Source organism: Gouania willdenowi, chromosome 6 (genome assembly GCF_900634775.1).
Source record: "Gouania willdenowi chromosome 6, fGouWil2.1, whole genome shotgun sequence".
Lineage (NCBI taxonomy): Eukaryota > Metazoa > Chordata > Actinopteri > Blenniiformes > Gobiesocidae > Gouania > Gouania willdenowi.
The window spans coordinates 3626772-3915129 of record NC_041049.1 but is presented as its reverse complement, the minus strand read 5'-3'; the positions used below and the strand labels follow the sequence as shown (position 1 = coordinate 3915129).

Genomic DNA, 288358 nt, shown 5'->3' with positions numbered 1-288358 from the left:
ATTATTTGCCCTTTGAACCATTTTATGTTGAGTCACAGTCACATTGTGTGGAATAAACTGGACTCTGACAGTGGTGACAGAGAGGAGGAGCCTGTCCACGGTGAAGGCCATCTTGGTCAATAAGTCCCACCCACTGTATGATGTGCTGGTCAACCACAGAAGCCCCTTCAGCACCAGGCTGATCCAACCACGGTGCTCGACAGAACGCCACAGGAAATCATTCCTGCCTGTGTCCATCAAACTGTATAATTCATCACTGTAACCTCCCTTTGATTGTTGTAAACATCTGTATTATATTTTGTATTGTTATTGTTTATCTTTTTATTTTCTACTACTGTAATCCTTTTTTAATTAACTGTCTTTTACTTAATTCTGTACATTTTTCTTTTTTCTTTCTTTAATGTTTATTCTTTTCATTTGTAATATTTCTAAAGCCTTTGCAAGTAATTTCCCGCTGGGATAAATAAAGTATTTCTGATTCTGTTTTTGCTGACTCTTATTTGCAACTTTTAGCTAATTTCTGTGGTTTATTAAAAAAAAAAATCCCATTTCACCACATTTTCCATCATTTTTTTGTCACACGTAACCCATTTTATTTCTGATTAAAACAAGTATTTATGTCTTTAAGATGACAATAGATGACGCAAACAATACTAAACTTCCTGGATAACAATCAACCTATTTTCATCACTTTTTCTTGACATATTTTTCCTCCTTTTAATGCATTATTTTACATTACTTCCATTTCTGACACTTCTCCATCACATTTTAATGCATTTTCTGCACATTTTTTTTTCCACATTCAAGACATTTTCACCACTTATAAACACTTTCCACCATTTTTCCACCTAACGTCACATGTTGAACCCATTATTGTCACTTTTAACCTCTTTTCATCATATTTCATGCTTATTTTTTTTTTAACAATTTAACCACATTCATGGTTTGTCATGCCCATTATTGGCCAGTTTAAACTAATTGTTCCAATATTGACACTTTGAACTCTTTTCACCACTTTTTATCTTCATTTTTGGCTATTCTAATTAGGAACTTTTAACCAATTTCCGTGGTTTTTAAAATCCCATTTCACCACCTTATGCACCAATTTTTTTTAATCACTTTTAACCCATTTTATAATACTCCAAACAAATACAAAAACACTAAACAACCAAAATAAAGTCACTAGTTGTGTAGATTATGTATGTTTATAACTTTCTCTTGTTTACACACCAACGCATTAATCCAACGTCCAAATAAAATCTATTAATCTTAATAATTCATGCCCAGCTACACTATCCATGCAGTGATTAATCACACACACCTCAGCCTCAGCCCAGACTCTTCAAACACTCAGCGTTGTTTCTCTCACTGTAATTAAGCTCAGATTAAATCAGAAACCACGTGTTGGTATAAGCAGAAATGTAGCATTAAATAAAGGGTGCTATAGCTGCCAATAGCTGGTGCTCTCCATCATCCTGAAAGAAAAACACAGTGAGTGGAAGGAACGTGCACTAGTTTGTTTATTCTGAGCTTGAAATGAGATAATAAACCTGAGTCAGTTTGTCTGCTAACGGGTAAACTCTGCCGTAACGTCTTACTCTGATATAGGATTGTATTTCGCTCTCCTGTGTGTGTATCCACTATATGATCCTACATCAAAAACTACTTTGTTACATGTTGCGCAGCGATATTTTTCCCAAGGTTTGACAATTCTGTCTCTTTGCTAACAAAAAACAAAACAAAAATAAACTAACAAATATGTAAATACTTGATATTCTTTCACAACATACATGTGAGGAGAAGGATTTTCAGAGCTAAGCGCCGTCACAGAAAACTGGAAACATTTGACCTTCGGCCTGATTCTGTGCCGCAGCCAAAAACAATACACAAAATAACTCAAAAAACACACAAAATGACTGAAAAATACACAAAACAGCATGATAATACACTAAGTAACAACAAAATACATTAAAAACAACAAATATAGAAAATGCACAACATGACTCAAAAAAATACAAAACGACTGAAAGATACACCAGAACCGACTGAAAAAAATGCACAATATAACTTAAAAAAATAAACACACAACTGCAAAAATACACAAAACAGCACTACACCACACTAAGTAACAACAAAAATCACAAAAAACAACAAATATAGAAAAAAAAAAGACTGAATGACTCCAAAAATATACACAACAAACTACACAAAACAGCACTATCAAATTCCAATTAAAAACAACATACAAAATGACTGAAAAATACAAAAACAGCACTTGATTCACTAATAAAAACAAATACACAAAAAACAGAAAAATTCATCAGAAACAACTTCAAAATGCACAAAAAGACTAAAAAAATGACAAAAATACACACAAAACGGCACTATAATACACTCATTTTTAACAAAAAACACAAATAGACAAACATTTAACTTTAGTGCACTAATTAACAAGAAAATACGGAAAATAAAAGACAAATACTTTAAAAAAAACAACAGAAACACCTTGTTCCCTGTATTAATGCTCAGATTGGTCATATTTTTGTGGCCCCTGCTGAGATAAAGTTGTCTATGTGAGGTTTAGAACAAGTAGCAGCAGGCGTCTGAGCGTTAATCATCACATCTTCTTCGGCTTGGGTTTGAAATCATCTGCTCTGGAGCAGGAGGAGAAAACGTCAGCGACAGACGGCCTCATCTTTTCCTGCTCGCTGTGTTTTAAAGCGTTCTTATTTTAAAATCCTCACTTGGCAGCGGTGGAATGAAATAAGTTGGCACGCATGTGAGCGTTTGTGGAAAAGAAAAGCAGGAGTAGGTGGGAACGAGTTCCTGGAAACTTTCCTCCAACTTTTTCACCGTAGACAAAGTATCAAAGAGCGGTCTCACTAATTTCTCTCTTCAGTGACTCTTTGCAGCTTTTATAGCTAGAAGTGTCTTCTGTTTAGATGAAGTTGCTCATGAAGCCAGAACCTCTTTAGTTATTCTTAAGGAAGGCAGGAGAAAAAAGGGCCCTTAATCCAGCCCTGGACCAAGATTAACTCTGCTGCTGTAGCTTCTAACGTTTTCCTTTTGTTTATTTGTCTATTTCACACATGCCCCCTTTGCTTATCTCCTGGAAGGCTAAACACCATTTGTTTTGTTCAAAGTAATTCAGAGTGTATTGGACTGTGATTGTGTGGCTGAGAAGGGCTGCCAGGGCACAGATAAGCATGTCCGCAGTGCATCCTCTCATCCAAAGAGCCCCAACGCTGCTTTATTTTATGTTTTCGCCTGTCATGAAGATTCATCAGCCGTCAGACGAAGCTGGAGGTAAAGTCTGGAATAGAATAGTGTTTGGGACGTCTGCTGCCATCACAAGGAACTAATAACATCAGAAGGAGCTAATAACAGCCTTTCTACTCAAACTTCCTGCTTTTATAAGTCATTTATTTGAGACTGTTTTGCAGCAAGTTTGATGAAGAGGAAGGACTTGTAGGTGATGAGTAAAGTAAGTAAGTAAAGTGACATAAAATGGTCTAAAAGTGACAAAAACCTGGAAAAAAAAGAGTTAAAAGTAACTAAAATGGGCCAAAAACAGTTAAGAGTGGCAAAAAATGGGCAAAACCGAGGGTATGTACTGTAATGGCAAAGGGTAGCTTAAATGAACAAAATGTGGCAAACAATAGTGAAAAAGGGCCAAAATATGTAACAAAAAGAGGCAAAATAGTAAACAAGTGGTATTTATTGGGCAAAAGGTAGCTTATATGGATGAAAAATGGCAACAACAAAAAAAAAAAAGGTTAAAGAAAGGACAAAAATTGGATAAAAGTATCAAAAAGAACATGCAAAAACTGACAAAAAATATGGGGAAAAAAGGGGTTTTGCAGAAGATAGCTAAAATCTGAAAAAGTGACAGAAATGTTGAAAAGGGGCAAAAATGGGACAAAGGAAGTTCCAAAATGGCCAAAGAAATAGGTTTGTTTTTTTTGAGAATGCACTACATACTTGTTTAGACGTGAGTATGAAATTTAAAAGACAGATCAATAAATCAAAGATCCTTTATTCACAAACAAAAGCTTGAAATGAGAAACTGGACACAACAGACTTGGTAACAAGTTCTCAAACAAGATTTCACCATGGAGACCTTGATGTGATTATCAGGGACAGGTGGAGTAGGCGGAGCTTAAGGAGAGAGGACAACAATCACCTGACAGGACAAAACAAAGTGGCTCTTTACAAAGAGTTTCTCAAAGGTTGGTTTCTAAGGTTTTCACTGAGAATATTTTTTTTATTCTTCTTTTCCATATTTGTGGTGTAAAAATTTGATCCTGAGTTGAAATTCTCGAGCATTATTTCTGTATTTTGTTTTATCTTGTATTTTCTCAAATTTCTGTTGCTTTGAGACAATGCCATGAAATAATACATATATTAATTATTCATTTTTTTTACCATTTTATCATCCAATCATCCAACCATTCATCAATTTTTCAACTGTTTCCTCCTTTTCCGTGCTACACCCTGGATAGGGCACCAGTCCATTACACATGACACGGTTAGAGTCAAAGAAATCCCAAACAGGAATCTGTAGTTATTATGTGTACTGGTGCGGGCAAAATGTCATCCTAGGCCATGAGGCTGGAAATAGATCAACCTAACAAGTTTATGAATAAAACACATTCCCAAGACAAAAGTTAGTTAGTTTTGTAAACACACATACAGTTTCAGTTATAACATTTCTTTAAACTCGTTTCACATAACGAAAATATGTTTTTACTTCTAGTTTTTTGTTTTTTGTTCATATTCATGAATTATATTATCCCTGCTATTCACTGGTGCTCATTTATATTGAAACGCTGAGTCCTGCCTAACATTTCCTGCCTAATTCTCACTTCAAATGGCCATTATTGGTGGAAAAACGAGCAAACCAGTGCCTTCTTCCTCACATCCTCCTCCCTCTGAAAAACAAAAGGCATCGCAATCACGTATTAGATTTATTTTTTTCATTTATCGCTGCTGTTGATGAGGTGAAATCCATTTCCAACACTTGTCTGTCTTATTCGTCTTGAGACAAACGTTGCACGGCCGTGTTAATGGTGCACATCGTGTATGATTAAGTCAACTCCCCTCTGCATTATATACTTCCTCCTGTAACGCCTGAAGGCTGGCATTCACATCCCACAAAGGGCGATTCTGCTTGTTCTTCTGATCAATAAGAGAACAGCTGAGGATTGCTTCAAGGTTTGCGGAGAAATCCTCCGAGCTTCTGGATGATCTTTGAAACTGAACTTTTGATTAGTCGAGATCAGAGTTGTTGAAGCAGAAATATATCCAATATTTGAGTTTGACACATGCCAATCAAAACAAACCTTATATCTACTATACAGAAGGTACAAACTGTCTAATATTGTCTTTTTTGTAACTGGTAATAGAATAGTTTGAAATGTAATGTCCGTCAACAGAATTCCACATCCCACAATCACAATGCACCAAACTGGTTCACCAAACTAAGTTACCATTCCAGTTATTTGCAAAATAAAAGCGATATTTCTAAATGTCGACAAAGTATAATTGCCCTTTGAACGCGTTTCTATTGAAGGTTAATTTGGAGCCTTGCAACTCCCGTGAAATCTCATCCTGTGAGACTTTGCATTTGCGATACATTTCAATATCGAAACGTCTGAAAAACCTCCTCGTAAAAGCTTCAAAACTTATTAGCAATATTTGAGTTTTGTTTTTTTCCGAAATTAGGTGTCATTTCTGGTAAACGTGAAATACCTCTGCGGTCAACTACTAGATTGTGATTGACGCATTGGGGACCTCTGATGCATAGGTAAGAAAATAGTAACCAGCTTAAGCTTTCAGCTTAAAAACAACAACTGAGATCATAAACATGAATCCACTTTCAAGATTTCAATCTAGAGTTGATGGAAAAACAGTTTTCCTGTCTCTACCAGTCCGTTTTGATGACTGTGCATGTGTTTGATTTGAGAACCATGGACTTTTGACTGTGGCCTCCTGTCAGTGTTGCAGTGGTTGCACAAACGTCTCTTTAGGAGCCTTCATGACAGGCTGTAAACATGGCAACACTGCAGAGAATTAGTCAGAGATGCAGCAGCGGGCACGGCTGTTTGGAGTTTAATCAATCATGCTTACTGAAGTCAAAGTTTTGCAGGGGGAGGTGTTTGGAAGGTGGGGGCTTGAGCATCTGTAGGTGGGAAAAAGAAAAGAAAGAAAGCAGTTTAGCATCGATCCGCCATGTTTTCCACCTGGACGCGGCTCATTTGCTCATCAGGCAGGGGGAAAGGATCCCTGGAGAGGTTTCATTGCTCTTGGATTCCTGCTGCGATCGGACCACAAATGTCACCCCGCCCCCCTCTTCTATCTCCTAACCTCATGACAGACAGAGGTGTGATCATAACTCAACTCCTGCTACATGCTGAGAGAGCAGCGATTACAGAGGAAATAAGCTGATCTGGTGAAGAAAGTGGTGCCTGGAGGCTAAGAATAAGAATAGACGCAGTCGTTGAGTGAAACATTTGGGGGCGGAGGACCATTCTGTGCGCTGGCTCTGACCCAGGGGTAGCACATGTATAGGAAACACCTTCCAGTCTGTATCGATTAGCACACTGAGGCAGCTTCATCACTTATTCATTTGGCGGTCAAAGGTTATTCGATCGTGTCGCGGTGCATTCGGGCTGAGAGCAGCTGACACGCGGCTATCAGACACACATCACCATCCATTAACAGGAGCTAATAAAACTGTAGCCATGGTGTCATTTGTGTCATTAGGGGGATTGTTGTCTGACTTTTTAATTTTCAGGATAAATGAACTGTGAACAGACACTCGGACGTTGAACTATTATCCTATAGCAAATGTTAGCTTCAGAGTTAATCCCTGCTTTCCTAAAGGTGGGTAGCCCTGACAGCATGAGCAAACGTTGCAGTTGATCTTTTAACCATCTGTATAAATAAAGTCATCTACATGTGTAATGTCAGTGGATAGAATTCATTGGCCATATCAAACAATGTTAATATTTCAGGACTGATAGACCTTTCAAACAATAACTGGAAATACGCAATCGTAGTGTATGTGGACTTCTGGTAAAATGTCAACACAGCAAAAAGCCGAGCAATTAAAAATGTATCAGAGAGTCTACACACGTTCCCTCACGGATTTGATAAAAATCAGTTTTCTTCCACAGAGTCGTGGAGGAAAACTCTGTCACAAAGAAGAAGTAACTGGATAAAGAATACGCATTTTTCCAAAAAGAATTTGTCAATAATTATCAAGTTAAGTAACGTTATAGAGCAATCAGGCTAACTGTTACTGAACTGTTAGCGAGAATGACAAATCAATAGTGTGTCCGCTTAGGCACAGCGATATGAGGCAAGGAATGCTGTTTACACCTTTAACATAGCTATGGCAAAATATTGACAAAATGTTCCAGTGATTGAAGAAGACAACACACCACTCTACCATGAAGACATAACGTTAACGTTAAAGGAGGTGGAATTTCTTACCCGCGAGCAGCGGTGTCGCATGATCATGGTCCAGTTTCAAAACTTTCTTTGCAGTTATTTTTTACTTCGACTCTAACCGACATTAACGACTTCGGTTTTTGGCACCGCTCATACAAAGACTCTTTTTCCTTTAGAGGTGTAATCGTTCCAAGGAAAAAGGCTAGCGACTGACTCTGGTTTCAAGCAGTGAACATTGTAGTGATCCCCAAGACGAAGTCTTCTGTTGTGAAGTGCTGCAGACATTAGTACTCCCCTTTTTAATAACAAACATTGGTCCTTCATCACGCCCAATAGCCTGAACCCATTTTTGTCTAGCTTCACCGTTAACAGGGAAGGAGTGGAACGATAGATAAGGCTGTTTTTGGGCATTAGCACTGTACGCTACAAGAACTCTTGCTGCAACAGCAACAGGAAGTAGGTTTCCACAGATTGCGTATTTCCAGTACAAAATACAGAAGTTGTGTAAAGGGTCTATCCTGTCTGTTTTTGTTGGTATTCATCTTGTGGAATAGCTCGCTGGCCAATAGGAGCAATGCATATGGTCACATGACTGGTGTATTGAAACATTATGAATACATAAATAAATCCAAATAAAATGTGGAGGTTACGACCAACCCTTGAACATATATGATTAAAGAAACCTGAGTTGGTGTTATGAATCTTCTGGTGCTCCTTGTCTCTTGCGATCAAGAAAAAGCAAAGCACTTTTGCTGTAATTTTTGAATACGTCTGTCCATGGGGTCAATTTGACCCCATTCATTGTATATCATTCAAAAACAATAGTTGACTTTATGTTTTTTTGCTTCAAATTTCATGACTTTTCATTTATTGATAGGTACAATTAATTAAGCATAAAATCATCATGTTTTTTTTTTTTCAATGAGCTGAATGCATATTGCACGCATTGGTGCTCCTCTGTTTTAGCTGTGTAAAACTAACCCTGTGTGACCCCTGTGTGACCTTACAGTATCACACCTGCAGGTACGGAGTTGATACTTTTGAGTTGATACATGACAATATGGGGGGAGGCAATTTTCTCATTTTAGAACAGCTTTTTCATCGTGAAAACGACGTAGCGGAGCATATGTCTACGCCAAAGGACTTTATAGTGAATAACAACATTTATGTTACAAATCAGAAGATAGATGTTAAAACCTATAGGCCTATTTAAAATACATTTAAAAAATAATTAAATAGATTGAGATTCACTACTTTATTGTCATAAACACTTCAGTGCACACAGCCAGAGTCTGTAACACACAGACATCATCAGCTAGTAGTTAACTTCACAATAACACTATAACAATGCAATAGATTTGAGTCGTTGCACCATCTTCGTTTATGTCACGTGACTCTATTTCCTCCAAATCCTTTTATGCACACCACAAGGAAATAATCTGACTATTTAAGCACGTTATTGAACCGCCATCCACATCCATTACACAATAAACACACCCACAAAATAACCGTTTCCGTCTTAATCTCCAACCTTTTTCACGCAAACCACAAGGAAAAAATCTCTGACTATTTAAACGTTATTTAACAACCCTCCACATCCATTACGCACAGAACACAATCAAAACACACACTCCATCTCCATCCCCACCACCTTGCAAAAATACTATAATCCTACCCGGGCTACAGGTGTCCAAATGTCGAGGTGCGCTCTGGGGTTGTGGAGAAAAAGTCTCTCACTCTCATGATGTCAATGTCCAGGAAGTTCAGAATCTCTGTGTGGGTGTGCATCAGTGTGAGTCTTTTTTGCGTCATGGTGCTGCGTCCCCATGTCTCCAAGGCAGAGAAAGTGCGCTCTGATGAGGCCATGAAAACAAGCAAGTGGGAAACCTCTTTACTCGGCCACCACTAGCCTGCCTGACTTTGACGAGTAACTTCCATGAAAAACATTTTTGATGATTTTTTTCTAATTCCCTCTCGCCACTATGAGGTGCTGCAACACCCCCAGCACCCCCACTTCCCGCGGCCCTGTGAGAAGATGACGTCTATGTTACCGTCGCTCATGAGATCATTATTAACAGCTGGAATACGGCACTTATGGAAGATCAGACGGCATTTTCTATCCAAGTTAACCAACTTTTATGTCAAATAATGGTCTTTATTCGCCCCCGCCTTCTGTCGCTGACAGCCCTGAGTCGACAGTGACTGACACTGTGGCTCGCTGCCTCAGACTGACACTTGTATCATTGGGTGGAAAATGGGAGTTTAAAATCCGGCCTGGTTTACATGTATAATTAATTAGGCTCATCTCTCCACCAAGGCATGGCAGGTAATTATTAATGACAACTGCTAGTCTAAAGGGTCGCTGACTGCGCTCATCATCAGGAAACTATTTGGGAACAAAAAAATTATAATAACGCTGCTTCACACTTGAGAGTGAAGTGAAGTTGGTTCTTTTCAAAGAAAGTTGGAGAACAAACGAGACTTTAAAGCTTTTTTGACTCACTTTGAACCCGAACGTCTCACATTTTTTGTAGATGAGGTAGTTTCAGGATAAAGACCAAACGTAGTCTCTCAGAGCTCCACAGGATATGTGATGGGGTTAATTAGAGGATGAATATCACACTGGTCTTGACGTTTATCTACAGTGCTTGGCCTTCTGTGATCAGGGTCATTTGTCTGTGCACTCAGGACCTTTAATATATTTCTAAACTTTTAGATTAGTTTTGCACTTTTTTCCCAATAAAACACGAGCTGGACCACGTCATAGTTTAAGAAGTAGGCCTTGTGTTCTTCTGGAGTTGGTCTTTGTGATACAGAGCAGTGTTTCTGAAATGGGGGCATGTGTACCCCTAGGGGTACGTAATGGCACTATGGGGGGTACTTAAGATAAAATGGAAAATTAAAAAATAAAAGCATTAAAAATATGGGGATTCTGAATGATGTGTTTTTGGCAAAAAAAAATCTTGATTAGAACTTTAACTGAAAATACAACTAAATACCATTTCATTCCACAGTTTGATTCTTTAAAATGTGTGTCATCACTCCATCATTATACCCTTTAATAGTATTTTGAGCAAGACGTTGTAAAGGGGGTACTTTGATTCTGAAATCAAAGAATGAGGGTACTTCAGCCAAAAAAGTTTAAGAACCACTGATCCAGAGAATTATCATTGGTTCTGTAGATCAGCGGACTATGTCAATAATTGCGGTTCCTTGAATTTACAAGGAACTCCTGAGACATTCAGTTCTTGCCAGATTAGGATCTCTGTGTAAACTACAAAATAATGTATACTTTATTCATCACCGTAGTGAAATAATCCTTCTCAGCATTTTTACCCATTTTCACCGAGGGGTAGCAGTGGGCTGCCACTTGCAGATTGGGGGTAAGGGACTTGCTCTACATCCCAGAGTGATGGCCCGGGTGAGATTCAAACCAGTGACCCTTGGATTACAAGCCCGCTTCCTTAACCACTAGGTTAATCTGTGACAACACCAGAACTCTCACTTTGGCAGTTTTTTGGGCAAACCAAAGAAACCACAGTAAGAATGAGCTAAAAACTTCGCTGCATCCATCTACAAGACTCCATATCCCACAATGCAATGCAAGAAACCAGCTTTGCAACAATATTAGTAAACCGACTGTTCAGAGTAGAGGTCACAACAAAGTTTTGAGCGGCAATTTCAATCTTTTACACCTTTTGTTTTGAGTAAATTATCTCAATTTTAGCAGCGGCCGACACCATTTGTGCATCCATTTACAGACTCTGAATCTCACAATACAACGCGAGAAAACCTTTTCAACCTAATCAATAAACTCATCAGTGGAGACACTCACACAAAGTTTTGAGCACAATGTCAACCTTTACACCTGTTTTGATCCATGATCTTTATTGCCAATTTTTGAGGCCTGTCTTTATCTTTTTGTCTCATGCAGCTTTATTTTCAGCTCATGTTCCTGAAGCAAAACCTTGGCATTGTTTATATGAGAATGCAGATCCTAGCTGACAATAGTGTTTATACAAGGCCTAGCTGAGCTAGCATGAAAAACCAACTTTGCATTATACTCCACCAACCCCAAAACACAAGCAAAAACAGTTTCATTTCTAAATATCACATTTATTTATTTTTTAACGTATTCTAGATTCTCATTAGGTGAGGCTACAAAAACGTAAATAATAAAGGGGGAATTCAAAGAAGACATTCGGTTTGTGTAGCTGTGTGAGAACTTTCACAAACGCTTCCAAGGTACATTATTCACAACAGTTTTTATTACACTTAACAGATATGGTGTAAACTCAACCTTTATATTTAGTTATTAGAGCATAATATACGTTAGGTACTCAGGAGAACCTATGGACTCTTTGCTTTGAACAGTAAAGGCCATTTGTTTTAGTTTTTTTTAGAAGCAGCATGCTCATGTTTCTCTGGACCTGTTTGCTTTGCACATTATTTACACCTTCAAAATGTATTCAAGAATAAAGCAGTGAAAGAAAAGCAGCAATCCTATAGTGAAAATACACCAAATAAAGGGAAAATATTATGTTCAATAAATGAATTTCTTTGGAAACAAGGTTTGTCCAAGTTTGCGTCTCTCATGAATAACATAACGCGTTATTATTAAATGTCTGCTGAACCTGTGCCACAGAATCAACCAACTCATAAAAAGATAGTTTGAAGTTACAGTGCAATGCTCAGTAATTGTTATTTAATGAATCTGATTCGGCGTTTTTCCTCCGCACAATCCATTAAAATCCAATTTTTTTTTTTTTTTTTTTCCACTTTTTTTCTTGGCAAACGTCAGAGTTGGAGACGAGCGTAAACCTCAGAGACGGAGATAAAGTGAAGCAGCTAATCCAACCAAAGCTTTCATTCACATCCAATTTATTACCTGGTCCTATTGAGCAGAGGCTTTAGTCAGTCAACAATCTATTCAGCGCCCAAGTAATAAACTCAGTTGCATTCATAAGATGGGCAGGTGTTGAAAAAGGCTGCATTCAGATCACAGCTACCCCCTACCTTTGTTGTGAATTGTAATCAGCAGTTGGATAAACGCTTGACACGCCGTGTTGTTTTAACCCAAATTAGCCAAGGCCTCAGATCTCTTAAATGCCTCATTAACCAAGGTGAAGTGTCTGAAGCCTTTCAGTTCTGCACTTTAAACAAAGCCGATGGACATCTGGGTGGGTCGCTCCATCATACGTGCACCTGGAGGGGGAAGGGAATAGTGACGGCAGGTGGAATTATTATAAAACCTCTGAGGCTCTTGGACAGAGGCTGGAATGGGAATCAGATCAAGGTCTTTTTTCTGACTCCTAAATTCTGCAGAGGGAGCCAAAGGCTCAAATCCCCAACTTGTTTTTTCATTAAAGGCAGCGTAGCGCTTTCATTTATCAGTACACTAACTATTTATCATCTACAGATGAATGTACTTTTCATTCCTAAGTCCTCAGGTCTGGTAAAAGTCAGAAAGAGCAACATTAGTTGAGGCCAAGCTCATTCTTAAAGATTTGTTAAGAGAGCTCAGGGTGAGTTTCACACCAGTCGACCTTAGTGTGATTAAAACCCTCTAGGATTCGTTTGCTCGGACTGTTTTGCCTTGTTTAGGCGGTGTGAACACGGAAACAAAGTCTAGAGCGGATCAAACAGGCCAATTGAAGTCTAGAGCAATTTGGTTCACTGTGAACACAATGCGTGCTTGGTTTTAGACTAAAAGCAGGAAGTATCAGAGATGACATAGAACACGTATTGTGGGTGGTCAGGAAGAAACCGGCGACGGCGCAAAACAGGGCTTTAAAACCTCCAAAAGCACGGCAACTTGTTGCTGCTCCATTGTTGAATGTTGAGAAAGAAGAAACGGAGAAAGCAGAAGTTTCTGTGCACTCTGAAGTGCTCGCTTTGATCCTTAGATGACAGCCTCTTTTTTGGGTTTGTGGTTTTTGCCTAAAGAAGTCTCTACTCCAGTAAATCTGACAAAAGTGGTTTTGTACACAATTGTCTGGGCTTCTATGCCTGTATCGTAGAACCTGTTCACAGATTAAAATATCAGGAGTAGTACTCATGTTATTTTTTTGTCTTCTCAGGAGCTTATGATAGATTGCGATGATGATGGTCTGACTCAGAGATTTGCCACATCTTGATATGCTAGTTAATTGCTTAGATTCCACAACATGTCACGCTGCAGTGTCCTGAGTTTACAATGGAGGTCACAAACCAGAACTGAACATAGCCAACAAATTTGAAACTGATACACAATGCACAGCTTCTAGATTGTGAACTGTCACAATCTGTCACAACACGGTTTACCACTAATGGGGGTGGGGCAAAACATGGTTTACTAGTAGTTTTCAACCACTTGGTCCAAAAATGCTTCTGCAAAGTAGAAGTATTTCATCACAGTGGCAACAAAAGGGAAGACTAAATTTAGTATTTTACTCTTACTGGAAATTTGAGTTGGGTAACCTTTGTAAGGAATTCGTTACTTGAGCCAAGGTCTTTCAGTAAACTTGCTTGTTTTGACAAGCTCAGAGAAAAAAAAAAGAGTCAATAACTACCCCAACCAAACCCAGCAGACCACTGAACGCAACAAAGTGAAACACGGTAGAGAAATCACTGCAGTATTTCAATGTAAAGCTGGCCCTTGAAGGATGTAGGGATGAGAGATTCACCAAGGAGTCTTCATCCAGATAATTGAAGAGAAAAGAGCTTGGCGTCTACTTCCTTTTCTACCAGTATCCAGGCTGATGTCGTTTACAATCAAGGAGAGCAAGAGGTGATGGCTCTTCTTTACAAACCATTGTTAGCACACAGGAGGACACACAACAACCTTTGGAACGAACAGGGTTTGAGACAGGTGTGAACCTCTGATGACTTTAATGGAGGTTAGCAGTGATAGCATTAGAGCATGAAGGGGTTTCAAGGGTTCCACACACACATACAGAAAGAGGCACTATTGGAAACTAAGAGGCATTAGAAACGCAACAAGCATAGATGTGCAACATGTTGTATATAGACATAGAATTTTGCGTGGAGTAGTCGCCAGTCATGTTAGGCGTTAGCATGTGACACAACTACAAGTACAACACTTTAGCTACTCTTGTAATGGCTCCAGGGCTTTAAATGAACTTTTTAGATCACTAGCTAGCATGGCTCTTAAAGTTACCAGTCAACCAGATTCTCCACGAGCCAAATTTTTTTCTAGCAAAATAAACTACATTATGAACCACAGAATAGATTTAAGCGTGCATGTTTTTTGTTAAATAGTTTTCTATTTAGTTGATTGCAGAAATACATTAAAATGGTAAAAATATAAACATTTAATTTAAAAACAATGTTGTAACAATGTCTAAAAGGTGTAATATGGAAGTTTGGGTGTGTCGAAGAAGTGAATAAAGTATATTCTTGTAACTTCATAAACAAACTTAACTCAGATGAAAATTGGATCCCTGGAACACTGTTTGAAGTTAGAAAGAATAGAAGTAGCATGCTCTTCAAATATAAACAAATCCCACTCCCACAAACTATATAGTGGACATTTTAAAAATGAACAAATTGTGGAATACCAGCAACTCATTGACCCGACATCCATTTAGTAATAAAACTCCTCAATTTCTTCTTTTCAGATCCTCTTTCGTCTTCATTTGCCCTGAGTCAGCAGCAGCCTTCCTTTTTCAAACACCTGATAAACATATCCACGTTTGTTTTTTTCCCAACTAATTTTATAATTTCAGATCCTATGTTGTTTTGCGCCGTTACGTTGTCTTATCCGATACCAAACCATAACAATCACGCTAACGTAAGCACGTAGCCAATTGTTGAATGACACGTCACGACATATTGTTCATGGGAAATGTAGGATTAGTACAACAAGCAGTGTTGCCAGATACACATTACGTTTTAAAGTCTGAACACCATAGACTGTAAAAAGAATGGACGACACACGCTCATGGGGAAGTGAAGCTTTTTTTTTAGAGCTCCCCCTGCTGACTGGCTGCAATAAAGGTCATAAGCCCCCGCCTCCTCAATGTTATTGGATGAGATGTTGGTCAAACATGTAAGGTTAAAATACTTGATCATTGGTTATTATCCCCCTACATTGTGTTCAAGTGCTCATTTTTTGTGAAGTTTGTATTAAATAAGGTATTTGAGGTTGAAAACGGGATTTGACGTCATATATGACGATGATTGACAGCCGATGATTGAAAAAGTACGCAACATTGGCGGGGCGTGCTAATAGGGCTCCTCCCGCCCGACCCTGCTTTGCAGACAAATTTCTTGGTGTAAAACAGTCCAATCTGGCACAATGACTTTCTGTTATTCAAACAGACACAGCAGTGGTGTTTCATTCTTCACCAGCCAAAATAGCGAGTGACGCTACAATCGTTAACCTGTCAAAGTTAACTTTTACCCTCAATTGGTGGGTTGGCAGGTGTTAATTTAAAGCCCTGAATGGGCTCTCTTTTGATGCTTTCTGTTTTCTATAGCTCCTATCTTTATTTTCACCTTCCCTCCTCTTTTATTTGGTATCTATTAGTGTTATCTATCTATATCTACCTCATAAAAATTGTGACGTAAATAAATTAATCTACTGTTTGTGCGTGTCAACGCGATTTCACGACTTTTTTTTTGTGCTGCTTGGAACAATTTCAAAATTATGGCTCAAATAACAATCCTTCATGAGATTGTGTTGAAATATCCTTATTGTGATACTATTTAAGTGCCTTTTTGTTTATCTTATCATACATAGAACATGTGTAAATTAATCTCATCTCATCTTGTACTTTTCAGGTGTTATTTTGTATCATTCCTGTTGTTTATTTTTTGTGTTTTTGCTATTGTTTTTGTGTATTTTCTGTCAGAGTTTTTAAGGGTCATTTTGTGCATTTCCTTTGCTCATGTCTGATCTGATTTGATATCATTTGCAGGAGGGTGGAGAGAATGAAAGGCAACAGTTGGAGTAGGGGTGTGTTAGTATTAAAGACGTCTCCAGTGACCGTAACTGTTTTTCACATTCCTCTAAGAACAAAGCGGCAACACATATAAGATGAATCTTCTTTCTGTTACTTTTCACTCAGTTTTTTGATGTGTTTTTGAATCACTTAATGATGCGGTGTTTCAGAGGTCGAGTCGCGTTCGACACCTCGAAGGGTCAAAGATTGTGATCGCACAATAATGTCATGTGGTCATAACTTTGTGGCTGATCAGCTTAGCTATAAATCTGAAAATTCATTCGACTGAAAATGTAACCTTTGAAAATGAAATGTCAACATGACATCGTCACGGTCACACCTGAAAACATAAAGCAGGTATTATTGTGGCGCGCAGGAATCAGAGTGGATGACTGAGAGGTGACGGAGTGTCCTGTAGAGGCTCGCAGAGATGAACATGTCTCTATTCCCTGGATGGATGGAAAATGAATCCATAAGCACACGTTTGGCTCTCACTGCCGTGCTCCGCTGTCACCATCGCTTTATCCAGCCGTTAATATTCTCTGTCCTCCTCTCTCCTGCAGGCCTTGCTTTCCTCATTGGCTCCACAATTATCATATCCACCAGCTCCTGTCACCTGTCACACAGCGACTTCCAATCCCTATTCCATCCCTCTGCTATAGCACAGACTGCAGGTATGGGCCACCATGGAAAAATGTAAAATACTGTATACAGTATCTGCAGAAAAACACACCATGTTCTTTGTCTCTTTTAATATAAAAACTCACTCTTGTATTTGTGTGATGGATCAATTTTAACAATATGGGGGAATACTGCTGTCTTTGCCCTGCTTACGTTCATATCTTTTCTCTTTTCATCTTTTCTGGAGATAAAAACATGGGCTGTGTTTCAAATGTCATACTAACGTTGGACTCATAAAAGGTAGTATGTAGTGTGTTCACATTGGATAGTATGAAAAGAAATACCCGGATGTATACTATATCGGGACATATTTTCAAGGATCGCACACTTTTTTCACAAGGATTTTTCAAAACTTTTCCAAAATATTGTACAAATGTCCATGGCTTAGTTCTGAAGCTCTAAGATTTAATTTTTTTTGCATTTCCTGGTTTTTAAATGAGGTGGAGAGTGAATTTTGTGCGATCTTGTGATTCCCGCTCAATTATGCTGCCGGTATGCAGCGCTTTCACTTTGAGATCACGCGTAACATCTTTGGAGTTCAACATATTTGAAACATTGAAATAAAAATATGACAGTTAAAATGTTCCATGACTTTCAAGACTGGAAAATCTTTTTTTCAAATTCCATAACTTTTCCAGGAATTTCATGACCGTGTATTTTAAGTTTGCATGGGTGGCACGCTAGTTATACTTAACCGTCCATGATGCATTGCGAGTGGAATGTAAAATGGTCCTGGGACTAGCTTCAAGCTAAAAAGTCAAAACAAAAGCAACTCTGCTTAGTTTTTTTTTAACTCTTGTAAATAGGGCTCTTGTTTTGAAGTGAACAGGAAGTTTAGTCAGTAGCACAATGGAGGGTCTCCGAAAATCTAGGAAATGTGTGATTGAAATGTGATTCCGCAAGTTTTATGGATGAAATAAGCAAATGTTGATATTCTACATGGTCACTTTCTGACTTCAAATGTTTTCAGAACTTTAGCCTCAGGGTGAACAAGGTTTTGAACGTTGTAGTTCCAAATGCATCTTGGGAAACTTGGAAGTATACTCATCATCCTAATCATACTTAGTAAGACAATGAGTTTGTAGTGCACAGTACGGAGTGTGACATTTCAAAAACAACCATACTGTGGTTGAGGGGTCGTCTTCTGAGGTTGGGAGTTCGATCCCAGTCTATACCCAGTTGCTTGTAGTGGTTGACCAGCAGTGTTGGGAACGTTACTTTAAAAAAGTAATTAGTTATAATTACTCACTACTTGTTCCAAAAAATAACTGCGTTAGTAACTGAATTACTTTATAATAAAAGTAACTCTTTACCAAGGAAAGTAACTATTTGCGTTACTGTTAAAAAAAAAGTTGCTATATGTCAAAAATTCACCATTTTTAGATGCTTGTGTTGTCGTGAGGTGCTTTCATTAATTTTGAGTTGCTTACAACGAATGTCGACGAAGTCTTCTCTCCTGGATATAATGAACACTTCACATACACGTTCTTGTCTTTGACCACAATTAATTTAAAGTAGTGTTTGTATCGTCACCTTAAAAATGACAACTTTTCATCAGACTGCTCCACGCTCGCCATCTCTGCTGATTTCATCATATCTATAGTGTGTGTGTGTGTGTGTGTGTGTGTGTGTGTCACGTGTGCTGGCACGTCGCCTTAGCCAATCATAATCGCTCACCTTGTTTTAACCCACCTCCTCACTACAGCTGAGTAAGCCGGGGATGCTTTCTGATCACAGTTTATTCAATCAATATATGTAACGCACCGCATTTAACGTTCAGTAACGATAACGGCGTTGTAACGGCGTAAAAGTAATTAGTTAGATTACCCGTTACTGAAAAACAAACACAGTTACATAGCGCGCCGTTATTTTATGCCAAATAAACATCCGTCATTGGTTTTGCTGCAACTTTCAGTCCACGAAAACACCAAAAATGTGTTGGAAACACAAGAAACCACAGATTAGTGAAGGATTTTACTATGGAGACATCTCAGGGGTTCGCAAACCTCAGGGTCAGGACCCATTTGTGGTTGTACGATTCACTGGGAGGGGGTCGCCAGATGCCTTCAAGAAATTATGATTATGTTTTTCAACAATATGAGCCCAATCGTTGCCTATTTTTACCCTGTTTGGCAACTACATCAAACTTGCCATATTTTAACCTATTTTCATCACTTTTTCTTGCCATATTTTTGCTCATTTTATTACATTTTTCCCATTTCTGCCACTTCTCCATCAAATTTCAGTGCCTTTTCTGCACATTTTTTCCACTTCAAGACATTTTCAGCACTAATAAACCCTTTCTCCTAATGTCACATATGCTGACCCATTATTATCACTTTTAACTTTTTTTTCACCATATTTCACCCTTATTTTTTTGCCAATTTAACCATAGTCATGATTTGTCATGCCCATTATTTGCCACTTTAAACTAATTGCTCCTACTTTTGAAAATGCATTACCCCAACCCTCAATTCTGCCACTTTTGATCCAACCTTGACACTTTGAAACCCTTTTCCGAATCCCTTTGCCTTCAAACTTTCTGCCCTTTGTTCCCAGTCTTCAGCCTCAGGCAGCTTCACTCACACATCCAGTAAAAACTGCCTGGAGAACACATCGAGCATCAGAAAATAAAACCATGAATCTAAATTGCCTACAGGCTGTTGTTTTTACGGGTGAAGGAAAAAAAGCTATTTGCACATTTGAAATGATGTAAACACTCCAGTTGGGATGTCTTCATTATGACAGATGGCTTTTATTCTGAGTTAAATTCACTTTCTCTCCCACAACGCTCAACGTTTGTCAGTGAGTGAATGGAACGACCTCATCTCGTTGTATTTACGAGGTCGTAAAAAGTGTGACTCGGTTCTTGAGAGCATCGCAGTTTGACCTTGGAGCCTTTAACGCACTAGTTGAGCTGATAACTGCTCCCCTCGGGTAGTCATCGCCTCCTACTCCTTCTATCCTCTCCTGACCACCTGATTGGCAGTTTATCCCTCTTTAAATAGATCGCCTGTTTCTCAGCACAATCGGAGGTGTGCGATTAGCTCTTAGCGTTGTCGGCTAGGCGACCCGTCGTTGAAGAGCTGCTATATTAGGGACAGAGCATGTTTGCCTTATCTGGTCAGTGTGTATCAGTGTGTGATTGTGTTGTTGTTGTGAGGCCTGAGGACAGACGGTGACCAACGGTCACGAGAGGAATTAAAACAAACAGCGACCAAAGGTTTTGTATACCCTAGAACACAGGTTCTCATCTGGTCTCACCCAGGGACCCACAATTTGTCATTAACCTCGCGACCCACTTTTTTTTTGTTTTAGAAATAAACCAACCAAATTGAGTTTTTCAAAAATAGCTGATGAAAACACTGAAAATCTTTTTTTTTTAAAAATTAAAACTATCATTTTTCCTGTGCATTTCACAGCATGCCTCTCAAAAGAAAAGTTTATTTCAAAATAAAAGAAAAGACAAGTTCAACATGAAAGACTTTAAGTATGAATTTATTTTTGACCAGCTGTCCAAACACATTCTCACTCCCAACTCATCACATATCCACGTTTGGAGGCTACCTTTGGACATCACTATGTGATGGTTAGGGTCGGCCCCTGGAAACAAATGTTTTTATGACATTTCTAGAGAGAAATTTACCCATAAGTTATGTTTAGGGTTAGGTTTAGGTTAGGTTAGGTTAGGGTTATGTTTAGGTTATGTTTAAGTTAGGTTTAAGTTAGGTTAGGTTAGGGTTATGTTTAGGTTATGTTTAAGTTATGTTAGGTTAGGGTTATGTTTAGGTTATGTTTAAGTTAGGTTTAAGTTAGGTTAGGTTAGGGTTATGTTTAGGTTATGTTTAGGTTGGTTAGGTTATGTTTAAGTTAGGTTATGTTAGTTTATGTTTAGGTTATGTTTAAGTTAGGTAGGTTACGGTTACTTTTTAGGTTATGTTTAGGTTACTGTTTCCGTTAGGTTCGGTTCCGGTTCTGTTTACTTTCTGTGTGGTTTGGTTAGGTTAGGGTTCTGTTTCGGTTATGTTTGGTTTGGTTAGGTTTGTTTACGTTAGGTTAGGTTTAGGTTATGTTTAGGTTTATGTTTAAGTTATGTTTAGGTTTGGTTCGGTTCGGGTTCTGTTTAGTTTGTTTAGGTTTGGTTAGGTTAGGGTTTGTTTCGGTTCTGTTTAGGTTATTTTTAGTTGGTTCGGTTAGGGTTATGTTTAGGTTTTGGTTCTGTTCGGGTTCTGTTTAGGTTTGTTTAGGTTCTGTTCGGTTTGGTTAGGTTAGGGTTCTGTTTAGGTTCTGTTTAGGTTATGTTATGTGGTTAGGTGCGGGCTCCTCTTCTTTCCGGTTCTTAGGGCTGGTTAGGATAGGTTTTGGGTTAGATTTAGGGTTCGTCTTATTTTGAAAAGTTGCAGTGAAAAAACTTACGGACTGTTAGCGTCACATAGTACCCTTGGCGTCACTGTTCTGGAACGTCAATAGTGACGAGTAGGGAGTGACACTGGGTTGGCTTTCCGCAACCTGCCCAGTACAGGTCCGCGACCCACTTTTGGTCCCAACCCACCATTTGATAATTGCTGCCCTAGATTACATCACACCATTACTAACACCGTGTGGACCTCATATATTAGACCCAAATAAAAAATAATATCAAATATAACAAAATATGACATTACATGACAAATTAGTCGTGTTCTTTTATTTTCAACTATTAAACTATGTCTGTTTAATAAATAGAATCATAATTTTTAAATTTTATTGAAATTGACTTGCGTGGCTTGTGAGATATTAAAATTGGTTTAATGATCCGAAACATTTAAGTGTGATAAAAATGCTAAAAAATCAGGAATAGGTAAGAGGGCAAATATATATATATATATATATATATAACTAATAAAATTAAGAATAACCATCCCCAGCTGAGCTGTAACACCAGAAAACCAACATCCTCACATGAACGGCATTGAAACAACAACAGACTGAATGCATTATTTTATTTAATGTTATTTAATGACAGTTACTGGATGTTTCCCGTACTTTTTGTAATGAATCATCACCAATTATAACGGCCAGCTCAAACACTACCAGAACACTTTCCATGACCTTTTTTTACATTCTCCCCCTCCATCATGTAAAAACCCTTCAACCATCATAAACTGATCCTTTTCTCTGTTGCCTTTTCATAATTAGACTTTAATCTTATTATTCGTCTACTAATCTGATCAAAGTCAGAGTTTTTGGTTGGTAACCCTTTGGTTCATTGTTCAAACCTCCTGATCCTGACTTTGACAGACCTTTTCATGTGTCCTGGGGTTATAAATGTAATTCCTATCATCTTGACACATTGTGTTTTGAAGTGGAGGGCTGGCTCTACATGCTCATGACAAGAATAACCAATGAGAGGATGTTTTATGGCTCTGTATGTGGTTGGAACGCAGCCCAATGTGCAGCTGATGAGAGAATTATCCAGGCTAGCGCTCTGTCATATCCTGACCCATAATAGAATCTTAAGAATTCATTCCCAGGCTTGTTTGTGCATTATTTAGGGGCAGCGGGCTGTGATACGGTGACCTACGAGAAAACAGACTCTTTTCAACAATAATTACCACAAACAGCTTCTCCTCCTCATATAGATACTGAGCTGGAGAAACATTAGGTTATAATTCACAGTGTTGTACCTTCATCATAGCCACAGCGACCACTAAGGTTTGAACATAAACCGATGCGACCGGATATCCGGTTCAACAAGTGAGAGATACGGCTGCATCGGTAGCAGCCTCCTCAGTCGATAGGAATTAGCGATGAATTCCAAGATGAATTGGTTGTAGAGTCATGGATTGGGTATCGCGGGCGTGCACTGTGGCTGTTCCCACTCATCATTCTTGAAGCCAAAATACAGCGCTTAGGGGCGGTGCCAAGTTTAATGGCGTCTCGGCTTTCATTCACAACTTAACTGCTTATGCTATTCACAAAAAGAGAGAGACTGTCAATCATCATCATATATGACGTCAAATCCCGTAAGTTATTTAAAAACAAACTTTGCAGAAAAATAAGCACTTGAACACAACGTAGGGTGATAATAACTAATGATCACAGCAGAGTTTAGGTTTGGAAAAAAAAAATAAAAATATGTGACGAGTATTTTAAGCATTATTAAGATAAGAACGTGGTTGTTTCTTTGTCCTCTCGCTCCCTAAGCCTGAGGCCACATTTTGAGATGACCACCAGGGGTCATCATTATAAGGTTATTGTTACATGGTTTGTTTATAGGTGTGTGACTTGTTTACATTGAATTGTTAGTATTCTGTGCTACTTTTACCTCTGGAGTTCCATCTAATATGTCAGCCAGACTTTTTTTTCTGTCTAAAAATAAATACATTGACGTGTGATTTTGTTGTTCTGTTTTTGTTTTGCCATAAAGCCACAATGCTTGGGGATATGTGGTCTTTTACATACTTGGCGTCTTTATTTTATAAAATATTGACAACAAATATTTAGCATAAAAACAAATTGTGTAGTTCCTACACTGTTCCTATTCGTATCGAATCAGTCAGCAATAAAAGGATATTGTTTTTGAATCGAATCGTAACATGTGTATTAAGATGTATATCGAGTCGTTCATCACAGGGAGATGTGCAACGTATAACATATAGTGTCCAGTGACGACTCTCGGACTCATATTCACAAAAACGCTATTATTATCTATTAAATTATTTCATAATATGTTTTTTTTTAATATTTATTTATTTATTGTAAAATGTTGTAAAAACATATTATTATAATTACTGTATTAATATTATTCGACCCTTGTTAAAGACATTTGACTTTGTAGAAGGGACACAAAAAAAACCTTGTCATTAGATAACATGATCACCACTTCAACTGCAACACAGACACAGGAGTTTCACCATGTTCCGATTCAACTGGTGACCTTTGTAACTGGTGATTCTTCACTGCTGAGGGTGAAATTTAAAGAATAACTAAACCGTAAGGTTTTGGCTGATGTGAGTGTTCGCTGGAAATTCCAAAAAATGCCATACTTTTGGGCGGGGCTTCTGGAGCATTTAAGACACGCCCAATCGATACTATAAAATCTACAAAGAACAATCTATGCTATGCTAACTAGCCACTCAATTCTCATTATATTTCTTGATTCACAATTCTGTCAATCCAACTTACTCGCCACTGATTTCACGGTCCTTGGCTCAGGTGATAACTTTAGAAGGGGCGTGGCTAACAGTTGTGGTTCATGACATAAAAAGCCAACAAACCACCCTTCTCAGCCAATAGAAAAATTTACTTGTAAAAGTGAAATACTTGGACTAAAATGTCGAGTTAGACACAAATTAATCAACAACACTACTTCATACCCTAAAACATTTATTTTTAGCAAAACAAAATGGTTTTGGGGGTTTTTTGTTTTTTGTTTGTTTTTTTAAGTTGGTCACATTGAAGTCATTGGATTACATGACGACCAGTTGAACCAAACCGCAAAAGACAAAAATGGTTTTTGGAATGTCTGCCATTTGCTTTACGCATTATAAAACAACGTTAATATATAATGTTAATAAAGCCTTCTATGATACAATATATAACCACTTTGAAGGTATTTATTGGATACCAAGGCAGAGAATGTTATGAGGACTTTCCAACTCGACTGACAGCCTCTTAGATTGGATAACAACACTGAAAGCTCCTATTATATAAATAAGCACCAATGCAGACGTTCATTTTGTGCAGAATTCAGAGAAAATCAGCTGTGATGTGCTCCCTGCAGGGGAAGGCCAGGATGGAAAAGTGCTGGCAGGCAAAGCTGTTTGTCACCTTCACTCTGGTGCTTTGGTGCTAAATCAAGGGTCATGACTTCCAAACAATAACCATTACCGCTCAGAGGCTGCACAGCATCCACGGGACCAAGGTCAGACTGCAGCACATTAGCCACCGTAAGCTACAGCATTACAGAGCCTCCCCTGAATCAGGCTCAGAAGAAGAAGAGGCAGTGGCTAAATGATGAGTTCTACTGTTTCATGAAAAACCGCTGAAAGAGGCTTTCACACTCTTCACAGGACACATTAAATATGAATCAAGGATCACTGAAATCTCTAATTAGGTATTCTTCCACTAAACAGTTTGCTGGCACTTTCCTTGCATTCCTCCATCTCTTCCGATCACACACACTTTGCAGAAATAAGGCAATCATAGCTTTACTTTGACACCGTAGATCAGACTCTGACTTCCAGCTGGCAATGAATGCAGCTTGATTAAAAACAACAGTTTTCCCTTCCATTTATCCGCTTGTTTAATGCTCACACCATCCTCGCAGGATTCTCTCCATGCTTTTACTTTCTAATCAGAAGGTGTGATGTTGACGCTGCGGCAAACAGCGATTTTTAAACATAAATAAAGGGATTGTTTTTTGAAACATTCATACCAGTGGAAGCAATTACATGCTAAGTCTAAGTCCCTCTCACACACACAATTAAAGCTGCAGTATGTACAGTGTAATTGTGGGACGCCCATACTCTCCCCTCCTTACCGGTGATCTTGTGAAAGAGCACACTGTGGAAATCTTTGCGATTGTTTTCTCCATAGAGACTAGTGACAAATGTAGGGACTTTTTTGTGTTATTGGAGAGTTTTCTGATGTTTTAGAGACATAAAAGCACGTATCACTCGCTGGTGTGAGGACAGTCATTTCCTTTTCCACCTCAGTCTTCCTTTTTCCTCTTGCTTTGCCGTGGAATCCGCTGTGCCAAAAGCCGCAATGGAAACTTCTGCTGGAATAAACTGCCATGGGACGTTCCCTTCTCTCAGATCATGAACACGCATTGACTTTTGACGAGCAGCTCGAGCAGCCAATAGTGATGCCCAAAACAGCTCATTGGTAGAAAGATCTCTGATGGGCTGAAGTCCAGTGTCACTCTCCTTGATTTCCAAAGCTCATTTACAGAGTGAGGAGAAGGAGAAGAAGAGGTTCACTGTCCACTCAGAACAATTTGGATTACAAAATGCTCAAAGATGATTATGGTGTTTTGACCAAATGATGCCAAAAATAACATACATACTGCAGCTTTAATACAACACAAAGTACTCCAAGACGAATAGAAAAGGTTCATTTTGTGGCTGGATGTGGAAGGACTAGAGAGGAAGCACCCACGTTCAGGAGATCAACTCTCTCTTCCAGACTGGACGACCACGCAACTCACTGCTTTACGAGTCTAAATCGAAATCTCCAGGTTCTTCGGTTGTTTCAGGAAAGGTCAAGATTACTTAGAAAACCCAGAAAAGCTGTCCTTGGCTCATCTTAATCTTCTTATCCCCAGGACCAAACTGATAATTCTGGTCGATCTAACGGTTGAGGGCCTTAAACTGTACTTCCAATAAATCTGAAGTCCTTTTAAGAAAGGCCTACAAATACAAATTTACAATACAAATGTGTTTAGTCGCTTCAGTGATGTTTCAATGATTTCTTTCTAGAAATACCTTGGTCTTGATTGATGGTCGCACATTGAGATTTACTAATGAAAAGTTAGTGTCTTCTTCCTTGTCATTGAAGGGTCCTTCCTGTTCTTCCTCCCGGATTCTCGGCATGTGTTAGTATTTACAGAGAATAAAAAGAAAGCTGGCTTTGGTAAAATACAAAAGGTTTATTTATTTTTTTAAAGGAAAATGTGTCGTACATTATTCATAAGAGGATGTATTGTTTGCAAGAAATGTTGTTATTTTAAAGGTTTTGTCATGTTGTGTTTTGAATGAGTTGCAGACAGATTGTCATGGTTTTTAAAATTGATTTAATGGTCTTGGATCATTTGTTCTCGTACACAACACTACAGACACTTTCACAACAAGTGGAATTTTTTTTTTTGACACAGGCCTTTATTATCTACTGATTGAATGCCAATGATTAGCAAACATTATTTGACGGAGAGATATTTTGGTAAGAAACTAGCAGTGAGTTACTGCAGGAGAAAGCGATGATCTGTTGTACAGTTTGGTTGTAAATCAAAGAACTGAACTAAAGTCTCATTCCCTGCTGATTTACACACACTCCAGTAGCAGAATGGACAGCTGGCTGGTCAGATGCCGAGCTCCTTCGCACCACAGCGGATGATCCTCGGCAGATGTCGGACACTTGGCAGGTCTCGCGGCTACAAAACGTGTATCGATTCCAGACTGGCCTACGCTCCCTGTCAGACGCTCTCCTCCCCTCCCCCGTTGCCACACAGCTAGTTCCACTTTGATTAGGTCATCTGATGATGAAGACACGCCAATGACTACAACTTTGAACACAAACAGAGGCGTTGTGCTCAGTTTGAGCCTCTCCTGCTGAGATCTCTACAGGAAGTCCCCGACTCATCCTAACAGTTTTAATAATGTCATTCTTAGATGCACTTTATTCTTTTTTTTTTTTTCTCTTAGTGCATGATTAGTCCTCGCTCCTTTCTGCTTCCCTCCTGCGGCGTCAGGTTGTATTTGAAAATCATTAACGGTTGTCTTGACCATGCATATCTTTCCCCCAGTGATGAGCTGTTGGTGCTGCACAGGAGAACTCATTAAAATCTCAGACCAGCTCCATTTTTGACAAGTTTCCCAATCACTTGGAAAAAAAGTTTATTTTATTACTATTTGCTTTACACGGTATATAAACAAAAAGCATCCCTAAAAGCCTCAAACCAGGGGTGTCCAAACTGATGTGTGCCTGCTCCATCACAGCAGAATCTAAGGAAAGTGTCATCCACAAGCTCTGCAGAAGCCCCGATAATGAGCCACTGACTGTAATTATTATGTGTGCTGGACTGGGGCAACGTCTGAAACATGCACCAGTCTTTCCCTCCAGAACTAGAGCTCGACACCGCTATGCTAATCATTAAAGTTGCTACATTAGCAACATCAGCACATTTACCTGCAATGCATGCATCTTTGCAATACTAAAAAAAAGAGGTTTTGGGGATTTTAGTGTTTGTTACAAACTATAGCTGTAGCAGGGGTCATCAACATGGTGCCCGTGGGCAGCAGGTAGCTCACATGGACCATGTGAGGGGTCCACAGCAGTGAGCTCCATCTAAATCTAAATGAACTTTCCAGGATTCAAACTCCACAAAGATATATGCACATGACAGATGTAGTTAGTACTCAATGGAGTTAAATACTAGCTTATGTGATAAAGTTTTAGTATTAAAATACCTTATCTGATATTTTTTATTTTTTCACTGAAATGTTGTGACATACTGTATGTTTTTAAGTGTTGCATATCTGGTGTATGGTTAGGTGGTATGTTATATATAATATGATTAAAAGATATATATTTTAAAAATAGCAAGGTGGATTTTGTAAAATATGATGTAATTATTAAATTTTGCAAATTGTACATGTTATAAGATTAGTTATTGGATAAGTGTTTTTCAAATGGGGGTACATGTACCCCTAAGCAATGGCACAACAGGGGGTACTTGAGAGAGAGAGAGAGAGAGAGAGAGAGAGAGAGAGGAACATTCTCAAATGAAAGCATTAAAAACTCTGGGGTTTTATAATATTTATTTTTAGTTAAAAATGATATTCATACAAAATATTGCCAGCAACTCACTAAACGACCACAAAAACACACAAAATGAGAGAAAAATTATACTGAATAATAAAAAGAACAGACAAACAACAACAAAACACACAAAATCACACGAAAACCACACACACTGAGAGAAAGAAATATTATTACCAGCAACAATAAAAAAAATAAACACAAGATCACGAGAAAATACATAAAAATATAACAGAAAAACATACAAAACGACACCAAAAACACACACTGAGATAGAATCATTTAAATAATACCATCCACACACAAAAACGACAAAAAAACACTAAATAAAAGAAAAAAATATATACTGAATAATAAAAAGAAGAAACAAACACAATGATGATAGAAATGATCTTGATTAGAACATGAACTAAAAATACAGAAACGGAAATGATAAAAACTATAGAAATGAATCTATTCAGGAGACATTAAATACTGTTTATTCACTTGTTTAAAAAATGATATTCTTTAAAATGTGTGTTATCACTTGTTCATTCCATCATTATGATCTATAAGTGTTTTTCCACAGAATTGTAGAAGTCGGACATAATTTCTTGGATTCAGAAATAAGAGAAAGTTGGTACTAGAGTCAAAAACGTTTGAGATGATACTTTTCTATAAAATTTTACAGAAATGAAACAATTTCATAAATTAGGAGAAATAAAATGTTGCATGTTGAAACTCAAACATTTTCTACCTTTTTAAGTTACAGCTAGCTTTCCTTATTAGCTTACCTCTAACTAACTAACTTTTAGTATTTAAAAAATGATTTCTAACTGTAGCCCTTTGGACTGTTCAGTACCTATGAAGTAGCTCACAGTTTCAGAAAGGTCGGTGACTCCTGATCTAAAGTAAAGCTCGAGAGCAAACCCTGGAATCAACACAGCGGCATCTAAGGAGCACCTTTAGAGTTTGGAAGCTTCAATTAAGAAAAACAAACCTCACACCGAGTTGAAACGCTTCAATAAACCGTCAAATGAGCGAGCTCCAATCCCATGCTTGAATACGTGCTACATCGACTGCTCGTCTCTGGAGGGGGCAAAAGAAATGCAAACCGCCACCAATTTCGCCCAGTTTAAGGAAAAAAGCCTCCGCAGGCAGCTTCCTCTTTCACCATCTGCTCAGCCAACTCAGCCCCGTCCTGCAGGAGCCACCTCAGCCCTGCAAGCCGGCACAGGAAGCCAGCATCATCGCCCAAAGTCAGGAATGACACAAAAAAAAACCAAATAAGAAAGAAACTCTGCCACAAGTGCCTTGAGCCATACACATTTCCCCCTGTGTGTGTGTGTGTGTGTGTGTGTGTGTGTGTGTGTGTGTGTGTGTGTGTGTGTGTGTGTGTGATGCTTGCACCGGTGTCTTCATTTCCTCAAAGGTAACATCTGTTCCGTACGCTTTTCTCAGCCGTGAGTGCACTGTGAAACGTTTGGAGACGAGGCCAAAGGCAAAAACATATAACGCACGAATGCGTTTTCTGAAGTTTTCACAACAGAAAATGAAAGATTTAGCATTACACAAAGAATAAATGGGAGTCTTTGGAAATGAAGTTCAGTGTAAACCAGTGACAAACAACTGGAGAGAGACATCTGGATGGATGCTGTCCTACAGGTGATATACTAGGATTAATCATTGAGCAACTCAACCGTTGGCTCAAGGATTAAAAACACGTTTGAATATTTAGGCCAACGAGTATCAACTAATGTTGCCTTACATTGAAGGTGGGTTGGATTGGATTATCTTTCTCGAAAGTATATTATCATGCATTAAAGCTTTTGTCATTTGATTCATGATTAAAAGTGGGTAACACTCAATGGATCGCAACTAGAGATGTTCGATAAATAAACAATCTTAGTTAAAGAGACAAATCTTTACTCTGAATCAGAATTAATTAATTTTGGCTTCTCCATTAAGCCACATTCTATGAGTTCTCTTAAAGACTGCTGCTGCTGTTACTGACTGAAAACAATCAGGACTCAAATAGTTATAGGATCTGGGTACCAGACTCCTCAGATACAGAATGGACCCACTCAGGACTCAAAGCATCAGGATATTACCCAGGAAACATTCAGAACTCAAAGGATCTGGCTCAACTTTCCGGAAACAGTTGGAATTCAAATGATCTGACTTTATTTTTCTGGAAACAGTCAAGACTGGGGATGTAACGATTCACTCAACTCCCGATACGATTCGATTCACAATACTGGGTTCACAATACGATTCTCTCACGATTTGTTTTACAAATGGGACTGTAGACAAATGATGACTGAAAATATTCCTTTATTTTTTTTTGGGAAAAAAAACTAGAAAATACTGTACAATTTTCCGTTTATTTTTCATTGTCAAAAGAATCCCTTGATGAACTATTCAAAACAATGCAATTTAACTAAAAATAAATCTTGAATGAAATAAATAAAGGAATAATACAAATGAAGAAGAAGCCTGGTTCTATAGTAAACAATGCAAAACTGCATAATAGTTCCTTTTCTTTTTAAAAGTGCAACTGAAACTGTATTTTGTGCCTTAACAATTGGACTTATATATATATAAAAAAAAAAAAAAAAAAAAAAAACAGTCATTGCACTGCATTTACGTCAGATATTTGTGTGGACCAACAGAGGGCGCTGGTAACCCAGTGGTCGGTTGCCATGCAGATATTCTTGCAGTGAACAAGAGATGCGATGCTAGCAGACAGAGCTAATAGAAAAACGTGACTTTTACAGATATTCACGTAATATTACAGATAATCTTTCGGTGCTAAAAGGGTAAGGAATCATTTATGAACATGTTTAAGAGTAGAAGGCGGCCAGAAAGAAAGTAGTGGTAGATTCCGCCCGCTGCCTCCGCTTCTGGACAAGAGTAGGATAAATAGATTTATTAAAAAAAGTACTGCGATTCAATTTTCAGAGTATCGATGTGAACCTATGAATCGATTTTTAACTGCCTTACGATAATTGTCAAAACTCAAAGAATCTGGCTAGACTTTCCAGAAACATTCAGGAACTCTAAGGATCTGGTTATACTGTCTGGAAATGGTCAAGACTCAAATGATCGAGCTATATTTTCCAGAAATAGTTAGGACTTAAACAAACAATGTTAGCATCAGGGATTGTGGTCTCCCCGGTAACAGTCAGAACTTAAATGACCCTTGTTACTTTTTCTAAAAACATTAAAAGACTCCAACAATCTGGCTACACTTTCCAGAAATGATCTGGACTCAAATGAACTGGGTGAGTGTTCTGAATAGCGGACTTCCCCGGAAACAGTGCAAAATGATCCGCTTACACTTTCTGGAAACAATCAACACTGAAGCGATCAGGCTTCGCTTTCTGAACAACAGTCTGGACACAAACAATCTAGATTAGAGACCTTTGATTGCAGACTTCTCAGTAACAGTTAGGACTCAAACATTCAGGTGAATTCAGTGTGTGACTGCATTTAACCTGTTTCCATTAAATTAATTTACAGGTGCTAATCAGAAGACTAGCACAGATTTCCAGCCTCCACTGTCCCTCACAAGCATGTTTTTGAAAAGGAGATAACAGAGAGCCATAAGGACATCAAAATGCAAATTGGTCCAAAAACCCATCACTGAGCCCTAATTTGTAGCCGTCTACATTAAAATTATACCAGACATTGATAGATGCTATATTTGAATGCTGAGTGTTCTTAGCCCTCCCTTTAATTTCTCTCTGCAGGAGGAAAAAAAAAGACATCATCAGTCATTGCGGATCAACAACCTGTGGAGAGCACCGTCATCCAGCAGCAGGAGACTGTCATATCCCGTTTGCATCGTCGGCTATCATTCACATCAAATTTACAGCTGCGACATAATAAGAGGAACTTGTGAATGTTACGGACTGACAAACTCTATTTTCAGCCTGTCTGCAAGACGAATACACTCTGCAAGATGAGCAGAGGCTGAGCACCAGAGAATAAAGAGCTTTGTTAGATCTCACACACTCCTGCTAGCATCCATCAGGCCAAACCACAAAGACTCACCAGACCTTGTAAATAGACTTTAAACCACTTCTTTTGACAAAACCTGGGGTCATGCTGTGCTGAAACTCAGGTCGTACCACTATAATCGCAGCATTTCCAGCCCAGTGTGAACATGTTGTTTTAGTTCAGAGCTAATGGAATAAAAAGCCTTGGATGAAATACTGTTAACGGGAGAATAAAGTGGAACGAGCTTGACTCACTTCTGTGTCGCGTTTTGAACAACCAGTGGCAGCAGACCTGGGGGTGCTAGAGTGAGGACGTGATGAAGTTTAAAGCCAGTGCAGTGAGATGACATGTCAGATAGATAACCACTCAGTTTCTTCTGTCGCCCTCCGAGGAATAAATGGAGTCCCACGTCTGAACTTTGCTCCTGAAGCGCTTTTCTAACCACCTCATGGGGTCAAACCCTGGGAAAAAAGAGTTTTCTTCACTGCCAGGAAGGATTAACACATCCGTCTTCCCACGTCAGTGTCTCACTGTCAACGCGGACAATCCCCATGTGATTTACCTCTAGTGACAGGTGTTAAAAACAGGTTAATATGGATAACGAGAGGATTTCGCCAATGAAGAGAAAATGAAGCCTCAGAGATTAAGAAAAGAGAAATCATTAATAAATTAGCTTTTTATAGGGATGCACCGAAATGAAAATTTGAGGCCGAAGCTGAATAAAATATGGCCGAATACTGAATTATGAATGCGGTTGTTAAGTTTTTCACTATTTTTTTAAATAGTGCATAAATAGCCTAGAATACATTTTTAGACATGTTTTTTTAAAATAAAGTAAATGTTTACTGACTATTCTGACATTTTTTTAATATTCCAGTAGCCTTTGCTTTTCATAAAAGCACAACAAGGTTTTTCTTTTATATTAGGCCTTCGAAAAAAAACAACACATGCATTCCAAATAAAAGCTAAAATGCATTAAAGGGGAGGTATAATGAAAAAATCACTCTATAATGGTTTTGCTACAGTGATAAACATCCTTTAGCCTCCCTTGTTATTCCGCATTTTGTAAAAAGTCAGCTTTCAACGGGCAAAATGGATTTTGCCCACGTTGGCAGGTGACGTCACCTAGAATGTGAGCTCCTCCCTCTCCAACTATCTAAAAGCTAAAACAAATACTGCTGTTTAATATAGAATATACATTATACTTTATTGCCATATATGTAAATACAATGTGGTGCACCTAAAAATGTGACCACATTGTTTTTAGTTATTTTATTATTTTGTATGTTATAGTAATAAATAGATGGTTTTATTTATTTTTTAATATTAAGTATTTACACTTAAACATTTGGACATTTTCACATGTCATTAGTGCTGTCCTGATTTGAGTGAGAGAGCAGAGAGGAACCTTTGTGTTGGAGGTGCTGCACCCCGGGTTGGGTTTTACGGTGCTGCACCCCGGGTTGGGTTTTACGGTGCAACTTCCTGTTTCCCGTCAAATGCAATCTGGATTGAAGGCAGAACACCTCGTCTTCATTGCTCTTGTTCATTCACAGTGTTTTTCAGGTCAGTACACAGTAAAATCTGTCATTTATCACACTGTAAGGTAACTACCTTGTTGTTTATGTGTATGTTAAAAACATTACTGGTGTTTTAGAACCGATGTTTGTGTGAGGGTTAGAGCAGGCGAACCATTCCCACACGTGTGAAGTCACGCGAGATGTTGTGACCGAAATATCGCGATATTTCGGAGACTCCGGTTTTGGGAGTTTAATTTACTTTTATAACTGTTAATATGCACTTTACTTTAATTTTAGGATTTAAGTTAATGATCTCTGACCATCTTAAGTGTTAGTTAAAACTTAAATTGGTTTTGTGAGTGAGCTTAGTAGCTGCAGAAGAACATTTATTAAGAAAGTGATAAATGATGCCATGTTAATTTGGTGAAATGATGTTATGTGTCTTGTGTGTTTATATTGATATGTTGTGGATGGAAACTGAGTGTGGAGTGTACTTTTGTGGTACTGAAATAGAGTGATTTGTGAATGATTAAAGAAAATGCAATCTGGATTGAAGGCAGCACACCTTGTGTTCATTCACAGTGTTTTTCAGTGGTTTTTTTCAGATTGCACATATCACTGCTACACCAGCCCCAGAGCTTGGGGCCCGTAACAACAAACTGCACTATATTTCCTGCTGCTGATCATGTTGAGAGTCACTGCTTGGAGCCACGGAGCCATTGTTTACACACATCCGCTGTTAGCACTCCATGCTAATGCTACACCAGCCTATGCAGCGAGACACGGTGTAGTGTAAGGAGGAAACTATGGTAATGTTTACAGATTTGTGGCTCACAGCGCTAACAACGGACTCGGTTCTGGAATTGGACGGTTTCCAACTTTTACTTCGTGACGAAGAGCGGTAAGGAGAGAGTCTGGCTGTGTTTGTGCAGCTGCTGCTGGTTCTGCAGCAATGCACACACACTTTTCCGACTCTAAATCACTGCACGTTGTTTGATTGCATCACACGCTACTTGCTTTACCTCACTAAACCTAAGGCCGAATGTGGCCTTTTTTTGCAATATTCGACAGAATATTCAGTGCATCCCTCGCTTTTTACATTATTAGCTTTGCTGCTGTGAGTTCCACATTTTAGTGCAGTTCTTTACCGTCTCGGATAAATCTTGAATCATCTTCCTATGGATGACTTTATAAAAACATGCAGAGAATAATTATGTGAAAATCCTCACAGGAATAATTGATTCAAGGATTATTAAAGGGTCAGATCCTCAAAGAAAGACGTGTGGGAATGCCGGACCTGCCAGTTTCTATCAGTGTTAATTATGACACCAAATATTGATTCAGTTTTGGTCAGAGGTGACAAGTAATTAAGTACAAATACTTTGTTACTGTACTTAAATCTATTTCTCTGCTATCTGTACTTTACATGGGTGGGTTTTTTGGTGACTTTTTACTTTTACTCTTTACTATTTTAAACAAACAAATTTCTACTCCTTCCATTTAAAAAAAAGAGCTAGTTACTTTTAAGACCTTCAAAGATGACGTCATTATGTAAAATAACACAACATTTTCATTGCACTAAGCCTCCTTTCCTTAGCTTTTATAGAATTGAAACGCTCCTTACCATGGTAGCTACTTAAACACTTCCGGGGGTTAAGGAAAAGTGGATAGAGAAGGAGATAAGAGTGACTATTTGGACACAACCATGGTCTCGGATAGAGTACAATACTACAAAAACTATGACAAAAATTGTTAGTCAAAAAATATAACACTGGTTTCAACACTAATAGTCTGCCTTAGTCACGTGATCAATGTGATTAATAACAACTAAAACATGGCGAGGATTCAGTAGACTGTGAACAGTAGCATTTTTCCAGATTCTTTTGTTGAGGCTGAAAAGGATCCATGTTGGAGCCTTTGGGCCTTTGTTATGTTTGTGTGCACAGTTTTTCTTATGCATTGGATCATTGATGTTGGGAGAAGAAAGCTGGAAAATATCTATAAGTGCACCGCTGCAGGAGAGGGATCGCACCCATCTTTGATTTCCTCCCTCTCTGTTTCTCCTCTTTGTGTCCGTATGAGCGTATACAGGGTCAGGCGTGCTCGACCATGGGAGGATCACAGAGTTTGGCGCCCACTCACTGGGCCGCGTCACACAGTAGGGGGTGAGAGAATGTCAGAAAAATCTGTTTTCAGCCTGATGCTGAGGTTCAGTGTGGGAGAACACGTACAGTATGTTCCTCACAGTTATACATGTGGACAGATGTGAGTCATGGCAGCCTCGTCCTCTGTGGGAAGTTTCCATATCTCACTGCTTGTTATGTCAATCATAATAATACCATGACCTCCTGCCTCTTATTACATTTGCTGATGATCCGTAGACTTCAGGACTCCATAAGTCTGCTGAAGTCGTATGGCTGAATCTAACTCACTCACTGAATCAATCTCTTAAATTGACGATCCTTGTCTGTCAACATCTCTTTGAACGAGTTTGTTTGAGATCTGAATATACTGTAGGTGTAAGGATACACTTAAAGACCTTGTCAAGCAAAGTCAGCCATTGTCTTCAAAACACATTACATTGATCATAAATGTATTCCCTAAAACATGTAAAAGCCATTCAACCATTTATTATTTAATTGTGGAGCTGGGCTTCAAATTTCTAATTTACAAAATCTACAGTTTAAAGCAATAAACAATGAACATGTATGTGAACTGTCTCATAAAAATGAAGAAAGATTTGTAAATGATATTAACTGCTTGGCCACTGCATCAGCTGATCTCCACAGCGTTAACCTAAATGTAAACAAGGAGAAGCGTTCTCCATCACTCTTTTTGTTCATAAATGACTCTCACAACCTCTTTCAAACAATCTGTGGAGGCTAACTTTAGCATGTTTCCTTTACAGTGCAGAAAAATAACTTTGTTTTGGTCATATCACTTCTGGTGCAATAAAAAGACACAAAAGATCTGTCTCCAATTCCTCCCTTCTGATTGGTCAAACACACGTCATAATGTGTTGCAAAACTCAAGCAGCGCAGATTCACGTGACAGCAGTCGTTTGTGTTTCTGTGGTGGCAGATTTGAGACGTTGTAAACGGAGAGTTGTGTTTGTAAATTATATTTGACGCAAGTAGTAATAAAACATGATATTCTACAAGCTCACATGTTGCAACATATCTACCTTCATACGTCCATCTTCCTGCAGCCAAGTCTCACGGGATGGGGTTTCACAGGAGTTACAAGGCTCCAAAACAACCTTCACTGGAGACACGTTCAAAGCACAAAGTATTGTTTCTTTTTGTTTTGTAATGGAACCCCAGCTAGTGACTGTTTTCCCTCTGATGCACACATGGTAATAATCTCATACGGGCTGTAGTTTTCTTCGGTGCTCTGACCAACATTAAACTCACTCAGATGTTCCTCTTAAACAGAACCGCTACAGGCTTCCTGCACCTCTACCTGTATGAAAAACCCGACACCTTTCACTCTGCTGCAGGACTTCACTGCACTTGACTAGCGTGCACTCATATGCATACATTAGCATGCGCTCTCTCATCATCCTGCATAACCCAACGGCAACGGAGTGACACGGGCCTCATTTTAAGGAATCTGCAGGTGCCGTTGCATCCATTTGCATCGGTGATGAGCTGCGGAGCATGTGGGAGGGCAGGAAGTTCATTCTTTGTTTATGAGGATGTGTGTTGTAGGTTTACACCAAGGATCCACCTGCTCCCTTTTATAACTTTACAAGCTCCGACAACTTTGATGGAGAAGTTCACAGAGATAACGTCACTCTGGTCCTCCTCACTTTACCATCTAAACCCAGGGCGACTTTTTGGCACATTTTTGGGCTGGTGAGCTACGTTTGCAATCGACCAATCCCTGATTTCTGCTGACATCAGCTTTCAGGAACAAGCCTGGCATGGATGACTGATACAAAGTCTGGTTTCACTTCACCAACACGGTTTTAAAATCTGTTTGTAGCTTGAAGTTTTCCTCAAGTTGTGATGGATAATCATGCATCATTGAGTTACCTCAAGGTTAATCTTTTGGCTTTGCTAACAGCTGTGCTGACGTTACACCTCCGACTAATAGCATTTTATTATTGTTGTTTTTCCTGTAGCAATTCTTGTGTTTTCAAGCCTATAAAACAGAATTACTCACTGCTACGCATGTAATGTATCTGCTAGCAAACTGGCCAGAGTTAGCCTTACTATTTACTTTCCAAACACTCTTCAATCCTAATCTTGTGTCTTGTGAAATGCCTCGCTTTTCGTTTTGATAGCTGATAGTTCTGCTTGTCCTTGATTTAGCCTTAATTTAGCAACCGGGTTGCATGAAAAGTACTGATTGAGAAGAAGACCAAAATATAACAGAATAAAGAAGAGTAGGGAATGCAGCTCAGATGTGTAAGACTTGATAACTACTTAGTTACTCATAAATCACAGATCAGAGTGTGTCAAATGGTGGCATGTGGACCAGGCCAGACCACTGAGGAGTCCTGTAATGGCACTTTAAAGCAAAATAAGCTGTTTCCATTACAATTTATTTTTCTTAAATAAAAGCTGTATCTCTAAAATTCCAACAAAGTACAATTGCGGTTTGAACGTGTTTCCATTGAAGGTTGTTTTGGACAATCGTAACTCTGGTGAAATCTCATCCGGAGGAAGATGGACGTTCCAAACCTCCTTACGGCGCTCTGCGTTCCTTTGTTGTTTCAGTAATATATTTTAAGTTTAATCCTCTTCTGTCCACACATATCTCACAATTTTTTTCTCAGAGTTAGGTGGTCATGTGATCAGGTAAGTGTTTCCATTGCGCTTTCTTTTCCTGCTCAGACTCATCTGCCTGGAGTCAAGAGATTCCAGTGCTCACATGTTGAGCGTCTCCACATCTTATTTCACGCCATCGCCGAACAACAGAGGGCGTTGTTGGCATTGTTAAAGTACAACAAGGAGTCTATTCTGGTTTCAATTGAAGAACTAGGTGCAGATAAAAAAACAGAGTTAATTGAACAAATATATCTACAGTGTATTGGGCAGTAGGGAGATGTAGTGGTTCAAGCCCCAACATGGACACTTGGGTCTGTTTTGAGTCGTGGGTTTTCTCCGGATGCTCCAGTTTCCTGTCACCATCCAAAAACGTGACTTTTAGCTTGATTGGAGTCTTTAGATTACTCTTAGGGGTGAATGGGATTGTTGGTGCTTGTCTGTTTGTGTCTTTCATAGCCCCGCGATGGACTGGCGCCCTGTCCAGGGTGTACCCCCTGCCTAATGCCTAGCAGACCCTGAAAATGACAGAGTGGGCTATAAAATGGATAGATGGATATATTGGATGCATCATATATGAGGAGAGTTGAAGCCCTTCTGGAGAAACGAGAAGGTAAAGTCTTTATCCAATAATATGATGTTACATAATTGGCCCCTAAACCTGCATCACGTTGTTAAACTGGCCGTGACCTTGAATAAAGACGAACCAAAGGTTACTTTAAACATGTTGTTTTGAGGGATGAATATGCTACTGTTTCCTTTTGTGCTTTAGGAAAAATGATCCATGGCTGTTTTTAGAAATCATTGTATGAAACAATAACATGCTAAGCCCCTCCTCACTGACTCACAGGCCCCGGGGGTTGGCAGGCAGGGCCTTCGCTTTCTCACCAGCGACCGTAAAACAAAAGAAGACTCGGGCTGAGTGAAGGCTTCAGAAGACGTATAAGATCTTGGAGGAATCAGTGCGAACAAGAACGGTTTCACCAGCTCAGTGGGATACTTTATTATCTAATCCAGAAACCTTAGGGTCGGGACCCCATTTGGGGTTGCAAGACAATGGGAGGGGTTGCCAGATGCCTTCAAGAAACTAAAAATGTTTTCAGAACAATTTGAGCCCATTTTTGCTTAGGGTTAGGGTTTTACCCTTTTTCTGCAACTTGACCAAACTTTCCCTATTTGAACTTACTTTCATCACGTTTTCTTGGGTCACATTTCTTTCAATTTTCCATCATTTAAATGCCTTTTCTGCACATTTTTTTTCCACTTTCAAGACGTTTTCGTCACTTATAAACCTTTTTCCACCTAATGTCGCATATGTTGACCCATTGTTGTAACTTTTAACCTATTTTCACCATATTTCATGCTTAATTTTGACAATTGAACAACCACATTCACGATTTGTCATACACATTTTTTGCCACTCAACCACTTTTTCTGTCTGTTTTTGCCCACTTTCAACCCATTTTGTTTCTGATTAAAACAATAATTTACGTCTTTAAGATGACTACAGACTTCCTGGATAACAGTAGATATTATTCAGATGAATAAATAAATGTGGTTATCACAGATTCATAGAACAATGGACCATAATTTTACTGACTTTATGGATGGACCCCAAAAATCTCTCCCCTTTATTCCCCCTTATAGATGGTCCTGTCTCCACATGACTGTTCTTCAATGTTCATGTCTGTGTTCAACCACCTTCAGCTACAGTGGGGGTCCCTGCTCTCTGGAACCTGTTTTTTGGGGGTCGCGGGCTAAAAAGGTTGAGAACCACTGATCTATACCATGGTTTATGTGGTCATTTCTTTTATTCTCTCTCCCTCTGCGCTGGCACAACCAGAACATTGACCTTTGGGGGAAAGTCCTGAGAAAAGTCTCACAGAAACTTCTTCATGACTTTTTGTTTGTTCGAGATGGAAACGTTTGTCTTCTGCACGATCCAGCGGGAGGCGAGGAGCTCATTACACAGTCGAGTGACTAATACTTTGCACTGACACTGGAGTCAGAGATGAAAATCACCATTGTCCCCTCCATTGTGCGCCTCAGCTATTGTCATCAGTTTCTAATTAGTAAATAAGAGCTGTTGACACGCCGCTGCACAGCGCTAATGAACTCAAAAGGTGTTAAACCGCAGGAGACGCAGTCGCTGCTGCATGGTGAAAGTGGGTGGCACGATGGCAAAATGGCTGAGCGGGAGAGAAGGGGATCGTCCCCTGTTCTGATTGGCTGCTGAATGTCATGCTGTTCTGCTAAAACAGAAGAAAAAACCCCGCAGCTTTATGAGACGGTTGTGCTAGGAGAAAGATGGATGCAATAAGCTGTGAACTGGCTCCCTGATAGCATCCGATGTTTGTGGGGAGGTCGGATGCTGCTGGGTGAGGAGGACGAGGGAGAGAGATGTGACAGGTAGGAAGGAGAGAGAGAGAGAGAGAGAGAATGTGGAGCTGAGTGAGGAACAAGGCTGCCTGGGAGCTGACAGGGACACATCAGTGCTCGGTGACAAGGGCACAAACCCTTATCAATGACCTGGATTTTCTGTTGGTTTCCTCGACACAGACATCATGACGCACTCTATGGGTGTTTTATCTTTCAGAAAACATTTCCTCTCATTTTAAAGAAATAAACATTCATTTTAAGTCTTTTAAAGGGATCCTCCACTGTTTTTACAAATGTGGCTTAAACCTTTGAAATGTCTTTTTAAATGAACAGATTAGTGCACTAGCGCCCCCTGAAATTGAGGCCAGAATCGGAATTGTTAGGTTTAATTTCTGGTGTACGTGACCGTGGCGTTCTCATTCATTTAGTCTTGGGGCCCATGAGCGCGATCGACACAAAATGCCTTCGCGATCGACCGATTGATCACTGGTTTTGCACATTCATTGATTCACGGCCATGATCTGCTGTTTGTTGTCATGATAAATTGGCCCTCGTCAGCTTTCTGGTGGAATTTACTTTATTACCAAACCTTCAACTTTATCACGGTATTGTATTTTGAGTTCATTTTCAAAATTTTTACTTTTCGACTTTAATCTCAATATTACATTTTAACTTTATTCTCAAAATTTCAACTTTATTCTTGATTTTCCCAAAATTATTTTTTTCAACAAAATTGGCCCTAATCCACTTCTGTACTATTCACACATGACTCTATACTGCTTCATTTTAACTTGTTATTTTTTTCCAAGTATTTTTATTAGTTTTCATATATATTCTTCTCAAGATATACAACTCATTCTTGTTATTTTTCAAACACAAAAACATCACACACACACACACACACACACACACACACACACACACACTATATATATATATATGTACATATACAAATAACAATAAATAAAGTAATGATAATTTAAAAAAAAGTGTATATATTTAACCACATACATAGCAAATTAACAAAATGATAATTAAAAAACAGGTAAACAAAGACAAAGTAAAACCAGTGGAAATAATATGTAAATTTTAAGTAAACAAAGGAACTGTGGTGTGTTCCAATAGGTACGACCTATTAATATCCTGTTACACAGAACTGTCAAATATACATTATTCTTCTAAATATAACATAATATTGACTAAGGAGGGAAAAGAGAAAACATCTTTAATCTTGATTTGCCCAAAACTATTTTCTTTAAATAATCACAGTGTAGGAGGAAGGCACCATAAATGTGACCGAGTCAAATTCCTCGTCAAATTCCTCGTGTGTACAACATACACTTGGCGAATAAAGATGATTCTGATTCTGATTCTGATTCTGGAAGAAGCTACAGGTCTTTCCATCATACCTGAAGCTTCCCTCGTCGCTCTGTTGCATTCAGTCACACGAGCTCCTGCACTGGACACAATCACACCTCAGCATTAGAGCGACTCCACGTTATTGTCGGCCTTAGGGCTGACTTTGGATTGATCAATCACCTGCTGACACTAAGAGGAGCCACTTGTCAGCCACAGAGACTTCAAACTGCACACCTCCTGAACCCCAGACTTTTGTGTTTGTGCATGTGCCTTCATCTGTTGGTGTGTAGGTTGGCCACACACACACACACACACACACACACACACACACACACAAACTGCAGAGCAGGGGGAGGAGGGGGTGGGGGGGACTCAAGCAGGAGATTGACTTTTGCGAAAGGAGCCGACAGGCGTCGCCGGTTGAATGCTTGAGATGTTTCCTTCATGGCACTTGGCTTTCACAGCAGATTATCAACACTTGCTGACTGGTCTTCACTTTAGTGGCCAAGGACCTTCACAGAATACTGAAGAGCTGCAGCCCTGCCTGCCCTAGATTTGGCCTATATTTGGATGTCATCCTTTCATCCGATTGGCCCTTGAACGCCACTGATTAAAACGATACCAACCCATCTCCGGAATTCACTTTAGATGAACTTTTAGCCTCAAACACATGAGTAATATCCCTTTATATGTGGGCGTCGCCATTTTGGAGATTTCAGCCAATCAGAGTTCACATATTATTATGTTGTCGTCACATCAGGACTAGGACTGTATTATGCATTGCCATGAATCTGACACAATACAATTCGCAATGTGCATGATACAATATGATATATTCCAATATATTCCGATACTAAACAATGCGATACGCAATATTGATAATTACACATTTCTCCTTTTCGAGTACAAAGTGGTATAAAATATAACTTTTTTTTTTAAACTTGCGAAAACAAGTAAAATGTCACGAACTGTAATTAAATTGCAAATATATAAAAAACAAGTGGTATGTTTATCATATTTTTCCAAAATGTTGAACTTTTGCTTCTACAACAAATTCTGATTCTGTTGAGTTCTTAAATTTTAAGATTCTACGTATATGTGTACTTCGGTAACTGTACCAATAGCACCGAATAGACAATTTTATTTATTTATGTTTTGTTTTTTTGGCTGATTAGTTGGACAATTGAGTGTTTTTTGTTTTTCTGAAGACTACCAAAATAAAATTCAAATTGAAATCGTGAAGTCATTGCACTTTCACTTGTGTCTGTGATCAAAACATGGAACTTTATCCTGGAACTATAAGAACTTTCTCTAGAACTATCCTCGTGTGGCTTCTTTTATGTTTATGTTTATGTGTGTGTGTGTGTGTGTGTGTGTTCCTGCTGAGAGTCTGTAAATGGACGACCAACGAACCGTGGAAGGAATATTAGAAAACTTCATACCAACCTAAAGAAATACCAAAGCAATCTCAGGGTCAACATCGTTCCACATGTAGTTCATTTCTAGCGAGTCAGCGAACGTAGCATCGCCAAACGTCGTCTGACTCATGGAAAATGTGTCATCTGGTGAGAATAAACAAAACGCTTACATTGATTCCTAATGGATGGATGTGAACGCTTAATTGCTCTGCGTTACATGGATGGTCACATGGTTTGTGTCGGCTGCCGTTTCCCAGCAGGAAGTAGGAAAGTGAGAAAGTGGAAGAAAAAGAAACGAGATAAACATAGAGAGGAAAAGAAAACACACGTAGGGACAGAATGTACGAAGCAGGACAGGAAGGTATGCTATAGGACAGATTTGTCTCATAGGTATTCACTAATATTTCTACAATTATCAAATTTTTTTTTTTTTTTTAGATTTTCACGTGTTTTTTAGATTGGACCTTTTTAAGTTTATCACGTGTTTTCTTCCAGATTTTCACATGTATTTCACATTCTCACGTGTGGTTTATTATTAAACGTGGTTTTTTTTAGATTTTGAAGTGTTTTTTTCAGATTTTTACATGTGTTTTTTTAGGTTTTTCTGTTTTTTTTACTTTTATTTATTTTTTATTTTTTTAATTTAATTTTTTAATTTTCTTATTTTCACGTGTTTTTATTTTCACATGTGTTTTTTTAGATATTCACGTGTTCTTTTAGATTTCAACATTTTTCAGATTATCAAGTTTTCAGATTTTCACATTAAGGTTTTTAGAATTTCATGTTTTCACATGTGGTTTATTTATTAAACATGTGGTATTTTTAATTTTCACTTGTTTTTCAGATTTGTACATGTGTTTTTTAGATTTTTTAAAATTTTAAATTTTTTTTTATTTCACATGTTTTTAATTTCACGTGTTTTTTTTTTATATTAACGTGTGTTTTTTAGATATAAACGTTTTTCAGACTATCACGTCTTTCATTTTTATGAAAGTGTGGGAGTGTCACGGTGCGTTAGTACGACTTTGAGATTGGACGGGACGTGCATATCAATGGTTACCTGCAGGTGTGTGTGCACATACGGGTTTAGATGTGCACACACTTCACTGTAGAACGTAGAATTCTACATTACAGTTGAATCCACTCCCATGGAGCCACTTTCCTCTTCTGTCACTAGTCTTAATAAGAGCAGCCTGTCCCTGAGGTGGTCTCACTGTTCTCATCGATCCACTGCCACACCGCCCACTAGCATCAGATGTAGCAGATCAGCTGAGGTCAAAGGTCAGTGGTTCTGGGAGCTGTGGTGAAGAAATGTGTTACTTTAGGAAAAAAGCCTCACGAGCTGATTCTACCAAAGCATGTGAAAACCAAAAGAATTTGAAATCAAGTGCAACAAGAAGGTTCTAGAAGAAAATGCAGTTTGGAGTCAGTCAGCCCTTACTTTTCTCTACATTTAACAAAATCAGTGACACAGTTGTACCTCAATATCTGATTTGATTCATGTCTTTCTTTTAACGTTGTGCAGTGTGTGTGTGTGGGTTCATGGTTTCACCAGGGTTGGGGTTTCAATTACGTTTTCAATTGCAATTAGAACTAAATTACGGTGTCCAGAAGTCTGTTTGTTTTGTCTGTACACGATAACTTGAAAAGTTATCAACGGATTTTGATGAAATTTTCAGGAAATGTTGATAATATGACAAGGAACAGCTGATTACATTTTGGTGATGTTCTGGCAACCAAAAGACAATATATAGATATATATATCCGATTCATTTTCCCATCCACACTGTGGAACTCATGTTTTAAACATTGTTTAAGAACACTGATGATGTCATCAACAGTGACATCATCAGAGTTCCAATTAGAATGTTCCAGATGATGATGTCATCAACAGTGATGTCATCATCAGTGTTCTATGCTATGCTAATGCAGTGCAACGCTGTACACGATAACTTGAAAAGTTATGAACGGATTTTGATTAAATTTTTTAAATTCTGACATCATCACTGTTGTTTCTACCATTGTCTCCATGGAGACGTACGAATCCGATCGGCCGTTTTCAAAAGTCTGCGCTAAACGAGCGCGGGTTCATTTATATATATATATATGTCATTTTAGCATCTTTATTTTTACATTTCAGTGCATTGATTATAATATCTGATGTAAATGTCCAACGAGGGACACTAGTTGGAATTTAACAGTAGCAAAACATTCACAATATTGTGACTATGTAAAATGTTTTTGTCCCTATTTAAATACAATGATTTAGTAGCCTCTCTTTAACTAACCTTACCACCTGTATATGAGTGTGAAGATTCACTGAGAACTAGTGGGAAAAGTTGATATGAAGCATATTTTAATAATTGTTAACTATACATGTGTAAGCCATAGAACTATAATATGGATCCCCAGTTTTGAATTTCAAGTCATAATTGGCACTTTGAACAATTACAAAGGCAACAGTGATTATGATGACATCATAATTGTGATTAATGATCAATTACGTGATAACAATTATAATTGACCCCAACCCTGGCTCCCAGGCATCACAGAGTAATCAAATTATACAACATCATCACAAATAGCAATACAGTAGTATCCATAACAACACCAATGATAATAATAATACAAATAATTACAAAGGCACAGAATAGAGTCAACAATAACAACACTGACAGAAAATAAATAACAGATACTGATCAATATACACATATAAATATATGTAAACATGGCCCCTCTCTCCCCTATTGTTTCTCTAAAGGTGTTTAATGACTCGGTGCAGCAGCAGAAACACATGAACATGTGTCCACAATGACTTGATTTAAGGAAAATTAAAAGACAAACAAATCAGTGAAGCAGAAGTAAAATTGACAGGTTGTCACGCCGTCGGCGTTTATGGTGAGTGACAGGAGCAGAGACGGGGGCGAACTCCACATACTGCACATTTAATGTGTTTTCTTTACTTCTACAACAATGTGACTTACAAACAGTGATTGTGGTCAATATTTCTGCACAAACAAATGAATGAATCAATTTTATGTTTTGTGCAAACGCGTATCCCGAGGCATCACTGAAGGAGGGTGATGCTCTAAGGCCGACGTAATGAGCTGAGAGCATACGAAGGAGGAGAAGGAGGACACTGAAAGAAATATGGCCACAATATACTGAGTTAATCAGTGTGTGTGTGTCTGTGTCTGTGTGTGTGTCTGTGTCTGTGTCTGTGTCTGTGTCTGTGTATGTGTGTGTGTGTGTGTGTGTGTGTGTGTGTGTGTGTGTGTGTGTGTGTCTGAGGCCATATCAAATCACACATGCAGATTGTGAGACAGATCAACGAGGGGACTTCCATCAGAGCGAGAGAGACCTTTATTCCATTTTTAGATGTTAAAATTTTTTAGACTTTCACATGTTTTTTTTAGATTTTAAAATGTTTTTCAGATGTTCCCGTTTTTTTAGGTGTTCACGTGTTTTTCAGATTTTTTCCCTTTTTTAGATTTTCATGTGTTTGTTTGAGATTTTCATGTTTTTTTTCTAATTTTCAAGTATTTTTCAGATTTTCACGTTTTTTAGATTTTCAGGTATTTTTCAGATTTTTACGTTTTTTAGATTTTTACGTTTTTTAAGTTTTTTTCAGATTGTCATGTTTTGTTTTTTTAGATTTTCACGTCTTTCTCAAATTTTTACGTGTTTTTTAAATTTTCACGTACTTCTTTTTTTAAATTTCATGTGTTTCTTTTTTAATTTTCACAAGTTTTCTGATTTTCATCTTTTTTAAAAAAAAAAAATTTACGTCTTTTTTTTAATTTTCAGATTTTTACGTGTTTTTTAGTTGTTCACGTTTCTTTTCAGATTTTCACGTTTTTTTTATTCTCACGTGTTTTTCAGATTTTCACCTGTTTTTTTAATTCTCACGTGGTTTTTACATTTTCACGTGTTTTTCAAATGTTTACGTATTTTTTAGTTCATGTTTTTTTTTTTCGATTTTCACAAGTCACTTAAATATGGCAACAATATACTGTGTGTGTGTGCGTGTGTCTGTGTGCGTCTGTGCACGTGTGCGTGCGTGTGTGTGTGCGTGTGCGTATCCTCACCACATGCAGATTGTAAATCAGACTGTTTGTCACAGACAGATCGACTCAGACCTCCTTCAGAGCAACATAGAGACGTTTTATTCCATTTAAACTCACTGTGAGTGAGCAAAGGAAGCAGCAGATGGTGTTTTTGTGATACAAGTAAAGTGTGTGTGCGACTAAAGAAGTTCCCTAGGAGGGTCATCATCAGATACGAGGATGCATTATTAAAAATGTGTTGCATTCACACCTGTCGTACACCTCCAGACTGCTGAGCGCAGTGTGTGTGTGTGTGTGTGTGGAGTGCAGGACAAAAGATCCTCCACCAGGAGATGAGGAACAACCAATGATTAAAAACTGTTCACTCCTAAATATTACAAACTATCAGAAAAAAGGGAATAATGAGCAACACTGGTAATTCCTTTATTGTGCTACACAGAAATGTTCTGCAGCTCGTATTGATTATTCCTGGCCCACAGGGGGCAGTGTGTGTAGAAAAGTGTGTATCATGCAAATTACAAAAATGGAAACATAATGAAGATAAAAAAAACCTATTAGTGGATTATTTTGCAGAACAATCTCCTGGGTTTATTTTCTGCATTGTTGCGTACCGTATAGAGCATGCAGGGGTGTCAACTCATTTTAGTTCAGGGGCCAAATATGGACTGGTTTGGACTGGACACAGACTTTTGGCAGAGAAAACAGGTCATTTCACCCTTAATTTGCCCCAGTTTGTACTTTCATGTATAAATGATAAGTACAATATGTAAAGCAATATCAAGCGATAAGTGACAGATATCAGTCCTTGCAAAATCTTCACTTTAATTTGGGGAAATTTTGGGAAAAATGGCAGGATTTTGGAAAATTAATTCAATTCAATTCAACTTTATTTGGATAGCACAATTTACAACAAAGTCATCTCAATGCATTTATCAAAATGTAAAATCAATAATAAGAAAGAAAAAACCCAACAAGATCCACATGAACAAGCATTTAGTGACAGTGGGAAGAAACAAGACATCTGTCACTTATTGCTTAGATATTGTTGGTTTCTTCGCAAACTTAAACAAAGTCATCACAATGTGCTTTACAAAATATAAAAATCATAGTAAGAAAGAAAAAACCCAACAAGCTCCACATGAACAAGCGTTTAGCGATAGTCGGAAGAAAAAACTCCCTTTTAACAGGAAGAAATCTCCGTTAGAACCAGGTTCAGAGGTGGCAGCCATCTGCGTAGACTGGTTGGGGTTAGTGGACAGAAGGACCAACAGAACAGGATAGAGAGATAGAACATCAGAGTGTCTCAGACTAGTTGAGCCGTGAACCACAGATCAGGAAGTGACATCATCAGCTTCACGACACCTGAAACAGAGCAGAGAGAGAAGAACGAGGAGAAGACACTGACTGCAGAACAACATAATACATTATTATAAAGTCAGCCTGTGTTGGCCTTGGGCCTCACTCCCAGTAGCCTAGTCAGCACTTATTATAAAGGTGACTAATCGCTTCTTGGTTATTGGTAAGCTAACAGCTGACTGTTTACAGATGAGCCCATGTCTGCTGGAGTGGTTAGATTATGTTATGATTCAGTCCTGAAAAATGAAGAGTTAAGGTCAGCATTAGATGGTCGAGTACAGAGATGGGCAACTTTTAATAAAACCTGGGCCACAAAACGTGATTGTCTGATCCAAGGGCCACATTATCAATACTCATGTGAGCGTTTAGAAAAATGACCATTAATACAGGAAAGATCAAAGGACTTTGTGTGTTTTTGGGGTAATTTTTTTTCTCATTTTGTATATTTTTTTAGTTATTTTGTAAATTGATGCTGCCATTCTGTGTAATCTTTTTGTCATATTGTGTGTTTTTGGACTCATTATAGTTTTTGTGTATTTTTGTGTATAATTTTGAATCATGTACGTATTTTTCGAGTCATTTTGTGTATTTTTGTTGCCATTCTTTAATATTTCTCCGTCATTTTGTGTGTTTTTTGGACGCCTTTTGTTTATCTGTCATTTTGTGTATTCATGTTGTCATTTTGTCTATCATTTTGAATGATTTTATTTATTTTTCGAGTCATTTTGTTTATTTTGTCATTTTTCAGAGTCATCTTGTTTTGGGGATGCATAAAATTAGCCACCAGTTGCCCATGTCTGGTCTACTGGGTTGTGTATCTTTTTTTTGTCAGTGTCTGTATTTATTGTCATTTCATAACTGACAGTTCTTTAGTTTCACTGGTGCTTCGCTCAAAGCCTTGATTTAATCAATGATTGTCATTCTTCAATGTACCGTACTTTAATTTACATTTTTAAAACCCTGCCAAAAGCTTGTTCAACTTTCCACTAAGAACACATTTAATAAAGCGCAACTATCGTAAACTGGCCCCAGTCCTCCACACCAGCCTCATCACTTATACATAAGTGCTGCCGGCGAGCTGAGAGTGGATCTGCTTCTCCCAGGATTCACTCACTGCCGTGGATCATCTGGGTTGGTTTTCAGGACTGGGAGGCTTTTCTTATGTAAGATGATCTCTATGGGATACACAGGGTGACTTAACAGGACATAGTTTGTCATTTTCTGCTGAATCTGGAAAGAAAAGCTTTGATTGGAACCAAATCATGAGCACTATCCGTGTGTTGGGTGAACTTATTTAGATGAAGTCTTTTTATCACATGCTGTGTTTTACTGCAAGTCGTAGAAGTAAATTATCGCCTCATTTCTACTGCAAATGGTGCAGAGAGTGGCTCGTCCCTATGAAGAAATGCACTCGACTATTTTGGATTTGCTGCAAACAATAAGGTCTAGTCCAGAGTTTCCCAATCTTTATAATCCCGTGTCCCGGAACCTCCTTCGCCTTTGTCACAAATAACATGTTCCGTAGGTTGGTTCACAATGGGATGGTATAAGATTTTTTGCTCGATTGCATTTTACTTTGTTCCTATTGACATTTTGAACATCTGTGCCAAAAAAATTGCCAATATAACGTCAGTAAACGGTGGCGCGCATTTTCACTATTTTTATTGCTCAACCAGAAAATATGTAACTACTATAAATAACCAAAGAATTCAAAGTTATTGTCGGTGTGTTGACCTAGCATTAGCATTAACCCAGGATTAGCGTTAACCTAGCAATAGCATTAGTCTAGCATTTGCATTAACCTAGCATTAACCCAGGATTAGCATTAACCTAGCAATAGCATTAGCCTAGCATTTACATTAACCTAGCAATAGCTGAACATTAGCAATAAGGTTGAATAAGGATGAAATGAGTTAAAAAAGTGGAAGAATGGCTGAGGATGAAAGGCTTGAAAGTTAAAAAAGCTCAAATTTCCAATAGAAATAAATGGGAAAGAAACAATATATTAAGTCAAAAAAATTTAAAAGTTACAAATTATAAAAGTACAAGCATAAATCTCAAGAACTTTCTTAATTTTTTGATAGCTTATTTGTGAAAATCGGACAAACGGTGTTGGAGGATACCTCCTGCATCCTCACTACTAAAAATACAGGATGAATATGAACATAAACACATGTAATGCAGATCATATTGTTATATTGACACATGTACGACACGCTAACAGATCCATCAGCTTTCCGTCTGTAACGTTTCATACACAGTATTTCCCTCGGGATCCAGGAAACAGGAAAAATGAACAGTGAATTTCATCATATTTTCTACAAAATCTCTGCGATCCACAGTGGAGATGTCCGATGTGGTGTTTTCCTGAGAGAATGCAGGAGAATCAGGTTTCTAACAAAGTGTGAACAATGCCAGACGAGCTGAGAAACTACACAATAGTGCTTTTCAGCTGCTGGGGGAAGGAAAGAAATCCACTTTCTGGTTGCAAACACTTAAAAAAACAATGAGCAAAGTTACAGCGTGAACACAGCGACTGGCCAGACAAAAAAAAAAAAAGGAAAAGCAAAATGACCAAAAGTACAGAACAAAATAATGAGATAAAAATGAAACTTCTAAAAATACCAGAGTTTCTACGAGTGTGGGCATGATGGGGCTTTATGTTTAAAATCAGCTTCATTACCAACAAATGGACTGAGCTCCTTTTCTAAAGCCGTCCAAATTCCTTCTAAAAGTGTTAGTCGAGTCACACCTCAACTATTCAGTAATTTCTAGTGGTTGGTCTGAGAGAGAAACTAGGTCCAGTCATCCAGGGAAACTCGCCGAGCGTATCATGGTATTAACTTTATCCGAAAACCAAACTTTGGCTCCGTTGGGTAGAAAAGACTTTTCTTCTTCTGCTAGTTGTAAACTGTTAATGGATCCCGGAGGACTCCGTCATCTCTCACTATCTACTATCTGTAGCTTTCACTGGTCAGTTCTAGCTCTGCAGTGCGTAAATTAAAGCTGAAATCCAGTTAATGACCCATCAGTGTGCACGACTTCCTTATAGTCATATGTTGGGGCTGTTCATTAGTGTCTGTGGCTCTTTACAAATAGAGAGCATTACAACACAATGGTTTTTAAACTTCTGTTCATACGCGCGAGGCTTAAAATGCACGATGGACGATATCTTTTGGAAAGCTTTGTTACATTATTTCGATTTATCAGTCCTCGAGTGTGGAAAACCAGAACAATATATCCTTTTGAGATCATTATGTATTGATTAGGGGAACAATGAAACCAAAGTGGGAGAATCAACTCAATCCAACGTGGACATTCAATCTGAAAATTCAGCAATTCAACTTTTTTTTTTAGCAGCAAGAAGGGAGAGGGACGCTATTTTCTATACGCTTTTTCTTCAGTCATAATTTAACTATAAAGTGTGCATTTTATTCCTAAGATAATTAAAACTCTATGAATTTAAACTTAAATTTCAATTATTTGGACGAACTCCCAGTTCTTTACCCTGCAGTGAAGTCATTCATTAAAAAACTGCACAAATGGGTGTCATTAGTTGATTATACAAACTGGACGAGGATTTTAAAGATGTTTTTGCCATTTTGGCCCCCAAATTTAAAACTTTACAAAGAAAATCAGGGGAGAAAATAATTCTAAAGTTTGGTTTCTTTTATGATAAATGTGCATGTTTTTCCCCCAATAGAGAACTCAGTTTATGACCTGCCTTTTCCCCTCTCCTTTTCCTTCTGTTTTCCCACTTTTCATTTAAATACGAGTTGCTGCCCTTGTGGTTTACTCCATGCAAATTCAATGTCAAGCTTGTGTCCAGGCAAACTGTGGTCATACATGATAATGACTTTTGTTACTTTTGATTTTTGACTTCTGAATCAAAATGGTGGAATTAACATTTTTTTTAGTTGCATTTTGCACCAGTATACTTACAATGAAAGAAACCATAATCAATGCAAGCAAACTATTATATTTTTTCTCCAGACAATAAAATGTGAGTGTAAAGTTTTCATTGACGCTGAGTGTGCTTAATGAAAGCTCATTGTTGAGGATGTAAATCCACAGCTCAAATGCAAGAATGAATGAATTTTTAAAACATTTCAACACTTCAGCACGATATTGCCTCTAAATTGCATTAATGTTTCATCAGATGGAGGAAGTTCAGGATCAGGATCAGATCCCGTTCAGCCTGACACGGATTCCTTTGTTTCCCCCGAACTCATAACATCAATATTTTAGAATTGGAGATGATAGGATTTTATTTTGTTTTTGTGTTTGGCAGGAAACAGTAGAGCCATCATCACTGAAAGACAATATTCATATTGAAAAACATTTCTAATACATCCATCACCATGACGACGCTTGTGACCGCTCACATCAAGGACACCCAGTGATGTGCTCCAGCTTGGTTTTGTGCAATAAAGCGTCGGCGCTGCCAGTTAAAAGGCCAGCAATTTCAAGCTTTGGCAGCGCTGAATGGGATCAGACCTGTGCGCTCCCTCGCTCCGTCACTGAACTCCAGCGTAAAAGAGAGAGAGCTGTGTGATTGCCCTCAGCTATGAATGATTCAACAGCTCACTCTGACTTAGACTTCTGAGTCGGCAATACTTGCAAACAAGCCAGAGGGAGGAAACGAGGACTCGCTACGAGCACTTTTTTATATTTTTTCTTTCTGTCAATAAAGTGTTTGAAAAGACTGGAGCCACATGGGAAAGGAGCGGTTGTCCTATTTGGAGGAATTTCCTGTTAGAATGCTTCAACGAATGCGAGCAGGGCTGCAACGAAACTTCTCTTTGAGTCATTTCTCCTCAAGGAGACTTTTTATAAATCTAATAACAGCCCAGTGACGCGTAGGACACACAGGCCTGATAACGCTCTACAATCACCCTGTGCTGAGGAAGAGGCTCCTCAGCAGGTGTTATCTCCTGCAGATGTTGGACCATTGTCCACCAACCAGCAGACCAAGAGGACCTGTTGTTTGGCTCGTTGTTGTTGTGAGCAGATGAAAGCTGTACAGTGCTCTTACAGTGTAAATGACGGAGGAAATAAACAAACAGGAGATGCTCTGCAGCTCTTTAGGTCACCATCACAGACAAATAGAATCACCTGTGGGTGCCTGGCTTTTATTTAAACATGCCCACAATCAACATCTGACAGGTGACCGTCAATCAGTCATTATAAATATAATGTAATATGAAATATTATATATATTATAAATATGCCTATAATAAGCAAAACATTCAATAACTGAGGGTACATTTTAACACCCCCACTTGATCTCACATTATTACATTAATACAAAACAAAACACTTTTTCAGTCATCTTCAAACATAAACTTGGCAAAGAATAGAGGGGGACCAAATTTATGGAGACTTGGTTTTTTTTTCATCTAGTCCACAGATACAGAGGTCAAAAATATATTCCAAAAGTGGGTGCAAACTTAATTCTACCAACACATGCAATTTAAAAACTAAATACTGCACTTAGTTTAGTAATCCTGGACAAGCCCCCAAATTGTCATAAGATGGCTTCAAAGTCATGGCAATCTAAAACCATGAGAGGGAGTTTCAGCAGAACTGGACGGAGTAACGGTAACTCTGTGGGTCGCCCTTTGTTCTCTTCCCTCCGCTGCCTTTTATCCCCTGTGAAGAATGCAACCCCTGCTCATGTGTTGCCCCCAGTTTAGGCGACACTTGCTGACTCAGCTTAAATGACAGCTCGCAGGCACCACAGGAGGCGAGTCTCAGCGTTCATCAATCAATCACAGTTAAAGGCAAACATTTGAAAAGAAAAAAGCAGCAGAAATTTCTGCAGATAAGGAGAAAAAAGGGAGTTTCGAGGTGGAGCAGAGCATTGGATCCGCTTTATGTTCTGTTTTCATGCCACTTTTTCTGCTTCGGTGCATTTTTCACCGATCGGTAAACCCAGCTCAGGCTAACGTGAGATGAATCAAGTGTTCTTTTCATGGCAGCCTCTTGTGAAGCTGAGTGGAAAGACCTGCAGCAGCTGCTCTATGATGGGACTTCTGTTATACAGTCAGCAGCTTTTTCTGCACTCCAGAAAGAGCCCAAAAAGACATGCCTCAAAAACCTGCCACTAGCTTATCGTCACGGTTTTAGTCACATTGTTCTCTCAAACCTAAAAAATGCAGACCTGTGCATTTTGTCTGAATTGAAAAAAATAAACTAAATTATTCCAGGCTGTGCAGTACCATCAGAAACCTGTGGGGGCAGTGTCGACTTCAAATTGTAGATTACTATGGCTGTGTTCAAAACAGCATACGCCGTACTATACACTACAAGCTCAAATAGTATATACTGTCAACTATATACTATAAGTATGGTTAGGATGATGAGCGTTCACACTGAAGTATACTTCCAAGTTTCCCAAGATGCATTTGGAACCTACAACAACAAAAACCTTTTTCACACTGAGGCTAAATATCTCTGTTCATTCTCCACCTTTACTTTGAAAGTTCTGAAAACATTTGAAGTGAGAAAGTCACCAAGTAGAACATCAACATGTGCTCATTTCATCCATAAAACTTGACATTTCTGAAATTTTCAGAGACCCTCCATTGTGCCAGTGACTAAACTTTCTTTCAAAACAAAAGCCCTATTTACAAAAGCTTAAAAAAACTAATGGAAGACAAGAAGAGATGCTTTTGTTTTGAAAACGGGATGTTTGACTTTTAGCTGGAAGCTGGTCCTGGGATGATTTTACTGTATGTTCCGCTCGCAATGCATAATGGTTCGGTTGAGTGTGATTGTGTGCCCACCGTGCATACTGTACTTAAAAAATGATCTCATATAGTATACACCTGGGTATTTCTCACATACTCAATCTTTTTATACTATCTAATGTGAATGCACTGTATACTCATTCAGACTTAGTATGAGTAGTATGTTAGTTGGACATTTACAACATAGCCTATGTACTGTATAGGATGCATTCATTTCTGTAACTTAATGGAGTTTAAGTAATGTTTTTATATAGGGCAGAATGATTGTTTAACTCATTGATAAATGAAATAATATATACAGTATGTAAGGCACTGACAATATCCAAATAATACATGACAGATATCAGTCATTGGGGGATCGTTACCTCAAAATCAATATGTATCGATTTTTTTTTTTTTTTTTTGGTGGTTTTTCGACACGTTTCTGTGTAATTTTGGTCAAATTTGTGGAATTATTTGACCAAAAAAGCAGGATTTTAGAAAAATAGAGTTCGTTCCACAATTTGTTATTGCAGTTGTTATGTAATTACAGAACTATCTCCTGGTCAGTTCTGGTCAGACTGCTCTAAGCAGGCCAGATACCACTGTACACTGATAGCGTACATCACGGTCTCTGCCTGAGGGACTATCAGCTACATACATAACACTGGGAGCAATTGTTTTGTTTTTTTTGCTAAATGCGTCCAATATTTCATTTCATTTACTCTTGTCATGTTGGATGCAGTGTTTGTATTTGCAGAAAAATGATGATGTTTGTGTTGGTATTTACTCAGACAACAGAGTGCTAACTACTGTATTTCCACTATGATGCACATCCATTCATTTTCTCTTACAAACACTGATGAATGTATGTACAGTATGTGTTCAAAGGAATCCACAGTATTAATTGTGACTAACTCAGACTACAAAGCTTTAACCCACCTGTGTGGACAAATATTTCTTACTTTCTTGTTTTTGCAGATAATTTAAGTCAAGGGCAACGTCTCCTCTCCGTCTTAAGAGGCTGACAAAGGCAGTAGATTGAGGAAATTATGGATTATAGTTATTATCTCCTCACACCTTGCCATTATTGCCAGATGTCCAATCAGCAGCTCCGACAGGTGCTCTTGGCCTCTCCCCCTCCACCACCACCCCCATCCCCCACCCTGCTGCTGCTCTGGGGCTGAACAGAGAATAACATGAGCTTCCCAGTCACTGGTACCACTTACTCCCCAATCAGTCCTCGGTCGATGCAGTTCCAGAGTTTCAGAGTTAGCCGTGAGAGCTAACCTTCATCTGCTCCGTACATAATGAGGAGCCGCTGATGCTCATGGGGGAATCGGTCAATCAGTCTCAGTCTGCATTTGGGTCCAAAGCTATTTATTGCTTTTTGATGATGATTGGAGTCAAGGTTGAGCAAAACTGAAGCTTTTCAGCCCCAATTCAGCGTGTTGTTGGCGTGTCCCACTTGCACTAGCTGGCTGCTACCATATACGGGAATGATCAGCTTTGATCAGTTGTAGTGTTGTCAGGCCTTTGTGCATTGTGTTGTTATGGCTGGTGGCAAACTCATTTCAGTTCAGGGACCAAATCCCAAATTCTGATTTTTTTCATCTGTGAACAACACAATCCCGATATTTTGAAATCCGACTTTCATATGTGGATATGAATCTGATGTGTGTCAGATATTTTGCAATGCGACTGCTGTCTGAAAGGCCAGGTCACATTCCATCTAACCTTTAGGTCATCAAACGGCGATAGTGTCTGAGTTCTGCATCCCAGACGGAGTGGTGGGGGTGGGCGGAGTGTAAAGTAGACAGTGGAAGGAGAGTGAGTTCTTAAAATGAATAAATATTCATTATATTACACATATTATCATTGCCACACACAATCCGAGACAAGATATGAGCATTAAGAGCTGCAGTGTGAACGTGGCCATGATGTTGACACTTAATGTTAATCCTTGTACTAAACACTAGATATCTTCAACATCTACCTACCATAATGTCATCTCCAGAGACACAAGGTATCATTTAGAAGTGTTTGTGTGGTTACGACTGAACTCCTTGGATGCGCCCCTGCATTTTTAATGCCTAAAAATACCTGCTAAGCTCTCATCAAAGAGGAGTTCCTCACCACGAGGGCTCATCCAAGGCATAAACGTTTCTGCGTGGACGCTTTGCTCCCGAAAGGGAACATGAATCACTCCATGAAGAAAGGTTTCATCTGAGGGTTTTAAAGCTAATTCTTCTTTTTATTCTTTTGTAGGGATGCAATTGAAACTGTATAAAAAGCTGTTGCTAGGAGACGCCGGCGGTGGTGTTCAGACAGGCGAAAGAAGTGACGAGTGTAGGCACTTAGTTCAGACCAGTATGTCCGACTGTGTGCAGGAGCAGAACAGAAATATTGGATGAAAGGGAGCCAAGTGTGCGACAGCAAAGCAGCGGAAAAACACACCGGAATGAGAAATAGTACGAATAATGAGGAGTGAGAGCACATTCAAATAGCTTTGTGACTCTTTAATGTTTCTTTGTACAGTCCTCCTCAAGTGGATTTTAAAACTACAGACAGACATCTCCTTGTCTGGATGAGCCACCTCCCAATGATCCTTCATCCACAGCAATCACAAAGCCATGAATTATTCAGAGTGGCAACAACTCATATAATCATTTAATGAGTTTCTCCTCTATCTTCTTGAGAATACTTGTTCTTTTTTTTTTATATATCTTGAAACGTAAACACCTCACTTATCTGTACCGGGACAGACGCTTCATCAGGCTGTTGCATTGATGGATTTTTAGCAGCTTTCAAAGAAATGAAAAGTAAAATATAAGAATTAGGAGATTGCCGTGATTACTTCACCGTACAGTTGACGCAACGGTTGTTGTGGGAAAAGCAGGTGGGGCGTCTGTCTGTCACTCCTGGAGCATTTGTCACTTTGTGACGAGACATCATTCTGAGGGAAAACAAAGGCAACAGAGTTTTCTTTGACAGCCCATAAATCAAATCCAAACCCAAACAAGAGCTGATCTCCTGAGGGAGAGAAAAACAAAGACATAACAGACGATTGAAGTTTTAGACGGCTGAACACGGACTCCATTATGACTTCATCATTACCAAAATGATCCAATCGCATTCACAAATAAACACGGCTTATTTTTCAAACTTGAATACCATCCATGTCTAGATCATCATCAAATAGATTAACCGAGCTTTGTACTCTAGACACTAGACAGGCTTTCAACATCACTGGAGTATTATGTATTAGCAATAAACAAAAGACATGCACATTCTTTAATAAAACATACTTTTACTAATAGTACTTTTTCTGAATATTCCACTGCTTGAATCACTCCTTGTTTCTTGTTTCAGCAGCAAAAACAGTAGATGAACAAGTGATGGTCAAACTTGTTCACTCTACTGTGTGAAGAAGCAAATCAAAATTAGGATTTATTATAATTTAAACACACAACTGACAGACAATTACACAAAACAACAGCAGAAATGCACTAATTCACTCTGAAAACAAACAAGATGACTACAAATATACAAAAAATAACTGGAAAATATACAAAAGAACACCAAAAATTTCAAATAAATGTCAACAAAAATACATAAAATTACTTCCAAAAATACACAAGACAACAAAAAACACAGAAGTTGACTTCAAATATACAAAAAATAGCTGGAAAAATATGCAAAAGGGAACCAAAAATACATGAATACATAAAAACTAAAAAACATGCCTTAAAGGTATTTTTCTGAACATTATATTACTTGAATCACTCGAACACATTTCAATATTGAAACATCTGAAAAACCTCCTCATGAAAGCGTAAACATTTTTTAGCGATATTTTAGTGTTTGTTACAAAATTCAGATGTTTCCATTACCAGTTTTTATTGCGTAGTTTAGATTTTGCACATTTTCCAGGATAATGGAAGTCAGCTATTGACAGACCAAAAGGGAAATACAGTTCTGGAGAGAAACTTAAACATTTTTGTAGAGAAGCTGTTTCAGACGTTGATAATCGAGGTCCTCTAGAACAGATTGGACACCGTGGGTTAGGCCTTGGTGACTCTGCTTGTGTGTTTTCACCGCTGACCTGTACAGTAGGTACGTTGAGTTTTGAGTCCACACCGTCACTCAGGGGACGTAATCTTTACCAAGCAGCTGTAGCAGATGAAAGACTGGATGCAAAGGAACCCGAGTGCAGCCGGAGAGCTGCTGTGATTCGGCTTATTGCTCCACTTTTAAATGTGTTTCCACTGATATGCACGCGTTGGCTTTATCGCTACTTCTCCCTCCGAAACACTTTCCCTCACCGTCCTCCTTTGGCACCTACATATTTTTACCTGCCTTTTATCATCTCTGCCAGACTTTGACATCCATCATTTTAGCATCCATGCTGAAAGACTCTCCACAGCTGGGCGGGAAACCTCGCTGTCTTGTGCGGACCAATTAGAAATGCATCAATATGTTCATCTCCAAACAAACTGTGTACCTTCCTTTTGTAAATGCAGATAATGCTTCCCCCCGTCTTTCCTCTTATCACCCACCGCACTGTGGCTTTAACACCATAGCTTCAGAAGTGAAGAACGAGAAAGCTGCTTGCACCCTCTCTCAAATCCCCCCAACACTTTATCTGAAGGTAAGTGCAAACGTACTGTATATGATGCGTTGTCACTAATCTCACACAGGTTTGAACCCAGTGATATCTAGGCTCTTGTTTGCTGGGTGAAGAAGAAAACAATGTATATCTTACATGAAACAAACTTCTTCTTCTTATCCATACCTGTTCTTTCCAGATATAGCTCAGTGCTTGTCTTTTAAACGTTTCATATTAAATATGAGCTCCGATCGTCCAGAGATAGTGTGGGCTTATCCAATAACATATTGCTAGAATACCTTACACCTCCCTATGGAAGATTTAAATCTTTTTTCTTTCCTGGATTGATTAGAGTTTTTCCATCTTCTTTTATTCGTTTTAACAGAGCAAAGATTAAGAATCTTGATAATTATTAATGAGGCAGATCTTAACGATATTAAAGGGGAATAAAAATCTCTTGTATGGCTTTTATCAGCCGTTAGTTTCCGAGTAATAAATCAAGAGGCGGGTAATTAAATGCTAAAAAAAAAAAACACTTTATTTAACCTTGACATTGGTTGCTCTGTGGTTGCTTTAAGCAAGGCATGACATTTTTTTGGCAAGAACTGTGACTTGCTGTGTGTGTTTACCACCCCTGATTTAAAGTCATTAAGAAACTTCAAATAAAATGAAACCCAAGAATAAAGAACCAAGAGATCCATACAAGCCTGTCCTGAAAGACTTATTTAGCTAATAAACAGAGTTAAAGGTCAGTTTTCCTTGTTTTAGCACCTAAAGGACACAATTTTTCTTTGCATTCTATGGAAGTTTTTGACATAATTCGTTGAACAATGGGATCATTAAAATCTAAGGGTTTGTGGATAAAACTACATTTTCAATCAAATGCCAAAACCGTTCAAACTCAAAGGAGGAACAGATGGGCTAGAAAATAAACCTAATCAGCGTAACGCCAAATGTTTTTGGATGTTTTTTTAATGTGTAAACATTCACATTCATGTTAAACAGGATGGAAGTTATGAGTATATAAGTATGCCATCAAACTACAATGTGATTGTACAGTGAACAGTTCCTCTAGCCCAGGGGTGCACACACTTATTCGGCTGGCGAGCTACTTTTTACCACTGACAGCTCTTCACGATCTAAAGTGTTGCGATTGTAATATTTTTACGATTACAATTATTGTTATTACATTATTACTCTTACAATTATTCGATAATTATTCAGTATTTGTATAATATTAAGCAAGGCAGGAAGAGCAAGTTTATTTGTATAACGCATTTCATACACAAGGCAATTAAATGTGCTTTACATGAAAACATTCAACAGTTTTAAAATAAATAAGAACATTAAATCTCCCTCTCAGTCATACGCAGTAGGGAAAAAGAAATGCCTTTAACTTGGATTTAAAAAATATTTTAATATATATATATATATACAGTTTCATAAAATGTAAACATTTATTGTATTTTTTTTCTTTCAATAAATGTTACGTGCACACCTAAACACATTAACGTGAGCACATTAATACGTATAAAAGCTCATTTTGGCCAACTTTCATGAAGCATATACTATTGCTGGGTGTATGAGAGTGCAAATCCTAACTAAATAGCATTTATACTCAGCTAGTAGCACTAGCTAGCAGAACAGCTCTCCATTCCTCTCACATCTACGTCATCTCACAAAACAAGCAACCTTCCTTTATCTTGGACTGTTTTTCTGCCCCACATGCATAATTCCTTCTAATTATGCTGTTTTCTGGCGTATCTTCTCGTACAGAAATGATAGTAATAGTACCAGTCAGTCATTCCTATAATTCTCGTCGGACAACGTCCTTTAATTTCTACTTGATTCTGCTTCAGAAAAAGCCACTTGCTTGTGTTTTTGTAATTTAAGAACAAAAGAAACAAGCTAGTGGTTTGTTTGTTGTCTTATGTGCTATATTTAGTTTTAAGCACATTAGGTATAAAGACAGATACATTTTATTTTCCTCAAATGAGGCCAAATACTCCAGTTTGGTTGGTTATGGGGTTCATGGGACCCTCTGGAAAATGCATAGTCTGCCTATAGCCAAAAATGCCTATGCCCGTGAGGAAGTGAATATTAAATCAACAGTTAGTTGCAAACCAAACACAGAACAAGATGGTATTTAAAACACGTGATGTAAACAATGCACTAAAACACACAAATATACTAGTAACCTTTAAAGTTTTCAATGGAAACAATGTATACAAAGCTTCTTCCATTAGCTCTAGATGATATTTTTACTGGATGTGTGGTGTCTTTCTTCTTTGCTCATGAAGCTCTGTCCTATTTACAGTCAGAGACTAATCAAACTACCTTTGCCACAAATGAAATTATATCTAATTAAGATCTGCCTTTTATTAAATTTCGGGACTATTACATTTCATATTTTTACTGAACACCGGAGAGTTCCTTCTACGTACATTGAAACAGATGGTTGACAGAATCTCTCGTGAGAACCTGGCATGATTGTTTCTGCTTTAATAACTCGGTTTAATTAACACAGATGAAAACAGAAGGACTGAACTGACAAAGTACCAAATATCCAAGAAGAAATGTTGGGTTTTACTGTGTTTGGTTTAAACAATATATATATATATAAATATATAGGACGGTCTCCACCAGTTCTGCATGTGCACTAATCATTGCTGCAATTTGAGTGAATTCCTCGCAGCAGCTGAGGAAACAGCGCCACCAAAGGATTTAGGGACGCAACTGGTTTATTTCAGATCTTAGTGAATCCGCCCCTAAATGTTCCATGTTAGCTGTGCTGTATGAGCAGCATAGCAGCAGTTTGTTTAAGATGATGGGGTTGATTCCACTCTGTTACCTCTGTGTGGTGACGGAGTGGAAAGGACAACATGGTAGTTGGTCACAGCCATCACACACTGAGGCACAACTCACTGGTTCCTGTTTAATACCAAATGCCCTTCATTGCCTTTTTTAAAATTGACATCAAAAAGTTGTTCTCGGGTTTCCATGGATACGGTTGATGATAACGGAGTGGAAAGGAAATGGAAAATGGTTGAAAATCGTCAATCAAACCTATCTTACAAAAAACTAGCAAAACAAGAAAGCTCGGATTTTTTGGGTTTATTCAGGAAAACGCCTTTAATATTTCAATGGTGTAACTTTTTTCCTGAAGACAATATGTTAAAAATATTGGGACCGTACATATTTTTCCCAAATGTGCCTCTGATGAAAATTCCACCCTTTTGCACCACTGCTTGTGTTTCCCGTCAATCAAATGACAAAAATGGCTGTAACGCCACATAACTCTTCCTTAATAGCTTACATAAGCGTGTGGTGCATCATGGGAATTACATAGCAGGATCCAGAACCCAACTAGTTTGCTATTCCGTCAGTTGGACGCCCAATTAAAGACAAGCTGAAGGCAGATCCAGACCAGCAGGCCACCCAATGCTAAACATCAGAGATACAGAGGTAAAAGTAATGGATTACAAGTACTCACGTTACTGTAATTGAGTATTTCTAAATCAGTAATTTTACCTGTATTTAAGTACTTTTTAAAAGAAGTAAATTAATTTGTTACATCTCTACACCCAACCTTTACTGAGTAAATTATTATTCTATGGTTTTAAAATGATCAACAGACATTGTGAAACTACAAAAAATTAAATGAACAGATGACAATCAAATGCATCACATCATAGCCGCATCGCGCCAAAACAGCTTTGAATGCTGGGGTTTTTTTACACAGTTTTAGAGTTCATAAATGTATCTATATTTAGAGCCTGAATTTTTTATTTATTTTTTTTTTATTTTGGAATGAATTCATTGGTTTTTTCTCTCTGTATAAGCAAGAAAGTTCTTTGTGCGTGTGTGTGTGTGTGTGTGTGTGTGTGTGTGTGTGTGTGTGTGTGTGTGTGTGTGTGTGTGTGTGTGTGTGTGTGTGTGTGTGTGTGTGTGCTTCCACACAGCCCTAATTTTATTTAAAAAAGAATTGTACATTTTAACAAACCTTTTCTTTTATACAGATGCCTTGGTGGAAAATAAATTAAGTTTCAATTAGCACAAGATTTCTAGAACTGTACGCAAGGGAACCGTGGCAAGATTTATTACCAAAAATAAAGATAGGGGGGGAGTTAATAGTAACTTTTACTTTGAGTACTATTTAATTGAGCTACCATTTAATTGTACTTTAGTATTGTATGTATGGCTTACATGTAACGGTACTTCTACTTGAGTAAGATGTACAGTATCAGTACTCTCTATACCTCTGGGAAGAGACGTTAACATCTTTTATTTGGTTGTGCTTTATCACCAATTATCACCGGCCACAGGGAGGATCTATAACCTATCCCTATATGCCATTTATTGTGTTTCTGTGCACGGATACTGCAGGCGTCTTTAAAAACACAGCCATGGAAGGTGCTTGTGCACAAACTGTGATAAGGCGAAGAGTATCTGTATTGATTTCTCGATATAAAAAGGATCTGAGAGCCCTTTCACCTGAATTCAGTGGCCTTATTTCCATATCCTCAGCTTTTCTAATGTTTTGCCGTCAGTGCTTGAATCATGACTGCGGCGTCCGAGTGATCCACTCAAACCTCTAAAACAATCAACACCTTCATTTGCACAATCTCCCGAAAAACCCATCTGCACAAACACATTAGGAACAAAGCAACACCAAGCATTTGTTTTTATTGAACGCCTCGGGCTTTTTTGGTTTTAGATAAAGAATCCACTGGAGTATTTTTTTCATCCAACTACCTCAATAAGAGCAGAATACTTCTCACAAATCCCATTCCCAGTGAGATTAGGATGTCTAGCTACTGTCTGAAGGGTTCAGAATTTCAAACTTCATATTTTTCCTGTAAAACAAACCCAAAGGAGGAAAGTCTGAAAATGAAATGCTTGTTTTTATAACCTGTCTGTGGGTGTAAAATGTGATTACTCCTAATCATTGTGTTGCAGTCCCAGTGCATCATCCATTTCCCTCAGAGACTAATCACTGGTAATTAGCTGATGGGCTCTGATATCTGTATTCGAGGATGAACGCGTTTCTAAAACGTAACTCTAAAATGTCCCTGTACCCCATGTCTCCATCACCGTGAGTCACATTGTTCTGGCTCCATAACTCGGCAATTTGGATAAACTACAAGGACAATGAAGTCTACCAGGTTTCACGGCTAAAAGCTTCTGATGAGAGCACAGTTTTGGGTGTGCTTTAAAAGTCTCAGTGGGAGAGAAAAGGTGCCATGATTATGTATGAGGACAGAAAATGAGGGTGTCACATTTCCATAAAAGTTTGATCCTGTACTGGCCTGGATCACTCGCTGTGCAAAGGACGTGCTGACCTTTCGGGTGGGTTTGTTTTGCAAATGGCAGAGTTTCCAGACTTGTGGTGGTTTCAGGGACCACAAACAGAACTTGATGATAGAAATAACAATCATTTAAACTCCCAAACCAACTGTTAGTTCCTAGGAATCCAATGTAGAGCAAAAAGAAGACATTCCTCGGCTTCTGGATCAAACATCCGTCGTTGCCAATGTTTCTTTTTTTTCCTCCTGGATCTCATCATGGCCTAAACATTTCCTCCTTTTTGGGTCCTAGTTGCACCACTCCAATGCATCTGAATCTAGAGGTATGATTCCTGATCTAGGTGCGAGTGATGCCAGGTTCCAATTCCGGACAAGCCCCCGGATGTTCCACCTCAGAACCATCAAAGTTTGATCCTGTACGAGCCTGGATCACTCACTGTGCAAAGGATGTGCTGACTTTTTGCATCTACAATACAAAAATGATTAGTAACATCATTGATAATGTTGACTACAAACATTTGCTTCGAAGCTTCGTTTAATGTGGTAAATTCATGTTAAAATCAGGCTGATGGCTGCTTTCTGCTTCTTTTATTGCTGCTGTACCATACATGAGCTGCTGGGTGTAGTGTCGCTTTACCATTTACATTGTGAAGAAGAACCAACCTAAAGTCTCAAAAGTTTGGGACCATTTCACTGAAAACCTATACTACACACCTGAGGTAGAACTAACATCTGTGACATGACGCTAACAGTAAAGTGTTAGAATCAAAGCAGCAGAAAACTGCTTTATTAAAAAAAAATCTCAATTGTGTAGCCTTGAAAGGAAGATGGTCACATGACTCGAGCACCAAAAAATAACTTGTATTTTTAAAAGAACAACAAATTATAAAATACATTTCGTACAGTCACTGTGTTTTATGGCACTTAACATATTTGTATATTATGTACATTCTATTAAGAATATTTTTTTGAATGAACTTGGGAAAACTGTAATTAAAACTTTTGACCACTAGGTGGGGCAATGCTCCCCCTGCCCCTGTCCCCCCTCCGCAAACTCCAATTTTTAATCTAGAACAGGGGTGGCCAATAAGAGCCACTATCCAGCATGTTTTAGATGTTTCTCTCTTCCAACACACCTGATTCAAATGATGAACTCATCATCAAGCTCTGCAGAAGCCTGAAAACGATCCTGGTCATTTCAATCAAGTGTGTTGGAAGAGGGAAACATCTAAAACATGCTGCATCGGGGCTCTTGAGGATTGGGCACCCCTAGAAGTATGATTCCTGATCTAAGTGTGAGTGATCCTATAGGTTCAAACCCCCGGTTGTTGCGCCCCACAACCATAACATAAAAATGTAAAGACAGAAGGATGCAGATTTATCCTTTATTTATTTAGACAAAAATTCAAGGTATTGGTGAAGAAGAATCACTTCTGCTAAATCCTTGTCCAGAACCGTGGCCAGCTGTACTCAGTCAGCTTGATTGAGCTTCACCTTCAATCAGGAACACAAAACCCCTGCCTGTAGCCACACAGGAGGCTGTGGGCCAAAACCTGATCATTAAAAACCACCTTCTGAGTTTAGAGCCTCAAATCTGTGTTGCTTATATTGGAGTTATATCACAGAAATCAAAGGTGAGAGTTCTATATTTAAAAGTGTGTATAATTAGTCCAATATAAACGATTTAAACATTTAAAATTCAGGTAACGCAGACATGCAGCATCCTTTGGCGTTGGCTTTATGTTTGACATCCTCTTCTATTAATATTCAACCATTGATGAAGAACGATGATGTAAGATAAACGGTCGAACAGAACTATAATAAGTGCACTTAATAAACTACAATGTTGCCATGTTGGGGTTAAACCCAGCTCTGATATTGAAGTGTGATGTTGACTTTCTGTGAACATGATTGTGCCAGTGTACTACCTGTCTGCATTAATATACCTATATACGTTTTTATTCAGTTCACTCATATCAACCCTTTTCCTCTTTCTATTCAACCGTAACTGAATATATCTATATTGTTAAACTTTGGCCTATTTTAAATGATAAACTCAAGGTAAGGGAATTGTGGGTCAGCATTCTGGGGGTGAAGGAATAGTGGATAGAAAAGGAGATAGGACTATTCAGACACAGCCTTGGACTTCTTCATCCACTCTTTGGACTAAGGCCCTTTAAAATCCATGTTAACGGAATCGACCAATGAAAACAGAATTCACTGTTGAAGGTGGAAATGGACAGAATCTGCATGAAACCATGAACGTTTTTTTCTGTATTTCTGTACTCATTCTGTGTAGTTGTTTTGTACATTTTATTGTGATTTTGTGCATTTTTCCTTAATTTGTGTTTGTGTTTGTTGTTTTGGAGTCATTTTTGTATGTTTTTACTCTTGTATTGAATCATTTCGTGTTTTTTAAAGTCGTTTTGCATATTTTTTTTGTTCTTTTCCATATCTTCTGTCATGTACATGTATTTTTGTGCATCCTTTTTTGGGTATTTTTATCACGATTTTGTATGTTTTTGCAGTGTTGTGTATTTTTTTTTTGTTGTAATGTTATATTTTCTGTCACTTGTGTCTACTTTTGTAGTCATTTTCTGTATATTTTGATTATTTTGTGTTTTTACTTTGGTCTGAGGCCTGCGTGTTATGATGATATTGGTTCGTGTGTGTCTCTGTGGTTCACAGCCCACCTGAGGGGAGGTCACAGCACAGACAGAGCCCTGGGTGGGTGAGGTCAGTGATGGTGATCATGTTTAGAATAACGCTGTATTAGCTCAGTGTAAAACGTGCTATGCTTCTCTTTACGTAACAAAGCTGAGACGTTATTGTGTCTGCTGCTCTTTTGTTTCCATTAGGCTTTGGATGATAGAAAAATATTCCAATGCGTGAGAGAAAAGTAGACGCCATTAATCATCAGCTCAGAGCTTCCGCTGTGATCACTGCTGCATGCTTGGGTTGCTCTCTGTAGTGTACACACACACACACACACACACACACACAATAGAAAACAAGTTTAAACGTTCTTCTACTTATACTTTTGAAATGTTTTTATTTTTTTATTATTGTTATATTGTATTCCTGTAACAGGCAGGAGGATATTTAGGGTCATTTTGTTAAATGAAGATGCAATATTTAACACACCTTCACATGCACTAACACACAGGAAAGGCAGCGCTATACGTGAAAACTACAGACACATAAAACACAAACTAAAAGACAGGACGCTGTGCTGTTTACGCCAGTTTTTAGATCAACATTCAGGCGTTTACTCTTATTTTTCACGTTAATTACATTACATTTTAGCATCTATAATGCCCTTTTACACGGCCTTTATTATCCATAGCAGAGATGGACCTTTTTATCACAGAAACGTGACTACATTATCAACATTCATGGCAACACAGCCGATGATGAGCTTTAATCAAGGTTTTTGAGTGTGTTTTGTTGTAGTTTTGCTGTTCTTTTTGACATTTTATTGTAATTTTGGTATGTTTTTGCAGCCTTTTGTCGTCATTTTGTGTATTTTTACTGTCCTTGTTTGCATTTTGCCATAATTTTTGTTTGTTTTGTTATTTTTGGAGTCATTTTGTGTCTTTTTGTTGTCATTTTGTATATCTTCTGTCATTTACATGTATTTTTGCAGACATTTAGTGTATTTTTTTATGATATTCTCCAGTATATTTTATCAAAATTGCAGCATTTTGTAGATTTTTCTAACCTTTTCGTGTATTTATTTATTTTTTATTTTTTTACTTCTGTCATTTACGTGTATTTTCGTTGTTCTTTTGTATGATTTTGCAACATTTTGTGTAATTGTTTAGTCATTTTGTGGATTTTTGCTGTTCTTCATATTTATGTTATTGAAGCATTTTGTAGATTTTTGTCGTTCATTTTGTGTCTTTTTGGACAATTTGAAATGCTTTGTGTATAAATTGTGCTACGCAATGACATCCACTCTGTGCCTGATGGTCACAATGGACACATTTACATAAACCTAAGTCGTACTTTCATCCTGTTCTCAAACATGTACTTTGAAGCATTTTAACAAAAAGTGAAAAATATTCTGATTTTCACAAACTACAAAACAATTGTAAAGTTGTTTGTCACTGCGAAATAATGACATTTTATTGTCTGTACATACTGTAGATGCTGTACATCTACATGTTGAGTATTTGCTCGTACATGGATTGTGACTCCTTTTGAGACTTTTTCATGGTATTAGTGGCAAACGTCTCTCCATGCTGATCCCGTCACTTTACTCCACACGCCTGAGTTTCTGTCTCTTTGTCTTCTTTACGCTTTGTTTTTCATGGTGACCTTAGATCACACCCTCTGGATTTAATCAGATTACTAAAAAACTAACCAGGATTTCCTCAGTAGCTGTGAACAAAGAGCTGGGTTGTGGGAAATGTAAAAAATAAGAGACCCTTTGCCTCCCTCTGTGCTTCTCTGCTGAGGATTCTACCACTCCTGATCCAGGCTCAGCGACGAGATCACGTGATCAATAACGTCCTCACTGTGATGTTTCCTGGTCCAGCCTGAGTTTGATGGTTCTGTTGAGCTGTTATCTGACAGATATAACGTTGGTTAAACAAACTTGAAGCACTTGTTGAACTTACGAAAGGTTTTTCCTCCATTTTAAATGATTGCTTTAGACAAAAGCATCTGCTAAATTAAATTGTAGAATCGTACTAGCATAGTTGCATGTTGTTGCCTGTTGTTGTTGCTGGTAGTTGCATGTTGATGTTTGTTATTGCTTGTCGTTGCCTGTTGTTTCCTTGTTACCTGTGTTCACCTGCCATTGCCTGTTGATACCCTGTTGTCAGTGAGGTGCAGTCAGAGTAGGCAGTGCCTACCCAAGGGTGAATTGATATTTTAATTGTTTGTTTTAATTACAATATAATTATAAATTGTTTATTTTTCCATTTCCAATAGCCTACAATACCTATAAGTTTGAACGTGGCAGCATTTCGTGCATTTCATAGCCCAAATGATTAAACATCGCTATTTCCTGGTACGGCACAGGCGGCTGTAAGGCAGGAAGAGGCCACACCCCCTCCCAAAAGCACATTGCTGCTCTGCCTCTGTTCCCATAGCGTGTTTGTGTGTTTGTGCATGCACAGTCCCCCAAAAGGCAGCTCTCTACGCTGCCTTTTTAGGTAACCTCGTTATGCTAAATGCTATATGTGCGTTCAGAGTGCATTAGTGAATTGATAAAGCGTTGTCGTTGCTGCTACGTTCTCTAGCTAGTGGGCGGGATAACACTACAGTCAGGATGACAGCGCTAGAGACGATAAAGAAACTTTATTTTGAGGAAAAATGACATCTTTTAAAAGATGGGAGACCAACACCTGAGCTACCAGACCTTCAGCAAAGATAAGGTCAGAGCATTGTTGGTACTTTCTACAGTGAAAAGAAGGATTGACTTTGTGGATGCTCCTCACTGAGGCTGTTCTGAGTTGTTGTTGTTGTCATTTTCTCTGTGTTTCTGTGTTTCCAACACAAACAACGGACGTGTCATGAGATATATCTTGTTGTGAGAGTATGGACGCTATATTAAATAATTGTTTATGTTTCTTTAATTGTGTTTATGATGCTGATTTTTGTTAGATGGCTAAATGCTTGTTCATGTGGATCGTGTTGGGTTTTTTCTTATTATTAATTTAATATTTTGATAAGCACATTTGAATTAACACTGGCCACCAGAAACATATGAAATTGTCATTGGTGTTGACATTGGTGGTCTCGATTTGCAACGCACTGTCTCCCCCACCCTAGTACTCACGCACGTGACTGTGAACAGCATAGTCACCTGTGGACTCTTTCAGGTTCCTGGGATCCACAATCTCACAGGACACTATCAGAAAGAAGGCACGGCAGACTATGAACTTCCTGCGTCCGCTGAGGAAGTTCAACCTGTCCCAGGAGCTGCTGATCATGTTCTACACCTCCATCATTCAGTCTGTTCTGTGCACCTCCATCACTGTCTGGTTTGGATCTAGACAGACACAGACTGTAACGGACAATCAGGACTGCAAGAAAGATCATCGGTGTCCAACTGCCCCCATCCAGGACTTATACCAGTCCAGGGTCAGGAAACGGGCAGGAAACATCACACCCTGGACACAGGCGTTACAGATCAATGTACGCCAAAACAACCCATCATAGGAACAATATACAAATATGATATATATATATATGTAATATTCGTATATTATTTAATTTAAATGTTCATCTACACACACTCTTCATTGTATATAATACTGAAAAAGAAATTACTTCATGTTTACTTCATTCTTTTGCACTGCTCACCACTGCACTATTATCATATTACTGTATATTATAGTATCCTATTTATTAGTGTTTAATTACTGTTTATATTTTTAGTTTAGTGTGTTTAACATACATGGCCCCTAAAGATGATTCTGATTGTGTTTTCATAAAAGCTAATATATGATCTCATTAGCATGTTTGCCCCTCCCTCACCATGTGACCGTTTCCACATAGATGCACCAGCATCCCAAGGCTCAGCTCAGCAGCCTGTGTGTGCTCACATTAGCAACATTAGCGTTGTTCCACACCATTAACACAGATCCACACTGGGCAGTGGGTTTCCCAGTGGGTCACCACCAGTGATAATATCCCAGGAATGCATTTCAACTTTCACCATCATTGCCTCATTGTGCTGTGAGCGCTCAGCGTGAAGGACGATGGAAGGATGGAGACAGAGGGATCGCACACACGCACATATACACACGTGTGTGTGTGTGTGTGTGTGTGTGTGTGTGTGTGTGTGTGTGTGTGTGTGTGTGTGTGTGTGTGTGTGTGTGTGTGTGTGTGTGTGTGTGTGTGTGTGTGTGTGTGTGTGTGTGTGTGTGTGTGTGTGTCAAAGAGAGCTGAACCTCATGGAATAACCACAGACTAAAGGAGTCCATTTAGATGATTTCATTCACATTTACTCACATCACTCGAGGGGAAAAAACACTGATCACATCCTAACGTTTGTAATTTATGTATTTCCATCTGCAGCTGAGCTCTGAGGTTTACAGTTTCACACACAACACTGCTTATTCAGACCATGACAGGCAACTACAGGGGAAACAATGCTGCATCCAAACAAACTACATCATAAAACAACTGCAGCACAACAAGCAGTCCCAAGGCTAGAGCAACTACAGGCATCAACAAAAGGCAGTCACGTGCGTGAGCACTAGGGTGGGGGAGACGGGGCGTTGCAAATGGAGACCACCAATGACAATTTCATATGTTTCTGGTGGCGAGTGTTAATTCAAATGTGCTTATCAAAAAATACAATTAATAATAAAAAAAAACCCCAACAAGATCCACATGAACAAGCATTTAGCATCTAACAAAAATCAGCATCATAAACACCATTAAAGTTATTTAAAATAGCCTCCATACTCTCACAACAAGATATATCTCATGACACGGCAGCACATCCGTTGTTTGTGTTGGAAACACAGAGAAAATGACAACAACAACAACTCAGAACAGCCTCAGTGAGGAGCATCCACAAAGTCAATCCTTCTTTTCACTGTAGAAAGTACCAACAATGTTCTGACCTTATCTTTGCTGAAGCTCTGTTAGCTCAGGTATTGGTCTCCCATCTTTTAAAAGATGTCATTTTTCCTCAAAATAAAGTTTCTTTATCGTCTCTAGCGCTGTCATCCTGACTGGTGTTATCCCGCCCACTAGCTAGAGAACGTAGCAGCAACGACCACGCTTTATCAATTCACTAATGCACTCTGAACCCGCGATCAGATTATGACTGACAGACACTTTGTGGTTCTAAAAAAGAGACATTTTTAGCTACATTATGTTTTATTTAACATAATTTATATTAGTGAGCGGAAGGTGAGTGTGAGAATGTTGCCATGGTAACCTCTTTTCCTTTGATTTACATTTAAACCTTGTGATATTTGAGATTATATCAGAGGAAAGTGTTATAAATAAGCTTTTAGTCCATTTTCTGAAATTTGTAATTTTTTCACCATGGCAGACGTCACTAATCTTTGGGGCCGTCTGATTATTACGGCACTTAGTGGAAGTGCGTCTGATTGTCAAAATAAACGTGATGGCCTTTTCCTAACTCCTTTCCGAACACCTTTCCTTTATGGAAAAGTGGATAGGAAAGGAGATAGGAGAGACTTTTCTGATGCAGCCGTAGAGGGAGAAGAGCAGTGGGGAGAGAACACAGCCCTGGGGGGCGCCAGTGCTGAGTGACCTGGTGCTGGATGTGATGCTCACCTGCTGAGGTGATCCACTGACAGGTGGAGGCGGGCACTCTGAGCTGGGTGAGTTTGTGGTGGAGGATGTCCGAGATGATGGTGTTAAACGCAGAGCTGAAGTCCACAAACAGGATCCTAGCGTATTTGTCCCCGAGGAGTCGAATCACGAGCCAAATAAGAAATAGTTTGATTTCAAGTATACAGTATGTAAAAGAGCAATTTCAACCTTTTTATGCCCTAGTTTGTTTGTACTACCACATATTACTGACATACAGTGCTAACAAACTGTCATAAAAAATGAGAAAACATCAGTATTTTAGAAATTTAAAAGTAAAAACGTTATTGTTACATTTTACCAATTTTACCAGGAAAGAGAAATTTCAAACTGAATTTGAGATTCTGAGAAGTCAGAAATTAATCAGCCACAACATTCATTTATTTTTATTTTTTTCTTTTGGGGAATGCAAGAAATGAACTATAATTTGACATAATTAACAACAGAAATGTAAGTAGAAAGATTGATTTTATATAGTTTTAGAATTTTCCTTTTTGTTTATTGTCCCTGCGATGAAATATCTCAGCTACAAACTGTTCCATATTATGTGCAGCTGAAAGTTTCATCTTTTCTTCGATTTAAAAATGGACACTTCTCTTTAAACTTAAATTGGATTTAAAAGTTTTCTCAGTTAGAGCGCCAACAATGTTGTTCCAGGAGCCATTTTTTAATAGCACATGGTGCATGTACACATATATATATATATATATATATATATATATATATATGTGTGTATATAAATGACGGTTCACTTTTAATCGGCGCATTGGATTCAGCTCTGGGAACCAAGGTGTGTCTAATTATAGCACCGCCTCATTGCAGATGGGACCGTTGTGCTGCCAAAGGCTCGGTGGAGAAACTAATGGCCTTGCTGGAAACACAAAAAATATTCCTCTCTAAACTTGTGAGATGAGACCTGAGAGCTTTGACGAGTGGGTGTGCGGCGGAAAGTGAGAGCTACACTTATTAGATAAGAGAATAAAGTCCACCAATTCAATGTTTGGTGGTGCTGGCATCAGAAAGAACAATAACACCAAAAAGCAACCAGATAAAGAAGAAGCAGCTTTCACTTCTGTCTCCTACAGATCCTTTGGTTGAGATGGAGTGTGAGTTACAGCAACTTTACTAAGTGATGCAAGACTTTTTTATTATTATTGATGGTTTAAGGAAAGTAAGAAACATTGATGATGGATTTACATTGATTCAAAGCAGAAGATTTTTTTTTTTTTTTTTAAATAATGCATGAAACACTTGTGAAAATAAATCGCATTTTGTTTAAAAACTTAAATAAAACACTAATGATTAGCAAATTTTATCAAAGTGGGGGCAAAAAAACACCATGTCAGCGTTTAGAATAATGACTGATCAGAGCAATAATGCAGGAAAGAGCAAATTGTTTAATCTACTTTTGTTGTTGTTTTGTATGTTTTTGTAGAACTTTTTTATATTTTTGTTGCGATTTAAAAAAAATGTGTCCACATTTTTATATTTTTGTGTATTTTCTTTTTATACTTTTGTCTCGAGTTTTGTTTTGTTTTTTACATGTGTATGTGTTACTAGAATATTATGTGAAATTTATGGGTTGTTTTGTATATTTCTGGAGTAATTTTTTGTCATGTTCTTTTTTTTTTGTTATATTTTGTTTTCGTCTTGTTTTTTTTTTTGTGCATTTTTTGTTTTTTGTGTGTGTGTTTTTTGGAGTCATTTAATGCATTCACTTTAGGGGCCGCACACAATTAAACAAAAAGCCTCATGTGGCACCAGGGCTGCCAGTTGCCCATGTCTGCTTTAGTCCTTTTTTGGTCCACGGACCATTGATTGGGAGCCACTGGTCTAACATAATGTGAAAAAAGTAAAATACGTATAGTTCTAGGTACCAATGAAGTTTGTTTGAGTTTCAAACTGTCATGTTAGGTTTAAGCAGAGATGCTAAAAGTACACGCATCCTTCACTTAGGTAAAAACTACCCGTACTTGTGTTAAAATGTACTGATTTAAAGAGTAACTAAACCTCAAAATCACTTATTTTCTGCTGAAAACAAATATATTTTATATTTGTTTGAATAAATGAAACATATGAACGTAAAATATTGACTGCTGTGTCTCTGCAAGTGTTAGTTTTTGCTTTTTTATTTTACTTTGACTATTAACTCATTGAGAACATTCATGTCTCAAGACATTAATTGTGTTTTTTGGCTGGGGTTGCTAGGAGACAGTGTGACAAAGCTATCCGGTGAATCTCTAACTTGTACTTTGATGTAGTGACCAACTGGTGACATGTGGGTGGTAGCAGCGCACCTTTGGATGAGAGATCACCCGTGAGGAGCAGAGCTCAGAGGGAGAGGAAAGGAGTTTACGAGACATAAAATGGGGCTTCGAGAGGTGATGCTGAAGTTCACAGCAGCTCACACTCAACCAGAGCATGTGTGGAACTAAGTGGACTATTGAGAGTGTCGCAATGGTGAGAGAAAACGATCAAAAAAACGAGGCAAGCGGTGAGACTCAGCATGTCCGGGAGGAGGAGGAAGTTGCGTGTGTGGAGACTGACGGGGGGAGAGACTTGGAGGAAGGCCAAAATACATTAAGAAAATAATTTACTCTGACATAGATAGCAAAAATAATAATAAAGTTTCCATCAAAAGCCTGGTCTCAGTGTTGTTTTTGTAGTTTTATAGAAGGAAACAAATTGCTTCAAAGTCACTTGTAGATTTTTTCATAAAAAGCCGTTTTTCTCAGCTTTTATCACAAACTGGTGATTTGTGTGAAACAAAATTATTTTTTCTGATGAAGTTAGAGATTTCAATTTTTCAGAATTCAGATAGTCATAGTACAAAATATTCTGTGGGTCTTTAAAAATTTGTCAAAATCTTCTAAAATGGCTACTTTAGATTTTCATATGTATATTTAACTTTTTCATTTAGATTTAACATTTACATTTAGATTTATGTCCATGTTTATACATATTTAACAATGACATAGAACATGCTGTTTTATATTAGTCTGTCTCAAATGAAAGAAAAGTGATCTAAATGTTCAGAATATGTCGGCTATGAATCAGTGAAACAAGTTTTTACATTTGGCATCTCATTATGGAAAGAGATTTGACTCGAAGATATTCACAAATATACAGTAAATTTCCACAGATTTTCACATGTTTTTTTTTAGATTTTCACGTGTGTTTTAGATTTTTACGTGGATGTTCAAGTGTGTATTTCTTTTTTTACAGATTTTCACATGTTTTTCAGATTCTCTCATTTGTTTTTCAGATTTTCACTGGGAATTTCATGTGTGTTTTTTATTTTAAAGATTTTCACGTTTTCAGATTCACTCATTTGTTGTTTAGATTTTCACTTGATTTTTAGATTTTCACGTGTTTTAGATTTTCACTGGGATTTTCACGTGTTTTTTTAAAAAAGATTTCACATGTTTTTCAGATTCTCTCATTTGTTGTTTAGATTTTCACGTGTTTTTTCTTTGATTTTCACATTTATTTTAGATTTCCACATTTAGATATTCACAGGGATTTTAATGCATGTTTTGTAGATTTTCACATTTTTTAAATTCTCTCATTTGATTTTCAGATTTGTTTTTCTAGATTTTCACCTGTTTTTTTCAGAAATTCACATATTTTTTAGATTTTTCACATGATTTTCAGATATTCACTTGTATTTGTCCGATTTTCACTTGCGTTTATCAGAAACGTCATCAACACACAAATTATGCATGTGACAAATCTGAAAAAATACATGTGACAATTGTGGAAATACTGTATTTGTGAATATATTTCAGACAAATCTCTGCCCATATCCCAGACCCCCAGTGCCCTATTCTGACAACGCTGAATGTATATGTGAGCCATCAGTTAGTTTCCAATCATAAAAGCAATTCAGCCTGACGTGACTTTAAAGAAAAGCAAAGACGCCTTTATTCTTCTTCTCTGTAGGAAAACTTAAAAAAGCAAAGCCAGAGGGTAAAGTATGGAGGGCGCCGCTTCATAAACCCAACTGATCAGTGAGAGTTTTATAACACTTTTCAATGGAGTGGTGTCAGTTTCATGCTCCACTTTAGAATTCCCGTCTCTGCACACAATAGAGAGGCTATTTATGAAATTGCCAGTTCGGCTGGCATTTGATCAAGTGTTGAGAGTGGCTCTTTCAAATTGGAATGGTCTGCGGTAAACAAACAAACACACTGAGCGCGTATGTGTGCGTGTGTGTGTGTGTGTGTGTGAGAGAGAAACCCAGCATGCAAACAGACGCAGCATGCAAACACACACACACACACACACACAATGACCCCCCACCCCCATCCACTCCCTTCCACATGTCTGCTAAAGGTATTCTGGGTAATGCCTGGTTGGCTCTGAGTGGGATGCTAATAATCATATCAATAATTTAGATGATTTATGTTCGCCCCCAGGCCTTAGTTTTTCTCACTTTTGCAACAACTTCGACAATGAAACAATTTTTTTTTTTTTCCACAGCCCTGAAAACATTTGTAAAGTTTGAAATCTCAGAACTCCAGACTTTGGAGAGCGATGCATTTTTCAGTGACCGTCTGCCTTACAGTATGTTAGCGTAGAAAGACTTTCTACTTTCTACAGCTCACAGAAGGGTTCGTGTTTTTAACTCTTTAATATTTAGTTTGTCTGAGTCCAGACGTGATGAGAAGATACAGATGGACGACACGTCTCATCCACACTTTAGAAAAATAAGATGATGATATTATTTTAGATTTACTCTCAAACTCAGAAAGAGAAAGTAACTCTACGTTCAGGTTTTACCAACATTTAAATAATACAAATAGTTCATATTCATTAGGAGCCAGGAAACCATTGTTCTTGTTCTTCTTCTTCCATGTTCTCCTTCTTTGTTCTTCTTTTTTCTTCTTCATTCTTCTTCCTTGTTCTTTTTCTTCTTCTTTGTTCTTGTTCTTCTTTCTTCTTCAGAGGAAATCCTACCTCCCATGTGTGAACAAGTAAACAATAAAAAGCTCCTTCATTGACTCATCCTCTAAAACAAGCCAATCGTCCTCAAGGTGGCGCTACAGCAAACCTTTAAAAATTAAAACATGTGTCCTGTAGAATCATTGGTACATTTAAACATGATGCAGGTAATGAAGTCTGTCACTATGTTTTTTTTCTTCAAAAATCCCCTTCCAACAAATTCAGCTCATCTCCAGACTGTTCTACACAAACCATCCACACAGATTCCCAATTTAACAAAAAATGATCGTACAACAGATCAAAATGTCAACACACTTGCAATGTATTGCTAAATACATTTTTAATGTTCATAAAAAATCTCTCTTTTTTTCTCAAAAATTGATCTTTTTCACAGCATTTTGAATTTCACTACCATGTGAACAAATGGCGTTAAATAAAAAAAAAATCATTTTTTAAACATCAGTCATCCACGTAGTCTCGCTGTTTAAAATCTGCCTTTAAACGCTAACAGCTGCTTTCTAGTTTTGCCTAAAACTGGCTGGTCCCGCACAACGGTGGAATACCTCCTGGACGCCTTGTTTGGGACGCGTGTACTGGGATCTAAGCTGGTACAAAATCTATGATGTGCTAGAGGTACCATACCTCTGGGCTGGCCTGGGAAAACACACTTAAATCCTTTAAGTGTGGCATTAGTCTTATGACGGATTAGAAATGGCAGAAATCAGGACTTAATCAAAAAAGCATTTGTTTGCAGAGTTGGACAGGAATTGTATCAAAGGGATGATAAGTGGAGATGTTTTCCTATTTTTTATCACATCTGCTGCTTTTATTGCTCTTCAGAGGCAACAAGCCTCAAGGCACTTAGCTTTTTTTAATAAATACTTTAGACAAAAGCATCAGAAAACCATGTTTCTAATGGATCGTATTGATCACCTGAACACGTTTATGAACTGCCTACTCTACCCTTTCAGTTGTAAATGGTTGAAGTTGATCGATCGGCGCTATCCGTCTCCGCTCCGTCTTTCGTGAAGTTTGCAGAGTTTGCAAAATGTGGTCATGCCTCGTTGTCTCGCTGATCGCTCCCTGAACAAACTAAACTCAAGCTGTTAGATACGAGTGCTTTAGACAATGACATATGGGAGGCTGTATGTGTTCTCCTGCTTTAACCATCACTGTAACTTCTCATTAAGAGCCAATGGTCCTGTTTCTATGGCCGAGGAGTTTAACAGTTTCCCCGTTTGTTTGTTGTTGTTTTTTAAACTTGGCTATTATTCAACACAAAGGTATACAAACAACTTACTGTATACAAACCTCAATTCAATTCAACTTTATTTATACAGAGCAAATTACAGCAAAGTCATCTCAAAAAAAATATAGAGTCCATAGTAAGAAAGATAAAACCCATCAGTCCATCCTAGTGTTCTAGATGCCGTGAGCCATTGATCAGGAACCACCAGCTCCAGCATCAAGGCACCTGAAACAGAAAAAAGAGCCCTCGGAGGGCGAGGAGAAGACACAGACTGCAGGAAAAACATGATACACTATGATACACTTGTTCCTAATGGTTAGGTTCACATTAAACATCATACAGCATCCTCCATGCTCTGAAATGTTACCACTACAGACGAGGTTTCATCTTGTACTGGTCACATGTAATGATCTATGTGGTGGACGTCAGTGTAAATGGTGTGAAGCAGTGTGAGCAGTATGATGGCTTATGCAATGAGGGACAGAAGAGGGAGGTTGTTTACAACCCAGCACAACTGTGTCTGACTGGACGTCAACCCATTGCAGCGCGTTAGAGCTATGTGTAGATGGTGGATCGTGTTTGAATATAATGTTGGTGTTCTATATAATCTTAGTTTTTAGTTCCTATTTTTAGGTTTAGGGCTTTGTTCCCAATGGTTATTTTAACGCTATTATGCAGTATACGCTTTAGCAAATAAGTAGGTTATACTTTTAAAGGTGGAGAGAGTAGCAGACTCCCGTACTAAGACTGGGAGCTGGTTCCAAAGGGGAGGAGCCTGGTAGCTGAATGCTCTGCCTCCTGTTCTACTTCTAGACACTTTAGGAATTTCCAGAAGACCAGCAGACTGAGAGTGGAGTGTTCCAACAGGTCACTAACAGGTCTCTAAGATTAGTGTTGTAGTAGTCGAGACAGGTCTTGAGACCAAATTTTAAAGGTCTCGGTCTCGTCTCGGACTCGGAAGCATTTTGACTCAGTCTTGTCTAGGACTCGGGATTTTCCCTCAAGACCATTTGAGACCAGCACTATTCCTGCTAACTAAAACCAAAGAGAGAATGTTATTTAAATGTCGAACCTTGTCATAATTTTATTTATTTATATATATTTTTAAATTAAAAAAAAAATGTTTATGATCTCGGCCTCGGCTTGTCTCGGTCTTGGTCTTGGCTCCTGAAAGTCTTGGTTTTGTCTTGGTCTTGGTGCATTCTGGTCTCGGGCAAGTCTTGGTCTCGGATAGTGTGGTCTTGAACACAACACTACCTAAGATACACAGGAGCTTGATCATGTAGAGCAGGGTTCTCCAAGTAGGTCTCACCGAGGGCCAAATTATGTCCAGGTTGCCAAGTCGAGGGCCAAGTTGTCTGTTTTTGTTTTGTTTTTTATTGGACCGGTAAACATTGTTTTATGTGCAGATGTTGCTATTATTAGAAGTAGTATTTATGTAATGATTAGTAGTACCAGTGGTAGTTGGTTGTAGTGGCAGATACAGTAGTAGTCATAGTCTGTTTTGAGGGACAGACGAGAGAAAAAATGCACCCTTGAAAGAGTCAATAAGTCAGGAAAGTTAGTATCAATGATTGATTTATTTAAATGACTCTGGAGAATATTTTGATCAACATAATGTGACCAACAAAAAAACAACAGCGCTACAGCAGGTGGTGGAAAACACGAATATCCTGGAACATTTCTGCATACCAATAACGTTGTTGATTGTGAAACAGTGCACCCCTCAGCAAAATGTCCAAAAGACTTTCAGCTTTCCACACAGATGGCTGTCAGCAGCATTTCTACAACCACATTCATCTAAAGAAGTGAGAGTGTGTGAAAACAGTCAGACTGGAGGACATCAGAACCAGTAAACACACACATACACTTAGAGAGACAGAGAGATTATCAGTTTGTCCCTTTTAAAATAATTAGATAACATAACCACAAAATAAGTTAGGCACGTTTAATATCTGTGTACCAAAGAAAATCAGGCTGTAAACAACAAATATTTTCTTTTCTTGTGGCAAACAACATTATTTTATTTTATTTTAAAAAAATTTTGTTCATTTTAATATTGTGACATTTCAACAGTTTTGAAGTATTTTTGTTCTCTCAATTCATCAATTTACTTTTTCTGATTGATACAAGAAGGCAAAAATGAATGGATGTTTACTCACCAAGTTGGCATTGATGCTGACGCGTGGATTGTGTTTGCATGCATATTAAGCATGTCGGTTTGCATTGGCATGGTCCGGTAAAATAAAACAACCGTCCAGTCAGCTTTGAACTGACGGTTCTCCTGGTCCTTCTTATTAGAGGCCATGTTGTCCTTGGTTCATTGGGTTCATTTTTTATTGTCTCTTACTGGTAATATGTTGTTTGGCTATGGTGGTCAGAGGGTGTCGTGTGTCACTACCTGAACCGTTCAACGCATGCGCCAAACGCATCGACATCAGGGTCAGGTCTACGGTGTGGGACGAGGTCAAAAAAGAACCAAACACTTTATTTCACCACACGGCAGGTTATTAGTTTCACTGGGTCCGCACGGGCCGGACACTTTGCTCATGTAGGCCGGATTTGGCCCAGGGGCCACTAATTGGGGATGGCTGATGTAGAGCTTTGTATGCAAACAGGATTATTTTAAACTCTATTCTGGATTTTACAGGAAGCCACTGAAGGTGCCCCCAACGCTGTGGTTTTGATCCTCTACGCTATGATATTGATTGATTGTTGTCATTTTCTGTAATTTTGTATATTTTTCTGAGTAATTTTGTGTATTACTGTTGTCATTTTGTTCATTTTTGTCGTAGTTTTGTGTGTTTTTGGAGAATTTTCTGTGTTTTTATCTTGTCATTTACTGTATTTTCCTGCGTGTATTTTTCTGTAATTTTGTACATTTACTTTGGGGGCCGCAAAAAATTAGACCGAAGGCCGTATGTGGCCCCTGGGCCACCAGTTGCCTATGTTGTGATTTTGATCCCATAAGCTGTGATTTTGATCCCTTATTGAGTGATGTCGCCCCCTACACTGTGTTTCAACCAGCCTAGGGGGCTTTTCTGTTTTTGTTTTTTCTTTTTTTAATCGGTACTTTCGTAATAATTTTTGCACACTTGGACACAAAATTGACTTCCAGGCATGAACGGGTGGTTCTAACTCTCTTTTTAATCTACATAACAGAGAAACACATACACCAGCCGCACCCCTGAGGACCCCTGTCGCTACTTAGCTGCCCAATGTTGCCTGTCTGCATCCTCCGCTTGGTAACATAATCACCGTCCAATATGAACAGTGTGCTTTTCTGCTGGTGTGAGTTTCGTGTTAAAACATAGAATTTGCAGAGTGCAGTGAAGTCAGAAAACAAACACATTTACGTGGGTCGGCTAGCACGCATCAGTGAACCGGGTCGATTGAATCGTCAACCACCAGTAGTTCAGTGGTTTGAGTCGTTGTTGGTGTTTGTAAAAGTCTTTCCAAATCACGCAGCAACAGTTACATGAAATGTCATTGTGTAATTTGCTTTTGATGGATGTCAAAAACATCCAAACAAATGGGCTGACATTCATATACAGACATTAACACAGAGAATCTCATTATACTCCTATTGGATTACATTGGTTAATAGGCCAGGTAACCTTTGCAAATGTGCAGAAAAGATTGGCCTGTGAGGTCCGATTCAACAAAGAAACAACCGTAGAGATGACAATCAATCAATCTTTATTTACACAGCACTTTTTATATGCTACAAAATGTTCTTTATGCTTCAATAATGGTGACGTTCCTTAAACTACACACTTCAACTGATCTTCAAACTTTGTGAACTCAAGAGAATTTAATGCAGTCCAGGTAGAGTCTCTGATTTTCAATTTAAAATGTTCCCAAATTACATTTTATGGTTTCCAAAATTAAATTTTTACATTTCACACGATAGCATTTCTGTTTTATTGGCTCTGCTTAAGATAATATACAATAAATACCAACAAGCTAAACAAAAAATGGCCAAAAGTGCTTAATTCATTAAGGTAAACTTGCAAATAAATTTTTTTGATTGTCTCTAAATTTCATAGCACATTGTAAAAATGAAATAAAATTACTCGTGTGATTTTCCATTTAAAATTTTACCAATTTTTTTTTTTTACGTTTTCAGACTATACACTTATTCATTTCACCGTCTCTCTCTGAGTTGATGATTAATTCAAACTTATAAATACAGTACTTTTTTATGGTTCAGAATTCAAAAGGATAATTATCTATTATCTAAATGATAAATATAAAACAATTAAATGAAATCTCGCAAACTCTCACAAAACTGCAATTTCATAGCGCAAGGTTGTAGCGTGTATTTATCTATTTCCAAAATCTATCTATTCTACAAAATATGTAGGGGAGCCGTTTCCGTTCATGAAAGTTAATTCTAGGATTTCCGTTTGTTTTCCGTGATCACAGAAAATCAGAGGTCCTGGTCCAGACAGGTGAGTGTGGTTAGCGCCCTCTGCAGGTGGTGTGAAGTGGTGCGTGTGATAGTATACTCTAAAAAAACTTCCCATATTAAACTACTTGGAAGGTTTTTGGTTCTTCTGCCAGCTTCCAACCAACCAACTGCTCCATCCATCCTGTCAGCCAAAAATACCAATGTGATGGTGTTTTCTCGTGAGCCAGTGTCAGAGGGCTGGCTGTTTGCCCGTCTGCTCTCCACGCTGCTGCTGCTGCTGCTGCTGCCGCCTCTACTCGTGGACACGTCATACCTTCAGAAGTGAGAGATTGCAAGGATGGGTTCATCTTCACACACTAGTATCACATTCTCAGTGTAGCCTGGAATGTCCATCCTCTGTTATGTAAAAGAAGCAGAATGTTCCACTGAAACGTCTAAGGGCCTTTCAGCTTTTAGAATAATGACCAGTCTGAACTTTATCACAGTTTTATTTATTTTTTTTGTCCTTTATTGTCCTGTAGTGTTTTTCAGTTTGTGTATTTTGAAGCATTTTTTTACATCTATCCCCTCATTTTGTGTATTTATGGAGTCGTTTTATGTATTTTCTGTTGTGGTTTTGTGTATATTTGAAGTCGTTTATTATTCTTTTGTGTGTTTTTGCAGTGCTTTTGAGTAGTTTTTGACCTTGAACATGATTTTGTCTTTTTTGTGTATTATTTAAGTTATTTTGTGTAGTTTTGGTCCTTTGGGGTGTTTTTTGTGTCCTTTTGCATTTTATTGAGGGCATTATGTGTGTTTTTGAAATATGTTTTTGTAATTTGTTGTCCTTTTGTGTGTGTTTTCTCCTAATTTTGTGTATTTCTGGAGTCATTTTGTGCATTTTTGTTGTGGTTTTGTGTGTTCTATGAGTATTTTTTTACCTTGTGTGTGTTTTAGCAGTTCTTTGGAGAAATTGTTATTGGGAAAATGTTTTGAAGTTTTTGAAATACAGTTGTGTGATTTTGGAGTCATTTGTCGTTTTTGTCCTCATTTTGTGTATTTATGTTATGGTTTTGTGTACATTTGAGGGTTTTTTGTAACAATTTTGTTGTTTTCTGTGTGTTTTTGGAATCTAAGGTTTTCTGTTTTCCTCACGTATGTTATTGCAGTGATTTTGTGCATTATTTTTGGCATTTAGAGTGTTTTTTGAGTATTTTTTTTAGTTATGTTGTATTTTTGTTTTGGGGCTACACGATGTTTTGTGTGCGTGCTATCATATTTGTGATGGTTCCGAAGTCGCTCCAGCGAGGCTGGAAAAGCATCAGTTTTTGTGAAGTTTCAAAGCCACCCATGATTGTAAACCATGTTAGGTCCCCTGTTAGCATCCCTGTTTTAGCTTTCCTGTTAGCGTCCCTGGAGGAAACACACCGTGGTTGACCCGCTGACCAATAAACCTTGATGCAGTCGTTAAATCCCAGCGAGACAAACCTGAGGCGTAAAGCTTGACTCTGTCCCTGGTGAATATTTAGTGATGCTGCACACGTTTCCTTTGGGTCTACTCTCAGATTTACAGTCTAATTAGTCCTCGTCCCTCATTCGTCCTCCACTGGTGTCTAATTACCATCATCACAGCCCAGTGCCAGATACCACCACTGTCCATTTCACTGGTTCCCATCAAAGCCTTTAAACAACAAATGTAACCAAGTAAGAAAAACTCAGGAGAGGAATTTTCTGCACTGACAAGGTTTGATTTTCAAAAAATGACCTTTAAAGAAAACAACTTTTAGGGTGAGTAGTTTCATAACCTTTGTTGGTCCGGTGCTCAGATGGAACACCTGAGGTTTTTACTTCCTTCTTGACTTTAATCCATGTTTTTCTGTCACGACTTCACAGGATGAACAGATCAGAGGGATGCTAAAATAATAAATAACATTTTACTTTGATTTTAACTGAAAATGAATCAAAGCAGCTCAACGAACCTTATTTTGTTGCTCGGTGGAGTCATTATAAGCATGAAAGGGCCTTATGATTATTTGGGGGCTTGTCCTGGATTCGAATCAAGCGATAATGATTTTAATTGATACAAGACGAGGAAATAAACGTCTTGTTTTATGCAGTACACCTGTTTTCTCCCATCATACCATGGCTCCAAAAATACACAAAACAACAGACAAATACACCAAATGAAGTCAGACATACAGAATGACTTAAAAAAACAACAAAAAAATGACTCCAAGTTACACAAAACAAAGGAAAAATACTTGAAACGCCAAGAGAAATACAATAAATCTATGCAAAACAAACAAAATTACTCCAAAAATACAAAAAAAACTAGAGATAATTATTCAAAATGAAATCAAAACTATACAAAATAACAACTTAAACATACAAAATGACAGAAAAATACATAAAAAAACACTTTTCAGACAAGTAAAAGCATCACAAAGTGCTAATAATGATTAAAAAAAGGTAATAATAATATTAATTAGAACTCATTAGGTTTAGGTCCAATTATCAGGCTTTCTGCAGAGCTTTATAATGACACAGTCAGTAAAACAGCTTTGTTGTTATTGGAGAAGAAACATACTTGTCACTTGAGTGTTCACATTTGTTTTAAAGTTCCACGTCTTTATTTTTTTCGTCAGTCCAATCTGTGACGTGGGTCATATCAAACCTCCACCAATCACAGCAGATCAGTCCTGACTCTAAAAATTGTCTCTTAATTGGACGTAATAACTGGAGGATTTACTTAGTTATGGTCCAGCACCAAAGCAGAGATGATAATTTCCTCCCCACCGATGAATAATCATGTGAATGATCATAATTTCAGTGCTTTGCCGCCATTATCTGCAATAAAAGGTTTGGGGGGCAAATGGAGGCTAATGGTTTTTAGCTGTTTATTTCAACCACAGAAGATCAATCAGATATGTTCCAATCCCACTGGTGGTTTCACTGAGATCATGTTTGCTTATAAGAAACAAATCAGCATGGATCAAACATGTGCCTCCAAACACAGACTTTCTCCTTCATTCACCAGCAATAATTTCTAATTTCCTCTGCACCGTCTTGCTCCACTTGGCATAATCAATTTCAATGTCTTATTATTTAGAGACAAAAGGCAGTCCCGCCTGGCTGAGGAGCTTTGATCTTGCACCAGTTTGCACCACTAAGCAGTCCACCACTTTCTCTTTCTCGTCAATGTGAGACTTTATCATTTCACCTCAGCACGGGATCCTCCACTGTTTTCACAATAATGGCCTAAAACATTTCAAATGTGCTTATTAAAATATCAAGAATGCATTGTTTTGCACCATATTTGTTTAATAACTTTTAAAAAATGGGACTGCTTTACAGTTTAAGGGTCTCCTTTCCTACCCACTTTTCCTTAACCTCGGGAAGTGTTTAAGGAGCGTTCCAATTCTCTAAAAGCTAAGGAAAGGAGGCTCAATGTTTCCTCTATAACCTCCTTTAGCCTAGGAAACACTGATCCATTATTTAGCAAAGGAGGCCACATAATGCTGACCCACAATTCCTTGCGGCAACAACATTTAAAGGGACCCACTCATCAGAGTGTTCACGGAAACTCACAAACAGAGCACTCTGGTTTTCAAGAAGGTTTAACATATTTTATTCACCTAGGAATCAAGTAGGAATTAGAACTCTTCTTCTCTGCTTCACTGTCTATTACAAAACTACAAAGTTTGAACTGTCGTCCCTTGCAGACACAGATTCTCTTTCTGTACACAGAAAAGGTTCACATCGACATCTTGAACTGTTCCTGATTATTTAGAGCAACCAAAAGCAGCACAAATTGATATTTTGACCAGAAAAACTGCTAAATGATCCAAAAAACAATGGGATGTGGGGCCTAGTGACATCAGCAATCACATGACTTCTGTAAAGCATTCCCATTTTTTAAAGTGAATAAAGCAAATATGTGTTTTGTTAGGCATAGATCCAATAAGAAGTTCATATCAAAGGTTTTAGGCGTTATTTGTAAAAACAATGAAGGATCCCTTTAAGACTCAGGGATGCTGAACATTTAGAACTCAATCAAAACGTACAATGAAGGAAAAAAGTCTTTCTGCATTCAGAGGATTTTGGAATTGTAACTTAATGATACACCAGGACATCTGCTCAGACAGAAAAATAACATATCTTCACTTCTACAAAAAAAAATCACTTGAGTGGCTGAAAGTTTCCTCCATCTCCAACTGCTGTCAAAACAAACCAAACTTCAGGAGTGACTTTCCATATCGGTGGCTTGACGTTTCGACCACACAGTGTTTGTTTTGGCTCTAATTGTCTCCCGCTAATTATTAATCAATGGTCTGAGACTCTGATTCTTAGTCTTTTTAGACACAGTGCTTTATATTGTGACATCTGAGGGATGAAAGGTTTGTGCAGCACCCAAGACAAATACTTAGAAATTCTAATGAACTTTAGTTAATTTGACACATGAGAGAAAATCAGGGAAAAACAACAAAAATACACACAAAATGACTCTAAAAACACACAAGACAAGAGACAAATATACAAAATGAACACAAACATACTGGATGACTTGAAAAACACAAAATATGACTCCATGTATACACGAAAAGTAAGTAAAATACTCGGAATGAGAAAAAAAATACAATAGATAACAACAAAACACACAAAGATACACAAAATGACAGACAAATACACAAAATGACATCAAAACTATGCAAAATAACAACACAAACATACAAAATTACTTTGAAAACACAAAAATAACTAAAAAATATACAATAAATCCATAAAATGACAACCAAAATATACAAAATAATGTAAAAAATGCACCAAATGTCTCGGGCGGGGGGGACACATGCCCTCCACAGCGCCAGCATTGCTGCAGTGATATCTTGCCGCGAGTTTTAGCCTACTACATTTTTTTTTGCTAGCCTACTACTTTTTTCCTGGACATCACTGGAGCAGGTATTAAAAAAAATACATACAAAACCAATGTACACTGAACATAAATGAGAGTTAAACACATACTTAAAAATGTTTCAAAGGTTTGTAAGGACAGAGAGTTTGAAACCCTCCTCTGTGGCTGTGAGCAGCAGAAAGCCAAATTCTTTGTTTCTAGTAAAAGCAGCAGCAGTTATCATTGAAGTCCTTCTGACCCTCCCTTTGTTTCTCTCACAGGTGGAAGAAGCTTCTTTTCTAAGTGTGACCTGAAGCAGAGTCAGAAAAGACGCGTGTGCGACCGAGACGAGACCAGTTTTCCTGCTCAATCCCTTTAAAAAACAAGGTTATGTTTGGAAAAACTCCAAATAAACATTTCTTCTTCTTTACTTGACAAAAACCTGTTGATTGTACTTGACATCAATTCCTATGGCGCTTTGGGTCATGGACTTCCTGTAGTTTTCAGTATTAAATTATTGTGACTCATCTACTTGTGACTCATCTACTTAACCTAATAGGGCATCTTGGTCTTTGTGTGTACAAGGGGGTTACGAGTAGATGGGCCGTGATATGATCCATAGTCATTCTCCCGATCGTCATCTGGCTTCGTATTAGGTTAACACTGGGTGCATTCACACTGGTTTAGTCGTGAACTCGGTTTGAATGGTTAGACAACAACTTCTGATCTGCTCCAAACATCCTCTGATGCAGTTCCATGAGCTAACCAGTTGAGAGGCTGTTACTAGAGTAGAGACTTGTCTCGGCAGAAAAACAGAAACCTGAAGAAGAGACTCTCATCTATGGGTCAAAGCTAGCACTTAAGAATGCACAGAAACTTCTGCCTTCTCCGTTTATTTCCTCCACAACAAGTTGCCGTGCTTTTGGTGGTTTTAAAGCCATGTCTTGCACCATCGCCAGTTCTTCCTGACCACCCATAATGCAGTGCGCTCTATGTTAACGCCGCTACTTCCAGAGCGCTCCCAATCGCTCTAGATTTTGATTGGAAATGATAGGAGACTGACAGAAACCATCTCTTTAGGATTTGTCTGTTTGATTCATCCTAGACTTCGTTTGCATGTTCACACCAACCAGACTATCTGAGCAAATGAATCCTAGAGCATTTTAACCATTCTAGGATCTGTCGTTGTGAATGCACCCAAAGGATCTTCAGGCAGAACCTAGAAGGCCACGCCTTCCTGGAGGGACCCTTTTCTATGGGGTGCAGATGATTGCATCCACAGCAACAGTAAGGCAGTAGACCTGAACTTTTATGTGCTATTAGTCTGAAAACATCATGAAAACAATGGCTCAAACTCTGCTAAAAAAAAAATTCACAATGTTGTTTTGAGTTTTCTGACTTTGCTTACCTTTGGTTTAAATAACGTTAGAGGTCTGTGGAGTCAAAATTGGGATAAAAGGGTCATTTGATTATTTGGGGGCTTGTCCAGGATTTGAACCAGTGCTAGTAAGAAGATCAGTGATTGGATAACACACATCTTGATATGCCACGGATCACTTTTGTATTGGACCGGGGTGGGGCTATTCAGTGTGTGTTCATCAAGTCATTTTAAGACACGGTGCATCAAGCGCTAAAATGGACATAAGAAATTGTCTACATTCAAGATTTGATAATAAAATACATCTCATTTTTAAAACACTCTTTCTTTGTTCTAGTCCCATGTCAGCTTTTGAGTATACAACCAAAACCACTTGGTACTAGCGCAAGGAGGACACAGGCCTGTGCCCTCGCTTGAGGCTGCAGCATCAATGAGTACTTAGAGGTAAAGGGCCTTGCTTCATGACCTATAATGATGACCCACGGTAGGGTTCGTACCATCAACCTTCCAGTTACAAGTCGACCACCAGCTTAAATATTGCAATCCTGGTGTTAAATTCCGCCTTTACGTCATTGAACTTGTTCTTTGTTTCACCGACTTGTGGCAGCAAAACCTCAGAGACCATCAACGATCCACTAGAGGTGAAGATCTCCGAGGCGTGACTAGAAGAGCCAAATCCAGCTGGTCCACGCAGCTTATTATCTCAGCTACACTCTGGCGCCGCACTCATCCCGTCCCAATTATCTCACTTATCTAAATAACAAAAAGCGTTTCAGGTGGACGCTCGCCGGCTCTCTAAAGCTCTGCCACATAAAGAGGTTGTGGGTATTATTCTTGAGTGTCACCCATAATGACGTATTCATGTATGCTACACCACTCTGCAAGGTTTTGATGTTTTGTCCGCCAAAAGCACTAATGCCATCACTTCATTTAATTACCCTCAATTAAGACACTATAGAAGAATTGCAAAGAATTGCTAATGAACTCATTTGGAGACGTGGAGACGTTTAAAAGCAGATTCTGGGTGGAGGGCAATTAACCCCACTTCACTTTCTCAGCCTTTCACCTTGAACAGAGGAAGCGTGAGCTCTCAGTGGAGATCCACCTGAATTATGGGAAAACATTATCAATACTCGAGGCCTGATATGTGCACCACTGGTCATTAACCATTAAAGGCTCCAGAGCAATGGCTCCTGTCAAAACGGAAATACAAAATAAGTCCAACTATGGATAAAACTGTTCATGTTTTCCTACTTTTATCACATCCTTTCGACAGAATTCACATTACTTTACATTTTGCTCAAGAAATGACAGAGTTGAGCTCAATCTAGTGAAGTTTGTGCTAAAACAGGATTTTTAAACAGCGTTTGGTAGAAAAACCCAAAAACAAACACGTTAATATAAAGACCGTTGTCACGGTCTGAGTTTACCTCGTACTGAGATCAATTATGAGCATTCACACTACAGGTGTCATGTACTGAGTGTGCATCGTGCTGAAATTGTATATGCGCATGCACTCACATGCGCACTACCGGAAAATGAATTTTTGTTTATTTTTGCTTTCAAAGTGAATGTACACGTATTTTATTTGTTTATTGGATTATGTTAGGGTTAGGGTTATAATCTCAGTACAGAGGTATACTCAGTACGTGACATCGGAAAATTAATTTTTACTAGTTCCGCTGTGAGTTTTGCTACTTCCTCCATGCTAAGATTGAAAATTCAATTTCAAAGCAATATGTTTGTATAAAAAATATATGTTTTATAATTTATTCTATGCAGTTTTTTTTTTATTATTGCAGGTATGTCTCGTGCTGCAATCTCAATACAAAAAAAAAATAGTTTATTTATCTCTATGCATGGCTAATCCAGCACGGGTACATCTCAGTACGTAGCAGTCACGTTCGGCGATTGTAAGAGAATCTCAGTACGGAGGTAAACGCTAATAATTCCGCTAATAATTGCTTTATTTGAGAAATTCTACCAATTTCTGAAAGCTACAGAGTTGCTCTTTACAGCCAATATGGTTCATTACGGTCATTTTACCCAGATGTGATGGAATTTTGGTGGGTTCCCCTTTATCTAAATGTTAATGTGATGATGTGAAGAATTCTTCGCGGACACCTTCTTGATATAAACATAACATTTTATTAATACAAAATGAAGATGAGTGTTCGAGTTTGACCCTTCATGGCAAGGTCTGAGAGTTGCAAAGCCAAACTCTACTCTGAGGAAAAAACAGCCAAGCAAACACATATATGGATCTGACGAGAAACCTGAAACCAACATGAGGAGTCTAAGGCTTTCACAAAGGAATAAAAAAGGAAGCAACAAATGTTTATTACGGTGGTAAAACTCCCATATATCAACGAACAAAGGTCGGAGTTAGATTCATATATGGCATATAGCTGTAGCTAGTCTGACACAAGGGACATCTCTGTTTTCTAAGTCAATATAACATTCCAACAGCAGTGCTTCTAAGGTGTCAAGGTCCAATTGTGAAAACATGTGTCCAAACATGCAAAAGGCCAACACTCAAATCAAGGTAAAATGTATATTGCATTAAGTGAATATCATGTGAATCAGTCAATACACCTGAGTCATTGAAGATGCTGCATCACACACATACAGTAGCAGAGTGAAGAGAAAGACCGAAAGAGATTAAACACTGGTGGATTTAATTAAAAAATGTCAGCAGGAAAATCCTAGTGGATGATAAAACCTGGACGTTCAGATAAAATTCTGTGATCCTTGAGGTTTTTTTGTTATAGTTTTAGTTTGTAGGAGGATGTGTTAATTATTGTATGAGATTTTTCATGGACAGGTTGTTATATTGCATAATAAAGGTGAGTGACTAGAGCCACCACTGACTTCAGATTGTCTCTAAGTCTTTGTCATAAAAAGATAAATATATATTTTTTAAAACCTTATGAACAATAACAACTCATTAATCTATATTGTATTCTGCCGTTACAAGGTAGATGCAAGAAAACGTTGAGTATTTATTTTGAAATAATATGTTGAGATTTCATTTATTCAGACAAATTTACTTTGGTCTCCTGATATGTCAACTGTCAGCCTCCCTCAGAGGCATCTGCTGATTGCTTTGATCAGCAAACGCTGCCACACCTTGGATTCTCTTCTCCAGAGACCATCGGGCAACAGGGGGCAGGGCCAGCCTGACGGAACTGTCAAGTTGGCCACGCCCAGAAATAACACATAAGGACACATCAAAGTGATCAGCAGACACCTCTGGGGAAAACTGACAGTTGACAGTTGAAACATGTCAGGAGATCAAATTAAACTTCCTGAAAAATGTTGTCTTGAAAACAGTACTTTGAGTATGTCGAGGTCAGCCCGTGTCCCCTTTTTTTGGAAGTCAAAATATGGTCACCCTAATTTAGCTAAAGTTTAAAGTTGGAGTTTTGTTTTCCAGTGAAATGTAAAGACCTTGTGATACAAATGAAAGTGTGTCTGTTGTAGTAGCAAAACGTCTTTGAGACTGCGGTGTGAGCACAGGTAGTTCAATAATGCTTGTTGGAGTGTATTTACCGCCTGCTAATGAAACCGCTAACGCACACAGAGGCTTCCAGCTCAGCAGAAATCATTTGCAGTGCAGCGAGAGGGTCACGACACTCGTTTTGAAACATACCGTAAAACGCTGATGCAAACAGAAGTTGGATGTGAGGTAAATTTCCAGAGATGAAGTAAATCCTGACTCAAAGCGGCAGCAGTGATGGTGGCCATACCAGCCCGTCATTGCCCCATCCTGTTAGATCTCTGAAGCTAAGCAGGTCTGGTCCTGGTTAGTAGATAGATGGAGACCACTGAGGGCTACAGTGGGGGCAGTCACCCCAGTGGTATCTGTCATTGTGTCCTTGGGCAAGGCACTTCACCCACGCTGCCTAGTATGAATGTAGTGTGTGAGTGAGTGTTGATGGTGGTCGGAGGGGCAGATGGCACACTATGGCAGCCTCGCTTCCGTCAATCTGCCCCAGGGTAGCTGTGGCTACAATAGTAGCTCACCACCACTAAGTCTGGAGTGAAAGAATAATCCCTGTAAAGTGACTTTGAGTGTCCTAAAAAGCGCTATATTAAAATGATGCATTATTATTGTTATTATTGTTAAAATGAGAGATAACTGTTTGCAGTGTATTGCTGTTATGTTCTCTTTATTGATTTTAGAGGATAGTAGTTTTTCTCCTCAGAGGATTGTGGCACCAGCTTCTCACTGACTTGTTTAACCTGATTAGGACTAATGACATTTACCTGATATTTAACTCACACATTATTCAGGTCAAGGACTCTTCTGTGAGCTACTGTACGTTTGTGCGATACAAGAGGAAACGTAGCATCCTCCTGGGCTCCTTGTAATTGTCAGCAATCTTTTCAGGTCCGAGTAGCTCTGCACACATTCTATCTTTAGTCCACGTCAGACATGGACAACTGGTGGCCCGAAAGCCTGTGGGTCTGATTTTATGCGTTCTACCAAGCAAATGTCTCAGAAACACATAAAATGACAACAAAACACAGAGGGCCTGTACTACAAAGTTAGATTTCCTCTTATCGCGCTAACTTCCAGGATTTAATCAGTGTGTATTGGACTATGAAGCTGGATAATGTCTTACGGAGCTAAATCACCATGGTAACTTAGGCTGAATGACTAACCTGGCCTGGACCAGGTTTTGTTCTAGATCTCTAGGTTTGATTTATGGATTTTAATTCTTCATATTTTTAAAGAACTATTTTTCAATTGTGACGTAAATTGCTCCACAGTTCCTCTATGATTCTGATTGGTCTGACGCTGTAATCTCCTCCTCTGTCACAAGAGCGCACCAGTAACCAGGCTGAAATCAACACGCTTAACTTAGCTTGTTGTAATCTAGATTCTTAGGACAGTTTCTGTTTGATCTTGCGTATAGGCCCAGAGTAGATAGAGAAAATGACATCAAAAACATCTAAAACAACAACAAAAAATACCAAAAATGACTCCAAAATGCACAAAATGACAGAAAAACAGACATGATTACTCCAAATACACAAAACAACAGCAATAATACAAAGTAGATCCCCAGAATACAAACAAAAGGACAGCAAAATTACACTAAACAAAATTCTAAAGACACTCTAAAACCATAGAAAAATATAACCAAAATTCACAGAATTAGTCCAAAGATTCACAAAGCAAAAAAAGAAAAAAAAAATGACTCTAAACCTACAAAATGACAAAACAAATATACATACAAAACAACATAGTAATAATACAGAAACATATCCCAAGAGAAATACAAAAATGAAACAAAATTACACAAAACAACAACAAATATACACAAAATGACAGAAAAACAAACAAAATGACTTGACTCAAAATAACAACTAGAACAGAAAAATGATCCCCAGAAACATACAAAATTAGTCCAAATAAAAATACCAAAATTCACAACAAAAATACACAAGATCACAACCAAAAAAAATATGACTTAAAGAAATGTGCTAATCATCTCCAGAAACACACAAAATTGTTTTGAACAGACAGAAAATGTTCCTAAAGACAGACAAAAAGACCACGAAAATACACAAAATGACAGCATCATCACTACGTCACAGTTTGTCTAAAATGTCGACTTCAAGTGTATTTTATTGCTTCTGCAGCTTCTAAATCGCCTCTCACTGGTTACAAAGGAAAGTATTTAAGCTGAGAATCCGTAACCTGTGATAAAACATTATTTTTGACATAGATTAGTAAAGTGGGTCAGTTTTGGACCCACACCTGGTGATCAATGGGTTCAAAGAGAAACCAGAGGAAACACGTGTTGCATCAAACACGTTGTCAGGAAGCTTCACTGCTGCTGTGGATCAGAAACTGTGTGTGTGTGTGTGTGTGTGTGTGTGTGTGTGTGTGTGTGTGTTCCATGACTCTTTGTTCCTCGGGTCTCCATTAAAATGTTCTCTAACTAATTACATTGCACTCCAGTCGGCCTTTGAGAACCGTCCTGTTCGTTAGCATAACACAGGTGTGTATGTGTGTAGCACATGTTTACATCACTGCACACACACACACACACACACACAGGGCTGTGAGTCACGGTGTGTACAGGAATAGCTGTAGCACATCACGGTGGGCGTTGAATAACATTTTCTTTTGGCTGAGGCTGTAAATAAGAAGCCACCTGATAATTCTACCAATAATAATGTTTTCACACAAACCGTACATCTGTCACCTGTGCGGGAACATTTCCGTCACTGCATATCATTTGGCATTTTTTGATTTCTTCACAACCTACTTTTCAAAGATTAGGCAGAATTTTTAATGTTAAATATGCAAATGCTAAACTAAACTAAAAGTGCTTTTAACCGTCCTATTATCCTCAGTAACATACATTTTACTCTTGGGGCCCAGGGATATTTGTCTCCAGAAAATTATATTCAGAAAATATTTGGCCAAGTTTTTGTGTCAGACACTTTGTTTATTTGTTGAATACATAAATTATACATTGATAATGAAACCTCTAGTGCCACCATCAGGACAAACTTTTAAATTAATTAATTTGGGCTGCATATTCATGACTCAGAATGAACCATATTGATTGATGTTGGGAACCCCTCTTTTCCTCTCATAAACATATTTATTTACTTATTTTTATCTCATTCTTGTAACATATTTAAGGTTATTCAATGTAAAGTTTTAACACATTCTTCTCTACGTCACTTTCACTGTGAAAGAGCTGTCCCAAAACTTCACTGACAGTAAACCTTTTCCAAGAGGACATTTCTGAATGATAAACATTGAATGGGGTAAAATTGACCCCAAGGAAAATATGAGGGTTATTAGGCCCAGCGATGTGGATTTATTAGAAAAAGTTGTGCTGTGGGTCGTGAGGGTGAAATCCTTAGCAGAGAAGCCCAGACACGATTCCCACAGGCGTTCCCAGGCCAGCACAGATGTATGGTTTCTCTTGTGAGAAATTATTCAGCCCTGGGGTGATGTCAATGAATGCATTTAACATAACTTCATTTGATTTATTTATTTATTTATTTTATTTTTTAATATAATTTAATTTAACTTGTACAATTGAAAAAAAAACTGTCAAAAGAATACATTTTAATGAAAAATATCACATCAAATTGTTTGAAATTAAGAAACAGGAAAAAAAATATTTAAAGTTGCATTTTTTTTTAAATAAAATATTTAAATACAAATGAAATACATGTCTGGAGCAAATAAATTGCCTGCTTTTTAAATTTTAACATAATCCAAGTCTAAAATGTGATTTTGAAATGGTCTATTTATTATTATTATTATTATTATTATTATTATTATTATTATTATTATTATTATTATTATTATTATTATTATTATTATTATTATTGTTATTTGTGCCATAGTATATAGTCTTATTAAAGATGTACAGTAAATCCTTGTTTTAAGCAGAAAAAAAATGGATTAAAAGTGACCAATAAATGGTGGAAAAGGGATTTTAAAAACAACAGACATTGGTTAAAAGTTAAAATTACAGTGGGCAAAAACAGACAGAAAAAGTGATAAAAAGGGTTCAAAGGGTCAATATTGGAACAGTATAAACTGGCAAATAATGGACATTACAAATTATGAATGTGGTTAAATTGTCAAAAATTCAGTATGACATATGGTGAAAAGAGGATAAACGTGACAATAATGGGTCAACATATGCAACATTTGGTAGAAAAGTGGTGAAAAAAGTTTATAAATGCTGAAAATGTATTGAAAGTGGAAAAAAATGTGCAATAACGGCATTAAAATTTGATGTTGAAGTGTCAGAAATGGGAGTAATGTAGCAAAAATGCATTAAAAGGAGCAAAAATATGGCAAGAAAAAGTGATGAAAACAGGTTAAAATATGGAATGTTTTGTGTAGCTGCAAAAAAATGGTAAAAATAAGCAAAAATTGGCTCAAATTGCTCAAAAAATATTCTGTTTCTTGAAGGCATCTGGGGACTCCCTCCCAGTGTCTTGTGACCCCAAATAGGGTCCCAAACCCAAGGTTGAGAACCCCTGGTTTAGTGAATCAAAGGGCAGACATTTCTGATTCGTCTGATTCGCTCCTCAGTAAAACGTTTTCACACTTTATTTGTTTAACTTCACACAAGCTCTCATCATGAAAAGTCCCACGGCCTGTGAACGCACCACGCACACAGCCATGAGTCAAAGAGGAATCCAGCTTTCAGCAGGTGGATCAGTGATGAAGCTTCTAGGACATGATGAATCCTCCTACTTTCAGCTTGAACACAGCTGTGATTGGTTGGACGTGCTTTTAAAGAAACAACCACATGATTGTTGTTTCCTGCTGGGCTTTATTTGTTGTTTGCATCACGGTTTTAAATAAAAAAGAGGATTTGTGTGAGACAAATACACAACAGCTGTGAACACACAGACCTGATATAGAATTCATATTCAAAACATCATAATAAACACAGTTAATAATAGATACATTTATGATCACAGTTTCAATGTGCCAATGACTCAATTAAAGCTTGTCCTCTTTATAGGCTGGTAGGGTGGCCATAGATATGCCTGATTGAATAGCTACATTTCTACTAAAGCATTCTTTAAAAATAAAAAAGAAGAAAAAGAAAAAGAATTAAAGAAAAAAAAAAAAGATTCAAAATGAAATAATTGAAAAACCAAAATAGAATAAAATTGATTTTAAAAAAAAGAAAAAAACAAAACAAAAGAAAACAAAACAATATTCTTCAGAAAGTGAAAATGACATTGATAAAAAATAAAAAATTTTTTTTAATTTGAACAGCGAAAAAGTGGAAAACTGCAAAAAGAATTAAAGGGGGGAAAAAAAATCGAGAAAATGATTAAATGAAATGATTAAAACTGGGAAAAATAGAAAAACAAAACAAATAAAATAATAATAATAATACATTTATATTAATAAATAAAATGATTGAAAAGAAAACTACATATCCTAGAAAGTGAAAATTACATTAAAAACTATATTTTAAAAAAGGAACAACATGGGAAAAACAAAAAATATTAATAATTATAAATGGAAAAATAGAAAGAAAAAAAAAGATTTAAAAAGAAAACAAAATTTTCGAGAAATTGAAAATTACAAAAAAAAAAAATTATAGATATATATATGAAAAAAAATGAAAGAAAAACTAAAAAGTGAAGGGAAAAGGGGGGGTGGGAGGAGGGGTAGTGTCAAATTTTATTCTCAGGGACAACAATTGATGTAATTTTTGAATTAGAATTTTGAATTTGAAATACTTTATTAGTCTCTCAAAGGGAAATTTGGGTTTTCTTTGCTGCTTCACTTTCAATTATGTCATTTAATATGAACTAAACCAGATTAATCCAAGCATTTTATGAAGAGAAATACTAAAAATATCACTAAAATTGTGCCTGCTTTGTAAATAATGGTTGTCAGTGACCAATTACACATAAAATAAAACATCTTTAAAGTAAAACAGTGACACACAAACATCTGAAACAGTACTCTACAAAGTTCATAACTCCTGTTTTACAAGTTAATTTATCTTTCAGATGAGCAAATTTAGACAACATGATGAGTCAAAAATATACATTAGCCATTTGGTAAATTAGATAATCTTAATAACTGCAGGCATTTTAAATGTATGCAGAGTCACTATTAGAACTGATGATGTGTTGTTACAATAGTAATTTACTATTGTAACAACACATCATCACTAGAGGCTAAAACTAAGAAAAAGTATTTCCAAAGTTTTCACTGATGTTTTATATTCTGTTGGAAGTTTTTGGAGTTTAGTCGTGATCTGAAAAATCCTCATGTGTACAGTGCAGGAATATTCCAGAATTTAATTTCATTTACTCCTTCATCGCTGACGTTCCTGCTGGAAGATAAATGAATTAAAGTTAGAAACTGTGCAGATGAGACTCAATAACTCCTCCATCCTCCTGTCAGATAGAAAAACAATGCAAATAATTCATTCCATTTGCAGAACACTGTTTACATTCCATGCATAGTTTATAGTGCACGTGTTTGCATGTTACACACTTTGAATTTCAATGTGTTGGTCATGTTTTATTGTTAAATGCAGAGAAAAGTACGGGTCGGCTGAATTTAAGCTTAGAAATGCTGGAAAAGTAAACAATGTTGAATTTATTGATCCATGCCTGCTGTCGTCATCTGATCATGAAGTATCGTCTCTGATCATTTTTTTTTTTTGTTTACAGACACTTCTGTCAGTAACCAATCACAGGCTGTTGTTAAAGTCACATGTTGTCTTCCTGTAAATAAATAAATAAATGAAAGTTAGTTATTCATGATGCCTGCTCTTCTTTTATTATTAAAAATTAGTAAAAAGAAATAAGAAAAAAATTTAAATCAGTTTTAAACATTCTATACATACATGTTACATACACGTACACACACACACACACACACACACACACACACACACACACACACACACACACACACACACACACACACACACACACACACACACACACACACACACACACACACACACACACACAGGGTTGGGAAAAAATATTGTTTTATATTTCAGGATTCTTTTGTGTGGCAATATCCAAAAATCAATATTTCTCCCCAGAGTTGTTTTTAATTTTCTATTATCATGATTAGTATTATTTTAAAAAATGTGTGCGATAATATTGAAAATCAATATTTTTCCTCAGTCATTTTTTCAAAAATTTTATTATGTATGTATATGTATATGTATATGTATTATTATTATTATTATTATTATTATTATTATTATTATTATTATTATTATTATTATTATTATTTTTGTGTGACAATATCAAATTATATATATATATTCGTTCATTCATTATGTGTTCATTAAATGACTTTAATTATAATTAATTATAATTTTTGTGTGACAATATTGAAAATCTCTATTTCTCCCCAGTCGTTTAAAAAAATATATTTTCTATTATTTATTAATGTATTTATTTATTATTTGTTTGTGTTTTATTACGGAAAATAATATAATTAAACTCACAATTATTGTAATTATATCAAATCGTAAAACTTAATAATTCAGAGTGGCAATAATAATCGAATCAGCCTCCGAGTATCGTGATTCAAATCGGGACAAAAATAACCGTCTCGTCCCAGCTCTATTTGTTACTGTATCTCATATATTTCACCAGTGATGATGACGCGTTGCTGTAAAAACTTTCCCATAATCCATCCTAATGTTTTCATTGGAAGGAGAGGATTTCCTCCACTCGATGATTCGCGTCGAAACGAATCGTTCCGAGTCGAACCGAATAAGGAGCGTCATCGGCAGCCTCCCCCTCCTCCCCCCCCCTCTCCATCTCCACCCCCCGCACTCTGCGCAGCGCGTCCGCAGACATGCAGCGATGAAGCGGAGCAGGAGGCGGAAAACTGCAGGTAAGAACCGAACCACAAAGAACCCAAAACGCACCCGTGCGTGGAGACGTTGGAGACGTGTTGTTGCTGACGGGCTCTCAGACGCATCATTATAGGCACGCGCTGACACCTGTGATCACGGCTCTCCTGCACGCGCGTAAAAAGCACGAATCCTGGACACGTTTCAGACACGCGGGGCTTTGTTGTGGCGACGCAAAGTGGAAAGAAATGCAACAAATGTGGGACACAAAGACACGTTTGATGCTGTGTTGTCTCACTGGATGTTCAGGTAACCGTAAACTTCTGATTTACAATTAGTTTTTAACCTAATTATCTGTGTTTGGTGCAGCTGTGCACAATGTAATGAGAAATCTGGGTCAAATGTGTAAGTAAATCGTGCTATTTTTGATATGTACCCATTCCAAGCTGCTACTTTACTTAAAACCAAGTGCGTAACGAGCCGTGTTCCAAAACGCGCTTTGGGTACATCCTCTGTGTGCGCGCTCCTGATTGGTGAGTGAGTGAGGCACCTTTGGGTGCAGACTTTAACCCACCACCACCACCACCTCTTCATTTGCTTTCCTGCTTCTCCAACGTGGAGGCAAGGACGTGTCCGTGCGCGTGTTTCGACCCCAGAGCGTCTTTTCGTTTCCCTCTCCTAATCCTGTCACATCAACATCAATTCGATCAAGTCGTCTGACGTGAACGAGCCTGAGCCGTGCACGTGCTGCGTTCTTCCAGTTAAATCACTAAAATCTCTCCATTTTTCTCTCTAAAATCCACATTTTGACGCGTTTTTTTGCGCCACGGACGCGCGTAAAAAGCGCAGCGGAACAGGACAGTGCGCGTTTGGGTAGTTTTGTGCCACATCTGGATGGTTGTGCGTGAGGAGAAGCCAAGGGAGCCACGGGAGGACGTAGATTGGATTTGAGAGAAGGTATTAATGCACGATGGTGTGCGTGCGTGCACGTGCGTGTGAATGCTGTGGAAAACATGCGTTAATCTGCTTCATCTAAACCCGTTTTTTGCAGGATGAGATACTGGGATGTTTGAGATGCTGTTGCATGTGTGGAGTTACTCAGTGCACGCGCACACACGCGCACGCACAGTGTTTTTAGGAGTGACAGCTTTGAGTTGATCCTGATGGTTTATTTTCTGCTTTTCCTGTGAGTTTTCTCCAGTTTCCAAAATAACACCTTTAGAGGAAACACATCAACTCAATTTCTCTGTGAATAACAAACACATTTTTTTTTAATTCTCCCCCTAAAATTGATAACAGTGAGCACGGCTCTTTATTCACAGTCAAATTCATTAACGCAGGAGCCTGCTTTTGTTAACCTGTGTGCACATTTCCGAACAGTCCATTCTCTGTACTGACGAAACAATTTGTGCACGACCACAAAAAAACCATTGAGCTCAGCAGAAGGCAGAGGAAAGACATTTCTCTCTCTGTGGCAAGAACAAAGCACATAATCATTATATTCTGACAACAAGCATCAGAAAATGTCATTTATTGTCGTGAAAAGTGGCTTTTGTTCCACCTCGAGGCCAATTGAATTCTTGGTAATAAATGTTTTACATAATTTGCACAGATGGAGGTAATTTCTGCTTTATATTTAAAGAATTGGACATGAATTGTGTCACTTTTTCAAATTAATAAGACTAAAATAACAATACAAAAAGAAATCCACACATTACAGGGTCGACACAAGGCGTTATGTCTTCCATTTATGGCTTTCTATTTGGAATAATCATAGGAAAACATCACATTTGTCCATATGTTTTCTACTGTTTCATTTCTACATCTTTTCTCTGATTTCCGTCTTCAGGAAATGCTCAAATTGTCTCCAAAAGCTGCTTATTTTGCTTATATTTCACTTTTTAGGGTATTACTATTTGTTTTTTTATCCTGTTAACAGAAATTAAAACATTCCCGTAATTTTTTTCAACTCTTATTTGTTGCCTTGGCAACACATCACAGCCCTTTCCTGCGTGTGTTTGACTTTCTGTCGGATTTAATTGGTTTATTTCAGCAGATAATATGAAAATGTGTGTGAATAATCGCATTTTTAGAGCGCGGGAATATCCTCAAATATCCCGGATTTCTTTGCGTTTGAACTAATTGGATCCTTTTGGAATTTAGAATGATTACAAAGTGAATGAATTCACCTAAAGTTGAACATTTTGAGTTTATTTCTGTGTTTAACATGAAGCTGAGACTCGTTTCCGTCTTCTTATGGTCATTGATGGACAGGTTTCTCGTGGTTCTCGACCCGCTGAGGGTCACAGAGGTCACAGTCGAGGGCTCATCGACATTTCCCTCGTATCGGTATCACATCACGGATGATGGAGTGTAGCGAGAGCCGCCGTCCATGTGATGGCGAGCATTGATTTATAGATCCTACAGTTGTGCACAAATGTTGCTCGTCTCGAGAGGAACAAAGTGAAGCTTTCTATGAGATCATCTGCCTGCATCGCTATGATTTACACCAGGGGTTCTCAACCTTGGGGTTGTTAGACACTGGGAGGGGGTCGTCAGATGCTTTCAAGAAACTTAGATTTTTCTAAGATTTGAGCCCATTTTTGCTTATTTTTTCCCTTTTTCTGCAACTACATGAAACTTTCCATATTTTAGCTTATTTTCATTACTTTTTCTTGCCGCATTTTTGCTATATTTCTCCCATTTCTGCCACTTCTCTGTCAAATTTCAATGCATTTTCTGCACATCTTTTTAACTTTCAAAACATTTCATAAACCCTTTCCACCACTTTTTTACCTAATGTCACATATGTAGACCCATTATTATCACTTTTAACCTCTTTTCACCATATTTCATTCTTATTTTTGCCAATTTAACCACATCCACAATTTGTTATGCTCATTATTTGTAAGTTTAAACTAATTGTTCCATTATTGACACTTTGAACACTTTTCACCGCGTTTTCTCTCAGTTTTTTGGCCACTCTAATTTAATTTAATTTTCAATAATTTATGTAGCACACATTAAAGAAATAAACAACATTAAAAGTGCAAGGAGGGGAAGGGAACGAGGCCCAAAGGGGTTCCCCCTCTTTCAATAAACACAATCACACAAAATGCACAATTAAACTTTGATGTATGAGAAAAAAAATAATATATAAACAAAGTACACACAAATATATCAAATTAAATTAAAATATTAATTGAAAATCAAAAGAGAAATACAAACTTAACATTTGCAATTTTTAACCACTTCCTGTGGTTTTTAAAATCCTATTTAACCCCCGTTTCCACCACTTTAGTCACTTTCTGATCAAAACAATGATTTCCATCTTTAAGATGACTATAATAATAATAAACGTTCCTGGATAACAGTGGATGTTATTCAGATGAATTAATAAATGTGGTTATCACAGATTCATAGAACAATGGACCATCATTTTACTGACTTTATGGATGGACCCCAAAAATCTCTCCCCTTTATTCCCCCTTATAGATGGTCCTGTCTCCACATGACTGTTCTTCAATGTCCATGTCTGTGTTCAACCACCTTCAGCTACAGTGGGGGTCCCCGCTCTCTGGGACCTTTATTTTGGGGGGTCACGGGCTGAAAAGGTTGAGAACCACTGATTTAGGGAACTATCTAATAACCCTGCATAAAAGGTGATGATTAGTGCTCCCTATGATAACGATGACCACAGGTGCTCAAACCTCGACGTTGGATTGAGGGTTTATCAGAGACTGTCAGACTCGTGTGTGTGTGTGTGTGTGTGTGTGTGTGTGTGCGCGCGTGCGTGCGTATCTGGCACACACACAAAGCAGTGTCTAATTATCAGGCTTTGAACCGCACCGCGCTGGCTCCTCGAGTCGCTCTAATCGCATTCCTTTTGCTGCCATTACACACTTGTTTATCTTATTTATTTATTTTTACGGCTAATTAAAAATGTTATTTTTGCTTCGGCTGAGGATGGAAATCTGTGATGGATCAGACGAGATGATGGAGGAGCGTTTAATCAGGAGGGTGTGTGCATGAGGAGGGAGTACTAGGAGTAGTAGTAGTATCATTTTTTGAAAAATATTATAAAGGTTTCATGGTCTATGATTTTATATATATATATATATATTTCCTAATCACTGGGTGTTAACCATATTTTTTTTAAATGTTTTTGAGAATATTCACTCCTCTAAATTTGCTCTAAATGATCTATTTTACTTTTTTAATGAGTAAAAGCACACAGGGGCGGATCTACCGGGGTGGCATTGGGTGGCAAATGCCACCCCACAACAAAGCCTTGCCCCCCTGCTGCCACCCTAATTTGTACACACGGGCACGGAACTATACGGCCGCAGTCTGCCGACCAGTAATGCCTGACTGCGGAGACAACGTTCTATAACACCAACGAAGAAGACGCGGAAGTATTGCGAGAGTGGCACAGAAGTGCGTTGTTTACATTGGAGCACGAGAGGAAAGAGGTTAAAACACTTACACATTTGTGGTGAGCAGTGAGCACACATTTGTATCACTCCAAAAAGAAAAAAATAAGTTGTTCTAAAACTGAGTAACAGCCCTGGACTCTCTCTCCCCTCCCGCCCTCGCTCGCTCCGTGACTGGCGTTCCACTGCCGTCAGTCATCAGTGAGTGTGCGCGCACATGCAGGTTCTGCTCGTTTGATTGTTTTGTTTTCGCTGCAGCTTGTGTGTTCACAGATTGTGTAGGTTTGAGTGTGTGTGAGGCAATGTGCACTGACGTGTGTGCGTCCAGTGTGTGCTGAATGTGCACACCTTTAGGGAGCATATGTATATGTAGCATCATACATGTGCCCCTCAAAATAAGTTTTTATACTTAGTTCTAAAACAGTGTGGCATCATTAACATGTCAATGTTAAAAACAACTGTTTTTCGTAGTAATTTAAATAAAACTATTAGACACTTTTTAATCACTCTCACAGTTCTACAGAAGCCCTAAAGGGCCATGTTTTCATAGATTTTTTTTTTCCTGCCCGTTTTCACGTGATCATGACTTAATTATCTTGAGATAATAAAACAATAGTGTAGTATAATAAGTCATTGCAGTAATCATCATTCAGTGTCACACTGTCAGAGGAGGAGGAGCATTAACAATACCCACATCAGGATCTCAGTCGTTAGAAAAACCCAAATAACGTCTCATTCTAAGTGTTATGAAATAGCCAATGAGCTGCAACGAGCTCATCTTCAATAGAATTATTGATCATTTCAACAGAAAATATCCCATTGTTTACTATGAGCAGCTGACACTGAGACGTCGCACAGGGACCGTCAACAAAGTGCAACCACGACACAATAAGTCTATGATCATCCATTAAATTTACTGCGTACATTGATGGTCTTCATGTGGTCATACTACAACTCTTATTTAGCAAAAACACCCTTTTGTACAGTTTTGATTAAATGTGTATTATATTGATTATTTTGTTATTTTTATCTTTTTTTTAATTTTCAATACCTTTTTCAAAAACACATTTACAATATGAGAGGAAAAAATTTAAATATTACAAAATGTCTTTCTATTTTTTTTCTAATACCTAAAACTGGTATTTGGTATTAACGTGTCTAAGTTATACAAGTTTATTCCACAGCCCGGTAGAATATATAAGAACACCCATTATACATTATCTGTGGTTTCCAGTTATTGAAAGAAATAATACAAAATTGAGTAAAAATTGACTTATAAAATATAATTAAAAATTATTATTTATTTCCTGTAGTATATATACAAACACCTAATGAAAATTATCTGCTGTTTTTTGGTTTTTCCTGTGTTTTTTGTAGAATCTATTAAAATAAATTTTGCAATATTTAAATAAAAATCATCAGTGTTTTTCCTCTGATTTTGTAAATGAGACGGAAAAAAAAATTCTGAACGCAGTATTACATTTTTACTACAAAATACGCCCAATATAAATATTGAGTTGGAGAAGAATGACTTTATACACAAATACAATTGTTTTGGGGTTTAGTTGCTCTTTAACTGAGGACTGAGCTGCTTTCTTTGTTGTTACATCGCTTTATGTGATGAAGAGACGCTGGAGATGAATCTTCAGCAAAGTTTGGTTGATTCTACGAGATTTGTGGACCTCAGGGTGACGTTACGTCGTTAAACCACAAACTCACATTTTTAAATCTGTTCCGTTATTAAACCAATAGTTGCTCTGATAAATCGTCTGATCGGAATTTACTCGTAAACAAATGTTGAAAGTAGAATTCGCTGCTTGCATGTTTGTTTTGACTTTATCGTAAAAAGTCGGTTTGTTGACAAAAGGTCATTGAACTCAGAGAAGGTTTACGCATTGCATTGTGGGATTTAGAGTCCGCTAGAAGAATGCAACGGTGATAAAGTTTTTTTTTTTTTACTTCATTCTTTGAGTGAATTGTTTCTTCACAGACACAGGAGATCGTTATTCCCTATGACGACAGTGTGGTCACTTTGATTTCACCAATATTTAATATTCGCCGTTGTTGGTCCACCTTTCTACGGAAGCGGATTAGGACCAATTTTGAGGAACAAGGTCGAAATGTCGAGATTAAAGTTGAAATTTTGAGAATAAAGTTGAAATATAATGTTGAGATAAAAGTCAAAGGTTTGTTAATAAAGTCAAATCTACGGAATCAGACTAGGGCCAATTCACCATATGACAACAAACAGCTGATCGTGGTCATGGATCAATAAAAACTTTAAACTTTACTTCAAAGTTGGGTTCAATAACAAAGATATTCTTTCTCTTGAAGTTCATAAACACAGTGTTGTAATGTCTTTAAGGACTTTGAAGAGATATTGGAAAAAAAAAATCAAGTTTGGAAAAGGTGGAGCCTTCTGTCCATCTGTGGCTTTTTCATTTATTTAATTTAATCTATTTTCATTTATTTGTTTTAGTTTTTTTCGAGCTGGGACAAGAAAACAAAAAACCAAAGAAACAAAAAGTCTTTGTGTACAAGAAAACAGAGAAAAACAATCAGAGATGTTCAAAATAATAGATAAGATCCATGTACACTCATAATTATAATATTACTGTATGTTTGCTCAAAAGATAATAGGAAGAAGAAAAACCTATTTAATCCCACCCCCATTTCTTAATAATGCAACTTTCCTCATATTGCTTCTGTCTTTTTGGACTACGGGAACAGATTAGGACCAGTTTTGATGGAGAATGTTGTTGTTATGGTGAATTGGACCTAGTCAGCTTCTGTAGATTCGGCTTCATTAGCAAACCTTCAAAATGTATCAACATTGTATTTTTTGTTTATTTTTGAAATTTCACTTTAATCTTGACATTATATTTAAGTGAGGGTTGGACTCCACCCTTTGTCACCAATTCTGTTCATGACTTTTATGGAGAATCAGGTCACCAAGACAAATTCCTCGTGTGTATTCATACAGTCTTGGTCAAGAAAGTTGATTCTGATTCTGATATCCATTCTGAGTCCATGGTTCTTGACCGGAAAAAAGGTGGAGTACCTTCTCCGTGTTGGAGATGAGGTCCTGCTCGAAGGGGAGGAGTTCAAGTACCTCAGGGTCTTGTTCACGAAAAGGGGAAGCTCTCAAATTACAGGTTGATCTACGTTCCAACCTTCACCTATGGTCATGAACTTTGGGTCGTGACCGAAAGAACGACATCACGGATACAAGTGGCTGAAATGAGTTTCCTCCATAGAGGGTCTGGGCTCTTCCTTAGAGATAGGGTGAGAAGCTCAGTCATCCAGGAGGGGCTCAGAGTAGAGCCGCTGCTCCTCCGCATTGAGAAGAGCTAGATGAGGTGGCTTGGGCACCTGATTAGGATGCCCCCTGAACGCCTCACTAGATTAGGATGCCCCCTGAACGCCTCACTAGATTAGGATGCCCCCTGAACGCCTCACTAGATTAGGATGCCCCCTGAACGCCTCACTAGATTAGGATGCCCCCTGAACGCCTCACTAGATTAGGATGCCCCCTGAACGCCTCACTAGATTAGGATGCCCCCCTGAACGCCTCACTAGATTAGGATGCCCCCTGAACGCCTCACTAGATTAGGATGCCCCCTGAACGCCTCACTAGATTAGGATGCCCCCTGAACGCCTCACTAGATTAGGATGCCCCCTGAAAGCCTCACTAGATTAGGATGCCCCCTGAACGCCTCACTAGATTAGGATGCCCCCTGAACGCCTCACTAGATTAGGATGCCCCCTGAACGCCTCACTAGATTAGGATGCCCCTGAACGCCTCACTAGATTAGGATGCCCCCTGAACGCCTCACTAGATTAGGATGCCCCCTGAACGCCTCACTAGATTAGGATGCCCCCTGAACGCCTCCCTTGATTAGGATGCCCCCTGAACGCCTTACTAGATTAGGATGCCCCCTGAACGCCTCACTAGATTAGGATGCCCCCTGAACGCCTCACTAGATTAGGATGCCCCCTGAACGCCTCACTAGATTAGGATGCCCCCTGAACGCCTCACTAGATTAAGATGCCCCATGAACGCCTCACTAGATTAGGATGCCCGATGAACGCCTCACTAGATTAGGATGCCCCCTGAACGCCTCCCTAGATAAGGATGCCCCCTGAACGCCTCACTAAATTAGGATGCCCCCTGAACGCCTCCCTAGATAAGGATGCCCCCTGAACGCCTCACTAAATTAGGATGCCCCTGAACGCCTCACTAGATTAGGATGCCCCCTGAACGCCTCACTAGATTAGGATGCCTCCTGAAACCCTCACTAGATTAGGATGCCTCCTGAACGCCTCACTAGATTAGGATGCCCCCTGAACGCCTCACTAGATTAGGATGTCCCCTGAACGCCTCACTAGATTAGGATGCCCCCTGAACGCCTCCCTAGATAAGGATGCCCCCTGAACGCCTCACTAGATTAGGATGCCCCCTGAACGCCTCACTAGATTAGGATGCCCCCTGAACGCTTCACTAGATTAGGATGCCCTCTGAACGCCTCACTAGATTAGGATGCCCCCTGAACGCCTCACTAGATTAGGATGCCCCCTGAACGCCTCCCTAGATTAGGATGCCCCCTGAATGCCTCACTAGATTAGGATGCCCCCTGAACGCCTCACTAGATTAGGATGCCCCCTGAACGCTTCACTAGATTAGGATGCCCTCTGAACGCCTCACTAGATTAGGATGCCCTCTGAACGCCTCACTAGATTAGGATGCCCCCTGAACGCCTCACTAGATTAGGATGCCCCCTGAACGCCTCCCTAGATTAGGATGCCCCCTGAACGCCTCACTAGATTAGGATGCCCCCTGAACGCCTCACTAGATTAGGATGCCCCCTGAACGCCTCACTAGATTAGGATGCCCCCTGAACGCCCCACCAGGGAGGCGTTCAGGGCACGTCCCTCTGGGAGGAGACCCCGAGGAAGACCCAGGTCACGCTGGAGAGACTATGTCTCCGGCTGGCCTGGGAACGCCTCGGGAGAAGTGGCCAGGGTAAGGGAAGTCTGGGCCTCCCTACTAAGAATGCTGCCTCCATGACCCGGCAACGGATAAGCGGAAGAAAATAGATGGATGGATTATATTTAAACTTCAATCTCACAATTTCAGCTTTAATCTCTACATTTAACCTTTATTCTTGATTTGCCCAAAATAATTTTCTAATCCTAATCCACCTCCGTACCTTTCAACCTTGTTGGGGTCACAGCGTACTGGTATGCTACGTACTCAACATCAGGTCATAAAAACAACCCACTGGTATATTGGGTGTGAACCAGTAAACTGCCCAGCACTAGGACGCTGTGCCTCTTATCAGCAGCTGAGTGATTGCAGAGCTTTACAATATGAAGTGGCACTAAAGCAGCCCAGCAAGTGGCATTGATTGGGAAAGAAAGGATGGGAGGAGGAGTTTTCTCCTTCAGGTCATTATCTCACAGGCGGAGAAAAAAAAAGAGAGCGGGAACGAAACAAACCTGCGTTGGTAACAAAAGAGTCACGGTCGATGGTTTCAGCTGGTCGTGCAGCAGTGAATCGGCGTATTTCATCAACATGAGAATGGATTCGGTGACAATGTAATTGCTCATGAAATCTATTCAGTCCAACCTGCGTGTGCAGACTCCCAGAATGCATCAGGCAGAGCCAGCAGCACATGAGACATGAAAGAGTTCCCACACCACAGCAGGGTGGAACCAGTATGGCACCAGTCTGTGGACGGAGAAGCCATTATAATGATGAGAACTGAAATATAAGAGGCTGAAAAACACGCTAAAGCGCTTAGCTTAAAATGCTAAACGACTTCATGAAACTTTAGATTTGTAGTGAAAACCGTGATTTTTTTTTTTTTGTTTTGATTGACGATAAAGTTTTGTTTTCCTACAAGAGGAGGACAAACAGGAAGTCATTTCCTCACTCTTATATGTGTGAAGTTGATGGCTAATCTAATTTTTTGTGACCCCTGAATCAAATACACAACAAGACAACAACGGAGATGGGCAACTTTTATCACAGCCTTTAGAATAATGTCTACTCTGATTATTTTATGAACGTTTTTGTATTTTTAATTGTCCATAGTATTTTTCTGTGTTTGCTGGTGTATTTTTGGGGTATTTTATGTATTGTTAATATAATTTTGTGTGTTGTTGTTTAGTGTGTGTTTGGGATCATTCGGTGAATTTATTGTCATTTTGTTTTTCTTTTGTATTTTTGGGGACATTATTTGTATTGTTGCCCTTTTGTTGTCATTGTGTATATTTGTGGTGGAACTCTGTGTATTTGTTGGGTCATCTTGTCTGTTTTTCTTGTCATCTTGTGTATTTTATGTCTTGGATATTTTTCTTTGTATTGTCTATTTTGGGGTTATTTCATGTACAGTGGGGTCATTTTCTTTATTTTTGGGCTTCTTTTGTGTATTTCTGTCATTTCTGTCAGTGTTGTGTATTTTTGTCATTTTGTGTATTTCTGAGGTAATTTGTTTCTTTGGAATTTATGTGTATTTTTCTTGCCACTTTTTGTATTTTCAGGCTCGTTTTGTGTAATTGTGGGGAATTTTATTTTTTTATTTTTGTGTAATTTTGTAGTTTTTGTTTTAGGGAATTTTTTACATTTTTCTCGACATTTTTTGTATTTTTAGGCTCACTTGGTGTATTTTTGTGGACCACCAGTTGTCTATTTCTGATATGAACTTAATGTAACTTCTGGAGTTGCTTCACCTTTACTTCCAGTCCAACTTTGTTCAAACGTTTAGTGCTTTGTGTCGTCCGTGATGCTCCTGAGGTTCAAACTCTCACCTTCCTCTCCTTGGGAAAAAATTGATGACGGCTGAAGTAAAATAATTCAGCAGGTGTCGGTGAAACAGGATGAATGTGTCAGAGTGGTTTACATGTTCCCACTGTGATGGTATGTGAGCTTTCAGCGCTGAATTAAAGCCTGGCTCTGAGGCCAGTGTACACACTCAACACATAAACACTGGATGTGGGGGATCAAACCAAAAGGTAAACATTGTTCCCGAGACTTCACAGTTGTCGCTGCTCTAATGCCCTGTGGTGGTGATCATTGTCTGTTATTGTTCCTGCATTCCGCTGCGTTTTTTTTCCCGTTCAGAAGAAGTCTTCACTCAGTTATAAACAAGTCAATTTAGTAGTTTTTGCTGCAGTTGTAAAGTGTGGTTTCCTTTTTATGTGGCCAGGCTTGAATTTACCGACGCTGTCTTCTTTAACGTACACACAGGACAAAGCCCAGATAATAGCAGTAAATACTCTTGTCTCATTTGATGGTTTAGGGGCCGTGTGTCTTCTTTCTCTCAGAAAAAGATGCTCTGGAGGTGGCAGGGGAGTCATTCTATGTCATTTTAACACATTTTCAGGACATCCCACGTACTTCGGTCTCAAAAAACTCTGAAAGTCTTACCAATTATTTCTAAATAAATCAATAGTCACTATGTAAAGGTTTTGTTTTGATAGGATGAATACTTTTTGCGATATGGCCACATTAGTGCGTCAGCTTCTAATATCTCAGGAACTACAGTACATAGGAAACTGAAATGTGGTATAGTAATACAGCTCCACCTACTCTCTCAGAATATATAAACATATCTGCTATACATCCTATCTGGTGGACATGCCAGCCCATAAAAATAGTAAAAAAATAATAAAAGTGAGTGTGTGTTTGGGTCATGTTTGGTCCTTCAGTAAATAACTTAGCATATCCCTCAGCTAACTGTAACTAGATCAGCTTAGAGCTATGTACATAGACTGAGACTGTTCACATCACTAATGATTAGTCACATATGTGCATTGGTTCTTGGGTGACACACTCGTGAAATCTCCTACAATTTTAAGCTTTAAAGGGGACATATATTCATGAAAAATCCACTTTTGCAGTGTTTTTGAACATAAGAGGTAACTTGAGTGTCCACCAGCACACACAATGTGAAATAAATCCATGCAGTTGTTTGTTTGTGGTCTGTGTGAGTCTTATAACACAGAGAAAAATGCTCCGTTTCAATTGTTCTCAGTTTGTGACATCACAAGTTCAATCGGGCTTTGCTTGGACTCCAGCTGCCAAAGACACAGTGTTTCTATAACCTCGTAACTCGTTTCGGCAGGGGCAGGGGGAGGGGAAAACGGAGCGCTCCGAAAGAGCTGTTTTATACAGGGTGAAAAACCTCCCCTGTTGCTTGATTCAAGTTATGTTTTGACCGAACCCCAGCACAGAGATGTCATTTAGAACACAGGGAACTGTTTTAAGAGGTGAAAAATTGGTAAAACCCCCAATTGTTTATTGTTGCGTTCATAACACATCTTTAACTGCGTTATTGCACGATTATATAAATATTGTGAGAACTCATCAGTCTCGTGACGTCACGGTCTTCCAACCGGACTGCACCAATGGCGCACTCAAAACGTATCCTGTGTAATATGTCCCCTTTAACAATCATGCTCTTTTTGACCCGAGTCACTTCAGATCTAAAGATGAGCAGAATCACAAGTTTTCCAGACAAACTTTCATTTCTCATTAATGTGTTTTAGGCAGAGATTAGGTCAATATGTGGAACTCTTTAGTTCACGTGACGTTACTGCTCGTTTTCTGTTTGATCGACGATCAAGTTGTGTTTTCCAGCAAGAGGTGGACAAACAGGAAGTCAAAAACAAATCGCTCTCATCTGTGTGTGCAATTCAGAAAGTGTAAAGCAGGAGCGTGAAACTAGTAGCCCTCGACCTTCAGTGTGTTTTTGGGATCATTTTGGGTGATTTTGCCTTCATTTTCTTTGTTTCTGTATTTTTTTTTTTCATCATTTTGAGTATTTTTACGTGTGTTTTCAGGGACATTATGTGATTTCTCTTCTTTGAGTATTTTTGATGTCATTTTGTTTTGTTGTTGTTTAGTGTTTTTGGGTTCATTTTGTGTATATTTTTTGTGTATTTTTGGGGACATTTTCTCTTCTGTTGCCCTTTTGTCTACTTTTCTTGTCATTTTGTGTATTTGTAGGGTAATTGTTGTGTATTTGTGTGTTTTTTTTTGTCCTGGAGTAAAGTTGTTGTGTGCCTTTGGGGGGACAATTTTTAGTTTTGTGTATTTGTGGGGGTCATTTTGTGTGATTTCCTTGTCGTTTGGTGTAATTGTTGGACATTGGGTTTATTTTTGGGGTCCTTTTGTGACAGTTTCTTGAAATCTTTTCCAATATTGAGGGGCTGACATGTCCACCAGATAGAATGCATTGCAGATATTTATGATATATTCTGAGAGAGTAGGTGGAGCTGTTACCATACCACATTTTAGTGTTCTATGTGGTGTATTTCCTGAGATATTGGGAGCTGAAAATGGAAGAAAAATAAAGACGCACACGAATTGACACATACCCCCTCACTAAAAAGTTTTAATCCGATCAAACAAAAAGAAATTGTGTCGACTGAATAATCACAGAACAATTGGTGCAATCCATCCATCCATCCATCTTCTCCCGCTTAGCCGTTTCCGGGTCGCGGGGGCAGCATCCTCAGTAGGGAGGCCCAGACTTCCCTCTCCCCGGCCACTTCCTCCAGCTCTTCCGGGAGGACCCCGAGACGTTCCCAGGCCAGCCGAGAGACATAGTCTCTCCAGCGTGTCCTGGGTCTTCCCCGGGGCCTCCTTCCGGTGCAAGTTTGAGAAATTTTTGAGTATGTGGGCCATTTGTGAAATGACATGGAATAACCCCCATACCTCAGTAAACTCCTCAGAGTGGGAAACTCTCTGATATGAACTTATCTCATACTTTTATCAAACAGTTTAGTTTAGTTTTATATTTTTTATCTTTTACCTTGCGTAGCTGCTGATTTCCACTGCCTGTGCGGTTCCAGGTCCTTCCTGAAAGATGTGGCAGATTTTGGGATCCCGGACGAGCCCCCACATTTTTTTTTTAGAATAAATAGTTTTTTAATGATTATTTTCTTCTATACATATGGAAGAGAATTACCAGCACAGCTCAGGAGTCACTGACTGTGTTAACAAAACAATTACTCAATAACCCAGGGGTGGTGAGTGAAGTGTTGGACATACAGTGTTACCCCAAGTTCTACAGGAAATGAGATTTGTGTGCAGTATAAACAGCAGCAGGTTGTTTATCAGACAAAACAAAGCCTGGGATTAAATGTTCAGTGTGACCGAGTCGACCCCTGGAGCAAGATGTGTCGGAATGTCTCCATTCCCTTCAGGGTCGTCCTCCAGACGTTGAGTTTTTATCAGATTCATGCTCGACTTTGACATTCTCACAGAGCATCCCTGAAGGTCCACACAACTGGTTCCAGGTGAACAGTTTGACATTTGGAAGAAAATGCCAGCGAGGAGTGAACTGTGTGTTCCTCAGGTAGTGGGAGTGGGTTTGGAATGTGAAGGAGAAGGAAACGCGGTGGAGTTTTGGTGTGATTGTGGAAGCTTTGGATCACGTTTGCTGCTGTTTGACTCGAGAGGAACGGGACAGGGTGACGGAGTCCAGAGATGGTTCTGTGTGTCAGTGGAGCACAAACACACAGAGGGAAGGATTCATGGTCCCACACTCTGTGACAGGGCGTCCACACACGCCTCCCCAACACCAGAGAAAAACAGCAACATTTTCCCACTAAATGACAACAAAAACACACACTATGATGAAGTGTACAAAACAAGAAAAATGCACAAAATAACCCCAAAAATAAACTAAATGTCCAACAATTACACCAAACAACTAGGAAATTACACAAAAAGACCCCACGATACATTAAATAACCTCACAAATACACAGAACAAGAAAAACTGACATAAGCCTCCAAAAATGTTTTCTAAGACTAAACTTAGACAAGATGACATGAAAAACACACACTATTACACTAAATGACAAAAGTAGACAAAGCCGACAAAGCCGCAAATGAGACTAAAAACACACAAAATATGCCCAAAATTTACACAAACGATGAGGAAATGACACAAAATGAGCCCACAATACATGCAGTAACCCCACAAATACACAGAACACCAAGAAAAACACAAAAAATACCCCCCAAATGCACACAAGAGAAATATCCAAGACAAAAAATACACAAGATGACGTGAAAAACACACAAGGTGTGTTGCCCCCAAACAGTAAATGCACAAAATGACTCCAAAAAACTCAAAATTGCAGAAGAACAAGCAAAAAGACAACAAAAATACACAAAATTAATCCAACAGCGCAAAAGACAAAAATGGGATTACTAATGCACAAAAGAATGACAGAAAAATGTTCAAAATGAAAACAGAAATGCACAAAAAACTTCAAAAACACAAAAGAACTTCAGAAATACACAACAAAAACACACAAAACAGTGAACGTTCCGGAAAACTATACAAAAAAAAAATTGTTAATTTTTAAGTCAAAAATACCTTGAGTTTTGTAGTGAGATTTGCCCAAAAATGTCTTTTTAAACATGTGATATTGACCAAAAACGTGCATATAAAGGTATAGTTTATTTTGCATATGCTGCTTGATTTATTAAAAAAAAAAAAAAAAAAAAAAAACAATTTTAACACCATTGCAATTTCCAGTTTAGAAAGCCATTTCCATAATTTCCGTGTGTTTTCCGCGATCAGGGAAAATCAGAGGCTGTAGAAGTAAGAAGTTGTGCTAATGGCTCCAAATGTAATTTTCGTCTGCTTTAAATCACTTTCTTTTATTTGTGATGAGTCATTCTGCTCCCAAGGACTGATCTGCTAATTTATTCCATTCAAAGCAACTCTTCTCGTCATGGCTGACATTGTCTAGAAGAGGAAACGCTCAACAATGAATCAAAGGGAGAATCATATCCAACATTTTGGGTGATTTTAGAACCAGGCATAACTTTCAATGTCACTCAGACCCTGCGCGTCCCTGTCAGAGCGGCTACGCTGACAGAAAAATACAGAAAGTTATTCCTAAAGAAATGTATTACAAGGAAAATATTCCACCAAAATCACACTATGACAACAAAAATCCACAGAATTTTTGAAAAAAACACCAAAGATGATACGAAATACAATGAAATGAAAAGAAAAACATAAAAACTGACAACAAAACTATCCAAAACGACAGAAAAAAACACACTTGACTGCAAAAAAAATCCCAGAAAACCTCACACAAAATTAGGGAAAGTTATACAAAAATACAACAATGCACAAAAATACCAAAAAAAAAAAAAAACCATTGGCAACAGAAATTACTTGCAAAACACACAAGATTATGACAAAAATGTAAAACTTGCAAAACTTATAAAAAATGATTCCGAAAAAAACCGAGAACAACAAAAATGCACAGAACAACAACAAAAACAGAACAAAGATCAAAATCAAGATAAAACTAATTTTAAAACAGAAAAATGCTGCTTTTTTGGTTTTTGGTTTTCCTGTTTCTGGTTTTAAATGAATAAAACAAAAAACAATCTATTTTTTCTATTTTTTAATTTGGTTTTGAAACGAAATAACCACAGAACGAAAGGTACACGGATTACTAAGGGACACAGAAATACAGAGAAATTATGACAGAAATTCACAAAACAACAAAAATACACACAATGACGACATAAATATTTAAGACATGAACAAAAAAAAAAACAGAAATATGCATAAAGACACAAAACGACTGTAAAAATCCGACAAAATGACAAATCTAGTTAAAACGAGAATGTGTTCTTTGTTCTTCCTGCTCCAGTCGTTGTTTTCCACTTTTTTCAGCTTCTCTCTCCACATTTCATGGAACTTTTCTCTCTAACTCAGAAGAAAGTGTTTATTTCTGCTGCAGACTCTCTTTACGTGTCATAATGAAGCTTTGTGTGGTGGCTTTGTGCTCCACCGCTGGCTGCTAAAGTCACACATTAGTCCGTACAACTGTAATCTGCCAACTGCTCACATCCTAATGAGTCTCATTATGTAATTAGCTCCTTATTGGAGGCAGATGCAGCGGAAAGGTCATTGGCTTTGCTAAAAGAAAGTAAAGATGATGATGGCATTTAGAGCGCGGCACAGCGCCTAATCAGAAACACATAAAGGTGTTGTAATATTTAAATTACATTTGTAAAAGTTAAATCCTGCCTCAGAGAAAAAGAAAAGTAAAGATGATTCTAGTGTTTCCTGCATGATTTAGTTTAGAGATGAGCAACAACAATGTGATTGTATCTGATCTGAGGGTCACATGATCAACATTGTCAGGATAAAAACCAATCTGAGCATTAACACACACACATCAAAGGCTTTGATTGTTTTTCCTTGTTTTTTTGTGTGTATTTCTCATTTTTCTTCTTGTTTTTGTTGTTTTGTGTGTTTTTCGTTTTTGTGTATTTGTCATTTTTGTTCTCGTTTTTGCGCATTTGTGTTTTGTGTGTTTTTCATAGTTTTTTGATCTCATGCATTTGCAATTTCTCATTTCTGTACTCATTTTTGTGCATTTTATTGTTTTTGTGCATTTTCTTGTTTTTTGTGTGCATTTGTCATTTTTTGTTTCGTTTTTGTGCACTTGTGTTGTGTTGTGCGTTTTTCATTGTTTTTTTGTGTATATTTCTCATTTTTGTTCTTGTTTTTTGCACATTTTTCATAGTTTTTGTGTGTATTTGTCATTTTTGTTCTGGTTTTTGTGCATTTGTGTTGTTTTGTAAACAAATATCAAATAATGAGTGTTTTTTTTTTTTTGTTTTTCATGATTTTGTTACATAATGAAAAACGAATGATACACGGATTCTTCTGCTAGTGAGAGTGCAGACGTCGGTTCCCAGAGGTTGTGGGTGCGAGTCTGGTTCAGTCATACAGGTTAAATGATGATTGCTGAGCTAAGCAGATTGATCACAGCAGCTTTGTCCTTATTCCTCCTGAGTTAATTGCACTTCCTGGTGTCACCTCTCATGGTGCGGAGACGCTCCTGCTCCAATTATTTGCTGGTCAGTGATTTATTTGGTTCCTCTTTTACTCCTTATGTCTTCCACACCATCCACAGCCTCGGTGCGACTCCCTCCTCCATCATTCTCTCCATCTCCACACAGCACTGGTCCTGTTTGCCAATAATGGGGCGGATGGTGTAGAAAAGCTGAAGTAATGACTCTAGGTTTGCATTTTGCTCCCAGACACACAGCAGTGACCAATGAGAACACACAATACAACTGAATGTGTACATTAAGATCTGAGATGTGCCACTTTTATCACTGTGTGTGTGTGTGTGTGTGTGTGTGTGTGTGTGTGTGTGTGTGTGTGTGTGTGTGTGTGTGTGTGTGTGTGTGTGTGTGTGTGTGTGTGTGTGTGTGTGTGTGTGTGTGTGTGTGTGTGTGTGTGTGTGTGTGTGTGTGTGTGTGTGTGTGTGTGTGTGTGAGATCAACATTCACGTTTACAATAACGGCCAATAATGCAGGAAATAACTCATTGATTTACCGTTGTTTGGTGTGTTTCTGGAGACATTGTGGGGTTTTAGGACTAGTTTTGTGTTTTTTTTCTAATGTCATTTTATGCATTCTAATATAATATTGTGTGTTTTTGGAGGCATTTTGTGTATTTCTATTATTTTGTTCATTTTTCAAATACTTTTGTAGTTTTTGGAATCATATTATGTGTTTTAGGACTCGTTTTGTGTTAATATTGACATTTCTTCTTTTTTTAGAATGATTTTATGTATTTCATGTCATTTTGTGTATTTTGTTCATTTTTGAGTAATTTTACATGTTTTTAGAGGCATAATGTGTCTTATTTTGTGTATTTTCATGTCATTTTGTGTGTTTTTAGAGTAATATTGTGTATATCTATTGTTTTGTTCATTTTTTAAATACTTTTGTGTGTTTCTGGAGGTTTATCGTGTTTTTTAGGACTCGTTTTGTGTAATTAACATGTTGGTGTGAGTGTCCTTGGCCACGCCCACAGGCATGATGAGCCAATCAAACAGGAGAGAGCTTGTCTGCTTGTCAGTAGTAATGACAAATGACATGCTCTCCCCCCCCCCACTGACCCCTCTGACAGCACTGCTGTGCTCCTTCATAGAGGTGTGCACATCTGTCTGTCTGACGTACGTCATGTGCGTTTCCCTGAGTTTCCTCCGTAGGTCAGAGTCTCTGTCAGTCCTCCAGACTCACTCTCATTAATTAACACCCAGGGTTCCTCGCCAGCACTGCTGAGCGTAGGGGCCCCCGACGTTGTAATTTTTCTCCCCTACGGAGCGATGACGCCCCCTACGCTCTGTTTTCAGCAACGTAGGTTGGATTTTCTGTTGTTTTTATCCTTATTTAATCGGTACAGTCGTAATAATTGTTGCACACTTGGACACAAAAGGGACTTCCAGATGTGCACGGGTTGTTTTAACTATGTTTTTAATCTCAGAAACACATTCATCAGCCGCACTGTTTATTTAATACAGGCGATCTGCACGGATGCTCTACTTTTCACCTGAGGACCCCTGCAGCCCTTTAGCTGCCCCTGATGCTGCCTGTGTGCACCGTCCAATATAATTAGAACTTTATATATATATATATATATATATATATATATATATACGTATAAAGCTACATTCATCATCACCAATTCAACAAATAACTTTTAGCTTTTAAGTGAGGCTGGAACAAAGATTAAAAAAAATAATAATAAAAACTTTAGCTTTACTTCACAAAATTTGTCCCTCAGAGAATTTTACATTTTAAATTTTTCTACTCCAATGGTGCTCGTTTGCACGCCACACGATCCCCTGTGCTGTGAAACATTCCTGGTGAGAACCCTGAATACCCAGTACAAACACTGTGATGTCACTCTGGGAACTCTAGGTTTATCTTTTATCTTTTGCTTTGTTCACATTCACTACTGATGCCAGTGTGCCCCCCCCCCCCACACTCTGCTAGAGCTACATTTTGGAGGTTGTGTCCACACAATGGTTGACCTACATGTAATGTATGGCGGGTGCAGAGGGAAGTTATATCAAAGGGAACACAGTAAACTTCATTGTCTGTGAAGAAAAACAAGAAATCACAGTGAGAATGAAGTAAAAACTCTTTGTGTAGAAACTTGAAGAAATATTTCTAAAGTTCAAGTCATGTGACCTTTTAAGATGGAGTTCTTTTTGACTCATTCTGTCTATTTATTTTGGTGGCTGCAAAAAAAAACACTTTCTGGTGTTTGGTTGCACCTTTCGCTAAGATTGATACACTTTTGTCTATTTTGTCTATTTGTTCATTTTTGAAGTAGTTTTGTGTGTTTCTGGAGGCAAAGGCTCTTGAGTTTTTAGAGGTATCTTGTATATTTTTAGAGGTATCTTTTGTATTTTTAGAGGTATCTTGTATATTTTTAGAGGTATCTTTTGTGTTTTTAGAGGTATCTTGTGTATTTTTAGAGGTATCTTGTGTATTTTTAGAGGTATCTTGTATATTTTTAGAGGTATCTTGTGTATTTTTAGAGGTATCTTGTGTATTTTTAGAGGTATCTTGTATATTTTTAGAGGTATCTTGTATATTTTTAGAGGTATCTTGTGTGTTTTTAGAGGTATCTTGTGTTTTGGAGGCATTGTGTGTGTTGTTGCATAAATATTGTGTTTCTTCTCTTTATTTTGTGTATTTTTGTGGGTTTTTTGGTCATTCTCTGTACACTTGGAGTTGCGTTGCATGTTTTTGGAGTTCCTCCTGGTGAATCTGTTCCCATTCAGTTGTCTCAGTGTTTGGAGAGAGTAGAAAAAACAATTCCTGTTTTAGGATCATTTCAATAAAAGTAAACCAGCTGTTAAAAATTGAGGTTGAACATCTGTGGTTCATTTTCGGAAAGAAAGAAAAAAAGAAATACATTAGCATTTACAGCTTAAATTCTCACAACAGACACAGCTATATAGCCTGAAACCAACCACTACACATCAACTTCAGTTTGTAACAATCAGTGTCACCTCATAAAGAGACGCCAGGGATTCCTTCTGTCTATTCAACACTTTAGCACGGATTTTGTTGTAAAAATAATTCCCATAAACTAGAGTGACCATACAGTACGTCCGGTTTTAGAAAGACATGTCCTCTTTTCATGTCTTGTCCGGGGATTTTTTTTACAAGTTAATGAAATTGTCCAGGTTTCCCAGAGACCTTGAACGCATCTCGGGAACATGTTAGTATCAAATACCGTAAAATTCCACCAGTTTCTGAAAGCTAAAGAGTTGTTCTTTAATATGGTTAATTACTGTAATTTTAGTCACACGTGATTAAAATTACATCATTAGGGGCCTATACCACGAAGCTAGATAATTATATCCATTAGCTTCACCTAACCAAACATTGTCAGTCAGAAGCTGTGTGTGCGCTCTAGTGACAGAGGAGGAGATTACAGCGTCAGACCAATCACAATCACAGAGAAACTGGAGAGCAACTTACATCATAATTAAGGAATAATTCTTTAAAAATATGAAGAAATAAAATACAAAATTCAGACCAAAAACAACATTGTTGCTGCAGTAAAAGCAGGAAGTAATTAATGCAGGAATTAATGAGTGTTAATGTTTAATTAGTGAGATTATAAATGGAGAATAAATAGTTTCACTTTCTCTTTTAACTTGTCTGTGGCTCTGATGCTGCGTTCATACAGATCAGCCTACATCATAAGGTGGAATATATTTTTGTTTTATATTATCTACATTTTGCCACGGTCATTAATTCAGACCAAGTTTAGTTTTTCAAAAAAGCTGTTGAAAACACACCTACATAATCTATTTTAAAACATAAATCTATATATTTTTGTGTGCAACATGCATTTCACAGCATGCCTGTCAAAAAAGTTTCTTTCAAAACAATGGTCCAGCATGAAAGACATTAAGTGTTTATTTATTTTTGACCCGCTGTCTGCGACCCACCCAGTACTGGTACCCACTTTTGGGTCCCGACCCACCAGTTGAGAATCACTGATCTACAGAACTGAGGCTCTTTGCATCATCCCAGAATACATGAAATAATGAATTAATTTATTTATCAGTCTGAAAGCGTCTGACGCATGCAGGCTTTATCATCTGACTAATGTAGGTCAGTCTATCAGATATAAATCTATATGTTTCCTATAGGATGTCATTGGTAAATGAAAGGATAAATATTCTCTCTGTCAGCGTCGCATCAGATCCACACAGTGACGTGTTCACAATGATCCTCCTTTTATTGGACAGGTCAATTTCTAAGAGATTTGATTGGTCAGGAGGCGGGGCTTTAGTACTCACTCAGATCTTATCAAGAACAAAACCTTGTCCCGACCAGGCTAGTCGTTCAGCCTAAGTTACCATGGTGATTTAGCTGCGTAAGATGTTAGACAGCTTCGTAGTCCAGCACACACAGATTAAATCCCGGAAGTTAGCGCGAATCTAGCTTCGTAGTACGGGACCTTAAAGATGCTACTTTGTTTTGAAGAAATCGTCAGACACGAGGCAAACAGAAGATAACCAAAGTCCAAGAGAAAAAGAGAGAGATTAAAAGAGACCAAATAGCGGTGAATTTAATTGGAAAGATTATTTCTTGTAGTGCATATTTAATGATTATTTAATGTTTTGTAAGCCTTGAGTTTTTTGTTACAGTTTTAGAAATGTTTCTCATATTGTTTCAATGATTAAGAGATTTTAAGGTTTATATTTTATTTATTTTATTTATTCAGTTCATTTCCGACATGGTTGCATTCACAGAAATTCATTTGACATTCAGAGCAAAATCACATCATTGTTTTTTTTTTTTGTCCTTTTTCATGCCGGAAAGGGCGACGGAAAAAAGCATTATGCTTATCTAGATCCGTCCCCTAATTTGAACACAGATAATTTTACATCCAACCTCGTTTCTTCCCTTTTTTTTTTTTGTGATGTGTTCTCGTCTGCAGTCATTGTTCCTGCTGTTACTCCTCTTCACAGTCTTTTTCCCCCGTATTTCCACGAGCTTTCTTTTCCAGTCGTTGTTTACGTTCCTCCAACTCTCCAAACGTGAAGTTCTTCTTCTCTGAGAACCTTCATATCCTATGAGATTATTATAATACGTACTGAAGGTGAATGACCTGAGTCACCACTGATTTCAGATTTTTTTAAAAGATAAATTAGTTTTTGTACTTTATGGACAATAACAACTATATTGTATTTTGCCATTACAAGGTAGATTCAAGAAAACGTGGAGTACTTTTTGAGTACGCTGAGGTCAGAACAAGTGTCCTCTTTTTGAGAAATCAAAATATGGTCACCCTACATAAACCAAGTGTCCGCTTGTTCCTGCAACCCCTACTGCGAAGGAGAAGCTGCATCCGTCATGCAAAGATACCCCGCCCTCCCCCCGCTCTGTTTGAAGCAACTTTGCACATTCTCCTCACTGTGAATAAAAGGCCTTCACCAGTTATTGAAAAATGCATCAAACCTCTCCGAACTGTTTCCGAGAAGCAGGTGTAGCACCCACGAGTCAATCAATTTCCAATCAAGCCACGCTCTCCGCTCGCCGCCCGTTTCTCTGCAGCACATGAGAGGCTTTTTAATCCCTTCATGCAGCTAAACCTGTGCACATCCTATGCAAAATGTCAACAAGTGCAGGTGGAATTGATTAGAGCTGCAGGGAATGTGTCTTATGGAGGGTGTTTAAAAAATGCATGATTTTCATTTTAACTCAGTCAGCGTGTAACGTAACAGTCAGTTAAGGTTTTATAGAAGTCTTTCCCCCCAAATAATAATAAATGAAAATAATGTTTTTTTTACGTTACCTTCGACCAGATTTATAGCAATATTTGTGATTTCTTTCTTATTTTCTCATAAAAATGTCAATGTTAAATCTAAATGTTAAATATTACATCGAAATGTAAAAATCTAAATTTTAAATTCGAATTTTACATTTAAATATAAATGTTAAATCTAAATGTTAAATCTGAATTTTACATTTTAAATATAAATGTTAAATCTAAATGTTAAATCTGAATTTTACATTTAAATATAATTGTTGAATCGAAATGTCACGGGTGAGACTAAATATTTAGCTAATATGCAAATTCACAAGAAGTACCAAAATAACAAAACTTTAATATTTAATTTTAAATCTAAATATTAAATCTAAACGTCACGGGTGAAACTAAATATTTAGCTAATATGCAAATTCACAAGAAGTACCAAAACAACGAATCTTTAATATTTAATTTTAAATCTAAATGTTAAATCTACATGACATATTTTTACGAGAAATGAAATATCACAAATTTCACAAATATTGCTCTAAATCTGGTCAAAAGAAATATTAAAAAAAATAATTTGTTTTTTAAACCTGTTTTGTTGCTAAAAGTTGCTGTTTATTTTAGCATGTACATAGTTAATGGGTACATGGTTGTCTTTTCTTCAGCACTTTTCCTTTACTGTTAACAGTTTTATTTCTGGAGTTAATTTAATTTAAAGTTAGATGTGTTTAAAAGTTGAAAAGCCTTTGATGGTCAAAGCGTGTTGGATCCCAAATGTTGTTTAACGATGTGTTACTATAGTTACCATCCATCGTCCCCTAGGTTACTCTGTTACTGTCATCATTTTTGGATGTATATAAGCATTAAAGAGTCATTTTAGAAAACAAAACATTTTTTAGTAAATTATATATTTATTGCTGCTTGTAGAGAAATGAATGTGCTGCTTATAGATGGAGATCATAGTTTGCATAAACATCTACAGTTACAGTTTAGTTAAAAACTCACTCAATTCATTCTAATACTGATGAAAAAGCGACCTATGTTTATAGAGCAGCCCTTTAGTGTTAGTGTGGCTCTGTTATCATGGAGCTGGAGGAACCATCGGAGGAACCATTGGTTTCCTCCTGGGTGAAAGCCTAAACTTAGTTTTCCATATTACCAGTAGATAGTGGATGTGTTAATGGTTATATGACTGGTCTGGGATGCTGTTTATGGTTCTCTGTGTTCCCGTGATGCTCATAGGTCAGTTTTCCCATCGCGTTCCTCTTTTCCTCTCCTGAAACCAAACTCCTCCAACCCGTCCTGACAGCTACTGAAGTCATAACATCATGAGGCCCTTTGTGTGACACGTCCATTGTTTTAAGATGAAGGTACATCAATTTCATGGTCCTCGCAGCCTGTGGATGATTTGTGGGCGCCATTATCCCCTGAGATCGCTTTGGAAAATAGCTGCAGTTTGTGGACAGGGATGTGAGATGGTGGTGATGGGATGGAGGGGGTTCAATGCTCATGTATAATACGGGAAGTATTTCACCCATGTTGGGCTAAAAGAAGGTTCATTACCACAGAAACAATCCAGCATCTGATAGAATAGAAAGAAAAGAACCAGCTCCATATTAAAGCAGATTAGTGTTAAAGATTAAAGATAAGTGTTTGAAAACATTTATTACACTTTTTTTTAAATCTGGAGAAAACACCATTGTTCCTCTGTAGTGAATGTGATTCCTCTACTAACATCATGTTCAATATGCTTTTTCAGAGTTTTTTTAAACTTTCAAAAACAAATGTGTTTTTGTGTATTAAAATAAACAAACAGCACTTAGTCCAGAACATTCTAGAGAATTGTAAACTGAACAGTGTAAAATAGTTAGAATATCTGTGGATATCATGAAATAAAATAATAATTTAGTTTGAAATATTCTTTCTACATAACAGTTGATCAGTTGGGTCAGACGATGCTATCTGTCTGCTCCACTAGGACCATTGTCCCTGCTAGCTGCTACATGTTAGCATTGAGGCGCTAGCTGCTACATGTTAGCATTGAGGTGCTAGCTGCTACATGTTTAGCATTGAGGTGCTAGCTGCTACATGTTTAGCATTGAGGTGCTAGCTGCTACATGTTTAGCATTGCGGTGCTAGCTGCTACATGTTTAGCATTGAGGTAGTAGCTGCTACATGTTTAGCATTGAGTTGTTAGCTGCTACATGTTTAGCATTGAGGTAGTAGCTGTTACATGTTTAGCATTGAGGTGCTAGCTGCTACATGTTAGCATTGAGGTGCTAGCTGCTACATGTTAGCATTGAGTTGCTAGCTGCTACAGGTTAGCATTGAGGTGCTAGCTGCTACATATTTAGCATGAAGTGGTGCTAGCTGCTACATGTTAGCATTGAGGTAGTAGCTGCTACATGTTTAGCATTGAGGTGTTAGCTGCTACATGTTTAGCATTGAGGTGTTAGATGCTACATGTTTAGCAATGAGGTGTTAGCTGCTACATGTTTAGCATTGAGGTGTTTGCTGCTACATGTTTAGCATTGAGTTGTTAGCTGCTACATGTTTAGCATTGAGGTAGTAGCTGCTACATGTTTAGCATTGAGGTGCTAGCTGCTACATGTTTAGCATTGAGGTGCTAGCTGCTACATGTTAGCATTGAGTTGCTAGCTGCTACATGTTAGCATTGAGTTGCTAGCTGCTACATGTTAGCATTGAGGTGCTAGCTGCTACATGTTTAGCATAAAGCGGTGCTAGCTGCTACATGTTAGCATTGGGGTAGTAGCTGCTACATGTTTAGCATTGAGGTGTTAGCTGCTACATGTTTAGCAATGAGGTGTTAGCTGTTACATGTTAGCATTGAGGTAGTGGCTGCTACATGTTTAGCATTGCGGTGCTAGCTGCTACATGTTGAGCATTGAGGTGCTAGCTGCTACATGTTTAGCATTGAGGTAGTAGCTACTACATGTTTAGCATTGAGGTAGTAGCTACTACATGTTTAGCATGGAGCTGCTAGCTGTTTACCTTCTATATTTATTATTTGAAAAATCAACATTCAACATAGGAAATTTCTGGAATTTTTTAACAAAAAAATCTTCATGTTTTATTTTATTATTATTATTATTATTATTATTATTATTATTATTATTATTATTATTTTGCAACAAACCCCAACCTTCATTTTTTGCAGGTTTTTTTTTTTATTTGTGAGACGTAGCTTGGGACTGAAACCTTAAATGCTGAAACTTACACTTTATTGAATTAATTTTCACCATCTGAAATGGAAATAGCTTTATAATATGACAGACTAAATACTCATACACACGTTTTGGGACAATATCACATGCACAGAATATTTTCTGCCATAAAACAACTGGGCTAACGATAGCTTTAGCATGTGTGGCAAACGTTTTTATGTCAAATCCCTAATAATCTCAGTTCTTGCTTGTTTCAGTACATTTTTACTGTGTATACATTTGAAAATAAAGACAACAGTTAAATCGTATCAAGCTTGTTGTCAGGATGCAGGTGAGTTTAATAGTCTGTAATGACGTGAAAATGGGTAACAAAATGGAAAAAATAAAGCTAGTTTCATAATCAACCACAAACTTAGGAGATTCTGGCTACGCTGCTGAGAAGAAGCTGTGCACTTATGCAATACAAGGTCATATTGTGACCTTGTACTGTTACAGTGTAAACAGGCTTTCACTCATCCATCAACACAGTCATTTGGTTGATGCTAATTAATGCAAAATGAGGGAAACGAGAAACCAAAATGTTTCTTGTGAAATCAGAAAGAAAAGACCAAATGGCATTGAGCAGAAATCACACACTTTGCCTCGAAACAAGAAAAATTGCAAAGAGAGAAAGAGAGAACAGAGAGAGAGAGAGAGGAGTGACCAATAACCTAGTTAGAAATTCAGCATGCGAGCATTTCATCTTCGTCTCCTCGTCACAGCTGTGCAAACAGGTCCGCCTGCCATCCAGCTGACAGAAACTTTTCATTTCCGAGCTTGACTAATTCATTATGAAGCCATTTGAGTGCCAGGAGTCTCCGTTGTTCGAAGGCAGAGACGAGGAAATAGAAACTGCTGACTTTCCCGAGATATATATATAATTATTCTAAAGTTTTCCACCTTCCCCCCAACAGTGCAGGTAAAGTCAAAAGTCTGTCTCGTTAGGAATGCGACGCACCATCCACTCAGCCTAAAACGGGTCAATTTGACTGAAGCCTCCTTCAAGTTAACAAAATAAACAGATTGCTCATAGGAAGTGCTCATTAATCAGGGCTGAAAGCAGTGTGGAGTCTCTCTCTAGACATGGATGTTCCTCTAAAATACTTACAGGAAGAAACTCCAAAGGTTTAGAGAATCTTCAAAAACCACCAACTCTATGCGATGACTTATTGTTGCACGTATAAAGTGGAATTGAATTATCATCTCGGCTATATGGTCGTCGCTGGCTGTGTTAGCAAAATAGATAGATACAGTTCTTTGAGCTAATGAGTTTTTAGTGATGCACCAAAACCAGAAGCAGAACAGATGCTAAGTTATACTCATGAACATTTCCCCAACACTACAGACATATTTTAAATGATTTCATTATTATTTCATCTATTTTTGATTCCGTTTGGTTGGGAAAACAAAATTTCCCCAAGTTTCACCCATATTTTATTAACTCTTAAAAAGGCTGTTATTGCAAAAAAAACTAAACATCATGACAAAATGCTTAATAGAGACTGAATGGAATAATTTTTGTAAATAAGTTTATTCTTAAGTAGTCTCACAAGATTTTGTAGCACAAGGTTTTCTGCTATAACTGACAAGTCTGCTTATTCATCAACACATTTAACCAACCGTTTAATGGGAAAAAATATTATGAAAGTGTGTCCCAAAACATGTAGGTAGAAATATGTATTCTGTGCTATATTTCTTTTTTTTGTTTAAGAAAGTAAGTTCTGTGATTTCACAGAAAGGCCTTAGTTATTTCACATTTTGTAAAAAGTCAGCTTCTAATGGGCCAGTTGGATTTTTCCTTAGGCGGAAACTCCTCCTCCTGATAATCCTGGCTCCTCCTACCCTATAAGAATGTGAGCTCCTCCCTCTCAAACTACCTCACAGGTAAAACAAACAGTGAAGGCAGGTTGATATAACAGTTAATCTTTACGTTCAGTTTACAGATAATCCAAAGAGCAACGTTAATATCGCGTTATATCGCCTCGTATCGCCTTTACGGGATGATCTGACGTGTTTGCGACCCAATGTGACGCAACGGTCGGACAAAACAATGGACTATTGTCTTAAATGGATTATTCCTGTGCTTTTAGTTATTTTGTTATACCGCCTCGTTTCGCTTTTATGGGATGATCTGATGCAGCGCTAGGACAAAACAATAGCTTATCACCTTAAATAGACTATTTCTGTGGTCAGAAGAGGTGAGGAGGAGAAGAAAGGCTATAGATGATTTACTGCTGCTGCTGTGATAAGCATGTGCATGAAGGTCCAAAAAACAGCCTGTTTTTAGGAACGGTCTGAAAGTGACTTTTCAGAGGCTAAAACTACAGAAAACAGGCAAGTTTGGGAAAATAATCCTCAAATTCCATGTTGTTGGGGTTCTTAGAATGATTGGAGATGGGTGAAAAATAATACTGGACCTTTAAAAACTCAATGTTGGCAGCTTTGTTAACAAACTTGTTTAAGTCTTGAATAAGAAGGAAGAAAGTCCTGGGTTGAACACTGATTTTGCAAGTTCTCCTTGGGTTTTCTGCGGGTACTTCGATGTTCCACCGAGAACAGGGGTGGCCAATCCTGGTCCTCAAGAGCCACAATCCAGCATGTTTTAGATGGTTCTCTCTTCCAACACACCTGATTCAAATGATGAACTCATCATCAAACTCTGCAGGAGCCTGATAACGATCCTGGTCATTTCAATCAGGTGTGTTGGAAGAGGGAAACATCTAAAACATGCTGGATAGTGGCCCTTGAGGACCAGGATTGGGGACCCCCGACCTAGAACATGAAAAAGGCACCAGGAAACCCTGAACAGGAATAATAGGGTGTGAGGTTCAGTGATTGTCGGTGCAAATAGCATGTTTTCTACAAACATCTTTAAGAATGATGATGATAATAATAATCCACCAGGAGGATTATGAGGATCAGGGAGTATTTTAAATGTGTCCTCTAGCTTTCCTCAGTCCAGATGGAAGGGCTCACATATTAATACCCCGATGTCCAAAAAGAAAGAACGACACTAAATCCTCCGCCCTTCATAAAGCACAAACTCATTTCCACTTAACAGACATGTCTCTGGGCTTTACTGTGGGACGTCTCACTGACGCTTGACTTTTTGTCGGAGCTAAATTAAAGAGCTTGCTTCCTTTGTTGATTTAATTACATCCCTCATTGTGCATCATCACCTTTATTCCTTTCTAATGCAGTGTAAAGTAATCACACGTTGACCTGATTAGCATCTATTGAGAAGTTTTTAAACACATTTTAGATGTGTATGGTTTAAACAGCCACTGCCTCTCTATTGTTCCATCAGATCCTTCTTCTGTTTGCATTTCCAGACTTCCAAATCTAACCTCTACGTGATCCTCACCCAGGTTTTTTAAGGTCTTTTTCTTCTGGTGGCATCACCCAAAGTCTTTCCATTAAGAAAAGCTTTCAGGCTAAATCTTTTCCATTCCTTCCAAGAAAGGCAACAATTGGCGGGAAGCCGATTTTCCAATGGAAAGGATTTGAAAAAAATGATTGAGAAGATTTTTACTAATGTATCTCAGGTGCTTTTATCAAAAAGTGCAAAGCTTTCAAACGGACTTCTTATCAGGTGAAAAAGATCATTATCGAAACTGTTTGGGAATGTTTGAAAATACAGCATTTACTTTTCTTTAAAATCAGAATAGAATCCAATGTGGACCATCCTTAACTTTTCTTTTATAAAAAAAAAAAATAGAATTGTATCAATAATTACCACCAATTAAGAATGTAACAGTTTATCCAGTCATGCATTTAAAGGCTAAGGCACTGCGTTCTAACATAAATATTCAGAAGGAAACTTCTGCGCTTACCTCGTTATTAGATGTATTTAGATTCTTGGACAAGCCCCAAAATATTAAGAGGGTTTTTGATAAAGAAAAGACAAAACATGAGAACCTTTTATTTGAGTACGAGCATGACGTTACAACCAAAACACAACAGCAATTTGAGAGTAAACCTCCACCAAGCACCAAATCTCCATTTTATCAGAGATTGTCAGTTATCTGGATCAATGATCCTGATGATAATACCACGATCATCCACACTTTAAAGGCTTGGAAGACATTTTAATCTGCATTAATAACCATACAGTAGGTCCAAATTTATGGGTACCCCCATTTCTTTTATTAAAATCACGATGGAGTGCCCGATCCAGAACCATTTCAGACAAAACTTGGTCGAGTAATTGAGGAACCGACCTGACGTAACTGACCTAAAAGTCACTGTTTGTATTTGAACTATATTTGCACCTATAGTGGCTCCTTGATGTCTGAGTTTCACTTCCTTTTGAAATCTTGCTCATCGCAGGAGAAACGTACCAAACTTCGTCCTTGCCACAGATGGTAAGGAGCGCGTGGACCTGCTTGTCCATCTCCTGGTCGTCTCTCTTGTGATTGTGCAGATTTCTGAATTATAATGTGCGACAAACGAATGAAGAATGTCATTATTGTACCTTTGTTTGTTTGTGGTCGCAGCAGAATGATGAAAACACTTCAATGATTGTGTTGGGTTTTGTTTTGGACCCATAGCACTCGCACATGTCTTGATTTATTGTAGGGAGAATTCTTGCAGGTAGTCTTTGTAATCACCTTGTTTTTCACAAATACTATATAACTGCACCGGGTTTAGGCCCGCCTCTTTCAAATGTGCCTGACTTTAGGTGATAAACATGCCTGGTATGGCATGAATTGTAGGGTTGAGACGATACACTGAGGTCACGATACGATAAACAATAATAGTCTTGCATTAATGATACAATCATTTCCGCAGTTGGAAAAGTAACCTTGCTTTAATTTAACTTTAACCGTTTAACCTCAGTGGGAATAGGAAAACATAAAACAAACCATAATAATCGGATGTCTAGTAGATCGTGTGGACTTTTCTTTGATATTTTATTTTATTGTTCTACCTTTTAATGAATGCCATTGTGTGAGTGAAGGCTGAACCTTTTCTCCAGTCAAACATTGGTTTTGACTGGAGAAAGGTCTTAAAAGTACTATTAAATCAACCCGGAAATAAGTTTACACCAATGGTTCCAAATAAGGGTGTAAGAAAAAAATAGATTTGCCATCATATCACGATATATCACTGCACGATGATAATTTACTATAACATTGAATCATGTTTTTAATGAAAAACCCATTTATTGCACTAACATATGCATAGCAGGCAAACACTCGGCCACTAGGTGTCAGTGAACCACTTGTTAAACGACCTCACTCCGTATTTTAGCTTCGTAGATGATGGCATTTTATTTTCATCAAACATACTGGGCACTTTGATAAGAATTTAAGAACTTAACTGAATTAAAATCTGTTGTAGAAGCAAAAGGTAAACTTTTTTTGAAAAATGTTATTTGACAGATTGATAAACATACCACTTGTTTTCGATATATTGATACTTGTATTACAGTTAGTTACCATTTACTTGTTATTGCAAGTAAAAAAGAGAAGCAAAAAAATGAAATAAATTGTATTTCTTACCATTTTGTACTTGTAAAGGTGAAATTTAGAATTATTGATTGTGCGATATATCGCAGTGTATATCATGGTGTTTAGTATTGCAATATATTGTATCATTACATACGAATCGTGTATCGTATCATCAAATTCCCTCGTTCCAACGGTCTAAAGACTTCGCTTGTAGAAAAATGTGCCTCCTTACTCACATTCTTTATATCTACACAGAGACCCTTCCACACTATCTATCTATTCATGCTATTTTCTACATCTGTTCCTCATCATCTCACGTTGTTAACCCAACACGATAAACCATGATTTTTCCACACAAAAACAAGAATAGGGAGAGGAATCGACCTCCTATCCTATTAAAGACACTCGTCGCAGATGCTCATGAAGGGTGGATGGGTGAAGCATCTGGGGCTTCATGTGCAGCGAAGCCTCAAAACCATTAGCATAATGCCTTTATCCAGTGATATTAGCTCATGCTGGGTAATCCAAGAAAATTAATAAACATGGCTCATGATAAATAGCACCATCCCATACGTCATTAGGATGCACAAGAAAGAAAAAAAAAAACCTGTGTGATCTGTAGGTTTGTAAGATAAAGTAGCAAAGACGAAGCTTTAACCCTGTAAAGCCAGAATCATAAATCTTTATTATTATTTTTTTTGTCTTTGTCTGTAGTTTTGTTTTCTTTTAGTTTTTGTGTTCTTGGTTGTTGTGTCTGTCTCTGTTGTCATTTTGTGTATTTTATGGATTTTTTTGTATACTTTTTTGCATTTTTGTTGTTGATTTGTGTGTTTTGAAAGTTATTTTGTGTATTATGCTGGGCTTTATATTCCTTCCAGCTTCTTGAAATACAATTTTTGGGGATTGGTTTTGGGCGACGCACAAAATTAGACTGAGGTCCACATGTGGACCCCAGACCACCAGTTGCCTATGTCTGGGCGTTTGGGATGGACAGCACCGTTTTGGCCTTCAGTACAAACCTTGGTTCTAATTGAACTCAACGGGCAGCAAGAAAAGTAAAAACGTCAGAGAAAACCACCAAACATCCCAGTTTAGTTTAGTTGAGTTGATGACAGACACTAAAAGCTTCCAATGGAGCCGTCATCTGTCACAATGTTTTATAGAAACTATGAGACTCGCCTTTTGTTTGGTAGCCGAGGCAGCACAAGAAAAAAGAAAAACTAAAAAAAACTCTGCAACAACAATCAAAAGCTCCATCTGCCGTGCACTCTCAGAATAAAGCAGCATCTGCTGAAGGACTCTGGCTAATGAGTGCATTAAACTATTCATAAAGTACTGTAATGCTGCTTTTCAGCACTGATTTTTCAAGAGTTATGGCTTGACTCTGCACCTATTTAGTCACTGTCTCTGCTCATGTCAGAAAGAGAGAGAGAATCAAGGGAAAACACGATGCCTTTAAGCTATAGCATGTTGTTGTAATGTTTGTTGTAACAATTTTGGGCTTAATGTGGCCACATGGCGTCTACTCGTGTGTGTGCATATATATATATATATTAAAGCTGCAACGATGAGTCGACATAATTTATTTATTTATTTATTTATTCAGTTTATTTCCGACATGGTTGCATTCACAGAAGTTTTGTTATTCTTTTTTTTTTTTGTACATGCCGAAAAAGGAGACGAGAGAAGCAGTTTGCTTATCCAAGTCCCGTCCCCTGTTTTGTACACAGAAAATTTACATCAAAGCTTGTCTCTCTCTTTACTATTGCAACAACACATCATCAGGAGGGTAAAACTAACCTGTCTCACGAAGGTCTAAACCCAGCTTGATTATGACAACTACAAAAATTCGTCGACGCAGATTTTATAGCATTGACGCGTCATTTAATCTTGTAAATGAATGATAAAATCCAGCCCGCGGACACTTCCTGCCTTCTTCCTGCTGCAGTACCTTACATTGACCGCTAGGGGTTGCACCACCTACTTTATACAAGTTAACAGCGAAGAAGAACAATGGCGGAGAGAGGAAAACACAGAGAAGCTTAACGCCACTCAACGTTCTCGAAGCCAAAATACAGCGCTTGGGGCGCTGCCATCTTGCAGCGGGAGGAGTCCTGCTAACACGCCCCGCCCATTTAGCGTACTGCCCTGATGTGTTACGCAGCAAAGAATGAGCACCTGAACACGTAGTAGGGTGATAATAACTAATGATCAAAACAGAGTTTAGGTTTGGAAAAAAAATAATGTGTGAGTATTTTAACTTTACAGTTTGACCCACATCCCATCTGTTATCAATGAGGAGGCGGGGTTTATGACTTATACTGCAGCCAGTCAGCAGGGGGAGCTCTAAAAATAAAGCTTCACTTCCCCGGGGGTGTGCGTTGTCCATTTGATTTTACAGTCTGTGGTTGTAACATCTCTAGGCTTAAAGGTGCAGTTCGCAACTCTCAGATTTCTCCCTCCCTGCTGCTCTCTTGCCCTGCCTCCAAAGTGCCTCGCTCAGAGGAGCTAACAAGCTAACATTAGCCCGACAGCAACATCACAGTGATATAACATGTTTTGTTAAAAGCACACAAACTACTAGTTTCATGTAAAGCTGTCCTTGCATAGTTACAGCTTTAGCTAATATGACAAAAAGTCATTTGTATAAGAGTTGCAGACTGCACCTTTAATGTGGCCACATGGTGACTTCATCTCGTGTATATATATATATATATATATATATACTGTTTATAAAAGGTTAGGAACCAAAGGAAACCAATAGCATTGTGACACAGCTCTAAATAATTTAAACAATGACGAAATACAACAACAATACACATAATGACAGGAAAATATATAAAATGACAAAAAAAATACACAAAACCATAAATACACAAAATGATTCCAAGAAAAACACACTAAATGACTCCAGTCACAAAATGACAATAACAAATATAGTGACAGATATTTAAACTACATGGCAGCAAAAATACACTAATTACCACACAAAAAACATAAAAATGTACAGAAAATACAAATGGAAAAGAAAAACCTCAAAAATGAAATACAACAACAATACACAAAGAATGACAGAAAAATATATAAAATGACAAAAAAAATGCACAAAACAGCAAAAATACACAAAATTATTCCAAATAAACACGCACATATACAAAAACAAAAACAATAATACACATGTTGACAGAAATTTACACAAAATGACAACAAAATCTCAAAACTAAAGAAAAACTGCAAGCATACAAAAATTTACACCAAAAAAACACAAAAAGTTCCTGACAATAAAAAATGTGTCTAAGAACACAAATGATAACTAACATTATAACAGAAAAATATACAGTGCGGCAACAAAAATATACATAAAAATAAGAAAAACACAAAAAAGCAAGTAGAGAGAAATATGACAATAAAACAAACCCTTTGTTTCCTGTGTTGATGCTCAGACTGATTATCATTTTAAATGACCTCATAAATGTTGAATATTTGACCCTCAGATCTGATACAATACGTTTTTGTGTCCATGTCGGTCTTGACGAGTGACGCTGAGACGTGGAGGATTAGTGCGTGTGCTTTGTGAACATTCGAAGAGCCAAACTTTCATAGTTACATAACAGAGATTTATAATCAAGTTCTTTACCCAGACGTTCACCCCCCGCTGGAATACGGCCTGTGAGCAAATAATGAAGAGCTGCTGTAAACGTCTGAGATGTGAAACATGTTTCACTCACTCCCGCTCTGTTATTGCTGATGTTGCCCTAGAACAGCCTTAATCTGGCAGGAAAGAAGAAAAAACATGACATGTTGCAATCACGGCTCAACAACCAGCAGGAAATTGTTACTTATTCTCCCTTTTTGAAATTGTTTAGTGTTTCAATGCATTTGTCACCAATGTTTTGTGTATTTTTGTGCTATTTTGTGTTTTGTTGTCATCCCGTGTGTTTTTGTTTGTTTTGTGTGTTATGATTAATTTTAATTTTTTAAAATTTTTTTTATTTTTGCTGTAAATTTTACTTGTTTGCTTTAATGTTGTGTATTCTGCTGTTTTTTTTGTATTTTTCAGCTATTTTTTGTGTTTTTGTCATCATCGGTATTTTCCTTTCACTTTTTAGTCTACTATGGTGGTTGTTGCATCAGCTCTTTTATTATTATTATTATTATTATTATTATTATTATTATTATTATTATTATTATGTCTATTGCACCTTTTCTGGCCTGATACTTGATACATGAATGGATCAATATCTTATTAAATATTGTGCATTAATTGTTGGAATGTCAGTGTTAAACAAATATTTTCATGCTTTTATTTGATTGATTCTTTGAAACATTAATATTATTTTATACAATTGGAATGTTTTAATTTTAGTGGGTGATAAACATTCAGAGCCATAAATGCAATGCCACTAATAATTTGTTTTGGTTTTTCGGCCAATAATTTTCTTTTTGGTGCATCCCTAGTGGATATTGTTTAATGTTGTGTACGTCATGCTGATAGTCAAGGTCATGGTTCAGATTGTGGGTGCATGTGTACGCCTGTATGACCTGCTGTAGAAGGCACCTAAAGATTAGATCATATGCAATAAAAATGGACATGTCTGTGTGGAAATAGTTGTTTTCTGAGCAGAGTACACTATGGATGGATGGGTCGAGGTTGAGGAAACAGTCGGAGAAGATTAGAGGCAATAATCCGCGCTATCGACTCCAATCTTTCCCAAAATGCAGGAGAAACAGTCTCTGAAATCACTCCGTTATCTGTTCAGGGTTTTAGATTTGATGTTCCATGTGGATCCACCAAACGTTGGTTGGTCACCTTAATAAAGAGTGAGGTGCCTCCTCCCCTGAGGGTGAGGTAATCCAGGAGGATTAGGGTGATGGAGTGTGGATGAAGATAGCCGACTGGGTCAGACCGTCGCCCAAGGAGAACAAATGCCATCTATGATGCAGAGCTTCCTTCACACGTCTGCAGCTCCGCTCAGAGCAAAGAATGAACTCACTCCTGCTTTACGTGTCCTTTATCTCCTCAGATTTATACCTTTTTAACCTCCTTTTTCTCTGTTTAATCCTTTCCATTCTTGTATAGAGTTGCTAAAATGCATTCTTTGAATCATCTCCTCACATGATGGCAGAAAACTGGAGTACACTTAAGTTTATGCAACTTGTGATCCGTCCAAACGCTTTTCCTATTAGCATAATAAATGAAGCGCAGCAGCACAGATCGTTTGGCAGATTTCCTCCACCAGGGAAATCATTTAGACGCTGGATTGTCTTGCTCGTCGTCACACCCTCCCAGCATGCTCCAGTCCCCACCCCCAAATTTCTCACTCACCGGTGCGTCCGCGTCCTGCTGCATTGACCTTCTCTTTTCTATGCATGAATAAAGTGGTTGGGGGCCACATGCGTCCCCTAATCTAACTGTGTGGCCCCCAAATTAAATGCACAAAATAAATCGAAAAACACACACAGTGACAGGAAAATTACTTAAAATAGCAGCAAACATAGTGAAAATGACTTCAAAATGTACACAAAACAACAAATATACACAAGATGACTTAAAAAAAACACACAAGAACACTCCAAAACTGTACCAAAAACAATACAACATGACAAGGTGACTCAAAAACACACAAATTGGGAAAAACACACTAACAAAAGGACTCCAAAAACACACAAAAGGACTCTAAAATGTCACATAATAAAACACACAAACAAAATGACTCCAAGAAGACAAAAAATGACAGTGACAAATAAAATTTCACAACACGGCAAAAATACACAAAATGACTCCAGATAAAACACAAAAAAAACAAATCAATACCATAGACACAAAATTATTTTCAGAAACCCAAAATGGCAACAAAAACAAAATGACAGATAAATGCACAAAGAAACAACAAAAACCGACTCAAACCCTTTGTTGTTTCCCGTGTTGATGCTCAAATTGGTCTTTATTCTAAATGCTTATATAAATGGTGATAATGTGGCCCTCTGCTGTAGTTTGTCCCTTTTTTCACCTCATTCATTCTTTCCACTTTTGTCACACGGTTTTGCTGAAAGAACACGTGTGACGCTGTTGGTGAACAGCAGCTGTGTTCGTCACTACTGTAGCTCTTGAGTACATTTGCAGTGAGGTGATGGTGACACTGGGGGGATGATGGTCTCCCAGGGCACTGTCATTTCCTCCAGCGCTCACACTGGACATATACATTATATTTAATGGGCATTATTTGTCTCCAGGGACTGAGCGCTATGTGATTTACAATGTAGAAGGTGTGACCTCGAAGTCATAACTGGGCTGGTGACACTTCTCTGTCCTTCAAACGTCTCTTGCTCACTTTACAGATCACCAAAACATTGAAAAGACCTTAAAGTAAAATAGCAGCAGCCAAAGAGCTTGAAGGGGAGCTTCTTTCAAAGTATTGAAGATGAAGGAATGTGGCTTTATTTCTTCATGAATGGGGCGAATCATTTCATGAATAGGAAATAAATCTTAACAAAGGAAAGTAAATTTTCTTTTATATCTGAAGGAGATGGATTTCAGTTTTTAAAGCATAGCTGCTTCCTTTTGGTGAGGTTAAGGAAATCACAGCATAACTCACTGTACGATACGATGTTTGATCAATGGTTCAAAATTGTGCACAATGGGGAGACGTGCAATGTTTGCTAATTTAGCGACTTCTCAGACTCCTCCTTTGTTTTTCTCACAAAGCGACTAGCAACAGATGTAGTGACGTTTTCCAATGTTATTGAAGACGTTTGCAGATGAAAACATTTTGTTTGCAGATGATAACGTTGGGTTTGCAGAGGAAATCATTCTGTATGCAGATGATAACGTTCTGTTTGCAGACGAAAACCTTTTGTTTGCAGATGATAGTGTTCCATTTGCAGATGGAAACGTTTCGTTTATGATGAAAACATTCGGTTTGCAGATGGAAACGTTCCGTTTGCTGGTTAAAACGTTTTGTTTGCAGATGATGACGTTCCGTTTGCAGATTCAACGTTCCGTTTGCAGATTCAACGTTTCATTTGCAGATGATAACGTTCCGTTTGCAGATTCAAACCTTCCATTTGCAGATTAAAACATTCCTTGCAAAAAGTGCCTGATTTTTTTAATGAACTTTTGTGTGGATATCAATGTTTGTACGTTAATCACTCCTTAGTAGGGTTGTTGAATATTATCTTTTTGTCGATATTGTCCAACACTAAATTTCCGATTTACAACTCCTTCCCCACCGGTCACATGATACAGGATATATTCTCATGGAAATTACATGTTCAGCCTACTTTTAATGTGATGCGTCACTGGATGTATTCACAAATAAACACAAGCTGAGCAGAACAATAGTAATATATTTAATAATAACAGCACTTGTCAGTTTGTCAATATCGGTGGAATAACTGATACATATGGGAATCGATATCACATTTTATGGCAAATATCAGCCAATAATATGGGTGGGTCGATAATATCGCCCATCTCTACTCCTTAGGAGGTTAAAATTAATACTGTGATAATTATATATATATATATATATCACTATAGTGTGTAATTTTGTGTTTTTCTGAAAATTTGTATATATTTTTTTAATTGATCTTGTTTATTTTTGCTGTTTTGTCCTTTTTATGAATTATTCTTCTTGTCCTTATGCACATTTTGTTGTTGTTTCTTGTCCTTTTGTGTATATGTGTTAATTTTTGTGTTTTTGTATTATTACTCTGTAATTTCCTGGACTGTTGTTTTACAATTGTGTATTTTTGTTGTCCATTTTTGTGTGTTTCTGGTCTTTTTGTGTATTCTTCTGATAATTGTATGTTGTTGTAGTCACGTTGTGCATTTTTCCTGTTATTTCTGTGTTTACTTTGGGGGTCGCATGAAATGGCCCATGTTCAATCTACAGCAACACTTTCAGATATTCCGATAAACTGTGTGCTCATTCCATCTGCGTTAGCGTGTAGCACTGTTTGCTAGTGTTTGTGTGCGCTCCACTCTTATCATGCCCCCCCCCCTCCTCTGCACAGAGGCCGTCGCGATAACCATGACACTGGAGACTCTTTGGTGCTACGCCGGACGCAGCGTATCTGAACATGTCAACCAGGTGTGATAAATCCCTACGGACGGCCTAACCCTCATTGTAAGTACATGTCCAAGTGTTTACACACGAGTCCCAGATTACCAGGTTACACCCATGGGGAGGTGAACTCATCCTTGCCTTTGACTTTATCACTGAATCCTCTTGCACTGTAAACATTAATCATCTGTTTAAATTCTGTTTTGATCAATGCGTTTTCCTGCCGTGCATTACTCACCTAGCCTCACGGGTAGCAGTAATTACACTAAATTATTCATGGCACATGTTAAATCCGTGTACGTTTCTACACACGTGTCACAGGCTGCCAAACAAACTGTTGGTGTCTCGATTGAGACGTCTAAATGCTGCTGGTGTCTGGGTTTGTTTAGAAGAGCATGGATGTGACCGGTTCTCTCACTCACAGTCACAAAGACCTTGTTTGAAATCAATAGACAATCTGAATGAGCTCTTGAAAGTAGAAAGTAGAGAGGAGGAGAGTTGTGTGCAGGCTTTACTGCGTTAGAGTCACACAAAGACCTTGAAGAGCGGAGCGTTCGCAGTCAGGCTTATTAAACAGAAAAAAATCATCAGGATTATCTCAGCTAACCACATGATGCTCAGTTAGCCTAGCTTACAGGATGGTGTGTGGGCTAAAGTATATCCTCCACTATAGGGCAGTGGTTCTCAAAGTATTTTTCAGTGTTCCCCACTTTGAACCAAAAAGTGAACTTTCAACCCCCTCATGCGAAATGAAAAGTAAAATATAATAATAATAATAATAATAATAATAATAATAATAATACATAAATTAAATGAAATAAAATTAAAAAAAACTCATTTGGTCCTGCTTGAACCAGTTTGCCAGTAAGCACTAAGGTTGGGGTAATTTCTGTCTCTGTTTACCTGCCCCGTACACTGACCCCTTTCTGGAGTGTCTTTAAAGTTGGATCTGAACAAAAGACAGACTCTGCAGGCAGTCTTTGGATGATTGTAGCGTTCAAATGAAGCCTGGGATGGACTGTAGAATGTAAAAGATGGATGGACTTATTTTTCTCAAAAAGCATCAGTAATATGTTTGTAACCTTTAGAGCAGACCACTTGCTTTATAATCTCTCTGCTAGCACGGACCACCCACTGCATCCGTCACCAGGAGTGGACTGGCCATCTGGCGTACCGGGCATCGTCTTGGTGGGCCGTCGACCCAAAGTGGGCCGGTCCTGTCCGCTACGATTTTTTTTTTCTTTTTTTACAAGCGAGTGGAGGCAGACATGGTAACAGGTGGCCAAAAATGGTCCAAAAGTGGAAAAAAAAACATGGCAAGAAAAGAGTGAAAAGTGACTAAAATGGGCCAAAAACAGTCGAGTGGCCAAAAAAAATGGGCAAATAAAGAGAAACCAGGTGGTATGTAATGGCAAAGGGTAGCTTAAATGTGCAAAATGTGGCGAACAATAGTGAAAAAGGGCAAAAATGTGTAACAAAAAAGAAACAAGTGGTATTGATTTGGCAACTTTTAGCTTATTTGGATGAAAAGTGGCCAAAAAAATTAAAGAAAGCAACTTGCAAAAATTGACACAAAAATTGAAAAAAAAGGGATATATATTTGCAAAAGAAAGTGAAAGTCTGAAGAAAGTGTCAACTTTTTGAAAAGGGGCAAAATATGGACGAAGGAAGTTACAAAATGGAAATACGTAAAAGGGGGTTAAAAAGGTTTTCTGGGGGAATAATAATTGAAATTAAGACAGTTGAGCATCACTGACTTAATAACGTCTTCTAAATGGTGTCGCTGGTAATGTAGTGGACTGGTATGGACACAAAATGCCAGGGCTGAGTCCACCCCTGTCCGTCGCTATCAGTCGGTTGGTGGTTGGATGTATTCTGGCTGCGTCCTGATGCAATCAGCTGTGATGCAAAGAGCCATTAGCCCATCACTGTCTATGCAGATTAGACACCGATGCCTCTCAGAGCCAATCCTCTTGTCACTCTCCATATTTGGCGTGACAGGAAAGTGTCTCTGACACTGCGCATGGTTCTGGAACGCCAGATGATCGGAGCCGACAAAGAGGACGCCGTGTATAGAAACACAAGCACTCGATATCAATGAGTCCTCCATAGAGGTTGGACAGAGTCTGCAGATGTGATGTAGTATCTGCACGAACGCTTTTCATTCCAGTCCAGATCAGATCACCGTCACAAACAAATGGAGACGAAGCTCTGAGCTGAGGTGTGCACTCATACTTTAACGCTGTCATTTGCATGATACATATTAGTCCATGAGTCTATTGCCCCCCAGTGATCAAAAATTTTCATTACAGTTTTCCCAAATTAATTTGAAATAATACAATTCTTAATATAATGTACATAATATATATATAATATTTTAAGTGCCATAAAACACAGTGATATATCAAATTCAGTTCAACTTTATTTATATAGCATAAATTATAGTCATCTCGAAGCAATATCAAAATATAAAATTCTTAAGAAAAAAGAAAAAAACCCAACAATGATTTCATTTGTTATTTGGCGCTCGATTCATGTGACTTGGTTCTTCTTCTTCTGTTGTGCAATTATTCTTCACAATGTAAGCAGTTCATGTATGGTACTGCAGCAAAAATGAAGCAAAAAGCTCCCGCCAGCCTGATTTTATCATAAATTTACAACATTAATCTAAAAATGAGGATTTTTAAAGACACGGTCAGTTTTACTGTTTTGGACTAAATGTTAAGATTCATTAGATTTTTGAATTTTTGAAGATTTTGAGACCACTTTTTATGGACTGTATGGATTCACTGAGACATGGCATCGCTTTAAATGTGAGGAGTGCTAGCTTGTTTGACTTTGTTTGCTGTGATGGTTGTGTCTTAAAATGGTTCATATGGTTAAAAACTAAAGATTCTAAGCTTTCAAACGTCATATGATATTTGTGATATGCTGCTGTGTTAGAGAAGCATTTAGTCGCTTAAAAGCGTGAATGAGTGAGAACGGTGGTTATTACGTATGCAGCGCAGCATCAAACTTCATCCATTAGCTGCAACAGGGACTGAAGTGGAGTTTGCTGCTGGAGTGTCAAATATGCATGAGGAAATGGAGGACTGTGTCTCATCATTCCTGGGGGAATTAATCCCAACGTTCCCGGGGCCAAGCACCTAGATGCACTCATGGAGCCGCTCTCTTTATCAGCTGCTGGAATTTTTTACTAATTTACAGGTGCGTCGAGCCAGAAGCTTAGTGTTATGGATCTGAGCCGCCTGGACGCCCAGGGCAGGCTATACATCCACAATGGACTGAGGTGATGAATGGGAGGACTTTGTCCAATGTGGGGAAACTGTTTAGGGATGAAAATCTTTCTCTTTTTGACTTTTGTGTTTCACTTACAGTATGTCTAGATAGTTTTTGTAAAAAAATTGCGGGGAAGTTAGTGCACATGGTATTTATTTACAGATCATTCAGATTTCAAAGACAATTCATTGGTTTATTACAGTCATAGGCAACTGGCTGCCTTCGGTCTAATTTTGTGCGGCCCCTAAAAAAAATTCATGAAGTTGGATGTTATATGAAGCCCAACATAACACACGGAACATACAATTTCAACAAAAGTACACAAAATGATCATAAAGACACACTAAACAACTACTTAAACACAAAATGAATACGAAAACAACAAAAGACACAAAAAATGCCAACGAAATTGCACAAAATGACAAAAACACTCGAAAAACACACAGAGGCAACAAAAATGTGCCTTATTGACAAGAAAATAGACACAAAATGTCTAAAAACTCAAAAATGCTTAGATAAGCCACACAAAAGTACTACAAAGACAAAACTATATTATTTCCTGTAATGCACAGATAGGTCTTTATTCTTAAATGCTAACATATCAGACAATCATATTTTTGTGGACCCCGCTCTGATAGATGTTGCCCATCTCTGGTTCATCACATTGAGGATAGTTGTCAGATGCATAAACCTATAGCAGCATAACATACACAGTGATAAGAATAGTCGTCCTCAATTAAAATGTATCAGATTGATTCCGTTCCTCTTGTCTTCTTTTTTTTTTTTAATTTTTTTAAATGAGTTGAATATTCCCTTTTTCAGACAAGAACTATATGTTTTCGGTAAAGATTTCCTATATGCCTATATGTAAGCAGGTCCTTATTGATATCTTTTAAAACCGATAGTGACTCAATCAATGTCACAGCTTTTGGATCTCACATGAATCATTACAATTAGAACTCTATTGTCATGTTACTTTCACTTTTCAAAGGTACTGTGGCTGATGTTTGATATTAGCTATTTGTCGTTATCTGAGATGCCGATATAGTCCAACCCTTGACTTCTGATTTCTGATATATCTCAATTGAAATATCAAGTTAAACCGACGATATTTTCGACATAAAACATCACCTGTGCAAAACAATAATAATAATTCCATATTTTATTGGAATTTTATCTCAAACAGCAAATATTGTTTTTTTTAATTGGGTTTTTAAAGTCTTTTCACCTAATACATTTTTTATCCTTAGGGGGGGCTGGTGATGGCCACAAGTAATACATTCAATTGATTTCTACTTTTACAAGAAAAACATGCATTATGTCAAGAAAACATTGTAATATATGTAGACCGAAAACATATCAAATGCAGACATGGAGGGGGGATCAATATAAATAAAACTATACCAATGTCAGCTTATAATACATGTTATGGGAAAAATCGGCTGTGAAACGGTGTAGCTTGGAAAAAACTTAATTTTTTTTATGGTTTATCATCATGAAAGTTGATTATTTAAAAAAAAAAAGAAAAAAGTTTGGAATGTCACACATCGAACGTGGTTTTCATCAGTCTAAACTTATAGCAGCATAACTTATGATAGTTTTGGTGTTAAAAAGACAGGCAGGTTTTCTTTCTGAACTGAACTATGGAGCCGGTTCCTGGGCGGTGTAACACGTGTGTGCAAAGCATCCGTAAAATCCAATGAGTTGTCCTCGTTACACAGAGATTCACTTTGCGTTTAGATTGTGTTAGTCATGCCTCATTGACATTCCTGCACAGATGATAATTCAGCTGCCATTCCCAGTCTATTATCAAGCATTCATTGCCAGCTCGCGTGTTTTTGTTTCGCCTTGCAGATGTTTTTTTTTGCCTCCGGCCAGATATTGATTGAAATGTTCAGGCTTGTGTTGAGGAGCAGAGGGAAGTCGGGTTAAGGAAGGCGAGTGCTCCGAGATGTTCGGTTGCTAGGAAAGCAGTATTGATTCCACTTAAAGTGGCAAAATTGAGGAGCCCTACTTGGACACGTTATCCACATTGCTGCCAACGGACAGAGTGCGGGCCAGACGACCACAGCCAATTGATTTCTATGATCACCAACCACCAGACAGCCATGAATCAGTCGGTCTAAGCCACGCTGCTCAAAAGTAAATCAACAATTTTTCATGGCGCGCCGGTAATGTGAGGACTGACAGCTTATTTGATTTAAGGCGACAAGTAAATGCCTTGGTAATGAATTGGCCTTCCTGCACATCCCAGGCACTGCTGAGAAGTCTTCACAATAATACCCCAACGGGTGAAATACGGTGACGGGTTGTATTTTTAAGGCGGTGAGTATGGGCACGTTCAGTTTCTGGGCTTCTGTAGGATTTTCGTTGGTGCGTAATTCATCGGCGAGGCACGAGGCGGATACAGCCCCTCTTTGCTGTTCTGATCATCCATCAGGTGAAATTGCTTTCTTCTAACATTAGCCTGTCAGCGAGAAATAACAAATGTGATCATGCAGAGCAACACATGATTACAGGGTAATAATGGCTGCAGGTCAGATGAATGTGACCTCATTCGGAGGGAATGGTTGACTGGAGCAAGTGAAACACTGGTGGAATTAGACGAGGGAAGTCTCGTCTTTATTAAAGGTGACCGCAGCCAGGTGCCCCATACTGTCCAACTGTCTGTTTTAATTACACACATTTTATATTTGAAGGAAGACCAAGCTGTCCATAAATGTTAAGACGGTATAATCATCTCATGGCTGTGATTTGAGGGTTTTTGCATCAAGCTCAAGTGAGCAATACATTTTACATGCACCGAATAAAAGTAATTGGATAACTTACTACTGTGTTCACAGTTAGGAGTGAATTTTACTCGTTAAGGAATGAAAAAAATAGCCCGACAGCTTAGTTTCAATTGTTTGGTTAAAGAAAAGTATTTTTCAGATTTCAAGATTGTGTCAGCCAATAATCAATGCATATATGTGACTAATCATTAGTGATGTGACAGTCTATGTTCATAGCTCTAAGCTGATCAAATTACAGGGATCTGAGGCATATGCTAAGTTGTTTACTGAAGGCCCAAACATGTTCCAGACCTTTTTTCCAATTTTGCGTAGCTGGCATGTCCACCTGATAAAAGTTATAGCAGATGTTTTTGTATTTACTGAGAGAGTAAGTTCAACTGTATTACTATACCACATTTCAGTTTTCTATGTGATGTAGTTCCTAAGATATTGGAAGAAGAATATAGAAGGAAAATATGGACGAGCGAAATTACACCCATACACACCTCACTAAATTGTCCATAAAAAGTATTCATCTGATCAAGCTAAAAATGTCGTGTGTTTATTGAATAATTGAATTTTTTGAGACTGAAGTGGGTCTTGCCAGTTCTTCAGCTCCTTTCAATGGATACAATCATCAAAACCTTCCCCTTTGAGTCTTTAGGAGCAAAAATCAGAGATCATAGTCAACTTGGCCCAGAATGACTGGAAATATGGAAAGGGCAGAAACTGTTCAAGATTCAAAGTAGATATCCCTGTATCCCTTTAGTTTGTTCTAGATATCTACCCAGGATGATTTTAGCCAGTTTCCTTCAAACAAGAATCGCATCGGCTTTCGTCTGTACCAAAAATGCAAAGTAGCACCTGGACCTGGTGGTTCATCCCCTGATTTATAAACCCTATGTACTGTGTAGACCCTAACCCTGCCAAAGTTAGTGGGATTTCCCAAAGTTCTTCTCCAGATTTTCATCACTCGATAACAAAAAAAAAAACCAAGAAGGAAATTGACACAGACAGTTTGAGGGGATATAGCCAGGGGTGGGAAACACAATTTCCCTAGACGGAGCTTCATGAACAGAATCAGAATTTGAAATACTTTAATAATCCCAGGGGAAAATTACTTTCCTTACAGTAAATGGACAATGCTCTTGATCTACTGGTCAATATTTGTTCCTACTCTCATCTATGGTCATAAGCTTCTCCCAACACTCGACTACGGAAGATGGATGGATGGATGGATGGATGGATGGATGGATGGATGGACAATGAATGACCCTCAGTATCTGAAGGGCAATTTTCAAGTTGGTCCCTTGACTTTAAAAAGCCAAACTCTTGTTGTTTATGCAGCAAAGAAAACCCGTGGTCTGATTATTTCTGTGCGTTTATGAGTTCAAACAATGAAAACAAGATTTATTGTCAATTTTGGTGGTTCCAAACTAAAAAAAAGAAAAAGACAAAATGAAAGCCAATGTGAGGACGGGTGTGAAAACTGCGACACAGCTGGAAACACACACACGCAGTGAAACGGGTTATCTTGAGCAGCACATTAGCTCAGATTGATATTGTGTAAATCCATCACTATTATCTCGCAGGAAATTGCACAGGCATTTGTGAAGGTCTGGGTCGCTCTCAGGATTGAGGAGCAGAAAACGAAGCAAGAAAATTAAGAAGAGGCGAGGCAGATGAAAGGAAAGCGCCTGCGATATCTGCCGTACACATGTTTGCAGACAAAGAAAAGGTGCCAGAATATGAAAGGAAGTCGGCAGATTGTGGTGCATTTGAGGAGAAGCAGAGCGCCAAATTAATAAGTAAACAAGATACAGAAATTGAATGGATGGAGGAAGAGGAGGAGGGGGGGGGGAGGGGGAGGAGAGGGAGATGTTTGACACGCTTCAGGGATCACGGTTTCCTTCATGCCAGTGTTCTGTCGCCTGCAGGTCTCTGCTGCCACGTGCTGCATGGCCAATTATCCATGAAAATAAAACGGGAGCACCAGTAGAGAAGCACCTGGTACCACATGCAGGAATCCTGGAAGGATGTCTCCAAACGATGGCAATCAAAAGTTTAGAACCTCAGCTGTTTTTCTTACAGCGATAATGAAGATCCTTGGATTTAGTCTAGAGTTAGAAAGGTTACTGGTGGAAGTTTTTAGTTGGTTTTGATCAGTGGCATCACTCAGCTGTTTTATTCTGGGCTAAAGCCCTGGATAGTATTTAATTAGCCCTGAATACAGCTAATAACTCCGCTAATATTTACTCTATCTCAGAAATTCCACCAGTTTCTGAAAGGTTTATTTATTCACAAATGACGGAATCATTAAAGATGCCACTTTGCTTTGACATAAGCTTCACACACGAGGAAAAGAGAGAGAAGACCAAAATCCAAGAAAGATTAAAAGAGATCAAATACCCGTTGATTTATTTGAAAAGAAAGACCCTCCTCCTGGTGACCCTAAACAACCTACAAGATAATGAACAATGATAAACACTTGCTTGTCTCACTTTACTCTGAAATTACTTGAAATGAACTTTAGATGTCTGGGGATAAGCAGTAAAGTAAGAAACTAGAATAAACTGCATTTTGTGTATTTAGGTAAAGCATTATGAAAAATGTTGCATGTGCAGTAAAGCGTTTCAATAAATTTGCAGCGCGCGCATTTGCCATTTTCCTCTGGACAAAGCCTCGAATGTTTCAGAAACCTACAATCGCCTCTGGTTCTGACTTGCTTCAGTTCATGTTTAGTCTTATTTCCTGACTTCTTGTGTTGTTGATCGTTCTCTTCGTCTTTCCGTGTGATCTGGTCCCTTCTTAAGTTTGGTTCTCCCTGTCTTGTCTGATAGAGATTGTGTAGATCGCTATCTCGTCTTCACACTAAGGGGTAGAAATCACCACTTCCTTGACAAAACGACACCATATTTATTCTTTGGAGCCTGGTGCAATATTTGCCAATATCACAAATTCTGCAACAATTAGGTTTTGATTTGATTCATCGATTTAAGACAATGTTATAAACCCATTTAACACAAACGGTTGCATACATATATAATTACATTATTTTATTATTATTTATGAAATTCCATTAAATATGTTTTTTTATTATTAAAAATGTTTTTATTGCCGAAAATTTTGATAAATGTGTGTTTCCATCTATTTGATTGGATTGATGCTTAACCAATCGATGTATGGTTACATCACTTGGGTTACCCCACCCCCTACCCTTCATCTGAAGTGTCTTTTTAGTCAATTGCACACATTTTTCCTCTTTCTCTTACTTTCCAAACATTCATTCATCTTTTTCTGCTGAAAACTAGCATATACATGTGTGATATTGGGGTGACCATGGCTCAGTGGTAGAATGGGTTGTCCAGTGGTTCAAATTCCACTCTATCCAAGTTATTGTCATTGTGTCCTTGGGCAAGGCACTGCACCTACATTGCCTCGTATGACTGGGCATGAATTGTGCAATTAATAATGTTTACATAAGCGCTTTGAGTCTCGATGAAAAAAGCCAATCCATTATTATGATTATTGTCCCCAAAGATGAATGTTTGGCATTCCTGTGTCATGTTAAAGCTCAATTTGAAATAAAGAGAGATAAATATAAACAGGTCGGATTGATTTCTCCTTTTCGGAGCGTGAATTCCTTTTTTTCCTTTTGTTTTCCAAGATCACATTAAATTTGAGGCCCTAGAATTGAGCGATGAGTCAGCGTCTATTAAAGGATGCATTTTAAGCTTGTAGGTGTAACTACATGTGAGAATATATCAACCATGTTCTTATCTACAAGGTAAATTAAAGTTAATATTGGGTTTGGTTTGACATGAAAGGAAGAGATTTGAGTCTAAACGTGCCGGTGGTCCTAATATTGTGGCTGATCAGTGTATCACAGATACATGTTCATTATATGGGGCTGTGGCCAAAGCAGCTGTGGTGTAATTAGCGCTCTTTGTCGAGTAAAGCCCTTCACCCAGCGGACCGGAGCTCAGCATGTGTACGGCGTGGAAGTCAGACGTGACGGTGGAGTCGGCGACGCCTCTGGGATTTCAGTGTTTTTCGCTCCTGGGATCAAACAATGAAATGATGTGCAAATGTATTCTCTAAACAACTCTGTGCTGCTTAAAATTCTGTCTCTGATTCGTTTTATTTGTTCCTTTTCTCTCTCTCTTTCCTCCAAAACACAGACAAACGCAATGTGGAATTTATGTGCATATATATATATATATATATATAAATATACATATACACACACACACCGGCATTAACATTTGTTTTTCACTGGCGAGGATGTGTTTTAATCATCTGAGAATTTCAGTGATTCAGTCGAGCCGCTTTTCCAGCTGCTTGGGATTAGCTGCGCGGTGATAAACGTGTGGTGCCAGGGCCCGTGTACTTACTACCTGTACACTGTGTGTGTGTGTGTGTGTGTGTGTGTGTGTGTGTGTGTGTGTGTGTGTGTGTGTGTGTGTGTGTGTGTGTGTGTGTGTGTGTGTGTGTGTGTGTGTGTGTGTGTGTGTGTGTGTGTGTGTGTGTGTGTGTGTGTGTGTGTGTGTGTGTGTGTGTGTGTGTGTGTGTGTGTATCCACCTGCGTGAGACGCCCATCATTTCCTCTCCTGGTTTTAATTAGGTTGTAAATGTCAGTGTACGCCGTGTGCATCGCGTTGTGCCTATTGTCACATTTGGACCAGGACAGTTAGAGTGAACACACTCCTTCAAAGGCGATGGTTAAGAATAGCTACCTGAGCCTTCACTCACTGGATGACCTCCATTCCTCTCCAACATGCATCACAAAGGGAAACGGGAGAGTGTGGGGGGGGGGGTAATACTGTATGTGCCGTGGCAACCACCAATTAGGGCCATACGCCGCTCCTAATTACCAACGATGTAGAGAATTACATTTCAGCCATCTTGGAAGACTGATGCCCACAGAGAACACGTCATTTAAAAACAAAGGCTGCGTCAGAAGTGCTTGTGTTACACTCGTTTAGTCTTAGACCTAAGGGGTCGCAACAATTCCAAAAGACAAAGAAATACAGTATTTCTACTGTCCGTCATCAGTGGATCTTGTTGGGTTTTAGATCTTAAAGAGTCTCTGGCTGCGTCCGAATAGTCCCTCCTATCTCCTTTCCTATCTCCTTTTCCATAATCCCGTGGATGACATCATGGGGTTAAGGAAAGGTGTTAGGAGAGGAGTTAGGAAAAGACCATCACGTTTAGTTTGACAATGAGACGCTCTTCCGCTAGGTGACTTAATAATCTGACGGCCGCGATGGTTAGTGACGTCTGCCGTGGTGAAAAAACTACACATATTTGAAAATGTTCTACTAAAAGCACATTTATAACATTTTCCAATAATCTCAAAAATCACAATATTTAAAGGTTTAAATCACACTCACAATAATATGAATTATGTTAAATAAAACATAATTTTGCTGAAAAATGTTTCTGATCCCTTTTTCTTGAACCACAGTGTCTGTTTTATGTCAGTTATAATCTGATAATATGTCTTACATATCATAAAATATGGGTTTTAGATTATTTAAAGTTGTTCAAGGCAGATTATTACATTGGTAACTTACATGATCTCCGTTATTTGTCAGTCATTGTGAGATTCCGTAAGCGCTCGGGTGTGCGTTTCCCTTTAAATGCTGTTGCCGCAAGGAATTGTGGGTTAGCATTATGTGGTCTCCTTTGGTAAAGGATGAATCAGTGTTTCCTAGGCTAAAGGAGATTATAAAGGAAGCATTGAGCCTCTTTTCCTGGGCTTAAAGAGAACTCGGACACTCTTTATCATGACCACCACTTAAACACTTCCGGGGGTGAAGGAACAGTGGATAGGAAAGGAGATAGGAAAGGACTATTCGGACGCAACCAGAGACTCTGTAAGATCTCAAATCCAACAAGATCCACTGATGACGGACAGTAGAAATACTGTATTTCTTTGTTTTTTGGAATTGTTACGACCCCTGAGGTCTAAGACTAAACGAGTGTAACACAACCAGTTGGAATGGTGTAAAAAACTATTTATTTATAATTTAACAAATGGAGCAATTTAAATCAAATAAACAAGTGGACAAAGTGAGAAAAACCCAAATAGGAACAACACCTTGCAATTCGATTGTGGGCGATTGTGGCTCAGGTGGTACAGAGGTCGTAGGGGTTTGATCCTAGTCTATACCTGTCTATGTGCCGAAGTGTCCTTGGGCAAGACACTGAACCCTAAGTTGCTCAAAGCGGTCGACTAGCGCTTTGCATGGCAGCTCAGTCCCATTGGTGTGTGAATGGGTGAATGAGATTATAATGTAAAGTGTGACTACTTCAGTGTGAGGATAAATCACTATATAATTCAAGTGAATTTTACCATTTCAAAGCAAAAGTTACAGCTAAGAAAATCCCAAGGTGCAAACACAGCACTATACAAAACTGAAGAGGCAAGTGGATCACAATTAAAAAGTAGTACCAATCAAAATACCCTATGTAGGCTGTGATAGCAGGGTTGTGTGCTAAGGATGCCCAGTGACACCTTGTTATAGAAGTATGGGGGGGGGTGGGGGGGGGGATTTTGTGTGTTTTTCTATCATTGTTTCTATCATCTTTTTGTTGTCATATTTTGTGTGTTTTTTGTGGGCAACAGTTGCCTTTGTCTTATTGAGACGACACATCTTCAGAATGTAAACTTAGTCATATTGAGGTGTTGAAACAGTTCTCAGGAATGTTGGAATTAAATGGATTACATGCACTATTCATAGGACGGATAGAATGCATTGAAATGATCTTAATATTTTGAGTTTGGTGTGAACAAAGCGTGTTTGTCGTTGCTTTCCTCCCTCTCGGTCCCGTTAGCTGTTTTATTTTGAACGTTGGTAGAAGTGAAGGATGTCAAACGGCTTCAGTGGCTCACACTCCAAACAGTGCACATGGAAACATTATACTGTAGCTCTGTGTGCTTCTGCACTAACAAAAGATGTTTTCTGCAGGACGTTAAGAGCTTACACAACCAATTCAGCAGCGGGACAACGACACCATTACCATTAAACACATTACCTTTCAGCGCTCTATTTATCCTAATCACTCCACTGCTTCTCTTTTTTATCACCCGCCATTTCACACACAAATACCACCGACTCTCCATATTCAGCCCATGTGATGGACACGAGGCCATTTCCCTCTCTCACTGTGCGTGTGCGCGTGCGTGTGCGTACCACCTGTAAATTCTCTCATGATTGCATTTCTTAGAATATCAGCCGCAGGTAACACACATTTAAAGTCCATATAGAGGAAGTTTAGAGCTCTGTAAAGGAAACGTGATATTTCATAGGCCACAAACGTTGCAATCAGTCGTAAAAAAAGGGCCAGAAGTGTTGGTAATAAAGAGAAATGAAGGTATGTGTTGGATAAAAGCCTCGGGGTTAACAGGAAACGGGGCTTCATGCACGAGGAGAAAAGTGAGGATGTGCACGGAATGCAGAGAGAGAGACGTTTAAGGGCAGTGACGTGCGGTCAGGGTAGGCAAGGTAGGCAGTGCCTACCCAAGGGTGAATTGATATTGTGATTATTTGTTTTAATTATATTATAATTATAAATTATTTATATTTCCATTTCCGATAGCCTGCAGTACCTACAAATTTGAAAGTGTCAGCAGTTTGTGCTTTTCATAGTACAGCCGAGACGCTGCACAGGCCACACCCCCTTCCAAAAGCACATTGCTGCTCTCCCTCTGTTCCCATAGCGTGTTTTTATGTTTGCGTATCTGTTCCCCAAGATGGCAATCATTTATGTAAAAAGACAGCTCTTTACGCTGCCTTTGGACGTAACAGTGCTATGCTAAATGCTATACGTACGTTAACAGTGCATTAGTGAATTGATCTTACGTGACCGCTGCTGCTACGTTCTCTAGCTAGAAGCGGGATAACACTACAGTCAGGATGACAGCGCTAGTGACGATAGAGAATCTTTTAAGAGATGGGAGACGAACACCTGAGCTACCAGACCTTCAGCAAAGATAAGGTCAGAACATTGTTGGTACTTTCTACAGTGAAAGAAAGGATTGACTTTGTGGATGCTCCTCACTGAGGCTGTTCTGAGTTGTTGTTGTTATCATTTTCTCCGTGTTTCTGTGTTTCCAACACAAACAACGGATGTGCTGCTGTGTCATGAGATATATCTTGTTGTGAGAGTATGGAGACTATATTAAATAATTGTTTATGTTTTTTAATGGTGTTTTACGATGTTTATTTTGTTAGATTAACACTTGCCAGCAGAAACATATGATGGTCTCGATTTGCAATGCCCTGTCTACCCTACCCTAGTGCTCACGGCACGTCACTGTTTAAGGGTTTCTAACTCGTGGCTCATGGAAGACCCAAATGCTGCTGGATGATGTCATCAGCCAATATTTGACTTTAGTCTAATTATTGATCGCTCTAGAAGAGGAAACATGTGGTGAGAGGATGGATGTGAGAAAGAAACACCTAATAGGTGTTGTTGTTTTGTTTCATTTGGCATCAATCTTATGAAACAACAAAAAAAAAACCTTAAGATAAACCATTAAAGGAATCCTCCACTGTTTCTTTGAAATGTACTTATTAGAAGATGTATACCTAAAAAACTAATTATTATGCATTATATACATTTAATTGCCTTTTAAAAATGGGACTACTTTACAGTTTTAGAGCCTGTGATCCTCCATCTTGAAATCACGTGATTGATGATGTCACACGGCCCCACTGCCTGTAAACATCCCATTGTTTTCTATTGGACTGAAGTATTCAGTCTGTTTTTTAGATCTTTTAGCAGCTTTTTTGGTCAAAATGCCAATTTGTGCCGCTTTTGGTAGCTCTAAATAATCAGGTGTTCTAATTCTCTTTAAGCTTAGGAAAGGAGGCTCAATGCTTCCTTTATAACCTCCTGTAGCCTGGTAAACACTGATGAGTTCTTACCAAAGGAGATCACATAACGCTGACCATTTAAAGCGAAACAGACACTGTCGATCAAGAAAAGACATTTTCAGTCACATTATGTTTTATTCAATGTATTTCATTCACCTAACTCCCTAACTCCTTTAGGAAGTCTCCTAACACCTTTCCTTAACCCTCTGATGTCATCCACGGGGTTAAGGAAAAGTGCATAGGAAAGGAGATAGGAGGGAATATTTGGATGCAGCCTAAAAATTCCTTAGAAGAGCTCTTCTTCTCTGCTTTATTGTCTACTACGAAAGCGCAGAACTGACGCCCCCTGTGGTCACAGATTTTCAAAGTAAGAGAAAAATAAATATGACAATAATTACCAAAATGACCAATATGAACGAAAATACACATCATAACAAAAAACATTTACATACACACACATTTTTTTTAAAAAAAAACCACAAAACATTTAAAAACACACACAAATCAACATTAAAAAAAAAACATACAAAATAGGAGAAAAATATAGAAAATGACGACAAAAATTACTGAAGTGACTCCACAGCACCAATATGAACGAAAATACCCAACATGAAAAATAATACACAAAATGACCAAATAAAACACACAAAACATTTAAATTTCACACCAAATTTTTAAAAACACACAAAAATCAACCGTAAAAAAACATACAAAAATCAAAGAAAAATATATAAAATGATGACAAAAAAGTATTGAAATGACTCCAAAGCACCAATATGAACAAAAATACCCATCATGAAAAACAATACACAAAATGACATCAAAAACACAAAAACACACAAAACATTTAAATTTCACACAAAGTAAAAAAATAAACACAAAAAACATACAAAATAGGAGAAAAATATTTTAACAGAATGACTACAAACACTGAAATCTGTTTTTGTTTCTTGTGTTAACGCTCACATTGGTCATTATCCTAAACACTAACATGGATGTACATAATGAGGCCCTTGGATCACATTTTTGTGGCTTAAAGTTTCCCATCTCTGGTTTCGTGCTCACATATTCATACTTTGAGAAAGTCTGACACTTTTTTATTCCCACTTTTCCATGGATCTCCTCCTCTCCTGTGATGAGCAGTAACTACTGTGAACATCTCTCTTCTCTCTCTCGCCCTGTGAAGTTTTCCTGAACTGCATTTTCACACGTGTCTGTGATAAAGGCCGAACACTGCAGCCAGGGCGGCCCGTCTCAGGTCTGATTGTGCAATGTGAGGTGTCAGCGTTTGATTAATGTCTGACATCATTGCACATTTCGGTCAGGGCGAGCTGATAAACTGTGTGAAATTGCTGATGGATGTCCGCCTCGGAGCCAGATAAGGCTCATTCCTCATCACGCCGTGAAGACAGTGGCCAATCCAAAGATTTCTGTTTTGACATCAAAGCCTTTTTGCGTATCACACCAGAGATCTTATGAAGCGTTGCAGGGATGGAGCTAACCTCGGCTAAACCCTCGGGAAAGTCTCCAAACGTGCAGGTTTCTGACAAATGAAGCAAAAATCGAGACTTCAGCTCAAACATGAACTTAGACTTTGTTTCTAACGCTAACTTCCTGTGATGTAATCCTCGCTGTGGGGAAAACTGATCCTCCTGCACATAAACGAGCAGGATTCTCAGCTTGGAAAAGGAATTTTTCAAGGATAGAAAGAGTTTTTTTAATATCTTAACTATTACATGTATAAGAAATTAAGATTAAATTGAGTATCCAAGTCTTGACTAAGGTCAAAGAAAATAAATATATGGATAAAGTGACCAATCTGAGCATTAATACAGGAACAAATATTGGATTTTAGGTGTTTTATATTTAAAAAAAGTCATTCTTTGTATTTTGCTTGTTTTTCTGTGTGATTTTAGTCGTTTTGTGTGTTTTTGGAGTCGTTATCTATTTTTCTGAATTTGAGCTAATGTTTTAATCACACGAGGATGTTTAGAATAATAACAAAACAAGGACAGATAATTACAGTAGATAGTTAGTGATTTTTGATTTTTTTTTTTTTTTTTAATGCCGTGAAATTAAATCATAAAAATAATAATCATTCAATAACTGAAAATTGCAACTTAAGTCAAAAGGCAGGCAGAGGTTTTTCTATACAAAATTTACAAAAGACTGTACATATATCTGTCTGTTTTTCTATGCATTATGAACACGTTAATTGTAAAAATATTGTTATTCACATTGTTCATCAATAACACTACGTGAAAAGATCATCGATTCAAAATAAAAGCACCACAGGTAATCAGAGTGACGCGTTCCTATAAATAATGTTTCAGTTTCTTTTTAAAAACATCAACTCCAACTAAACTTTAACCAGTGATCAGCCATCATTTATACTGGAAACCAGTTTGTAGACGTGGCAACAATCTCCCCTCCATTTATTTTATTTTTGTTCTGCTATGTTTGGCTCGCTGACTGAATATTGTCACAAATCTATAATGTATGAAGTATTATTATACCTTCAGTGGATGTTGATTAATAAATGCAGATAAAATCCAGATATGCACACACATGCATGACAAACAAACATGTCTATAACATTTCTCCATAACGTACGGCGAGCTGTAAATTCCACGGTAGAGGATATCATGTCACTTTCATTTAGCATTAGCATGTGCCTATTAGGAAGATGTAGTGAGTCAACCAGGTACCTGCCATCGATCTGAGCTGGTTCCCAGTGGAGCGGAATAAATGAAACGTCAGTGTGTGTGTGTGTGTGTATCCTTTGTTCTTCAGTGATACTGTATAACTAAATGTAAAGCTTTCATTGGTTTTTTTAACCTTTAAAATACCAAAAATTATCCATTAATTTAATGATCAATATGCTGGCTACTCAACAGAACGTAAGGACTTAACGTGACTAAAAACATGTTGACTAAATATTGAGAAAGTGGAGGTTACGCACTGACGAACACGTCACTTTTCTCTCTATTATAATTGCTGAAATCTCAATCACTGTCAGGAAAACGTCAAACCGTGTGAATAACGAGCAACGTGGACGACTGTGAAGCAGCCCGCAGATGTTCCACATCTGCTACGTCGCTGAAGCAACAGAAGCAGAAACGGTTTAGAATGATCACTGCTTCAGATAAGTTCACAAGTGTTGTGTGGTCCCCAAAGTAAACATACAACATGCCTCCAGATAACACACAAAATCACACAAACATCCACCACAAAGACACAGATGTATTTTAAAAACACATAAAATGACACCAACGATATACAAATTGACACAAAATGCACCAAAAATACAAAAAAAGACAAAAAACAAAAAATGACACCAAAAATTCACGAAAAATATTACAAAATGACACCAAAAATGCACAAAACACACTAAAAATAAACAGGAATGACTTAAAATTAAAAAAAAAAGATATAAACACACAAACTGACACCAAACATACAGAAAACACACCAAAAAAACCACAAAATAACTACAAAAAAGAAACCAAAAACACAAAAACATTATTTTAAGAAAAAAAATGCATAAACTATACACAAAATGACACCAAAAATACACAAATTTTGACAAAAAATACACAAATTTTGACAAAAAATACAACAAAAACACTCAAAATGACTAATATCACACAAAACGCAACAAAAACGCAAATTCTTGGTTTTTTCCTGGTCACTATTTCAAATATTGACCTTATTGTTAACAATGTGCCCCCCTGGATCAAAAACAAACATTTTTTGTGACCCCGCTGTAATAAATATTCTCCACTTTTGCTCTAAACTGAAGTGATCATAATTTGGATGGAAACTAATGTTGGGATTTAAACCTGAAAACTTCCCGAGCTCTGCTGGTTTTAAACTGAAAAAATGTGTTTTGTTTTTTAATATTTGGATCTTTGGAACGCATTTCTCTTAAGTGGTTTTCTGCTTTGATTATATAATGAAAATATGCTGTCATTTGAAATTGGAATAACACAGACTTTCACATCACAGTGGGACGGCATCATAACACTGATTAAACACAGTTGAAAATAAATAAGTAAAGAAAAACCACTGGGTTTGATTAATTTGATGAAATCACAAGTCCAAACATCTGATTTAATGTAGATTGTTGCAATCAGTGCAAACCGAGGGCGTGCTGATAAAAAACTAGCATCACGAGCTAATATTTGCATATTTTATTCTTTTGTCAGAGGAAAGAGATTCAATAAACTAACAGTTTGAACAGAAATATGTCAGATTTCTGATGTTAAGGGAGCATTTATAATTCCTGTTGCACAAAAACGTGGACATCTCTCCTTCTCCTAACTCCGTCTCTGTCACTGGGGATTCAGCACCGCTGCTAATCATATTAGCTAATCCCGTTGCGGCGCGGCTCGATGTTGTTTGCTAACTATTTCTCTGATGCTCTTGTTGGCTGAGTGCCTGACGGGACTTTACTCAGCCTCTCTCCTGTTTCTACTTGACGCTCACCTTGATCTGGACTGAAGGTTGTCGTCGGCTCGAGTCTCACAAGCTAGCTAGCTATTGGCTGGGTGCAGTCGGCGATTGTTTCCATTTGTATAGGGGTCTATAGGACGAAGGAGGGACTTATACACATTAATGTATATGAATGACCATTGGCAGTAGACCATAGTAAAAGACTAGTTAGGCATTTTTTCACATTTTAAAAACATCATACATAAACACAGATTTCTCAGAAACTCCGGATATCAGCTTTAAATCCAACGCGCTTCTTCCCTTGTATCGATACAATTGAGTGTTTACCTTTCAAATCAATTTTAGATCAATATGTGTCAACTTGCCAAGCACAGATTGATGTAGTTGGATCGTAGGAATATAAATCGATGGCTGAATCGTTAGACTCTTAGTGAACCCCGATACGGAATTGGGAAAAAGGTAAAAGTCTGCGTAATTTTTTAAATTTTTTAAAATATATGTCCTCTTCTTTTTGTGTGTATTTGATTTGTGTGTTTGCTTCTGGAGCCGCACAACATTACACCAAGTTGCCTGAAATGTTTATTTTCTAAAAGTTTAAACCTCTTTCTGCTCTTCTATTGTTTGCATTTCTATAACAAAGCTCTATATGTCAGATCTATTCCTGCTCTTTTTGATTACCCAATTTGTTGAATTAATTAAATATGATCCACACGTTGGTCATTTTCTTCTTCTGTGACTGTGACCCAATGGCAAACCAGTGGGTTGCAGCATGGGCTATTACTGGAGAACCCCATTTATCTGTGCTAATCTGATTCCACGCAGCCAGGAAGACCTTCTGTTTCATTGAGACTCGCCAAATATGCAAAAAAGTGCTACTAGAATGTAATCAGTGGAATTGGAAATTACAAATCAGCTTTTTTTCCCCCCAGCAATCCTTTCAAGGTGCAAATGTAATCATCTCTTGTCAAGAGTTATGCAAAAATATCTATTCAAAAGCAAAGTGTGATTCATCAGAATGTGCAGCTAATTGAGCTCGTCCTTCACGCAGGCCAAATGTGCTTTTGAACTTTAGGTAATAATAACTCCAGGAGAACCCTCACCATTGGGCGACGGAAGCTGGTGAAGGAGCTTTTTGAGTGAGCACTGACCCAACGCTGAAGTCTGGCCTCTGCGCTCATCGTCAACGGGTCATTGAGCGATGCTCTTTACTGACTCTGAGGCGTCTGATCGGGAGGTTTGGGCTACGATCCCATGACTAAACCTGTCCGTGTGTTGAAAGTAAACCATGCGATGCAGCTCTGCACCACTGCTGTGTGAACGAGTGGATGTGGCAGGTATTTGCATTTACCAAATAGATAACATAATGCAACGCATTGAAAAAAAAAAGGTCACTTTCAGTACGAAATGTCAGATTCACAAGAACATTACGATACAAAGTTTAGTTTGAAAAGGACCAGGCCAGCTGAGAGACATAGGGTGTGTCTGAATATTCCCTCCTATCTCCTTTCCTATCCATTTTTCCTAAACCCCCGGGAGTGTTTAAGTGGTGGCCATGATGAGGAGCGTTCCAATTCTCTAAAAGCTGAGGAAAGGAGGTTGAATGCTTCATAACCTCCTTTAGTCTAGGAAACACTGATACATCCTTTACCAAAGGAGACCAAATAATGCTGACCAACAATTCCTTGCAGCGACAACATTTAAAGTGACACACACATCTGAGTGTTAATGGAAACTGAAAACAGACACTTTGCCGTTCAAGAAAAAGCAATCAGACATTTTAGCACCATTATGTTTTATCCAACATATTTCGTTCACCTAGGAATGCTTTGTGTGGTAGTACATTTGTATTCCCACAACATTATGTAGGCCTATATCTGGCCTAAATATAACAATTTAATAAAATCATACTTACAGTATTTTGGACTAATATTGATGAGTGAGTGGAAGGTGAGTGTGATCAACCATTCTCAATGTGAAGTTCTTTTAGTTTCACTTTTGTTCCTCATAGCCATGGTAACCTCTTTTCCTTTGATTTACATTCAAACTTTGTGATATATGAGATTATATCAGAGGAAAGTGTTACAAATGGGCTTTTAGTCCATTTTCTGAAATTTGTAGTTTTTTCACCACAGCAGACGTCACTAAACTTCACCACCGTCTGATTATTACGTCACCTAGTGGAAGTGCGTCTGATCATAAAGAAGAGAAAAAAATGCCGAAAAAGAAAAATTAACAAAATATTTGTTGTTGAACTCTCTATATGATCATTCAGACTGACAATTCATGCCATTCTGAAACTAAAACCACACAGCTAAAATATCAGTCTGCACACCATAGACTGTTTACTAAAGGTGGGAAAAGTTATATCACGCAACAAGATATCACAATATGCAGTCCGCAACTCTCAGATTACTCTCTCCCCCTCCCTCCCCGATGCTCTCTTGCCCTGCTTCTAAACTTTCCAAAGTTCCTCCCTCAGAGAAGCTAACGAAGCTAACGTTAGTCCAACAGCAACATCACAGTAATATAACATGTTCTGTTAAAAGCATATTACTGCAGCACTTATCTCTCTCTCTATGTGCACACACCTCAGCAGCAGCAACAACACATTGTCACTTACAGCAGCCACACGAACAACCACACACCTGGAATGCATCCATTCAACTATAAGAACAACAACAATAGAGCTTTTGTTAACATTTTCCTAAATCAATTCATAGGTGCTGAAATTGATTTTCTTTTTACTCTAACTCCTGTAGTCTTGTGCTATTGTCAGGTGTTAGCAAAGTGCATTCAATTCAGTGCAAACATGGCAGATGAAGCTCGGCTGGGTAAGCTGCCCCAACCTAGGTCAGAGGTTTGGAAATATCTTATCAATATCCAAATAAATTAGAAAGATCAATAACTGAATCGAAATCGAATCGCGATTAATCGATTCAAAATTGTATTAATCGGAATCGAATCGATTCAGCACGTCAGAATCTGAAATGAAAAACTATGCCGCCAATTTTGCATGAAATGTATTAATGCACACATTAATCTTCAAATAGTAACCTTACCTCTGACAGTGTGACCATGTTTGCCCTTTAACTGGATGTACATGATAATATTTGGTAAATACATTAAATATTTAGCAAGCGATCTAGTTCAGACTCTGCCTTTTATTTTCTCGGTTGTATATTTGTTCCACCGTTCACATTCCGTTTCACCAGGAGAAGACGACAATCTGCAGTGGTCCATGCAGCTGCTAATCTGTCTCCATGAATCAAACAGCTCGTTCCTCTCAGCCCAGGCTGCACAAAGGCCTCTAAGGCTGAGTGTAGCGTATTGAAGCCGGTCCCCGGAGTGGAGCTACAGCCGTCCAGCTGGACCGGCGCCTGCCTGCGCTCGCTTCCTGCCACCGCGCGGCTCGCGGCGCTTAGCAGTGGTTTATCAAACCCGCTGTGCCATGAAAGACTGACAGCGTGAGGCTGGCAGATTAAAAACACTCTGTCATCACAAGAGGAAACACACAACACTCCCTCACAATGGCGGCAACACAAAGTTGTTGCTTTGGGTCAAAGCCAGATGGAAATCTCCTCTTTATGAGAACAATCATTGAATTTTTTTTCCTCCTGTTGTTTCCTTTTCGCCTGAGCCACATTCTCAAGATTTGAACGGCTTAGAAGGAAAAGCAGCAGAAATAAGCAGCAGGAATCAGGCGCTTATGCAAGCAGCTAACACCAGCCTTTTAGCGTCGGTGTGGTGGCGAGCTCACATGGGAGTAAACAGATCGATGAGATCACCTGAGAGATGGATGCTCACCTCCTCCGAGCAGCAGATTCCACAAATCCCTCCTTTCAGCCGCAGCCTAATGACATTAATGGGCAGCAAAGACCCTTTATTACACTGATTAAGACCACAGCCTCCTCTATAAGGTCTTAATCTGATTAAGAGATGGACACGGCTAAGCTGTGGAGGGATGGAGCAGAACACTCAGATATCACAAAGTGGTCAAGAAGCATCGTATGATACATGTAACACAAAGTAATGGAGCTCTACAGACTGTGATTTACCTCTAGGCATCGCTAATGGATCACTGAGCAGAAATACCTTCTTTCGGTGTGAAATAAAATGCAACATCTTTGAAATATATAAAGATCAGCGTTCCCGCAGATCCTTAAAAAGTCTTAAAAGGCATTAAATTCATTAATAAGGCCTTAATTGTCATTAAAATGTCATAAATCAATGTTTCTAAAGTCTTAAATTTTAACACAATTATGATTTTGTGATTGTAATTAATGTTGCATATCAAAATAGAAGGTAACACTTGTTTTTTGCTTTTTTTAATAATTATTAACATTGCGCAATCACGACAGGAGAACCAATTACAAAACAGTGACATGGTTGCAGCAGGACTTTTAACAATTACAAATTTAACAAAAAATGCCTGTTCAATGGAGATTTTTCTTCATGGTTTTTATTTTTTGTATTTTTGTTGTTGTTTTATAGATTTCTGGCTATTTCTTAAGTCATTTTGTGTGTTTTTAGAGTGATTTTTATTATCTTAATGTGTTTTATTGTTTATTTTACTGTCATTTTGTGTGTTTTCTTTGGGGGGCACCAGTTACACATCTGCACTAGACACTGGAAAAAATTGATCCCAACCCTATGTAATTAATGTGGTGGTTTTTTTTTTTTTTGTCCAATTGTGTCTACTGTGAAGTTGGTCTTAAATTTAATTTTAAATGGCAATATAAAGTCTTAAAAAGTCTTGAATTTAATTTGACTGAAGCTGTCGAACCCTGAAATATATACTTTATAGAAGTGAGGACATTTTTTCTGTGAGTGACAATATGTGACAGTAAAGGGAGAGGTGTGTGGAGGTTTGGAGCTGATATTAAGAGGGAAGGAGGCGAGCAGGACAAAACACGTCTATTTTAAAAACTTAAAACAAGGTAGTCAAAAAATATAGTAGTCCAGTAGTTACTGCAACGAAGTAACTAAAGTATGGCACTATTTAGCTTCTTTGATACGCAAGAGCTGCGCTGTGTGCTCTTACGTAATCGAGGAAGCTAACGGCCGCAAAAACTGAAGTCGAGGACGTAAAAACAGCACATAGCGGCTAATGTGCTGTATGGTGGCTTTTTGAAACTGCTCTCTGCTCACGTTCGATCTGAACGCTCGCTCGCATTTCTCAGCGTGCTCGGTATATTTTACACCGAGTGTGTACAATCTAATGTATATCTTTAAGTACATCTTGATTTACTTAGAAATACTTTGAGGCGTGGGAGGATAATCTACGGTTAAACAGTCATGCTTTATTTATTAAAGGTTGTTTCAACAAGTTTTTCTAGTACATTTTCATGCATAAAGAAGCTGATTTCTCCTGGACACATTCATTAGAATCTGTGGCATTTGTTTTAAATGTGATAATGGTCTGTTTTTAAATATATATGATGCTGTTTTTAAATTGTATTTATTTCATTGTGTACAGCACTTTGGTCAACTTTGGTAGTTGTGAAGCGCTTTAGAAATAAAACTTGATTTGATTAGAGAGAAAACACAGAAATGAATAATAAAAAAATGAGAGCGCGGAAAAATACTGTTTTGAGCGAGCGCGCTCAGATCGAACGTGACTGCTCGTAGAGCGGTTTAAAAAGCCACGATACTGTACATAATCCACTATGTACTGTTTTGACGCCCTCTGGTTTCTGCACCTGTTTCTGCTCTGTGCTCTCTCGTGTAATTAAGGAAGCTGTGTTACGCCGCACTGAACAGTGCCCGAATGGAGGAATCGTAAACGCAGCACACCAACAGGAACAGTGTTTAGCAGTCCTTAAGTAGATGAGGGAGCAAATCAGGAAATGATGCACACCTGAGTGAAAACAGGTGTTCCGAACTGTTCCGCTCATCGAGACTTCTGCTGCATAGGTCCATTGTCGCTTACCGTGATGATCCTTTCTATCGTAGTCACTACAACCTCAGTTCAGGGAGTTTTTTTTATTGATATAAGATGGACTAAAGCAAAGAAACCCAGCAGGGTTAGAAGTCATGCGCTTTTATATGAAAGAGAGAAACCACATTGATGTGCCAAGACCGGGAGACGATAGTTCTTAATTCTTCTAAAAAGTTAAAGCCCTACAAAGCTGGTGTACAATCAGAATATAAACGGACTAACATGTGCATAGTAATCTAATATCAGTACATATAATGGTATCGTAAATATTGGAAGATACAGCATATCAAAATTCAGCAAAAATAATTAAATATCAGCCTTTCCTGCTTTGAGATTTGGTAAATTGTTACAAAAGAGGCTGAAGCACTTTTTTTTTTGTTCCACTTCTTTGCTTTGGACCTTCTGAATTGTTTATAACAGACCTCACACCACTGAGCATCGACTGCTCCTTTGACTCTTCACTGTAGGTTTGTGCACGGTCAGCCATCGCAATCTGCGTGCGCGTTGGGTACAATAGGTTATAGTGACATTTCCCACTGAATGGATAGAAAAGGGCTATAGAAATGGTGAAGGTTAGGCTAAAAATAAGCAAGAAAAGCACCCACAGTTCCTTATGGACGCCGTGCAGACTGGAGATAATAGAGATTGTGAAATCCACAGGCTGCTGTTGTTCAGCGAAAAGGCTCACACGATGAAGTTCTCCATTAAAAATGTCAGGAATGTAAGGGATTTCGTGCCAAAACATTTTCACAACAATTTAAAGCCACGGCCGATAAACGATGAAGCAACGCTCGCTTTCCTCACATTTCATCATCATCTTTGCTGTTAACACAATCGGAATTACAAAAGAGGGATTTCTAACAGAATCTGACAATCGAGGATGTTCTGCTTCTAACGCAAGACTATTACTACCAATAGTGTCTTTAATATGAGACAATGTTACAAAGTCTGAGAAACTCACAGGACTTATTTTCCGATGTCCAGTTGAAGGAGGTCAGGCTCTGCTGGAGGCAGTTTATCACTGTTGAGATCAAAGGGTTAAACACTGTAGGTCGACACACTGATAATTATTAAATGCATCTTTTGGAGGTAGATTTGTGTCTTTAATATTCAATCAGTTGCTTTCAATTCAAATGACATTATTTTTTTGTGCCTTTTTTTCCTTCATTGTTTTGTGTTTTTTTTAATTAGGACAAGGGCCGCATGTCGCCTGTGAGCCACCAGTCGCCATTGACTGAATCACAATAAGAGACTTGAACTCTGCTCCTTGTATCTACAGTCGTAATGCCACTAAGAAGAAGTCCTTATCTTTTAAATTGTTCATAACTCGACTGAATCGTTCCAAGTGCTTCCGCTCTTTTATATGTTTGACCTCAAAGTGTTGAAAACATGACCTTAGACAGACGTAAAAAGCTGCTTGTATCAGATCAGAAGTCTGTCAGAGCCGAGTACGACACCCGTGAGCAGCATTTCTTTATGTACGTCACAAAGGAAAGACCACGGTGGCTGAGGAATGACTGCGTACGTGGGTGACGTGGGTCACACATTGGCCTTTTCCATGTGTTTTGGCTACGAGCGATATGACAATATGACAGGACAATGAACTCATTAGCAGAATCAGAGGTGACAGCACGTTTCCTCAGGTGCATTTCCTGTTCCATAGCAGTCATCGTGTGTGTCAGGCCTGCTAATGAGGGCTTAACTGAAACCATTTGATTGGCTGCAGGCACAATGTTTTTATGGCGTGTTGGGAGGGCTACGAGGGCATGTGAAACTCCAATTAGACGCTTTGTGCGGCACAACAACGATGCTGTGGTGTCAGTCAGAGATGATCAGGGGCTGATGGTGAACGTAGAGAGAGGCAGGACAACGTCACCTTTTCTACTTCACTCTTCCATCCATTAGAGCTGTTGTCCAACACACAGACTTCAGCCTTTTTGTTCAACAGTGCAGTCACTCACCTGCAGCTCTATCACCTTCCAACATGATTTCATGGTAAATAGCAGAAAGATGCTCGTGTGTTTTTTCTGCCTTTCCAATCACCATATCCCATTAAGTTGTGACTAGTTTAGGTAATACTAAATGGCATGATTATTAGTAAAAGAAAATATGAATGAAGTGTTTAATGGTGTTTAACAGAGAGGGAGGAACCAGAATAACAAAAAACACAAAAATGAAACTAAACACAGTAACTCTGACACAAAGGGCCTACACTAAAAAGCTAGATTATTATATCCTGGATTTATCTACGTTAACCTAACCAAACATTCTCTGTCAGACAAATCTAGATTACAACTCGCTAAACTTAACCTAAGCCTGGCTACGTGAGACAGAGGAGGAGATTACAGCGTCAGACCAATCACACACACGGATAAACTGTGGAGAGAAACTTATGTCACAGTTGAGGAATAATTGTTTAAAAATATGAAGAATTCAAATCCATAATTCAGACCAAAAACAACACTGTTGCTGCAGAAAAAGCAGGAAGTAATTAATGCAGGAATGAATAGTGTTAATGCTTAATTTAGTGAGATTATAAACGTAGAATAAACAGACACTCTGATCACTTTCACTTTCTCTTTTACCTTGTCTGCGGCTCTAATGCTGCACTCGTACAGATTAGCCTACATCATAATGTGGAATATTTATATTTTATATTATCTACAGGACTGAGGCTCTACATCACCACAGAATACATGAATGAATGAATGTATTGATTATTTCGGTCTGAAAGCTCCCGATGTACGCAGGCTTTATCATCTGACTTATTTTACTTTTTTTACTTCATAAGTACATCATATATAAATCTATGTATTTCTTATAGGATGTCATGAGTAAATGAAAGAATGACATCAATGTTTAGATATTCTCTCTCCTGTCAGCGTAACATCAGATCCACACAGAGACGTGTTCACAATGATCCTCCTTTTATTGGACAGGTCGTTTTCTATGAGATCTGATTGAATTTAAAAATAAGGGAAATTTTGTGGCCCCCACTACCAGCCGTCCCATGCTCCCAACCAAGCCTTCTATTTTAAGATAGGTGTACAATAAATCTAAAATACCCACTTGTCAACCACTCACTAAATATAATTATGTGATTATAATCTGGTAGGTCGACTTTTATTAACATTGAAATGCTCTGAACATTCTTACTAGGGCTGGTGATATGGACCAAAACTCATATCTCAATATATTTTCTCAAAATGGTGATATATGATATGAATCTAGATAAGTTTATTATCTATACTATAAGTCTGATCAGAAAAATAATTCTGGGTTAAATTTGCTGATGCTAAATGCTACACAGGGACATTTATTAATAAACAGCTGATCAATATGTGTCACTCATTAATCATCTAACTGAGCTTTATATGTTGTTCTGAGAAGTAAAAGCAGCGACTCCTAAAACTAGTATTTTGATTCATAATAAGCTATAATATATACATATATATGAAATATTCTAGTTTTCTATATCGCCAAAATAGAAAACTCGATACATCTTGAATCTCGATATATCGTCCAGCCCTAATTCCTAAATTATAAAACAGCCTAAATAAAAACATAAATGTGTCTATGAAGCACACGTGTTTATTTAATATACTTACAGTTTATATACAAGTCAACACATTGAATATTTATTGTTAGTTTCACATTGCTTGTCTTTAAGTTAGACATTAACATTTTATTTTCATTACATATTTTATTATAATTTTTCAGGATCACTCATGTGGTTCTCTGGTATTCACTAATGACTTATTAGACACATTTATTACAGACTTTACATCTTTAACACTATTTTAAAGCGCTGTATATTTGTGGCGCTTGTGATTGGCTGATATTTCATGGTGACTTACGTGGTTCCTTCTGCTGTGGGAGACGTTAAAATCTCATTCACTAAACTCTCTCACATGTCACAACGTATTTACACCAGTTCTTTGTTTTTTTTGCCGAAACATCTTCATTCATCATCTCTTTTCTGAGTTGTTTCAGGGTTTGTTGCTGATGTCAGCACTAATCTCGTGAGAACTGCCACTCAGGTCATTTCAGGTGCAGTTCTCACGAGGCTAGTGACAGCGTTCAGTTTAGTAAGGCATCTTTTAATTATTATTACATTAAAATAGGGGATATTTACGGGAAAATACTAATACAGAAAGATGGCGGGAAAGAGGGGTAAAATATGGGAGTTTCCCGCCCAAAACGGGATACTTGACAGGTGTGGATTGGTCAGGAGGCGGGACTTTAGCACTCGCTCAAAACCTGGTCCCAACCAGGTTTTGTGATTTCGCTGCGTTAGCCAGACGTCAGCCAGCTTCGTAGTACAGCACACACTGATTAAATCCTAACAGTTAGCGCGACAAGAGGAAATCTAACTTTATAGTACAGGCCCAATACGGATGTTGACAATTTACCCGGTTTCTGCTCAGGAGGGCAAAAGGAAAGCACACGCCGTGGTGCTATAGTAATTAGCTAACAACTTTTTACAACACAACACGCCAAAACTATCATTTAATCCGTATGGATAACATTTTTGTTTTTTTTTTATTTTGAATGACATTAATTTTGTAATCATGAGTTTTTACCCTGCTTTGCATGTACAGTGGACATGTAATTTATCCAGGCAGATCCACACCTGATGCCTCCCTTGTTTTGTTGTTATCTTTAATGGCATCGCGGCGCACTTCAGTAAACACACAGTCTTCATTGTTTCATTTCTCTGGTACATGATCTGCCCCACATGTCCAGACACGTAAAAGTTATAGCCATCAAGAGACTTGTATGCCTTTCATTGTTTCTGCTGTGTAAAGACCTGGTGTGTTAATCAAATAGTTGTAAATGTCTCCATACTGAACAGATCGTCAGTATTTGAAACGGGTCGGGTAGCAGAGTTAGCAGCAGTTAGCTTTGCGTTGTACCTCTCACAGTCCTCTGCACAAAGATGTTCTTCATTTTGTTCGATTATTTGTCCCAGGTGACATATTAATCCTCCCCAAAAAATGTAGAATGTTTTCAAAACTTGGACATTTTAAGCTTAACATCAACAAATGAATTAAAAAAATGAGGAAACATTTACACAGATTAAAATTGTATCTATGATATTTTAAGGCGATTTACACTGAGATATAAAAACAAAGTCCACTGGGCTTCAGAGGCTTTGGTTTTATTTTCATTATCGTGTTGAAAATGTGAGTTTTTCCATCTGTACAGAAAGCTGAGAGGAAATGATGGAAATAAAAAGGCAGGTACTAATCTCCTTTTATCAGCAGATACATCACCTGCACTGACATGGTAATCAGACGCTGAAAGTCACACGAGTGGATCTCCTGAACCCGTCGGTGCCGACAGGCTGTCAGGTTGGACACTGAGGGTTTGCGTCTATCTTCTCTTCATCTGCTCTTTGTGACGAGGCTCGGGGCGAATTAGCATCCGTCAGCTTGAGCTCGGCGCCGCAGATTACTGCCAGGGATGCTGATGGCCACTTGTGAGAGACTTTGGCACTACGTTGAAATTCCTGACTTATCTGACACAGATAAGACTTACACACGGTTTTACACGTTAACACTTCCATCCTTCTGGAGGAGGACAACTACAGCGTGTTGTCATGGACTCCTACAAGTGCAGATTACTCAGAATACATGGTTGACGTTCACATAATCCACCCTAAAGGCTGTAGATTAATACAGAATGAGGAAGCGTAAATAATTAGTGGTTTTACTGTAAGCAAAGGGAAAAGAGCCCAAACGCCTGTACTACAAAGCTAGATCTCCTCTTCCATCGCACTAACTTCCAGAATTTAATCAGTGTGTGCTGGACTACAAAGCTGGCTAACGTTTTCCGGAGCTAAATCACCATGGTAACTTAGGCTGAACGCCTAACCTGGTCGAGACCAGGTTTTGTTCTAGATCTGAGCGAGTACTAAAGTCCCGCTTCCTGACCAATCAGATCTCTTAGAAAACGACCTGTGCGATAGAAGGAGGATCATTGTGAACACGTCCATTGTGTAGATCTGATGTGACGCTGACAGGAGAGAGAATATTTAAACATTGATGCAATCCTTTAATTTACCCAATGACGTCCTATAGGAAATATAGAGATTGTTATCTGATGGACTGATAAAGTGCTTTCAGACCCATAAATTCATTCATTCATTCATTGATTCATGTATTCTGTGGTGATAAAGAGCCTCAGTCCTGTACAATAATATAAAATATAAATATTGTCCACCTTATGATTTAGGCTGATCTGTATGAACCAGGTTTGGGGTCAATTTTAATTGTACAGCCACATTAATAACTACTACTACAAAATAACAACAAAAATAGCAACAAAACAACAACTACAAAACAATTACAACTACAATCCATTCTGTAAAAAAAGGAATCTGTCCAAGGGCAAAACAGCTCTGAATCACAACCATAGATGTAGAGGGTGGGGGTTTGGGGGGGCAGTGAGACACAGAAACAATGAAGTGGAACAAATCCAACAGGCACAAGCTTTATCTCCTTCCCTTCGCCTTCACCGCCTTTTTGCTATTTTTCGCTATCTTCCTCTATCTTAATGAGCACCGCGGCTTTCCGTGGAGGGATGGTGGCGGTGTGATACATCACAGGCAGGACACATGGATGGGTGGGGGTGGGTGCTGATTCAGAGTACCAGTGGAAAGAGTTGAGACTGGTTTGTGTATACGACTTTTTGTGTGTGTTTGTATGTGTGTGTGTTAGACGTAGTCACGGCCAATTAGGAAGCATTGACTTCAACACTTCATCAAGTTGACTTTGATTCAAGGTGACAAGGCGGATGAGTCGCTCAAACCTCGACGGCCGTTTTTTTAAAAGCAACAAAGCCAACGCCTCCAGGTTAATTGCTTGTACTAAGCCGGATGTTGGTGACCCGCGGCTCTTTAGCTCCTCCACGTTGGCAAATCCAACCCCCCAGAGACTATTTTTGTTCCTTTGGAGTTGCATCGGCTGATTGGCAGAATGCTGAGGCGGCCACACCTAATGACGAGAGAAGCATTTTGTCTGTTTGCCCTGCAGATGGACTGTGATTCAGGCCTTGCCCACACACACGCACACACACACACACACACACACACGCACACAAACACGTGGATAGTTCTGAAGACACGAAACAATCTGACGATATTAGTCACCAGAACCAGAGGATTTTTGTTAATTCTGCAAGACTTTCTGCTACTCAGTGGACTTTTTATACGTTTCCCACTCATAAATATGCTTATACGTGGTCTATCAACACCATTTGAAAACTGGTATACAAGTAAAAGTCTTTGGTTTGTAAAGTTGCTGAAGACAATATTTATAATAGCGCTTTATACTAATGTTGTGCCAATACCGATACTAGTATCGGTAGGAGTCCCGATACGGCACTAAAAGACTGGCATCAATATCGGCAAGTATTAACTATTACTACGCCGATTCTACTTACAGCATCAAACTGTTCTTCAAACTACTATCGATAGTACGCCGAACAGAAGAATAAGCCGCCGAACACCAACGAAGAAGAATCCACCAAAATTGTTTGCGTTTACCGTGTAACTAGGCAGTCCCCCCCGCTTACCGAGGGGTCTAGGGCCGCCTCCGGGGGGTCCGGGTCTCACCCTTTCTCCCCGGCAGCGGTATGGGCCGATACTGCGCAACTTTATATTGGTATCAGCATCGGGACCAAAAATGGCATTGGAACACTACTTGATACTAACCAAGGTTGTCTCCAAGCGCTTTACAATAACAGTTTATTCACACACCAATGTGACAGAGATGCCATGCAAGGCACCAGTAAACCATTGGGAGCAACTTAAGGTTCAGTGTCTTGCCCAGGGACACTTTAATACATTGACAGGTACAGCATTGTGATCGAACCCCCAACCTCTCTACCACCATGGTCGCCTAAAGGATAAAGATGTTGTCGGAAAGCTTTTGTGCATTGTATTGTGGGATTTGGAGTCAAGTAGAGGGATGCATAGAAGTGTTTTTAATTCCTTCTTCCCGTTTTCCCATGTGATTGAATGTTATTGAAACCAGGTCGGAGTGATTTTTCCATTTCAGAATGTGAATTCCATTTTGTGTCCGTTTTCCACCATCACTGATAATCGGAGGCCGTCCAGCAGGGGTTCTCAACCTTGGAGTCACAAGTCTTAAATAAATGTGATTATCACAGATTCATAGAACAATGGACCATCATTTTACTGACTTTATGGATGGATCCCAAAAATCTCTCCCCTTTATTCCCCCTTATAGATGGTCCTGTCTCCACATGACTGTTCTTCAATGTTCATGTCTGTGTTCAACCACCTTCAGCTATAGTGGGGGTCCCCGCTCTCTGGAACCTTTAATTATTTTGTGGGTCGTGGGGTGAAAAAGTTGAGAACCACTGCTCTAAGTGGGAATAAAAATATAGCCTATAATATCTACAGATTTCCTTCAAAGTACACGTATCCACCTACCCAACCACACACAGTAAAATCTGTTTTCCAAAATGCTTTGTCATGAAATGTGCTGAGAGGTCGCAGTGCTCACACTCACTGTACAAAGTCTTACACATTTCTCATAATTATGTGTCATTACAAAGGCAACAAAGCATCAGAATAATTGACCTTCGCATTTTTCTGCATCAGCTCATCTCTCATCTCAGCTTTTGTATTTCCAAACCATTCATCCATCTAACCATCCATCTAACCATCCATCTAACCATCTAACCATTCATCCATCCATCCATCCATCACTCCTCCCTCATTGCTGTGTGTAGGAGGTGTTGCTCTGATCTTGTTGTACGTTGCTGAGTTTAATGGAACAAATCACTGGTTGTGTGTGTCACCTTCCTGTAATGGTCAATGGGCTGCTACACACACATGCAGACTGTGGTAAGGGGCAAACACATGTCCAGAGAAATCAGTAATGATCCAAAAGTACCAGAGGAGTGGGTTCATTACCATGCATAGCATGGAGGAGTGTGACAACAGGGGGTCCCAGAGGAAAGGGAAGCAGTGATTCTGGGGGGGGTGTACATGACCTGGGGGATGCTCGTATAATAGAAACAATAAACCAAGGCAGGGTCCTGCTTTATATACATAATGCTACACATGGTGTGGTCGGTGGATGTAGGATAGGTAGAAATATATGTGTGCATCATTGTGGATGTTTAATAAATAATGCACAGTTGTTATGTTGTTATAGTTTTTTAGGGTAACCCTAACCCTAACCGTTTTTTTCAGTTCCCTGAAAACATTGAACTTTAACCTGTCAACACTGTTGTTTTTCTGTTTTTAAGCTCTACGTTTAGTCACATAGTGGGAAATGTAAACATTGGAGGATCGTGACTATGTCAGGCTGTTTGCAGACGATGTGATTATCTTTGCTCTATGTAAATAGTAAAGTTAATATGGGGTTTTATCTTTTCCGGTATAAAACATTTCCTACACGTCAGTATTCACTCCATCTTTGTCGAGATCAGAGATGGGCAACTTTTATCACAGAAAAGGCCACAAAACTGATTGTATCTGATCTGAGAGCCACATTATCAACATTCATGTCAACATTTAGAATAATGTTGTTTGGTATGTTCTAGGAGTTATTTTGCCAATTGTATGTTTTTTTTGTCGTTCTCATCATTTTTTAGGTCATTTTGTGTTTTGAAAGTTATCTTGTATGTTTCATGGTCATTTTTTGAGTTTTTGGAGGCACATTGTGTATTTTGTAAATTTTGGGTGTGTTTGGAGTCATTTTGTGGAGTTTTCCATCCTTTTTGTGTGTTTCGTGCTCGTGTTAATTTTTTGTTTTTTTTCTGTCATGTTTTTGTTGGTTTTTTAACAACTTTATCTCGTTTGGTTTTTTTTTTAGTTTGTTTTGGGTACGCACAAAATAAGATCAAGGGCTGCATGTGGACCACGGGCCACCAGTTTTCCATATTTCAAACATAAATTTAAAGACATTTTGAGCCCAAACGTAACACAATGGCACATTTCTGTGTCGTAGATTGTTTGGTAAAATATTTTATGAGAACAGATTATCTGAATAATTTCTATATATGTGACACAGCATAAGAAAACCAGGAACAAGTCGGCATTAGAGAAACAGAAAAATGACAAAAACCTTCATTTTCTGAGAAAATTGTGATTTTCTTCTTTTTTTTTTGCAAAATATGCCAGAAGTAATAAAGCAAGCACTCCATGCTTCAAATAATCATATCAGAGGTTTTAAAACGATAAACTTTGTTTTTGTAAATGGCTTGTTTACGCTTCCTTCTCTTACTCCTTTCTTTGACCATAGAAATAATCAATTTAAGACTGTATTTCTTCGTTTTTTTCGTCGGCTCATCCGATAACGGCGAGACAAACAGCTCCTAAAAGTGAAACTGTTTTGAACGCTGCGCTTCAGTGCAACTCTATACTGAACGTAAAGTTATTAATTGTGTCTAAATCGCATTAAAATGGTTCAAAACGCTATTCACAACCATTGCATCTTCAAATATTATTTAATTTCTGTGTGTGACACACCATCAGAAAGCTTAGATATCTCAAAGCACCACCAGGCCGACATGTTCCTGCTTTTCTCATGGCCTGTCACTTATATTTTTGTGATGGACATTGACGAATTGAGGATTCGACCTCACATAAACATAAAAAAAGCTTATTATCAACTTAGCTTTTCATTAGCGTGCTGGCAGTCGCTAGCTTGCGCGCCTTTGCCAGAGCTCGGACACACCTGCCAGATGTTGCTTGATGCATCTGTCTGGTTATTATCTCTGGCTGTCAATGAATGTCCTTGGTGCCATAAATGAAAAAAAAAAAGTCTGTCATGTTAGCGACAGAAGATTGAGTCCCGGAGCCCACAGGGATGTTCTCAGGAGCTGCCATGCTTTACTGTCACGGCTATTTTTAGAAAGATAATGAAGTTGGTATATTTAGATGAAATCTGTTGATAATGTGGGATAATATTTGAACTGATATTTCACTGACATCAGGTGGAAAAACACAAAATCCTTATTGAGAGAGAAATAAAATCCTTACCCTGGCTCATTGAAGCAAATTCATCGTTATGTGCCAAGTTCTTTTATTCTTTCTTTCTAGTCGATCTAGTCTTTGTGTGGGTTTCTTGTGTCCCACATGGTGTATAATATCACCCGCACTAGGCAACAACTTAGCACTAATCTGCATCTAGAAATGCAGTTAATGTGTATATATACTGTATGTACTTCCTATCCTCCACTTTCTGTGTGTTTAGGTTTATATTCAGGGGTTGACTGGCCATCTGGCATACCAGGCATCATCCCAGTGGGCCGGTCCGATCTGCTACATTTTTTATTTTATTTTTTATGAGCTAGTGGAGGTAGACAGGTGGCCAAAAATGGTCCAAAAGTGTCAAAAAGGTGGCAGGAAAAGAGTGAAAAGTGACTAAAAAAGCAGTCAACAGTGGCCAAAAAATGGGCAAATAGAGGAACTAGGTGGTATGTAATGGCAAAGGGTAGCTTAAGTAGACAAAATGTGGCAAACATTAGTGAAAAAGGGCAAAAATGTGGAACAAAAAGAGGCAAAATGAAGGGGAAACAGGAAATAAGTGGTTTTTATTGGGCAAAAGGTAGGTTATTGGGATGAAAAGTGGCCAAAAAAATAAAGAAAGGATGAAAGTGTCAGAAACAACATCATGTCATCGTTATGTGCCAAGCTCTTTTTATCTTTCTTCATCCCTTGGCTTAGGTTTTGTGTGGGTTTCTTGCGTCACTAGACGACACCTTAGCACTAATCTACATGTAGATATGCTATATGCAGTATATGTATTGTACTTCTTCTCTTCCACTCTCTGTGTGTTTAGGTTCATATTGAACCTACACATCTGGTTGTCTCACTGAACAACAGAGGTCGAATGTGACACGCTCGTTTTTCACCGTGTACAGTTACGTGATATCAACAGACGATATTTCCACACGTTATTTGAAAAGATGAAAGCCGGACGTGTCACCTGGACAGAGGGCACCTTACGATGACATTCCCGCCATGCTGGGAGTTAATTTGTGGTAAATCAGTCAGAGTGCAATCGGTGGCATGTATAAAAGTCACGGTAAAGGAAAAAGGTCGAGTGACGAGGCTTGAAGCCATTTGTCAGCGAAGGAGTTTAGACGTAGTTGATATACATCTGTCAGCCACATCATTTGGACCAATGAAATTGATGGCACCTTTTTATTTATATGGGCTAAAGGAAGCTGTTGTAATGAGGTCTCAGGACGCAAACATCCTTGAAGGAAAAGGTTGTCAATGCATGGGGACGTAACGTCTAAAGAAGCTCAACTACAGATTCAATTCAAAATTGTTCTGCCCTAGATTCTACTTCCATGTATAAATGATATGTATAATAAGTAAGGCACCACCAATATCCAAGTAATACATTTAGTTTAGTTTATTTTGTAAGGACCATGTACAGAAAGTCTAACTAAACCCCAAGGTTTTTCCTGACCTGCCACTAGGGGGGGGACATTCAAAAAAATGCCTTGATTATGGGCGGTGCTTCTGGAGCAGTTAGGACACGCCCATTCTATACTTTAAAATCTCCAGAGAGCAATCTATACCAGGGGTGTCAAACTCATTTCAGTTCAAGTGCCAAATACGGACCAGTTGGATCACAAGTGGGCCGCAGGTTTTAGGCGGGAAAACAAATCATTTCAACATTAATGTTTCCAGTTATAAATTAAACATGAAATATATCAACAATATCTAAGCAATAAGTGATACATAAATTTCCTTTGATTTATTTCTTTATTTTGACCAATTTGTATTTATTTTCAGGAGATTTTGTGGAATAATTTCATGATTTTTTTGTTCTTTCAACAACAATTTCCTCCCTAATTATTTGGAAATTTACATAATGAGTAATGTTTTTGTTGTCATTTTAACTTTCTCCAGCCGCCGAATCAGATCACTTGTTTGACACAAGTGATCTATGCTATGCTAACTAGCTACTCAATACTCACTGTTCCTCTCTGTTCACAATTCTCTCAGTCCAACATACTCACCACAAAGTGTAGAGTCCACAGGTGATAGTTTTCATAAAAGGGGCGGGGCTAACAGTGCTTGTTTGTGACACGTGATGGTCCAATGATGTCACAGAATCTCGTTCTCAGCCAATAGCACAATTAAATTGTAATAGCCTGGTTTCAACCCATAGAGGGCAGTCACTCTGACATTTTACAACTAAATATGCCACATTTAGATACTTTGACTAAAATGTTGACAGTTGGACCAGGATCAACCAACGGCACGACTTCATACATTTGTATTCAGCAGAAAAACATTGCTTTTGGATTTATTTACTAGTGAAGTTCTTGGGAATTTACCAGACGTTTTCTTCTGGCCTGTACAGAATAGATGTGAGCCTGAAGAGGCCCATATGATGCTGCAAATGAAGCCTAGTTACCTTGAAACATATTTGGGCCAATTTTCCATAAAAAATGATGACAATTATTAGTTCTTGACTGACATCTGTTATTGTCATGGCTTGGTTTTGGCCAAGATTTACCCAACAGGACCAGAGCGCCCAAGTGCCATCATTCACTGTGGTATGTGGGTCAGATGAACATGCCAGCTGTGGCCCAGTGGGCCAGATATGGACTAGTAGGCATTATCCGTACACTCTGGTTATTATTATTATTTCGTCCAGCTCTAACTACTCATGCAATACTGATATGCACGAATTTGGCCTCAAACTGTTCAAGTAATTTGTGGTGTTTATGCTAAGTTCAAGTTTTTTTGCAACTATTCAACTTTTTGAGTTAATGCCTGTGCAACTATCATTGGAACTTTCAAGCCCTTCATCCCCAGCCATTCTTCAACTTTTTCAACCAATTTCAACTTTTTCCAACTTTTTCAACCCATTTACATTTTCATCAAGTTTTTCAACCTAATTGCTAATATTAAGCTACTGCTAGGTTACTGTTATTTATAAATGAATAGTAATGCTAGGTTAGTGCTAATGCTAGACGAATGTTTTTGCTAGGCTAATGCGATTGTTAGGCTATTGCTCAGATTAGGCTAATGCTAATGCTAGGCTAATGCTAATACTAGGCTAATACTAATACAAAGTTTTTGTTAAAGCTAGGCTAATGCTAACCTAATGTATTGGCAAGCACCTGCATCCTCACTTGAACAAATATACTAGTTTTTGTGCATTTTGTGTGTTTTTAGAGGTTTTTATTTTGCGTATTATTGTTTTGGTTTTGTATCTTTTTTTTTTCTTCTTTTTTTCTTCTTTTTTTTGTAATGATCTGTGTTTTTGGAGTAGTTTTGTGTATTTTGGTTGTCTTTTTTGTGTGTGCTTCTGTTATTCTTTTTAGTTTTTTTGGTGTCATTTTTGAGTATTTCTGTTGTCTTCCTATATTTCTCTGCTATCTGTGTCTGTGTTTTACTCGTTTTGTCTATATTTTTGTACTTTTATGTAATTCACTCACCTGTTTTTTGGATGACAATGGCATGTAAATGTGTTGTCGTTTCAGAATGTGAATTCCACATTTTCTGTGATAAGAGACCCTACGTTAGAAGATTAATTGAGGCCTGGATCTTTAATGGGTTTCAGGTTTATTTGGTAGCAAGTGAAAGATGTTAATGATATTAGAAGCAAAGCCATAATCTTGATAAATTTCACATCTTCTCTTGGTGCAAAAAGAGCAAGTTAATGGTAGTTTAATCAGTGAATCTGTGCACAGTCCACTCTTTGTCGATTACTCTGCAGTATTTCTCATCTGTGTGTCGTCTTCTCCTCATTAAGTCTCCATTAGCGCTTCCTGTTTTATGTCCACTCGACACCAGCGACTCCGACATGAGAGGTTTTGTCACACCTGCAAAGAAAAAGCCTTTATTTCCTGGTAATTGCATCCTCTCATGCAAAGTGCTTCAGTTCTAACTTTTAATGAAAGGCCACGGTCAAGCAATCCCACAGATTTTAATACTCAATTAGCGAGTCACAGTGTTGGCGAGTCGGAGGGGCTGCAAACCGCCGTGACCTTAGCAGACGCTCAGAACCTCTGCCTGTGTCTGAGGAGTCAAACCAGCACCAGGTGAAGATGAAGACGAGACGCATTTAAAGAGCTGCTTCTCAGCTTTAATTGGAAAGTTTGACCTCACGCAGGAGAACGAGGAGCAGGAAAGCCTTCAATTGTGGTTTCACTCAAACGTACGTGCAAAAACATGCTGTTAGTTTAATGCTTTGTTTGGCCCAAGAGTCGAGCAATAAACAACCAGGTGGTCTTTAGTTTGTGCAGAGGAAATAATAATGAGAGTTTTCATCTGTTTTTGTGTCATTTTTGTTGGTTTTTTTCTGCATTTTGTTTGTTTTTGGAGTCATTTTGCGTATTATTCTCATGGTTTTGTATCTGTATTCTGTCATTCTGTGTATTTTTGTTGTTTTGTGTGTTATGTGTCATTTTATGTGTTTTTTGGAGGCATTTTGTGTTGTTGGTTTTTCAGTAATTTGTAGTGACCTATGTTTTGGGAGTATTTTGGGTTTTTTGTGTATTTTTCTGTAATTTTGTATTTTTTATAGTCATTTTATATATTTTTGCTTTTTGTCTATTTTTGCTCTTTCCCTGTACTTTTGTGCTATTTTGTGTGTTTTCTGAGTCATTTTTAAATGTTTTGTTGTCTTCTATATTCGTCTACAATTTATTTGTAGTGATTCTTTGTGTTTTTAAATAACTAGTTTTGTTTTGTTTGTTTTCTTTTTGTAGTCATTTTGCAGTTTTATGTGTCATTTTTGTACATTTTTAATGTCATTTTTGAGCATTTTGTGTTTTCATGGTTTAGTGTGTTTATAGAGTCATTTTTGCTTATTGTTGTTGTTTTGTATGTTTTTCAATTATTTGTAGTAATCTGGTGTATTTTTGTTGTCCTCTTTGTGTATTTTTCTGTCACTTTGCCTGTTTTTCGAGTCATTTTGTGCCTTTTAAGGGCCAAAACATACAAAACTTCCTGTTACCTTCTGAACAAGAGCCCTATTTACAAATGCGTTAAAAAATGAATTGAAGACAAGAAGAGATGCTTTTATTTTGAAGAGAGGATGTTAGATTTTTAGCTTGAAGCTGGTCCCAGGATGATTTTACATTCTGCTCACAATGCATCATGGGACATTTGAGTATGACTAGTGTGCACATTGTGTATACCTAAAAATGTCCCCATATAGTATACATCCGGGTATTTCTCACATACTCAATCTTTTCATACTATCTAATGTGAATGCACTACAGACTTATTATGAGTACTACGTTAGCATGACATTTACAACGCGACCAGAGATTTAAAAATATTATCACAATCATAAATGTTTTTATCCTAAACATACAGCGAGTAAAAAAGACGGTGTCGTTAAACTTCATCTTGTGGCTCTTTTATACTCATGCATGAAAAGACAGTCGTGGTCTTTCTTCTCCCAAAGGTGTCTGTAGCTTCAGGGTCTACCGCTGTTCATTCAAGACCTGTACAAATTGTTTTGACCTCAATCCCTCGTGAGAATTCCTCATAGACTCATCGGTTTTGGTCGGAAGCCACTTCAGCTTCCACAGGAGTTTTTCTCTGTGGATTAGGCTTCATTTTTAGACGAGGGAAGCCTCAGGATTACCCGTGTATGGCTGAGGAACGGCGTCTGACGTCGAATAGTTGAATGACTTTCATCATTCCTACAAAGGAATATTTCCACAGCATCTCTGCAGGCATCTGTCAGGATGTTTAAGTCAGTCTGACAGCGTTAGAGAAGGAAAAAGGACGAGCTGCAGGAAATGAATACAAACAAGTAAAATGTCTCCTTGTTCACGATTTGGTTTTTTAGTTACGTTGAGATCACCAACATTCACTGCTGGTTTTCATTTCCTGCAAAACCTTTTTTGCCAAAGATTTGTGTTCATTTTGTGACAATAAGAAATAGACAAAATGAGACTAGAAACATACAAAATGGCAGAAAAATAGACAAAATTACCCACAAAAATATATATATGAGGCTCCAGAACACACAAAATGATGCCAAAAACTAAAAGTACCAAACAATTACACAAAATGACTCCAAAAACACACAAAATGATAGAAAAAAATATACAAAATGACAAATACACAAAAGGACTCCAAAAAACAAAGTGGCATAAAAATACACAAAATGACAAATAAATAACCAAAAAGACTCGAAAACACATAAAACCACAAGAAAAAAACACAAAATTACATAGAATATTCAAATAAAGCACAAAGGCACAGGTTTGGAGTTCAAGAAGACTGTGTTATATTTAAACGCTTGTATTTATTCATCGTAACTCAACAGAAAGCAGACAAACACGGGGAGAAAATGGTTTTTCTTACTGTTTGTCATGGCCGTGTGTGACTGTGGTTGTGGATGTTCACCCCCTGTGGACCAGCTCTACCGTAGCATTGATAGCTTCTACATTCCAGTCATGCTCGTGTGGAAATGAGGAGTAAACGCCAGGCCTCGCCCCGCTACGCTCCTGTGGAGAGGGCGAGCGGTGGAAATGCTTGGAATGAGTGAACGCAGGGGGTAGGTGCCCCGGGATGTGCCTGGGGTCACTGCTCAGAGATGAAGAGGGGGGGAGGGGGGCGGAGCCAGGATCCTGGGGAGACCATCGAGTGCAACCACACTGTGACCCGACTCCAAGGCAATGAATAATGTTTTTGCTCCAGCTTGAAGATAGAATACAAGATTGAGAAGCTACTTCACACGGTGGTTGCCACGGCAACGGCATCAGTAGAGCAGCTGATTTTAAGTGATTGCATTTTTTTAATTAATATTATTTTGTCTTTATTTAAAATCAAGCCTGAACATGACACAGAAATTCCTTATGTGCATATTATGGGATAATATCTCACATTTAGTCACAATTTTTCACTGGTAAACACGTGATTAAATGTCTAGAAAATGACAAACGGACAAATCCACCGAAAAAATCTGACTACGTGTAATGGGTGGAGTCGTCATCATGTTATCCTGTGACTAAAAATTTACGCAGAGCTCCGACTGAATTGTGTTTTTAAAGGGATGCACCGAATATGGGCGACCGTGGCTCAGGTGGTAGTGCGTCATCTTCTGATCGAGAGGTTGGGGGTTCGATCCCAGTACCTGACTATGTGTCGAAGTGTCCTTGGGCAAGACACTGAACCCTAAGTTGCTCCCAGTGGTCGACTAGCGCCTTGCATGGCAGTCCTGTCCCACTGGTGTGTGAATGTGAGAGTGATTGGGTGAATGAGCTGATATGTAAAGCGCTTTGAGACTGCTTCAGTGTGGTGATAAAGCGCTATATAAAATCAAGTCCATTTACCATTTACCATATTTGACCACCAAATATATTTTTGCCCAAATATTGCAAAAAAGCCACATTCGGCCTTCGGTTTAGTGAGTTAAAAGCAAGGCCGAATAGTAGCGTCTGATGCAATGATGCAATCAAACAACGTGCAGTGATTTACTGTAGATTCGGAAAAGTGTGTGCGTGTTGCTGCAGAACCAGCAGCAGCAGCAGCTCCTCCTTTCCACACACAAACACAGCCAGACTCTCTCCTTACCGCTCTCCGTCGTCCATCACTGCATAAAAGTTGAAAGCCGTTAAATTCCACAACCAAGTCCGTTGTTAGCGCTGTGAGCCACGAATCCGTAAACATCCCCATAGTTTTCTCCTTACACTACACCGGGTCTCTGCATAGACTGGTGTAGCATTAGCACGGAGTGCTAACAGCTGATGTGTGTAACCAATGGCTCCGTGGCTCCAAGCAGTGACTCTCAACACGATCAGCAGCAGAAAAAATAGTGCAGTTTGTATTTACATATATTGCAATAAATATAATGTATATTCTATATTAAACAGCAGTGTTTGTTTTAGCTGTTAGATAGTTGGAGAGGGAGGAGCTCACATTCTAGGAGGCGTGTTAGGTGACGTCACCTGCCAACGTGGGTAAAATTCAACTGTCCTGTTTAAAGCTGATTTTTTACAAAATATGGAATAACAAGGGAGGGAGGAAACATAACTTTTTACACTTTGTTCCTGAATGAGACTAAAGAATGTTTATCACTGTCGTAAAACCATTATAGAGGGATTTTTTTCATCATACCTCCCCTTTAATGCATTTTAGCTTTTTTTTGGAATGCATGTGTTGTTTTTTTTGATAATATAATATAAATGAAAAACTTTGTTGTGCTTTTTATGAAAAGCAAAGGCTACTGGAATATTTAAAAAATGTCAGAATATTCAATAAACATTTACTTTAAAAAAAAAAAAATGTCTAAAAATGCGTTCTAGGTTATTTATGCACTATTTAAAAAAATAATGAAAAACGGCCAAGCGTTTATATTTTATTCAGCTTCGGCTTCAAATTTTCATTTCGGTGCATCCCTATTTTAAAGTGTTATTTCAGATTATTATGACTGTATTCAAATGTGAAAATATCTGGTGCAAAAACTGGTTTAGCTGATGGTGTATTAGCTGAACTGGTGATCAGTTTACTTTACTACCAAGTTTCCCAAGATGCATTTTGAACCTACGACGACAAAAACCTGACGCACACTGAGTCTAAATATCTCTGTTGATTCTCCACCTTTCAAAGCATCTGAATATGTGTATTTGGTATTAAGTAGTGCTGTTTATTAATCCCAGTCCCACTCTTCACATTTCAGTGAAAGTATTTGAATTTTGTGTATTTAGTTGTAAAATGCCACTAAGGGTTGAACAACAATTGAATATTGCTTTGAATTGTCATGTGTCATGTGGCCCGTTATATCAATATGGGGTCAGGACCCATAAAAGGTTGGGAACCACTGCTCTAACCTGTGTCAGATGGTGATACCAGCTTGTGTGTGTGTTTTTTAAACTGTGGCCTTTAGTCACTTGGAGCTGAAAATGGATTTTCTGGTCCCCAGGTGCTGTAGTCTGGTCTGTGCTGTGTCAGATTTAGGGGGGGGGACCAAGAAGCCCCGCCTCCTATGACCGTCTACCCAGATCCACTCCACTCGTCTAATCCACCAGTGTGTCCCATTGGTGTCGCCAATGTTTCCCAATGTAAATCAGCCGACTTAAACATTTTATGGGGATTAGCGCAGCTTAGCTCCATTGCTAATGCAGTGACGAGGGCTTTCTGGTGGCGCCGATAAGTGAATGTTAACCAGTAACTGCTGCTGGCGCTGTTCGGCTCAACGGACAAAATACCAGTATCATAGACAAGTGGTTATTGGCTTTATTCAATGTGTTGTTCTGCTAATGGGACACTTTTTATGTTGAATTCATAACTTTACTGTTGGATCATTGGCTGCAAGTTTAGAGCCATTATTAAAAAAGAAACTTGAATTTAGTTCAGGAGAGAGCAGCTGTAGAGTACATGCACAAAATGACTAAAAACATCCAAAAAGACCCCAAATAATCACAAAAGAGACTCCAAAACAGACAAAATAATGCCAAGAAAAAACTAAATGATGAAAAAAAACAAACATAAAATGATAATGAAAAATATACAAAATGACAAAGGTTATGCAAAAGGCCTCAAAAAAACATACACAATATGACGATAAAAACTGTCAAAATGATTAAAAAAAACTTAAAATAAATAAATAATAATAAATGACTTAAAATACTTAAGAAGAAAAAAGACAAAAGATATAAAAAAAAAAACATTAAACAGATGAAATAATACAATATTACAGAAAAATAAACAAAAGGACAAAATAAATTCACAAAATGACTCCAAAAATACAGAAAACGACAAATTAACAAGACAATACATAAAATTACAAATAAATAAACAAAATGACTCCAAAAAATGTAAAAAAAATTACCAAAAAACTACAAAGAAATACATCAAAGGACTCACACAGAATTACTTTTGATTAGCCCATATTTTTGTGCAGGATCCACAAACTATGACATAAACTAAGTTCTGACATGTTTTCCAATCTTCTGCACTTCCTGATCCTCACTCACATTTCCACTTTTCAATGTTTATCAAACGCAGTAAGTGCAGCTCAGCAGGGTTTGAGTCGTTCTCACGATCAACAGGAAAAAACACTTGGATTTAATCAGGTTTTAAACAAAGGGACAATGTGTCTCTGGATCAATGAGAGTCGTGACCAGGCTTAAGATCGGACAAAATTACTCTTGATGTTGGGGAATCAAAGGTTTGCGACGTGGTTAAAGTCGGTCACTCACACATCAAAAGGATTTCTCAGACCTTTGAAGATCAAATGTCAGCTTGGATTCTGTCGATATCTCCTTAGGTTTTCATTGAACACCTACAGGTGGCATATGATTATGCTTTTAATACATGCAGGAATATACAGTAAATGATGATAAAATACTAACAGAATACAAAGAAGAGATGAAAAGCCTGTGATTTAAAACATTAGACATTATGTTGTCGAAAAGGTTTCAGTCATAGAGAAAAAAGAGCTGATGGAGGAATTATGAGCACTTTGCATGAAAAAGACAAATACTGTAAGTGACAAACACAGGTATAGTGCATAAATGCAAAAGTTATTCCTGTGAAGTTGTTTGTAGCTCATGTGGTTATTGTTTCTATAGAAAACTATAGAGCTGAATAACACTATAGCTCAGACAGGAACTGTACATTAAAGTACAGCAACTCAGAAATACATAAAATATGAACAGAAATACACAAGCTGACAGAAAAACATACATAAAAACAACCAAAAAGACTCCGAAATGATGGAAAAATACAAAAAAGAGAACGAAAAATACACAAATGACTCCAAAAACATACCAAATGACAGAAAAACAAACGAGAGGATTAACAAAAGGACAAGAAAAATACAAAAAAGGACAACAAAAAGGTACATAAATGACTCCAATCGACCAAAAACAATGACAAATATGGACAAAATGACTCCAAAAACATACAATATGACAGAAAAATACAAAAAAGAACAAAAAAATACACAAATGACTTCAAAAGACCAAAAACAACATCAAATATGCTCTAAACTAGTCAAAAAAACACACAATGACATCCATCCAAAAGGACAACAAAAAACACAAAAATGACTCCAAAAACACGTTAAATGACAGAAAAATGCACAATCAATCAATCAATCAATCAATCTTTATTTGTATAGCGCCAAATCATAACCAATGGTATCTCAAGGCACTTTACAGTAGAGCAGTCTTAAGGACGGACTCTTCATTTTATGGATACACACATATGCATATATACGTATATACACATACATATGTATCCCACACCCAACATGAATTCATCATGGCGGCAAGGAAAACCTTCTGTTAAGCAGCAGGAACCTTGTGTGGATCCCATTCCTATGATGAACAGCCATCCACGTTATGCTGTGTTGGGTGTGTGCAGAGGAAAGGGTGGAGACAGAGTTGTTGAGACTCTGTAGCTCCACACTAAGGATCCCACGGACCTGCAAGACAAAAGCCAGAAGGAGTACAGGAGCAAACACACAAGGGAGTAAGCAGACATAGAGGGAGTGTTTGAAAGAGGAATGGGACCCTCTCCGGTCCCTCTCTAACCTAAATGACCTCTCTCTTAACGCCCTCTCCAACCTCTCTCCAACCGAGCATGCCAGACCCCCCCCCCCCCCGGCAGTCTATGCCTATTGCATCTTAATTATGAGCTATGAGCTGGTTCCTAACTAAAAGCTTTATCAAAGAGGAATGTTTTGAGCCTAACCTTAAAGGTAGAGAGGGTGTCTGCCCCCCGAACCGTGGTTGGTAGATGGTTCCAGAGAAGTGGGGCCTGATAACTGAAAGCTCTTCCTCCTATACTACTTTTAGAGATGAATGGAACAATGAGTAGTCCAGCATTTTGAGAGCGTAGTGTTCTGGGGGGATTGTATGGCACTACAAGCTCCTTGAGATAGACTGGTGCCTGTCCATTTAGGGCTTTATAAGTGAGAAGAAGAATCTTGAATTCTATTCTATATTTTATGGGAAGCCAATGCAGAGAGGCTAATACAGGAGTAATGTGATCACAAATGACTCCAAAGACCAAAAACAACAAATATGCACAAAAAAACATACAATATTACAACAAAAACACACAAAATGACAGAGAAACATACAAAAGAACAACTAAAATAACAAAAATGACTCGTGTGCGAAACATAGTAGCATTTAGCAGCCATGAATTGTTGTGAAGTGTGCGTTACTTCATTGTGTGTTTGAAAGCAGATCCTCCAAATAACAAAGATAATTAAAGCCGGACACCAATTAGTTTGGTAATGAATATCCTGCACGTCTTCCTCATTTAAATCCTGCTTCTTCATCGTGTGCTGAACATAATCCAGCGTCGGAATTAAGTTTGACGTCAACAAATAGTTGTAATTGTTATTTACAGACTTGATTTAAGGACTTCAAATTAATTAATAAATGAGTTTGATCAATTTTTTATCTGGAAATTAATTTTCTTCACATGTTTTTCTGATTTCCTTAGATGTGAATATGAAAGGCATTGTTACGTCAACCACTTTGTTATTCAAAAGTCTCAGTCCTCGTTTGCACTGCACTCACTCATCCTCCCCTCTGTTGTTTTTTTGTTCTCTCGTAGGATCCATCTGAGTAGGCGGCGGCAACAAAAGACCAAATGCCATGGATGTGTTCAATTTCACGTACTGGAACGCCTCTGAAGGCAATGACACCAACAAGGAGGAGGAGAGCGAGAGCGCCTACAAGACGGTGGAGGTGGTGTTCATCGTGCTGGTGGCCGGATCTCTCAGTCTGGTCACGGTAATCGGGAACATCCTGGTCATGCTTTCCATCAAAGTCAACAGAAACCTACAGACTGTCAACAACTACTTCCTCTTCAGCCTGGCGTGTGCCGACCTCATTATTGGACTGTGTTCTATGAACTTGTACACGGTCTACATAGTGATGGGCTACTGGCCTCTGGGGCCCGTGGTGTGCGACTTGTGGCTAGCCTTGGACTACGTCGTCAGCAACGCGTCTGTCATGAATCTTCTCATCATTAGCTTTGACAGATACTTCTGCGTCACCAAGCCCCTGAGCTACCCTGTCAAAAGGACAACCAAGATGGCGGGGATGATGATCGCCGCCGCCTGGGTGCTTTCCTTCATCCTCTGGGCTCCGGCGATTCTCTTCTGGCAGTTCATCGTGGGTGGACGGACGGTGCCTGAGAAGGAATGCTACATACAGTTCTTTTCCAACGCCGCCGTCACTTTTGGCACAGCCATCGCCGCTTTCTACCTGCCCGTCATCATCATGATTCAGCTGTACTGGCAGATCTCCAGGGCCAGCAAAAGCCGGGTGAAGAAGGAGAACCGCAAGCCGTCGGGAGTCAACCCGGAGGCTCTGTCGCCTGGCCAGAAGAGGAACAGCTCGCCCAAGAAACCCAACAACAATAACATGCCAGGGGAGGATGCGGGGCAAAGTCAGAGCATAGACGACGGCGGAGCCAACCAGCACGATGGCAAGCTGCAAAACGGCAAGGGGCCGTCCTCCACCACAGCTGAGGGTGAGACTGAGGGCGACGAGCCCACCAGGGAGAACTGTGCTCCTGGAGAGGAGAAGGAGAGTTCCAATGATTCCACCTCTGGCAGCGTGGCCGCCTCCAACCAGAAGGACGAGGAACCCGCGCCGTCCACGGCCAACTCGGTCACAGAGACGAGCCAGTCCGTCACGCGTCAGCGCGCCAAAGCAGGTGGCTCCAAACTCACCTGCATCAAGATCAAGACTAAATCCCCCAAGGGTGACTGCTACACCCCGTCCAACGCCACGGTCGAGATCGTCCCGTCCTCGGAGCGGCAGAACCACGTGACGCGGAAAATCGTGAAGATGACTAAGCAACCGCCGAACAAGAAAAAGAAAGCGGCGCCATCGCGGGAGAAGAAGGTCACGCGCACCATCATGGCCATCCTGGTGGCCTTCGTAGCCACGTGGACTCCTTATAATGTGATGGTGCTGATCAACACCTTCTGCTCCAGCTGCATCCCCAACACGGTGTGGACTATCGGATACTGGCTGTGCTACATCAACAGCACCATCAACCCGGCCTGCTACGCCCTGTGCAACGTCACCTTCAAGAAGACTTTCAAGCACCTGCTTCTGTGCCAGTACAAAAACAGTCGGTCAGCCAGATAAAGTAAACGCAGAGCCGCGGGGAAGCAGCAGCACTGAGATATGTGTCGCATGCGTGTGTGGGTGTGTGTATGTGTCATCCATCAATGTTTGTGTGTGTGCGAGAGAGAGAGAGAGAGAGAGGAGACTTTGAGTGTGTGCTTTGAAATCTCTTTCTTTCTTTCTTTCTTTCTTTTTTTCTTCTGCGGTTTTATCATGAGTTTTCCAATTTCTCAACCAAACCCGGTTGTAGCACTTTACACTATTTCAACTGAGGCCAGTTGCTTTTGAGACGTGTTTTACAGAAGAACACAACAAGAGAAGGTTCAGTGATGTGGAAAGTTGCATGCTAGCAGAAACGGAGGCGTGTACATCAGATAAATAAAGACCAGAACAAACGATAAGAGATAAAGAGCAGAGGGAGAAAAACACACAAGACAACTTCACCACGGGAAAATAGGGCTGACTGAACCTCACAAAGCTGGAGTTCAGTGATGATTCCTGTAGATATCTGTATATATCTCTGTGTGCGTTTGTGTGTGTCTGTACGTGTGTGTGCGTGTATGTGTGTGTGTGTGTGTGTGTGTGTGTGTGTGTGTGTGTGTGTCACCCACGCCTGCCTGCTATCTATCTGTGAAATGTGTAAAATTGCTATTATCGGTTTTTTTTTAACAACGCGAGAGACTTCGGTCATTTACACCACGTGTAAAACTCGAGGTCCGGGGACCAGATCTGGCCCTTTAGAGCACAGGTTCTCATTTTTGGGGTCAGGACCCCACACTGGGGGGGGTCGCCCAATGCCTTCAAGAAACTAAGAATATTTTTTGAACAATTTTAGCCCATTTTTGGATATTTTTACCCTTTTTCTGCAACTACACCAAACTCACCTTATTTGAACCTATTTTCATTACTTTTTCTTGCCATATTTTTGCTCCTTTTAATGCATTTATACATTACTGCCATTTATGACACTTCACCATCAAATTTTAATGCCTTTTCTGCACTTTTTTCCACTTTCAAGACATTTTCAGGACTTATAAACGTTTTCCACCACTTTTCCACCTAATGTCATGTACGTTGACCCATTATTGTCATGTTTAACTTCTTTTCACCGTATTTCATGCTTATTTTTGTCATTTTAACTCATTTAACCACATTCCCAATTTGTCATGCCCATTATTTGCCAGTTTAACTAATTGTTCCTACTTTTTAAATTACATTACCCGAACCCACCTCCCGCCATTTATGTGTCTTTTAGAGCTAATATTGACACTTTGAAACAATTTTTATGTCCGTTTTTAACCAATTTTTGTGGTTTTTGAAGAAATCTTTCTCTTTTCCAAAATCCGGAAATTTTCAAAATTATTCCACAAAATGTTCCCATTTTTAATAAAAATTGGTCACAAACTCGAGGAAAATTTCAATCTGGATTTTGTCTGTAACTTTCATTACTTTAAATGTATTTATAGGCCAGAATAATGTGAAATTGCTGATTTTCCCACCCATCGTAGTCTGTATTTGCCCCTTGAACTAAAATGTTTGACAGCCCTGATCTACACAGTGGACAGAAACTCATTCAGAGGTCAATGGTTATCGATCTTTGTAAAATCATTGATCTGGAAAACTGATCTAACAAGGGTTAGCCCGTATTAGCATAGCAAATATACAGTAAATGCTGAGCGGGCTGAAGACTATCCCGAAACAACTATTAGCTTAAAGCTAAACGAGCTAACCCTGTAAACCTAGAATTTGAACAACAGAAAAAACTCTCTTCATCAAACTTTGAGGTAATTTATTTTCTACTTTTAAAAACTAAATGTGATTTATTTCCATGTGATGTGTTGTTTGATTAACGTTCTGCTCTGGTTCTCTTTTTAAAACAATCAACTGGTTTTCACATTTTAGCTGAAATTGTGGATTAAACGCAACAACTGCTTCCAACCCGTGGTGTATTGCTCAGCATATGTTCAAACATGGCTGACAACATCAAACGTCAAACAACACAGCTCCTCGCGCAGGAGACACAAAAGACGCAACACGCACACTTGATTGTTCAATTGTTCAGTCGCACGCTTTGATTCGCCGTGTGTGTGTGCGCACACAGCGACACGCTCCAGCTTTCACTGCTGACAGGATGTCAGATGTTTATTTTATAGCAGCTATTAAGATATTTATGTTTGCGGTTTGTGGTAGAACAGGTGGTGGGAGCTCAGAGCTGTGTGTGCAAAGCGTGGGAGGCATCATTGAAACTGCTGATTACTGCATTGATCTGAGTGTGTAGTGTGAGGGTGAGTGTGAGCGTGTGTGTGTGAGCGTGTGTGTGAGCGTGTGTGTGTGTGTGAGGGTTCAAATGCTGACGTGTGTGCGTGCGCTCCAAGAGTGGAGTTTACTTCTGATCACGGGTCACGGCCTTGTGATTTATAAAAGGGCTACTTCTGTGTCTGACTGTGAGTCAAACTCCTCGTTTTCAGTTTTAAAACTTTAGTTTGGCATCAAAACTTTCTTAACTCGTCGTTCACAATCACATCCTGGTTCAAAGGAGTTGTAACGATGCGTGAATAAATCACAACTAGTCGATTACGCCCCTTATGAACCCTTTCTACCATTTTTCCACCTAATGTTACATGCGTTCACCCATTATTAACACTTTAAACCTCTTTTCACCACATTTCATGCTTATTTTTGCCAGTTTAACCACATTCATGACTTGCCATGCCCATTATTTGCCAGTTTAAACTTACTGTTCCTTTTTAAAATACAAATCCATCCGTTTAGAGCAGTGTTTAGGGTACGCGATGACACTACTGGGGGTACTTGAGAAAGAGAGAGAGGAAAATTAACAAATACAAGTATTAGAAATGTATCAAGTTTATTTTTAGTTAAAAATGATAATAATACTAAATATTACCAGCAACTCACAAAACCACTACAAGATCACACAAATTAAGAGAAAAATATGCTAAAAAAAAAAAAACAGACAAACAACAAAACAATAGACAAAATGACACCAAAAACACACACACACAGAATAATACTTACTATTACCAGGAACACACAAAACTACAACAAAGACACACTGAATGAGAGAAAAATACACAAGATCACTACAAAATACACAAAAATAACAGAGAAACGTACAAAATGACACCAAAACACACACACACACTGAGAGAGAATGATTCAAGTAATACCTACAACAAAAACACACAAAGTAAGAGAAAAATCTACTGAATAATAAAAAGAACAGACAAACAACAACAAAATGATAATAGAAATGATTTTGATTAGAACATAAACTGAAAATAGTCAGTTTTGGTTCCACGCCAGGTGGGAATTCATAAAAACTATAGAAATAAATCTATTGAGGCACTAAATACTGTTTCATTCACTTATTTACAAAAGGAGATTCTTTAAAATGTGTGTTATCACTTATTCATTCCATCATTATGATCTATAGTTGTTTTTCACAGAATTATGGGTAAAATATTCTCAAACAATTTGAGAAACGCTGCTTTAGAGCATCAAATGTGGCCTGCTCCAGAAAGTAGAAATGATAGAAAAACATGAAACATTTTGTAAATTAACAACTAATTCAGTTGTAGATACGTATCTCAGCCCTTCCAAATACAACAATTCAGTTCAAATCCACAATATTTGCAGAGCTCAGTTTTCCAGTTCTTATATCACATGATGGCGTACGTCATTCTTAATTGTTGAAAGAATGTTGCATTTACTCTTTTTCAAACCGACATTTTTTTGCCCGCTTGAATTCTAACTGATTGGTGTTTGGCCCCTGAACTAAAATGAGTTTGACATTTCAGTTGTAGATATATCAGTTTCTTCAAATACAATCTCTTTTAAAAACAAAAAATAATAATAATGGAATGTATGACCTAAAATAAGTTAAACTATCTGCCAACAGAACAGGAAAATTGGCTTACCGATATGTTTAAAAACAAGAAAAAGTATCTTAGCCAAATACTCCTACACAAAATCTAACTGTAAGAAGAAATATCTGGCAAGAAAAAAAGCCTTTAAAGGTTTCATTTAAGGTTTTTCATCTAATTAGGATTTTTCTCTTTACAGTGATAGAATATGACAATATGAGGAGCCTCATCGTTTCATGTTTGCAGAAATAATCATCACTAATTGGGTTTTTTTTCCACAAATGACAATAATTTCAAAGAAATTTGTCACAAATGTAACTAAATCTAACAAGGCCACAATATTAATTTATTTTTTTGTGCAAAAAAAAACCCCAGGATTTTTCTTCCTATTGATGAGTTTTAATGAATGCTTTTCCTGCAGGAGGCTGATTCCCAGGAGTGTATCCATAAATCTGTCAGTGGTTCTCAACCTTGGGAGGGGGGTCGCCTGATGCCTTCAAGGAACTGTGAATATTTTTTTAACAATTTGAGCCCATTTTTGGATATTTTTACCCTTTTTCTGCAACTGCACCAAACTTTCCATATTTGAACCTATTTTCATCACTTTTTCTTGCCATATTTTTGCTCTTTTTAATGCGTTTTTGCTACATTACTTCCATATCTGACACTTCTCCTTCAAAGTTCAAGACATTTTCAGCACTAACCCTTTCCACCACTAATATCACAAATGTTGACCCATAATTGTCACTTTTAACCTCTTTTCACCATATTTCATGCTCATTTTAGCCAGTTTAACATCATTCATGATTTGTCATGCCCATTATTTCCCAGTTTAAACTCATTGTTCTAATATTGACACTTTTTACCTCTTTCTCAAAACCCCATGTCACCACCTTTTCCACCAATGTTGTTCAATTTTAACCCATTTTTATTTCTGATTAAAACAAATATTTAAATCCTTAAGATGACTATGTACAATGGCACACATAATACTAAACTGATTTAACTAACAGGTTGTTATGCTCCTGATTCAGCAAAATGTGAATGAATGGATTTCTGTACAGACGCAGACAGGAAGTCATAAGTTACCACTTTTCCCACGCTTTATCAAGATGTTTGGTCTCCATTGGATTGAAACAAGGCCTTTTGTCTTTTCTAAAATGACATCAAACATTAACCATCGTTTGTGTTGTTTATAGGTTTACATACACATCGTCCAACATATCCTTGGTGTTTTGTCGGCTGCCTTTGCATCCAATCCTCTCAGCCTGTCACACTTTTCTCTCTGTTACACTGGCGTGCCCTCACACAGGCTGGTGTGATGAATATGCAGGAGTTTGCCGTGGCAGCCAGTAGGCGATGCTCTGCGTGGAAAGAGCGTCTCCTCCAGGCGTTTTTTTCCTTAAAGAGAGATCTGGGACAGGCTGATCAGATTACAAACCCCACGTGGAACACCTACACGTCAGATTAAAGACCGTACATTTCACGCCTCACTTAGTGCGCCACTCAAGCCTAATCCTGTTATGGTCTGCAAGCTCTGTTAGGGTCATGAATGCAATGTAAATATCACACGTGGATATATATATATATATGAGTGAAAGCAAACCTGGGCCTTGAAATGAATTGGATTGCAACCAAAAGAACCTGAAAAGACTTGAAACAGCCAATAATCAGCTGCTGGGCACATGGTAGAAATAGCACAACTCATTTTAAACTTGTGGTTTCCTTCTGTGTATCCATCCATGAGATCAGAGCTGGCTTCAGGTCATTCGGTGCCCGAGGCAAGAGTAGCAGATTGACCCCAAGTGTAAAATGCGTTAGTAATGATAGGAGGTTTAAAGACAATTAGAGGATGGTCCATGACTTCAATTCTTTGCAATAAATAATTCAATTCCTATAATATAATAAGTTATTCAAATGGGAACAAAATGGAGAATATCAATGTATAGAGCCAAAGTTCAGTTGTTCTGCTGAAGGTCTGGATTCATGTCAGAAAACGGTTGAAAATTGACTTGATGTGGGGAAAAAAAAAAAAAAGTTATTCTTGCTCTAAAGCTCTTTACTCAATCAGCTTGGCTAAACTCTGATTTCTGTTGTGGAATCAAGTCAAACTGAATCAAACCGAGGCATTTCCTTTAATCTGTCTTACTCAATTCAAGTCTGGCTTTGACCTTTCTGCATTAAAAACAACATTATTCATAATTCACCATTGAAACTACAGTTTTAATGACAAAGTTTTTGAGATTATTAAGGCACAATCTAGTTTTGGTGAGTATTGAATCCAAAATTTGACATAAAACTATAGAAAAGTCCAGTGTTGGGTCACTCTTTGCTCTTTGAGAGCTAGAAATAGCACAATTCATGTTGAACTCCCATCGACAACCGTGGTTTCCTTCTGTGTATCCATCCATAAGACTTTTATTAATCTGTCAACGTAAAAGATATATGACATACTTATCGAGCACCATTAACCCTTAAAGGCAGTCAGAGGATGGTCCATGACTTTAATTCAAGGCAATAAATAATTCAATTCCTAAAAATGAGTAAGAGTTAATCAAATGGGAACAGAATGGTGAATAATATCAAGATATGGGGTCATGATTCAGTTGTTCTGCCGACAATCTGGATTTGTGTCATACAACTGTTGAAAATTAACTTTCTGTGGAAAAAGAAAGAAAAGTTAGACTTTCAACTACTATCAGCATTACTTTTAATCTGACCCAGTCTTTGGTTGGTCTGTTTTATTCAATTCAAGTCTAGCTTTGACCTTTCTACATTAAATCTAGTATATAACAAACTATCAAGACTTTAAATCACCATTGAAACTACAGCAACACATAGGTCTGTTTTTCTGATTATTAATCCACAATGTTGTTTTGGTGAGTATTGAATGTAAACTTTGTCATAAAACTAAAGAAAAGTCCAGTAGTGTTGGGTCACTCTTTGTAGCAACATACTGTAACTCATACAATCAGGAGTCTGTTCTCGTTCCACATTAAGCCCTACCGCTGGACCTGAGATGTTCCACTCTTATCTGAGCCAAGTCTGTTCAACATCCATCACACATCCCAGTACTGATAACATGTGATCACTCTTTGCTAAGCTGTTGTGTGAGCGATAGCAGAGGGACAGTAAGTGCCTCAGGACTAGAACGCACACCTAGGGCTCTCCGTTCCACTTTTAACTTGGCCATTGAGTAAAAGGTGATAATGGTGATTTATCGCCCCCTGGAGCAAAAGTAGAAAAGCATCTAGATCCAACTAATGCACGGTACATTTTAGCTAATGGTGAAACGGTTTGAAGGCTTACAACGAGAATGCTTTGTTGTGCTAACACTAAATAGCAGCTAAAACCGGATTACAGAGATTATAATCTACATATAAGAAAGCTGAATGGATTTGATACATAAACTGTTTGAATGTTTTCACCGGCGTTTGTCTCCGTCCATCAGGATATCTTAAAAAGTTCTGAACGAATTCAAATGAAATTTGTGAACTAATGGACTATGTCATAAGGAAGAGCAAGTTATAACTATAACTAGTTATATATCTATAATGTAGATACAGTGTCCAGAACAAGTTCTGGAGCATAATGTGGATGTTTGGCTGGTTCTACAGTACCACCTGCTGGTGACTTTGCAGCTCTAAACTTGGCAGATGTTTGTGATCTCTGAGTTCTCTTGTTAAACCTAAAGTAGTCCTAAGGATGCAACAGTTGTAGCCTCAACACGGTGACAAAGTATACACTGTTAGCAATGGCAGCGTAGTAGAGGTGGAGTCTGTAGCAACTGGAAGAAACGCCCTACTTCTTTCTTGGTTATTGGCATGTTGCAACCAATAACCAAGTAGGTGACATATCGCCACCTACTGTACTGGAGTGTGTAAACTTAACAGAACTCCCCCCTGAGTGTCTTTCTCAGAAGGGAGTCCCATTCCATTAAAGGATTTACACTCCAAGTCTTAGGTTTTCTGAATGTGTCGCATATAACCATCATTATGTGCTGATGCGGAACAGCTGGCCCTAATGTGATCGTGATTGACCAGCATCTTCACAATCATGTCAATGAAAATATTTAAGCGAGTCCAGCCCTTAAAAAACAAACTGTTGTGGCGGTTTTGATGATTGAGACGGAGTCAAGCTTTAGGGTAGCTGGTCAGATGCGGACACAGAGTTTATGGTCACTCATTATTTTGAAGTTTTATACATAAGGCTGACTTTACGCTGTCATTAGCAGGAATAAGGTGTCATGACGGCTGTCATTAAGTGTTGATTGCTAAATTATGACATGTTTCGCTAAATTATGACACTTTTGGAGATACTGTATGCTGACATTTTTGGGTTAGGTGGAGGGATCTAGTAAGATTAGGGTTTGGGTTTAGGGTAATGAATGACACTTAATGACAACATTCATGCTAATTATAGTTGTCATGTCATATAATGTCAGCCTAATGTATAAAACTTCAAGTAAAGTGTTATTGGTTTTAAGGGTTTGGGGAACAGACCAGTCTGTGTTTTGTACTGTATGTTGCTGGTAGCTGTGGTATCTGGCCTGCTTAGGGCAGTCTGACTAGAACTGACCAGGAGAGATTTCTGTATTTACATATTACAAACTACAAGGAGGAAAGATGAAGTTACACAAACTAAAGATTGAAAAATCAGATTCTGTTTCCAAGCAAAGCCAAACTTTGAAGAGTCTTTATCTAATGGACCACGTTGGGGTCAGCCAACAGTTTCCCTCCGAGAATCTTTGGTTCCAGACGAAAAGCTGCTGCCGGCGCCTTGTGTAAACACAGTGTGATGTGGACCTGTTTAACCTTCCCCTGCTCTTTTATTGTCACGCTTATGGTTTGCAAACAGACTCTATTGTCCCTCATAACATCATCATTTTATGGATCCAATAAATGGGAGTACACTGCCGTCCATATCCTGGTGCTCATCCGTGTCATATCAGCAAAACAAACTCCATCTCCACTGTCATCGTCTGATCGGGATGTTGCCGTCGGAGCTAGCTGGGCTCTGTTCTCACGACTTTTGTCAAAGGGCTATCCGCTCCGTCTAAGGGGCAGTAATGACACGATAAATCTGAGGGTTCTGCTTAGCATTGCAGTCACTGCTAAGAGGGAAACTAAACGGATGGTGAGCGTGCATGTTAGGATGCAATTTCCCCCCTCGCTCTAAAAGAAAGCGGACAAATATCGCCTGATTGTAAGGAGCAATTATAAGTGCCTTACGCAGAGTGTGAAAAACAAATTGCTCTTTCAGCGTCAACTTTTGAGTTTTTCCGAGGCTTGCCTCAAGCGCTATCGATCCTTCTTTCCTCTGCTCTGAGCTCCTGTTACTGTCGTTTGCGACCCACGGATGGCCACTCTGTGATTGCGGAGGCAATGAAAGTGTTGACTGAACAATCCGAAAACCATCGTCTCGATGGCTCAAACGCATTATGAAAAACTAACCGCAGAGACCGGCGTCAATATTATCATGCAGGCACAGCGGGCAGCTTCGGTTGATTACCCAACTCCATCCACTGAGTGTGTGTTCACAAAGTGTGTGTGTGGTGGTGGTTATGTTGTCATTAGAGCGTGTGTGGGCCTCGCCGTCTGCTCTTTTATTCCTTTTCTTAAATGGCTTCTTCATCACCACACAGGATACATCAGGGAAGTTTCTCCGTCTTCACTCCGTTCGGGGCGATTAAGGATATTGCCACGCTTCCAAAGACTCTGAAACAGATACGTCGGGGATACATGTGGATACACATAACATCCTACAGTTTTTTTTAGCACATTTTGTAAATTGGCTTGTTATATTTGTGTAAAAAAAAAAAAAAAAAAAAGTGGAAATGTATTAAACCTCAGAGTATGATTTGTGTACAGCTTCTGTTATTTTTGCTTTGAAAATGCTATTTAAAGTCTATGAATATGAATATATTGGATGAAGAGAGAGTATACCTGTATAGGAAGAAGGTTTACCTATCTGTGCATTACAGAATTTAGCCTGAATCCAAACATTTGGAGGATTCAAAGCGTGACTCTCGCATCCAGAGAGTTGAATAAAGTGGAAAAGAACTTGGAGCCTGTTTGGTTTTGACTGTATTTATGAAGCTGCTTCGTCTGCTAGCTTACGTCTGCTAGCTTACCAGACAGTGAAGGCGATCTTTGTGTGTGTGTGTGTGTGTGTTTGGGGTCCCGCGACACACATGCGTTGGAATTTTTTTCACTAATTGTTAAGTAATAAAGAAAAATGCGTAGCCTGCTGCAAGTGTTTAACGTACATCGCAGTGTTTAACTCTTTGATTTGCTTCGTAGGTGTTCACAGTGTACTCCCACTTGTGGCTTGTGGCTTCTCTTGCAATAGGAAAAGTAACCTACAGTCTTTTATTTGTATTGTATATAGCTATATGATAATGCAGAGCCATATCATTATGACCACTCACCTGGTAATCTCTTCGGTCCATGATTCGAGTCAATTGGAAAAGTCCAAGTTAAGTTAAATTAATTTCCAAACAGATTATTGCCAACCTGTGCCAGATCTGCTAAAAGAAGTTTCGGCCAATCGGGGAGAGTTATTCAAGTGTCAGATCTTTGGACTCCCAAAGACACGCAATTGGCCTGGATTCCAGAGCCATCGTCAACCCGAACAAAAAAAAGCCACAACTTAAACTGAAAACGAAAACCAACCTTTACAATGCATTGAATTGAAAGGTAGAACAAAAAAACATCCCACGTAGGCTGAACTGTAAAATACTAACAGGTGGTCATAATGTTGTGGCTAATATGTGAAAACTTGGATTTGAACATGTACATAAACACATGTTTGATAGCTTCTTTCTGAATGTTCCCGTCCTTTTACCCTCGCCTGAACACATTTGAAATCCTTCTTGTACAGTAACAAATGTTTTGATTCCCACCTTTTTCTTTTCTTTTTCTGATCGATTGATTATTTTTCTGGACAAAGAACTCGAGTGTAAAGTAAAGACTGTATCATGTGGTGACAATGTGCCATATCCTCAGAATGAAGCTCAAATAAAAGATTTGAAATGTGTTTGTATTCTTTAGCCTCATTAATGCTGGTTTGACCTTAAGTAAAGAAAGCTTTTTTTCAGTGTTTATTTATCATCAGACCTGTAGCGACAATTGCAGTGACTTTTTCCAGTTATTGGACACTTTTGAAGAGGAATTTCTCTCCTCAGCCCAGAACCAAGCACGTGTACACCATATAGGCCTTTGGGTCTCAAACTGTGGGGCGTGTTCCCACAAGAATGCACCCCCCAAAAATGTATTTGGCTTCATAATTTATTACGATTACAATTCAAAGAGTTTGTGTCATTTTGTTGTCATTTCATGTGTATATTTTTGTTGTTTTGTACAATTAGGTTGTCAGAATAAAGAGAGACTAGTTGTTGTCATTTTACCTGTTTTGGAGTAATGTTTGTGTACTTTTTTGTCCTTTTGTGTATTCTTCAGGCATTTTGTGTGTTTTTGAAGTAATTTTATTGTATTTTGTTGCCTTTTCGAGTCTTTTTCTGTCATTTTATGCATTTTCAAGGGATTTTTGTGCCCCTATTTGTGTATTTTTCTGTCATTTAGTATGTTTTGGGAGTCATTCAGTGCATTTTTGGGGCAATTTTTGTTGACCTTTTGTGTATCTTCCTGCCATTTTCTATGTTTTTGGAGTCATTTTATTGTATTTTGTTGCCTTTTTGAGTATTTTTCTGTCATTTTGTGTGTTTTGGGGGTCATTCAGTGCATCTTTGTTGTTTTTGGGGTAATTTTTGTGTATATTTGTTGCCCTCTTCCTGTCATGTTGTGTTTTTTTTAAGTCATTCTTGTGTATTCTTCTGTCATTTCATGTGTAAATTTATCGTGTAGCGATTTCTTGCAAGGTTTTGACGACAGATTGACGATTGGTCGATTACCATGAACAGGACATTTGAAATGTAGTTTGAATATGTAAGATTTAGACTAATTGTTTTATTATCATTTGAAATGTAACATTTTTTTTTAGCTACAAGCATTAATTATTCCAAAAGCACAACATGAACAGCATCGTGTTTTTTTTTTTTTTTTTTTTGTCATTTTATTGTTATTTTCAGAGATGTACCAGGAAACAAACGGATGTTAACTCCAACTACAGTAGTGAGGGTTTAAAAGTTTTTGTTGACAAGCAGCAGAGATGGAAAGCAGTAATCAGTGGGTGTGAGATGAGCTACAGCAGGAGCAGAGCGTTTTCCTGCGTCCTCCAGACGAGAGGAGCTGCTGTTTACGCTCACTTTGTAAATGCGCCACAGTTTGATAGGAAGGAAAGGAGCGTAATTAGCCCACACTCTCTTTGCACGCCTTTCAAATTAATTAAGTAAAGATTAGAAGAGTTTTCTTTGCTTCACTTTTAACAAACAGATTCATTAAAGTTGGTGCACGGAGCCGTTTTCCAAATGAAGGTTAAGGCTATGCAGTTGTGGAAACAGATTCTAGGCAATTTGTTTGTACAAAAATAATTCTAGAAGTAACAACAAATTAGGTGCGAGCACTAGTAAACACGTCTGATTATTCATTCCTAGCACTTGAGTATTCATCTGGTTTCTCAGCATGCATCAGGAGCTAAAAGAAGCAAAGTGAAACAACGCTGCCGCTAAAAGTCACTTTTTTCGCTGGTCAACGCTACGTCGCCCCCTACAGTCAAACTACGGGATACACAAAGAAGAAATCATGTAAGATGTCAGTCCAGCATCTTCATCCTTCGCCCCACATCGTCATCATCAGTCCATTTGGGTGCGATCTCTCTTCTTTCCTTCCTTCTTTTGCTTCTTTGAATCTGCAGGAAAAAAAAAAAAAAAAACAGGACCCACAATCAAAACCAGCAATAATCTTTGTAATAGAACAAAGATGGGGGACTTTTATCGCAAAATGAATGATCCAAGGGCCACACTGTCATTATTAATGTTAGCATTTAGAAAATTTACCAATCTGAGCTTTAATACATGTAAGAACAAAGAGTTTATCTAATTTTGTGTGTATATTTCTGTTGTTTTGTACATTTTTGTTGTCATTTTGAGTGTTTATTTCTGTTTTGCACATTTTTGCTGTTGTTTTGTATACATTTTTAATTATTTTGTGTATTTATGTTGTTGTTTAACCTGTTTTGAAGTAATTTTTGTGTACTTTGTTGTCCTTTAGTGCATTATTCTGTCATTTTGTGTGTTTTGGGAGTCATTAAGTACACTTTTTGTCGTTTTTGGGGTCCTTTTTTGTAATTTTGTTAACGTTTTGTGTATCTTCCTGCTTTACTGTGTTTTTGGAGTATTTTGTTGCCTTACTGTGTATTTTTCTGTCATTTTCTGTGTTGTCAAGTCATTTTTCTTGTCCTTTTGTGTATATTCCTGCATTTTTCTGTAATTTTTCCTTGTATATGGTTTTGTTTATGTTTTTTTTATATATATTTTTGTATTTTTGTTTGTCCTTTAATGTATTTTCTGTCTTTTTGTGTGTGTGTTACTCTCATTTTGTCACTATTTGAATTGCTGCACAAAATTCTATTGTGGGCTGCATGTGGCCCCCAGGCCACCATTTGCCAGCTGTCTTTAATAGAAAAATTCAAGGCTTCCAAGAAAAACATGTTTCAGAGTTCATAGTTTGAGAGTTTTTTTTATATTTGAGATATTACTGCTTATAAGTCTGGGTTTAATCCTCAGCTGGTTTGAACCACATTAGGGTTAAGGTTAAAGTTAGGCTCACCCTAACCCATACAAGTAGGGTGACCATACGTCCAGGTTCACCCAAACATGTCCTCTTTTCACATCTTGTCCGTGGATATTTTACAAATGAATAATTCCCTTTAGCGCATCTTTGGGAATTTAAAATATCGTAACTCCGCTAATATTTTTGCTCTATGTGAGAAATTCCACCAGTTTCTGAAAGCGAAGGAGTTGCTCTTTATTGTCATTACAGTAATTTTACTCACACGTGACGGGATCATTAAAGATGCAGCTTTGTTTTCGTCACAAATGAGGAAAAGAGAACGAGGAGTAAAGTTTGAGAGAGAGAGAGATTAAATTAAGTGGATTTAAATGAAAAGGTAATGTATTGAAGTGTAATTTAATGATTATTTTCTGTTCTGTAAGCCTTGAGTTTTTTCTGTTATAGTTTTTAATGTCCAGGAGGAAATGTTTCTCATTGTTTCAATGATTGAGAGATTTTAAGTTTAATGAGATTTTTCAGATTGTTAAAATGCAAGTTTCCACTGATTTCAGATTTTTTTAAGTCTTTGTATGAATTTTCAAACCTTATTGACAATAACAACGTATTTATGTATTTATTATATTGTATTTTGTCATTACAATGTAGATTTAAGAAAATGTTGAGGACTTTTGGTATGCCCCCCCCCCCCCACACACACACACACACACACCCTCAGGGATCTGTTTAAACGCAGCCTGGAGGAAACGCTGTGAACGATCACTTAATCAACTTCCTGTAACACTGAACTTGTACCTGGCAGCCATGACAGAAGCCACGGTGTGTGGAGAGCACAACAAACCTGCGGCAGTGAGACCGTTAGCTTCTGGCTAGCTGTTTGTTCAGGTGTCAACACGCCAAGGTACTGTGTGTGTGTGTGTGTGTGTGTGTGTGTGTGTGTGTGTGTGTGTGTGTGTGTGTGTGTGTGTGTGTGTGTGTGTGTGTGTGTGTGTGTGTGTGTGTGTGTGTGTGTGTGTGTGTGTGTGTGTGTGTGTGTGTGTGTGTGTGTGTGTGTGTGTGTCTCCTGGCTGATTAGACTTCCTACATTTCTGATGGAGGCCTGAGAGTTCCCTAAAGTTCAAAGCCAAGATAAAATATACGGTATACATCATGTTAAGTGGTGTGATTTCAATATACAGCTGAAACATCAAAGACCGTCAGACATCACAGTCTCTCAGCTCATCCTGAGTCAATCAGCCTCACATGAAAGTGGTTGTTCAAGACACTGAGAAGAAGAAGAAGAAGAAGAAGAAGAAGAATAACTGGAAGAATAACTCAAAGAACTTGTAGAAAAATAGGAAGACCATAAAGAACTGAAACAAGAACACGAAGAACCGGAATAAGAACTTGAAGAACTCCCAGAAAAAGAGGAGGAACATGAAGAACCAGAAGAAGAACTCAAGGAACTCGTAGAAAAAGAGGAAGAACATAAAGAATTGGAACAAGAACTCGTAGAAAAAGAGAAAGCAGAACATGAAGAACTCATAGACAGAGGAATAACTTAAAAAGATCAAAGAAGAAGAACTTGAGGAAGAAGAAGAAAAAGAATGTTGTTACACTGACCATTGATAAGCAGAAAAAGAAAGGACTGTTTCTTTCAGACTGAGCTGAGCTGAGCTGAGCTGAGGTGTCAAATTGGCTCTTTTTGGTTTTTTTCTTTTGGTCGATTTGCGTCATTCGTCGCGAGTTCCCGCTGCACTTGGAGCTAATTTTAGATCCGCCCACTAGACTTTTGCTTTTAGTTCACAGCTCGGTGGCTTTAAAGCAGGGATGGGAAACTTTATCACAGTGGGGGCCACAAAAATGTGATTGAATCTGGTCTGAGGGCCACATTATCAACAACTGTCAGCATTAGAATAATCAGAGCATTAATACAGTTAATAATGGCTTTGTTAGTTTGTAGTCATTTTGTGTTTTTTTACTTCATATGTGTGTTTTTGTTATTTTTTATGTCATTTTCAGCTTTTATGTTGTCGATTTGTGTGTTTTTGGGGTCACTTTCTGTATTTCTGTTGTTGTTTTCTGTATTTTCCTGTCATTTTGTGTGTCTTTGGAGCTATTCTGTCATGTGTTGTTGTTTTTTGTGTGTTCTTAGTTTGTTTAAGTGGTTGTTTGAAGAATAGACTAGAAGGCTTTTGTTGTTGTGTCTGTCCTTGTTGTCATTTTGTGAGTCATTTTATGAGTTTTTTGTGTACTTCGTGCATTTTGCTGCCAATTTGTGTGTTTTGGGAGTTATTTTGTGTATTATGTCAAGCTTTATATTCCTTCCAACGTCTTGAAATACCATTTTTGGGGATTTCTTTTGGGAGCCCCATAAAATCAGACCGAGGGCCATATGTGGCCCCCAGACCGACAGTTGCCTATGTCTGCTTAAAAGAAACTGCACGTGTCCTAAAGTCAGAACATGAATCATTTCCAATGGTTAACCAACGTGTTAAGTTAGCGTCCAGATGCAAGCAGCACTTTGAATCCAAAAGAATAAAAAAAGGACAAAGCAGCTCCACTGACTCTCAGCTTTTTACATTCCCAGCATGCATTGCACAGCCAGGAATTCTCCACGAGAATCACCTCCTCCGCGGCGTCACAACACTGACATGTGAAGCTCTGCTGCCCACGCAAACAGGAACGCAATATTTCAGAGATGGGAAACTTTTATTTCACAAAAATGTGATTATATCTGATCTGAGGGCCACATTATCAACATTAATGTAATTAGCAATCTGAGCATTAACATAGGATACAACAGTGGATTTGTTGTTTTTTGTGTATTTTTGGAGTATATTTGTTGATTTGTGTATTCGTGTTGATGATTTGCATAATTAGGCCCGAGCGCCACGAGCTGGCGAAAGGCCTCTTACTCTCATAGTTGCCACACTACGAGGGAATGGGCGGAGCCTATATGAACGCGTCAGTGACCAGGAACCCTTGTCATGTCGTAGGGATGCCCCCTGCTTTCCGAAAATGTATTGTTCATGATACTGTTATTGTGCTGGAATATTTTTCTTTCTTTCTTTCTTTCTTTCTTTCTTTCTTTCTTTCTTTCTTTCTTTCTTTCTTTCTTTCTTTCTTTCTTTCTTTCTTTCTTTCTTTCTTTCAAAATTAAATTGCGCGCTTCTCTAATTTCTGGCTATTTCCGATTTTAAAAATGCAAATTTGACACGCCAAAAATGCATTGAGATAGGAATTTCCAAAAAAATTAATTAATCGTGGAATCATGAAAATTGACTCAGAAGTTGACCATGACAAGACAAGTAAAAAATATTATTATGACCACGCCAAAAAAAACACAGGAAGTCCAGAATCTTGAATTGAAAATTGCAAACTTGCTATTTTCGCTCACGTTGTATTGCAACACATTTCTCCTCGGACGTTTCACTGACGAGGTTCAAAATCACTGGAGATCATCTAGAAAAAGTGGGACACTGAAAGTGATTCATGGATTTTTGATAACTTTTATGGTGTTTGTAGGGCGGAGCCGTGAATTTTGGTGAAAAATGACAAAATGTAAAATTTTGGGAAGATGCTCCTATTTGCACATACAAATGTCAATCAGTTAAACTACCGGCCCTAAACCAGCTCAATGTGGAAAGACAACGGCGCATTAGCGCCCCCTACAGAGTGAAGATAATTTAAAATGGGGCAAATGTCCTATTTTTTTTTTTTTTTTTTTTTTTTTTTTTTTTTTTTACCTTGTCTGCACATGCTTTCGAAGGTTAACACTACAAGAAGTGCAATCTTTTGACAGCAATGCATATTTTATTATTGCAATTAAATAAATTTATTTATTTCATTGCATAATTGTGACCGTCACCAGCCCTCCCTAGGGAAGGGTAAGAAATACTTTATTAAAGGGAGGATGTAAAAAAGAGAGGGCAGTGTTACACCAAGGTGAGGGGTTGGAGGGGGGTGGGGAAGTTAGCAGGGAAGAGGGATACAAGATAGGATATGGAATGGGTGAGGAATAGTTTTAAGTGATGCGATGTGAAATTGTGGTTGTGTATATTGTGTTTATTGTTGTGTTGTCAAGCCAGTTTGGTGACCAGTGTGTGGTTTAGGAATAATGGTGGTGGCTGTGAACAGAGGAAGAGGTGAGTGGAAATTCCATAAAACAGGTATTTGGGAACAACGTGTCTAAGGTTGAGCCCAGTATGAGTGTTATCCCACAGCCCAAGGCCAGTGCATCCATGACAAATGTATTTCCAAGTACCGCCACTGCAAAACCCAAGAGCCGCCCCGGGCCCGAAGAAGCAGTCAGGCCAGCAGCAAGAGCAGGCAGCCTAAGGGCCCCCGGCGACCACCCCACGGCCAAGCAGTCCCCCGAACGCCCCCAAGATCCCAAGCCGAGAGGCAGCCATCGCCCCCCCATACAAACCCGAGAAAGCCCCAAGGAGCCAAGGACCCAGCGCACCACGCCACCGATCCCACCCCCAACCCCCAGACCCCCCACCCCATCGACCCCCCCACCCCCCCCACCCCACCCCCGCGCCTAACCCCCCGAGGGGAGGGCCCAGAGAACTCCCTGCCCGAGGCCCAGCGGAGGAGCCGAAGCCCACACCCAGCAGACGACCAGAACCGCGCCGAACAGGCAGCCAGTGGGCACCCGCCGGCGAGCCCAGAGCCAGCAGGGGCCCGACCCAGGCCAGAAGGACCCGGAACGGATGCAGCACCAGGAGCAGCCCGCCCAGGGAGGACGACCACACCCCAAGCCGCATAAGGCACCAGGGGGCCGCTGGGAGTCTCCCCGCCGGCCCCCAGGCACCCCAACCTAGCCCCCCACGGCGCCCCAGATCACCCTTCACTGATGCCGCCCGCGCCACGAGCTTCAGTTCTTTTTTTTTTTTTTAAAGCCAGGGCCCCCTCCAAGGGCCAAGCCAGACCGCCCCGCCGGGATGTGGCCCCCTATTCCGGCCCCCGACACCCTACCTCACGGGGCACTGCCCAAGCAGGGGCCGTACCAGTAGGTACGCAAGGGCGCGGCACGCGCCACCCGCCCCGAAAGACCCCCGCCAGGACCGGCCCGGCCAGCAGGCCAAGCACCCCGGGCCCCAGGAGCACCCCCCGGGACCAGGACCCCCCAAGGGCAAGCCCCCGGGCCAAGCCCCCCGGGACGCATCCCCCACCCCCGCCCGGGACCCGGCCACGGCCCAGCAGGACCGCACAGCCCCGGACAGCCCACGGCCAGCAGCCCAGGGCCCGCCGCCCCCCGGACAGTGCCAGCCACGGAGCAGCGCCCCCCGCCGGCCCGCGAGCAACCGGCGATCCCCACCGCGGGGACGGAGGCACCCCAACGGCACACATCAAGTGCGGGACAGCAGCCCCCAGCCAAAGATGCCCCGGACCCACCCACCAGTCCGCAAACGGCAGGATAGACCCACCAGGCGGCCGACAGCAACCTCCACCACCGGAACAGCTAGCGCCGCCCCCCAGTAAACAGCATCACCCCGAGGCGCCAAGCAACCCCGCCCCAACCCCGGCGAGGACACCAGCACCCCCCCAGCACACCCACCCCCCAAACCGGCGAGGCAGGCCGCCCCGGGCCCGCACACCGCGGGGCCCGCCCCCAAGGCCACCAGGAGACAAAGCAAGCACCAAGCCACACCCAAGGGGGAGAGGCACCCCCGCGCCCCACCCGGCCGACACAGCTCGGAAAGACCCCGCAAGGAGAGACCCCGGCAAAGCCCCCCCGAGACCCACCGCCACGCCCGACCGCACCATCTTGATGTGCTTTTGCTCTATGCAGTGGCCCAGCCACCAACAGAGGGGCCAGGCCCCCACCGGAGAGGCCCAAATATGTGTACCAACCCACCACCCTGTTATGGTGCCTCTCCATTCCCCAATGGAGAGGCACTTCCCGATCCCCTGTGTGAATGTGTGTGTTTGGTGAATGTATGGGGTGTAATTAAAAGAAGGGGGATGGAGGGGAGCGGTGCTCCCCCTCCAGCCTCTGTGGATTTATGTGTATGTGGTGTAATAGGCCGGAGGGTGTAAAAGATGATACACCCTCCGGGGGGTGACATGTTGAGATGCGATTAAAATTGGAGGGATTAGTAGGGCAACTAGAGGTGGGAGGGCCGCCCCCACGCCACTACATAGTAACACAGGTGGCGGCCCCCTCCACCCCCAGCCCCACCATCCAGCCCCCCAAGGGTTGGGTATTGGTGTGTAGTGCATTTTGTGAGTGAGCCAGACCAGCTGGGAGTGGGGTGAAGTGAACATGTAGGAGGCCTGTCCAGTGTGAGCCGGGCCCGTCCGCGTGGCGGGCCACGCGAGAGGGTAGATGGCGCAGACGGGCAAGTGGCACTGCGGGCCCCGGAACAGCACAGCCGGAGACCCCCCCCCACGGCACCCCCCAGACCGCGCCGGCCCCGCGGAGCACGGCGACACCCCCCACCCCCGGGCACAGCCAGGCACCAACAACATCCCCCGGCGACCCAGGGGGCGACCCCCGCCGCCCGCCGGCCCGGAGCAACGCCACCCCGCCACCAAGGGGAGCGGCCGAGCGGGGGGGAGGCCCATGCCCGCACCAGGGCCAGCACAGGCCCACCCGGCGCCACGATACAACACTCTCCACCGGGAGGCGGCCCCGGCCCCCCCGACGAGAGAGGACGCCATCCACCGCCAAGCAGGGCCATCCCGCCAGCCACGGACCGGCAAGCCAGAGTACCGAAGCACCCCCAGCCCGGAACCGCCCCCCCACACCAACGGCGCCAATAGAGCCCCCCCCCCCCCACGGAGGCAATCCCCGACGACCCACGCACCGGCACGAGACACCCCCCCGACGCCAGCACACCCCAAACAACAGCGGGCCCAAGGCCACCAGCCCCGCCCCGCCCAAGGCTGCGCAGCGCCGCCACGAGCCGCGGCCGGTCCCCGGGCAGATGGCCGGAGAGCACCTCCCCGGACACGTAGCCCAAGGATCCGCCCCCGGGGCACCCCCGCCCCGGAATCGCGCCCACGGCGCCCGGTGCACCCAGCCAGCAGACCAGCCAATCCCAACGCGGATCCACCGGGCCAGGAACCACGCGCCGCGCCCCCGCACACCCGCCCAATACGACCCCCGGGGAGGCCCCATAGCACCCCTCACCCCACCCCCTAGCCATAACGTCCACACCCCGGCCATTGCGGTCGTACAAAAAGCCCCCGAGGGGGCCCCGCCCAGCTCGTCGCGCAAGCGACATCCCTAGCAAAGGTGCGCCCCAGGGAGCCAAGCCAAGGACCCGCAAGGGCCGACGGAGCAACCCACAGCCACACCCCGCCACCCAGCAACCCAGGAGGCAATCGCCGACCCCGGGCAGCAGCCACCCCCAAAGCTACCCCCACCCCGGATCCCCCCGGACCGGAGCCAAGGACCCCACCACCCCAGGCCCCCCAACGAGACCACCCCCCAGCCAACCCACCCGGCACGGCACCGCCCGCCCCCCAGGCGGGAGCCACAGCCCCCCCACCAGCGCCCCAGGCCAACGGGAGCCCCCCAAACCCAACCCCACAGGATGGCGGGCGCAAGAGCAAAGGAGGAGGAGGGGGGGAGGACGAGACAGGGGGACAGGGAGCAAGGGGAAGGAGCGGCAGGGGAGCACGCAGATGTCCTATTTTAACGCACTTCTCCGAGGGTTATATTATGTGCAATTTTGGTGAAGGCAGCGCAACAAAGGTAGCACGGCGAAGGCGAGGGCGGTTTATTGCCGCTTCGGCTATACTGTATTTTTCTGTTATTTTTGCGTATTTTTCTAGTCATCTTGTGTATTTTGGAAGTATTTTGATTATGTTATTTGCAGTGTTGTGCTAGTTACTGAAAAGTAACTAGTTACCATTACTAGTTACTTCATTCACAAAGTAACTCAGTTACTATTTTGATTACTTACACCAAAAATTAATCCGTCACTGGAAAAAGTTACTTTTAAGTTACTTAGAATTAAAGAATGTATTATTTATTTTGGGTCATTTTTGTCCATACAGCTTCATATTAGTGCTGTAATAATATAATAATCCACTGTTGATCAACTGCTATAAAACAACCATAAATGATGTTCATATAAAACACAAAACAGCTGCTCCAAAATTAAAACAGTAATTTTTCAGCCTTAGCACAGTAATGTAATGTAAGCTGTGCATATTCCAGGTGCACATTCTGCTGTTGAAAATGCTTATAAAAATGAATGTGGAAAAACTAATTCACAGCATTTTTCTCAGCTACACAATGCTAAACATATCAGGCTAACGAGCTGCTGTTAGCAGTGACTCAGCAGTAGCAACAGGCTGCATATTTACAACAACATACCGTGCAATAGTTTGGCTGATCTGTCCCTGGATAACAGTCACAGTCTAAATCCAGGCACAGCGTTAGCTTAGCTTCACTGACGCATCTTTTGGAGACAAAAATAATGCGCGTATTTTCACTCTGAGAAGCTCGTCCTGCTCCCGCATTGACGTGACGTGATGTAAACAGAGACACGCTGACAATGCTTCTTCTTCTTCTACTGTTTTACCGTGTTTGGCACGGCATCCCACAAAAATACGTAGCGCCACTGTAAACAGGAAGTACACTGCAGCTAGCAAAGTAACGGACAAACGCACCATATTGTAACGGTAACGGTGTTTTTTCTTTAGAAAAATATTGCGTTACAGTACTAGTTACTGTCAAAAGTGACGTTTTATCGTCTTGTGTTTTGTTTTTATGTCATTTTATTTATTTTGTTGCTTTGTGGGGTTTTTATAGAGTAACTTTTTAATGTGTTTGTCATTTTTAATTGTTTTTTTTGTGTATTTTGTCAGTTTGGAGAGTTGTTTTGTGTTATTTTATAGATTTCTTGTCACTTTGTTGGCTTTTTAGAGTAATATTTTTTGTAATGATCTATGCTTGTCCTTTAGTGTATTTTGCTGTAATTTTGTGTGTTTTGGGAGTTATTTAGATTTTTGTTCATTTTGACGGGCATTTTTTTCTCTAACAGTGCTGTCCCTGGTCACACAGTCCTCCCAGTATCTTCTCTTTCCCTCCCAGTATCTTCTCTGCGTCCACAGGGCTTATCTTCCAGTTGGCAGTGGTGAGAAATCACTCCTCGCTCCCGTTGCACGTTTCTCTCTCCAGCTACGCTACATTCCCTCCTCTCTGATGCCGTCATCCTCCCTCGGCTCCGTTCTCCAGCCTCGTCTCTGGCGCCCTGGAGGTCGTGTATCTGGACTCTTCCAGGATTAGCTCTGAGGCACATGCAGCAGGTCTACGCTCCAGATCTAAATCTACATCTCACAGTTTTATTTGCTTTGCCTCAGAAGCCAAAATAAATGTAGCATCTAACACAGAGCAAACATCATTAAATGCTATGTTAGCTTCTCTGAGCTACATGGTACAGTAACTTAGCTTGTAGCTAAAAGGTTTCATATCATAGTCCAATGTGAACGTCAACTTTTACTACAAAGAGAAACAATGGCCTGTTTTCCTAATGGTGTGTTTATAAAAACGAACAGAACACACAAACACATTTCACTGTTGATCTACTAACAGGGTTAGTTAGCTAACAACGTGCGTTAGCCCCTGTTGAATATGTAATTGGACAAGTTAAGCAGGACAAATATTAGTGGAGGAGAAGCAAACATGTCACAGATTTACTCACAGATGGCTGCAGTTAGTGATAGAGGAGGAAATTATGAGCTGCTGTTTTTTTTAGTTCTTCTTCTTCAAGCTCTTCTTCTTTGAGTTCTTTAAGTTCTTATTCTTTGAGTTTTTTCTTCTTTGAGTACATTAAGTCCTTCTTCAAGTTCTTTAAATTATTCCTCTTCTTCTTTGAGTTCTTCTTCGAGTTTGTTAAGTTCTTCTTTGAGTCCTTTAAGTTCTTCCTCTTCTTCTTTGACTTTTACTTATTTGAGTTCTTCTTCTTTAAGGTTCTTTAAGTTATTAATTTTCTTCTTTGAGTTCTTCCTTTTTAGTTCTTCTTTAGGGTCCTTTAAGTTGTTTTTTGAGTTATTTTTTGAGTTCTACAAGTTCTTGTTCTTCGAGTTTTTTAAGTTCTTTGAGTTCTTTAAGTTCTCTTTCTTCAAGTTTTTCTTCTTGGATTTCTTGTTCTTTGAGTTATTATTCAAGTTCTTTAAGTTATTTTTCAAGTTCTTTAAGTTCTTCTCTTTTGAGTTATTCGTTGAGTTCTTCTTGGACTTCTTTAACTTACTCACAGACGGCTGCAGTTAGTGATAGAGGAGGAAATTATGAGCTGCTGTTTTCTTCTTCGAGCTCTTCTTCTTTGAGTTCTTATTCTTCGAGTTTTTTCTTCTTTGAGTACATTAAGTCCTTCTTCAAGTTCTTTAAATTCTTCCTCTTCTTATTTGAGGTCTTCTTCAAGTTTAAGTTATTCTTCTTTGAGTCCTTTAAGTTCTTCATCTGCTTCTTTAAAATCTTTAACTTCTTTGAGTTCTTTAAGTTATTCCTCTTCTTCTTTGAGTTTTTCTTTTTTGAGTTCTTCTTCTTTAAGGTCCTTTAAGTTCTTTTTTGAGTTATTCTTCGAGTTCTGCAAGTTCTTCTTCTTCTTCGAGTTCTTTAAGTTCTTTGAGTAATTATTCAAGTTCTTCTTCTCTTTGAGTTATTCGTTGAGTTCTTCTTGGAATTCTTTAACTTCTTCATCTTCTTCTTCTTCTTTGAGTTCTTTAAGTTTTTCCTTTTCTTCATGTTTTTCCTCTCCTTCGAGTTCTACTTCTTTTCCTCCTCCGTCAACTTCCTCTTCATTTTCCTGTTCCTTTTCTTCCTCCTCCATCGTTTCTTGTCTTGATCTGCTGTTCTTCTTGTTTTCCCCCCCACACCATTTACTTTCTTAAGGTTTCTCCTGCTTTACATTTTGTTTTCTGTAATTCAACACTATGTTTATCCTCCACTAACACCTCCAACATGACCTTGTCCTCCTCCCTCATGGGAGATTATTACACCTGTTGTCATTCAACAGGTAAACAAACGTGTGCAAAATAAATTTGGTGTTTTAAAAAAGGAAAATCCTTTACGTTTTGCTCCTATAGTCAAAGTCCTATTCATTCTGTGAGTGACAGCTGGTATATTAGCTTTGCTGTAAAACAAAAACAGTTCAGCCTCTGTGGAAACTTCCCGTCATGAAGTAAAACTGAAATGTCACCTTCTTCCAAAGTCAGAGTTTGGCATCATATCACAAGACAAACAGAAGTGTCTCCAGACATATTTCAGTGAGAAAGAAAGTCTTTTATCTTTGTCTCACCTGAGCGTCAGTGTTTGGAGAGGTTAAATAAACAGCCTGAGCAAACGCTCCGTGTGCACAGATCAGCTGCTGACGATTATAGAAGAGCACTTTATCGTGTCTGGCATCGTTCCTGCACTCATTATAAACCTCTCAGGACAACAGGACTCTCAGTACGGTTCATCACGTCTTTCTCTGCCAAAATACTTCAAGTCTTTAGTCAATCATTGCCTGTTTTCTGTTTTCCCCTTTTAACTAATCTATTTTTATTTCTTTTTGTGTATTATGTTGTGATTGTGTGTGTGTTTGGGGTGTTATTCTGTGTGTCTTTCTATCATTTTGTGTATTTCTTGTTGTTTTTCTGTCATTTTGAGAGTTTTGAGGTATTTTGTGAACTTTTATCATCTTGTGAATTAAAAAAAAAGTAAATTTTATGTATTTTTTGTCGCTTTGTGGGATTTTATGGAGTAATTTTCTATACAGGTACATCTAAAAAAATTAGAATATCATGAAAAAGTGTAATATATGATATAGGCTCATGATGACACAGAGTGAAATATTTCAAGCCTTTATTTCTTGAAACTGATGGTTTTTTTAGATGTACCTGTACATTGTGTGTTTCTGGTCATGTGTAACTCATGCATTTTTTTGTGTGTCTTTCTGTCATTTTGTGTATTTTTATTGTTTTTTTTTTTTTGTTTTTTTGTCATATTGTGTCATATTTTGTGTAATTTTATCATCTTGTGATTTTTGTGATGTCATTTCATGTATTTTTTGTCACTTTCTGGGTTTTTTTGGACTAATTTTCTATATATTTCTGCCATTTTGTATTTCTTTATCATTTTGTGTATTTTGCTGTCATTGTGTGTGTTTTGGGAGTTTTGTTTTTTTTTAATTTTATTTCTGTGCTGTTTAATTTTGTGTATTTTAGGCAATTTTTGTGTGTCTTTCTATAATTTTGTGTATTTCTTGTTGTTTTTGTGTCGTTTTGAGAGTTTTTAGTTATTTTGTGAACTTTCATCATCTTGTGATTTAGTTTTTTTGTCACTTTGTTGGATTATATGGAGTAATTTTCTAAATATTTCTGTCATTTTGTGTTTTTGTCATTTTGTGTATTTCACTGTCTTGTGTGTTTCTGGGAGTTATTTTTGTGTTTCTGGTCATGTGTATTTTATGCATTTTATTGCGTGTCTTTCTGTCATTTTGTGTATTTTTTGTTAAATTTGTGTCATATTTTGTGTAGTTTTATCATCTTGTGATTTTTTTGTAATGTCATTTTATGTATTTTATGTCACTTTGTGAGGTTTTTTGGATACATTTTCTATATACAGTATTTCTGCCATTTTGTGTATTTTTCTGTCATTGTGTGTGTTTTGGGTGTTATTTTTTATGTGTTTCTGTTTTCTGTGCTGTTTCATTTTGTGTATTTTATGCAATTTTTGTGTCTTTCTATCATTTTGTGTATTTATTTTTGTTTTTGTGTCATTTTGTGAGTTTTCAGTTATTTTGTGAACTTTTAAAAATGTCATTTTATGTATTTTTTGTCACTTTGTGGGTTTTATGGATATATTTCCTATATATTTCCGTCATTATGCGTGTTTGGATGATATTTTTTATTTTTTGTTTCTGTTTTCTGTGCTGTGTTTATTGTCATTTTGTGGATATTTTATGCAATTTTTTGTCTTTCTATCATTTTGTGTATTTCTTGCATCATATTGTGAGTCTTGAGAGTTATTTTATCATCTTGTGATTTTTTAATGTGATTTTATATATTTTTTGTCGCTTTGTGGGTTTTTATGAAGCAAGTTTCTATATGTTTGTCATTTTGTGTCTTTCTATATCTTTATTGTTGATGTTTTTTGTGTATTTTGTCAGTTATTTTGTGTAGTTTTTTTTCGCTGTGGGCTTTTTGGAGTAATTTTCGAAATATTTGTGTCATTCTTTATCATTTTCTGTGCTTGTCGTTTTGTGCTTTTTGCTGTAACTGTGTGTTTTGGGAGTTTATTTAGATTTGTGGTTTATTTTGAAGGGCATGTTTTTCTAATACTGTGCTGTCAATGCAAAATAGGAAATACGTGTTTGGAATTTTCAACAAAAACGTGTATTTACATAATCTTAATATCGTGACATTTTAAACTTTGTCATCTTTTCACAAAATAATCAATAACAAATACATTTATTTTCTTCCTTTTGTTTTGGTTGCATATAAGCATATATTCACTGTAGATTTTTAATTATTGATTATCTAATCTAACTCTGATTTGCCTTTAAATAGAAAAGCTGCGATATATATATATACATATATAGTTCAGCTTTTCTTCATTATTTCGAGAGCTTGAAACTTTGTTATTTGCAGCTGAAAGCTTGTGATTACGTTTGAATAGCGAGTTAACCTTTTCACCCCCCGCTTTAACGCTGTCACTCACAGCTCGACGTCAGCACTTATGTCGCTTCAGCTTTAATGTGAATCACAAACGGTTGAGCATTAATGCAATCAGCCTCAGGTATTGTGGCAGAAGAATGAAGCGTCATTTGGAGCCGCTAAGTATTTTTAACTACACTAATACACACGTTTCTTTTTTTCCGACGCTGGTTCCTGCATTCACCAGAAAGCACACGAGCGGTAAACATCCCTTCAGCTATAGTTAATTAAGCTACGTGGCTAATCTAACAAAGCCTGCAACTGTTTACAGGGACTCGACGGAGGAATAAATCACATCCTTCTCCTGAATCATCTCCCTGCGGTCGGCCTTTTAGATCCAAACTGTTGGATTCACGTGGAAGAAATCAACCTTTTCCTTTAAAGGAAAGTTGTTTTGGTGAGTCACTTATTCTTTGATGAAGTCCATGAAGCTGCTCAGAAAAAGGATTTAACTCTGAAGGATCACCATTATTCATTCTGACCTGCTTCTTCCTGTTCAGGGGTTTCTGGATGTGGTGAAGGCGGAAAACGACACCTAAGCATGAGGAGAACATGCAAACTCGCTCATGTTCTGTGCATAGGGCAGGGTATAGCTGCTGCACAGCTAATGGTCAGGGCCAGGCAATTTTTAGGCAAAATTAAGCAATTTTCACTTTGTCACTTTGTATTTTTTTCTGTTATTTATTGTCGTTTTGTGTATTTTACTGTAATGTTCTTCGTATATGGAGGGAATCTGGTGCAGTTTTGCTGCTTTGAATATTTTTTTCTTATCTTGTGTAATTTTGCTGTCGTTTTGTGTGTGTTTGGAGTGATTTAGTATATTTTTCTCTCAATTTGTATATTTTTGTTGTCACTTTGGACTATTTTCTGTTATTTGTGGATTTTTTTATCTTCCTTTTGTGTAGTTTTATGTAATTTTGTGTGTATTAGTCTGTTTGTACATTTTGATTTTTGCATTTTTATGTCATTTTTTATGTGTATTTGGAGTCATTTTGTGTATTTTTGCTTTGATTTTGTGTATTTTTATGTATTTTGTTTGTATATTGAGTGTAGGAAGATTTAAAAAACAAAAAGGTGGATTTGTATTGTGACAGAGGCAAAAGACAGCAGTTGTTAGCGTTTCAATGGCTTTTAAAAAATGTAGTTATTAAAAAAACACATTTATCATTTTTAACAATGATTATTTTGCCTCCATTGGTGAACAACTGAGGTTTAAAAATGACATTTTTGCATTGACTCCTATTGTTTGTTTAAGAGCGAAATTAAAAATGTATCCAAATAATTTGATTATATAAAAGCGTCGTTAGTGTTGGGGCTACATTTTGTTGAAAGTTGCAGATCTTTGACCTTTAGAGGCTGGCTTTCATCTCCATGGTGATAAACACACAGCGTGGCCTGGAATGAGCAGAACATGGGTCGCGTACCTTGAAGCTTGGTTTTGGGGATTTTCCCACAGGGTTTGGTGGCGGTGACGGTCGCGGCACAGGTGGCGTCCATCAGCGCCCGTTTCAGAACTCCTGTTCTGTTCTTCTTTCCCGTCGCCAGGTCGCACTCCCCCCAGGCCTGGAAGTCGTACTTACATTCCCCTGTTTCACACACACACACACACACACACACACACACGCACACAGTCAGTATAAGGTCATTTTCATCAGGAATATTCTACAAACCATAAATACATCAATAACATCTCCGACAGAGTTTTATCACAAAAAGACATTTAAAAAAAACTGAAAAAGAATCCAAAAATTACTCTGAAAACACAAATCACAAAAAGTAGTGAAAAATACACAAATGAATCCAAAAACACAAAATAATGAATTACACACTAAACAACATAACAGAAAAGCACATAAAAAAGCATCACAATTATTAAAAAAAATAATAATAATAATCACAAGACATTTTCAAAACATACAAAATACCAAAATACACAGCGTTGACTCCAAAAACACAAAACAGAAATACACACAATGACTCTAATAACACACAAATTGACAAGAAAAATACACAAAAACCTTAAATTTTTCCTGTATTAATGTTTCTGTGTGTTTGGAGTTATTTTGTATATTTGTCTCTCATTGTGTGTTTCTTGTCATTCTGTATGTTTTTTATTGTCGTTTTGTGTCATTTTGTTTTTATATGGAGTAAATTTTGTGCATTTTTGCTGTTATGAATATTTATCTGTTATCTTGCCTAATTTTTCTCTCATTTTGTGTGTTTTTGCTGCCACTTTGAATTTATTTCTGTTATTTGTGGACTTTTATCATTCTTTTGTGTATTTTTATGTAATTTAGTTTTGTATTAGGAGTCATTTTGTGTACTTTTACTTTGATTTTTAATATTCTTATGAAAATTTGTGTGTATTAGGGGTGATTTTGTGTAGTTTAGATTTCATTTTGTGAATTCTTCTCTCATTTTGTGTGATTTTATGGTCCCTGCAGTTACCAGTAGCATGTCTGAACTAGAATGTGTGAAGAACTGCAAACCCAGGCATTCTGGAGCCTAAAACACTGTTTGATGATCATTTAGACGAGTAGAAAACTCTTTTGGTCTCAGTATGAAACATCCTTTCAGGAATGTGTGGGACATATGGTGCCGTCGTGTTTTTCATCTTATATTTCTCACAGATGAACATAATCAAACTGTTCATCTTGGGGAAAAGCCCTAGAGATGCCAACGCTTCCAGCAGGACAATCTCACATATGTGCTTCTTTCCTTTGATATTACTTTGATAATCCTTCAAACCCAGGCAGAGATGGTGGAAGATTGTTGCCGTGAAATGGCTGCAGAGGCCACGATAGGAGTGCATGTGCATTACGGAGAGAGCTGGGCTCGCTGTGCATGTTCTTCTGTGTCACACCTCCCTCACCATTATTTTGTTGCCAATCTTGTGGGTGCGCCTGAAGGCGCCGACACTCATTCTTCACATGAAAGCATGAGAGCGGTCGTAGCGGGTCCCAGGATGCTCATCAGAGGAAGGAGAAGAGGCCACAGCAGCAGCTCTTCAGGGATAACACACACACTGTACCTGACGATGGCTTTATACCTATCTGTCATTTTCTCTGCTGCACAGGCTCCTGGGAATCATTGAGGGAGAAAAACACGTCCTCTTTATGGCCTTGTTCACACAAAGCCCTCAGAAAACTTTCCCTGGGGTTTGTTCTGCTCTCTAACAAACATACAGATTTAAAAAAAAAAAAAATGTGTGGGGAAGAGGGACGTAGGGTTCACCGTTACCTGTAACTACACTGAAAATGATTCTGTAAGGTAGTGATTCTCAACTGGTGGGTCGGGACCCAAAAGTGGGTTGCGAGCCTGTACTGGGTGAGTCGCCAACAACTGGTGAAAAATAAGTAAATACTTAATGTCTCTCATGTGGGACTTGTCTTTTATTTGGAAAGAAACTTTTATTTTGACAGGCATGCTGTGAAATGCATGTTGCACAGGGAAATATATAGATTTATGTTTCAAAAAAAGATGATATATGTTGTTTTTTCAACAGCTATTTTTGAAAAACTTAATTTGGTTGGTTGAATTCTAAAAAAAAAAAAAAAAAAAGTGGGTCGCGATTTAATGACCATGGCAAAATGTGGGTCCCAGGGTGAGACCAGTTGAGAACCCCTGTATAAGGAATCCTCCACCTTTAAAATGTACTTATTAAAACATCTACTGTATGCCTAACAAAACACATTATTTTGCACCATATTTGTTTTAGGACTACTTTACAGTTTTAGAGCCTGTGTTCCTCCATCTTGAAATCATGTGATTGATGATGTCACACGGCTCCACTGCCTGTAAACAACCCATTGTTTTCTATTGGAGTAAAACATTCAGCCTGATTTTTAGATCATTTATCAGCTTTTTCAGTCAAAATAACAACTTGTGCTACTTTTAGTTGTTCTAAATAACCAGGAAAAGTTAAAGATTTTGATATAAACATCTTTTGTTTACGGAAAGAGGATAAAAACAGTCTGGAAAACGCCTTGTTTTTCAAATCCAAGCTCTTTTGCTTCGGTACAGAAAACGAAAAACAGAAAACAACACCTTTAATCGTTTCCTACATCACCGATTGGCCAAAGTACGTGACCCGGAAGTGTACTCTCATCCGACGCTAACGGCTACGCTAACGGCAGTTCGGCATGACAAGATCGCTGCTTCTAACTGTGCATCCAAAACGTGTCCCTTTTGCTTTAGCTGGTGTTGGACACAGAACCTTCTCACGGACATTTCAGTGTTGCAGAGCTAAAGATATCTCTGAATGTGTAACGCTTCACTTCCGGGTCACGTACTTTGGCCAATCGGTGATGGAGAAAACGAATAAAGGTGTTCGTTTTCCATTTTTTGTTGTCTGTACCGAAGCAAAAGAGCTTGAATTTGAAAAACAAGGCGTTTTCCGTTTTTTCATTTTGGTTTTGGAAACAAATATTAAATAATGAGTGTTTTTTTTTTTTTGTTTTTCATGTTTTTGCTACATAATAAAAAAACGAATGAACAATGATACACGGATTCTTCTTCACAATGTAAAAGGTGAAGCGACACTGCACCCAACAGTTCATGTTATGGTACTGCAGCAGAAAGCAGCCGTCGGCCTGATTTCATCATGAATTTACAACATTATTAAACGACATTTTGACGAAAGTTTTTGTAGCCAACATTACCAATTATGTTACTAATTATATATGTTACACACATTGTGGTTGGTGCAAACCTCAAAATAGTCTAAATAGTTAATTCTATTTTTTCTTTTGCCCCCCTGGCAAGAATCTCAAACTCCGCCTATGGAATATCAATCAATCAAGACTTTATTTATAAAAAGCACTTTTCATTTGAAGAAAAAGCAGCTTAAAGTGCTTTTATATAGTTAAAAATACAATGGCACATGACTGGGTACAGAGGATCTAGATCTAGTGCAAAATAATGTGTTTTATTAGACATAGATCTTCTAATAAGTGGATTTCAAAGGTTTTAGGCCACATTTGTAAAAACAGTGGATGATCCCTTAAACATCCGACCTTTAGAACCCTAACCCTCAGCCGTCAGCATCCATCAGCTCCACTTATTGAGCCAACATTATTTATGTCTGCTGTCTATGAAGCTACACATAATGTCATAGCATTTCAGCGCTTTTGGCATCTGCCAGGATAGCTGACAGTCCATCCTCATTTGGATTTCTTTCCTGCCTGATATTGCAGCAGATGGTGCGTAAGGAACCACTGTGCCATTTTACTTTCTGTTCTCACTGCTTTTTAATATTGCCTTAAGTGGAAATGTTGCAAAAAAAAAGAAAGACGTTAATCTGTGTTGTTTACCGACAAACAGAGAAAGTATAACAAATGAAACTAAGTAGTAAAAATGTCAGAGGCTTTTTTTTAATGATGTTGAGCTTTGCAGTTAGAAAATATGACCTCATTAGTTCTTAGCGTTAGTTGTGTGTGTTTTGCTGGGCTGTAATTCAAGGCTTGGGTTTTTCTGCAGATTTTCATTTTATTTTTGGCAGTTTATTTAGTGATATCTCAATAATCATAGACACAACCCTCTGTTACTAACGTGATAGCTCTATTTGAATAGAAATCCAGTTTAATCACATTTATTCAGAATGAAACACCCAGAAATAAAATGCAATGACTAAATATGACAGCTGATCAGCTGCTTCAGATTATGCATTAAATTAATGAAAATCATCATCATTAAATCATTATTTACTACATTTTCAGTGCTTCTGAAAACAACTAATGTGGCATAAGTTGGAAAAAGATTTGTGGCAAACTGTAAGAAATGTGATTTTTCTTGTGTCTTTATGGTTTTTGACCCGACGTTATCATTAATGTTTCTCTCTGGTCTCAGTAGAGCACTTTTTGAGTATGATATGCGCTATACAATTACATTTGCCGTGCCTGCCTTGACTTAATATTGTACAAATATTTAATAATTGTTGAATAATTGTAATAGCAATAATAATAATACTGTGTAATGATAATAATTGCAATAGTGTAAATATTAAAATCTAATTATTTAAATTTATAACCCCCAACACAGTAGATCGTGAACAGCTGTCCGTGGTGGAAGTAGCTCGTGAGCTTAAAAAGTGTGTGCACCTCTGTCCGAGGGCGAACATTGTGTCACCCAAGAAACATTTGGTCACAGTTACGGATGCTCAAGAACCCACAGTGGTGGTGATCACCTTGCTTTCCACTGGAGTTCTGAGAGAATCTGTGACCCGACTACATGGTGATTCCTGAAAGGTAATAATCCAACACAACCTTGAGGATTGCTGTATATCTGATGTTTTTTTTATAAGGCTTGCACTTGAAATTCTCTACAGGTCCCTTTTAAGAAGGTTTCCATCTAATAGGATTTCATAGTTCTGTTGGATGAGACGAATAAAAACCTTTCCAGTTCTGGTTCTGATTCAGTTCTCGTAGTCTTGGCTGCACTTAATGAAAATGTATTTTTTCCAGACTTTTTCATTCAAGGTGTTTAATTGCTGGTCTAGTTGTTGGACTATATTCCAAAGTTTTGCAGCCTTTGCAGATAGAATTGAGCTTGGTTCATCATTTGTGACAAGCTCATTGCAGAACAGGAGGCTCCTGTCTGACAGGCCTTACAGTGGGGACTCAAGTCCCCCAGGCTTGTCACTGGGAGACATTTCAACTGTTGGAGCAGCTCAATGACAACCTAGAATGAATGTCCTTCTGTTTTTCATGACAATGGTTCCCACTTTAGCATTCTGTGGTAATTAGCTAGTTTACTCATCGCCATTTAGAAAATAGAATCATTGTTTATGTGAATGACAGGCAATGAGAGAGCATGGAAGTGGTGGGAAGTAGAATAATTGGTGTTTCTGAGGGTTTAAATGGCTACAAATAGAGAGGAACGCCTTCTCCTACCTCCAAATTTCTTCTTCCAGTTGCAGGGGATCTTGCAGCGTTGAGTCTTGATGGTTTGCTTGCACTCAGTGCCAGTGCGGGTTCCCTCCCTGGTTCCCAGTCCACAGTCCCCTTCGTTGGCCACGCAAACGCTCCATTGCCACTCCCCGCAGTCTGATTTGCGCTCTTTCTTCCCTGTTGAGCCAGACACACTTTCAGCACCAGTGCTATGTGAAGGGAGAAATCTTACTATTTACAAATCCCCAGGGAGAGAATGAAGATCTAAACCTAAACTTTAAACAACTTTAAATGTCTAGAATTCATCACATAACTCAGGCACCACTTCTTAATGGTGCGTTACTGACTTATTTTTATGTAGATTGATAAACTATTTCATTTTTGGCTGACTGATGAAGTTCTATGTCTTAACTCCTGTTTCCATTCACACATGGAGACACATGCGTGGGTTTGTTTACTCTGGATAAATTGCCTTGTCATGGTAGCGTCCTCTAAGATGAGTTCCTTCGCATGCAGATAATCTCAGTATTTCTTTTTGGTGGATGACAAAAACGAGAAGATTGTAGTTAAATGTAAGCTACGTTTGAGCTAAAAGCTCTTATCTACTGCCAGAAACAGTATTTCTAATCTATGGAAGTACGGCTAGGCTAAAAACCTGAAGGAGACCCCTTGTTCAAGACATTTCATCCGTTTTAAAACCGGGACGGCCTGACAAAGCAAGTGCAATGTAAGATGGAGACAACTGCGGGTTGATAACGTCGTAATAAGGACTCAAAACAACTCGTTACCGTCACACTGCACATTTATTGTACGCAGGCGAAGCTAAAACACTGCTTATGTTGTTTCAGACGGGACGCTAACAGAAAAGTAACAGCTTCATCCATGCGCTCAGTACAACAGGTCTGACTCAACGCTGACCTTAGTTTACCATGGCTCTTAAAGGGACAGTCTTCAGAAGGCCATCATTACACAACACGCAGCCTGTTTTTACAGTGAATTTGCTTTTTAAGATCAGAAAACTAGCATGATAGCATGTCCAGGCAGCGAATGGGACGTAAACGCTACATAATGAAGGCTAAAAGGGCATTAGTTGGAGCATTGGAAATTATTTTCTAAAGTAATTCAAAAGTTACAGTTACACACTACTTTTTTGATTTCAGTAATCCCTAATGTAGCAGAGTTACTTTTTAAACAAAGTATCGAGTAGACACTCTGATTTCAGAGTTTACTCATTTTGTTTACACATTTCCGTTTCCTTTCCGTTCCTTCCTGAAATTGTGACAAATATGCTCATTAAATATGGTTAATAGCGTTAACTACTGTCATGAATTTCATATTTATACACAGCAGAAATGCGCTGAACATGCGATCACACATGATTGACGTCCAGTCGTTTGCAACACTTGGTAAAGCTAAACATTAGATCATGTGTTTTTGGAGAAAAAATATCATGGAAATATGACATATTGTCCCAAAAAATCCATTTCAGAAGATGAAGTCAAGTAACGTTACGCGAGAATTGACATTTCTGTTTCTCTGGCCACTCGATTTCTTGTAAATATGTGATATTTGCCCAAAACATGTGAGGACACTTGAATATTTAGTGCCACATTACAATTTTTACTAGATTTTGTTTAAAAATAATTTAACAGATAAATAACAATATTGCTATTTACATTTCAGGAAGTGTATTCTGTTTTCTCATCATTTTACCTCGATCACAGACAATCAGAGGCTCTAAACTAGTATCGGTAAATAGATGTTATTCTTCAGTAACTAACTGTACCTGAACTCACCAGCTTCAAAGTTCCACTGAAAACACTAAAAGTTATCGTCCTTTAAAAAAAAAAAAAGCCAATGCTGAGTGGTTACATTTTCATTTCTTTTCCATTTTACTGTATTCATTTGCCTTTTTCTCTAAATAAGGGTTTGTTTCTGCTTTTATTCCTCAAAGGGAAGAATTACTTTAACCTCAAAAGGTTTGATCTAATTTGATTACAGTGCATTGTTAGGAAATTACTTTCAGCTAAATAAGTTGTACAGCATTAGTCTGTGAAACTTACCTTGTTTGTCGGCTTTGCCTCCTTCAGCAGCCATGGTCGTTAGAACCAGGAGGGCCATCACAGCCACGTGGGTCCACAGCTTCTGTCCGTTCATCCTAAAACAAAGAGGAGAGAGTCACTGGTTTTAGTTAGCGGTTTTTAAGACGTAGTTGTGAGTTAGCTCATGAGACTAGGCAATGGAATAGTTCTTGAGTTCTATCAATGTCAGCCATGGGCAACAAGTGGGGGCTACATGCTGGCCACCAGATGTAGCCATATGTCTAGTTCTGAGCAGCCTCTGAAAAAACAAAACCCATAAAACAACATGAAAAAGATGCAAAACAATGGCAAAATATACATAAAGCAACAAGAAAAATACTCAGTGACTACAAAGAAGAAAATGACGACAAAACACACGGAACAAAAACAGAATTACTCAAAATGACAACAAAAACACTCAAAATGACAACAAAAACACTCAAAATGACAACAAAAACACTCAAAACTAAAACATAAATACACAAAAATACACAAAACGACAATTGAAATACACAAAATGACCAAAAACACACAACACCACTCCAAGATACTCAAAACAACTCAAGAAACACACAAAGGACTCCAAATGTGCACTAAGTGAGGAAAAAAAGTATCAAAAAAATGACTCCAAAATCATACAAAACAATAAGAAAAACATACAAAACATCCTTTGTTCCTTTCTGTATTATTGCTCAGATTGGTCATAATTCTACACATTTTTACTCCAAGATACACAAAATGAAAACAATGACACACAAAAATACTCAAAACGACTCAAAAAATAAATTAAATGGCAATAAAACAACAAAATGGCAACAGAAACACAGCAAATGACTCCAAATATGCACTAAACGAGAAAAACAAGTACAAAAAAAATTACTCCAAAAACATACAAAACTACGGAGCCCCAGACATGACATGGTAAAAAATACTAAAATGTGGCCACAAAATAAGTCTAACGTGCGCACGAAATACTAATTTGTGGCCAGGAATTAGTATTTTGTTGCCACAAAATAATACCGCGGCTGTTGTAAACAGGAGGTTACGTGTTTTTGCCCGTTGTCAACCCTGTTTGTATTGTATCTTAAACATTTCTACAACTGGATGAGTGGTTAATATAGTGGTTGTTGCTTCATTTTCGTTCTCAGTCGTGGAGGATGGATCGGTACCGTGTCCCGACCAGGTTAAACAGACAGTTAAGACCCAGACACAGGAACTCAGGCAGACACAGAAGGTTTGATGCAGGTTTTATTCAAACAATAGTTTGTAGGTTGACAGATATGAAGAGGGTTCCCAGAGCAGAACCTCCAGAGCGCACGAACCCCTACAGGCTGGAGGAAGAACTCTGCTCCTGCTCCTCTTCTGGACACAGCAGCAAACAAACACACTGGTCAGGTTTCTAACCGCGGTCCGGCCAACCATAGACTGACTGAACCCACTGTAGTGAAGAAGTGAACCGACCCCTGCCAGCGTCAACCCCCAAAATAAATCAGCAGACTACGCCCACCGTCCTGGTCCCCCAAGGAAAACAAGCGCTCCTCCAGCTACACCAACATGTCTTCCCTGACACATATTGTACACGTGTTCATTGTTTCATGAAATTATAGTTCAGATTGTAAATTATAAAATATGAACAAGCAACACAAACGTGCATTTCCTGTTGACAACAGCTGCTGTGGTGAGTTTGCTTTGTATCTAAAAGTCCAGTGTTGTTCATGTGATGTGTCTGTACACACAGAGCTACATACACTCACTTATTAACACTTTGAACGGTTGTATTACATAAATAAAAGCAACACGGTATCCACGAGAGCATCTCAGCACCTGCTCTTCTTTGACTGCATGGACCGTTGCTGTAGCAACAAGTCGCTAACCACCAGGAACGTAGTATTTTGTAGCCACAAATTGGTAGTTTTTTTCACCATGTCATGTCTGGGGCTCCGTACAAGACATCCTTTGTTCTGGTCATTGGTCATAATTATAAATGCAGTCATGAATGATGATAACATACTAAATGACTAAAAACACACATTACTACTCCAAGATACTCAAAAAAACTCAAGAAATACACAAAACGACAACAAAAACACACAAAACAACAACAAAAACACACAAAACAACACCAATAACATACAAAACAACAACAAATATATACAAAAATACTTGAAAAAACATAAAATATGAAAGATAAAAAAAACTCACAAAACATACAAACATCCTTTGTTCTTTCCTGTATTATCGCTCAAATTGGTCATGATTCTAAATGTGGTCATGAATGATAATAATGTTGCGTTTGGATCAGACAATCACATTTTTCTGTGGCCAACGCTCAGAGGAAGGAGCTCCATCTCTGTGTAATTTCCGCTGTAGTGAATTCCAGTAGCAACGTTTTTGATTGCCTGCGTTTCTGCTGCGCTGAAACCCCGGGGATGGATTTGCTGTCATTCTGAGAGAAACCCTGTGCCAGGTGAATCAGGTCGCTGCAAAGGTTTGATTTGACTTGTCAAAACCAAACCAAAATGCTGATGCTATCAGGATGTTCAATTATCCCTGTCGTGGCAATGCGACGTGGGCGAGGAATTCATTCTTTAATCTCCATGGAGATGCTTGGTAGGTTATTTTTTTTAGATACATGTTACTTTGAAGGTTCTTTCATCACGTGTGAGTTATTCAATGAGTCCTTCATCCTGGATCCCAGCGATGTGCTAAACATTCAGGCTGTCAGTTTAACCAATCCTCTGTGGTACATTCAATCACTGCAATAGCCAATTTCCATTCATCCATCCAACCTCTCATCCTGATCCATCCATCCAACCTCTCATCCTGATCCATCCATCCAACCTCTCATCCTGATTCATCCATCCAACAGTGTAGAGTAGATATTCAAGCCAGTGTTGGATAATAGAGGAAACGTCTCTGACAGGCCACTTCATCAAATAGTTACCAGATAACTAACCAAAGACCAGCAAGACTGTCTTTGACCATGCAAGTTAATGAAGAACGTACAAAACATGATATAATGACACTGTCTGATTAAACACGGCAAGACAAGACAAAGTAGGGCAGGAGAAGATGAAAAAAAACAAAGACAAGACTGGAAAATGCAAAATAAGGGAGGGAGGAAGATAGAACAACACAAGAAAAGACAAACCTCCACAAAGGCATGACAAGATAAGGCAAGACTGGACAAAAAGAAATTAAGACAGGTCAAAAGACAGAACAAAGTGAGGCATGAAACCACAGGACAAGGTAGGACAGGAAAAGACAAACAAGACAGGACAGTACAGGACAAAAGATGACAGGTCAAAGCTTAGACGAGGCTTGACAAGATAAGGCAAGAGTTGGGAAAAGACTGGACAAAAGAAATCAAGACAGGTCAAAAGACCGGACAAGGTGAGGCACGGAAAAGATAAGCAGAAGGCAAAACTGAAAAACGCTAAATAAGAAAGGACAGGACAAGTCTATCACGGTTCTTCTGATCATCACATTCTATACCTTTCATTCTTACTCACTGGTAAACCACAAAAGCCATGATAAAGGACTGTATACATTGGTATATGAAGGCCAGGTCTTTGACTTCCCATGAGACACTCATATATGCTTGATAATGTAACATATTAATGTGAAGACTGTGTTGATCTCTTTTGTCAGCTTTAAATAATCATGCTTATTGTCAGGGGTAGAGAGTTATGTTCTTTATTTGTCACGGTGCCTTACTCTTACATTTACTAATCTTGGTCATTAAAGACTTTAAGTTCTTTAAGTGCTACTTGAAATCCCATCCAACAAACAAAGAACAGTAATTGTTTCGCTGTAATTCTTGTGGCAATTCAAGCCTTTTTATATGATTCGTTAAAGGCGGAAAGTGGAAGTCCCTTCAAGACTGATGGAGGTGTCAACCTCCATGTTCTGGATCACCTCTTTGATGCGTTTAAAGACTCCCCATTCGGCTGCTTGAACGTTTCTAGATATTAGACATCACATCCCTGTTTGATCTCTCCGCTGGTTCTGGATCAGCAGAAAACTGCTCCTTTTTCAAGCTGTTTTAATCACTGAGAGGAAATGTCTTGGTGAAAAATAGGGAGATGGCATGAGGCAATTACTGCGTGTCTGACTCCCCCAACTCTGCCCCATGCTGACGTCTTGTATGTCTGGGAGGGAATTAATGTACATTAATTTGTCATTTTCCATTCATCTTCAGACGGTTCTCCACCCTTCTTCCCACAGCTTAATGAACCCTGTATCTCTACATAGCGTAGGCCTCATAGATCAATAAATCAAAGACCATTTGCTCAACGTAAGAAACAATGTAAAAAGTTAACTTTGCTGCTTGAAAGTTTGTTTTGATCTCCACTGTAAACATTTTCTTATTGACAATGTTGGAAAGGTTTTGCACATTGCATTGTGGGATGTGGAGTCCCATAGACCAGTGGTTCTCTATTCTGGCTCAAGTAACCCCTTACTCTTACTTTTGAATACAAGTACCTCCTTTGTCCAACAACATTTTACTAGATACACTAGAAAAAAACACTATAGAGCATAAAGAATATTTAGTGCCTCCTGAATAGATATATTTCTATATTTATTATAATTTCCAGTTATGTGGTCAGTATTCAGTATATTTTTCCTCTTTTTTGGTGTTAATTGGTTGTTTCTTATGTCACTTAGTATGTTTCTCCGTTATTTTTGTAGCTATCTTGTGTACTTTTTCACTTACAGTGTCTTTGGTGTCATTTTGTGTATTTTGTTGTTTGTTGTTTTATTATTCAGTATATTTTTCTCCTATTTTGTGTGTTTTTGTTGTCGTTTTGTGAGTTGCTGGTAATATTCAGTGTGATTATACATTTTAACTACAATTAAACATAATAAAATCCCCATACTTTTAATGCTCCCATTTGTTAATTTTCCTCCCTCTCTCTGTCTCTCTTAAGTACCCCCGTAGTGCCTAGCGTACCCCCATTTGAGAAACACTGCCATAGACAGATGAATTGAAGTGTTTTTACTTCATTCTTACTGTGAATTGCTGTTTCTTGAGTTGTTTTTCACCCGAAAAGGAGGACAGTGATTGGCTTAACTCCATTTTTGTTCTATTTTGTTCCCGGTTCTCTCTATGATATCAACTCACTCCTTCTGTTCCACATCTGGCCCTGTGGGCCCACACCTGGCATGTTCATCTGGCCCACATACAACATGGAATGATGGCCCTCTGGTCCTGTTTGCCTAAACCTGGCCACAACCAAGCCATCACAATGTCAGATATCAGCCAAGGACAGACCAAATAGTAATGGTACCTGATATATGGACTCACATATAGATTAACCTGCTATAATTCAGCCAAAATTGGGCCAAGTATGTTTCACGATAACTAGTCTAGATTTGCAGCATCATATGTTGGCCACTTCGGGCTCACATCTGTTTTGTACAGGCCAGAAGAAAATCAAAAATCCTGGATCATTGCAAGATGATCTTGAAATTTGGCGTTGGAGTTTTTGGACAAACACAAGAAATCATGGTGAGAATGAAGTAAAAACACTTCTAAGCATCCGTCTACCGCATTGGTTATCAACCTTTTCAGCCCGTGACCCCCAAAATAAAGGTTCCAGAGACCGAGGACCCCTACTGCACCTTAACGTGGTTGAACACAGACATGAACATTAAAGAACAGTCATGTGGGGCATAAAGGGGACAGCTTTTGGGGGCCCATCCATAAAGCCACCTCTGAACCTGGTTCTGCTGGAGATTTCTTCCTTTTAAAAGGGAGTTGTTTCTTCCCATTTGCTTGTTATATTTTGAAAGCACTACGAGATGACTTTGGTTGTAATTTATGCTATACAAATAAAGTTCAATTGAAAATGAGGGTCCATTGTTTGGGAAATGTAATTTAAAAAGCAGGAACAATTAGTTTAAATTGGCAAGTATTGGGCATGAAAAATTGTGAATGTGGTTAACATGGCAAAAAAAGAAGCATGAAATATGGTGAAAAGAGCTTAAAAGGGTTTATAAGTACCGAAAATGTCTTGAAAGTGGAAAAATGTGATGAAAAGGCGTTGAAATTTGATGGAGAAGTGGATGAAATGGGAGTAATGTAGCAAAAATGCATTAAAAGGAGGAAAAATATGGCAAGAAAAAGTGATTAAAATAGGTTAAAATATGGCAAGTTTAGTGGAGTGTCAGAAAAAGGATAAAAATAAGCAAAAATAGGCTCAAATTGTTCAAAAAATATTATTTGTTTCATGAAGGCATCTGGCGACCCCCTCCCAGTGTCTCGTGACCCCAAATGGAGTTCTGACCCCAAGGTTGAGAACCCCTGGTATGCGGGACTCAACATCCCACAATGCAATGTGCGAAACTTTTCCGACAATGTCAATGAGAGTGTTTACAGCGGAGACCAAAACAAACTTTTGTTTGTTGTTTCCAGTAAAAGGTCTTAGATCTGTTGGTCCTACACTGTCTTTATCTGATTAAAAATGATAATTCCTAGCAGCTTTAAATCCTATATTTAATCATAAAGTGCTGTCTTACTTAATCTTGTATCTTTATCTTGTATCCATTATGACTTATTGGCCAGGCAAACCCAGCATTGAATAAATATTCATTATAACAAAGCCTAGAACTCGTCTGATAGTCTCAGGAAGAAAACCTGTGCAAACAGCCAGGATGAAGATCAGCTTTAAAAAAAATAGGCATGGAAGCATTTCCAAAGATAAGAGAGACGTTCCCTTCCCGTGAAAACGAGGAGCTCTTGATGCAGAAAAGGATGATGAAGTAAAAGACTTCATACACTTGGTTTAAGGAGAAAAAATCTCTCCAATCTTTTAATGGCTTAACCTTTCCTTTACAGACGGGACGGCTATGGATTGTCATTCTGAAGGAGTCGATAGATTAAACACGTGTCGTCGCGTTAAGGGAACTTCTGAAGCTGCACGGATATCGCAGTGGACGACGAGGTGAGTCGGATCATCTGTAGGATTTAACAGCAGACGGTTCACTGTGATAAAAACCTCAGAGCAACAGGTCATTGTTTCTATTCCCACTCTACTGTTTGTCTAGATACTTTTCACCCTCGGAACCATGAAAATGACTTTGTACATGTGTCTAATCATTCTTTCAGAGTAAAAGTGTGTTTTTACATCAGCAATCAGGTGAAGTGAAGACACCTGTGCTAATGAAGGCAGAAGAAGCACAAAGGACTTCAGCTCAAGGTCCTGCAAAGATGCTCCTGGTAAGAACATGTGTTTATTTGTTTATTTGATGTGGACGTCACAATTACCCAGATGTATTGTTTTATGTGTGTTAGCCCATGTGCTAATTTACACAGGAGGCTTTTAAAAGGTTTAATGTAACAGAAATAATGAGAGAGTAAGGAGGAAATCTGCGCTGCACAAAACATTACAACAATAAAATAAAATCAATATTCAAAGGTTATAGGGCAGAGGCAACACAGAGGTAAAACTATGAATGTGAACATTTGTTTTGATCTGCCATTCTTTGCATACGCAGCGCCCCTCATTGGCCAGTTTAGGTCACGTGATGGGTGCACCATGTAACTTAAAGTTCTGCCAGTTGTTTTTTAACTAATATTTACTTTTAGCTACCCGCTAACCCTTTTATTTTAGCCCTATCCCTATTTCTAACTAAGGAGATACCCTAAAATGTTTGTTTTTGTCGGATATGCATTTTAGAAAAATGAAAAAATATATAAGACAAAAGTGGGATTTGAACCCACATTAGCAGAAGGAAGAAACCTTGTGTGCGGCACCTTAGACAACCGGAAACGTACCCACAGTCCCAGGGGCTATGGCTACGTTTAAAAGAAGTCCTGCAACAAAAAGCTCAGGAATCAACCAAAGGATTATTATTCATCTTTAAAGTGTTACTAAACCCCTGCTTTCTGCTGACCTGCCAATGGGCGTTACTGCTGTAGCACACGATGTGTCTATAAATACGCACGCGATGTGTCTGTAAATACGCACGCGATGTGTCTGTAAATACGCACGCGACGTGTCTGTAAACACGCACGCGACGTGTCTGTAACTACGCACGCGACGTGTCTGTAAATACGCATGCGACGTGTCTGTAAATACGCACGCGACGTGTCTGTAAATACGCACGCGACGTGTCTAAATACGCACGCGACGTGTCTAAATACGCACGCGATGTGTCTAAATACGCACGCGACGTGTCTAAATACGCACGCGACGTGTCTGTCAATACGCGCGCGACATGTCTGTAAATACACGCGCGACGTGTCTGTAAATACGCGCGCGACGTGTCTGTAAATACGCATGCGATGTGTCTGTAAATACCCGCGCGATGTGTCTGTCAATACGCACGCGATGTGTCTGTAAATACACACATAGCTTAATGAACCCACTGATTAGACCAGAATCTGCTCTTTTATAAAAGCACAGTCTAAAATATCACCACATTAGAGCGTAGCTGTTTTACACAGAGCATTACACTACTGCATTAAAACTGTCAATCAATGCTCACTGAGGGCTGTGATTGGAGGAAACCCTCCTCCTTCCTCTCAGCTTTTATAGGAGGGGCGGGGCTAACAGTGAAAGTTGGTGACTTGCAATAGTCACGATAATCTGTTTCAGCCAATAGCAAAACTCAATTGTTAAAATGTTAAAAGTTGGACTAGAAGATCAATCAACAGCACTACCTAATAATACCCATATATATATATATATATATATATATGTGTGTGTATTCAGCAGGAACAAGTGGGTTTGAGGTTTAGTCGTTAAATTGTCTCAAAAATATCATTATGTTTTCTTCAATGGTGGAAGAATTTGTTTATTTCTGAAAGATTTAAACAGTTTAAAGTTCAAACGGATTCACCACATACGCGAGGTGGTAAAAGTGTCGTCGTTTGGAAGGACACTGAACCCTAAGTGGCTCACAATGGTTGGCAGCTCTGTCCCATTGGTGTGTGAATGAGTTGATATATGAAGCGCTTTGACAATACATCAGTGTGGAGATAAAGCACTATATAAATCAAGTTCATTTACAATCAAAAAGAATTCCATCATGAAAGAAAGAAAACACTAAAAAGAGGAAAAAGAAGTGGACAAATATTAAAACAATCAAAACCAAACTCTATTGACTGGGGTTGTCCCAATTTAATATTGATATCTTGTCTAAAATGTCCAATAAAAGCACTCGGATACATTAGAGACTCTATTCTATTCTGTTTGAATAATATCACTTAATCTTTTTCTAACGTTCCACACGACAAAATAAGTAATAAATGTATGTATGATTCATGGTTATATCAGATCAGATCAATGTCTATCAGCCGATACTCAAGGTTGCAATATTGGTTTTGTATTGGAAGTGAAAAAGTTTTTGAACTTCTCACTAAGTCACGTCCTATACCCGACTATGTCAGCACCACATTTCTACGTCTGATTGAGTTTTCTTTCTGTATTCAGTAGAAGAAAGAAAGTGTGAAGAATTCAATAAGTCATCGTTGTTTCTGAGAGTGAAACCATAGAGCAGGAGTTATTATTCATTCCTCAGGGTACCCTGACATGGTAAAAAGTGATCGTTAAAGCAGGATATTGTCTGTACACCTGAGGATAAAGTGAAGTAAAACTTCTGAAACTTAAAAATGGTGATGGACTAATCCCAGATATATCTAACTGTAATAAAAAGGTCAATGTATCTTTAGTAGGTTCTGCAGGAGGCCTGTGAACAAGCTGCTCTTTTTAATAATGTCACAATCAGGACATGTTGGACGATGGTCACACTGTAAAGATTTATTTTGGGGCCTAAAGATTATCACTTCAACTAAAAGATTTGACTTTACAACCTTGGCTATCAAGTAAAATTTGATCTCCACCATAAACTGTTTATTGACCTTTTTGGATGATGTTCTATGAATCTGTGATAACCACGTGTATTAATTTACCTCAATAATATCCACTGTTATCCAGGACGTTTATTATTATTATTTCCACCATAGTCATCTGAAAGATGTAAATCCTTATTTTAATCAGAAATCGAATGAATTAAAAGTGACCAGAAATGGTGGAAAAGGTGGTGAAATGGAATTTTAAAAACCACAGAAATTGGTTAAAAGACAAAAAAGTGGTTAAAAAAGGGTTGAAAGTGTCAATATTGGCTTAAAAGTGGCAGATGGGGTTCTGTCATTTAAAACGTAGGAATTATTAATTTAAACTGGCAAATAATGGGCATGACAAACTGTGAATGAGATTAAATTGGCAATAATGAGCAAGAATTATGGTGAGAAAAGGTTAAAAGTTACAATAATGGGTCAACATATGCAACATTAGGTGGAAAAGTGGTGGAAAGGGTTTATAAGTGCTGAAAATGTTTTGAAAGTGGAAAGAATGTACAGAAAAGGCATTGAAATGTGATAAAAGTAATGTAGCAAAAATGCTTTGAATGGAGCAAAAATATGGCACAAAAAGTGACGCAAATAGATTAAAATATGGCAAATTTGGTATAAAAATGAGCAAAATGGGCTCAAATATTCACAGTATCTGGCGACCCCCTTCAAGAGAACCCCTGCTCTACGGAACTCCAGATCCCACAATGCAATGTGTGAAACATTTTATGACGATGTCATAAAGAGTGTTTACAGTGGAAATCAAAACTAACTTTCCCACAATTTGATTTAAAAAAACAAACAAACAAAAAAACATACAATAAAACAGCTTTTTAAGGGGTTGAATATAAAAATGAAAAATGGCTAAAATTACCCAGAACCCAACAGGGTTAAATATACACTTTATAATCAAATTCATAAAGTGACACTTTTATATCTTCCTATGTATCGTTGACATGTTAGGAGTTTATTAAATCAATATAAACATTATTCACATGCAGAGAATACACCTCTCACCATATGTCTCTAATTAAAATCACTTTAGCACGTAATGTGCATTAGCACGTAATGTGCATTAGCACTAACAATTCCCTGTGATGTTATCATAAGACACATGTATGCATTTAATATCACTTGACGAATGAATTAAACATGTTATAATAACTCTCGCCCACTCTAAGCTTAAGTTGTGTGAGGTTTCCAAATGCGACATTCACACGCTCTTTACAGCTGTGTGGTCATAAGTAACTCTATGTATCATTAAATCCTGCAGGAGAGAGAAATAAAGTATTTCCACCAAGGCAGAGGTTCTCAACATGTGGGTCATAATTATGATCCACTTGATTTATACATGAAGTCGTGCACATAGCGGCTATAGCTAGCATTCTTTGACAAGCCTAAAGAGGTGAAAGTAATGGATTACAAGTACTCACGTTACTGTAATCAAGTTGCTTTTATGGTACTTGTACTTCTTTGAGTATATTTTTAAATCAGTCATTTTACTTGTACTTAAGTACATTTTATAAGAAGAAAAGTAATTTTTTACATTTCTACACCCAACTGTTAGAGTAAACAATCACATGCATCACAACCAACCAATCAGATTAAACGTAATGCACCACATCATGGCCGACCAATCAGATTAAACATAATGCACCACAACATAGCCGACCAATCAGATTAAACGTAATGCACCACAACATAGCCGACCAATCAGATTAAACATAATGCACCACAACATAGCCGACCAATCAGATTAAACATAATGCACCACAACATAGCCGACCAATCAGATTAAACGTAATGCACCACATCATAGCCGACCAATCAGATTAAACGTAATGCACCACATCATAGCCGACCAATCAGATTAAACGTAATGCACCACATCATAGCCGACCAATCAGATTAAACGTAATGCACCACATCATAGCCGACCAATCAGATTAAACGTAATGCATCACATCATAGCCGACCAATCAGATTAAATGTAATGCACCACATCATAGCCGACCAATCAGATTAAACGTAATGCACCACATCATAGCCGACCAATCAGATTAAACGTAATGCACCACATCATAGCCGACCAATCAGATTAAACGTAATGCACCACATCATAGCCGACCAATCAGATTAAACGTAATGCACCACATCATAGCCGACCAATCAGATTAAACGTAATGCATCACATCATAGCCGACCAATCAGATTAAACGTAATGCACCACATCATAGCCGACCAATCAGATTAAACGTAATGCACCACATCATAGCCGACCAATCAGATTAAACGTAATGCACCACATCATAGCCGACCAATCAGATTAAACGTAATGCACCACATCATAGCCGACCAATCATAGCCGACCAATCAGATTAAACGTAATGCACCACATCATAGCCGACCAATCAGATTAAACGTAATGCACCACATCATAGCCGACCAATCAGATTAAACGTAATGCACCACATCATAGCCGACCAATCAGATTAAACGTAATGCACCACATCATAGCCGACCAATCAGATTAAACGTAATGCATCACATCATAGCCGACCAATCAGATTAAACGTAATGCACCACATCATAGCCGACCAATCAGATTAAACGTAATGCATCACATCATAGCCGACCAATCAGATTAAACGTAATGCACCACATCATAGCCGACCAATCAGATTAAACGTAATGCACCACATCATAGCGACCAATCAGATTAAACGTAATGCACCACATCATAGCCAACCAATCAGATTAAACGTAATGCACCACATCATAGCCGACCAATCAGATTAAACGTAATGCATCACATCATAGCCGACCAATCAGATTAAACGTAATGCACCACATCATAGCCGACCAATCAGATTAAACGTAATGCACCACATCATAGCCGACCAATCAGATTAAACGTAATGCACCACATCATAGCCGACCAATCATAGCCAACCAATCAGATTAAACATAATGCACCACAACATAGCCGACCAATCAGATTAAACGTAATGCACCACATCATAGCCGACCAATCAGATTAAACGTAATGCACAGCGCCACAACAGCCACAACTGCTGGTTATTTTCTTAGTTTTAGTTCATAAACGTAGGTATACTTAGAGCCTGTGAATTTTTTTTATTTTTATTTTGAATTAAAATCATTGGTGTTATTTTATTTTCAAAAAGAATTGTAGATTTTGACAAACCTTTTATTTTATACAGATGTCTTTGTTAAAAATAAACTATGTTCCAGTTGTGGTAGATTTGGTTTCTTCCTTTTTAAGTTTATAATGAGATGTTTACTGAATGTAAGGGAACCGTGGAAAGATTTATTACCAAAAATAAACATGAAAGTAACTGGTAACTTTTACTTTGAGTACTATTGAATTGAGATCATTTGTACTTGTACTTGAGTAGAATACATCAGTACTCTTTATAGCTCTGGCCACCACTATGTCCTTGTAATGAAGTGAGATGTAAAACCACCACTTGGGAGGTTTTTCCTTCTCCCAGAGACAAAAAGGGGGGAAAAGGTTATTTTTTCAGTTTATGAGTTCTCCGAGAATTTTCCCGCGAGTATGACATGAGGCGGTTATCACCCCGGTGCAGAGAAACATAAACCTGTGTTACATTAACAATCCGGTGATAAAAGGTTTGCACTGAGGGATGTGGTAAATCATACACTCCACGTTGAAAGAAGCCATTAGGAGAAGCTGCCAGTGAGGCAAAGTGAATAATTTCACAATAAAACGCCTTCATTGGGGGTTTCTCACCTTTTCAGCTGGAAAGGATCCGAGGCAAAATGGCACACACACACACACACACACACACACACACACTTCCCCATGTGTGTGAAAAGGTCACAGAGGTGGTGGGGGGTGGTTCGTGTGTGTGTGTGTGTGTGTGTGTGTGTGTGTGTGTGTGTGTGTGTGTGTGTGTGTGTGTGTGTGTGTGTGTGTGTGTGTGTGTGTGTGTGTGTGTGTGTGTGTGTGTGTGTGTGTGTGTGTGTGTGTGTGTGTGTAGGATCCCACAGTGAGCCAATGAGTAGATTACAAGATTTCATTTATCAGACGCTTTTATCCAAAGTGACGTACAACACAAACACTTACGGTCTACGCTACGAACCGTTTCACCACCACCACCACCACAACATCAATCAACAAAAAAAACAAGTTGTGTTATCTGAGAACTGAGCAGTTTAAACCCTGAATAGGATTATTGAATGACGTTGTCAAGTGTTTTTGCTGAATCACTGTTAAAGATGCATTGCTGACTCATCATTTGATCATTTTTGCTTTGTTATGTTTTAGTATTGCGGCTGAATAATAGTTTAAATAAAGTTGCTGAGTCATTTCTTAGGAATTGTTGCTGAGTCAGGGTCTGACTATTCTTGCCAATTCATAGTTGAAGTATAGTTGAAGAGACGTGGGTTAAGTTTTGTTGCTTACCCGTAGTCTAAATATTGTTGCTGAGTCATAGTCTAAATATTGTTGCTGAGTCATAGTCTAAATATTGTTGCTGAGTCATGTTCTATGTGTTGTTGCTGAGTAATAATTTGGGTATTGTTACCTACCAACGGTCTAAATATTGTTGCAGTCATGGGCTAACATTTTTCTGAGTCATGTTCTATGTATCGTTGCTGAGTCACAATTTGAGTATTATTACCTATCCATGGTCTAAATATTGTTGCTGTGTCATGGTCTATGTATCGTTGCTGAGTCACAATTTGAGTATTATTACCTATCCATGGTCTAAATATTGTTGCTGTGTCATGGTCTATTTATAGTTGCTGAGTAACGATTTGGGTATTGTTAGCTAGCCACAGTCTAAATATTGTTGCTGAGTCATGGTCTATGTATGTGCAGCATCTTCGCAATGTTTTTTTGCTCGCAGAAAATTATTTTTTTTTGCATTCTGAAAAATGTCTGTTCACACAAAATTTGTCATTTTTTTTTACTTTTACAAGGTGATGATGAGGTTAATCCTGCAGGTAAATGTGATTTAATCAACTCGTCATTACGGCAAAAAAATGTTCATTTAGTGTTTTTCTAAAGCCCTTTAATATGTTTCCTGTTCTCCACCCAGCCTATAGAGGGCGCTCTGCTGGAACAAACTGTTCAACCTTTCCTAGTTTTGTTGCTAATTCTTTATTTCTATCATGATCTTCACATTAAACTCCATCCATTCACTGTGTTGTGGATTCAAACTCTGACTCAAGTTCAGACAAAAGCTGTTTCTGAGCCGACAAAAAATGGAACGAGGCCTTGGGTGGTTTGGGATCCTCCACACACACACACACACACACACACACACACACACACACACACACACACACACACACACACAGCATTGCTCATGCCTGGATTAAAGCATGAATCAGCGCTCTGGTAACCCACATGCACCACCTACACTGAGACGTTCCTCCTTCTTCTCACAGTGTAAAGTATGATGTTATATTGGTGCCACAAAGACTGAAGACTGTAATGCTCATGCTCAACACTGCACAGCATTACAAAATAAAGCTGATACATGTTTAACTAATATGAAGAGCAGAAGAAGTCTTTGCTCAAGCACTGACACATTTTGCTCGTAAAGATTTTATTTTCGCTTTCACAAAGTTTGTTTTTGCCTGTTTTGGATTTTTTTTTTTGCTCACGCAAAATTTGCCAATGCATTTTGACGATTCAAGAACAGCATTTATGTTTTGCTTGTTTGGGATTTCATTTTGCTTGTGCAAAACTTCTAGGTTTGTGCAGATTTTTACTCTCTAAGCGCGAAATTTGTTTGTTTTCGCTCGAGCTAAATCTGTCTTTTGTCACGCAAAATGTCTCGTTTGCTCACAAAAAAATGTTTTCTGGATGCAAAAAATTTGTCTTCGCTCAGACAAAAAATTATCTTTGCTCGAGCAAAATGTATTATTTGTTCGGCAAAATTTCTTCTTTGGTCAAAACTGGTCTTTGCCCACGCAAAAAAAAAAACATGGCTCGCACAAGCATTTTTTTTTGCTCAAGCAGAATTTTTTTTATTTTTTTTTTTGTCTTACTCACACAAAATTTTGATTGCACAATTTTTGATTTTACTTGAGTATAATTAATTTATTTTCCGACAAATTAAATTATTTGCTTATGCAAAATTATTATTTTTTTGCTCAAGTATAATATTTTTATTTTGCTTGTATAATTTTTATTTCACTTGCAAATAAAAAAATTTTTGTGCTGACAATTTTTTTTTTTTGTAAAATGTCTTCTTCACTCACAAAATGTACCATAGATAATATGTGTTGTTTTTTTGTTGAAGGTGAAGGTAAAAGATAAATGTTGTAATTCCATGAACAGCCGAATTAAAATCAACACAGGGCTAAGATTAGCGATGCTAACAGCTTCATAGAGTTCTGTTGCTCGTGTGCAGTTGTCCTTTTACTGCGTGACGCTCGTTACTGATGTCGACGTCTCTTTTCTCATTTCCAACCAACAAACTGGAACCTGCTCCGAGCTGGACTTCCAGCTCCATCTGTTGTACATCTGCTCCTTCATCAGGCGCACAATCTGATTTATTTGTATGCAAATGCTGCACATTATTTATTCGGACGAGGGACTCTGTTGAGTTTAGCCTGGAGAGTTTACGAGACATGCTTTCGAACAAACTAACATTTGTTCAGGACTTGTGTTGCCAGATTGGAAGGTTTCCCACCCAAAAAAGTCACAAATGCGAGTAAACAAAGGAGAATAAAATTTACTTCTGTGGAGTTTGTGATTGTCAACTCATTAGATGTTTATTAAAAGGTGCAGTGCTTTAATTTATAGGAGCTGCAAATTGGTTCCTACCTTTTTGAATCACTACATTTTTCAGTATTTACCTTTGTTTACGGTCCTTTGAAGAAAATCTCTAACTTCAAAGCAGTTTATGTTTGGGTTTTTTATACAAATGTGTTTTTATAAGTGGTGCAGGCTTTTATAAGTGGGTCTTGTTTGCTAAAATTATAACAACAACAAAAAAAAGCAGGAGGAGCACCAAATGGATGACTGTTAGTAGGAGGGAAAACAAGAAGAACAGCAGATGAAGTCAAGAAAAGGTAAACAGAAAGAAGAAGAACAAAGAAAACAAATAGTCCATCGGAAGAAATGTTTACGTTGTTTTTCATTCGCGTTCTTTACGTCTCCTCCAACAATAACTGCAGCCATCTGTGAGTAAAGCTGTGACAGCAACTGTATTTATTTAATACCTGAATTGACTAGATTTGAGTTAAACATTGTTATCAGGGACTGGTTGTGGTAAAAAAAAAAAAAAAAAACAAAAAACAGACGATTTAAGAACTTTTAAAATTGTTGCGCGATAATTCACTTATTTGCAAAAGTTTACAAGTTGAATTTTTGTTTTCCAATGGGAATCATTAGCTTTGTTTCTAATTTGTTATCACGGCTTCTCTTCACTGCATTTGTATAAGTAGGATTAAATATCAATCATTAGGGTGAGAAGTTTTGACTGTGAGTGTTGGTGACTTTCATTTAGTGGTGAAAAAAACATTGGGGAATATTTGTTGTTTATCTTTGAGTGGATCCCCAGAGCTTTGCTCAATGGTGAGCTTTCCTCCAGGCTGAAGTTCACCTCGCGTCACCCCGAAGCAGCAGGGTGGGGGCGTGGGGGAGGGGCTTCATAGACCCTCGACTGATCCAGCGCTACAAGACGCCTCAAAGAGCACAAGAACAGTGTCGTCTGTCAGCAGCGATCCTTCATTAGTCTGGTTTTTCTTATCCATTCATGAAAATCTGACACAAAATGTGCAAAACCCTGTTGTGGTTTTCATCCACCAGGTGGTGCTCTAACCTTTACTCATAATCCTACTTCAAACGCAGCATTGGACGATACAGAATATAAGTCGCACCTGGCTATAAAACACATGTCCAGATGTTCATGTTTTGTCATTTTTGTTGACTAAAATTTTCGTCTACATAATTTTTATATTGACAAGAACTAGACTATAACTAATTAAATAAAATAAATTGATATTTTCATCTACTACTAAAAACTTTCTTTTTTGGACGGTACCCAATCACAAGTGCTTTTGTTAACTGGGAGGCGGCACAAGCATTAATCCAATCAAAATGTGACTATTGACCAGTTTAGGTTATTGGGGTCCATCCATAAAGTCAGCAAAATGATGGTCCATTGTTCTATGAATCTGTGATAAACACGTTTATTTATTCATCTGAATAATATCCACTGTTATATAGGAAGTTTATTATTATTATTATAGTCATCTTAAAGATGGAAATCCTTGTTTTAATCACAAATAAAATGCGTTCAAAGTGACCAAAAATGGTGGAAAAGAAATTGGTGAAAAGTTGCAAAGTAGAGTGGGCAAAAACAGATAGAAAAAGTGGTAAAAAGGGTTCAAAGTGTCAATATTGGCTTAAAAGTGGCAAAAATGGTGGGAGGGGGGTTTGGGCATTTTAAAATGTAGAAACAATTAGTTTAAACTGGCAAATAATGAGCATGAAATATGGTGAAAAGAGGTTATAAGTGGCAATAACTGGCTCAACATATGTGACATTAGGTAGGAAAGCAGTGGAAAGGGTTTCTAAGTGTGGAAAACGCCTTGAAAGTTAAAAAAATGTGCAGAAAAGGCACTGAAATGTGCAAAAATATGGCATGAAAAAAGGTTAAAATATGGCAAATGTGGGTGTAGTTGCAAAAAAAGGGGAAAAATAAGCAAAAAATGTACTTTAATTCTTCAAAAAATATTCTTCGTTTCTTGAAGGCATCTGGTGATCTCCTCCTCGTGCCTCATGACCTCAAGGTTGAGAACGACCTCTTTAAGGTTGGAAAATCAGGGTTTTTTGCTAACATTTTTTTCAATCAAAACTCACTGTTATTTACCCTACTGTGTGTTTCAAAGGGCTTGATCTTACCGTAATGACATCATATTTGTTGGTCAGTACAGAAGCTCATATTCCCACTGATTTTTAACAGTATGTTTAGATACGGGACAGATTTATGTGGTTAAGCATCTTAAAACACAGTAAACATTGAGTAAAGTTAGAGTCTGAGTGTGTGTACATGGTGTGGTGTGTCTGTCAGCAGAGGGCTCTCCTGATCCATCACTAATGGCTCTGACCTCTGCTGTAGTCACTGTATTTAATGACATCCACCATCAGCACAGGCAGACATTGATCTCGTCCTGTCCAACCCAGGCTACGTTATTTCTCTGTGTGCGTGTGCATGTGCGTGCGTGTATGTTAGTTGTATGGTTTGGTGGAGAAAGCTCCATTTTCTATTTTCCTTGGTAAAGGTTATGGGGCGCCGATTGAAGTTTTAATTGTAAAAGCAACTTTTTGCAAAATTTAGTAACAAACCACATTTTAAACATTTACGTGATTATTTTTTTTTTTGTTACTTTTGACCCAATTTTTGTGAAATTTGGGATATTCTTTTTCTTGTAAAAATATTTCAATGTTTACTTAATTTAAATGTTAAATCTGAATATTAGATCTAAATCGAACTGTTAAATATCAAACCTAAATGTTAAATATTAAATCTAAATGTTATATTTTAATATAAATATTAAATCTAAATATTAAATCTAAATATTAAATCTAAATTGAACTGTTAAATATCAAATCTAAATGTTAAATATTAATTCTAAATGTTATATTTTAATAAAAATGTTAAATATTAAATCTAATTTGAACCGCTAAATGTTAATTATATTTAATTATAAATGTTAATCTAAATGTTAAATTTAAATGTGAAATATTAAATCTAAATGTTAAATTTAAATGTGAAATATTAAATCTAAATGTGAAATATTAAATCTAAATGTGAAATATTAAATCTCAATGTTATATTTAAATCTAAATGTTAAATGTTAAATCTAATTGTTAAATGTTAAATCTAAATGCTAAATGTTAAATGTAAATCAAAATGTTAAATGTAAATCAAAATGTTAAATGTACATTTTAAATGTTAAATCTAAATGTTAAAGGGAACATATTATACCAATTTTTCACCTTTTAAAACAGTTCCCTGTGTTATAAATGACATATCTGTGCAGGTGTTTGGTCAAAACATAACATGAATTAAGTAAGAGGGGAGGTTTAAGACCCTGAATTCGTTTTTGAGAGTGCAGTGTTTTGGGGGGGTGTGTCCCTGGATTTGCAAAGACCTCCCCTTTCCCCACCCCTCTTTTCCGCGGGGTGTAATTGACACGACTTCAAGAGGTCCTGCGTGACCTCGTCCCTCAAAGTTGAAAATTTTTAACTTTTTAAGCGACTTCAAGCAACAACTCCCCCGTCCTTCGCTGTCTGTAGAGCCGAGGCAGCAGCCCCTCCCTCCCGCTACAGTGACACGGCTGCAGCGGCTGAACACTTCCTCAACTTACAGAGGCAAAATTGAAGCGATTAACTTCTTGAATAAGCCTACATTCTGATTAAATTCATCCTTTAATAACTCTGTAAGTTGATCATTTAAACTGTAAAAGCGGCGCTGGAGAAGAAGTGATCAGCCCTCTCTCTCCCCTGTCACCGGCTACACACACATACTGTTCACTGGAGCAATGAAGTGATGGAGTGATCAAAAAGCACCACTAAGTTTTAAGCGACTCATCACGGGCGGTTGAAGTGACTGCAGTCGCGTTCGGTGTGAAAAACAATGGCGGACTTTTGCAAAAGTTTTCATCAGGTTGGGGGTGGAGTCCATGGGTGGAGTTTCCAACAGAGGGGAGGGTATTTTCTTTCTTGATTTAGCTTGTGATGTCACAAACTTAGAAAATTTGAAAGCAATATTCTCTGTGTTATAAGACTTACACAGACCACAAACAAACAACTGTTCACATTATGTGAACCAGTGAACACTCAAGTTACATCATATGTGATTTTAAAAAAAAACTGCAAAAGTGGATTATTCATGATGTCTACTTTAAATTTCCATCTAAATGTTAAATTCCAATCTAAATGTTAAATATAAATCTTAAATGTTTAATCTAAATGTTAAATGTAAATGTCATGGGTGAAGCTAAATATTTAGCTAATATTTCACTTTCACTTTACTAGTTTGTCCCTTGAAGGGCAATTTGATTTGCAGCAGACAAGAAACATTTATCATAACCACAAACACAACAAAACATACACCATAAAACAACATAAGCGGTGAGAGCAGCAAATGACTTGGAAGCAAATGTGTGTTGTGTACAGAGCACAACGTCAGGGGAAGTACTGTAGACCACTGCCTGATAATTAAAATAAATAAATCGATGGACAGGCAGAGACTAAAGCAGCAGTTTTTCCTGGTTACCTCCTTCTCTCCTCTGTGTTTAAAGTCCTGATGGAGAGCGGGACAAAGGAGAACTTCTATCAGTTTTTAGTGGCTGGGGGAACAGCTAGTCGGGGGCCAGAGTGGGGCAGTCTGTATTCTGGGTAAAGAGTATGAGTTCTGTCCAATGGATGGACTTGGTGTTCTTCAGTAACTGACTTTTAAAAATCTCAGACTTCTGAATTTGACCCCGGCCACTTTAGATGCAGTACGTCCAATTCTCCCTCGGGAGTTCTTGTCCCTGTTGGCCAGGTTACCAAACCAGCAAAGAAAAGAGAAGGAAAGGACAGATACTATAAACATTGCTGGCCTTTCTTACAGATCAAACACAGTTCACATCAAATTTTAGTGACATTGATTTGGAGGAAGGCTTCTGCGCACTAGGATATAAAGTCATCAACAACCCGTACATGACCCACTTCATCATTACCAAGCATGCTAACAATGACAGAATCATCAGCATACCTAATAATGTTGTCTGTTTGGTGACTAAAACAACCATTCGTATACAAGCCTTGAGGTGAACCTGTGGAGGAGGTTAAAGGTCTGGACAATGTTTCGTTTACTCTGACTTGCTGTGATCTGTTTAAGAAGTTCAGAATCCAACCGATGAGATACTGTACGCATCCAGACCAAAGGAATAAAACAGTTTCTCAGCTAGAAGATGTGGCCGGATCGTGATAAAGGCTGACGAGAAGTCAACAAAGAGCTGTCTGGCATGGTTCTTGGGACCTTCAAGGTGTTTATATACAAGATGTAGTAAAGTAGCTGTGGCGTCCTGTACTTCTCTATTACCCCTATAAGCAAACTGAAAAGGCTCCAGTAGTTTCTCAGTTTTTGATAGTATTTCTCCTTTGACCAACTCCTGAAGCTGCTTCATAACCATTTACGTTAAAGCCACCGGTGGAAAACCGTTAAGTGTGGTGGGGTTGTTTATTTTTAAAACAGGCACCACAAAGACCGCTTCAATGAGGATGGAACCTTCTGCTGGAGTAAAGATATGTTCAAAATGTAATTAAAAATACAGCCTAACTGCTCAGCACAAGTTTTTACCAGTTAACCACCAATATATATTTACACTTAATAACAGCCTCTTCATCAAAGAAAGAGATCTGAGGAGGAGCTGATACGAGGCAGTTTTTTTTTTTTTCAATCTCAGTATGTTAGTCACTAAAATCACAGGTGTCAAATCTAACAAAATAATGAGGCTCTGAGCCAACTCTGAATCTGAATTAAAACCATTAAGCTGAACTTTCTTCCTGCTGCCATCTTTGGTCCCGGTGATCACTTTCATGCTGTCCCAAGCAGAGCCTAGATCGTTCAATTTGAGCTGATACTACATTTTTGTTTTGTATTGCTTTTTTCAAGCCCCACTTTCACATTTGATTTCCTTCTGCAGATTGCTCAAGGTTACTCTGTCACCTTCGCTGAAGACTTTTTTCTTTTTGTACAGAAGCACCTTAAGAGTCTTAGTAACCCATGGCTTAGGATTGGGACAGGTTTTCACAGTTTTTTCAGGTATAACAGTGTTTTCACAGTATGAGATCCAGCTGCTCACAACATCAGTTAAGTTGTTGATATCCCGAGAGGAGTTGTTGAACATTTCCCAGTCTGTTGCATCCAGGCAGACCTGCAGAGTGCGTCACACCTCCTCATCCCAGACTTTCACTCTGCAATTCTGCACTTTACCTCTCTTCAGCACAGTACGGTAGACAGAAATGAGATGGATGCAGTTATAATCAGAGAAGCCCAAAGGTGGGAGGGGGATGGATTGTTATGCACCTTTTAATGTTGCCATGACAGAGATCGAGGGTTTTGTTGTGTCGGGTGGGGCATGTGATGTATTGATGGAAGTCTCTCAGCGTGGTTTTCAGGGTACAGTGGTTCATGTCACCGAGGATGATGTAAGGAGCGTCAGGGGAGAATGATTGCAGCTTCTGTGTGACTTGAAGGATAAGCTCACAGGTGTTACTTTCATTAGGCCTAGGGTGTATATACACAAAAGTCGCAAATATCTGGGGAGGATCCAGTGAAACAGAGAGCAGTTCTACGTCAGCAATACAAAGTTTCTCCCGGACAGTGACAGATTTACACCTACGATGATTAGTATGTAAACACACACCTCCGCCAGATGACTTGCCTGTTGCAGCAGGGTCTCTGCCCATTTGTATAGAAGCCTCAAATCCATCCATGACCAGGTCTCTGTCTGGGTCTTTGTCAGGCAGCCAGGTCTCAGTGAAGGCTAGGATGCAGGCATCCCGGAAGTCATGGCTGTAGCAAGCTTGAGCTTGGAGTTTGTCGGTTTTATTTTGCAGGCATTGGACGTTAGAGAGCATAAATGGTAGAGGGAGCCGGGAAAGTGGCAGATTTTTCAGCCTCAGACGAGCGCTCCTCTTCTGCATCGTTTCCTGGTCCTACGAGCTCGGCCGCCGGGAAGTCCTTGGGAGGTGGGCATCTGGGACCGGGTTGGAGGTTCCATACTGGATTCGAGAAGGGAAGTCAGGAGACAGGAGGGTGTGTCCGAGGGTCCAGGCTAGTTGGAGCACTAGCCATGTCAGAAATCCGGCATAATAATCTCACTAAAAATAGAGTACCTTGTTAGGTCCGACCTCGTAGAGAGGGACCAGGCTCACTCGGTGCGGAGGGAAGTCATAAAAGTCTTGTTGATGGACGACAAGATGTTTTTAGCATTTAGCCTTTATCATTGCCGGCTTCCACACGGGGTTGAAGTCACGAGAGGACGGCTTGCTGCTCGCAATGTGGCTCTAATCTCTTGTACAAGGTAAACCAGTTCACATGAGCGTTTTCAAGCTTTAACTTCTCACACCAACACATTAACTCATTGACTGCCATTGATGTCTATAGACGTCATTTGGTTTAGTAACGTTGATTGCATATGACGTCTTTTGATGGCAATTGTGTTTTTCGACTGGGGTTGCTAGGAGACAGTGTGACAGAGTTCTCCTGTGATTATCAGGCTTGTACTATGTCGTAGTGACCAACTGGTGGCATGTAGGTGGCAGCAGCGCACCTTTGGATGAGAGATCAGCCATGATTATGATCGAACAGAAAATGTTTGCTACGGTAAAGCTCCCAGCAGCTGACAGCAGCGCACACTCGGCCAGAGCATGTGTGGAACTAACTAGACTATTGAAAGTGCTGGGGTTGTAAAACAAAACAATCAACAAACCGGAGCAAGTGGGTTGGCTCTGCATGTCCGGGCGGAGGAGGAAGTGGTGTATGTGGGAACGGAGAGGGGGTGAGACTTAGAGAACGGCCATAAAACAGTAAAAAATCCATTCAATTCTGACCAAGATAACAAAACAATAATAATTTTGCCATTAAAAGCCCAGTCTCGGTGTTGTTATTGTTTTTTATAGGAGGAAACCAATATTGAGGTGTCCCGAAAGCAATAAAAAATTTGCTTCAAAGTTACTGTTTTTTCAGAAAATGCCTGTTTTCTCAGCTTTCTGTCAGAAACTCGCCTCTATTCAACTGCTGATTACGGAAGAACAAAACAAGCTAAAAACCAAAGAAACTGTAATGTTTCAGAATCTAGTTTCAGATTTCAGATTGTCATAGTACAACATACTCTGTGGGTCTTTAAAAATCAGTTAAATACTCTAAAATGGCTGGCAGTGAGGGGGGTAGCCGTTCTGAAAATGGCTGGCAGTGAATGAGTTAAAAACACACTTAAAAACAATATAAGACGCAACAAAAGCAAGCTCCATTCAAGTATACTGCCAGTCTCTGCATGAGCATGCACCCTTTGTTATGCAAATTCACCATTTAGATTTAGCATTTAACATTTAGATTTAGATTTAACATTGACACTATGTTTTTACGTGAAAAGAAATATCACAAATTTCACAAATATTGCTGTAAATCTGGTCAAAAGTAACAAAAAATTAATGCACATATGTTTTGTAAATGTTGTTTGTTGCTCAATGTTGCAAAAAAGTTGCTGTTTATTTCAGCATGTGCAACTTTACAATTGGCGTCACCATAAAAAGAAGGATGTGAGATATTTCCCGTGGAATCCAAAAACCCTCCGACTTCAGATCACCTGAAATCATCCCATCTTCCGTTGTTCAGAAATGTAAGAAGTTGATCAAAAAGCAAAGATTCACATATATATTTATTTATTTCCTCTCCTGTGGGCTGTTGGGGATCAGATGTGAGAACAAAGGCTCGTCACAGACCATCACGCACGACGTTCCATCAACATTCACCTTGTGAAACATCCGTGAAACACTTCAAAACCATCACTTCTCCGTCTCACAGACAACTCTATGGGATAGTGATGAAACTTGACATGTTTGTCATTTAATCTTCATTCCTTTTTGGCAAAATCTTTACAAGTCATTAATTACTATATGCAAAAAAGTACAGATTTTTATACATCAAAGAATTTTAAATAGAAATTAAACCATTTTACTTCCACTTATAATGTCACTTACACTTAATAGCATTAAATAAAGCCTTGACAGACATCAAATGTTCTTTGTAAAATTGTCAAATTCTCTAATATTTTACATCCATGTATAATTTAGCATTAATTTGGCATCAACATCTTGCATCGTTCATTAAATCCTGCTCCCAGTGATGGGATTGGTACATACTGTATGTGTGTTTTTAAATCATTTATATATATGTATTATTTTTTTTTTGTCATTTTTTGCATTTTTCTGTCATTTTAGTGTATTTTTCTTGTTTGTTGAAGTCATTTTGTATAATTTTGATTGTAGTTTTTGATATTTTTCTGTATTTTGTGCATTTACGTTTTCATTCCATGCTTTTTTTTGTCATACTTTGGGTTTTTTTTTTTGTCATTTTGTATATTTTGAGTTGTAAATTTATATATTCTGTTATTTTGGAGCTGTTTTGTGTATTTTTGTTATCATTCTATGTGTAATTGTCATTTTGTGTGTTTTTGTATAATTTTGGTGTCATTTTGTGTAGTGTTGGTTGTATTTTTGTATATTTTTCTGTATTTTAGGTATTTTTTTTCTCATTCTTTACTTTTTTGTCATATTTTGGGGGGTCTTTGTGAGTCATTTTGTATATTTGAGGTTGTATTTTTCTGAATTCTGTCATTTTTTAGCCATTTTCTTGTTGTTGTTTTTTCAGTATATTTCTGTCAATTTGTGTGTTTTAGTTTTTGGTGTCATTTTATGCATTTTTGGAGCCATGTTGTGTATTTTTGTTATTATTCTAGGTATATTTCTATAATTTTGTGTATGTTTGGAGTTGTTTTGTGCATTTTTGGAGCCATTTTGGGTAATTTTGTTATTATTTCAATAATTTTGTGTGTTTTTGCAATTACTCTGGGGGCCACACAAAATTTCCCTGAGGGCCACATGTGGCCCCCGAGCCGCCAGTTGCCCATGTGTGATCTATCCTATAGTACCAGTCTAATGTCTGAGGACAATAAAGATCGTATGACCTCATTTCACCAATTCTTGTTACATTTTTGTGTAACAAAGTATGACAATAACGGAATCATCTTTTCCTCTTTGCTCTTCTCTGCGCTTCGTGGGTCTTTGTGTAGAAATGAAAACTCATATCAAGGTGCAAACCTTCTGAATCTTCTCCCGTCTACAGTTTCTGTCGTTTTGCAACTGTGAGGAAGAAGAAGAAGAAGAAGCAGAAAACCCTCCGTCAGAGAAAAGACTAAGGCTATTTTTAACTTGTTTACTGCGGTTTGCAGTGATTGTGTCACTCAGTGGTTTCTCCAGCGTTCGTTCCTTCAATGAATCCAGGCCGGTTCGTATCACTGACTGAACCCAAACACCCGCTGACACTCTTATTTCCAGCCGTCAGAGACACTGAGGCCATGTTATTTACCAAGGAATGAACAGAGGGAGATTGGACATCCCTGGAGTGTCAAAGGCAGGAATTCTTCACTTCTATTGCTTTGTCTTTGATGACATTGAGTACAAGGAAATCAAGTTGCAGGTTATCATTGCGCTCATCTGGCAGTGTCTCAGCTTTATAAGTCCAATCTGTAACATGTGGAGTCTTGTTGTGTTTGCAAACTGCTGATCAGAGACTTGTGAGCGCTGCAAACATCTTCATCAAACCTCTGTGACACTTCATTTAAGCAACAATCTGTAATTACCTCTGAAACATATCACGTATCTGCTTCTCTTGTACGTCTGTGGCTGCGCCCTTGCGTAACATTGAGCTTAAAAAATCAATTCAAATTCAAATTCAATAAACTTTATTCATTCCTTTGGAACTTCATTTACAGAGAGAACCAATAAAACACAACACATTCCACATTCATGAGTTCCCTAAAAACAATAATAACAGATTTAAAACAAATATGGAATTAATTGCACATTTTTGCATCATTTTTGCAAGTTTAGAATAAGAAAAATCACAATTTTTACCTTTTACAATAAAACATTTATTGATTTATTTATTTATTTTGTTGAAATTTTAGCTGACGGTTTTTCATTCTTCAAAGCAGGACACAACACAACAAGTTTGACAACCACTGAATTAAGTGAAAGAATTCTAAGCACAAAGGCTGAAAATAGTTTTCAAAAATTAAATGCAGAAAGATGTAAAAATGTAAATTTTTTTGTTATTTCTTTGCGGCCTGTGACCAGATTAAAAAAAAAAAGTACCCAGGAATAAATATAAATTTAGAGGCATATTCTTTCTTTTCGGCCCAGTAATAAATGGTCACGGAGTGGACCCGGTCCGCAGTCCGGTGGTTGAGGACCACTGCTATAACTGGATCATTTAAGTCCTGAACAAATCATTTCAGTCTGTGGTGTTTATGGAGAGTTTTCAGCAGACGTCTCTCACAGAACCAGGGTTAATGGATCCATGAGTCCTGACTCATTACAAAGATGTGACTCTTTTCATTCATTAACCAACCAACTCTAAATATTACCTCTAGGAATGTGTAATATTATCAGAAAAATCAAAAACATATTTAAAAAGTGAAAAGTGCTGCTCTGCGTCAACCTTTGTGTTCCTGAATATACTGTGTTTGTGGTGTTGCAATGCCATCTAGTGGTGGGAAAGAATATTACTATTATTTACTGACCTGGCATTACAATGCAGGTCATTTCCTGTCAAAACCGGAAGTAGCGAACATTATTTTGTGACGCAATCATATCTTCTATAAATGTCTTGTTTACCTCCATTCTGTGAGCTAAAATAATGTCTGTGAGGGTTTTTAGTTGGTGTTTATGATGTGTTTCAGTCATTTCAGTCATCACTTTTCCCTGTTTCGTACATATTTCAGTATGCTAACTGCTAAGCTAGCGCTAGCTTACGAGCTATGTTAATGGACTTGCGCCTCATGTACAGACTATATAACAAATTTTTGTGTAATGTTTGTTGCACAAACAACAACGAAAGGTTATTTTAATGTGCTTACAGTTTAACATATTGTTACAATATTGTATAGGTTTCTCGACCTGACAATACAATGCGGCTCATTTCCTCTCAAAACCGGAAGTAGCAGAATGTTCTCCTGTGATGTGATAACGCATTCCACAAATGTCTTGTTAACCTCCATTTTGAGGCTAAAGTAATGTCGGTGAGTGTTTTTAGTTAGTGTTTATGATGTGTTTCAGTCATTTTACGCATCGTTCCTCTGTGTTTCGTACATATTTTATTAGCTCGCGCTAGCTTACACGCTATGTTAACCGACTTATAGTAAAAACTATAAAATGAATGTTGTATTTGTACAGTTTCACAGTAGATCTTGTTTGTTGTTTAGTTTTTACAACTGTTTAACTGCTTGGATAGTTAGTCTGGAAATAAATAAATTATCTGCAAAAAAAGTATTTACTGACATGTTTCAACTGTCGATGGTCAGTCTTCCTCAGAGGTGTCTGCTGATCGCCTTGATGTGTAATTATGAGTTATTTTTGGGCGTTCTGTCAAGCTGGCCACGCCTCCTATTGCCCAATGGTCTCTGAAAGAGACCTTTATGAAAGAACTCATTAGGACACATCAAAGCAATCAGCAGATGCCTCTGAGGAAGACTGGCAGTTGACGGTTGAAACATGTCAGGAGATCAAACTAACTTTCCTGAAAAAAAGTCTGAATAAAAGAAACCTCAATCTATTATTCAAAATAAAACAAAATTAACTGCTAAGCTAGTGCTAGCTTAGGAGCTATGTTAATCGACTTGTACCAGCTATACAACAAACCGTATGTGTGTGAAATGTTTGTTGGACAATATAGAAAGGTTCATTTATTGTGTATTCTTACATTTTCACAGTATATGATGTTTGTTGTTTAACTGCTTGGATAGTTAGTCTGAAAATAAGAAATTATCTGCAAAAAGCTAATATTGATGAATCTCTCGTTACAAACGTTATCTGATTTGAGGATGGGTTGGAGTGAGTTTCCAACACTAAGGAGGAAAAGTGTAACACCGCTGAGATCTACACCCCGAGGTCCTCCCACGTCAGCCCCAGTGGCTGATGGGAATCCAATAAGCAGCAACCACAGGGTCTAATTTATTCTGCAATAAAATCGACCCCAGCTTGTTTGTCTGCACTTGTATTGATGACGACTCGATGAACGCTGCTGAAGTTCACCACAGGTTTTTTAAGCTTAAGAGGTTTCCGTGAATGTCCTCAGTCCGACTCAATTATCGTCTGAATCATTGCGATGTGAGAGAAAACGAAGTGTAAAAAAGTAGGGAAAAAGTTTGGCTACTCTTGGTCGCCACACAAAACACTAAAAATAGACGGCGTTTACTGATTTCATTCTGCTGAAAGAAATGTAATTTTTCCAACCAAATTCATTCGTTCTGTTTCCGTCTCTCGTCCAATTCCCTGACACGCTGCCTCTGCGCTCAGCTATTTCAATCCATCAGGGACAACACATTTTCCGTGTCCCCGTCATTGTCATTGTCTGCATTCATCTGCACAAAAAAAAGATTCAGCGCGACGGCTTTATTTACCCAAATTGCAAATGCTCCGAATGCTGAGCGTGTTACAGTTTCCAAATGAAAAGGGAAGTCGCCGCACAGACAAATCCAAGCAGAAACCGAAACTCTGAGCTCTCTGTCAGCTGTAGTGTGTGTGTGTGTGTGTGTGTGTGTGTGTGTGTGTGTGTGTGTGTGTGTGTGTGTGTGTTGCTAACAGCAGGAGCCTCCAGCATTAAAAATAACCTTTCAACATGCCACTAAGCATTAGAAAAGGACAGAGGGGGACAATACGCCCCAACGCATGAACTGTGAGGGACACTTTTGGTCCCTTCGAGAGACAAGTGGCCTGAAATCACCTCATGTTGATGGAGGACGCACATCTATACGGTTTCTCTCTTGTCTTTTAAAGGTAAAACCGTCAACTTCATGTGTTCGACCTCAAGTTTTAGTTTTACTCTCGTATTCAAGGGCGTTTCACACCAGGATTATCATGAATTTATGAAGTTCAGCAACCAAAAGTTATAGAAGATATTTATTAGATGGAAAAACTGACACATTAAAGACACAAAGAGGGATTACACTGGCTACAGCAGGTGATCCCCAACCACCGGTCCGCAGACCATTTAGTGTTGAAAGTGTCTATCTGTACGGTTGCCGTACGGACAACCCCCGGTGCTATTGGTACGTTTACCGAAGTACACGTACATAGCGTCTTTTTAGGTTTAGGTTTAGGGTTAGTCTCAGTCACATGACCTAAACTGGCCAATGAGGGGCGCTGTGTACGGATAGAATGTCGGTATATTGCTACAGCAACCGTACGGATAGCCACTGCCTGTAGTGTTTGATCAGACATGGTAACCTGTGGCCCTCGATCTAGTTTCATTGAACCTCCAACATAAATTCGAAAACATTTAACAAGATAACAGCACCTGTAATGACTACAAAAACTTACAAAACAACATCAACAGCACACTAAATGACAAAAAAAAACCCACATTAGGACTCCAAACGCAAAGAACAACACACAAAACAACAACAACCCACAAAATGACTCCAAAAACTCAAAAAACATACAAATTAACCGAACGTAACAAACGCTAAGCAACATAGAAAGCACACAAAATGACAACAAAACACAAATAATGACTTCAAATTCAAAAAACTAAAACATAAACATACAAAACAACAAAAACTTGCACATTGACTCCAAAAACTCACAAAACAACAAAAAAGCTCAGATTGATCATTATCCTAATGCTGACATAAATGTTGATGGTGATCTCCAAAGGCTTCATCTGTTTTAAAATCAGCATCAGGAATCCTTCAGTGCACTTATTTTTCTGTGGTTAAAGGTTCTTGATGTGAATGAGTTATTGAGATTTTTCAGGATTATGTCATGTTGCATTTTCCCCACGACTAAAGGACTAAAGGACTAAAGCACTAAAGGACTAAAGCACTAAAGGACTAAAGGACTAAAGCACTAAAGGACTAAAGGACTAAAGCACTAAAGGACTAAAGGACTAAAGGACTAAAGGACTAAAGGACTAAAGGACTAAAGGACTAGAGCACTAAAGGACTAAAGCACTAAAGGACTAAAGGACTAAAGCACTAAAGGACTAAAGCACTAAAGGACTAAAGCACTAAAGGACTAAAGCACTAAAGGACTAAAGCACTAAAGGACTAAAGCACTAAAGGACTAAAGCACTAAAGGACTAAAGCACTAAAGGACTAAAGCACTAAAGGACTAAAGGACTAAAGCACTAAAGCACTAAAGGACTAAAGGACTAAAGGACTAAAGGACTAAAGGACTAAAGCACTAAAGGACTAAAGGACTAAAGGACTAAAGCACTAAAGGACTAAAGGACTAAAGGACTAAAGGACTAAAGGACTAAAGCACTAAAGCACTAAAGCACTAAAGCACTAAAGGACTAAAGGACTAAAGGACTAAAGGACTAGAGCACTAAAGGACTAAAGCACTAAAGGACTAAAGGACTAAAGCACTAAAGGACTAAAGGACTAAAGCACTAAAGGACTAAAGGACTAAAGGACTAAAGGACTAAAGGACTAAAGGACTAAAGCACTAAAGGACTAAAGCACTAAAGGACTAAAGCACTAAAGCACTAAAGCACTAAAGGACTAAAGGACTAAAGGACTAAAGGACTAAAGCACTAAAGGACTAAAGGACTAAAGGACTAAAGCACTAAAGGACTAAAGGACTAAAGGACTAAAGGACTAAAGGACTAAAGCACTAAAGGACTAAAGGACTAAAGGACTAAAGGACTAAAGGACTTAAGCACTAAAGCACTAAAGGACTAAAGGACTAAAGGACTAAAGCACTAAAGCACTAAAGCACTAAAGGACTAAAGCACTAAAGGACTAAAGGACTAAAGGACTAAAGGACTAAAGCACTAAAGGACTAAAGGACTAAAGGACTAAAGGACTAAATGACTAAAGCACTAAAGGACGAAAGGACGAAAGGACAAAAGTCATGAATGGATCCTGACTGGCAGAGAAACGATTTCTCTTTGAGTTCAACGTACAGTAAATCAACTCTTGAAAGACAACATGAAGAAATATCTAATGACGTTGGACAGAAAACCTGACCCTGGGATCATCTTCCTGCAGCTATGAGGCTAACTTAGTGCTAGCAGCTCAGGGTCATGTCCTTGTCAAGACACTGATTTGTTGTTTTCATAGAATAAAGGGACTTTTGGTGTTATGTTGCACTTTTCAAGATAAAAATATCTAATGTTCAAAATGGTCCTCGTTTGGTGATCAATGAAAGTTTGCTATTTCGAAGGAAACCTGGGATAAAGTAGGACATGAAGTAGATTTCTAGTTAAAGGGAAAAAAAAGAATAGAAGTCCAAAGGAAAGTGACTTTGACTTTGGTTTGGAGATTAAAGCTAAATGCGAAGTAAGTATGAAGTGAATCAGAGTTTGAACATGAAGTTGGAACATTCATGCAGTTTACATGTGAAGGTGAACAAGTCAAGGTGATTCAAAAACCTTGGGAATGAGTGAGAAAATCACGTCGTTCATGGTGTTTTATATGAAAAATGAGCACAACTCAGGTTGCGTTGCCATGGTGATAAGCAATGATAATCACCTTCTTTATTTCTCCAGTAAATGAAACATCTTTCTTTACCCTTGATCTATTTGTGCAGCCCACCAAAGTAAACGAACAAATGACACACAAAAACATACAAAACTACAGAAAAAAACACAAAAAGACAACAAGAGTACACAACACAGCAAAACCGACACATTTACAACATTAACATTAAGAATAAAAAACACAGAATGACTCCAAAAATACACACTAAGACGACAAATAACACAAGAAGAGAGAATATGCAAAATTACTCTAAAAACAAACACTAAAAATGTACAAAACTACAAGAAAAACACTTTAAAGGTCCTATATCATGCTAAATCAACTTCTTTGAGCTTTTAACCTTGTTACTAGTGAGGAGCAGTCAGGGTAGGCAGGGTAGGAGGGTCGGCAGGGTGAATTGATATTTTGATTATTTGTTTTAATTATAATATAATTATAATTTATTTTTCAATTTCTGAGTACAATACAGTACCTATAAGTTTGAAAGTTTCATAGCCCAAATGACTAAACATCGCTATTTCCTGGTACGGCAGAGACGCTGCACAGTTTCACTCAGCTGCAAGGCAGGAGGAGGAGCCAGGACGAGGCCACACCCCCTCTGTTCCCATGGGCAGTCAGTTCCCCAACATGAAAACCACTTACTTAAAAAGGCAGCTCTCTACGCTGCCTTTGGACGTAACTGTGCTATGCTAAATGCTATACGTACCTTCAGAGTGTATATCATATTGTTTAGTATCGGGATATATCGTACCCTGACATGCAAATTGTGTATTGTCAGATTCATTGCACGCACACCCCTATTATTTAGCATGTTTTGTTTAGAAGTCAGTAAAGTCGTCTAAACAGGGAAAGACGATGAAACTGAGACGTGTAACGAAATTTGTAAATGGTTAAACTCTGAAACGGAAATTGTGAAATCTTGACATTTACAACCTTTGTTGCTTGAAGGCTGTTGTGAGTCTTCCTCTCCCACGGTGCTGGCTTGTTCTCTATTCTCATCATCATCGTCTATCAAACAACGTTACCCGACACCTCTAACAGCGCTAACATCCTGGACCTCCAGCAGAGACTATGGGGCGGAGGTCGCGGTGAAGTTCCTGCTGTTTCTAATGGGATGGAATGTGAGGAGAAGAAGGGATGGTTGTTTGTTTGGACGGACCGGCTGTCTCTCAGCACACGCTGTGGATAGAATACTAATGCACATGACTAATGATTCCACTTTGCTTCCCACTCGGCGCTCCCATCTATGCCATGGGCTACGATAGCTATCCATGTACCCCCCCCCACAAACAAATATTCCTCTGACACCATATTTGTCTGATGCTTTAGGCCAGAGGTGAGCAAATTCTATCACAGTGGGGTCCACCAAAATGTTTTATCTGAGGATCACATGATCAACATTCATGTCAGCCTTTAGATCAATGACCAATGTGAGCGTTAACACAGTAAAGAACAGAGTTTTAATAGTTCTGAGGCATTTTGCGCATTTCTTTTTGTGTATTTTTCCTGTTAAATGTATGTTTTTTGGAGTCATGTTGTGTATTTGTTTTGTCATTTTGCATTGGTTGGAGTAATTGAGTATTTCTGTTGTTGTTTTCCTTGTTTTTTAGTATGTTTTGTTTTTTCTTGTCTTTTGGTGTACTTTTGTTGTCATTTCTGTCATTTTTATATAGATATATATATATATATATGCATTTTGTGTTATTTGGAGTAATTTTGTCTAATTACTGTTGCCGTTTTGTTCAATTTTGTAGTAGTTTGTGTGTTTTTGGAGTATTTTCTGTGTTTTTCTTGTCTTTTAAATGTATACTTGTTTTTATTTTGTGTATTTTTCTGTCATGTAGTACATTTAAAATTAGACCAAGGGCCGCATGTGGGCCCCGGGCCACCAGTTGCCACCAGTTGCCCTACTTTAGGGTGTTCTGAACTCAAATGTTAACATTGCATAATTTGGGATGAACTTGAAACATCAATATGGATTTGGAAATATATTGATTCCAAATACATTTAAAAAGTTCATTTAAACTTTCTGTCAAAACAACAAGTTTCTCTCGGTGGGGGGGGGTATTTAGTGTGAGTAACGCCCCCCACGTTGTCTGTGGGTGGAAGTAAATCCAGGTTTTGCTGATCTCTAATCCTCACTGAATCCATCTCGAGTACTTAAATCAAACTTCATCCTGAGCCCAGTTCCCTGAGGGAAGACGTCCCACTGCTGCAGAACTTCACTGGGTCTGATTAAAAGCTGCTGGTTTACCCAGGGATTAGACACAGCCCGGGGCTCCATGAGGCGGTGTAAACCCTTTAAAAAGAGTTTTTGGTGGGAAGTGTTAAAGATTTAGTGTCATTAAGCAGGTGGATCACTTGTTTATCATTTAATATGAAGGCGTTACAGCGGATCAGAATTAACCAAGAGATGTTTTATGGACTGGGGAGTCTGGTAAGAAACTGCTCAATTATTAGCTATGAACCTGTTTAATAGATAATTAAAAAAAAACATGAAATAAGAAGGAAAAAGAAAAGAATGAAGGAAAACATTTATGTCTTTGGAGTCATTTTTAACTACTTTTAGCCTCTGACACACACATCATTTTACCCTTTTAAGCAAAAATTGTAATTCAAGTACATTTGACACAACAGAAAAACAGAAAAGAAAACAACAAAATAAAACACAAACATACAAAACCACAGAAAAATTTACAAAAATACATCAAATAACAATAAAAACACAATATACTATCTCAAAGATACACAAAATAGTGCAAAAACACACAAACTCTGTGTTAATGCTCATTATTCAAAATGCTGACACTAATGTTGATAATGTGACTTTAGGATTAGAAACAATCACATTTTTGCAGCCCCCGCTGTGATAAAAGTTGCCCACCTCTGGGTAAATATTTCCTGTAGTCAGAGAAAAGTAATGTCAGTGAGTAATCAAATTCTAGTGATTCCCAGGGTGAAAAGCAGCCAGAGATGTGCAGATTCAAAGTGGCCACCGACGCACACAGACGACAACTGACATCAAGTCTCACTGTAACTTATCAACAATACATTCAAATAATGTGAAAGGAAAACAAACAAAAAGTAGAAACACATATAACATAATAAAGTTTGAATGGCTAACTATTGTAAAAAAAATTTAAAAAAAAAAAACCCCTACAAAATCACAGTGCGGCGAATGCTGACTCAGCATTTGTGCAACAATAAAACAATTAGTCGCGAAAAACTTCTCTCTGTGTCACAGACAACAAGATTATCCCTCAGTTAATTAGACAAATGCAAACACAACGCTGTTCCCTGGAGGTTTACACACACACACACACACACACACACACACACACAGAGGACTTGTGTTGCCTGTGTTTTTTCTGTAAACTTCTTCCTCTCTTCAGGCTCTTTACATTTGCATGTTTCAGCCTCTTAATAAAACTTCCTTAAAGCTGATGCGACTAATCATAAAATTGTGTATTGTGCGATTGTGCGTCACGGCCCGACTCCTCTCACAGATGAACTGTTTCGGTCTCGTCGTTACTTTAAATTGTCTCCACCATAACAACAACAAATAAAATAAAATACAAAGCAGGATAAAAAGTTAGCCTGAGAACAAAGTGGAGCCCGTCACAAACACAGCTCCGGATATTTCCCCGCGGACTTGTCGAGTTTGTTTGTTTTTAACAGAGCAAAATCAGATTGAATAACCGGACTTAACATTCATCGGGTAAACAAAGACGCCACCGCAAATTGAATGCTAATGCTGCGGCGTGAACGCTCCGCTGGGTAAGAAAGCCGTGTTTGTCATCCCAACTTTCTGAGAGGATGTGACAAGTTTTCCAGTCTCTGCATCATTCACAGGTTGAACTCCTTTTAATGAGCACAGACGTTACATTTCTGTCTATATTCACTTTTCTTCTGCTAATGCTACGTTTAAGGCAATCTTTAAGGACATTGAAATGCTAACAACACACTTCTAAGGTCATTGTTTAAAGCAGTGGTTCTCAACCTTGGGGACCCCCACTGTAGCTGAAAGTGGTTGAACACAGACTTGAACATTGAATAACAGTCATGTGGAGACAGGATCATCTATTTGGGGTCCATCCATAAAGTCAGCAAAATGATGGTCATTGTTCTATGAAGCTGTGAGAACCATTTATTGTAAATCCTTGTTTTAATCACAAATAAAATTGGTTAAAAGTGACCAATAATAGTGGAAAAGTTGGTGAAATGGAATTTTAAAAAAGCACAGAAATTGGTTAAAAGTTGCAAATTAGAGTGGACAAAAATGGGCAAAAAAGGGTTCCAAGTCAATATTTGAACAATTAGTTAAAATTAATGGGCATGACAAATAGTGAATGTGGTTAAATTGGCAAAAAATAAGCATGAAATATGGTTAAAAAAAAAAGTGATGATGATTGGTCAACATTTGTTGAGAAAAGTGGTGGAAAGGGTTTAAAGGGCCAAAAATGTCTTGAAAGTAGAAAAAATATGCAGAAAAGGCCTTGAAATCTTAAATTAAAAAACTGGCAGAAATGACAGTAATGTAGCAAAATGCTTTAGAAGGAGCAGAAATATGGCAAGAAAAAGTGATGAAAACAGGTTGAAATATCGCAAGTTTGTTTTAGTTGCAAAAAAAAATGTTCAAAAAATATTCGTAGTTTCTTGAAGGCATCTGGCAACTCTCTCAGTGTCTCGCAACCCCAAATGGGGTCCTGACCCCAAGGTTTAGAACCCGTGGTTTAAAGCACAGGTGTCAAACCCAGGATAGAGGAGTTGGAATCAACATCCGGGAAACAAAGAAGAAGCAAAACGTCCCTGTTTCAAGTCATCAAACATGCAGCCAATCACGTAGGCTCCATTGGTCATGTGACATAGGATTAAAAACAATCAGTGCCGCACCACCACTGTTTGTGGACATCATGGCTGTGTCGATACAGCTGAAACTACCCTTGACGTGTTGGTGTCAGATGTGTCGCATTTTTGCAGTTAAAATCATTTTAAAGTTTAAAAAACCTAATAGATAAAAGATTTAATTCCAAGTCAGAAGAGAACACAGAGTTAGTTCCATAGAGAAGCTAAAAACCTCATCCATCTCAACACATAATTAATCTTTATGCAGATGATATTTTACTATATTTAGATGACCCGCAATCCTCATTACAAGAAGTATTCAGTCTAATAAACATCTTTTCAAAACTTTCAGACGATTCCATTAACTGCTTAAAATCAGCGATCCTCAGGCTACTTCTCTGTCGTCTAAAACAGCAATTCTCAACTGGTGGATCGGGACCCAAAAGTGGGTTGCGAACTTGTACTGGGTGGGTTGCAGACAGCTGGTAAAAAAATAAATAAATAGTTAAAGACTCTCATGTTGGACTTGTCTTATTTTGAAAGAAACATTTGTTGACAGGCATGCTGGGAAATGCATGTTGCACAGGAAGCTATTTGTGAAAAGTTAAACTGTTTGAATTCTGGTTGCGATTTAATGACTGTGGCAAAATGTGGGTCCCCGGGTAAGAGCAGTTGAGAACCCCGGTCTAAAAGTACTACTTATATTACCTCGACAGTACATGCACTATGCTCAATTCTGGAAAAATTGGGATTTTTCAGCTATGACTTTGACGTAGTAGTGTGAGATTTGACTTTTTGTCTCTTTATGGGGGAAAACTGTGAGTAAATGCATGACAATATCCCAAAACATGCATCTGAGGCCATATTATGTCATATTGCTATTTAAAAAAAATCTAAAACAACAAAAAAATGTTGATTATATGTTTAATAACCATTAAAAAGACATTTAAGAATTGACATTAGGTAATTTTTTCGTAATTCATTATTATTTAATTCATTACAAGTATCATATTTAGAAATGTTTGTTTTGACCAAAGTAGTAATTGACTAGTAATAATATTAATCAAGCTTGTCTCTTATTTTTCTATTTCCTCTTTTTTTACAAAAAGGTCTCTTTTTTCCACTTATGAATGAATGAAAAATGTAGTTTTTACAGTTTTTAGGTTTAGATGCCCAAACTGTAAAATAGTGACACTCTGGGTTTGTATCAGGACACTTTTTTTTGCCTCCTGGTGGGATTTTAAAGTGAATGCCTGAACCATGGCTCCTGACAGGCCTCCCTATGGTGGCATCTTCCTCCTCCTCCTCCTCTTCCTCTTCAATTCTCCTGCCTTTCCCTTTATCACATCCTCCTCTTTTCTTCAGGGGCCCTCCGGACCCCTTCCAGCCTCATTCTGTCTGTGCCACATGTGACGGGTCATTGCGTACCCCTCACAAAAAAATAAACCAGCCACTCAGTGTGAGGATCTTTGTGCATGTCCTCACCCCCTGCCCGCTCTCCCTTTCTCACTTGTGCCCTATAGAGAGAAACGGCTCCATTCACGCCGCTTCCCTCCCCCCCCGGAGCGGACTTCTCAGGACCTTAGCGGCACCATTCTTTGCCTTATTGCTCCTCCGTGGAGAGCGGACTCCACAAAGCATTTGTGGACACACACAGAAGGGAAATGAACGGGCTTTGTGCTTAAACACGCTGACATATAGGCTGGGTCACGTGGTGAGGTCCGAAGGGGCAAGCAATTAACAGGAGAAAAGGGCAGAGTGTGTAAAAAATGCCTCCTAAAGGCCTCCAAGTGGACATCTCATAGTGATAAAATGCCACGGCCGGTTTGTAGAAGAGGCGGTTTTATGAGTTTGCCCTTCCTGGCTGCGGTCCAGCTTAATCCACATTGTGTTGGGACTTCCTTCAGACCGAGGCCGGTTTCTCAAGCCCATCTCCACTCTGTGTTTCATCTCCCCGGTGCTTTCATTAAGGCCGCACCATGTGTTGATCCCAGATAAATGAAGCGCACACCTCATTTCCAGCTAGAATGGCCCACGCAGGGGCTTTTGTGAGACGTCGCCCGCGGGACAGAGAGGAACCCTGTTTGGGTTGCTGCGCCAGAGCAAAGCAACGCCATGGCAACGCAACGAGGCCTTCTACTTGTCAAAATCACAATACGGCAACAACCGGGAGGTTTTTCATTCCAGTCAGGCCTGACCCAAATTACGATATCCTGGGAAAAAAAAATGCCCACTCCAAGCAGCACCAGACAGACCTAATTGGGGCGTGTATTTGGCTGATAGCGACTTTCAGCACAACGTGTGCGTGTTTGGAGTTTAATCACTAAGAACGCACTCCTTCAACACCCCGTTCCAACGCCTACGGCTGCAGGATTATTTAAGTCGTCTTCTGATTGTTTACCCAAGTTATTTTACCATCTGTAGCTAGAATCTCTGCCGCTTAGGCTCAATGGCCTTTTATTTATGCATGTTTGTTATCTTGTATCAACAGCCTGAAGCAGAAATGTGAAAGAATCGGACTGAGAAGAACAAGTGATTATGTCTGCAAAGGACTTTTACCAAAAGAAAAAAAGTTATTCATCTTTTCCATTTCAACTTTTTTACTTTACAAAGGTGGAGTCCCTGAGTTTTAAAGTACTTTGATGAAACAGCTATAAACCAATCTTCTGCCATCAATCATCAACTGGTCCTTGGTACCATATCAGTTTTCAACTTCTCCCAATTTGACTTCTTCCATTTTAACTTTTTTACTTGACAAAGGTGCACTTCCTGGATTTTAAAGCTGATCAAGAAAAGCCAGTTGAACACACAGCCATAAACCAATCTTCTGCCATCAACCATCAACTGCTTCTTGGTACCAGTTCAGTTTACAGTCCATAGATTTTGCAAACATTAGCAGGAAACCCTAAAAAAGCTAAAATGCTTTCATAGTAGCAGCAGCCAAGTCAAGATACTAGGTTTAAACTGGTTGACACATACCAGAATTGACCAATTCCACTTCAAAAACACATGTAAGTGACTTTAACCAGCTACAAGATTTAATATCCCAGCATCATATCCCACCAAAGTGGACAAAAGCCCACAAATACAGAAGAGAAAGTTCTACTTACTTCATCCTGGAGGTCTGGTAGTTGTGTATCAGAGCCTAAAGCATTAGTTTCTCAAGGCTTTTTTCATCTGCACCTCTGCCCTGCCTCTTCAGTACTAAGTCTCTTTGTAGGCTGAGCGGGCAATAGTGTAGAGGGAGGGTGATGGGGTGGGTGTTGAACACCAGGTTTCCTGACTCGTGATCAGAAGCTCATTATCCCCAAGGTCACTCTGGGGACGCTGGCCGTAGCACCGGCTGAGAAGATGGGAGCGCGAGGCGGGGGGGGACGAGAGGGAGAGGCCGGTAAAGTGCTCGTAGATCTACAGGGACGGGAGGAAGGAGCTGAGATGTGTGATATTGATCTGAGTAGCGACAGAGGCGAATATTCAAAAGGAGCAGTAAAACATGTGCGCTGTGCTGTGCTGAAGCCGACCAGTTACATAAACGCCATGTTGATTCATGGAAAAGTGAGTCAAAGCGATCAATAGAGTTTGGACAAACACGAGCAGGGCTCTGGATTTGATCCTAAGCTTTTTATTTAGGACATCACAAAACAGGGTCGCAAAACTGTGACACGCTGTTGTACAGAACGTGTTCCTACTAATACATTTATTTTCCACACTGTAATAACTACAAACAGCAACTACTGGAAACCAAAATATAATAAAATAAAGTCACAAAATAAATGACCTACAGCCTCCATTAGAAAAACAGCTCAAAAATAGATAAGCATCACTTTTCTGTTGTGTTTATATATTGTAGATTATAGGGTACGCTTTTTATACTGCTGGATGCTTGTAATGAACAGTCTTGTGCTAGTTACTGAAAAAATGTAACTAGTTAAAGTTAATAGTTACTTCATTCACAAAGTAACTCATTTACTATTTTTGATTACTTACACCAAAAACTAATGCGTTACTGGAAAAAGTAACTTTTAAGTTACTTAGAAATAAAGAATGTATTGTTTTTCCGTCATTTGTATCAGTGCAGCTTCATATCAGTGCTGTATTAGAAAATAATCTACTGTTGATCAACTCTGTGGTGGAGGAACAGTGGTTAATGTAGCTGAGTTGTAATCAGAGGGTCAGTGGTTTGAATCCCGTGTATCCATCCCTACGCCAATCTGACTGAAACGTTAAGTATTCTTTTAATATTTGTTTATTTACCTGAGCAGCGTAGCTTAGACACATTAAATCTTTAGCCAGTCATGCTAACATGTCTTTAGTCAGTCAAACATGCTAACAGGTAGCAGCGTAGCTTAGACACATTAAAATCTTTAGCCAGTCATGCTAACATGTCTTTAGTCAGTCAAACATGCTAACAGGTAGCAGCGTAGCTTAGACACATTAAAATCTTTAGTCAGTCATGCTAACATGTCTTTCGTCAGTCAAACATGCTAACAGGTAGCAGCGTAGCTTAGACACATTAAAATCTTTAGCCAGTCATGCTAACATGTCTTTAGTCAGTCAAACATGCTAACAGGTAGCAGCGTAGCTTAGACACATTAAAATCTTTAGCCAGTCATGCTAACATGTCTTTAGTCAGTCTACCATGCTAACTTGTAGCAGCGTAGCTTGGATATAGGCTGTTTCCATTTTTAGTCAAGCTACTGTGCTAACATGTAGCTGCTTAGACATAAATAAATCCATAGAAATACACATGAAAATGGATGCTAGGCTACATGGGAAGAATGTTGCTACGACCAGAAGGAATTTCTAAATTAAATACATAATTCTAAAAGAAAATAATTTGGGTCATAGTCAATTATAAATGTTGGAACATCAAAATTAAAATTGTAATTTCCATTATTCCTACTTGACGGTCCCTTAAAACACACTAATGTGCCAAAGAATAGTGGTTAGATTTCACTGCATGAAGCTACAAATATAATTTTGCTTTTGTTAGCATAATGGCAGTTTGACGCTATTGATTAGCCCCTTGCTAACTGCTGTTTAGTAAGTACTGTTAGCTGCTTAAACTAATGTATAAAATATCATTTAGCATTTTCAATATGGGATATTTTCTACTTTTCAATCATTCTGTAAGGTGTGTGTGTGTGCGTGTGTGTGTGTGTGTGTGTGTGTGTGTGTGTGTGTGTGTGTGTGTGTGTGTGCGTGTGTGTGTGTGTGTGTGTGTGTGTGTGTGTGTGTGCGTGTGTGTGTGTGTGTGTGTGCGTGCGTCAATGCCTTAAACTACTAATGTTCTCTTCACTATTTAGCGATCAGATTAGGAATCGTTATTTAATCGTGTTGCTGTTGTGCTCCTTCAGTCTGCACCAGCGTGCGAAATCTAATCAGTAATGTGACTAATTACCTCGGGTGATACGTAATGACATTTTTGGTGAGTAATTAGAAATTGATTTTGTTTTTCCAGTAACTTTCACAGATTTTCTGCTTCGTGACTAATCGACCAATCGGGTAATAGTTTCATCCCCGAACAAACCAGAAAATAGTTTTTCAAACGCACAAAATGGGAATCTTTGTTTGACGTTTGGGTTGAAATCGATGTTCAGCTGTTGTGTCAGGCTATGCTTGTAGCAGGATGGAGGTACTGTATGTGGTTAGCGTGTTGTTTTCATCACAGCAGATGGTGGGGTCTGACCCCGTAGATCATGGCCTGGCGCTCTGCCACAGCTGGACCAGCCTTGATTGACAGATTACAGCACACGCGATCAATAAAGTCGTGTCCGCAAAGCCTCGTCAGCTCTGTCCACGCAACGAGAAACACTCCCTATAGCTCAGGGATGGGCCACGTTATCACAGAAGGGCCACAAAAATGTGATTGGCTCTAATCTGAGGGCCACGCTATCAACATTCATGTCAGCATTTAGAACAATGAGAAATATGAGCATTAATAAAAGAAACATTTATTTAGTTTTCCAGTCATTTTAGTGTTTTTGTTGCAGTTTTGTGTGTTTTGGACTTATTTTTGTGTTGTTAATTTCTCTTTTTTTTTTATCATTTTGTGTGTTTGAGTCATAGTGTTTGTTTGTGTTGCAGTTTGATGTGTTTTTGAAGTCATTTTGTGTGTTTTTGTTGCAGTTTTTTGTTGTTATTTTGTGTATTTTTATGTCGGTTTTTAACTATTTTGTGTATTTTTGTTATTTTGTGTCTTTGCTGTTGTTTAGTGTTTTTTTGGGAGTTTTGTGTGCTTTGGAATTATTTTTGTTTTGTTTATTTTTCAGATTTTTTATTTGGAGTTTATTTATTTTATTTGGTGTATTTGGAGTTGTAGTGTGAGTTTTTTATTTTGGTTTTGTGCATTTTGTGTGTTTTTGTTGCAGTATTTTGTGTTTTGTTTTGTTTTGTTTATTTCTCTTATTTTTTTGTATTTTTTTTTTAGTCATAATGTGTGTTTCTGTTGCAGTTTTATAATGTTTTTGTTGAAGTTTTTGACATTTTTGAAGTCATTTTGTGTTTCTGTTGCAGTTTTTTGTATCTTGGAGTTATTTTTTTTATCTTGTTTATTTTTCCTTGGAGTCATTTTGGTGTTTGAGTCATTTTGTGTGTTTTTGGAGTCAAAGTGTGTGTGTCTGTTGCAGTTTTAATGTTTTTTGTTGTTGTTTTTTTTGCAGTTTTGTGCATTTTTTTTAGTCCCTTTGTATGTTTTTGGAGTCATTTTTGTTGCAGTTTTTTGTATTGATTTTCTGTTTTAACAGTCATATTGTTTGATGAAGTTATTTTCTTTAGTTAATAACAGTTGCTTTGGACAAATGCATCAGCAGAAACTATTCACAGCCTCACACAGGTCACACGTCTTTTCTAATGAGATAACTCATTTTAGTGGCAGACGCTGTGGTTGAGCTGTTAATTTAGTCACTCACAATGTGATTATGTTGCAGACTTTCAAAGCTAATGTCATCAATAGCATCGATAGCCTGAAGCACGTGATGAATGGAGGGAACTTTAATGTTATTTAGGAGACTTTGAATTATTTTACATTATCTTTATGGACGACACACACTAAGTCTGAACTGTCTCAGACTCATGACAGAAACATAAGAGAGATGTCTGACTACTACGTTAGCATTAGCATTAGCCTTCATCCTCAGCACTGCTAACCACATGAGAGCATTTACAGCTGCTCATTATGTGATAGAATCTGATCTACGTGGTGTCTGTGTTGTCATTTTGATGTCATTTGGTGACTTTTTTTGATGTTTTGTATGTTTCTGTTGTTGTTTAGTGTGATTGTGAAACCAATTTGTGTTATTTGAGTAAAAGTTGTATATATGATCACGTCATTTAGTGTGTTTTTGTTTATGTTTTGTGTATTTTGTTGTTGTTTTTGTTGCTATTTTGTAATCCCATCGTTCTGTGCTTTTTATTGTTATTTTGTGATTCTGAGACAACTATGCATATCTTGTGTGGATTCTGTAATGTTTTGTAATATTTTTGTTTTTATATTGTGTGTTTTTGATAAAGTGTCTGTTTTGAGTCTTTTCATGCATCTTTGTTGTTGTTTTTTGCCACATTATGTTATCTTTTGCTACGTATGGTTTTTTGTTGTGTGATTTAGAAATAGTTTTACTTATTTTCGTGTTCATTTTGTAAATATTGAATTTTTTTGTAATTTCGTTGTTGCTTTGTGTGTATTTAGAGTTGTATTGTGTATTTTTTTTTGTTCTGTCTAAAATTTTCTATCATTTTTTTTTTTTTTAGCTTTGTTGTCATTTCTCTACGGTTTTGAAGTTGTTTTGTGTATATATTACGAGCCACCCAACATTAAATACACAATTTCAAAACTCAAACCTCACCAAAATAAAATCACCCAGCTTACTGTAGCTTTTAAATGGTAAATGGTAAATGGACTTGATTTTATATAGCGCTTTATCACCACACTGAAACAGTCTCAAAGCGCTTTACACATCAGCTCATTCACCCAATCACTCTCACATTCACACACCAGGACTGCCATGCAAGGCGCTAGTCGACCACTGGGAGCAACTTAGGGTTCAGTGTCTTGCCCAAGGACACTTCGACACATAGTAAGGTACTAGGATCGAACCCCCAACCTCTCGATCAGAAGACGACCCACTACCACCTGAGCCACGGTCGCCCTTTTAAGTAAACTCAATTTTTCCCTTCGCTGGTTTCTCGTCTGTTCCTCTAACCTTTTGGCAAGGCATTAAGGTTATTACCCTTTGACCCATTGTGCACATGTCACACTAACACTGAGTTGGACCACAGTCCTCTTAAGGTGATTTTGACCAGTTTTTATGACAACATGGGGTTAAAAAATAGCAATTTCTCACAACACTTTGACCACTTAGTTATTCTGTCTAAAAAACCATCCAAACCTATAGAATAAAGAGTTTTACACATGTTCGTCCATGTTTATTGTGGTATCTAGAATCTTTGGGATAAAAACAAAGTGAAAAGCAGGTCTGGCTGTAGGAACACCATCCGAAAATTAAAAGTTGAGGTGACTCGTGCTGCTTGAGCACCTCTTGCCCGGCAACTTAAAGTTTTTTTTTTTTTTTTAAAGTAATTAAAGTGTTGCCAAGTTGAAATTGGAGAGCCAAAGGCCAGCAGGAGAACAATGCATTAGTTTGGAGGACGCTGAGCTGTTTGGAGCATCTGCTGCACAAAGATAAGTCCTCATCGGAAATAAAAGCAGGGAAGCGTTGGAAAGGTATTTACACAAACAGGCAGAAGATGGTGAAAAATAACACCTTTTTATTGCTTTTATTGCAGTCCAATGTGACGACTTATTACTTTTTGATGTTAGAGACACAATTGACGAAAATCTTTCCTTTTGTTTGACTTAGAAATCAAAGAAATGATGCATCGTCTACGGCAGTGGTTCTCAACCTTTTCAGCCCAGCGACCCCCAAAATGAAGGTTACAGGAAAAATGTGGTGAAATGGGATTTTAAAAACAACAGAAATTAGTTAATCGTTGCAAATTAGAGCAGCCAAAAACAGAGAGAAAAAGTGGTAAAAAAAAATTTAAAAAAGTGTTCAAAGTGTCAATATTGGCTTAAAAAGGCAGAGGGTGGGTTGGAATACGGTAATTTAAAAAGTAGGGACAATTATTTTAAACTGACAAATAATGGGCATGATGAATCGTGAATGTGGTTAAATTGGCAAAAAAAAATATTGTGAAAAGAGGTTAAAAGTGGCAATAATGGGTCAACTTATGTGACATTAGGTGGAAAAGTGGTGGAAAGGGTTTATAAGATAAGGCATTGAAATTTGATGTAGAAGTGGCAGAAATGAGAGTAATGAAAAAAAAATGATAAAAAATAGGTTAAAATATGGAAAGTTTGGTTTTGTTGAAAAAAAAAAAAGGTAAAAATAAGCAAAAATTGGGCAAAAATTGTTCAAAAAATATTCTTCATTTCTTAAAGGCATCTGGCGACTCCCTCCCAGGGTCTCGCGACCCCAAGGTTGAGAACCCCTGGTATATGGTGACCTCCTTCAGTCACAGGTGATCACACACGTTGCCAGATTGGACTGTTTCAGGGACTCCAGCTCCTCAGAGTTTACTCTGGAAAATTAGCATTAGCATTGGCTGCTAGCTCCAAGGAGTTCCACAGAAGAAAGACAGTATATCCAAGTCTGCTTATTATAAGCAACTTGTTTTTATTTAAATTTTCTCACAAATATCATCAGTCATGGTTTGCTGGGTTTGTTGGGCTTTCCAAAGTTTAGTCAAAGTTATATTAAAGTTTAATTATTAAAGATTCAAGATATATCTACTTACATCATTTATATATTTCTTTTTCATCAGAATTGGACAATTATTAACATCTCAATTGTGTTTGCGTTTAGCGTTTACTGTAGAACATAGCAACTAGCTAGCATTCGCAATAGCATTAGCCTTAGCAGTAGCATGTTGTGGGCATTAGCCGCTAACAGAAGAGGAGGCCGGGACATTTCTTAGCGTTATACTTAAACATTATTAATGCCACATTATACGTGAAACAACAAAAGAATACGGAGTGTTATAAGGAGGTTTGGAGCGTCCGTCTTCCTGCACCAAAGTCTTGCGGGATGAGATTTCAGTTTAATGGAAACACGTTCAAAGCGCAATTATACTTTGTCGACATTTAGGAAAAATCGCTTTTATTTTGCGTAAATCTGTCATGGAAACCCAGCTAGCGTCTTTCCTTTTAATCAGAGTTAAGAAATGATTTACATTTTATTCAATTAGTTTCATTTCATTCATTCAGTTAGCATTAGCGTTAGCCACCATCTTCCGAGGAGTTACGTTGCTACTATTAGTGACATGAAAAAAAAACGATCTCTCGCCCGCTAATGCGTCACTGTTGTAACGTTTTCTTTCACGTTCACGCCCACATGGAGCCGTTCCTCAGTGACATTCGCTCACACTTCACTTCTTCACATTCAGGATCGTGTTGCACTGTTGGGGATTTCAGGATCAGCCCCCAGTGGGGGTCAGTAATTAGAGTGACGCATACCCCCCCAAACTCCCAATGCAGCTATACCATTCCTCCATCTCATATTTCACTCATTAATAATACATTTCATCCCATTTGCTGCTCTCCTCCCAGTGTTAATGTGCTTTGGTGGAGCTTCCCTCGATGATGATATCATCCTCTACATTTGATTAAAAAAAAAAAAAAAACCGATATGACAGACAATGAAACGAGATCCTCACGGACTTACAGAGTCGTGAAAGCACAAATGAAGAACATTATCACATTATATGGTGCACGAGTGTGAGCGAAGAAGGTGATCATATTAAAGCTAATGTTAGCGATGCACACGCGACAGGATTCAGTCGTTTTTTGATTTCTTAATGCTTCAGATGATTTACAAAATAGTGGAGTTTTACGTTGAATTTACATGAGATTGTGTTGCAAGAGCGACGTTAGCCACACTGCTAACACTCATCCACCTCCCATGAAAATGTGTGATATGATCGGAAAACGTTATTTGTGAAACCTTAAATTACAGCCAAGCAGTGAATCACTCTCACCCTGTGCAGCCATGTGACTGGAGATGCTTCTATTGTGACGTGTCACCAGGTAAAATGACCACCAGTTCAGCTAAACGCACTTAAGATGACCCTCTGCATTCATTTTCTGTCACAGCATAACATGATCACTACTTAAAGCTGCAGTATGTAGAATTGTCAGACTGGAATGGAAACAAACACGCTCCCCCCTACCCTCCCTGTTTTAAATATACCGGCACAACTGTGGAGCAATTTGGAGTGACTTTGTTGCTAAATCTGGTCATTTTCCAACTCCTCTTAGCAACTTCATCTCAGTCTCACGGAGGGTACTAGTCTTGCCTATAGTTCTCTCTGGTCTCTGTAGATCCGCTGCCTCCAGAGTCTCCTGTGCATCTCGTCCTCCAGCAGTGCCTGATAAGCCACTGTGGGTCTTTACGCATTGTGAGTGCGCTTGTTTTTATAACAGCTACAGGTGTTGCAGCCAGTTGATCAGCAGTTTTATGCAATGATCATGTGATTTTAATTAAAATTATTATTATTAATATAAAACTGTATTTGTAGGTGCGTGCAAGTCACTCACTCCCTGGGGCGTCAGTATAGTTTTTTCCTTCTTCATTTTTGCAAATATATCGTATATACGTATTGTGAAATGTGTAATGTTCGATTATTTCACACAAATGTATCAATTCCACAGAGCTGTCATTAATGTCATCCTTCTCCTGTTGGGGGCGGAGTTTCCCATTTTTCATGATTTTGTGCGTAAGTTTTTTGTTTTTGCTTAGAAGTGACGTACACTTTCTTTTGTACGTATGCAGCATTTATAAATGATGACCCAGGGCTGCTTTTTTTGGAACCTCAACAAAGGAGGTACTAAAAAAAAAACCAGCACCAGGTACCACGGAGTAGGTACTTTTGCCCAGTGGAAACGTGTAAAAAGAGCGTAAAGCCGATACCGCCATTGGAAACGCGCTATTACATACTGCAGCTTTAATACATTACACGTAGTGAGGGGCATTTTTGTTTGTTTGTCACTTTTGAGACATTCATTTATCCGTTAACCAGTTACAAAATACGTTCAATCCTTCATTTGGATTCAGATCTTTCCCAAAATAATCACCTAGTTGTTGGCAGCAAACACAATAAATCACACTTCTATGCATCCGACTACGGGACTCCACATCCCACAATGCAATGTGCAAAATGTTTTATGAACTGAGAGATTATAGTGGAGACCAAAACAAACTTTTGTGTGGTTTACAACCTTGTTTTTAGCCAATAATCTTTGAATTATTGATCTAAGAGGTTTAAACTATGTCTGACCAAATATTTAGAGTTATTCTCTCTTTGCTATTAAATGACGTGACCACATTTACTGAAGAATAATTGAGTTCCAAAGTAGCTTTTTAAAAGGATGTGAGTGTTCAGAGCTGTTACTGAGAGATGGAGAAATGAATTTAAACTCCTTATTAATGGAGTCCAACAGGACGCGGTCCATTTCTGCTTCTGTCTGATGAAACCAAACGAAATCAGTAAACGTCGGTCGTGCCACTTCATCCCATCCAACGGCGAGCGGACCGAAGCACCAGGAAATGACAGGAAATTCATTCTTCCCCACCTTTTCATTTTTATTCTCAAAGCAAGTATTCAATTTGTGCAACCCATCCGGAAAGGAAATGGAGATTGGATTTATTACCATGTGAGAAGGAGAGAAAATAGCCACGCTCTAAAAATCCCTCAAATATTGTTTGGATATAAGATGACTTCATACGGGCGCGATGACGCGATAACGCACACACACGCCGCTTGTTCTCCGGGAATAACATGACATTCATCAAGTGGAGATAATGCCAAGGACACGATGGTGGGAACAAGCGTGTGATTGTTAGATTGTCCTCATCTTAGCTCGGGGTCAAATCCAACACACGCACATGAACATCTGTGGAGGCCGTGACCGCCGTTTAAAAGTATAAACTCACTCAGTCACATCATGCATCCAGCTGTCTGCAGCAACGCACACCTAAGCAAACAAGTCAACTTTGTTTATTTTGGCCTTGCGTGCGTGAGCGTTTAGCGACGCACACCGACCAGCGGACTGTGTCGTCACACATCACACACGTGAAATGAAACCACGTGGAATATGTAGAGACATGTAGCTGAGTAATGGGAATGGCTTCACTTTGTATATTTATGGGATTTTCCTTTGTTTTGGTGATTTATTTTAGATGTGAGAGGTTTATGGTCATATTTTGATTTCCAAAAAAAGAGGACAATTGGGCCAAACCCGACAGTATTCAATGTTTTTACTTTGTAACAGCAAAATAAATAAGTAGTTATTGTCCATAAAGTTTCAAAATAAATGTGATTCAAGTCGTTCACCTTTATGATGATCACAACAATCTGTCCATGAAAAATCTCACAGAAACCTTTTTAAAATCTTTTAATCATTGAAACAATGAGAAACATCTCCTCCAATAAACTAAAACTAGAACCAAAAAACCCTCAAGGCTTACAGAACATTAAATAATCATTAAATATACACTTCAATAAATAACTATGACCATAACCTCCTAAAGGATTCATTTCTCTGAACCTCCATGGAGCTTTTATTACCCAGGAAGGTTACGTTTGTTAATTTCTAACGTGTGTGAGTAAAATTACCGTAATGAACCCCAAATATACAGTATAGCAGAGTTACTGTATTTTAAATTAACTTGTTCTCAGAGATGCATTCAGGGTCCCTGGGAAACATTTTCATCTATTTATAAAATCTGGCCGGAAAAGAGGAAATGTCCGAATAAATCCAGACATATGGTCACCTTAAGATAGCATGCTAATGCTAACTGGACTGCTAATTGATGATGCTGTGAAACCATTTTACAACATAATGGGGTTATTTTCATCATGTATTGACATACTGTATGTACAGAAGAGGCTTTAATACTTAGTTTTATGGCTCTCTTGTTCTCATGAAAGTGGATGGTTTAGCATGTTAGCTCCAGCGTAGCATCTGGGGTTAGCGTGTGCAGCCAGTTATCAAACAGCACTCACATACTGTATGAAGCAGTTTTAAACAACAAGTCATTACAACTCGTGCATTTAGGAGGTCAGCATCAAATATTGTGTGGTTGCTTCCTTAGCTAAGCTAGCTCAGTCTACAACAACAGTTCACTTCTGGTGCTCTTTCTATCTTCATTGAGATGTTGTGTGTCCATGAAAACGCCAAATTCATCTACTGTAGGCTATGATTTCATTTCTCTTTGTTGTTATTATTCTCTAGGTTTTTTGGCATGTTTCAACCATTTTGATTTTAACATAGAAAGTATGAAAACGTTCTGAAAAATTCAAGACAATTACGCTATGGCTTTTGTGATTTGTAATATTTAAACCAGTGTTTCTCAAAAAATGCACAAAAGAGTCAGTCTTAGTCCCACACCAGGAGGGAGATGACCAGGAAATAATCAAAACTATAGAAATAAACACTAAATACTGTTTCATTCTACTTATTAACAAAGTTAGATTCTTAATCATGTATGTTAACACTCATTTATTCTATCATTATGATCTATACTTGTTTTTTCCACAGAATTCAAAGCAAAACATTGGAGTCCAACAAAAGGGAAACTTCAGCTAAAAAACACTGATTTCAACTTTGAGTCATTTAAGCTTTGGCGACGCCCGTATGCATCGAAAGAGTCGGTATTCTACAAAGCGATAGTTGGGTTTACAACGCTAACCGTACTTAGCAAACATTATGTAGCCTTTAGTCGTATTCCTGGAAAGTACCCTAGTCCTTTGGAGTTGGAACAAGCTTTCTGGATGGATGGAAGGATGATGGAAGGATGGAAGGATGGATGGAAGGATGGAAGGATGGATGGATGGATGGATGGATGGATGGATGGAAGGATGGATGGATGGATGGAGGAGGGAAGGATGGATGGATGGATGGAAGGATGGAAGGATACAATAGATACATAAAATAGATAGATATAATAGATAGATAGATATAATAATAGATAACTAGATAGATAATAGATACATAGAATAGATAGATATAATATCTAGATAGATAGATAGATAGATATAATAGATAGACAGATGTAATAGCTACAATAGATAGATAAATAGATAGATATAATAGGTAGATATAATAGATAGATAGTTAGATGACCTCACATCTTATCAAAGCCTTTACCTCTGGACAAAGCTTATGGTCCTCTCTGTTCAGTCACAGTGGGAGGTAATGAACACTTTCCCATTAAGCCCATTTAATTCCACAAGCAGCTCCTTTTCATTAATAAACCATCAGTTCCTGGTTGAATATTAATATTCATATGCCTGCGCCACAGCTAATAAAAGTAAAGAGACTTCCACTTTCTGAAGACCGTCTTCCGTATTCCCAGAGGAACATCTTCCCACTCCAACGCCGTTAAATGGCTTTTGCAATTTCAGAAGAGTCTTCATCACTTTTTCATTTGTAGATAAAAAACGAGGAGAGAAGCTTTTTCCTTGAAGGCGCCCAGGACTGCAACTCCTAAAGTGCTAATTCTGTATTTAATCTTCATTTAGAATCCATCTGATGCTAATTAGTCATCATACACTGCTAACGTCTGCAGTGGAATGATAGAAATCTATTGGTTAGCCAGATAATCACAGTGGAAATGATAGAATGCTCCTTTATGTATCAGATCATGTGAGATATATTGATGCCATTGGGATCGAAAAGAAATCAGACGCAGCACAGAGTTCATATTCAGTGTCAAACAGGAATGTTTTAATGGTCTTACATTTATAAATAACTGAAGTCCATGAACACAACCTTCTGGACAAAAATGTCCAACACAAGGGGGAGGAGTTTGTTAAGGCAGAAATGACCTTTATGACAAAAATGATTGTTACAAAAAAAAATATTTGTTATGCAAAAAATGTTGACAATAGAAATCAGTTACTATTAAAAAAAAATAATCTGTGCAACTGCCACATTTGTATGGCCATCAAATCACACAAAACACTACAAAAACACACAGAACAATACACATGATACCTAGGGTGACACACACGATGACAACAAAAGCACACGAAATGAGAAAGAAATTACATAAACCACAACAAAAACACAAAAAAAATGCCGTTAATGACAGCAAAAACACACAGAATGACAAAAAAGAAGACAAAAGATTACAAAAACAACGACAAAAATACACAAAATAGAAGAGAAATACAGTAAAGGATGGCAAAAACACATAGAATGACAAAAAAGCAAACAAAATTAGAAATAAATGACAAAAATAACAACAAAAACACAAAATGACAAAAAAAATTAAAATAACAAAAATAACAGCAAAAAGCATACAAAATAATTTAAAAAAATTACACAAATAACAAAAACACACCAAATGAAAGCAAAAGTACAGAAAATCAGGAAAAGATTAAAAAATGACAGAAAAAGAGAGGAAAACACACTAAAAAACGACAAAAATATACAAAAAAATGAAATAATAATGTTTAGATTTGATATTTTTGTGATAAAAGTTGCCCATCTCTGCTTGTCTTTTTATTTGAAAGAAAAATGTAAAAATTGAGCAATAATGACTGTAAAACTCCTACAGTTGTTGAAACTCTGTGTAAAACATCTCTAACGTGTGTGAAAGTGAAAGTTGACTAAAACACGCCGTCGCTAAAAAGCATAGCTCAGGGCCGACCGTGTGGCCCCGTCACCCCGACACTCATCTACCACCAAAAACTCATTTATCTCTAATGTTCTTATTAATGGCTTTTCAATCTCACGCTATCAGATTATAAAACATTTATTTCTTCTTTTGATCAAAACGGATGAATCGGGAAACGTACGAGATCCCGGGCAAAGCAGATAATTAACTTTGAGCTGATCCGAGGATGATGACAGAAAATGAAAATGTATTATAGCTTCAAGAAAAGGTCGCTCAAACTAAAGTGAGGACGCAGTGAGAGACGTGAAGAGGAAAGGACTGACAAAGTAGGAAGTCCTGAAAATTCAACTTTTATTGGAAAATATTTCCTTTATTTTTGTGTTTTTGTCCAATAAACCTCTTCTCCAGGTATTTTTTGAGAGCTACAAAAGGTTACATTTTAGTGAACTTCAAGTTTTCATTCTACTTTTACTAGTGTTGTAATCCAGGGGTTCTCAACATTGGGGTCACATAACACTTGGAGGGGGTCACCAGATGCCTTCCAGTAACAAAGAATACTTTCTGACTAATGTTTACTCTTTTCTACAACTTCACCAAACTTTGGGTCATTGTTGGCCAGATGTTGGCGAGATGGGTGGAGCTTTTTTTTTGTATAAAACTGCGTAAAATGAAGAAAATCAGAAATAATAATGGAGTCTAGGAGATCTTCCAAGTGGAACATATTTTTCCGGCTCAGTGTGATGGATTCTCTTATTTTCCTTTGGCCATTTGTTCTGTTCAGACAAACACACTTTCCCATAGTTCACTAGACTTCTTTTTTCAACTCACATTTAGTTGTCAAAACAACCCTAAGCCACAAAAAAAAAGAAAAGCAGCGCTTCAGTAAATCTCTCTCCCTCTCGCTGAGAAACAAATGCTTTGAGGCCAATTAGCGACAAATAGTTGAGAAAGTGAATGTGAGAAAAGGACGGCCAGAAAACATCAAAGGAAACATAGAAGTCTTTACTTTATCATGAGGTGACTCTGTTAAACCTTAGTTTCCCGTCACCGGGTGTTTCTCTGAAACCACTGAGCTCAGAATGAGAAATCAGACACAGCATGAGGTCACATTCAGTGTAAAACAGGAACTTTTAATGGTCTCCCATTCACTTATAATGGAAGTCAATTCACCAATGCTACTGGACTAAGATGTACAAAATAGTGAATAATCAAATGTTTCTTTTGTGGCAAAAAAAAGTTACTGTTACAAAAACTTCCTTTTTGATAAAAGTCTTATATGACAAAAATGTCAGTTACAAAAAAAAAGTCATAACTTTCATTGAGTCTGTTAACTGGGTCTTTAACCTGGATAGTTGGAGTCTTTACTGGTTTCATTGAGTCTGTTAACTGGGTCTTTAACCTGGATAGTTGGAGTCTTTACTGGTTTCATTGAGTCTGTTAATTGGGTCTTTAACCTGGATAGTTGGAGTCTTTACTGGTTTCATTGAGTCTGTTAACTGGGTCTTTAACCTGGATAGTTGGAGTCTTTACTGGTTTAGTGAGTCTGTTAACTGGGTCTTTAACCTGGATAGTTGGAGTCTTTACTGGTTTCACTGAGTCTGTTAACTGGGTCTTTAACCTGGATAGTTGGAGTCTTTACTGGTGTCATTGAGTCTGTTAACTGGGTCTTTAACCTGGATAGTTGGAGTCTTTACTGGTTTCACTGAGTCTGTTAACTGGGTCTTTAACCTGGATAGTTGGAGTCTTTACTGGTTTCACTGAGTCTGTTAACTGGGTCTTAACCTGGATAGTTGGAGTCTTTACTGGTTTCATTGAGTCTGTTAACTGGGTCTTTAACCTGGATAGTTGGAGTCTTTACTGGTTTCATTGAGTCTGTTAACTGGGTCTTTAACCTGGATAGTTGGAGTCTTTACTGGTTTCATTGAGTCTGTTAACTGGGTCTTTAACCTGGATAGTTGGAGTCTTTACTGGTTTAGTGAGTCTGTTAACTGGGTCTTTAACCTGGATAGTTGGAGTCTTTACTGGTTTCACTGAGTCTGTTAACTGGGTCTTTAACCTGGATAGTTGGAGTCTTTACTGGTGTCATTGAGTCTGTTAACTGGGTCTTTAACCTGGATAGTTGGAGTCTTTACTGGTTTCACTGAGTCTGTTAACTGGGTCTTTAACCTGGATAGTTGGAGTCTTTACTGGTTTCACTGAGTCTGTTAACTGGGTCTTTAACCTGGATAGTTGGAGTCTTTACTGGTTTCATTGAGTCTGTTAACTGGGTCTTTAACCTGGATAGTTGGAGTCTTTACTGGTTTCATTGAGTCTGTTAACTGGGTCTTTAACCTGGATAGTTGGAGTCTTTACTGGTTTCATTGAGTCTGTTAACTGGGTCTTTAACCTGGATAGTTGGAGTCTTTACTGGTTTAGTGAGTCTGTTAACTGGGTCTTTAACCTGGATAGTTGGAGTCTTTACTGGTTTAGTGAGTCTGTTAACTGGGTCTTTAACCTGGATAGTTGGAGTCTTTACTGGTTTCATTGAGTCTGTTAACTGGGTCTTTAACCTGGATAGTTGGAGTCTTTACTGGTTTAGTGAGTCTGTTAACTGGGTCTTTAACCTGGATAGTTGGAGTCTTTACTGGTTTAGTGAGTCTGTTAACCAGGTCTTTAACCTGGATAGTTGGAGTCTTTACTGGTTTAGTGAGTCTGTTAACTGGGTCTTTAACCTGGATAGTTGGAGTCTTTACTGGTTTCATTGAGTCTGTTAACTGGGTCTTTAACCTGGATAGTTGGAGTCTTTACTGGTTTCATTGAGTCTGTTAACTGGGTCTTTAACCTGGATAGTTGGAGTCTTTACTGGTTTCATTGAGTCTGTTAACTGGGTCTTTAACCTGGATAGTTGGAGTCTTTACTGGTTTAGTGAGTCTGTTAACTGGGTCTTTAACCTGGATAGTTGGAGTCTTTACTGGTTTCATTGAGTCTGTTAACTGGGTCTTTAACCTGGATAGTTGGAGTCTTTACTGGTTTCATTGAGTCTGTTAACTGGGTCTTTAACCTGGATAGTTGGAGTCTTTACTGGTTTCATTGAGTCTGTTAACTGGGTCTTTAACCTGGATAGTTGGAGTCTTTACTGGTTTCATTGAGTCTGTTAACTGGGTCTTTAACCTGGATAGTTGGAGTCTTTACTGGTTTCATTGAGTCTGTTAACTGGGTCTTTAACCTGGATAGTTGGAGTCTTTACTGGTTTAGTGAGTCTGTTAACTGGGTCTTTAACCTGGATAGTTGGAGTCTTTACTGGTTTAGTGAGTCTGTTAACTGGGTCTTTAACCTGGATAGTTGGAGTCTTTACTGGTTTCATTGAGTCTGTTAACTGGGTCTTTAACCTGGATAGTTGGAGTCTTTACTGGTTTAGTGAGTCTGTTAACCAGGTCTTTAACCTGGATAGTTGGAGTCTTTACTGGTTTCATTGAGTCTGTTAACTGGGTCTTTAACCTGGATAGTTGGAGTCTTTACTGGTTTCATTGAGTCTGTTAACTGGGTCTTTAACCTGGATAGTTGGAGTCTTTACTGGTTTCATTGAGTCTGTTAACTGGGTCTTTAACCTGGATAGTTGGAGTCTTT

General features: G+C 38.5%; 2 protein-coding genes across 3 annotated transcripts; one reads left to right on the top strand and one right to left on the bottom strand.

The window, feature by feature from the left end:
- The first annotated feature begins 102603 nt into the window (after window positions 1-102603).
- On the top strand, window positions 102604-193962 carry chrm2a (cholinergic receptor, muscarinic 2a). 2 transcript variants are annotated; one of them, XM_028449960.1, is made up of 3 exons: window positions 102604-102662; window positions 143393-143505; window positions 192325-193962. In XM_028449960.1, exon 3 carries the CDS (start codon window positions 192366-192368, stop codon window positions 193872-193874), a length of 1509 nt encoding a protein of 502 aa, XP_028305761.1. In that variant the 5' UTR covers window positions 102604-102662; window positions 143393-143505; window positions 192325-192365; the 3' UTR covers window positions 193875-193962. The 2 variants fall into 2 exon arrangements, with proteins under 2 accessions (XP_028305761.1, XP_028305762.1); XM_028449961.1 differs by lacking the exon at window positions 102604-102662 and adding an exon at window positions 102807-102930.
- An 11822-nt stretch (window positions 193963-205784) lies between these two features.
- ptn (pleiotrophin) lies at window positions 205785-271388 on the bottom strand. The gene is made up of 5 exons (XM_028451238.1): window positions 271184-271388; window positions 230021-230115; window positions 227961-228134; window positions 222495-222656; window positions 205785-206545 (listed from the first exon to the last, which is right to left on the bottom strand). Exons 1-5 carry the CDS (start codon window positions 271186-271188, stop codon window positions 206490-206492), a joined length of 492 nt encoding a protein of 163 aa, XP_028307039.1. The 5' UTR covers window positions 271189-271388; the 3' UTR covers window positions 205785-206489.
- Between the last annotated feature and the right edge of the window lie 16970 nt (window positions 271389-288358).

Coding starts and splice junctions, on each gene's coding strand:
- chrm2a (XM_028449960.1), top strand. CDS start 192,366: ATGGATGTGTTCAATTTCACGTACTGGAACGCCTCTGAAGGCAATGAC.
- ptn (XM_028451238.1), bottom strand. Junction 222,657..227,960: donor CTGGAAGAAGAAATTTGGAG/GTAGGAGAAGGC, acceptor TGTGTGAAACAG/GGGAATGTAAGTACGACTTC. Junction 206,546..222,494: donor CCCCAAAACCAAGCTTCAAG/GTACGCGACCCA, acceptor TTTTTCCTGCAG/ATTCAAAGAAGCAAAAGAAG.